The sequence below is a fragment of the Mastigoproctus giganteus genome, chromosome 11 (assembly GCF_048544385.1).
Source record: "Mastigoproctus giganteus isolate SK-2022 chromosome 11, ASM4854438v1, whole genome shotgun sequence".
Classification (NCBI taxonomy): Eukaryota; Metazoa; Arthropoda; class Arachnida; order Uropygi; family Thelyphonidae; genus Mastigoproctus; species Mastigoproctus giganteus.
In genome coordinates this window covers 36,138,870-36,427,227 of record NC_143585.1, presented here as the reverse complement: position 1 = coordinate 36,427,227, position 288,358 = coordinate 36,138,870, and the positions used below count along the sequence as shown (strand labels likewise).

General features: G+C 36.3%; 3 protein-coding genes across 4 annotated transcripts; 1 reads left to right on the top strand and 2 right to left on the bottom strand.

Moving 5' to 3' along the window:
* Window positions 1-13,981: 13,981 nt before the first annotated feature.
* LOC150077907 (uncharacterized) lies at window positions 13,982-39,526 on the bottom strand. The gene is made up of 5 exons (XM_090384403.1): window positions 39,279-39,526; window positions 31,321-31,467; window positions 24,660-24,887; window positions 19,189-19,410; window positions 13,982-14,550 (listed from the first exon to the last, which is right to left on the bottom strand). The coding sequence occupies exons 1-5, from the start codon at window positions 39,520-39,522 to the stop codon at window positions 13,982-13,984; spliced, it is 1,410 nt and encodes a 469-aa protein (XP_090240529.1). The 5' UTR covers window positions 39,523-39,526.
* A 16,789-nt stretch (window positions 39,527-56,315) lies between these two features.
* Cap-G (Chromosome associated protein G) lies at window positions 56,316-142,412 on the top strand. The gene is made up of 19 exons (XM_090384402.1): window positions 56,316-56,431; window positions 58,229-58,345; window positions 59,189-59,437; window positions 60,788-61,016; window positions 62,405-62,635; window positions 79,294-79,486; window positions 84,237-84,389; window positions 85,048-85,164; window positions 89,786-89,999; window positions 96,776-96,967; window positions 102,909-103,016; window positions 105,427-105,546; window positions 110,667-110,930; window positions 123,169-123,350; window positions 126,995-127,154; window positions 131,658-131,822; window positions 136,233-136,508; window positions 136,598-136,673; window positions 142,327-142,412. The coding sequence occupies exons 2-19, from the start codon at window positions 58,241-58,243 to the stop codon at window positions 142,410-142,412; spliced, it is 3,120 nt and encodes a 1,039-aa protein (XP_090240528.1). The 5' UTR covers window positions 56,316-56,431; window positions 58,229-58,240.
* An 11,722-nt stretch (window positions 142,413-154,134) lies between these two features.
* Window positions 154,135-285,420, bottom strand: LOC150077905 (fibroblast growth factor receptor-like 1). Of its 2 annotated transcripts, none has more exons than XM_090384784.1 (8): window positions 285,333-285,420; window positions 198,174-198,257; window positions 180,835-181,119; window positions 169,944-170,027; window positions 166,786-167,067; window positions 157,251-157,369; window positions 156,320-156,563; window positions 154,135-154,796 (listed from the first exon to the last, which is right to left on the bottom strand). In XM_090384784.1, the coding sequence occupies exons 2-8, from the start codon at window positions 198,244-198,246 to the stop codon at window positions 154,309-154,311; spliced, it is 1,575 nt and encodes a 524-aa protein (XP_090240910.1). In that variant the 5' UTR covers window positions 198,247-198,257; window positions 285,333-285,420; the 3' UTR covers window positions 154,135-154,308. The 2 variants fall into 2 exon arrangements, with proteins under 2 accessions (XP_090240910.1, XP_090240909.1); XM_090384783.1 differs by lacking the exon at window positions 285,333-285,420 and adding an exon at window positions 205,722-205,831.
* Between the last annotated feature and the right edge of the window lie 2,938 nt (window positions 285,421-288,358).

The window sequence follows — 288,358 nt, the reverse complement described above, 5'->3', positions numbered from 1 at the left end:
TCTGTAACCCTAAATGGCCTCCAGAAAGTAAATCGTCATGGCATGATTTTAAAATTTCCCCCTTCAGACCTTCTGGAACAACTAACTGTTCATTTGGGTCTTCTCGGGTGTTTCCAGAGCCAGATAGAGTATAGTGGTATAATAATCCATCATTACTCATATAAAAGGAATCTGGCACTCTTGTTGATGCCTGGGGTGTTCCTTCTAGCGCTTCAATTAATTTCCGCAAAATCGGATCTTCTCTCTGTAGAGTTTTGATCAAAGTTCTGGTTTGATTTTGAGGAAAAATCACTGATTCCTGATTTGCCTCTGTTGATAATGGAGCGACTACCTTCGTATTTCTTGGTTTCCTATTCTTTTTTTGTGTCTCATCTTCCTCTAAAACCGGTCTAGAAAGAAAGTCTGCATTAGAATGCACTTTACCAGGACGGTAGATAATTTGAAAATCGTATTCTTGCAACATCATACTCCATCTAGCGAAGCGGGGCGATGGATTCTTTAGATTAAGCAAAACGCTCAATGGTTGATGATCCGTTATTAAGGTAAAATGATTTGACACTAAATAAGGCCTGAATTGCATGACTGCAAAGATTATAGCCAAGGCTTCTTTCTCTGTAGTACTATAGTTCAACTCTGACTTTTTTAACAATCTGGACGCATAAGCTACTGGCTGTCTAGAATTCTCATCTATCTGTACTTCTAAGCATGCCGCGACACAATATGAAGACGCATCAGCAGATAGGACGAAAGGTCGGGAAAAGTCAGGATAGACCAGCAAAGGTGGTGTAGTCAAAACAGCCTTTAACTGATCGAAAGCCTGCTGCGTTGAGCTGTTCCAGACGAATGGTGTTCCTGAAGAGGACCGTGTTACTTGTGCTGATGTGCTGAAAAACAAACTGCCTCTACCATTTTCTGCAAACACATCCACGGTACAAGTGTCTTCCCTTCTACAGTAGTAATTTTCTTCTATTTCTTCTTCTCTATTTTCGTTCGTTCTACTGCTGTTTCACACTTCAGTCTACAGCAATCCTAGTTACCAATAAGTAGTCGTAAAACAGTTTTTCATCCCGAAATGACACATTCAATCCTGGTCGCGATTAGCGCCAGTGTAATTCTGGTCACGGCACCAGTGTAACGCCGCCTTTTCTCTCCGTTATAGCGCGGGCATGCTACTGTAACTTTCACCAATCTCCATACAACCTTCAAGCATGCTCAACACTAAAATGAACATCCAGAGAGTCGGGTTTTAATGTGCTCGTCTACCAGTTTGTATTAGGACATAAACCTCACGTGTTCTTCAATCTTATTCGTGGAATAAAATTGGCAACATCGGAGGGCGCTGTGTTCTCCACCCCGATTCTCTATTGACTTAATAGAGCCTCGAGAGTGGCCGCAAATAAAGGTTCTTTCTTAATTCGGATTCCGTGGTCCGTGTGTAACCAGAGAATGTCATGAGGCAAAGTTAGCAAACAAACATGGTTTATTAAACAGCAACATTACATAACAACATTACATATAACATACAATAAACATAATATAACCGTGTCTAGTATCCAGATAATTGTTAAGTTAGTTTAAGGGATATTTGGTTGGTACATTAAATCTGTGTATCTTCATGTAGTTAGGCAAACAACGATTCCTTTCCTTTAGATGATAACATAGATATTCTCCTATCTTAGTGTTAAATGAGTAGCAAAGGTAATTGCTGGGTAAATAATAGAACACAATATGGTATCATTGGATAATATTACTTTACTGTTACAATCACATCAAACACATCTTGAAGCTTACTTCAATGAGAAGAAAGGTGGGTATAATATGACATACTATCATATACAATTCTATTGATTAAAATGGGGTGAACTTACCGCAAAGTTCCGAGCCACGTCGGAGCGAGGACTTCACTACCTCTGGTATCATCTTTTCTCGCTTCTACTCGGGGTAATACCGCTCTCTGCCTCTTTTCTCCTTACTGCTCTCGAATCAACTCGACTGCGACCACTGGACCACGGAAACTGGACAACTTTCTGATCAACGAACTGGACCACTCCCTCGACGACGACTAGACCACTTCTCCTTTGTTCTCAATCTCTTATATAAGTTTGTCCCCTTTCTGCCTTTCCCTCTGAGATGCAGGTGTTCATCTGGACGGTCAGGCAAAAAGGGTTTTTGCTTGACACTTTTAGGACCTGACTCACCCAGGGACGATATTTATTAAGGGGCTTGCATATTCGTGCAGGGCTGCTTTGGAGAAGTTTATGTGACATTCACCTCTCCCCTTTTTAGTCTCCCCACTACCAAACATTCCGCTGATACATGATTCAGTCGGCCTCAGTAGTATGACTCTTACAGGGGCGACTTTTCTTACTTCAGAGTGTCATATCTCACATTCTCTCTTTTGAAAACATGCGTCAGCCCACTGCCTGGGGGAAGATGACCACTCTCCACTAGCTGGCGGCACATGACGGGGGCGATACTGTTTCACTCGCGCGGCGTCACCTGCGCACCACAGGGGGCAGCGACGCAGCCTTCTCCGTTGGGGAGGGAGGAAGCTTTTACTTCTACAGGCCGTGGCAGAGAATTAGCGTTATGAAGATTACTTATTAAGATAAGCCCAAGAGGTAAAATAAAGCTATTTTACAAAATTCTAGAATTGGCTCTCATTGCTTGCCCACATCAGTTGACCCATGCATGCACATGGCAATGCTTCGGAATTCTACCTGTGGAATGGTGGCTAAATCGTAAATAAACAATTTACTTAAAAACTATTTTCATCGATAATGAAAATACTTTAATGATAAACTCAGGTAAATGTTTAAACAGTCCTCTGATTATGGGGCAAAAAAAAAAAAAAAAGGAATGTTCTAAAAAAAAAACCAATTTTATTTTGGCACTAGCAGTTGAAATCACTAATTGCTGCTACTGATGCTAATAAATTTATGGTTCTACATTTGGGAAATAACTGTACTTTTGCATCTAAGAAAAGTGGGAGTTATACTTCTTTTATATATGTTAATGTTGAGAACACAATTCACATATCCTGTGCACATGTAAGATATTGTGCTCCTTGGGTCAAAAGACAGGTGCACATTTAGTAAGAATAGCACAAAGGGATGTCTATATGAGAAGATTACAAAGACATGAGTTAGAGTTTAGAAACTAGGCATCCAATGAGAAGGAAGAGGTCTGATTGAGGGGTATGAGACACAATGGAGAAGGAACAAAATTAACAACAGTGGAATTTTCACATTAAAGTGGGATGAAAAAAAAAAAAAAAAGGCAAATACATGAAGTTTGGTGAGATTTAAGAAGAAGCTGAACTGACTGGATACCTTCTGGAAACAGAGAGAACATAAGAATGGCTGTAGCTGTATGGACAAAAAATTGAATTCCTCGAAGCCTATGCAACATGGCCGTTGCCTCACTGAAAATACATTACTACACGTCCAACAACGGGCTTCTGATTGATCTTTTTCCATTTAAAAATTTACAAAATGGAGTGACCAACAAGATCTCATAACCTGAATCCCCTTGGGTATATACAGATGCTCTGGAGGTGAGAAATTTAGTTGCCAACCTCTCCATCATATAGCTTCAATACCACCAGGACTCTATAATACTCTTATCTTTCGGTCACCACATCGGTGGTCACATCTTTCGGTCACCACCTATTTGCCAATACTCTTTATTTTTTAAGGCATGCATGAGCTAATTTGAATATTTCAGAAATATGCATCCATTAGCTGGAAGTTAACACACAGTATTGTTGCATACAAAAAACACTTACTTCCATAGGGAAAGGGAAGATATTGTCAGACTAAATTTGACTTGCAAAAATCATTTTAAAAGCTACACTTCTTATTTATACTTTTTGGCTGGCAGTGTATAAGTTATTCAGAGAAAGGAAGGAAGGGGAGTAGGCCAAACATTTTGTATTTTAAACTTTCTAAATTCTATTGCTGGAATCTTTCAGTAGACATTTAAATAAATTTAAGGAGGAACTGGACATTTAGAGGGAATGGTTGTTTTTTTTTTTTTTGTTTTGGCTGATGCTGCATAAGCATCAGTTTTAATTAAAACTGCTTACTGGCAAGAATCAAACTGTGACTGTCTATACACACAGATCAAACAGAAATGAAACCCTTATAGATCTGTTGGAGAGATGAAGCTCTTTTGTGGGTTGCATATAGGGCAAGGAACCTTGAACTGTGGTTGGTTTCCAACAGACAACCTGAGGCTATGAAAGGCAGTCCAGCAAATCTTGCAACTTTGTGACAGCTGCAGAAACAGCAGCTAATAACAAACTATTACAGACAGGAACAATGTAGTTCCAACTGAGACAGGAATATGGAATGTCACTGGAAATGCAAAAAATGTGATATCATTCTTGTTGGTAGTAGTTTCTGCTGGAGCAAGTTGGTGAATGCCAAAGCCATTGCCATCTGTTTGTTCACATTGAAAACGCCCTTCAAATTACATACAGGAGAAATTGAGAAAGATAAATTTCATTAATAGCGTTCTATTAAAATTGATTTGATTTTATTCAATGCATGTTTTACTCCAATTATGTGTACTCTACTTGTGTACAAAGTAAACAGTCATTTCTTAACATCGGTATGTTCTAACCAGCATTCAATAAAGCATCCACAAATGCATCAATATGTCTAAAATTTTTCATATACTAAAAGGTAGAACATTACTCTTCATAAATAAATATTTGAACAGTAGTTGCTGCAAAAAAAAAAAAAAAAAAAAGAGCAAACTATTTACCATTCAAACTGTATACACTGCCCTACCATTAATATCCGGACACCTGCCTTTAGACAAAAAAAAAAAAAAACATTTTATTGCGTCATTTAATATTTTGTGCTGAAACCTTTTGCTTTTACGAGGGCCTTCAATCTTCGCGGCATACTCTCAACCGGCTTTTTATAAATGTCAGGTGATATGTTCCTCCACTAGGCTTTAAATGCAGCCAACAGTTCGGCCTTGTTCTTTGGGTGATCTCGACGTGCACATACGCGACAATCCAATACACCCCAAAGATGCTCGATAGGGTTCAGATCAGTTCTGGGCTGGTCAATCCAACTTTTCCACACCAATGTCCTCAAACCACTCTGTTACGATCCAGGCAGTATGGCATGGCAGGTTGTTTTGCTGATACAGGTATGAGCCTTCCCCGAAGTATTGCTATGTCGGAAGTGCATAATTGTCCAGACTGTCCCGGTATTGCATAACATTCATGGTTTTGTTGATAATGACTAATGGGCCCAAGCCAAACCATGAAAGGAGCCCCATACCATGACACTGCCTCCACCAAACTTCATTGTTGGGAATCCGGAAGGAACTGCTTCGCCACACCCAGAAACGGCCATCAGACTTTAAGACCGTTTTCCACTGCTCTACAGTCCAGGATTCGCACTCCTTATGCCATGTTAATCAGCATCTAGCATTTGTTGAGGTGATCAATTCTGTTGAAAGTGTCATCTTGCATACCCACTTTTACAATTCTGTTTGAGGCCTAGTGTGCATATTTATAGCAGGTTCTGTGACGTGTTGCATGCATAGGACCCGTTTCCCCATCCATGGTGGGGGTCCGTATATTAATGGTAGGGCAGTTTATATTCTAATTAGTATAATTTAGGTCCTAATATTATACTGATTAGTATATTAGGTCCTATACAAACAACATTCCAACACAGAAAATATGAATACATAGAAACTACTTAAAAATTAAATTTCTGGAAATCTTTAGTAAGCATAGAACTAATAATAACAGTGAGCAACACATAAAATATTACGAAAATAAAAATACCCAATCTTGACTAATTTCATGCTGCTGAACACAAAACTCACATTAAAATTTGTTGATTGGCTCTTGTTTTCGAATTAGAGTTGGGGTCTCATATTAAGAAGTTACTCTATCTTACCAACTACGGCTCTCGGCAAAATGCATGGCAACACCAGGTGGCTCACATCTGGTATGGGTTTGGCACACCCAGGGTTCTTAGCTGGATATCATCATTCTTCTCTTTCTTGGCGATTCCTTTCTACTTCTGATTCTCCTCTCTCTCTCTCTCTCTCTCTCAGGGTAACTTGGGGATTTTTTTTTTTTTTGGATGGTGCATCATAAGCCTTAGGCTTCCTTGCACCATATGGCTAAAAATAACACTGCAGTTTCAGTACCACTACTCTTATCACGTGATCACAACAGTGACGCCTCGCCATGCTGTTATGTTATTTGGTTTTTAGGAGCATTAGCAACTAAAGCCATATTGCTCCGAGGATATGCAGTGGTCATTCCCTGACCTTTCCACATCCTCCGTATTTAGTGGTCATGGGCTCGAACCCGTCTAATCAAGAAGCATGTGCTACGCATTGCCGCTCTACCCACCTGGCTACGGAGGCGCCGCCTCACTATGCATCACATAAGTTGTCACCTCAAATGAGTTCAACTATGTCACAGTAATCCCCAAATACGGCTGTATACTGGGCGATTTGTTCTCAGTTAACGGTTGTTCTCTGTGAGATTCTAACTTTTTGCACAGTATTTGTCATGTAAGATTAATATGCCCTGGAACTGTGTCAATAGTCCAGGTGATTTCTGTTACATATGTGAAGTCACAGCTTCAAGAAAGTTGTCCCTTAACTCTATAAAATGCCTGCTTTTCTTTTACTTTTGATGTAAAATAGGCAACCAGGAAAGAACTGGGCTCCACACATGCCGCAGAACCTGTTGATCAAAAGTCAACGATTGGGTGAATTGAAAGGAATGTTTTATGCCTTTCACAGTGCCCATGATATGGAGCCAGCAAATCATGTCACAGACTTACTTCTGTATGATGCCTTCCATTAGAAAAGGGATAACAATGAAAAAAATGTGGAATATATTTGCAATTCATATCATACCATGATCACCAAGTACTACCCATTCCTGAACCAAATAACTGTTTTCCTGTACACTCTGATGAAGACACTAGTGAACATTAGCAGAGGCACATGATACAAGAAAGTAAGATTATACAGCATCAACCAAAAAAAAAAAAAACCTTCCTATTTCACTGATCCATTCATTTGAAATGTTTGTCTAGTTCTGCCTTGAATTTATTTAAGCTATCAACTTCCACAATAGATGGAAGTTTGTTCCCTCAATCAACTACCCACTGGCTAAAGGCAAACTTCTGCACATCTATTCTACAACTCTTTCCTCAGTTTGAATCTATGTCCCCTCAGGTTTGTAATCTGAGCAAGAATCCCATCAGCACTGAGCCTGCTCAATCCACTCAAGGCATCATAAATCTCAACCAGATCACCTTGCAGGTGCCTAGTCTCCAGAAGCTGCAATTTGCAGAACTTAAGCCTTTCTCTTCACCAATCTTCTCATTCTAGCAACTCTACATCCTTTCTAAAATGCAGCTTCCAGACCCGTATGCAGTACTCAAGGTGTGGCTTGACCATTGCCTTATACAAGGGATAACACTTCCTCATCCCTGCTCACCCAATTCCTGTATATCAACAATACCCCCATGACCCACTCTGGCAGCCTGTCTGCACTGCTCAGAAAACTTCATATCTGGCTGCACAATTATCCCCCAGGTCTCTTTCATTCTCCACTAAACAGTGGAACACCACATAGTTGGTACATTTCTCTGGGGTTACTACTACCCATATGCAGCACTTTGCATTTGTCAATGTTAAACTTCAGTTGCCAATTCTCTGCTCATCTACCCAACTTTTCCAGGTTCTGTTGCAGCAGCATACGTCATTAGTTATTAACAACCCTGCCAACCTTTGTATCACCTGCAAACTTTGTCATTAAGCTTGATGTACCGTCATCAATATGATAAACATACAAAACAATAGGCCCAACACTGAACCCTGAGTGATACCACTAATAACATTTGTCCACAGAGCAGTACCCATTGATTACTACTGTCTTCTTCCACCCAACCATCCTTTTATCCATTGTAGCAACTTGCCGTTGTCATACTGCTCCAATTTGTACGGTAGTCGTCCATGTGCAACAGTAGCAAAAGCCTTTCCTGAAATCCAAGTATATAATATCAAAATTATTTTTTACATCTAGTTCCTTTGTGACCACATAATATCCAATCAAATTGGTCAGACAAGACCCTTGACAAACCCACGCTGTCTGAATTATTACTGCTGTCTTGTCTAGATCAGTGTTATTCAATGGGTGGGAGGGTACGCAGGAAAAATTGTTCAAACCTTGATCCTTGTGAACCACACAATATCACAGAAAGTGAGCTTAATGAGGGACCTCAAACATCAGTGATCTCAAACTACCTACCAAAGAATAAGGCAGAGCTTTTGGACCTCAAGGCTACAACAGCAGAATCTTCTAGAACATTCTGTGAAAGTGACACTTTATACTCTAAATAACAAATTCTATCAAACAGAAGGTGATCTCGCTGTAAGGATGTCAATGGTCTAATGGCAGTAATGAACACAAGGCACATTCACAAAGAATGGTGACTATAGATGCTGCTAAGGTTAGCCTTAATGCTGTGTTATTACACAATGGAAATGTTACCTTCAATACCTCTTCAAAGGTCAACAGTTACCAACAAAGAGGCAAGCACACAATTTTTTTTTTTTTTTTTGGTGATGCAGCAAAAGCCTGTGGCTTCCTTGCATCATATTGCTAATACTTATAAATCTTGTCTTTTCTTAATACTTATCTAAATCTTATGTGGTTCACTGAAAAGAAACATACGCAAACATCCTTAGTTGTACACATCAGAAGTATATTATGAGTGGCAGATGTGATTTAAATGCCATCACCATTTTATTAGGACTAAAAAAGGGTTACACTAAGTATTGTTGCTTTTTCTGAAAGTGGGACAGTCATGCCAAAAGGTATGCACTGTGAGAAGTGGAGTTAGCCCCGACGAAAATCATTAACACCTGAAGTGAAGAATGTAGCATTTGAACCCGTGGTAGATCCAAATAAAGTTTTGCTTCCACCACATCAAACTGGGGCTCATGAAAAATTTTATGGTTTTGGAAGTGAATGGTCCTGCATTCACATACTTGCAAGAGAAATTATCAAGACTTAGTACAGAGAAGATTAAGGCAGGTATTTTTATTGTCCACAAATAAGGCAACTTTTCAAAGACTAACAGTTCGAATGTACTTTTAGTGATAGCGAGAAATCAGCCTTTTGAAATGTTTTGACTGGTTTTCTGTTAAAGCCAGAAACTATAGGCAGCTTGTGGAAGATCTCATTGCTTCTTGCAAAAAACTGGGGTACAACATATCATTGAAGATACATTTCTTGCACTCACACCTGGGTTTCTTCCGCCCAAACTGATGCTGTCAGCAATGAAAAAATGGCAAGCGCTTTAAAAAGGAATGCTCCCAAAGCTGAATACAAACAAAAAGGTTCCACGTTTCATACAGGTATGTTCATAGCTACATCAATACTGCCATATAATAAAAAATACTTTGTGTAAATATAAAAAAACTTTTTTTTCAAAAACAAGAGCCAATCTGCCATTTTAAGCACTATTTCCATGTTTAAAACTCCAAAATCTATAAAGTAAGCTTACTTTCATGCCCATAACAAGGTATAATCCAAAATTTGTTTTTCAGAGTAATAGAAAAACAAGTTTCTATACCTGTTCCTACTATTGACACTTAATTCTCTGCCTTGAACATATCCAAAAATCACTTTCTGGCTGCAGGTTGTGCAATTTTTGTAGATTTTTCCACTTTACTTTTAACACCACCTCTGGGTATTACTGAATTTCCAGTGTCCACTTTGCAAAGAAAAAAAATCTCACAAACTAGGTCTGATAGTGGACTACACAAAACCAGGGATTTCAAGGTGGACTTTGTATAGTCCATCCTGAAAATGAACAATAGTAAAAGTACCAACACTTACAAACAGAAAAACTTTTGGTTCTTGTTATTTCAATTATTTTTTATCCTTTTCTACTGTAGATTAAAATTAGGAACTTCCTTCACTGCATTTAAGCTTTAATTACCTCCCACAACAGATTATGAAATCATTTACACATGCTGTTATACTTATGGAAGAGGTTTAGGTTTACAAACTGTAAACAAGGGCCAAAAACTTACTTTTATTCTTCTGTTTAATTTTATTTAAACAAATTTTTGTAAACAGAATTATAAAACCTTTCTTTAGTAAATTAGACAACTGTGCATCTAGAAAAGATAAAGCCATATATCACCTTCAAAAATTAATTGCTACATTAATTTTTAGAACTGAAAAATTCTTCCCTGGGATGCATTTCAATTTAAAACCATGTTTCACTGCATTATATTTTTCTGCTTTGGACTTTCTCAGTTTAGAATGACACTTATCCATAAGTTAAAATTACCAATATCATTTTTAATTAAGACAAACCTGTTCATTAAAATCAAGGTATTCCTATTACATCCGTTTCAAATCTTAGTGAATTCTCATCTGAAGACAGGTGGTTTCATTTAGCAACTACATGACAAAATGAATTAATAAATGTCACTGGCAGCAACAAAGCTTCCCTCCCAAAACAGCAATGTAGAAAGATAACAGTGAAGCATTTATCAAATTATTTCAACACACATTAAAATATAACAATTCCTTTACTTAATTTCAATTTATATTATGCAAGTACTGTATATGAGGGGAAAAAAAAAAAAAAAAAAAAAAAAAAAAAAAGTAAATGTTTTACTTCACTTAATGTAATAGTTCCTTTGGAATATATTTGCACATGAAGTCAAATTTTAACTGGAATTTCTCCCTTCCCAAGGCAGTATCCTGTTTTGAACTTTTGCTGTATACCAGTATAATTTTAGGGCATATTTTTATAACTGTAAAATGCACTCATACACTGGTAAACATGGTAGTTTATGAGTCTGACTATACATTAGAAACCAAAACTCACTTGGTATATAAAATTTACCTAGTATAACCCTTCATGATATTCAATACAGTACACAAAGCTATATTGTTTTATGGTGCAATTATATAATCTGGAAAAACACTTTTTTCTGCTTATGATTTTTGTCAGGCAGCATTTAATTGGAATAAATATCGCAATAATCATGACAAAAGAAACTTTTACTGTAAGTTGCTTGCCTTGATGGCACACCACTTAAACAAATCACATCTCCAAACAACCGGTCTGCCATTTATCTAAAATGACACTTTTAGAGCCCAATTCAGGACTTATTTTCCCCCATTAGATACAGCAGATAATTCCTCTAAGCTGTCTTGGATTCACTGTACAGCTACTATCCAATGAGGGATAGCAAGCCCCGAAACAGGTTGTCAAAGCACTCATCTTTTAAAGAAATGGCAGACTAGCATCATTTGACTGAAAGTACTGCAATACCTAGGCAACTTGTGGTATAGGAGTTTGCTCTATAGTGAGCATTTAGACCACTGCAGCTTAATCTGCTGGATATAAAAATACACAAGTGGACAAAATAGTACAGATGTTTTTCTGTATGTGTAATTTTGGTTTTACAAGATATTCAGTTTATGCCTTATATGAGGGTAATTTCAGAAAAAACGAATTCTACAGCAAAACATATATATAAATATATATAATATTCATTTATTTGAAATCAATCTGCTGATTGCCTGAAGTCTAATATTTACCATGTACAATGACAGTACAATGAGGAGCAACAAAACTAAATTGCACTACAAAGTTTAAACAGAAGCAATTATATACAGATATCAAATATTTCTTTTTATGCTAGTACAGTGAAACCTAGTAAACAACCACCTCTCGGGGACTAATATAAATATTAGTTTTAGAGAATGTTCTAAAAATTCTTTGATAACCCACAGCACAAAAGAAACATGACACTTATGAATAAAACAAAAAGCACACAAAAAAATTAAAACATACCAAAACCAAATGAAGATAAGTTTCAGCAGTTATCTAGATAACTAAAATAAATTTCAGAGCAAGTTGAGTGTTGCAACAGCAGACTGAATATTTCAAATTTTAGGCAAATGGCATTTTTAGAGATCTTTTGCTTAAAAAAAAAAAAAAAAAAAAAAAAACTCTAAAGATGGCTATGATTATGGGCAGAAATCTTTTAAGGTTCTAGTAATACATAAAGTACTCATTTAGTTTTAGACGATGGAAAATAAAGTAGTTTGTAATGAGTCTGACTATACATTAGAAACCAAAACTCGCTTGGGACAGTTTTAGATTTTAAGAATTTAATGAGGTACAGATTTGTCATTTGTTTTTTCAAGTAAAAACAGTACTTTGGAATACATTTCATAGTATTCATATATGCCATCATTAGCAAATCTTCTATACAGTGAAAGTAAATAAATAGGCATCAGCTTTCTCTATTGTGAAGGGATATAACCAGTTCTGTTAGCAAACACAGAAATATGTAAGCAAAATAACACAGTTAAAGTCCAATAACAAACTCAGCCCAAACATATCTAGAAATGGTAATATATAATTAAAAACCAATCTCCATTACCACAATAGTACTTCAAGTTCTGTTACCAGTGAGATCACACAAGGACTGTATGACAGGGAGAGATGTTACCATTATAAAGTGGCATTATTCATCATTCACTATCAAACAAATATGGAAAATGGTAAGCATGGTCCAATTTGGTCCCAATAGCACGGTGGATTGGTTTATTTAGAGTTACATTTAGAGGTTTACACTGACTAGCAAATATCAAAATTTCATTTTTTTTTTATATGTATATACAAATGATTTTCTCCTGAGTGCTTATAACAAAGATGAAAATTTAACAAACTAAGTTGATTTCTACAGCACATATCTTACCAGCATGTAAATATTAAAACTACAACAATTTACAGTTTAATTGAAGACCTACATTTGAAATTTTGGAAGTTACTGAATTTGAAAATATTAGTTGTACTGTCTAGTTATCATTCTACACATGGTATGCATACACAAATGGCATCACTAACAAACAGTGTTGAATCGGTATCTCTACAAATTGCCGCCTGGTGCAATTGGAAAAACTTAAGTCAATTTGCTATAGACCTCATTCCGAAACTGCACTGTCATATACGATTTAAAATTGAATAAAATTAGGATGGATAGGAAACTGTCCCTTCTGGTCTCGTACCTATATTCACAAATGACTTCAAAGTATACAGCGTATGATATAACACCCAACGTGCATCTCAATTAAATAAAACTATTATTAATGTGGCTTATGCAGACTACTCATATTTATAAAATGAAAAAAAAAAAAAAAAAAAAATGAAAAAAATATAACAAAATAGAAGTTAACTACTAGATAATATCAGGTACATAATATACAGTTATATACATGGTACAGGCAAATACTTGTCTTACTGTCCCCCCCCCCAATGAAATATACAGACTGGGCAAAAGCATCATCTTTTTACCTGTTGAAAAAAGCACTATGATACTATGACTAGGAACATGTTTACAACTTCATATTCAAATGAGTAACAATAAAAACAGATAGTCCTACCACAAGACAATAGATATTAATTGGGCTAGTTTAATCTATTTGGTCTCCTTGAATGCTTCACAAGTTATTGACAGTTGCAAAGCAAAAAATAGTTAAAAAACACTAAACATAAATGCATGATCTGTTCCACAGCAAAAAATATGGTGGAAGCAATAATACCTTTATATAAAATAATGATGCCAAACTTTGTTATAAACAAAACAGCTACATAATACTCTCAGAAACTGGTTCTGTTAAATAGTCCATAGAACATCTCAATCTTAACAGTTCTCATCACCAAAACAGTGTTAATACTAAAATCTCAACAACAGCAGTTACCATTACCCTGTTGAAACATCACGTCCAAAAGAGTAACATCATTCCAGGCACTAAGACATCAAAATCCATGCAATAATACTGTCCTTTATTCCAAGTTTTCAGCTACACAGTTCTTGGAAACTCTTCCCAAATAAAAGCACCAATCATACACAGAGGAAAAAAAGAATATTAATTTATTCATTCTTTATATTCCAAAAGCAGATAATGCTGTAAGGTAGTTGGTATTGGTAAGTCTTTGATATGTCGTAAACGCTGATAACCTAGGGCAGCACGGATGGCACACCTAGAATAGTGCTGTAATGTGCGAGGTGATGATGCTATGGTGTTATACCAGTGATACCTTTCCCATAAATGCGTACTGCTTTGATGTGGAGTGGAATGAAATAAAGGATGTGAATAAAATGGGGCAGGGGGTGCGTGTGGTCTCAACGTTACAGCCCATGGTGGTGGTGTGATACTAAATAAGTCCGAAGTATTTGGCGGTGTCTGAGACCATGGAAATGGATAAGGAGGAGGCGTTATATTCAGTGATGCTAAGCTGGGTAGGTGAAGCAAACTCTCAACCACCGCTTTCATAATCGTCCAATCTTTACTTCGACACTTAAATTCTGACTGGATAATGTTGTAGCCACGTTGATTAGTAATAGAGGTATCAGCACCATAAGCAATTAGAAAAGCTGCAAGTTCTGGCCTTTTATGCAAACGTCCTCCATCGCCAAAACACACATAATGGAGTGGTGTCAAACCTAAAAGAACAAAGAAATAAAAATGCACTTCATATTTTGCTCCGAATATGCAATTTCCAGTAATAATCATCACATACAGTTTAAATTATATTAAAAACAAATAATTTAATATCAAATTTCAGAAAATAAAAAAAAATAAGGAAACATGCTCTCATTTTTTAACTCTACAAAACTGATGCTCTGTCGAAACCAGTGGTCTCAACTTTTTTGATCATGCACCCTTAATTTACTTAAAAGGACTGGAACACACCCCAGAAAAAAAAAAAAAAAAAAATTGTTTCCATAGAAACAATATGGGATTGTCTGGACAGGAATGAAATAAGGAAGTCACAATATAGCTTTATTAAAGGGAGAGCATACCAAGACCAGTCCAAGTAGTTATTATAAAGTAGTCAGAAAAACTGGATGCAAAGAATAATTTTGACATCATTTACTTAAGACTTTGGCAGCAATACTCTATAAAGTTCCACACAAATGACTTTTGTATAAATCTAAGCAATGTAGCATTAGCAGCAAATTACTAATATGAATCCAGGAATGGTTAAGTGGTATAAGGTAGAATGTGATTACAAATGGCCATGCTCTCCATGTGATCAATATCACAGGCAAAGTCTCAAAAGGTTCAGTGCTGAATCCCATATGTTTGATATTATTAATAACACCTTCATATGGTTATTTCAAGTTTACTATCTGAGTTTTCTAATGATAAAGGTTGAAAAGCTAAGTAAACAATGGCAATTTGGGTATGTCACTTCACAAATACGTCACCCTGCATTTCGGTAGCACACCACTTCAATAGTAATACTCCCAGCAGATGAAAGACTTGGGAGTAATTATATAGTCTGATATGAAGTCCTCAGAACAAAGTTGTACTCCAGTTCTTTGCTGTAAACAGCAAAGAACTGGGGTAAGTTTTTGCAAATAACATGTCTCATTTAATCTTAACCATTGTTGATACCACTTGGCACAGGCTATGATGTTACTGCTGTTTAAAAGTTATGAGTACAAGTAATACAAAACATGGAAGAGCATAAACAAAACCTGTAATTCCTTTCTGTTTAACTTGTGGGTCGGTAACCAAAATTAGCTGCAATTTTGTTGTTGTACTCAAAAAAGGCAATAAACTTGATCAAATTCTGTCAAACTTATTTTCCATGGGAAAATGTAAGGTTTTTAAACCATTAAAATAAGTGCTTAAATTAAAATTAAGAAAAAACAATTGAAAGGCATGGACTTGTATAATGCAACATTTGTATGCAGGGTACCAACATTAGCTATATTTATTTTATACCCTACTGTTTAATTGTAATAAAGATTATTATAAACAGACAGAGATAAGAAGCAAGCAATACAAAGATACTTTATCAATTTTTTTTCTATATGAATTTTTAACCTTTGATTTAGATAAAACAAGAATCCAATATAACAAATACTTTCTAATTCTCTTGGCTCTGGTTATAGCAGACTTTCACCCATATATAATACAAACCAAAGGTCAAAATAACTGAAAGTCACAAAATACTATTTAAGTTACTTAGAGTGTTTACAAATTCATGTAACCTAAAACGAAAGCTAATTCCTCTTAATATTTAGAAATATTAAACAATTCATACAAATGACATTGGTGGAAAACTATAATACCATGTACAGAAAAGGAGTGTTGCCAGGTTACATGTACACAAATGCATCCACACTGGCTTGTTCACAACAAAACCATTGTGATATTTTGTTGTGAACTTGTGTTTTTAGTCTAATACTTCTGTGGAAAATGAACATCAAAGCCCATACTTGCTAACTTTTGATTTTCAAAAAGCTGGAGATTTAAGTATTTGCAGGCAGAAAAATTTCACTGACAAAAAAAAAAAAAAAAAAGTTGTATATTAAAATACAGCCATACTTCTTACCATTACAGTATGCTTTTAAACATTAGCTTAACCAACATTTTTCCCCTTTGTGGATTTCATTTGGGATTGTCTTTTTAAAGATCAACTGATTCAGACTGCTTCAAGAAAGATACTGTAATGTACTTTGCACCTCTTCGGAAATTGGGTCAGAGTTTTGTTAATAGCAATGGTACTGCTGTTCTGTCAAAAGAATTTCTAAAACTGCACCAGAAAGAAAAAAATCTGAATTCATGTGCCAACCCCCCCCCCCTTCACCTGGTTGGATATTCTGTGACATTCAGCATTGATACAAGGAATTTTTAATATGCTGAAAATGACTCAGGATAACTTGGTTATATTTCATGTGTTATTTTTTTATAAAATAAAAATTTCAATTTGGTTAAAAAAAAAATTTAAAAATTCTCCAAATAACATTATCGTATGATGAATTTATTCTCTAAATAAAATTCTATTTAAGTAAATATTTAACCTAACTCATCCAATAAGCCAGTTGAGAAACTTTCTACCTATGAATTCTGTTACTGACTCAACTGCCATAAGGAACCATGATTTCGTCACAGGAATTCAAAACAGAAATTCAACTGACTGCCAAATTAAGTCTGAAATTTAAATTTACTCAAAGTTATATGGCTTCTGCTATGAGTGTATTAAATATTGGAAGTTACCACTTTGTGGAATTGAAACAGCATACAAATCGCCTTAATAAACTTGCAGTAAAAATTTTTTTTTTGGTTTTTTACTGTATGTAAAATACAGCTTACATTATTACCATGTCAACTTATTTTGACATGTCATGGTGTATTGTCTCTGTACTAATCCCTCAGTAGTCTTTTGTAATTGATATGGAAGGTAGGCTTTAATAATTTAAAGATGGAGGGCACATTTTTGCTTTATTTCTGGACTACTGGCAACATGAGTTAGGAGTTAAACAATTAAATTTATTTTCTTTGAAAATAAAACTAACAGTATTCATTTTTTTAATATTTATTGCCATTCATTTTTTTAATATTTATTGCTTTCTAAATTGAGAGAGGGTATCATCCTTCAGGCATAAATTATTGCATTGAACTGGAAACCTGCAGGATAAAGTTAAAACTGAACAAATAAAAACTAATAAGTGTTTAAACCATGGTTATATTCTTCAACAAAATTTTTTTTAAAAAAATTAATTGTTTTAACATATTTTGGAAAAAAAAAAAAAAAAAACAAACAACTCTTATAGCACCAACTCTAGTGACAGTGAGAAGGGATAAAATTAGTCAAACAGACTGATTGCTGTAAATCCAGAGTTGGCAGCTATGAAAGTCAAAATTAAGAAAAATATGAATAATTCCTATATGTATTCAATATTAATTATTTAAAATCTTATAGTTATAATTTCTTGATTATATAATCTGATTGAAAGAATAAACTTTTACTTACTAATATTTGGGTAACAGAATTTTGAATAATCCTGTATAAACATAAGGAAGAAAACCAAAGTGGTTGCAGTGGACTTAAATACACAATGGAAAAGTTACTACAGAAGCTGCAGTGACCTTTATCTTTACTGTTCAACATGGACATAATCAGCATTACTTGACTTATGTAACTTTTAGTTTATACTAATATAAACTATCCTCCAACCTATACTGGGATACTAAATAAACTGCTTAGCCAAAAAAAAAAAAAAAAAAAAAAGGATTTTAATATCATCAAGTTGACCCTGATGGCATTTACTGATATTAATAACCCACCGTGGAAACTTTTTAACAAGGTATTTGGAGACTGGACTTTTCCCCCAATCCTCCTGTAAAGCCACAGCTAGTTCTCTGATTGAACAAGGCCCTCCAAATGTTGTTCCAAATATCTCAAACATGTTCAAATGGATTTGCATTTGAGGTCTGGATTAGAGATGGCAGGTTTGCCAAATTATTCTCTTGAAACTACTATTGTACTGCTGTGCTTGGTCACATGGAGCGTTACCATGCTGATACAAATATGACCCTACCATCAAAGAATCTCTACAATACAGGTAAGGCAGAATTGTTTAGAATGTCACAATTCAGCTAGATTCATGGTTTGTTTGATGACAATCAGTGGACCAAGCACAAAACAAGCCCATACTATTACACTGCCAAACTTCATTGTTGGGGATACAATCTCGTTGAAGCCATTCTTTGGGTATGTCAACCCACGTACATCCATCTGATGCCTGGACAGAGTAGAATGATTCACTTCTCCACATTATTTCAAGGACTTTCATATAATGTGTCCTTAAAATAATTATGCTAGAAGCACTCTCTCTGCACATGAAAAGGATGGCTTAAAAAAAAAAAAAAAAAAAAAAAACTCAGAAAATTATTAACAGAAAGGAGGTATGTAGCTATACTATAAGTACATGTTACTCTATTTTAAAGCACAACACTGAGGAAACTCATGATCAATTGCTTCAAAGTATGGGATCAATGCAAACTTGTAGCAATTTAGCTTATTCATTGCCACATACACAACCGAGACTACCCACATACAGTAATTTTCACTGACTCATTCATGCTCAAACACACACAGTTTTCCTATAAACTTTCAATGTTAGGGAGATTTTCTTATGAATTTGCTGAAAGCAATATATTTAAAAAAAAAAAAAAAAAACCAGAGGGGTTAATATGTTTAGTTATTTTATTAAAAAATAAATAAATAAAAAAAAAAAAAAAAAACACTAACATTAGTTAGACTAAAATATTAAAATTCTTACCTGATGCATCAGGCATATTCACATCAGTGTTATATCCTTTGACTACCAACAGAGATATGATCTCTTTTGAAACAGATTCAATTTCTGGATTAGGAAAAACAGCATAATGAAGAGGAGAATAACCTGAATAATTAGGATGATTCACATCAGAGCCATGGTTAAGAAGTTCAGCTACACATTCTACCATACCATGTTTAACAGCAAAATGTAGAGGTGTATCACCTGAAATAAAAATAATACATTCAGTCATCTTACATACGAAATATTCCAATTAAATTACAAAAAGGTGGATAAACTGCCAATCTCCTTTAGTTCATTTTGTACAAAAAGTAGCCAGTCTCCTTTAGTTCATTTATTTTTATATGAATGTACAGATAAGGACCATTATTTTTCACCACCTCTGATGAGTAATTAAATAGCAATTTTGTTTTTGACTTACCTTTAATAAGTACCCTTCAACACAAATTAAGAGTAATGATAGGGTCAACTAAACCAAGATTAATGAATAATAATATAAAAATAGGATCAAGAAGTTCCACAAATAAGTTTTTTAAAATAACTGAATTAAGAAAAAGAGATCAGGAAATCCACAAGCAAACCGATTTCTGTTAAGCGCCAACTGATCTGAATCATTAATCAGAATCACTAATTCGATTAATCACTTAAACCTGTGATGTTATTGTCTGTTCTGCCCACATATGCCGATCAGTATATGTCACTGCCACACATTACTCAATAATTGGCTCAATGTTATTTGCCATTATGAGATGCAATGTTAATGTTATGCAGCTGACCTGTGATGGTTCTGAGGACAAACCACATTTGGTTTACCTTCAGAGCCTTTGTTACTACAAATGACTGTTTGAACATTTCCACTCAGCTAGTTATATCAACTGCTGAATACTTCAAATGTTATCCAACAGCACAGCATATACAGTTAGTCCTCGTATAGCACGATATGTGTTCCTAGAAACCCTAGTGCAATGCAAAATCGTGCAATATAAACAGGCCCTATGGGAAAAATAGGGTTAGGTGCCGACCACCCAAGATTGAACACACACTTGTAACCAAAACATTACCAAACAAATTATCGTAACAAAATACTTACGTATTTTATTACAAGTATTACGTAATAAAATATTGCTAATGCTTTTGCTTCTATTGTAAGCAAACTTGTTTTTTTGTTTGATTTTCTATCCAAACAGATGACAGCTGTTCCATCTCTTCAACTCTTTGTGTCTTAATCTAATGGATTTTAATTACACTTTGAGTTGTTCCTGCTATGAAAGTTTTTATTTTCTCTGCAATCTTCGTAATTCTCGGCATTGCCTCATTTAGGCCTGTAGCACGTGCAATATCACATGGTCTTTCATTTTGCTCAGTGTTTCATAATTTCATATTTTTTTCTCTATCAACAGAGGCGGACTGGCCATAAGCCTTACCAGAGAAACAGCGGTGGGTCGGAGGCCAGTGTGATTTTGGTCATAAACGTTAGTATGAGGCCACTACAAATTTTCCCGGGTGAAAATTTTTGACCCACTTCGCCTCTGTTTATCAATATTGCTTTTCTTTTTCTCTCTGAATCCATAGTGTCTTCACCAGGATGCTTCCTTTTCACACCTTTTAAGTATTTTACTCATTTTTAGGGAATAAAGCACAATTACAAAATGAGGAGGCACGCTTGATACACATAAACAAAGCTGTGAGCATGTAGCAACTGAATAAACAACGCCGTAAAGGCAGAGACAACTCTAACACCTCACATTTTACTAAAGCACATTTTTTTTTTTTTTTTTTTTTTTTGGTAGTTGTTGGCGCATCAGCTTCTGTGGCCATAATGCACCTCCCAAGGTTTTTGCAGTACTTTGATCCAAGCCCGAGGCGGGATTCGAACCCGCGACCTTTGGGTTGCCAGGCAGGCACGTTACCCACCTGGCTAACCAGGTCGGCCTAAAGCACATTTCTGGGGGTTACTACCATAAAACAAAAACAATTTCCAGTTGCGTTCCTACTAGTGGAATCTGTTATAAACTGGTAGTAAACTTGATCTAATTGCATTTGCGAGAATACCGATAGCTGGAATTTTACATTATTATGGTGAAATGTGTTTCCCCTTCACTGATATAAAAAACAAATACATTTTCAGAATCTTCTCTTCATTCCTATCGTGTTGCTTTCAGTTGGGGTGATTCCGTGTTCGAGTGCCATTTCTTGTAATCACAAAAGTGAGTGCATAAGCAAATTCGGTTCGTGTTATATACGATATCATTCCCCTATTTATAAATTGTGTATGATCGAATTCGTGTAGTGTAAACACGTGCTATATGAGGACTGACTGTACTTAGCTTCTAACTCTACATTTGGCAACAATTTTTGTGGTATAAGAGTATCTTTCAAATTAGACATCATTATTTGATGTTTATTTTAAACACCAAGCTTTGTTCTTTTTGGGACATTATGTTGTAAATCTCCCCAGTGTACATAGGAATATGTACAGGAGTAAATTTTTAATAACTATTACGAGCTACAATGTTGCACACCTATGAATTTTATGCTGCAGATCTGTGAATGTGCAACTTACAGAAAAGAACCACATTTATATACTACTAGAAAAATTTTGTTCAGCGCAAGTTTTCAAATGGATGTATGAATACTTCTGTTCAGCAGCTGGTTGTACTAGCAACCATTTCTAAGAGCAAAAATGAAGTTTCGAAAATAAGTCATTACATTAAGACAGGTTAGAGAAATTTTCAAATTCTGAAAAGTGAGCAGTTTGTCATTGTTGACATTAAATGTTCATACTCATTGCAGAAATGTTCGCTAACTTGCAATCAATTGCTCCATTGTTTTGAAGAACATTTACACTGCCAACAAATGCTCACATTTTGTTTACCCCAGTTTGCATTTTCATTTTGTGTATCAGCCCACTGCTGACCAAGTGCCTAGAGAGAAATCTTGTTGATAGATGAATTCCTAGCATGCTGACTGAGCACATGGTAAGATGGTTGCCAATAGTTTCCACCACCTCATCCTCTACCAGAAAACAAATTTATTTTCTAACCTATGATATTTAGAATTTTTTTTATAGTAGGTGGCACACCAAATGCACAATGTTCATTTGGTGTGGGAAAAAAAAAAAATTTTTTTTTTTTAGAATGTTCTTTTTGAACAAAGTTCTATAAACTTTTTGTTGAAGAAATCAGTCTCAGAGACTGTAAAAATAATTACAAAATGAAAACATCTAGATGGATAATAGGATGGTTGCAGCGCAGGAGGCCACTTAAGGATTGGTAGTGGAGACATCGTTTCCAACTTTCTTAAACTATTAATATCACTGAAATGACAGCATGTAAAAATTTGCAGAAAATGTCAACTGGCAGAATGATTGATGACAAATCAAGCAGCACTCCTTCAGGATGACATGGATAGGTCAGAAAGTAGAAGCTATGTTTTACTGCTACAAATTGCAGAATCGCTTGGGGAATAACAATCCCAAAATTTATACACATGGTGAGTGAATTAAAAAGAATAGAGCAAGGAAGGAATTTTGGGGTTACGATACAGATAAGCATGAGGTTATCTGTACAGTATAGGCAGGCAGCAAAGAGGACCTGTAGTGTCCTATTGAGTTTGAGCATTTGCTTGTAGAGATAAGGTCATAACTCCACTATTAAAAAAAAAAAAAAAAAAATTCCCTACACAATTTTTTTTTTGGAACCTATAGGCCCCAAAGGTGGGCAACCCACTTGGTGAAATCTGCAAAAGGGTGTCATATGAGGGAAGACTTCGAATATATGGGCTATAGAGCTTGGCAACTAGAAACCTTGGGGGAGGGAACCCTGATTGAGGGCTATAAGGCTCAGAAAAGATACCAAATTAAATGAAGGTGAAATAATTTGCCTCTATGGGTGGCAACATCCCAGTAAATGAGGCTAACAGTTTAGACAAATTCAAAAGTCAGCTGGATAGGCATCTACGTGAGAAGGGGAAACTAGATAGTTTATTTTGTTATTTTGGCTGGTGCAGCAAAGCCTGTGGGTTTTTTTATGCCATACAGCAAATACTAATACAGTTAAAGTTTTATCACTCAGTAAGATATTGGAATGGTACAAGTGCTTCAAAAATGGATATGACATCACTGATATATGTCATATATGATATATGACATTCAAGGTCTTCCATAAATTATGGAAGACCTTGAACGTCAAGAAATGGGAAAACTTGCCTCCAGCATTAGAAGTATTATTCGAGCTGACTGTCAAATGTCTGCTGAAGAGTAGTCATTTGACTACAGAGCCCGACAAGTTAAAATATCATATGGTAGCTGCCAAATCATCATATCCATACGTTCAACATGAAGTGATCACGTAACTTCTTTGTACCAAAATCTTTAATGAAACAAGACTTGAAACTTTCTGAAGTTAAAATTTGTGATCATAATCCAAGATTTCTAAAAACAAAAGACAAAAGTGTTATCTTTAACAACTGAGCAAGACATCAGTCCTACAAATGGGAGAAAAAAAGAAAAAAAAAAAAGTTTTTTTGGTTTGGCAGGCTAAAGATAAAGTTGCGCTAAGAATTTTTTTTTTTTTTTTATGAACTATAAAAGCACACAAAAGCTTGCATCTTTCACATGCTTAATGATTCCTGAGCACAGTTTTATTAATAATGTGATCTCATCTTATAAATTCATAATGGATTTATAACACAAGATTACACATAAGAAACTGTATGGCCAGTACAGCCATTTTTCATGGTTGTGGACTCTTCTTTCTGATTGCATCTTGCACGTGCCTAATGATTCCTGAGCACAGTTTTATCATGGTTAACGTAAGAAAGATATCAGACAAATCTGGACAAGGGTTTTCCAATTTGTACATTAAGTAAGAAAGACCAGTCCAACTGCTGATTAGCAAATAAATCACATTTCAGTAGTTCTTTACATGAGTAGTAACAGACATTACTACAATACTTCTGCCACCTAACCAACTCCAAACAGTGCTAACAAAATACTTATAAATCTAAGTCTCTTTTACATTGGAAACAAAGTGCAAAACTGAAAATAATTTGCAAATCTAAAGGGGTGGGAGAAAATAAGATATTATATAGTTATTACAGAATTGTTAATAACTGCATTAAATTATCCAACAAACCTGCTGACAATGATCTCTTTTCTATCAATTATTTGGAAACACAAGTACAAAATGATTGGCAAGACTGGGGGGAGGAGTATAGGAATTAATTACTGGAGAAATTGAAAGTATGTCTCTCACTAATTGGAGTTGTAAAGGAACTGCTGAGAATCTGTAAAGAGGGGGAGTTACTGAATAAATTTTAGCTCATATTTCATTAGTCTGATTTTATAAAATAGTGGTAATTTATGTGCAAATGCATTTTATTCAGTTTTCTTCCTCTTTCCACTTACTGTTCGTTATTTAAAATTGCTGTTTGCAAAAGAAAAATGAATTTACCTGTTTCATGGCCAGGAAGGGATAGTATATCTCTGCCAATTGCATTGCGAAGATGTGCTAGAACACAATCATCGAATCCTGCTTGTGCAGCAATGAACAAGCTTGTTCTTCCTCTCTCATCTACTGCATTATAATCTGCTCCTGACTGAATTAATTCCTTGACACAACTCACATGATTATTTGCAGCTGCAAGATGAAGAGGCGTTGTGCCACCTGGATGAGGAAATGCTGAAAAACATTAATATACCGACATAAGTAACATTTGCAGAAATCTGCTTTAGCAACAGGTTTTTCTAATTACCAAAAATTAGAAAAAAAAAAAAAAAAGCCCACTAACAAAATGTTTACTACCATATAGTAGTTTCTAAGCTTAGTTTTCTTAATTTTTGATTATTATCAGTGTCAATGAATATAACATAATTATATACACAGCAAGATAGACTTTTTTTTTTATGAATTAATATCAATTTACACAATCCCATATTTGCTTATGGGTAAGGTAAAATTAGAGTGACCAGATGCTGATGGCCACAACTGGGGCAAAAATGAATTTAAAAGCCAAAAATCCAAGACAGCTTAAAAGTAAACAAGAGAAAAAAAAAAAAAAAAAAAGCAATAAAAAAAGTTCATGTTTATAGAAAAATTGTTCTAAAAATGAAAAAAATGTTTACAGAAGAGAAAGTAAAGAATGGTTTAAATTATCATTAAAATATTTATATTTGAAGAATAACTAAGCAGTATGGCAATAAAATGAAATCAGAAGTTAAAAGGCTTTAGTTAATATTTTACTGGACTTTCTCCTGCTTAATCATTTTTATTAGCATATAAAAATCTACATATATATATAAATAATAGCAAACAATATGATAAAACACTGTCAATAAATTGGATTTATTTTTTTTATTCTGAGAATTAAAAAAATTAGTATAACTATGCCTAAAAAAAAAACTGCATGGTTTAACTTAAACTAATTTATTAACTTGGAGTCTATTAGTCAAAGCTAATAAATAGCAAATTAGTTAGTGTATGCATTGTTACATTTCTCACACACTAGCAAACAGTAAAAAAAAAGAAGAAAAAAAAAAAGTTGTTTAAAACAGAATATTTTGTTTTAGTTCATCCTCATTCATTTCTCCAACAAAAGCATGGAAACAAACAAATTCAGTGTTCCAGCTACAATATATGGATACTCTGCGATATGTACGAAAACAAAACTAATGCAGGCTTGAAAGGGGGCTCAAGTTAGGCTTGAAATGTAATGCATTACAAGTGCATTTGATTTTTCTTAAATTTAATTTTTTCTTCTTTGTGTGAAAAGTAAATATTTAAAATTCAATTAATTACTAAGGTAGTATTAGCAGTGGCAAATGATGCAAGAAAGTAAGCTTATAAAGCATCAGCCAAAAAAAAAAAAAAACACCACACTTCACCTATCCATACCCTCCAAGAATTTTCCTAGTTCTTCCTTGAATTTATTTAAGCCACCCACTTCCACAACAGAAGTTTGTTCCAACAATCAACCACCAATTGGTTGAAAGCAAACTTCCACATATCTATCCTGCAATCATCCTCAACTTGAATTTATGCCCTCTCATGTGTGTAGTCTCAGCAAGAGAAGGAATGCCATCAACATTTAGCTTACTCAATCCATTCAAGGCCTAAACACCTCAATCAGATCACCTTGCAGCTGCTTGGTCTCCAGCTGCTGCAATTTGAAGAACTGAAGCCTTTCTTATAACTTTCTACAACACTTAATTATAGTTTACTACTATAGTAGTAAACTATAATTAAGTTTTACATTCCTCAAAGTTAACCGGTGTAAGTACCACCATAATATATATTACTCTTTGCCCATGTATTTAAGTCTTTTTCTTTATCTCTTCACAAGTAACACCACATACACGAGTCTTGCATAAGAGACTGTCTACAGTTAACAATACTGCATTAAAACTACATTTAGTCTAGGAATTTCTCTTTTACATACATATTGTATGGAAAAAAATAATTGCAGGATTTCTGTTTGTCCAACTTTAATGAAATATGGAATGGCTCAACAAATATTTTTAAATTCTCACGTGTAAAATTTCATGAAACTCCATCTGCTGGGAGTTGAGCCATTACATGCAGATGAACAGGTGCATTATGCATATATATATACTAATAAATCTTGTGAAGATTTTTGGAATTAATGTACCCAAAAAGTTGTAAAATGAAATAGAATTTAAATTAATATATTTAAATTGTTCAAGTATGGAGACCACACCTACAGAAAGATATCCAGCTTTTTGAAAGGGTCCAAAGACAAGTAACTCGCCTGGTGAGATCGGCAAAAGGGTGTCCATGAGGAAAGACTTCAAAACAAATAAATCGAATACGTGGGTTGCACTGCTTGGAAACTAGGAACCTTAGAGGAGACTTGATTGAGTTGTTTAAGGCTCTGAGAGAGGCATAAGTAAAAATGAATGAGGACAAAATTTTTTCGGTTATATATAATTCTAAAACTAGGGGCCATAAATTTAAGTTACAGGAGGAGATGTTTAGACTGGATTGCAGGAAGTTTTATTTTAGCCAGCAAGTTATAAATTAATGGAATAAGTTACCTACATGAAAAAGATCTGGGAGTAATTGTGCAGTCAGGTATGAAGTTTTCTGAACAATGCAGACAGGCTGCCAGAGCAGATCATGAAGTCTTGTTAATGATATACAGGAATTTTACTAGTAGGGAAAAGGTAATTATCCCTTTGTATAAGGCAATGGTCAGACCATGCCTTGAATACTGCATAGAGGTCTCGAGGCCTCATTTTAGGAAGAATCCAATCAGAATTCAGTGTTGAGCACGCTGAATTCTTCTGCTTGCTCAGATTATGAACCTGAGGGGGCATAAATTCAAATTGAGGAAAGACAGTTGTAGAATAGATGTTCGGAAATTTGCCTTTAGCCAGCAGGTGGTTAATTGCTGGAACAAACTTCCATCTGTTGTTGTAGAAGTTGATAGCTAATAAATTCAAGGAGGAACTGGACAAACTTTTAAAAAGGGAATGGATGTGTGAAATTGTTTTTTTTTTGGCTGGCGCTACATAAGCTCATACACTTGCTTTCTTGCATCACATGCCTCCATTACTACATGGGGAGGTAACTTATTCCAGTTACCAATGAGAGGAGGGAAACGCATAGGTTGTCTATTCCTTTTCGTTTATTATATTTAATTTTTTGGCTGATGTAACACAAGCCTTAGGCTTCCTTGTGCCAAGCGATTACTAATACATTTTTAAAACTAGAGGCAAAATGTTAAAAACTAAAAAAAAAAAGGGGGGGATTCAAAGAAAGCCCCTGAGGTCACAATTTTTTGTTTATCTGTTCATAGCCTAGTCATCCAATGAACAAAATCATGATCCATAATGCCAGATTTTGTTGTTATGAAAAAAAAAATTAGAATTTTGCATTTTCAGGCAAAATTGAAAAAAAAAAAAATTGCAAGACAAAGTCATCTAAAATTAAAAAAAATTTTAAAGTTCAAATTAAGAAATACGATTAAATATTGTCAACTTAACAACTGACAATATTGCTATGCTTCTCGGTGTCATTTCATCCCAAAATAGCTGGGATCTCTGCACCCAACACACCTCTGTACCATATTTAAGGTCAACCTCAATGCTGCTGCCAAAGTTACAGACTCAAACTGAGCAACTTATTCACACCTGCACCAGCCATTCAAATACTGGAATCAAGTGGAGTGCAGAAATTTGCAACCCAATCTGCATACAGATTGCCAAATCATAGGGCAAGTCCCTGCATTATTTAGTATCCAAATGGGGTGGGGGAGGTTCAGTTGTAGTGATGAAGCCTAAAGCTGTTACCCACCAAAATGAGTGCCCATGTTTCTCCAGTCCAATTGGGATCTGGTAAAAACTGTCACATAAAAACTAATAGTGACTGCAAGATTTGGTTTGCATTTATGATAGAAAATCTTGGCTATGATGTGACATGTAACTGGATACCTTCTGGTGTGCACTATTATTGCATGCTATAACTTATTTATTTTTTTAATTTTTAGAAAATTGTTAACCTATTTTATATTACATTTAACTTTCTATTGTTGCACTATTAATATACCTCACTGTTAATCTCTAATTGCATGCCTTGTAGGTGGTGATGGATATTTATTTCTCACTGTATCTGGTTGTGTGCAATAAAAGATTTATCTGTTGAGAACTAAGAAGCAGCAAGTTGACAAATTTCCAGTGTTTAATCATGTTTCTTAATTTGAACTTAAATTTAAAATGCAAAAATGTTTAGAGGAAAGTACTTTTTATTGTGTTCCTTAGCCTCTCACTATACTGCATTTACTGTCTCTGTATAAAATGCAGTACAGTGAGAGGATAAAGAGCACAATGCATTAATTACAATGTATGATGAAAATACACACACTGGGACCTTTCCCATATAGTAGGAATAATAAAAACAAATAAACACTCTATAAAATTCACAAGATCAGCGTTCATCTTTCTTGATTTGAATCTTAAAAAAAAAAAAAAAAAGTGCAATAAATACACAAGATACCAAAGGGCTGATTATGCACTATTCACCATTTATAGTAGTGTTATATTAAAGTATTTGTGAAGATTTTTGGATGTTTTTATTTTACTATACAGTTGTCCCCTCCAACAAAACATGACTCTTGGGAATACCAAATGGTTTCCCAAGGGCACAACAAACAGCATGCCTAATAGCAAGATTCCAAGACAAGCCATAGCTGAGAGACTTTAGTAGTAGCAATGGCAACAATTGACCAGAACAGATTAATGAATGACCAGGGCTCAGATGGACCTGAGAGTACCAGAATACTGCTTTGTCATACAGATTGATAGTCACATACATAATATATTAAAAATAAGATATTTTGCTAATAAGAATTCTAATATGTAAAACTTCATTTCAGTTTTGACCCCTGAAAATTATCATTCCATTAACCTAAACACTAACTATTATTCCATAAGTTCCAATCTGCTTCCAGAATGCAGAATGAATAAAATGCACTAAGAAACACTGCTTTCATCACCAATTCACCTACTGTTTCAGAAACAACAAAAATAGTTCATTAAATTTTTGGCTGTACTCATTACTGGGTATACAGAATAAGCGAGTCAATATCTGACTTAATATCTAGACCAATACACGCTATGAGCTTTTTCTTTCCCAATGATATCAATGACAATTCATAAGTTACTTGTCATTTCTCTATGACAAGTTGGCTATTGAATCTCTTGGACATTCAATGACCACTTACCACATGCTGAATGACTTATTTCAAAGTGACTTGTAACTTTTCTGTAATGACCCAATTGATTCAAGTCAGCTAAAAAGATAATTTTGCTGATCGTTAACACACTACAATACAACATATGATGGAATAAATAAAATTACAAAAATATGGAGAAGTGAAATACTTGGCAAACACCGGATGTCATATAGCAGTAGAAACTAAATATTGGCTAATGGGAACAAAATATTTCTTAAAAATAATCTAGATCTTGCAGCAAACAAGCAACTATGAATTTAGTTGAAGCAAAGTCAGTAACTGTAGTACACTTGATGTCAATTTTCATAGAAAGTGATAATTAAGAACTAAAAAAAAAAAAAAAAAAAAAAAAGGTATTATATCTTGCTCAGAGTTTATTATTTTAAAACAACAAGAGAACATTTGTTATTTGGGAAGGTAATGACTAAAGTAAGAATTTTCATCCCAAAATGAATGGCAGCTGACAACACCATCTGTACATTAAGCTAGTACAAATAGGCATAATGCCAAGTGTCCCTAAAATCAGTGCATACATATTTTAAGAATAATAAAAAAAGTAATAGATTACTCAAATCTTTTTTGTGGAATGCTTCCAGTCAATTTTCTCCAAATTGTAACGAATAAAATAAGATGGAAAAAACGAATTCCCTCACTCATAGAGATACAACCAGATTAGACACACAATGGAATCAAAAGCCAAGAGCTCCAACCAGACCCTGAAACAAACCACTGCAGTAAGAACAAGAGTGTGAGAAGACATTGTCAGAATAAATAATCAAAACTGCTTCCAATAATAAATTAAAATTACTATAAAATCCCGATTAAAAATCACGATTTAATTGTGATTTTAATTATCGGAAGCGGTTTTAATTATTTATTGTGACAAGGTCTTCTCACACTCTTGGTCTTGCTGCGGTGGTTTGATGTGTTTTGGGGTCGGGTTGGGGCTCTCGGCTTTTGATTCCGTTGCACGTCGAATTTGGCCAATAAGTGATGGAATTCAATTTTTTTTCATCTTATTTTATTCGTTACATTTGGAGAGAATTGACTGGAAGCATTCCACGAAAAAGATTGAGGTAATCTCTTATTTTTTTTAATATATTGAAAAATCGTGGAAGTTATTGAGCCTTGCAGCTCTGAAATTTTTACTAATATTTTAAGAATAGAGAGAGTCACTTAGTGAATGGATATATTTTGAATCCTTTCAATTTATACAATATAATTAAAATTCCAAACAATATATCATACCAAATTCAAAAATACTACTAAAAATGTCTTCAAATCCATGTTCATTAGCTACAATCTGGAGTACCCTCCATGTTGTGAAGCATCAATTTTTTATTTTTTGTCAAAACAATATACCTGTATAGCATCCTCGTTTAGAGTGCTTGGTAGGAACACAACATTCAGCTCCTGATTCTATTAATGCTTTAAGGCAACCATAATGACCTCTTTCAGCAGCCATGTGTACAGCTGTCACATCAAATCTGTCCCGAGCATTTAGATCAGCTGAAAGTAAAAATGTCTTGTTTTTAGTTTAGCTGTGTACTTGATAATTTACAAATTTATTTTTTTGCCACTTATACAATTTACCATTTCAACTATACCAATGGAATTGACAATATTGATAAATTTAATTACAAATCAAACAAAAAAATAAATAAATAAAAAAAATTACAATTTAAAAATTGTGAAACATTTCCAACTGGATATACTGTCATTACTTACCGAATAACGTAAAACTTAATTCTGAAGGAATCCAGTATATTACTGTAATCTTATGACTTACTGACACATTTAAAATATTTCCCCACATCTTAAAAATTGCTGTTAATTGCCACTTCTTATGCTGGTAATCAGCATGGTACAATGATTTTGTAAACTTTTAGGTGATATAAAAAAAATAATAAATAAATAAATTTTTAAATGGCAATTTAAAAATAGGTCAAATAGAACACAAGACGGGTTAAAAAAAACAAAAGTGAGTTCCAGCAAAAACAGGTTATTCCATTGTGTGATACAAACTAAATCAGATTCTCGGTAGTTACCAGAACCTTAAATTGTCTAAAACTGCTTAAAGACAACCTTAAAAATGGATCTATTGCCATAAAGAATATCTTCCTATGGAGTATTCTATACGGCTTGTATAAGTGCTAGATCACAACAGGGTTATGATCCAGTGAATAAAGAACCAGGAGAGGGCATGCTCCTGGAATCAGGCTGCACATCTCAGCTAATGCCAGCTCTCTTAGATATGCTTTTCTATACTGCAATTTTGTAAATTATTTAAAATAAATAAATCTTTACTACAAGTATGTAGTATATGGAATAAAAAAATGTTACAGATTTAACTACTGTAACATACCTAATGGTAATGCCAAATATTTAACAAATTATGAGAAAAGGATAATATTTACAATAAACCTACAACAATAATCAGTTGTAAAACAGTACCAGCTGAAAAGCACACGGCTACACCCAGATCAGGTTTCACTGGGAATTGGCAGAACTGTGATAGTGGTGGAAATACTGAATAATCACTGCTTAGGTGACAGCCATACTGCTTGTATCAGGACTTCAAAAATAGTGTTCACTGATGATTCATGTTCTACAGGCTGTCATCTGTAAGCTTCCAGTAATTTTCATCCAGATGATAAACATTGTGAAGCATTTCCACTGAAAAAGAACATGCCAGCATTCCTAAGCCTCCAAATGACATGTTATAAGATTGAGGCTGGCTTTTCATTGGAACAGTTGCCAGAAATTAGCAAAGATGTGTAGAAGCACTTATGATTCTGATTATAACATCGATTCAATTTATTTATTTATTTATTCAATATGCCCAAAGCTGACATTTCCTTTTTAGACAAGAAGCCCATGTACAAGGAACATGTTTTTTTTTTTTTAACTGTGGAAATAAACTGCATTTGTAAAGAATTTTTTCACTTCCAAAATCCTTCACGGAATACTTAGCAAAGTACTCAGCCACGATACTGTTGGTTTTTCATTCCTAATGAATTCTTATGTTTTCATTTCAAAAATTAAATGATTCCATTTTTAATATTACAATATATATTTTGTGGGAAATTTATTAGGAGCAACAACACAATGTCAAGAAGCATCTCCAGAAATGTTAGCAATTCATCTCAGCTTGACACTGTGTGAAATTAAAAAAAATAATAATAAACTACCTGTTTCATCAACACAGCTTATAAAAACTGAATGAACTCAGTAAATTTTCTTGTTCTATGCTAAAACTGACAAAACATTTGGATAGCTTCACAAGATAAAAGAAAAATAAACCCTTTCCCAACAAATGAGATATACTGAAAAAATATGCACTGGTGTGTATACTAAATGTCCATGTAAACCTGTAGAATGCTAACAGTATAATCAGGAAAAAAAAATTGTTTTGTATATAGTACTGCACTACATGCACCCAATTACAGTGCATGTGCAGGACAAGATGGGAAAAAACAAAAAACCATGATGCACTTCTAGAAAAGGTATAAAAACAAACAAAAAAAAAAAAAATTTAGCAAAAGTGCACATTTTGGTCATATAGAAAGGCAGGTTAAACTTGAATATGTTCTTGTTTATACTCCAGCATGACCACCAAGTCAGCAACATTTGCAATAAATCATGAATACAATCATTAATCACATTTAGTAGTCACAGGCTAAAACCACAGTCCACCCAAGGAGCATGTGCTACTGCACTCTTGCTCTTTGCCATGTCAGACCTGCACAATATCCCATTAGCCTCAATGCACAAAAAGTTTTTTTTTTTTTTTTTTTTTGGGCACATATTTGCAATCTTTTAAAATTTGGTTATCATATTTCTGGATTCATTAATTGTGAAAAGTTGGGGGTTTTTTTTATTTATTTTTTTAAGATATTTCTTGAGCAGAATGGTGCATAGGTAAACTGTTATTTGAAAAGAAAGCATTATATCAAGGGCACCATCCTGCACAAAAGAAACCTTTTCCTTCAATTTTAGAAAGGCAAAATCTTGTAATGCCGATAACCAGTAAACTGCAACCCCTTTATGGACAATAAAATTCACATGATTTAATTAGTCACTCACAGTACTTCACATTAATTTAAAATAATTTAATTCAAGCAGAATTGACAAAAAAGAAAGTGAGAAAAAGCTGTGCAAGGCCTAGTGCCATGTCAGAGCCTTACGAGTCTGCTTAAGGTTGATTTCCCCCTCCCCAAATCCACTTTAAAGATTAAATATCCATTAAAATGTAGTTAGTGTTTAAGCTTTAATTTTTTTTTTAGGTGCATTCTTATGTGCCCTTTAGTCAAATAGGCAACATCAAACAAAAGCTGTCTCTTCATTCATAAGTGTAACAAGTTACTTCAGTGCTATGTTACAAACAAGTAGCATATTTTCCCAAAGAAAAGGAGAATATTACTTATTTGTAATGATGTGTTATTCCCCACCCCAACCCAAATGACAGCTACACCTGCCCTTTCAATGATAGGAGGCCAAGCAACTGTCAGTAAAACACACTGTATGCCAGTTACAATTTAACACCACTTCAGTAACTCCTATTGAAGGTAGAGGCTCTTAACTTTTTAGTAAAGCAGTTGCTTCCTTTCAAATTTTTCCCCATTGCCTCACATCTCTTATTCTAGTTTCAAAGTTTGCAAAAAAAAAAAAAAAAAAAAAAAAAAAAAAAAATACATGGTCAGAAAATTCAATTTTTAGAGGCCTCACTTCCTAGTCTCTGCCTTCTCTGCCTTGGGAAAGGCAACCTCTTTACTAAGAACTTCTCTGGCTCAAGGAATGGGAGGGAACAATCATAGACATCTTGAATAATTAGATGCTGCTATATACTAAAATTTGCAAAGCTAGCATTATATAATGCTAGAGGACAATTAACGAAAAAAAGTAAATTTTTAAAGTACAGAATATGTTCTACTGATAAAATACAAAAATTATTACAAAGAATTTCATATATATAAAGTTAACATTTAAATTAATCTTTATTTGTCCTACAATACATGTAGTGTAACATCAATGACTTATTTTCAGAGCTTTTTCTAGTCTGAAATACTGAATAAATGTATTTATATGCTTATCAGAGAAAAAATAAATAAATAATAATAAATAAGATTTTTTTTTAAATTCATTATATTTATTTTCAGTTCAAAGAAGATATCTGACAAAACTCACTTTGAACTGAAAGAGGTACACGAACCAGTGATGTGTATGGATATTAAATCAATCTACCAAAGGGTGGGTATACTCAAATGCAATTTAAAACTTATGGGGGGTAATAAAAGTTGTACCCATATACAACTAAAGAACACCCTGAATTTTAAGCTTTCCCTTTTGTCAGCTCTTATAATATAATTTAAAGAAATACTTCTGTAATTTAAGTTTAGTTATGTAGCTTCCACAATTTATTAATGATGCCATATAAGAGGGTTGGTTTGAGCCATTCTAGCTTATGACTTTAAAAATTTGCCTAGAATTATTAAGTTGGCAAAAAAAAAAAAAAATTATATAAATTCACTATATTCAATAAGCATACAAAGACTTCAAAAACAATTTCACACAGAGTACTCAAAAAAAAAAAAGTTAACCAGCTATATGCAAGAGTGGGGATCCTTCACTTCCATTTAAGGCATTCTGGAAGGTTATTTGCTCTAACAGTAGCCTTAGAGCAATCTAGTCATTTTTCCCCTTTTTTTTGTCAGAGATTAGAAAACAGCTTTATAATAATAAGCCATTTGGAATTGTAACACATATTAGTGTCCAAAAGTTAAAGTTCTATTTTGAGATGACAAGAAAATATGTAAATGAGAGAATCCTTTTAAATCTTTTGTCAAAGACTTATGACAAGCTGAATTTGAAAATAAAGTAAACACCTCATTTAACAAACCTCAGTATAAAGACTTCAGAAACAACAGACAGCATCCACTGAACCAAGTTCTTCAACTGTGACCATAACTGTTTCAGTCTGATAGCCTTTATCATCAGTTAAATATTTTAACAATAAAGTAAATTTAACTCACAGCTAACAAGAAGCCTGGCCTTACTTTCATTTGTCGATACAGTATCAGAACAGAAACAACAAAATATTTTATGAAGCATTTTTGTTACCTTGTTACACTGAACTTGCTAAAATCCTGTACCTATTGTTTACAGTTCCTGCTTTATGGGAGAAAAAAAAAAAAAAAAAAAATTGTAAACAAGCTAAAATTCGGTTAACCTTTACAAGCTGGTACCCTTCTGGTTAATCGTTGCGAGTAGCAGTGATTGACATGCCTAGCCCACTGTGGTTAGTCTTAGTTAGGGTGTTTATCGCCCCCCTTGCCAATGTTTTAAAATCGGAAAAAAAAGTTTCCAATTTTAAAACAGCAGTTTGTTTGTTTCCATGCTTTTGATAACCACTATGACTAACCATAGCGGGCTATGCATACACAGTAACATCAAAAACTCAACTGGAAGGGTACCAGCTTGTAAAAGTTAACCTAAAATTCATATGAAAAAATGCCTCTTGTCAAGCAAAATTGGTACACAAATTGAGAAAGTTTGCTCTCATGAGTGTAGCATAATGTTTCTCCAATGCAAAGTACCATCTTCAAAAGGTCAGACAGCCTGTAGAGATATGTAATTATAAACTTCATTAGTTTATCTTCAGATTCTGAAATCTAGCATTATTGCCATCACCTGGACTCTAGGGAAGACAGCTAATCAAAGGCAGGATCAGTAAACCATCCAACTAAAGCCTGCACCCTTCTATCCTATATCCTCCACAAGATCCACATCAAAGGTGGCAGGATTTTTCTCACCATCACCTTCCATTAACCTGCTGAGCTTGTCTTCTGAAGTGTCATCTGAACCTCAGGAGAGGTTCTCAAGCTCTTCAGACTCTGAAGAAGCCTTGGTCAGCACTGCAACATGGAAAAAGTTTTAAGCTCCTCTACTCCATATCACTGGCATGTATAGTTAAGTACAGCATTACATTTTTTTTAATATTTAAATACAAAAATTTCAAAGTTCATAGATTTTTCAAAAATTTCTAATAACTTCAGCAACCATGTGCATTTCCTTTGAGTTTAATGAGCCATGGGCCTTAACCCCCACACAGTCCATTAAACTGAGGTTTCACTGTATATTAGTTTTCTTATATGCCTATCATAATCACAACTACCCAAAACTGAGGGATCAGTCCACATAATTTGGACAATTAACTGGGTGTACAATTATCTCTCAGAACAAAACAGTTCTCACAAGCTCTCATTCTATTTACAAGGCCTATGATAAGCTTAATGATGAAAAATTACACTCCTCTACACAAGCAGATTTCAATATATCACAGATTCTAGGAAAGTCAAGGTGGCTTAATTTGTCTCCCTAAAGAATCCCAGGCTTGCTCAATCACAAAACATCTAAAAAAAAAAAAAAAAAAAAAAGTCTGGCTGGCCACTGAATCTAACGAACATAATTTGGTGGAATTAAAATGAATTCAAGACTATGGCACACCCTTTTCAGGGGTGCCATAGGTTTATAAGGATAAGATCCATGATCTTATCCCTATAAACGGTCTATCAAAAGCCTCACGCAGGATAAGCAGTTCAGGTGACTCCCTCAATGACATGTAGATCTATGCAACCAATTATGAATTTTGAAACCACTAACAATAGCAGGCCCGTTCTCTGGTGCTAAAGGGATGATAGCAGATTAAAGCAGAATTTATGGATACTAATACAACCATATATGAAGCATTACAAATATATTGAGATTCTCAACATACTTGTAATGTTTCATATATTCATTTCTCAAAAAAAATAAATAAATAAATCTCCGATTTGGGATGAATGGTTGCATTATTTTCTGTCATCCACAGGCATATGACACTGGATTTTATTTGTCCCACTTTTTCTACTATCTATCAAATGGGCATGCCTACTAATTGCCAACTCACTATCACCTCTTGAAGGGTTTTGGACCCTTTTCTCATCTTGTTCTGTTTCAGCTAACTGTTACTGAGTGTCTGCTGTTTATACATCTTTTTATCTAGCTGTAATGATCTCTAACCATTATTTCCCCCTTGGGTGAGATACATCAATGTGTGTTGGAGATTAGCAATTTTTACTATGTAGCAACATAACCAATAAGATTTACATTCCAAAATTCCCTACTCCCATCATACCACTGATGTTCAAATATCTTTATATCACTAATAACTCCTGCCATATCAAGAATTGTAAAGATGGGTGCCATTAATTCTTCAATAAAAATTATTAGTATTGTATTGCACATTTTATCTGGTACTTTGTCCAGATTACTCACTTTTCTCACTGCAAAGAAGTTTTGAATCAAATGAAATTCTATGTTTAGTAATTTGTCAACAGTTATAAATAATTTTCGCTAATTGCCTCTAGTTAAATCTCTACCAGTGTTGCCTTCCTTGCTTTTTTTTTTTTTTTTTTAAATAGTCCCTGTCAATAAAGGATTTAACAAATTTTCAAATCCATTCAAGTACATAACTTTATATATATGACATATTAAGATAAATACTACCTTAACTGTTATAGAATTATGCAAACTCAATTACTATTTTCCTTCAGAGAAGTAATATCACATCAGTAGTATCAACCAGTCAGTTCGCATTTTAGTGGAACTGGTGTGAACTTACTGGTTGACACCCCACAATGCTATTCCTATTGTACTTATTGTTTTCAGAGAGATGGCAATAACTGAAACAAACCGGTTGTTAAAAAAAAAAACTGGAGTTATTTCCCTGAATAAGATTATTTTCAATATATTTGCATAAAGTAACTAGAAAACCAATATGCTTTGGCTTGTATTCATATCTGAAAACTTAACTAGGATGCTAAGAAATATTTCTTATTTCTGCTTTTCATTGCAAACAGGCAGCAAATCAGAATGATCTACCACATTATACATTCACAAAACTTAAACACAAAGTAAAATTTCTGATCAAAAGTTTTTATTTTTTGATTCTCAGAGCTAAATACACGTTATTCATTACACCATAATATTGTGATTCAACAACGAATACCCTAGACCAAATGAGAGCAAACTGGATTTACAAGTTTTCCAACTAATCTTTTCTGTTACTGAATTCTCATTCAACCCAGTACAACCGACAATCACGTTAAATCACATTTTATGAAGAAAATCAGGATAGCGTTCGTGTTTGTTTTGTTTTTTCTTTTTGCTTTATGTAGATGCTTTGGAAATATAGAAAAGTCACTTACCACTGTTGAATATATAAACATATAGTTAAATAAAAGCCAAATTGTGCACGTTACAATCACATTTAGGCTTACCTCCACGGTCTATCAAAAGCCTCACGCAGGATAGATGACCGTGACCCGCTGCAATCTGTAATGGAGTAACATAATTCTTTGACGCGTAAAACAAAGATTTGTTATATTCGTCAGCATTTACCGAAACTCCACCATCTAATAAACGTAATACTTCCTCACAATCACCAACTGCCGCTGCATCAACTAAACTTTTTCCTTTCTCAACGTCCTCAAAGTAACCACTACCTCTACATATGGTAGCCATGTTCTAATAAAGAGATACACTGATGTCACTACCCCAAGAATGCAAACTCCTGGCGATGACATATAGCACCAGAGATGGGGGGGGGGGGGGTTACATAATTTGCATAGGTTGCTATACGCTAAATTTTAAAAAAAAAATTTAAAAACTATCCTTTTGTTTAATTAAGCAACATATTTTTCTGATAAATTATTTATCCGTTTCAATTTATTCATATTTTCTCTTTTAATTAACTGTTATTATTAGAGTCCATCTTTCCAGATAAGTGGATTGTTACAGCATTGATATTCTTTCATTCCCCAAAGTTTAATTAAGGTATCCGCAGAAGTCTAGAAAGTTTGGTTGGTTTTAGGCGAGTCAGCAACTCAGACCATATTTAGAACTTAGACTTTATATTGCGTCGTATATTATGTCTGTAAATTGTGTTCTGTGGTCGATTTTCTTTTTGCTGTACGAACAACTCGAATTTCCGGGAGCATTATTAACTAAGTTGTGAAAAAGTCATTCGAATTTCTTTTCCATTCGGTGTGAGGAGGACAGCGATAGGCCAACTGTGCTACCCACGAAGGTTTCCAGACAAGTTTGCCCACTTCCTGCCTTTGAGGCTCCTAGCCATAATTAAAAAAAAAAAAAAAAAACACTTAAGATATATGAAAACAACAAAGGCCACAAAAAAAAAAAAAAGACATACAGTACTTTGAATGTATTTTTAAGTTAACAAATCTTTGTTGCCCTTTTTTCTGGGGAAAATGCACTAATTATCACAAAAAACAATGTTTCACCCAAATATAAGATTTATAGCTGAAAATTCCCAACTCTCGTCATACTACTAATATTCAAATATCTTTAAAATATGTTCACATCGCTGGTGATTCCTGCCATATCAAGAATTGTAAAGATGGGTGCCATTAATTTTTCAATCAAGATTAGTATTGTGTCTAGTACTTTGTCTGGAAATTTTTGTACTTGATCATGAGCACTCTTTACGGAGTCGAATCTTCCTGGTTGCTATGGATGTAAATAACTTTCCAATTATGAAATTTCGATAATCTGTGAATCTATAAAAAATAAACTATGTTTGTTAATTTATTAATTGATCAGGCGGTTGATTTTGGCTATTATTATTAAATAATGAGCGAAGGGGGTGTTTATAACTTACGTTTTATTTTTGTAACTTTCTAGTTCCAAAAATCATTTCCTATAATTGTTATAATACGTAATGTTTTAAAATTTAAATTACTCCACATTTATAAAGCTGGTATAATTATATAATTCTGCGTTTGCCTCGTCTATGAAAATCCGCAACAGAACACAACGTGCCTAACAAAGCACGATTTCACTGAGCAACTGAGTGCAATAGTCTATAACTTAACCATGCTACATCATCTCCAACAACGTACGCCTGGATTTCTATATGTGCATGGACATACTATTGAACGTAGGTCTCCACATTGAACTTTAGGCTACTATCCACAAGCCACACCAGCAACGCGAAACTACGAAATTACATTCTTAAGGACGCATGCTGGCATTGTACTTGTAGTTGTTGTTGTTGTTGTTGTTGAAGGTTTTGGCACAAGGGCTACAACTACCATATTATCCCGCATCTTGATTATATAAGTAATAAGATCAAAAAATTTACATCAGCAATTATTAGAATAATAAAAACTGATTGGGGACTTGAGTGAAGAGTTTTGAGTTTATATTATAAGGCGATATTTCTCCCAATCGTGTTATATGCAGTGTTTGTATGGTTTAAGTGTATAAATATTGTTAAGTTTAGACAAAAGTTATTATCCCTACAGAGGGTAATAACGTTGGCTTTTATAAGAGTATGCAAGACCGTTTCAACAAATGCTTTACAGGTAATTGGAGGGGTATTGCCTTTAGATTTATATGCTATTTATAGAGCGTTTTGTTATTTCATGATGCTAAAAAAGAAAAGGAAGAGATTAGAAGTAGATTATTAGAGATGTGGTAATATTGTTGGGAGCATAGTTTAGCGGGAGAAGTTACAGATTATTTATTCCCAGTGTGCGGTTTAATCACAATGTCAAAAGTAAGAAATGGTTTACCTTTGGGTAAACCATTTACCTTGAAATATAGAAATGGTTTACCTTTGGGTAAACCATTTCTATATTTGTATGGAAACATCATATTTAATTACAGGCATGGGTCTTTGAAACAAAAGTTGTGTAATTTTGGGTTAGAAACTCATCCTAATTGTACATGTACATTGCCAGAATCGTGGGAACATATTTTATTTGATTGCCCCATATATGAGGATTACAGGATGGAGTTAAATGCTTGTTGTGCCACACCTTGCCAGAGGACAAGAGCATGTATGTTTAGATAATAAGGAGGCGCCTCCGTAGCCAGGTGGGAAGGAGCAGCAGTACGTAGCACACGCTTCTTGATTAGACTCAGGGTTCGAGCCCGTGACCACCAAATACGAAGGATGCGGAAAGGTCAGGGAATAACCACCGCATATCCCTGGAACAATATGGCCTTAGTTGCTAATGCTCCAAATAACAAACAGATAATAAGGAAGTCTTTGCAGGCCTTACAAAATTTTGCAAGTTTAGTTTTTATGAAGAGGATAGCTCTCTTTTCAATTTATTACAGTTCATAATGATGTACATTTTCCCCCTCCCTGGCTTAATTTGGCCTTGTGGGGGGAAAGGATTTTTTTTATTTATTTATTTTTATTAGTTTTTTTTTTTTTTTTTTGGCTGGCAATCTAATGAGTTATAGAATACGGGATGCTGGCACCATAATTAGTATTGGCTGCCTGGTGTCAGATTTCCCTGTGCTTTAACATGATTGGAATGGAATGGCAGGGGTTTTTTTCCCCCTGGCTTACTTTGGCTACATGGGGAGGAAATTTAATTTATTTTTATTTTCTTTTGTTATTATTTATTTATTTAATTAATTTATTATTATTATTAATAATTTATTTTATTTTATTTTTTATTTTTTTGCTGGCACTCAGGTTTGGGCATCCTGAGTGCGGGATGCTGGCACCCACCTATATAGCACTATCTCAGGTGGGTGCGGGATTAGTGCCAATTTGCACAATAAGAGCAATAGCAGACCCAGGTTGGAAAACGTGCCTAGGACGCACGCCAGGAAGCAGCTGCCCAGGTGCTGCTGCTTCTGGAGGTGAGGTGGCTTGAATATATTATTCGGGCTTTTATGCAGAGTGCATGTTAGAAAATAGTACTAGGTGGATTTGGACGAGAGTCTTGGAGCTACCATAGGACAGAAACACAGATGACAGCTGCCCTATTATGCTTTTCATATTATTAATATAATAGCATCATGTACTTGTAGTGTTGAAGTAAATAATATTGGGTAACTAAAATGATTTAACAACTTTATTTGATTTTTAAAAAATTACTAGTGGTTATACAAATAACCTACAGTTACACAGAAACACAAACGGTATTTGAATCTATAGTACTCAAACTTGTGCATAGATTGAAGGCTGAGAACACAGAAGATACTTGTTTGCATTAGACTTGAATTTCTGGAGATTATAATTTTCGGGAAATACATCTGAAGGGGGAAGGTTATTGCAGAGAAAAGAAATTGAAGACATAAATGAGGAAGAGAAAAAGTTGGGAGCTAACTGCTTGCAGCACGTGTTCGGACTGGTTTTGAAGAGAGTGGGTAGAAATAGAGATGCAAATTCAGAAGAACATCTATAGAAAAGGCATGCAACAAAAACTGAATCTCTATGAGACAGTGGAAACTTTTAAAGGGATGTGTCATTAATAAATATAACTGCTATCCTTTGAATGAAATCAAGAAGCTTGAAAGAGATTTTGGGGAAACACCCAGTTGTCGGAATAATGTTCCATGATATGGCGGATTTGGGACTTGTACAGTCAGTGGCTATTTAGAAGGCAAAGTAACACTAAAAGCGAAACGTTTCTTTTATGCAGACGAAGTAATATTTATGTACTTGTTTCAAGAGATGCTATAAGTCAGGGTAGTCCCTAAAAGCGATACGTAATCTTCTCTAGAAATCTGAGTGTCATCGATAATGAGTATAGGAGCAATAAACCTTTTTGAGAGAAATACGGCAGCACATAGTTTTAGTCTAAAACTCTAAATCATTGCAGAATTACCTAGAAATCAACATTCGAGGGGAATATTCAAGACGTTGAGGCTGCTTGTAAAGTTGAAGGTACTTAAGAGTGGAAGGTGGCATAGTGTGTTATCATCAGAAAAGCTAAGAATAAGATTTCCAGTCAAAATTGGAGGTCATTAATATGCAACAGGAAAAGAGTGGTTGAAAGAACTGAAACTTGGGCAATACCAGGATTAGTAAAAAGTTAAAAAATAGAGCACTGTCTATCACTCTCAGTAAGCAGTCAGAAAGAAACCCCAATCATACTGGGAAAAAAAGTAAATAATCATTGATACTTCGTAAGTCTTTCGGACTTACAGCAGAAGAAGTGCAAAAAGATTTGACAACTGAGAACTCTAACATTGTGGAAGACTGAGCACATAAATTTCTCAAAACCCTGAGGTAACACGATATCCTGTATTTTGTTGAATGTATTTTCTGTGTTCATTGCCTTAGGGCCAGTTCTAAAGCTCAGGGAGTCTGAATGCAACAAATCATTTTCGGTAAAAGAACAGAAAGGAGGAATTTTCCTTTTCTGAATTGAGCAGAGTCATTTTTATTGGGAGGTATGAGGGGCCAACATCCATTCAGACCATTTTCAGTTCATGGCCTGGTGGTCTTCACCCCCCCCCCCCAAAGGACAAACCTTGCATTCCCTCGTGCTGTTCCTGCATGTACAGCCTCTACAATCAAAGTGGTGCAGTATGAATCATGTTTCATCAGATCAGCACTTTTTTCTCAGTTATTAACTGTTCATTCGATGTATCTCGCACTTGCAAATGGTAATAGATGCACCATAGCCACTGCAACTTATGTTCCATCAAATTCCGATTGCATGCACAAACACACAGACACACATATTCGAACGCATGTACGCACAACGCGTATCACATCGACGATGTGGAATTATGTGTAGAATGAAAACCCAAGAGAAACATACCAACTGTGTGGTACTATACTCAGGGAAGTGGAAAGTGAAAAAGACCTGGGGTAATTGTGCAGTCAAATATAAAGTTCGCGGAGCAGTGCAGACAGACTGCCAGGGTAGGTCATGGAGTCTTGTCAATTATATAAAGAAATTTTGCTAGCAGGGATAGGGAGATGATTATTCCATTATACAAGGCACTGGTCAGGCCACACCTAGAGTACTGTGTACAGGTCTGGAGGCCTCATTTTAGGATGGACGCAGAGTTGCCAGAACGAGTACAAAGAAGAGCAACAAGATTGGTGAGGAAAACAAAGGGGTGCTCTTACCAAGAAAGGCTTAAGTTCTGCAAATTGCAGCGCCTGGAGAGTAGACACCTGTGAGGTGATTTCATTGCGTGTATAAGGCTTTGAATGAGTTCAGCAAGCTGAATGTTGATGGGATTCTTCCTCTTGCTCAGATTAAGAACTTCCATCTCTTATTGTGGAAGTTGATAGCCTAAGCATATTTAAGACTGAGCTGGACAGGCATTTGGAACGAATGGAGAGATGAAATGGGAGGGTTTTTTTTTGGCTGATGCTGCATGAGCTTGCCTTCTTGCATCATATGCCTCTGCTAATGCTATGTGTTAGTATCGATCTAGATGTCTACTGCTATCTCTTAAACTGCAGAATGACTAGCTCTGATCTAATTATTGTAGTTTATGTGTTTTATTATTTTTCTATTCTCTAACTGATTAATTATTACTTGTTTTACCGGTAACTTAACTGAATGCAATCCTGTTTTGTACATATGATTTTAATGTTTGAATCTATATCAATGTTTATCTTCCTGTTGGATCTCTTATTGTTATTATGTTTATTGTTCTGATCTCAGATACACTGTTAATGGTTACCTGTTGTGTATCTTGTTATTAATAAAAATAAAAACATAAAAATAAAAAAAATCCGGTGGAGAGTCATGACAGTATCTTTCGCAAAAGAGCCCTAAATTTTCTAAAGTTTATTAGGAGATAAGTGTCTTTTAAGCTTTCGCTATTCTTTTCTAGAGATAAGTGTCTTCATTGTCATTGATCTATTGGCACACATACTAAATATAAATGTTCTACAGCCCTCCTGGGCAGCACAGTTGATTTAATCGCTATCCTCCCGACAACGGGTGGAAAAGACCTGAGTTCGAATACAGTCAATAACAAAAGGAATTTCTATCGGGCTCTTTCTCAACGTGGCTGAGTTAGTTAGACGAAGGTAAATGGTTTTTCCCTCCATGAAAAACCTGGATGTCTCGTCCAGAAAACAGCAAATCGACCACAGAACACATGCAACTGCGTACATATTATATAACGCGCAAAAAGTTGCTGATGCCAACAACAGTAAATGTTCACTCTTCTCTGATCATGCACTTTCCATTCATCCGTTATGTTTTAAAAAGAGATCGATCTCGTTGTTTTTTTAGGAAGTGAGGGTGAGCTTCACTTCCTAAAAAAACAGCCTTGCTCGTGACTCTCTCGAATGTACCTGATCATTAACATGAATGCTTTTGGGAGCAGTTAATTTTGTATCAGCGTACAAATTAGGCAAAACAAAAAACTGCATAGCCCATTGTTAACTATTGCTATTCATAACGGGCTGCCCAAAAGACAATTACATTGAGGTCAATAATCCCCCAGAGACTCACATCTGGTGAATATGGACAGGAACACCCAGGGTCCTGAGCTGGATATCATCATTCTTTTCTCTCTCTCTCTCTCTCTCTCTCTCTCTCTCTCTCTCTCTCTCTCTCTCTCTCTCTCTCTCTCTCAGGGTAACCAGAGAATTTTTTTTTTTTTTTTTTGGCTGGTGCAGCAAAAGCCTCAGGCTTCCTTCACTGTATGGTTAATAATATTAATAATAATAATAATAATTGCAACAAGTAACGACCATTACGATCATCGTGTCAACGACCCCTCCGGCCAGACGGTACAAGAAACGAAGTTAGAAAGATGGGCAAAGAAGACTTGCTGCAGTGAAGAGTCACTGTTGAAAAAAAAGCCGTGAAATAGGGTTGAATTTGAGTGTCTGCAATTCTGCCCAGACACGATAGGAGGGAGTATATGATGAGAGCCTTGTCGATCAATTCGGCCCTGGAAAGATTGTGCAAGGCTCAAGGGATAGAATTTTTTTCAGCCTGGTCTGTACTTGTTAACAGGAGAGACTGCTTCTACAGGGATGGGATACACTTAAATAGAAAGGGTGCAAGAATATTTGCTGATGCTATCGAGGCAGTGTTAGGTGGATCGAAAAACTGCTAGCTTGGGGGAGATACAAGGAAAAATAGATTAACAATAACCACAGGCAGAGATGAAAGTGATTCTTGCACTCCTTCTATTGGAATGAGCAGCAGCCTGGAAAACAAGATTCAGGGTATTTCAGAGACTGATGGTTGTCTTTACGGTAGAAGTAAACACATGGGTTGTGTCAGGGCAAAATTAGGAAGTACACGAACCTGAGACACGAGGTTAAGGAGACGTGGCATATGCAAGAAGTATCGACCATCCCGATCATCGTGTCAACTACCGGTATGGTAACCAAAGATTCTACATAGCAGCCTAGCAGCAATAGGTCTCCCAGAGACCACCTACAAGAAACTCCAGAAAGTCGCAATCCTGAACACCTGTAGGACAAAGAGAGAGATTTCCTCGACCAACAGTAATACCAGACATTACAACCATTCTCTCTACATGGTAGCAGTACCCATCATGGAGTGGAACCCCCAATCAAGAAGAAATATTCTAAGAGCAACAATAATAATAATAATAATTGCAACAAGTTACGACCATCCCGATCATCGTGTCCACGACCCTACATAACAGCCTAGCAGCAATAGGTCTCCGAGCGAACACCTACAAGGAACTCCAGAAAGTCGCAATCCTCAACACCTGTAGGATAGTCAGAGAGTTCATCGACAAACAGTAACACCAGACATAGCAACAACCACCCTGTGCACTTGGTAGCAATACCCGTCACGAGGTGGAACCTCCAATTAGGGAGAAATAATATAAGAGCAATAATGCGACTACTACTAATAATAATAATAATAATGATGTTGTTCGCTTGATGTACATGGATGACATCAAGATCTACGCGGAACCGAGAAGCACCTCCAGCAACTACTCCAGATCACCGAAGAATTCAGCAATGATATTAGGATGGAATTTGGTCTCGACGAATGCAAAACCCTGATTGCGCCAGGGAAAATTAGTCAACCGAAACTATCAGCTACAGAGTGGTAAAGGGATCGAAGCCATGGCAGAGGTAGAGGCTTAAATACTTGGGGAAGATGCAGGCTCAGCAGTTACAGCACAAGGAAATTAAGGCCTGCCTGATCGAAAAATACCATCAGAGACTCAGAAGCTTGCTGAAATAAAAGCTGAACAGAGAGAACACAGTTAAAGCCATGAACATCTATGCAGTCCCAGTGCTAACACACTCTTTCGGGGTCGTAGATAGCACTAACACCGAGCTGGAGGATATCATGAGAAAGACAAGGACAATAATGGCCAAGAGCCGCCAACACCACCTGAAATCTGCCGTGGAGAGACTGACAGTTGCCCGGAAAGAAGGAGGAAGGGGCCTGATAGACCTCATTGATCAACAGAAGACAGCGATAGCTAACCTGAAGGATTACTTCGAGAAACACACAGCAGCACTCAAACAGACCATATGGAAGATAGACAAGCGGTATACCCCACTCGGCTTAAGCGAGGAGTCCCCCCCCCCAAAACAGGAAGTACAAACAAAGTTAGAAATATGGGCAGAGAAGACACTCCAGGACAGACACTACAATGATCTCATCAAGATCACCTAGATAAAATTGCTTCCAATGCATGGCTCACGAGCAACACGCTCTTCCCCGAGACTGAAGGATTCATGAATCCTTCAGTCTCGGGGAAGACTGAAGGATTCATGAAGGATTCAATCCTTCAAGACCAGGTAATCAACACCAGGAACTATAGAAAATATAAATTCTAATCTCGACGATGTCCATTTCCACTTGCAGTCTGCCAAACCCCACGCACTTTTTCTGACAGAATCACTGTTATCGGTTGATTCAACTACTGCTCATCTCAGTTGCCCAAATTATTCGCTGTATGATTCCTTTCGCCTCAAACGTGGTACTTATGCATATGTCCGTTCTGATATTCCCTGTAAGAGTCTTGGTAATTTGGAATCTCCTCTTTTCGATATTCCCTTGCTTAAAATCTCCCTAATTCATTGTGTCTAATTCATCTGTTGTCTCTACCGTTCTCCCAACTCCACTAATCACTTACTGCTCTTTGACTCTTTGCAACTTGACTTTCTCCAGTCCAACTTTCCTAACAGAGAGGTAATTTTCCTTGGTGATTTTAATGTTCACAACTCCAGCTGGCGTCCTTTTTCTAGTCACACCGACCCAGCTCATTGACATGCTGCGACTTTTGCAATTACTAATGACCACACGTATTTCCTGAAAATTACAGTCTACAGAAGTTCAAATCCAATGTCAACAAATATCTCTTTTGTCTACTCAACCTCCAACCCAAGCATGGTACTAAGTACTATAGTTTCTAATACCTCCCGTGTTTGGGGTTTACATTGAAAAAAAAAAAAAAAACATCGCCAAGGAGCCTGGATTGTTTGATAACACATGTCGATGATACCACCTGGACTCAGAAGCGATCGAATACATCACCGCGGTATGCAAGGTGATCACCCTGTCTGAGTACACCTTTAGACACGACCAGGTTGGCAGGATAGTACATCAGAAGCTAGAAAAGAAATACCAGTTGATCGAAGAAAGTGTACAGTACTACAAGTACGAACCCCAGGCAGTACTAGAGACCCCAACCCACAAGCTGTACTTGGATCGCGTCTTAACAACGGATATTACAATCCCGCATAACAGATAGGATGAAACCACAACAAGAATGAGACCACAAGAGAATGGCTACGACAAGAGAAGGGCAACACCATCCAGCCCCACCAACTGGAAGTTCTTCCTTCGCAACTGCGCTAGTGACAACCCACGAAGGAAGAAGATGCCAACGCATGAAGTGGAGCATTGAAATGAATACATGCATCATGCGAGCATACTATGAAATAACCAGGCTAGAGACCAATATGATAATGTACAGGTCGCGACTACATACCCACTGGTTCAAACGATTCCCGGATATTCAGGTCACCGAACAGCGATAAGCAGACCAAAGAAGGGCCATCGACACGAAGAACGTAATAGCTCTTGCTATCTTGGAAAAAAATCAAGCAGTATGTGAGCAATCAACTACAAAGAACAAAGAAGATGATCAATATGGAACTAGAGGAACAGCATACGACGGAACCAGAGGAAGAAGAGCAAGAAGAAATACAACCCAGAGTAGCTCAAGTGGAAAGAGACAAAATCATGATATCCAGAATAGAAGACGAGTGGAAGAAGGCCCTGACAGAATTCGAAGGAATGGACCCCACAAGGACCTAAGTTGGGGCCAAATAAAATCCTATGGAGAGTAACAGACCACGTCAATCGGCAAATAATGTCACATTATCTTGACAACAACGGTGCAACGCTGGATGCTGTCCACACTGCCGTATCCTGTGCTGCCATAGCAGCCACGAGGATTAATGGAAAAGAAACAAGGGAGCAGCAGCAGGAGAACCGAAAACAGAAGGGACCGCCAGCTTGGGAAAGAAGACTTCAGCAGAAGATAGAAGAATTGAGTCAAGGTAGGTCAGTTTACCCAGTACCAACAGGGTAATAGAAGAAATAAATTGATTGGAAAGGTGAGGAGTATCCTCAAGAGAGACGGCGTGCACAGCAAATATGAGAACAGAAATCAGAGAATATGAGACTACTTGGACACACTGACGCAGAACCTCCTCGCACTCAGTAAGACACAACGCCGATAAAAAGAGAGCTCCCAGAGTAAAATAAACAACCGAATCTGAGACGAGGACCAAATGGCCGTCTACAGGAAACTAGGAGAAGATGAGAAAGCAGGAAACGGGCAACCCGAGAAGAAGACGATCGAAGAGTTCTGGGGAAATATCTGGAGCAGTGAAGTAAGACATAATCGCCGAGCACCCTGGATAGAAGCAGAAAGGAAGAAAACCAAGGACCTACAAGCGATGAGAGAATCGGAGATTCGAGAAGAAGAAGTAAAATAGTCGATCACAAAGACCCACATCTGGCGAACCCCAAGATTAATAACATCCACAACTACTGGTACAAGAAGCTCACCTGCACACACAGGCACCTAGCAGAGCAGTTCACTCGAATGATAAGGCACCCGGAGACAGTCCCGAAGTTTCTCACTCAACGAATCACATCATCATTAGCCATTATCAATCCATTACTGGATGAAGGCCTCTCCAACAACCTTCTGCGTTCCTCCTGTTTTGTGCAATGGCCATCCATACACTACCCACAAACTCATGAATTTCATCTGTCCATCTCCGTCGTTATCTTCCAAGTTTTCTTCTAGCTCATCTTGGGTACCATTCTGTTATTCTCTTAGTCCATATGTCATCTTGTCTTCGAGCTATGTGTCCTGCCGAAGACCATTTTAGTTCTTTAGTTTTGATAAGAATGCCCTTAACTTGAGTTTGCAGCCTAATCCATATGTTTCTCTTCTTATCTAACAGTCTGATTCCCAATATAATTCGTTTCATTGTTCGCTGTGTCGTTCTCAGCTTCTCTTCCATTCTTTTGGTAAGTGCCCAAGTTTCAATTCCATAAGTCATGGCGTGGAGTATACATTGGTTCATTATTTTACGTTTCAGACAAAATGGGACATTGCTCCTCAGTATGTGACTATATTTCCTGAATGCCATCCATCCAAATTTTATTCTTCTCTTGACGTCCTGCCATTTACTATTATTACAGCTGATGAGTTGTCCCAGATAAGTATATGAATCCAGCTTTTCAATTTCTATTCCTTCAATCATTATATCCGTTTTCTATGGCACACTTGTTCACCATTACTTTTGTTTTAGCCATATTCATCTTTAGTCCAAAATCCTTACTAACCTTGCATAATTGATTAAGGTTTTCCTCTAATTCTTTGGGATCGTGGCTTATGACCACAATGTCAACTGCAAATCGTAAATGGCTTAGGTACTCTCCATTCACATTGACTCCTTTCTGCGACCAGTTCTAATCTTCTGATAGCTTCCTCAAGGGCAGCAGTAAACAACTTCGGAGATATTGTGTCTCCTTGTCGAACTCCTTTCTCAATTTTAAATTTAATACTGTCTTTGTCTAGTATAATAAAGGAGGTAACATTATCATACATTTTCTTCAAAATCATAATATATGGGGAATCTATGCCTTGTTTTTCCAGTGCCCGAAACATTGTCTTATGCTGTATAGAGTCTAATACATTTTCATAATCCACAAATGCCAGGCATAATGGTGTTTTATATTCATTTGCTTTCTCGATTAGCTGTGATATTACGTGAAGGTGATCCATAGTTGAGAATCCTGTCCTTAAGCCAGCTTGCTCTTTCGGTTGATTCTCATCAAGTATTCTTTCTTATCTGTTAGTAATGACCCTTGTGAGAAACTTGTTAATGTGGGATAACAAGCTAATTGGTCAATAATTTCCAATTTGTGATTTATCTCTTTTCTTGTGCAGTAAAACTATGGTTGCATTATTCCACTCTTTAGGCATCACGCCTTTTTTAATGCATTTTGTGAAGATTCTTGCCAGTGTTTGTGCCACGTCTCTTCCTCCCCAATTTTAACAACTCTACAGTAACTTCAGCTTCCCCGGGGCTTTCTGATTCTTCATTTACTTCAATGCATGTTCTATCTCATCAGGAAGAATATCGGGTATGTCGTATGTGTTACTAATTTGCGATTCAAATTCCCCACTGCTGGCATCATTCCCTCGCTTCTTGTATAATTCTCTATAGTAGTCTTCTGCTATTTGAAGTATGCCTTCTTGCTATTTATAAGTACACCATCGCTTTCACATATCTTTAGCCTAAGGCGAAGATACAAGAAACCCGGCGAAATACAGGCCGATCACCTGCTTCCCAACGATGTACAGGATCCTGATCAGCTGCATAACCAAGAAGATATCAGACCACTTAGAGAGTCAGAATATTATGGCCGAACAGCAGAAAGGATGCAAACGGAATAGCAATGGATGCAAGGAGCAATTAACCATAGATTCCGCAGTTATGGAGCAAGCCTACAAGAAGCACCGCAACCTATAAACGGCCTTCATCAATTACCGCAAGGCCTTCGAGTCCGTACCTAATAGTTCGCTAAAAGAGACCCTGAAGATCTGCAAGGTCAATCCGATAGTGACAAACGTCCTAGGAGCAACAAGGGCAATGTGGAGTACCACCATTCAGGTCGAGAACATCACAACCAGACCAATCCCCCATCGAAAGAGGAATCTTTCAGGGAGATGCTCTGAGCCCACTGTGGTTCTGTCTAGTACTCAACCCGCTATGCACCTTGCGTAACGACAGCAAGTGTGGATATAACCTCAAAGAAGGAAGAAAGAACCTGTACACCCTCACCCAGGTGATATTCATAGATGACATCAAGCCCTACGCGGCAACCGAGAAGCAACTCCAGCAACTACTCCGGTTCACTGAAAAATTTGCAAGGACATCAGGTTGGAATTTGGTGTAGACAAATGCAAGACCCACGCACTGCACCAGAGAAAATTAGTCGGCCGAAACTACAAGCTGCTGACTGGTAAAGAGATCGAAGCTATTACAGAAGGAGGAATCTACAAATAACTAGGTATGATGCAGGCTTAGCAGTTAGAGCACCGAGAAATTAAGAAGTGCCTGACTGATAAATATCGTCAGAGACACAGAATCCTGCTGAAAGCAAAATTGAACGGAGGGAACACAGTTCAAGCCATAAACACCTATGCAGTCCCAGTGCTAACATACTCCTTCGGGGTCATAGATTGGACAAACACCGAGCTAGAGGTTATCGATGAAAAATACAAGGACAATGATGACCAAGAGACGCCAGCACCACCCGAAGTCAGCAGTGGAGACAGACTAACAATAGCTGGGTAAGAGGGAGGACGGGGCCTGATAGACCTTATTGAGCAACAGAAAACATCGATAGTTAAACTGAAGGATTACTTCGAGAACAACACACCATCACTCCACCAGGCCATAAGAAAAATAGATAAGTGGTGTACCCCATTCAACCTAAGCGAGAAGTCCCCTCCGGCCGACATCCAAGACCAGGTAATCAAGACCAGAAACTATAGAAAATACATCGTAAAGGAGCCCAGAATATATATCAAATGACAAATGTTGACGATGCCACCTGGCCTCAGAAACGATCCAACATCTCACCGCGGGGTGCAAGTTAATCCCCCAGACTGAATACACTCATAGACACGTCCAAGTATCCAGGATAATACATCAGAAGATAGCGAGGAAATACCAGTTGACCAAAGAAAGTGTGCACACTACAAATACGAACCCTAGGCAGTACTAGAGACCACAACCCATAAGCTATACCGGGATCGCGCCATAATAACGAATAAGACCATCCTGCTCAACACACCGGATATAACCCTTGTATACAAGATGAAAAAGGCTACCTATCTGATTGACATAGCGGTGCCCAACACTAACAATGACCAGAAAACCCATGAAGAAAAAAATTAGGAACTACAAAACCTGAGATATGAGGTCAAGGAGGTGTGGCATATGCAGGAAGTAACGACCACCCCAATCATCTCGTCAACCACCTGTATGGTGCTAAAGGCCCTATATAGCAATCTAGCAGCAATAGGCCTCCCAGAGAACACCGACAAGGAACTCCAGGAAGTCGTAATCCTGAACACCTGTAGTAATAGTAGTAGTAGCAGTAGTAGTGGTGGCATGTGATGCAAGAAAGCACGTGTATGAGCTTATGCAGCATCAGCTAAAAAAAAACACACCATTTCCTCCAAATGCCTGTCCAGTTCCTCCTTAAATTTATTTAACCTATCAACTTCCACAGCAACAGATGGAAGTTTGTTCCAGCAATTAACCACCCGCTGGCTAAAGGTAAATTTCCGCACATTTATTCTACATCTGTGTTTTCTTAATTGGGATTTATGCCCCATTAGGTTGGTAATCTGAACAAGTGGAAGTATCCCATCAGAATTCAGCGTGCTCAACCCATTCAAGGCCTTATTCACCTCAATCAGATCACCACGCAGGTGCCTAGTCTCCAGCCACTGCAATTTGTAGAACTTAAGCCTCTTGGTAAGAGGATCCCTTCATTCCCCTCACCAATCTTGTTGCCGTTCTCTGTACACGCTCAAGCAAATCGACATCCTTCCAAAAATGAGACCCCCAGACCTGTACGCAGTACTCAAGGCGTGGCCTGACCATTGCCTTATATAGAGGGACAATCACCTCCTTTTCCCTGCTAGCAAAATTCCTATATATATATTTTTGACAAAACCCCGTGATCTGCCCTGGCAGCCTGTCTGCATTGCTCGGAAAACTTCATATCTGACTGCACAATTACTCCCAGGTCTTTTTCATTTTCTACCACCTTAAGTTTAGTACCACACAGTTGGTATGTTTATCTGGGGTTACTTCTACCCATTTGCAGTATTTTGCATTTGCCAAGGTTAAACTTCAGTTGCCACTTAGCCCATCAGACCAAATTTTATAGATTCTGTTGCAGTAGCACACTGCCATTACTGTCATTAACAACCCTGCCAACCTTTGTATCATCTGCAAACTTCGACATTAAGCCTGATATACCTTCATCAATATTATTGATAAGTATATAAAACAACAGTGGACCCAACACCGAACCCTGTGGGACTCCACTAATAACATTAGTTCGACCCATTGATTACCAACCTCTGTCTTCTCCCACTCAACCATCCTTTTATCCAATGTAGCAACTTACCCTTAATACCATTCTGCTCCAATTTGTACAATAGTCTTCCATGCGCAACAGTGTCAAAAGTTTTCCTGAAATCCAAATATATGATATCAAAATTATTTTTTGCATCCAGTTCCTTTGTAACCCACATCATAATATCCTATCAAATTTGTCAGACATGACTTTCCCTTAACAAACCCATGCTGTGTCTGAATTATTGCTGCAGTCTTGTCTAGATGATCCTTCAATGCATCTTTAACCAGTGACTCCATTATTTTACCCGGAACAGAAATTAAACTAACTGGTGTGTAATTACTAGTGTCACCCTTCGATCCCCCTTTGTGAATTGCGGATACATTTGCACATCTCCAGTTCGTGGGGACCTCCCCTGAGTCCAAGGATGCTCTCATAATTATGGCTAAGGGTTTGCTTAGTTGCTTTGCCGCCTCCTTTAGTATAACTGGATAGATCCCATCCACCTCGGGTGCCTTTCTTATATTTAACTTTAACAATGACCAGAAAACCCATTAGGAAAAAATTAGGAACTACAAAAACCTGAGATATGAGGTCAAGGAGATGTGGCATATGCAAGAAATCTCTGACTGTAGGACAGAGATTTCTTGTAGAGATATTGTAACGCCAGACATTACAGCCACCCTGTGTACTTGGTAGCTGTACCCGTCACGGAGCGGATTCTCCCAATCAGGGAGAAATAATGATAATAATAAACCTTTTCATTTTCTGCGAACGTTTTATTAATACTGTGTTAAGAACTGCGTATTTTCTGAGTGGCGCTGCAGTAGCGTAGTGATTCTGTTTTCGCGGGATATTTTGGTTTGTTGAAAACAAGTGGTGTGCTTTTAAAAAAATGAAGATGTGATGTTAATTATGTTTTCCAATATTGCAATGTACAAGCCATAAAAACATCTTGTCATTTTTGTGCTGAATTTTAATTTCAAGTATGTGAAGTTTATATAAACGTAACAGATTTAAAGCAGTTTTCTAAAATACTATGTATATCCATGCAGACAGTGTTTATGATAGCGAATAATTCATCGTTTGGTCTTAATGTAAACAATATTGCATAAATATCCAATATTTGTTGCATAAATATAATTGGAGATTATTAGTTTAGAATTATCACTTAAGGAAAATGAATTTTTTATGCAAATTATTAACGTTTTAGCAAACTACGTTACGTAGGTGAAATGAAAAATTGTAATCCTTTACAAGATTTTCGAATGGCCCATGTGATCCTAAACCATAACAAACCAAACCCCACAATTGTCCCTTCCCCTTCCACTTGGTGGTCTACCTGACACTACGATAATTTCGTTACCGATGTTACATAAATGGCCTGTATCTAGCCTTTATTTATTTTCCCAGATTTTGCTGTGTGGAACAGTATAGGAAAACAAATAGTCTAGCATATTTCTTGGGGGTGGGGATAACGATATCGGAAATTATTCCATTTACAGATAGCCCAGAAACAGAAGATAATATTAGAATAATCCCAGGGGTTTGTCAAGCCCATACTCACATCTGGTGAGTATGGGCTTGACAAACCCAGGGTCCTGAGCTGGATATCATCATCATCATCATCATCCTCTTTCTTGGTGATTCCTACTACTTCTGACTTGCGGGCTCTCTCTCTCAGAGTAACTCCGGAAATTTTTTTGGCTGTTGCAGCATATGCTTCAGACTTCCTTGCATCATATGGATGATAATAATAATAATAATCTTGAGAATAATTATCTCAAATTCCCCCTCCCCAATAGATGCCAGAGGAATCCAGGAGGGAAGAACCCCCCCCCTCATAATTCAGTTTTGATTTTTTTACCGCAAGTTTAATGAGTTCTGCTTTTTGAAATTAGTGACCAAGAATTAATAATTTTTAATGTATAATTACAATTTTACCAAACAGGGAAAACATGAATTTTTTTTTTATTTCAAAAATATTTTAAAGAGTTAAAATAGGACTTTGACAAAATTCCTATTTTGTCATAGGATTCATACAAAATTAAAATTTTTTTTGTCATCAAAATACTGATAAAATATTTCTGAAAATCCAAAAAAAAACCCCACTAAAATCACTGAAAATCGTTTATGTTAGTTACATATCAACTCAGGTGTTTAATTTATTATAGCATGCTTTATGCTTCCCTTATGTATTGAATGAATGATACATTTTATTTTGCACTTATGCTGGGAGTTGTACATTTTTAACATTTCAGATGGTTGTAGGATTTTTATATGTAGTTAAATTCAAATAGTAAAAAAAAATTGTATTAGTTCAGCCCAGCCATTGACAATGTGATAAGGTTTTAATTTGATAGTGATAAGATTATAATTTGAATATCATTATAACACACTTCTGCTATAAGGAATGGAAAATGTCAAAAATTTCATATCAAATGTTATCCTGAATGCAAGAAATAAAAATTAAAGTTAGAAGTCTGTCATAATGAGAGCTGAGAAAATCAGTTCTTATCAGCGGTGGAATGACCACCGCTTATTCCTGGAACAATATGGCCTTAGTTGCTAATGCTCCTAAAAACCAAATAACAACAACAACAACAATGTATAACAATATTGTTTGTGAATTTTTTTAATTTTTTTTTTTTTTTTCATTTCATTTGTATGTAATCATTCAGTTTTTTGAAAATTCTTTTCAGTGCTAGTATCCTTATTATGATTCATTGTTTCTCTTTTACTGATTAATAACCTCACAAAAGATGGCATTTCATCTCTTTTAGATCCTCACAAAAATGACGAAGAAAGGTTTATCTATGAAGGAAATATTTACAAAGTGCCAATTCAACTTACATGGCCATCCAAAGCTTCTGAAGTCCTTAACAGAGCTCTATAATTCGGTAAGATGCAAAGAATTTTATAAAAAAAATGTTTTAATTCTGCAGCAAAATACAAAAAAGAAAAATAATAAATTTGTTTCTAATCATGATTTAATCATAGTTGTAGTCTTGATTTATTTATTGCTTAAATATATTATTAATAATAGGGCTTGTTTAGGTCAAACAGATGTAGTGCTGGTAAAAACAAAGTTAAAATACCTACAAGAACCCAGAAGCAATCTGTAAGTTATTAAACCTAATTCCATTTGAATTCATGCCTGTTTTCCTTAAGTTATAATCCAACAGCAGAAAACTTTTCTGCAGGCAGCAGAGCAAGACACATCCAAAAGGAAGTTAGTGTAGCTATACTAGATTTAAAAAAAAAAAAAAAAAAAAAAATGAAGAAAAAAAGAAAATAGAAATCTGTAGTAACTTTCAGCTGAGTGGGTAGGATGGTTGATATGTACAAAAGGGATGAAAATTATATGGGGTGTCTAATGGATTCCATGAAATCAACTCAGATTGCATAAATGTAGAACCTAGTTGGCTGGTTTACTTGAAGCATTACCTTGTGGTACTTGGTGGAATAAAGAACTGAGCCACAGACTTCAACGATTCAGGTGTCACCATTCTTAAATTTTAACTGACCAGAAGGAAAGTATCCATTCATGTGAATTTATCATTCTTCAGATAGACGACTTTTTTTATAGAATGGCTATTATTATTTCAGAATTTATTTCTTATATATCAGATGTTGTATTTAATAAATAATTATTTACTTTTTTTATTATTATTAATTTTATTAAATTATTTTTTTGAATAAAAAATTCATATATTTTCTATCATGCATTTTATTTGTTATAGATCCCACTAGAAGAGTTTTATGATGAATTCATTCATTTCTTGCGATATTCTCTTGTTGTGAGAGAACGTCACCCTGCCGTTGAAAGAACGCTAGAATTTGTTGCAAAGTTTGCAGTTTCTTCCTTGCCTGAGAAAGAGGAGAAAGAGAATGGCAACATGGAAGAAACTGAATTGGGTAAAGATGATGATTTAACAGAGGAAGATGAACTGAATCCTTTGCTCTTGAAGCTGTTCCAGTTTTTGTTAAAAGTAAGTTCTGATTACTATTTATTCTGATTTTTGCTTACCTTAAGAAAAAGAACAAAAAATTAATTTCTCATAATTCATAGCATATGGAAATGAAAATAGTAAATACAATATAATCATTTAAAGCAGGGGTGTCAAACTGGGGGCCACCTGCAACCCTCAAGCATTTGTTGTGCAGACCTCCCAAGTGTTGTCAACTTTTACAGCACATTTTACTGCATATAAGTAACCCAAATGGTAAATGGTGACACTTAAAGGAGATACACTAATATAAAATTTAAACAAAATTCATATTAGGCAAGCCTTCATAAAAATCGATGGTTATAAGATCACGTATTTTTGTGAAAGGAGAAAAGATTTAATAAATTTTGCTGAATAATGCTACTGATATGTTGTTTGCACACTAGTGCAGCCCGCAAACCACCCTTGAACTGTTTGTATGGCCCTCTAGCTTCTCAAGAACCGTGTGTATCACCCTCTATGATGTTTAACTTGTATGGATGAAAAAAAAATATATATATTATTTTTAATCACACTTGGAACTTGTTGCTCATTTATGTGTATTGTGCATTTTTCTGTAGAAGTGAGTTCACAGGCTGATTTGTCCTTTGTAGGTGGATAAAACGTGGAATAACTCATGAAGGAAATCTACTCCCTCCACCTGAGATCAGCTGACTACAGCCTCGATTGAAGAGGACTTTAGAAATTCCTCCAGTTGTCAACAGGCATCAAACCCAGTTGTCTCCAAACAAATGACAAGTGGTGATGTGCCATACCAACTGACTGCCACAGAAAACTGCCCTCTTGAGGAAAAACAACTGTCATTCTAGGCTGTCATAATTTTTGGCTGGCTTCAAATTTGCCTTATTGACACCTATCCTATCTCCCATCATTGTTACCATAACCATGAAACTACTATTCCTTATACATTTAAGGCTCTTTCCACCTCTGCTTATATCTGTTTTGCTATCATCCTACTATAATCCACCATTTTGAATGTTCCATGTGTCGTGTCAGATTGGAAATTAGTTGTGTGGTTTTATTATTATATTCCACCCTATATGCATGTTCTGGAGCTTGAGATTTTATTTTGACATCATATTCGGATTATCATGTCAAATTTCATGTAAACCTTTACACTGAGTTGGCTTTGCATTAGATACTAGATACCAATCTGTTAAATTTTAAAGAATACCACCAAAATGGCAGAAGCCATAATCTCTGATCAAATAATGCCAATAATCTAATAAAGTTCAATCATATAATCCTCTAATTAATCTAATAACGCTTGATTATAAATTATTTAATCTGATGAAGTCGCCTATATATTAATTAAAATTTTTTCTCCCAAAGCACTACAATGCTCATGATCCAGCAGTTCGATTCAGAGTGTGCTTCATGATAAGTAGCCTCTTGAATCACTTGAGCAATGATGTTGCAATAAATGATGACTTATACCAACAGATTTTCAAGAAAATGATAGAAAGGTTAAGAGATAAAATGCCTTATGTACGTGCACAAGCTGTGATTGCATTAGCCCGTCTTCAAGATCCAAATGATATTAACTGCCCAGTTATCGAAGGTTAGTGAAGTGTTACATACCAATTAGTATTACTAATCTATTGCTGTAATAAATATATTAAATAATTGAATTATAAAATCCAGTTTGATAGAAATTTTATAATTCAATTTAAAATTGAATTATAAAATCCAGTTTGATATCAATGATAATTTCCTAAATTATTAGGAAATTATCATTGAGTTATATATGATTATTGAATATAAGAAATTTCACATGATTTTTTTTCTTATGTCTCATATCCCAAAATATTGTCTTTTTGAATTATAGAGGGTTTTGACTGATTGCCCCCGATAGAATCACCCAGTGATTCTATTCCATTTATGGCTCTGTACAAATATTATGCATTATGAATCAAACTGTTCCATTTAAAATTTATGATTTATCTAAATGAAGTACACCTACTGTGCCTCTTGCATCTCCACATCTCACTGTGGACATCCTCCAAAGCAACAAGTAAGCTGCTTGCCACAGATGATAATTCGGTGGAGTGTATCCACAATTTTCATTAATCAATGGAATAAAAGCCCCAAAATATAGCTGACTAGTTCTGCTAATTTGCAGAAATTTTAAAATTTATTTTTACTTATACTCTTGTACAATCATATAGGGCACCTCCGTAAGGAAGGAGCAGCAGTGCATAGCACACACTTCTTGATTAGACCGGGGTTCAAGCCCGTCACCACCAAATACGGAGGATGCGGAAAGATCAGGAAATGACCACCGCATATTCCCGGAGCAATATGGCCTTAGTTGCTAATGCTCCTAAAAACCAAATAACAACAACAACAATCATATAGCCAAAGATTTTGAACAGCTATGTAACATTTGTCCAGTAACATTTTTGTTTGTTTCTTCATGAAGCCACCCTTATAAATTTCAATGATTATGTGGAACTGGAAATAAAACTTCAGTGTGTCTTATCACAAACTTTAATAGATATATTTCTTATTACAAAGTGGTACTTGAATTACATCCATTTCTCAATTTATGCAATGGATGCAATCCTAAAAAAAAAACATGATATAAATTAGTAGATAATTTCTAAAATGGAAAAAGGTGGAGACAGATGTACACAGTTGAACTCTCAAATGACAGATAGTTATAACATGTCCACACGCTATGGTTGTGGAAATGTCTATAACTATCTACCATAACTATTTTTTTTAAAATTCAAACAATGATAGATCTGTAACCATTCAGAATTAGACACATTTATCATGACTCCTTTTTCCTATTTTGTACCTTAGAATACATCCCAGAACTTTTTCACACACTTTTGAAACATCCCATATATAAATTTTTTTTGTACGTGTATCAAAGTTCTACATATTTGATGTAAATATATCTGTTATTAAAATATTATTACTGTTTTTGTTTAATTTATTTAGCTTTTCTTTTCCACTTGAGTCACGATCCCCATCCAGATGTCCGTAAAGCCATTCTGACTTCAATTGGGGCCTCTGCTAAAACATTAGGACCAGTAATTGACCGCACTCGTGATATCAAAGATGTAATACGACGTGCGGCTTATTTATACTTAGCTGATAAGGTTCATGTTAAATCTTTGTCTATTTCACAGAGAGTGAAACTACTACAACAGGGACTTAAAGACCGATCTGGTAACGTATTTTAGTTTTTTATGTGCTTTTCTTCTAAAGACATTTCATATAATAAAAGATCTTTATAAATTATTAATAAAATTTTTCAGCTGTTCTTTTCGTATTAAAAACTAACATTCTTGTTTTTTTACAGAAATTTTAAGTAAGAAAAAAAATTTTAAAATTTCTTTTCTCATTTCATGTTGTTTTTAAAAACAAGCTAAGGTTTCTGTGAAGATACAGGGGAAAAAAAGTTCATTTAATACTGTCGAAGGCCACAGGAACTGATTTTAGTATAAGGATATATACAATATATGGGGAGTTTCATAGTATCAGAAGTTTATGGAAGAGCTGCAACACACAAAAACCAAATATTTGCAACACAGGGCTGACTTTCCTGGTTCCCTGAGTGTTGGAAAGCTGTGTTATGGAGTGATGAATCACAGTACAGTTTTCTGATCTCACAGCTTTTTTGGTCGGGTGGATCTGTAGAACATTATTTACCAGAGTGTGTCATCCCAACTATGAGTTTGGCAGAAGTGATTTCAATGTCTGAGGACAGTTTCCCCCCATTGTGGACAGTTTCCCCTCTTTGTGCACTGTGGCAGAAATATGGATAGGACCCTTTTCTGTTTCAGCATGACAGTGCACCATGTCATACTGTACAGCCGGTAGTGGCTTTGTTTGAAGATGTGGGACACTTTTGGAATGAACTGGAATGTGAGATTTGGCCTGAATCATTTATCAAAAATTGATTTAATGTCTACCATAGGACAATTCATTATTGAATATATTATTAAAAGGGTCTTTGAAGCATGCAGTGTACGTTTAGCAGTATACATATATTATTATTATTATTAGCCATATTATTATAATTTTTTATTATTATTGTTGCTCTTATATTATTTCTCCCTGATTGGGGGATTCCACTCCGTGATGGGTACTGCTACCAAGTACACAGGGTGGTTGTAATGTCGGTGTTACTGTGGGTCAAGGAAATCTCTGACCATCCTTACAGGTGTTCAGGATTGCAACTTTCTGGAGTTCCTTGTAGGTATTCTCTGGGAGACCTCTTGCTGCTAGGCTGCTATGTAGAATCTTTGGTACCATACCAGTGGTTGACACAATGATCGGGATGGTTGATACTTCTTACCTATGCCATGTCTCCTTGACCTCGTGTCTCAGGTTCGTGTACTTCTTAATTTTTTCCTCATGGGTTTTCTGGACATTGCTAGTGTTGGCCACCGCTATTTCAATCAGGTAGGTAGTCTTTTCCATCTTGTCCACAAGGGTTATGTCCGGTCTGTTGTGCAGGATGGTCTTATCTGTTATTATGGTGTGGTCCCAGAACAGTTTGTGGGTTCGGGTCTCTAGTACTGCCTGGGATTTGCATTTGTAGCTTCTGATGTATTATCCTGGCTACCTGGTCGTGTCTATGAGTGTACTCGGTCTGGGTGATCACCTTACACCCCGCGGTGATGTGTTGGATCATTTCTGACGCCAGGTGGCATCGTCGACATGTGTCATCTGACATTCCGGGCTTCTTTGTGATGTATTTTCTATTGTTTCTGGTGTTGATTACCTGGTCTTGGATGGCCAGCGTGAATCCTTCAGTCTCGGGGAAGAGCGTCCCACTTGTGAGCCATGCATTGGAAGCAGTGTTATCGATGTGATCTTGGTGGAAGTCATTGTAGTGTCTGCCATGGAGTGTCTTCTTTGCCCATCTTTTTAACTTCGTTTCTTGTGCCGTCTGGGCAGGAGGGGGGTTCCTCCTTAGGTTGAGTGGGGTATACCACTTGTCTATCTTCCTTATGGCCTGGTGGAGTGGTGGCGTGTTGTTCTCAAAGTAATCCTTCAGGTTAACTATCGCTGTTTTCTGTTGCTCCATCAAGTCTATCAAGCCCCTTCCTCCCTCTTTCCGAGCTATTGTTAGTCTCTCCGCTGCTGACTTCAGGTGGTGTTGGCAGCTCTTGGTCATCATTGTCCTTGTCTTTCGCATGATATCTTTTAGCTCAGTGTTAGTCCAATCTATGACCCCAAAGGAGTATGTTAGTACTGGAGCTGCATAGGTGTTTATGGCTTTAGCATTAGCATTAGTAGAGGCATATGATGCAAGAAAGCAAGCTTATTCAGCATCAGCCAAAAAAAAAAAAAAAAAAAAAAAACCACTCCCATTTCACCCCTCCGTTCGCTCAAAATACCTGTCCAGTTGAGCCTTAAATTTGTTTAGGCTATCAACTTCAACAACAAGTGATGGAAGTCGGTTCCACCAACCAACCACCCGCTGGCCAAAGGCAAATTTCCGCACATCTATCCGACATCCGTCCTTCCTCAATTTGAATTTATGCCTTCTGAGCTGATTATTCTGAGCAAGATGAAGAATCCCATTGGCATTGAGCATGCTCAAACCATTCAAAGCCTTATACACCTCTATTAGATCACCTCGCCGGTGCCTAGTCTCCAGACTCTGTAATTTGCAAAACTTAAGCCATTCTTCGTAAGAGCAACCCTTTGTTCCATTCACTAATCTTGTTGCCCTTCTCTGTACCTGTTCCAGCAGCTCTACATCCTTCTTGAAATGAGGCCTCCAGACCTGTATACAGTACTCAAGATGTGGCCGCCTAACCATTGCCTTATACAAGGGAATAATCACCTCCTTATCCCTGCTAGAAAAATTCCTGTATATCATTGACAAGATACCATGAGCTACTCTTGCAGCTCGTCTGCACTGCTCAGAGAACTTCATATCTGCCTGCACAATTATCCCCAGGTCCTTTTCATTCTCCACCACTGTCAGTGTATTACCGCAGAGTTGATACGTTGCTCTGGGGTTACTGTTTCCCATATGTAGTACTTTACATTTGTCAATGTTAAACTTCATTTGCCACCTCTCAGCCCATCTGTTCAACCTTTCCAGATCCTGTTGCAGCAGCATAGCGTCAGTGGTGTCCTTAACAACCCTGCCAACCTTTGTATCATCTGCAAACTTGGACATTAAACTTGATATCCCATCATCAATATCATTCATAAACACCGAAAACAACAACGGACCCAACACTGAACCCTGAGGAACTCCACTAATAACATTAGTACACGTTGAGCAGTGTCCATTGATTACCACTCTCTGTCTTCTGCCACTCAACCATCCCCTTATCCATAGCAGCAATTTGCCTCCAGTGCCACACTGCTCCAATTTGTGCAGCAGTCTTCCATGTGCAACAGTATCAAAAGCCTTTCTAAGATCCAAATATATAATATCAAAGTTATTCCCTGCATCCAGTTCTTTTGTGACTACTTCATAGTATCCAATCAAATTGGTCAGGCAAGACCTGCCCTTAACAAAACCATGCTGCGTCTGAGCTATAACTGAATTCTTGTCTAGATGATCCTGCAGTGCTTCTTTAACCAGTGCCTCCATTAATTTACCTGGAACAGAAGTTAAACTAACAGGTCTATAATTACTTGTGTCAGCCTTTGATCCTCCTTTGTGAATTGGGGTTACATTTGCACATCTCCAGTCTATGGGTACCTCCCCTGAGTCCAAAGAAGCTCTCATAATTATGGCTAGGGGTTTGCTTACTTCCTTTGCTGCCTCCTTTAATATAACTGGATAGATCCCATCCACCCCAGGTGCCTTTTTTATGTTTATCTTCAACAATCTCTCCTCCACTTTCCTCTCAGTTATTACAAAATCATCCAGCTCACTGCCAATGTTTACTTTACCTACATCATTCTCCTTCCTGAATAACTCCTCATGCGTGAATGTAGATGCAAAATACTCGTTTAGTTTGTTAGCCACCTGAGCAGGATCCTCAACTGTTGAACCATCAATATCCAGTGGACCAATCTGATTCATCCCTTTCCTTCTTGAGTTTAAATAGGTAAAGAACTCTTTTCTGTTTTTCTTTGCATCCTTTGCCAAGGATTTTTCGTAGTCTGCCTTTGCCTGCCTAATCTCCTTTGTGACTTGGTTACAGACCAACTTATATCTATCATAGGCTTCCATGTCACCCATTAATTTGTATGTATCCCATGCATTTTTCTTCTCTGCCACATGTCTCATTAGTTCATCTGACAACCATTTAGGCCTAAACCTTGAACAGTATTTCTTAGTTGGTATGTAAAGCCTGGTAGCCTCCAAGATTAATTCCTTGAATGCTTCCCATTTTGAGTTTGCTGTTGGTAACATCATCAGTTGGTCCCACTGTATAGAATTTAAATACTGTCTCAGACCATCATAGTCGCCTTTAACTGTGTTCCCTCCATTCAATTTTGCCTTCAGCAGGCTTCTGAGTCTCTGATGATATTTTTCGGTCAGACACTTCTTGATTTCCTTGTACTCCAACTGCTGACCCTGCATCATCCCTAGGTATTTGTAGGTCTCTCCTTCTGTCATAGCTTCGATCTCTTTACCACAGCAGCTGGTAGTTTTGGCCAATCTAATTAATTTTCCCTGGTGCAGTGTGTGAGTCTTGCATTTTTCTAGACCATATTCCATCCTGATGTCCTTGCTTAATTCTTCGGTGATCCAGAGTATTTGCTGGAGTTGCTTCTTGGTTGTCGCGTAGAGCTTGATGTCATCCATGTACATCAGGTAGGTGAGGGTGTACAGGTACTTTCTTCCTTCTTTGAGGTTATATCCATACTTGCTGCCATTAAGCATGGTGGATAATGGGTTGAGTGCTAGACAGAACCACAGTGGGCTCAGAGCATCTCCCTGAAAGATTCCTCTTCTAATGGAAATTGGCCTGGTTGTGATATTCTCGACCTTAATGGTGGTTCTCCGTTTTGCCATTGTTGCTCCTAGGAAGTTTATTATTATTATTGTATTGTATTGTATTGTATTAGCCATATTATTATTATTAGCTATATGATGCAAGGAAGCTTGAGGCTTATGCTGCACCAGCAAAAAAAAAAAAAAATTTCTGAGTTACCCTGAGAGAGAGAGAGAGAGAGAGAGTCCAAAATAGAAGAGAATAGCCAAAAAAAGAAAAGAATGATGATATCCAGCTCAGGACCCTGGGTGTGCGAAGCCCATACTCACCAGATGTGACCCCCTGGGGCCAAATATATTCTTGCCTTTACATTCCAGCCTTAAGAACTAAATGATATCTTTAAGAAATAAAATATCTTGACTTTGGAAAAAAAGTACTCATGAGGGGAATTCCTCACTTTTCACTCATTTATACAGGTATGGAAAGGATTCAAATTCTGTCAGATACTGTGAAAATTAAAACCTCTTCAATTCTAGCTGTAGTTAGCTAATCTCAGGCAGAGGAATTGGATTTCCCCTGTAACTTATTCCAGGTGTTTTCAGCCTACACAACATGCAAATTAAGCTATGAACTCCCACTGATGTAGAGATAATACATAATAAGAACAAGATGAACTAGCACACCAATATATGACCAAAGTAGTCACTTCACCAAAAATGCTTCCAAAACATCCAACCAGCCTGTGGAGATAAAAATTGTACTTAAAAATTTAATTTTTAGCGAATAAGTTATACTATTTATTTAGTATTAGCAAATAAGTTATACTATTTATTTAGTATTAGTATTTATTATGTATGTGTTAAAGATGGTGTTTTTCAACATTGCACAGAATAAATATAGGAAGCCATGTTCTGGTTACAGATAAATCATGTTTTAAAAGAAATGGAATTCTCAACTCTCAAAACGCCCATACTTCAGCCACATGTGATTGTCATACTCATTTTCAGTACACCCTTTTCCTTTAATGTTTGGTATGATGTTTTTGGGATCAATCTTGTTAGTCCTTATTTTATTTATTTATTTTTAAAAAATTTTATTTGTTTTTTTATTTTTTTATTTATTTATTATTTTTTAAATTTTTTATTTGTTTTTTATTTTTTTATTTATTTATTATTTTTTAAATGTTTTATTTATTTATTATTTTTTATTTTTTATTTGTTTTTATTTATTTGTTTATTTGTTTTTATTTATTTTATTTTATTTATTTATTATTATTTTTTTTTTTTTTTTGCCAGCAGGGTATGGCATACTTACATTTTCTGTATAACAGTTTTTGGGAAATACTGGAAGACACCCCTTTAAAATAAGCAGAGGATATGGTTAATGCACTACAGTGCACCAGCCTTCTTTTCCTATGATATTTCTGAATTTTAAATATGGGGTACAATAACTGGTAGATTGGTCAGATTACTGATCACCATGATCACCCAACCTCAAACCATTAGATTATTTGGTGTGGGGTCGTGTGAAATCCATGGTTTATTCTATGTGTATTACTATGCAAGACAAACCGGGAAATCAAATTTTGGATGCGGATGAAACTATTAAGAATAGTCCTGAAACAGTAAGATGTGCCAGGGAATTGCAGTTTTGTCTAGCTGAACTGCACTGAACAAAATGGTCACTTTGACAGCTGCTTTAGATATTTTCCTTGTAGAGGTTTATTTTAGTTTCATTTTATGTTTTGTAATTTACAGTCAATGTTTAATATCTCAAAAATAGACTTGAGGCATGGCATATTTACTGGAATTTTTTCTTATTTTTAACTGTTGAATATGTTCCCATACTTGTTTCTTGCAGTTTTGTAACACTATATACGTGCTCTTGGTGTTACTATGATTTCTTTATTCTATCTCTGGATTGCCTAGAATATAATCAGACATTTCCACTGGCTAAATTTGTTGCCAGCACCTTTTTGCACTGATTGTTGAAGACTGCCATTTACTTTAATTACTAAATACAGTGCAATAACCCCAGGGGCTCACATCTGGTGAGTATGGGTTTGGCACACCCAGGGTCCTGAGCTTGATATCATCATTCTTCTCTTTCTTGGTGATTCCCTTATACAGTCAGTCCTCGTATAGCACAATACTTGTGTTCCTAGAAACCCTCGTGCAATATAAACAACAGGCCCTATGGGAAAAATAGGGTTAGGTGCCGACCACCCAAGATTGAACACACATTTGTAACCAAAACACTACCAAACACAATAAATAATCATAATAAAATACGTAAGTATTTTATTATGGCTATTACGTAATAAAATATTGCTAATGCTTTTGCTTCTATCGTAAGCAAACTTGTTTTTTGTTTGATTTTCTATCCAAACAGTTGACAGCTGTGCATCTCTTCCAATTCTTTGTGTTTAATCTAATGGATTTTAATTACACTTTGAGTTATTCTTTGTAATTCTTGGCGTTGCCTCATTTAGGTCTGTAGCACGTGCAATATCACACGTTCTTTCATTTCGCTCAAAGCGTTTCACATTTTTTCTCTATCGACAGTGGCGGACTGGCCATAAGCCTTACCAGGGAAACCCCGGTGGGCCAGAGGCCGGTGTGATTTTGGCCATAAACCATAGTATGAGGCCACTAAATTTTCCTGGGTAACAATTTTTGATCCAGTCCGCCTCTGTTTATCGATATTGCTTTTTTTTTTTTTTTTTTCCCCTCTCTGAATCTGCAGTGTCTTCACCAGGACGCTTCCTTTTCGCACCTTTTAAGTATTTTACTCATTTTTAGGGAATAAAGCACAATTACAAAATGAGGAGGCACGCTTGATACACATAAACAAAGCTGCGCGCGTGTAGCAACTGAATAAACAACACCGTAAAGGCAGAGATACACTATTAGCACCTCACATTTTACTTAAGCACATTTCTAGGGGTTGCTACCATAAAACAATAAAAACAATTTCCAGTTGCGTTTCTGCTAGTGGAATCTGTTATAAACTGGTAGTAAACTCGATCTAATTGCATTTACGATTATACCGATAGCTGGAATTGTGTTGGTTTTTAAGTTATTATGGTGAAATGTGTTTCCCCTTCACTGATATAAAACACATAAATACATTTTCAGAATCTTCTCTTCATTCCTATCGTGTTGCGTTCAGTTGGGGTGATTCCACATTCGACTGCCATTTCTTGTAAACACAAAGGCAAATCGTGCATAAGCGAATTCGGTTCGTGTTATATAAGATATCGTTCCCCTATTTATAAATCGTGTATGATCGAATTCGTGTAATGTAAACACGTGTTATACGAGGACTGACTGTACTTCTGACTCTCTCAGGGTAACTCGGGAATTTTTTTTTTTTTTTTTTTGGCTGGTGCAGCATAAGCCTCAGGCTTCCTTGCACCATATAGCTAATAATAATAATAACCCGGGTGTCAGGCGACAAACTTTAATACTTGCGTTATAAGTGAAGTGCGTTACAGCTAAAACAACGTTACCATTCTTTTCCCAATTTTTTTAACATAAATACACTTTACTTAGTAAATAAATACTTTATTTACTAATGTTTATTAGTATACAGACTAAAAAACATTAGCTATTAAAGGTTGTATCATTTTGTTTACATTCTACTAATACACAATGCTGTTATGAACGTATATTTTATGCATCTATTCTGAAATAGTCATATAAGCGAAGTGCGTTACAGCTAAAACGTTACCATTCTTTTCCCAATTTTTTTAACATAAATACACTTTACTTAGTAAATAAATACTTTATTTACTAATGTTTATTAATATACAGACTAAAAAACATTAGCTATTAAAGGTTGATATCATTTTGTTTACATTCTATTAATACACAATGCTGTTATGAACGTATATTTTATGCATCTATTCTGAAATAGTCATATAAGTGAAGTGCGTTACAGCTAAAACAACGTTACCATTCTTTTCCCAATTTTTTTAACATAAATACACTTTACTTAGTAAATAAATACTTTATTTACTAATGTTTATTAGTATACAGACTAAAAAACATTAGCTATTAAAGGTTGTATCATTTTGTTTACATTCTACTAATACACAATGCTGTTATGAATGTATATTTTATGCATCTATTCTGAAATAGTCATGTAATTTAGTTTGCCAGAACTGATGACTGCCTTTTTTCAGTACATAATTCTTAATAGTGATTGAATGCAATAAATAAACACGTTCATTATCACTTTGTCATTCTAACCACACCATCACCTCATTAATATTTTCAAGCACTATGTCAATTTCTGGTGCTTTTTCCTTACACGTCATCCACATTATGTTCTGAGTCACGGGTCTCATGTTTGTCAATTATCTTCCTGCTGTTCACAGAGGCTATGATTTCTTCCTCACTCAGGTAATGCACAACTGGAGTTTCTGTATCCACCTCAATCCAAGCAGCCAGATTATTTGCGCCGATACTGCCCTCACGTATATTACAAGCAGCCTTTTCTTCTTGTTCTGAAAATGCTGCTAATTCAAGGTTTTTAGTAGTGATCTCATCTTTTCCAATACAATTTTTACAACAGTTTTCAATTGCTGTTAAGCTTACTCTCTTCCACACTAATCCAATATTGTATGTAATGTCTTTCAGTGTTAATGTTTTCATAAATTCTAGAACTTGAATTTCTGGGCTCAGAACACCAGCAAGTAACTCACAATGATAGTAGGCTTTGAAGGCTCGATTAATGCCCTTATCCATGGGCTAAATTAGTGCAGTAGTTTCTTTGGCAGCTGTGATCTTGCAGAAAAACGCAACTGTGATCTTGCCATTTTTTGGTTTTACAACATCAGCCAAAGGATGACCTGGGTCAGAACTTTTTCTTCAAGTTTTTTGGAAAGCAGATGGCATCTCATCAATGGTACAAACTCACTTTCAAACCATGAAGCAAAACCATTTCACTCGTCATCCAATCATTGGAGCTATTTTTATAAATCATAGGTAGATTTCATGTTGACATGCTTAAAATACTGTGGATTTCAACTTTTGCCTATGTGCTTTGGCTTTATCTTGTGATTTCCAGTCTTCTTTGCACATAGTAATTCACTCTTTGTTAGTTTCATGCCTGCTTTGTTGAGTGCCTTTTTAATATACAGTGACTTGTCAGGGAGAAGTTTATAGTACAGTGCTGTTTCATTATAGTTGTACAACTATTCATCTGTGAATTAATCATCTTGAATCACATTATGCAGAAGTTCAGAAAATGCTTACAAGACTGGACTGGGATATTCCATGATGAGCCTTTCATCTCTAAAGCCACGCTTCAAAAACTTTAAATGTGTCATCTCCATAAAGTAGCTTATGAAATTTAAATGCTTGTGCTTTCAAAATTACCCAATTTATCAGTACTCCTTCACTATGCTTCTGTTGATGCCACTTGTATAAGGATTAGCCCACAACACTGTTTTTACAGTCTACTTTTCTTTCTCTGGAGTCCTACTTCATCTTCTATGGAGTCTACAAACCAATGCAATTTTTCTTCCTCTTTCATCAAACGACAAATTGTTCCTTCTGTAATTCCACACCCACAAAACATACTGCATTTTGTTTCACCACTCTTTGACTCTTTCGATAATCTTGAACTTTTCTTCAACTGTATAATTTTTTCTTTTGGTGGCCATTTAGTTCTGATTTACTAATTTTGCCATGTATTTATTTCTGTTGCACTAGAATTTACCATGTTTTGAGAAAACTAAATCAAAACCAAACACCAAACTGTCAGCCTATTATAGTGCTGAAGTGAAGTTACATGATTTCTCCATAAATCACTTCTAATTTCATGTATATTTTTGTCTATTTTACCCTCAACAGATTTTACTAACCTAAGCATATCTTCTAGTTGAAGAAAGGATGTCATGTGCTGTTGTTTACAAAAATTTGCTTTGTAACTACGGGGAGTTCTCACTTTACGAGTTTTTTCCCTCAAGTACCAAGTATCAACAAAACCGAAAATATGAACATTAATTGCAAAAAATGAATGTTAAATATTCATAAATACCGCATTCCAAACCACGCGTGTAGCTATGCAATACAGTGTACCCCGCTTTACGATATTAATCAGTTCCAGAGACACCATCGTATTGTTAAAATATCGTAATGTGAACCCAATAACACATTGTTTTTTGGTAATTTGTTTCAAGATCTCAGAAGTTGAAATTTTCGATCTATAATTAAGCTATTTATCTCAAAAATTTCATTTTTAAGGTCATGCTCGTGACCTTAAGACCATATAAAAGGTCGTAAGCATGGTTTGTAAATTGTATCAGTTACCAATTCAATCATTAAAATTAGCATTAGTAGAGGCATTTGATGCAAGAAAGCAAGCTTATGCAGCATCAGCCAAAAAAAAAAAAAAAAAAGAAAAGAAAGAAAAAATAACCACTTCCACTTCACCCCTCTGTTCGTTCGAAATACCTGTCCAGCTGAACCTTAAACTTATTTAGGCTATCAACTTCCACGACAAGGGATGGAAGTCTGTTCCACCAACCAACCAGCAGGTGGCTGGCTAAAGGCAAATTTCCGCACGTCTATCCTACATCTGTCTTTCCTCAATTTGAATTTATGCCCTCTCAGGTGATTATTCTGAGCAAGAGGAAGAATCCCATCAGCATTGAGCATGCTCAAACCATTCAAGGCTTTATACACCTCCATCAGATCACCACGCTGGTGCCTAGTCTCCAGACACTGTAATTTGCAAAACTTAAGCCTTTCTTCGTAAGAGCACCCCTTTGTTCCATTCACTAATCTTGTTGCCCTTCTCTGTACTCATTCCAGCAGCTCTACATCCTTGTTGAAATGGGGCCTCCAGGCCTGTATACAGTACTCTAGGTGTGGCCTGACCATTGCCTTATACAAGGGAATAATCACCTCCATATCCCTGCTAGAAAAATTCCTATATATCATTGACAATACACCATGAGCTACTCTTGCAGCCCATCTGCACTGCTCAGAGAACTTCATATCTGCCTGCACAACCACCCCCAGGTCCCTTTCATTCTCTACCACTGTCAGTGTAGTACCACAGAGTTGATACGTTGCTCTGGGGTTGCTGTTTCCCATATGTAGTACTTTACATTTGTCAATGTTAAACTTCATTTGCCACCTCTCAGCCCATCTGCTCAACCTTTCCAGATCCTGTTGCAGCAGCATTGTGTCATTAGTGTCCTTGACAACCCTGCCAACCTTCGTATCGTCTGCAAACTTGGACATTAAGCTTGATATACCATCATCAATGTCATTTATAAATACAGAAAACAATAATGGTCCCAATACTGAACCCTGAGGGACTCCACTAATAACATTAGTCCACGATGAGCAGTGTCCATTGATTACCACTCTCTGTCTTCTCCCCCTCAACCACCCCTTTATCCATAGCAGCAATTTGCCTCCAATCACACACTGCTCCAATTTGCGCAGCAGTCTTCCATGTGCAACAGTATCAAAAGCCTTTCTAAGATCAAAGTATGTAATATCAAAGTTATTCCCTGTATCCAGTTCTTTTGTGGCCGCATCACAGTATCCAATCAAATTGGTCAGGCAAGACTTACCCTTAACAAAACCATGCTGTGTCTGAGCTATAACTGAAGTCTTCTCTAGATGACTCTGCAGTGCTTCTTTTACCAGTGCCTCCATTACGTTTCCGGGAACAGAAGTTAAACTCACGGGTCTATAATTACTTGTGTCAGCCTTTGATCCTCCTTTGTGAATTGGGGTCACATTTGCACATCCATGTCCATGGATGTGCAAATTTGCATGTCCATGGGTACCTCCCCTGAGTCCAAGGAAGCTCTCATAATTATGGCTAAGGGTTTGCTTACTTCCTTTGCTGCCTCTTTTAGTATAACTGGATAGATCCCATCCACCCCCCAGGTGCCTTTCTTGTGTTTATCTTCAACAATTTCTCCTCCACTTTACTCTCAGTTATTACAAGATTTCTCCAGCTTACTGCCAGAGTTTAATACACCTCTGGCATTCCCCTCGCTGAATAACTCCTCATGTGTGAATGAAATGCACTACACTTTCAACGTTATCACATGTTTTGTGATAAGAATCAATTTTAAACGCCTTTGTGATATTTTTCTAAAGCACATTTCTGGAGGTCACGACCATAAAACAATAAATTTGAGATGTCAGGTTGCTCTTGACATCTCAAAGGCTTTTGATCGTGTTTGGCATAAAGGTCTTCTAAACAAGCTTCCATCTTATGGTTTGCCAACTGTTTTTACTAATTGGTTATCCAGTTTTCTCTCTGATCGCTCACTGAGGGTGATGGTAGATGGCTCTCTGTCTTCTAACTTCTCCACTAATGCCGGTGTCCCCCAAGGTTCAGTTCTTTCCCCCACTCTATTCCTTTTGTATATCAATGACCTTCTTCCATTGACTGGAAATCCTATCCATAGTTTTGCCAATGATAGCACATTGCATTCAACTTTCCATTTGGAGAAACCTTGTCCTGCTCAATCAGCTTCAACTTCTCGAAAAACTGCTACCAATTCCTTAAATGCCGATCTTCAGGTAATTCTCTAGTGGGGAAAAGACAACTTAGTTAATTTCAACTCTTCTAAAACTCAGTCTTGTCTTATATCTTGCAAAAAGGATTCTTCTGCTCCTATGCTTATCTTTAGTGACACTCCGATTTCTAGGCAAAATGATATATCTCTTTTGGGGATTACCCTGACTTCTTGGGGATTACCCCAAGGTAATCCTTGGGGATTACCTTGGCACAAGCACATTACATATATTGCTTCCTCTGCATCTAAAAAACTTGGTTTTCTCTTTCGCTCTCGGCGTTACTTTTCTTCCAAACAGCTGCTCACTGTGTATAAATCGCAAATCCGCCCTGCTATGGAATATTGTTCCCACATCTGGGGTGGTGCCCCCAAAACCTCTCTCAGGCTTCTTGATTCCATTCAGAAGAAGGCAGTTAGGTTAATTAATGATTCATCTCTAACAAAGTCTCTCCACCCGCTTTCTCATAGATGTACTGTTTCTGCTGCATGCCTCTTTTACAGATACTTCCATGGGCACTGTTCTTCCGAACTGGCTTCTATAATTCCCGCTCTCTCTTTCAAAATAGTCCAAACCCGTGCCGCCACCAGCCAACATCCATTTACTGTCCAACTTCAAACCCACAGAACCAACTTTTCATCTTCCTCATTTATTCATTCAGCTGCCGTTTTCTGGAACAACCTTCCTTCATACGTATTTCCTGAAAATTACAATCTACACAAGTTCAAGTCCAATGTCAACAAATATCTTCTTTCGTCTTCTCAACCTCCAACCTAAGCATGGTTTTTTTTTTTTTTTTTTTTTGGTAGTTGTTGGCGCATAGGCTTCTGTGGCCATAATGCACCTCCCAAGGTTTTTTTGCAGTACATTGATCCAAGCCCGAGGCGGGAATCGAACCCGCAACCTTTGGGTTGCCAGGCAGGCACTTTACCCACCCGGCTAGCCCGGTCGGCCCTAAGCATGGTACTAAGTACTATAGGTTCTAATACCTCTCGTGTTTGTGGTTCACATAAAAAAAAAAAAAAAAAAAAAAACAATTTTCACTTTCCAGTTTATTGGGCTTTTCTGTTACTGCAAGCAATTATAAACGGGTAGTAAACCCGATCTTCTTGCATTTGCAAAAATGCCGATAGCTGGAATTGAGTGGCTTTTTATGTTATTATGGTAAAATGTGTTTCCCTTTACTGAAATCTTCAATCATATAAAAAACATAAATTTTCAGAATCTTCTCTTCATTCCTGTTTTTTTTTTTAAGCTTCATAAACTTGTTATTACTCCATGCGAATCGTGTTAGTTGCAATTTGTGTGCGCCATTAAAAAATTCCTATGCATGCAATCATGAAATTTATAATTAAAAGAGAAGATTATCTCTTACAAACAAACGCATCTTGAAATATTTCTGAAGAAGACAACTCCTTGTGCAACAAACCAACGAGTGCTGAGCCAATAATGAGTGATCGAGTGTGCATTTAGTCGATGATGACGAAGAATAAACATTCTTTAACATTTGTAAGTCGTAAATAATTTTTCTATTATTATAATTTGCTTGATTTTGCAGGCTACGTTTTTATTTCTTTCAATAAATCAATCATTGTTTAAACATTAGCTAACTAATTTGATTATTGAGAACGTAACCCCTATTTTTAACCTTATGTCTATGGGAAATAAATTCCTGCTTTATGAGCACACACTAGGGACGAATTAACTCGTAAAGTCGAGAACTACCTATAATATAAAAAATGCACTTTACGAACTTCCCTCCAGAGGTAGCTGTTTATAATTAGCATTCCACTGATATATTCTTTCATTGCATCTCTAGCTGAGGGGAGAAACTGGGTATCTACAGTAATTAGTTTTGATGTATCCTGTTGGTCACAAAATTTACTCAACTTATTAAAGTATTCAGCAACTGAATACTTTAATATATCAAAGCAATTATACAGCAAATTTTTAACTAATTTCCCCTCCTGGAAATACAGTAGTAGGATATACAACAGATCAAGTATGTACAGTTTCCACTATGAAATTTACTGTGTTTTTTCATAATTCGGTTTTTTTTTTTTTTTTGGTGACATTATCATGAGGAGGCCATTAATTCAATGTTGCCCCGTACTCAAGTTTGAAATTGTAGTCACAGTGGTAATAAAATCTGTTAATTATTGAAAAATTGATCCCGAGGTAATTCTCCAGTGGGGCAAAGACAACTTAGTTGATTTCAATCCTTCTAAAACTCAGTTGTGTCTTATATCTCGCAAAAAGGATTCTTCTGCTCCTATGCTTATCATTGGTGACACTACGATTTCTAAGCAAGATGATATATCTCTTTTGGGGATTACCTTGACTTCTAATCTCTCTCTCTTGGAACAAGCACATTACAAATATTGCTTCCTCTGCATCTAAAAAACTTGGTTTTCTCTTTCGCTCTCAGCATTCCAAACAGCTGTTCACTCTGTACAAATTGCAAATCCGCCCTACCATGGAATATTGTTCCCACATCTGGGGCGGTGCCCCCAAAACCTCTCGGCACTTCTGTAGCCAGGTGGGCAGGAGCAGCAGTGCGTAGCACATACTTCTTGATTAGATCGGGGTTCAAGCCCCTTGACCACCAAATACGGAGGATGCGGAAAGGTCAGAGAATGACCACCGCATATCCCCAGAGCAATATGGCCTTAGTTGCTAATGCTCCTAAAAACCAAATAACAACAACAACAACAACAACAAAACCTCTCTCAGGCTTCTAGATTCCATTCATAAGAGAGCAGTTAGGGTAATTAATGACTCCTCTCTAACAGTCTCTCCACTCACTGTTCTCATAGATGTACTATTTCTGCTCCATGCCTTTTCTACAGATACTTCCATGGGCACTGTTCTTCTGAATTGACTTCTATAATTCTCGCTCTCTCTTTCAAAATAGTCTGAACACGTACCGCCAACATCCATTTACCGTCCAACTTCAAACTCACAGGACCAACTTTTCATCTTTCTCGTTTATTCATTCAACTGCTGTTTTCTGGAACAGCAGTTGAATGAATACGTATATACGAATAGTTGAATGAATACGTATTTCCTGAAAATTACAGTCTACAGAAGTTCAAGTCTAATGTTAACAAATATCTTCTTTCATCTTCTCAACCTTCAACCCAAGCATGGTATTAAGTACTATAGATTCTATTACCTCTCGTGTTTGGAGTTTTCATTAAAAAAAAAAAAAAGTATTCCAACATGCTCACTAAAAAAATCAAAGATTACTATGTTCTCTAAAAGATTTACTTAAGTGGGGTGGTTTAAAAGCATTTCTTTATTCCAGTTTCATAAAAAATATTAAGCAGGTTTCTTCTTAAGATGTTTAGCCAGACCTTTCATAAGTAATTTGAATATTCTTTATTTTACCTTTATGCAATTCCAGATATAGTTCGCAAAGCTGTAGAGCAGAAATTGGCTGTTACATGGTTGAAGTTATATGATGATAACATCCTAGATTTCCTGCGATGTTTAGATATTCAGGACTCTGCAGACACTGCACAACTTGCCCTCACTACTTTATTCAAGCCATATTCTCCTAAAGAATTAGTAAAAAAGTTTGAATTACTGGATAAGGAGTAAGTTTGTCTCTTTTGCACAGTTGCATTGATGTTAAGTGATATATTTTTTTCTGAACAATATGAGATACCAGACCATAAGATGCATCCACAATTTAGAAGGCAAATTTTGGGAAAAAAATTTTTTACTGCACATATTTGAAACACAGACTCACAAGTGCTTACTAAACAAAATGTCAGTGTAGACTGAAGCTTTAATTGTCGTAGATTTCCATAAATTTGTCATTACTGTCACACTCATCATTAATAATGTTATAACTTACTTTTCAATGCACATATCATCTATAGTGCCATCAAGGGCATTGCTGATTCAGCCCAGATCACATGTAATGTGATCTGGGCTGTTTAGACACTAAGAGCTACTGTTTCCAGAAAGCCACTTGGCCATTTTGACCATACTTTTTCTAGCCCCTGACTAGAAATAAAACTATCACCACATGCTCATAACCTTTGGAGAATTTTAGGAAGCATTTTCCAAGGCGGGGGAGAAAGGTGTCTCTATTGGTCTAGGAAATGTGTTATTCTGTGATTTTCACAATTACATTGCCTGTTGCATGTGAAAGTTTTTCTTTATCATTTCATTTATGAAGGAATATTAATATTTCACATTAATTATAATTAATTTGTGAGGAAATATTCATAATGTTAGCATGCTAATAGTTTACCTTTAAATCTTGGCAAATGGGTTAAAAGTACTAAAATGCTAATCAATTATGAATGCTAAAATACTAATTATGTGATCTCTAATAGGGATATAACATTCCCCTCCTTTTATAGATATATTTATTATGAAACAACAGGGATTACCTTTATTTTAGATATAGGAAGCTTCTTTTCCAACCAACTCTCCTGGTCCAACATGCTAATAATTCTTTGGGAAGGTGATATCAATTTTACAAAACATGTGGGACATCTTCCCCACTGTCAGAACAGTAGCGTTCAGACCCCTCGGTCTCAACCCTGAGCGCTAAAGACTTCTATCTTCAAACACCATACCTCTGGCAGCAAGGAAACCATTACATGGATTGACATAAAATTAAATTTTGAAGATCTAAACTGCTTAATAAATATGGCTTAATAAATTTTCTTCGGTCCGGTAGCTTGACATTAGAGTTAAATTTAGGGGTCTAAAAAGTTTAATGGATATGGGGGGGGGGGATTATTCTTTACATTCCTTAAGTCGGACTAGAACTTTCCGGGGCGTCGTGTTCACAGGAATAGAGCAACCCCCCCCTGTTGTTTCATAATATAATAGAATATAGGAATTATTGAGCACTTAACAGCTCTCTATTATCAAAGATATATTTATTTATTCAAAAAGGAAAGAACATTAAGGGAAGAACAAAAGAGGCCTGACCACTAGACTAATTTAGTCTAGTGGTCAGGAGCGAGAGTGCAGTAGCACGCACTCTTTGAGTAGGCCGGGGTTCAAGCTCATGACTGCTAAATACGATTAACATTTGTAGTGACGATTTATTGTAAACTCCACTGACCTGGTGGTCGTGCCGGAGTATAATCAAGAAATTTTTTGAAGAGGGACAAAGTTGAAACTGTTCACTGAAAAATGTCGCTCCTTCGGTTAACTGAATTTCATATAGTTAAATGATGTGAGGCACTGACATAAGTAGCAGTCAAGGTAAATGCCACTAACTGTTTCAGCAGTGAGTCTGCCACGGTGAATCTTCAATAATGATGGGCTCATTTACAAAGAAGTATTTCATATACATATGGAATTTTGAAATTTTGTAAAAATTAAAACTTTGTACATAAATGTTTCAAAAAATATTAATTGGTTCTTATTTTGATTTTGTTGCCCAACACAAGAGTAAAATTACTGTCAGCAATAAAAACAGAATTTAAAAAATAATAAAATAAATTATTCTTAAAAAATTTGTAAATAAAACCAATTGTTATGTTTTTTTGATGCAATAATATGTTTATCTATTACTTGTGATTTTATCAAATTCCAGAGCTGAATTACACAAAAAATGAATTTTTGGCTTTTATTATTCCAAACCAGACAGCTGTGTCCAATTTGAACTTATTAGGATCCCAAATATTCTCCTACAATTTTCATATCTAAAAGCTATTTTCATGCTGCAGTGTATTACAAATGGTGTCTATAATTAGTTAAAAACACAGATAAGGGATAGGTATGTTCGTATCAGACATCACCTGGGATTTCTTCCATCTCTGCCCAGATAAGGGATAGCAGCACAAACTCTTAACAGTTGCAAGACAATTTGTGCAACACAATATGACCTTAGTAGTCCTCGTGCCATTAAACAGCATATCAACCAACAGTTTGTGTCTTAACTGACACATTGTGGGAAGTGATCTTCAAAACATGGATCTACTTACGTACACCGGAAAAGGTTAAGCATTATATCATCTACAGTTTTTGAATTGTCTTGCTGCCTTGAACATACTGAATAAATACCACCAGCTCTTCCTGTCTTATTCATATTTGAGCATGATGATTTCTCTTTTCATTAATTACTAAATTGTTACTTCCTAATTGCTGTTATCCAAACCAGCTATATTGACAAGTGAAAAAAGCATGCTCGTCTATGATTATTGGGGCAGAAAATTTATTTAGCTCATCAACTATCTGTTTACAGTTGTTAGTGAGGTTACCATTTATTGCGTATTGGTCCAGTATGGTTCAGGCCCTTCCTTCTAGTGTTGCTATTCTGTGGCCTTGTAAAAGTCATTTCATAGACATTTTTATTCTTGTCACATGTGATCTCCTACTAATTTATAATCATCACATTCAGCTTTCTTTTCATTTGTCATTTTTTTTAATCCATTTTACTCTAGGCCTTGAATAGTAAGTCTTTAAAGATGTAAAAATATGAATAATTTCTAGAATTACTAATTTTGAAACTGTTTCCATATGTTTTCTAACTGAAATTTTGCCATGAAATAATTATTTGTGGGGGAAGGGAAGAAAGTTCTTTCTTTTGAATGTAGTTTCAATTTGAAGATATCAAATTCAGGGAATTATTTAAGAAATATAGGTAACCCTCATATAACACAGTTATTAGGTTCCTATAAAATGTCGTGTTGTGCGAAACCGGTTATACAGGACTAAGAAAAAGTACAAAAAAGAAATATAGGTAAAAAAGGGGGGGGGGGTTACTTTCCAAAAGCTAACAGAAATAAACTATTTCATTAACAAAATGTTAACAAAAATACACCAGAAATTCTAGATTTCGTATATCTTCTGCTCTCTTTAAAAAATCAGTAATCTGGGTTTGTTTGCTTTCGCTTGATAAATCTTTGTGAATTTCATCATATGGAACTAAGCATTTTTGAAGCTCCCTTTTGAACTTTGGGCTCCTTTCAATCAAGAATCTGCATTCAAAAAATAAGATTCTAATTGCTCAGCTAACTTTATGCCTTCCGCTATGCTTTTTAGTGTAAATGGAAGTTTAGAATTTTCATCTGGCTATCATCATCTGAAATGATTTGGTTTTACCTCCGATGCCATTTGCACCAAATCTGCTTTGCCTGCCTCTTTATCTACCAGTAATTCTTGAAAGCTTTCAGTATTCATATCTTTTTTTATTTTTTTAGGAGCATTGGCGACTAGGCCACATTACTCTTGTATAATATCTATAAATTGTGCATCCTGAAGTCAATTTTCTGTTTTGCTGGACGAAAAACCTGAGTTTCTGGGAGAAAAAACCTTGCCACGTGAAAAAAACCCATAAAACTTCCTCCCTTCATCAACGGAATTCAAACCCAGGTCTTTTCCAGCCGGTGTGGGGAGGAGGGCAATTCTATCAACTGTGCTACTCACAAGGGCTTCAGTAGTCATATCAACAAAACCTTCCCCTCCTACCAATGTAGCAAGTTCTACTATTGCACCGATTCCCTTTTCTGCTGGTTTGACCATATTTCCTGAATGAACTGACTGTGGCCATACATTTTTCCACACACATTTAACATTAATGGTCTTACTTCTTTGAGTGATAAAGCTATGATTCTGATACAGTCCACAATTGAGAAGTGTTTACATGCCTCCATTACTTCAATAGATTCGGAATCAGTTTTTTTGCAAAATTCATTGTAATGATTTTCTGATGTAATGAGTTTTAAAGGTAGATATAATGCCTTTATCTAACAGCTGAATGAAAGAAGTTGTATTAACCCAGTACAACTGTGGTGGTAGGAACATAACTTCAACATTTGGATGACTTAAATCTTTTGGATGGCCTGGTGCGCTATCCAGTAGTAATAAAACTTTGAAATCTAGATTTTTCCACAAGTTCAATAGCACAGAACGTAACACAGGAATTTCCCAACAAAATAAAATAAAGAGATTTCTCAATTTTTTTTTTTTTTTTTTTTTTTTTTTGACTAGCGAGTCAATAGCGGGGATCCAAAAAGAGTGGAAATGTTGAAAAATTACATCCAACATAATAGCAGGATTTTCCCCACACAAAAGCTCAAACATACCCTGATATGCGAAGGTTATCAAAATTCTCTAACCGTGTTGTGCGAGGATTGTGGCAATTTATTGTGTTAGAACAAACTGTGTTGTAGAAGTACCGTGTTATACGAGGGTTGCCTGTACATGTATCATTATGTCAGTTTTAATAGATCTGAATTTTAAAAGTTAAGTGGCAGAGTTAGTATTTGATGATTGTTAAATAAATATTTAGCAGACTGCATATGCAGATTTACATATTTATTATTATATCATTTGATTTTTTTTTTTTTTTTATGATTTTTATGTTTGTAGACTGTTAATACCCATTGACAAATTAACTTGTGAGGGTGCCTTTTACTGGCGATGTCTTTGTGAATACATTAAATCTCAAGGTGGACCAGTTGCTGAAGATTGTTTTGACTATATTTTACCTGCCTTGACACCGTTCTGTGAGTATACTAAAACGTAAGTATCCAAAAGTGAGTTTTTATTTTTACCAAGGCATCAAATTTTCATTGTCATTCAGTGATATGACAATGAAAGAATCCCCACCTGAATTCTATTTAGGTTATTTTTCCAGAAGATATGTACTGTATTTGCCCAAATATAAGTTGCACTCCCAAAATTCCATGGGCTTGAATATTTTTACATAAAATAATTTTTACATAAAATAAGTTATTTTTGGTTTTTTCAGGAGCATTAGCAACTAAGGCCATATTGCTCCGGGGATATGCGGTGGTCATTTCCTGACCTTTCCACATCCTCCGTATTTGGTGGTCATGGGCTTGAACCCCAGTCTAATCAAGAAGCATGTGCTATGCACTGCTGCTCCTCCCCATCTGGCTACAGAGGTGCCAATACAATGTAGAATACTTAAAAAAATAAATTAGCTTGGAGGCAAGGAACTACAAATGCCACTTTCTCATGACTATTAGCTCTGGGAACACTAAAGTGTAAATCTAACATGACACAGCATTAGAATTCAACATTTAAAATTCTATTCACAATAATCAGAACAAATAGTGAAGTGCATAGTGAGCAATAGGCAGTTACTTGAGAAGTTGATAACTAATGTCAACAGTTTATTTTTATATCACCTTCTAAATCTTAATTATTTTTCTAGATATATGTTGCAAGTTTTTGATGAATATGACCTGGAAAAGAAGTTGGAGCATACTTTCGTAAGTCAGCAGTTACTTATGCTAACTGAACAGTTTGACCTGGCTGATCAAGCAGGAAGGTATAGTAAATTGTTTATGCATATTTTAATATTTGCCATATAGATTTTTTTGTTAAAGCTTTAAACTTCCAATTAAACATTCTGAAATAATGGGGCTCATTACATGATATATGTGGATTCTTTTTGTAACTCAAAAGAAAATTGACATTTTTGTTTCAGATGTTGAAAAACAATTTAAATTTTTAAAATGCTTTAGCTTATTAAAGTATGTTAGAATGTGGCACTTTCCCCATGGTAGGCAGGTTGATATTGTATACCTTTTATTTTTTTTTGGGATAAAAGACAAGAAATAGTTGAAAATGGTGCACTTTATAATTTTATTCTTTATTTTTGACACTATATTAGATAATAAGAACATATAATATCTTGGGTCAGCTGCGGTCCTGTGCTAAGCATGCATGGCCCATTGTGAACTGTGGTGCTGAAAACCTGGCAACCCTTAATAATTAATTCAGCATGTTTGCAGTCACAATGAATGTGTAAACCCTTCTGGCCTCAGCCATATCGGGATAAACACAAATTTGTTATTTATTTTAACAGAAATATTATTATCCAAAAAAAAATGATTTCCCGTAACAAATGTTATATTTTTAATTAGAAGTTTTCTTCCACACACTGTTTTTGACACCAAGTTACTAATTGAGGCTATCTGTTCTCTCATGAATGACCCAAAAGATTGATGTTATTTGATTAAGGATGATATTAGTGACTTGTAAATACACATAATCATTTCTAAAGAAATTACCATTTATTTACAACAGAAAAATAGTGCAGTGCTTCATTATTTCCATAAACTACAGGCAACCCCCGTATAACACGGTACTTCTACAACATGGTTTTGCTCTAACACAATTGATAAATTGCGGCAATCCTCACACAACAAGGTTTCGCTCTAACACAGTTTGAGAATTGCTAGAAATCTCGCATAGCACAGTATTTTTGAGCTTTTGTGCTGGGAAAACCCTGCTATTATGTTAGATGTAATTTTCAGCGTTTCCATTCCTTTTTGTGAATCCCCGCTGTTGACTTGCTAGTTGTTATCGCCTTCGTGATATTTTTCTAAAGCACATTTTTGGAGGTCACTACCATAAAACAATAAAAACAATTTGCACTTTCCAGTTTATTGGACTTTTCTGTTAGTGCAATCAGTTATAAACGGGTAGTAAACTCTTATCTTCTTGCATTTGCTATAGTACCGATAGATGGAATTCTGTGGACTTTCACATTATTATGGTGAAATGTGTTTCCCCCTTCTATAAAATATTCAAGCATAAAAAATATAAATAAATGCTCAGAAACTCATTACTCTGTATCTCGTGTTTGTTGAAACTTGTGCGTGCTGGGTTCTTTGTTATTAATTGCTTATCATTTTTATTGTTTTAAATTTATCAAAAAAATAAAAATAAGTCAGTGAACAGAAATATTGATTAGTATGTACATATTACAGTACGTATTAATTAAGCTATGTATGTAAGCATAAATTTATTTTTATTTTGCTAACTGGAAAATATTCTTCCGATTTTCACATATTATTTAAAGTGAGGGTCCACTGTATTTTGTTGGGAGATCCCAGGGTTAGGCCGACCGGGCTAGCCGAGTGGGTAAAGTACCTGCCCGGCAACCCAAAGGTCGCGGGTTCGATTCCCGCCTTGGGCTTGGATCAAAGTACTACAAAAACCTTGGGAGGTGCAATATGGCCACAGACACCGATGCGCCAACAACTAACAAATCAAAAAAAAAAAAAAAAAAACCCAGGGTTAGGTTCTGTGCTATTGAACTTGTGCTTGTTTGAGACCACAAAAAATTGTTACTTTGAAGAGTGCAGCTTGTGACTTTTAAAGAGAGCAGAAGGTACACGAAATCTAGATGCTACAAAAGAGATTGTGCTTAGAAGTGATGAGGAAGAAATTAAATGAACGTACATTATCTCACATATAAGTATCACAGTTTGTAAGGTAAGATGTTTGTTCAGTTATTACTATTTAAGTTACTACTATTATAAAAATTATTAAAGTTAAAATATTAAGTTATTACTACTATAAAAATTAAGTTTACGATAATTATTTAAAAAATGGCATATTTTTGTTAGCTTTTGGAACATAACCCCCCCCCCCCTTTTGTACTGGTTCTTAGTCCCGTATAACATGGTTTCGCATTACACGAGATTTTGTAGTAACCAAACTACCATGTGTTATACAAGGGTTACCTGTATTTCAATACCTGCACTGAAATAGTATTCTGCTTCTCTATTAAATGATGATGTTACCAAGAGATTATCAGATTTTAAGGAGATAAAGAGAGTATTATTATACATGTGGGAACTAACAATATTAAATGAACACAACCTGACGATTTGTTGGATAATTATATTAATTATAGAACCATGCTGAAAAAATGCCACAAGTTAGGTCAGAGTGTGTATGTGTCTGCAGTTCTGCCCAGACATGATAGGAGGGATTAACCAAGGCTTTAGGGAAGAAATTTTTATCAGTGTGGCCCTCACTTATAAATAGAAGGAATCTATTTTGTAGAGATGATATTCATTTGAACAAAGGTGGTGCAAGGATTTTTGCCACTATCGTCGAGAATACCTTAAGGTTTCAGAGAAACAAGTTTTTCTTAGTAAGAGTTGCCCTTTTGTGCTCCTTGTCCATGCTGGCAAAATTCCTGTATATCATTGACAGAACCCCATGAACTTACCTAGCAGCCTGTCTGTATTATGATTGAGATATACAGGCAGTTCTCGCGTTATTAGTTTTTTTTTCCCAAGTATCAACAAAATTGAAAATATGAACATTAATTGCAAAAAAATGAATGTTAAAAATTCATAAATACCGCATTTCAAACCACGCGCATAACTAAACAATACCGTGTATCCCGCTTTACGATATTAATCCATTCCAGAGACACCGTATCATGAAAATATCGTAATGTGAGCCCAGTAACACATTGCTTTTTTTTTTTTTTTTTTTTTGGTAATTCGTTCCACGACCTCGGAAGTTGAAATTTTCGCTATATAACTCTCTAAAAGGTCGTTTTTATAGCGTAAATTGTATTAGTTACCAATTCAAATCATTAAAATGCACTGCACTTTCATTGTTATCATATATGTTCTGTTATAAGAACCAATTTTGAACAGCTTTGTGATATTTTTCTAAAGCACATTTCTGGAGGTTACAACCATAAAACAGTAAAAACAATTTGAACTTTCCGGTTTATTGGGCTCAATTATAAACAGGTAGTAAACGTGATCTTATTGCATTTGCGATAATCCTGATAACTGGAATTGTATGGGTTTTTACATTATTATGGTGAAATGTTTCCCCTTTACTGAAATCTTCAATTGTATAAAAAACACACAAATTTTCAGAATCTTCTCTTCATTCCCTTTTTTTTTTTTTTTTTTTTTTTATAAGCTTCGTAAACTGGTTACTCCGTGCGAATCGTGTTAGTTGCAATTTGTGCGTGCCACTAAAACATGCTTATGCATGCTATTGAAATTTATAAAGAAAAGAGATTATCTTTGAAACAAACGCCTCTTGAAGCATTTTTTTGTGCAACAAACCAATGAGTGCCAAGCCAATAATGAATGATCAACGAGTGTGCATTTAGTTGATGATGACGATGATGAAGAATAAATATTCTTTAACATTTACAAGTCATAAATAATTTCTTTATTATAATTTGCTTGATTTTACAGGCTACATTTTAATTTCTTTGGATAAATCAATCATTTGTTTAAGCATAAACTAATCAGCTAACTAATTTCATTGTTGAGAACATAATCCCTATTTTTAACATTATGTCTATGGGAAATAAATTCCCGCTTTACGAGCACGCAGTAGGAACGAATTAACTCGTAAAGTCGGGAACTACCTGTATTTAAAAAGTAGAAGGAAACTATTTTGTAGAGATGATATTCATTTGAACAAAAGTGGTGCAAGGATTTTTGCCATTATCATCGAGGATACCTTAAGGTTTCAGAGAAACTGAAGTCTTTTTTGGTAAGAGTAGCCCTTTTGTGCTCCTTGTCCATGCTGGAAAAATTCCTGTATATCATTGACAGAGCTCCACAAGCTTGCCTAGCAGCCTGTCTGTATTATCATTGAGATATATTTAAAAACCACATGTTACCCACTGAGGTAACATGCATATAGAGTAAATTTCATGCCCTCACCTTTATGTGAAAACTGTAACAAATTTTTCAGAAACAACTTGTGTGAGGCTGTAAGTATTTATAGAACTGTGGGAGAGGAAATGTAAGCAACCTTGAATTATAAACAAAATTAAAAACTTTGTAGCATTGTTGGAACTAGTCAGGTCACTGTTTGAGAAAAATAATTGCGAAAACAGTGGTGAGGAATCTGACATGTTCTCATGTACAGTTACTGTAAAAAACCATAAAAAATCACTTTGTTAATCATCAATAGTTAGCACAGGATTAGACTGTTTATTATTTAAACCTTTCTCTACTGAAACCTTTCTTTCTGTCTTATTATTTAAACTTTTCAAACAAATAATTGCATAATAATAATATTAAGTGCAACCTAAGTTTATTGCTTTTTTTATTTTTATTTTAGTATGATTTATTTATTATTATTATTTTTTTCTTTACTCACAGAAATAGTCTGGATCGTCTTGTTCAAGAAATGCTACTCTCCCCCAAAGTGGATTCTTCTCTTGTAAAGTATTTGATTGCCTGCTATGGAAAGTTGCATGAAAATACAGAAATTCGACTTCATAATCTTGCAGAAATAATATCTGATATTAAGGATCCTATTACAGTGGTTGAAAGTAAAATCTCTCCAGAAGAAAAACGTAAAATTGAATTAAAGGTTGTTTTCTTTTTCACATTGCACTTTTTAAGAAGTCCTCTAAGAAAAATAAAAAAAAGATATACATATAAAAAGCAGAATTAACACTAATATCCAAATAATAATTTCCAAATGATTTCGATAAATTCAGGCCAGGACAGATTAATGCCATCAGAAATGATTAAACATTACATAAGCCTGCGAATATATGAGATAATTTTTATTTCAGACTATTAATCATAAGAAAAAGGTGTAACCATAACCTACAAAGGGCCCCAACCGTCCCAATATATAGCCAAGTCAAGCTAATTCCAATATTAACAAAATAAACGATCAATATTACCATAATGTCGTTACTGAATAAGGCATACATCGAAAGGCATAATGGGGCTAGCGCCTCTCAATATATGCTATCAATAACAACATGAGCTATCTGTTTCTGCAAGTTACATGCCAGCTTTACCAAATTCATATATACTAAATATAGTATACATAATAGCTTTAAGATTAAATTTAATTTTAAATTTAAATAGCTACAAGAGCTAATAAATCCAAATTAACTATGAAATACGTAATAAAATTAAAACAGCAGACTGGTAAAATGTAACTGTTAGCCACCCTACAGGTAGCCAAACTCTTAAACATTAATGAAATATTTATGCAAGTATTTCTGTTTCTGTAGCAAAATGGACAGGAGGAAAGAATAGCGAGGGCATAAGCCCAAAAATTAGGCGAAAGGAAAAGACAACAAGTAAAGCAATAGTATCTCGATCTCCCTTGAATTATTCTAATAGATTTTGAGGCATAAGATACAAGAGTTAGATAGCATAAAGATAAAAGCAGAGGTAAAGACAGCAAACTACTTCAGAAAATTACCGGGAGTGTAAAAATCCGTCCCTTAGCAGGGTTTCTGGTAATTCGTTGTGTAAAGAAACTTGTACTAATCCAGTTAAGAATTGAAGACTCTAATACAGAATTAAGGTTAAAGTTAAATGCCATAATAATAGAAAAGCAAGTCAAACTTACAGAACAAAGCAATATTTACATTTACTGATACAACAGAGCAGAGCAAACAAAATGTGGATAGACCCAAGCTTTTGTGTGAAATGAAAGAAAGTTCAAAGCTCCCTGTACTGTGATATGCAATTACGGAAAAAGGTATCCACCAATAGAAAGCATTGTGGACATAAGCAACCTCGGGGGGAGGGGGGGGAATTTATTCCTTCCCATAGAGCAACTATGGGATTTAGGCACTTCTCATACAGCTGTTGATACAGCTCTCTTACACTCTAAAAAAGTTGTGCCCATAGTTGCTCTATGGGAAAGAATAAATTTTTTTTTTTTAAGAGGTTGCTTATATCCACAATGCTTTCTATTGGTGGATACGTTTTTCCATAATTGCATATCACAGTAGCGGGAGCTTTGAACTTTCTTTCATTTCGCGCAGAAGCTTGGGTCTATCCACATTTTGTTTGCTCTGCTCCGTTGTATCGGTAAATATTACTTTGTTCAGATATATTGGTTAATTTTGCTTTGTTCTGTAAGTTTGGATTGCTTTTCTATTATTATGGCATTTAACTTCAACCTTAATTCTGAATTAGAGTCTTTAATTCTTAATTGGATTAGTACAAGTTTCTTTACACAACGAATTACCAGAAACCCTGCTAAGGGACGGGGATTTACACCCCCGGTAATTTTCTGAAGTAGTTTGCTGTCTTTACCTCTGCTTTTATCTTTATGCTATCTAACTCTTGTATCTTATGCCTCAAAATCTATTAGAGTAATTCGAGGAAGATTGAAGCACTACTGCTTTACTTGTTGCCTATTCCTTTCGCCTAATTTTTGGGCTTATGCCCTCACTATTCTTTCCTCCTGCATTTTGCTATGGAAACAGAAATACTTGCGTAAATATTTCATTAATGTTTAAGAGTTTGGCTCTCTGTAGGGCGGCTAGCAGTTACATTTTGCAAGTCTGCTGTTCTAATTTTATTATATATTTCATAGTTAATTTGGATTTATTAGCTCGTGTAGCTATTATGTATACTATATTTAGTATCTATATAATATCGGTGTAAATACACCATAGTTAACCCATATATTTGAGCTACGATTGTAGCGTAGAAGGCATCGTTTTAATTGTATCTCATAATGTGGTTGCCTTCACAACAAGATAGCTACTATTGAATTACTTCAAATAAATAACGCTTCTCTAGTAGAGAAGACTCCTGTTATTTATTTTCAGCGTACCACCACCCAGACGATCATTTCGAAGCTTTTTGGCTTCGTCATCAATGGGCGGGTAGGTAATACAATATGCCATCTCAGTTGCGAAGTTATATCCACATTATGAGAGATGCCAGAAGGGTGTGGTGGTAATGTATTTGGAAAATTAAATGCACTAGGCATAATCCTTATGGGTTTTGCCTCGCAACTTCGCAACTGAGATGGATATTGTATTACCTACCCGACCACTGATGACGAAGCCAAAAAGCTTCAAAACGATTGTCTGGGTGGTGGTACGCTGAAAATAAATAACAGTAGTCTTCTCTACTAGAGAAGCGTTATTTATTTGAAGTAATTCAATAGTAGCTATCTTGTTGTGAAGGCAACCACATTATGAGATACAATTAAAACGATGCCTTCTATGCTACAATCGTAGCTCAAATATATGGGTTAACTATGGTGTATTTACACCGATATTATATAGTTAATTATCAAAACCCATAAGGATTATGCCTAGTGCATTTAATTTTCCAAATACCTTACCACCACACCCTTCTGGCATCTCTCATAATGTGGATATAACTTCGCAACTGAGATGGCATATTGTATTACCTACCCGCCCACTGATGACAAACCCAAAAAGCTTCGAAACGATCATCTGGGTGGTGGTATGCTGAAAATAAATAACAGTAGTCTTCTCTACTAGAGAAGCGTTATTTATTTGAAGTAATTCAATAGTAGCTATCTTGTTGTGAAGGCAACCACATTATGAGATACAATTAAAACGATGCCTTCTACGCTACAATCGTAGCTCAAATATATGGGTTAACTATGGTGTATTTACACCGATATTATATAGTTAATTATCAAAACCCATAAGGATTATGCCTAGTGCATTTAATTTTCCAAAAACTATATTTAGTATATATGAATTTGGTAAGGCTGGCATGTAACTTGCAGAAACAGATAGCTCATGTTGTTATTGATGGTATATATTGAGAGGCGCTAGCCCCATGATGATGTGCCTTTCGAGGTATGCCTTATATATTGATTGTTTATTTTGTTAATATTGGAATTAGCTTGACTTAGCTATATATCGGGACGGTTGGGGCCCTTTGTAGGTTATGGTTACACCTTTTTCTTATGATTTATAATTTGAAATAAAAATTATCTCATATAAAAAAAGATAAATATGCACGCACGCACGCACGCACGCACACACACACACACACACACACACACACACACACAATCTGTACTACAGTTATATGTACATCATAACATATGAAGAGTACTATTGTGTTACATAAGCTTATACAAAAAAGTATGAGGCTGTAAAGTATAATTTATTAAATTGATTAGATTAAGTTAATATGGTTGGGAGGAAGAATAGGCCACAGTAAAAAACCTGTCTCGGTATAAAGAACCTTAGGTTAAAAATAGCTTAATAAAGTTGCAAAATTTAATTGTGAATTGGGAGAAAGTATGGATTGTGCATAGTGATGGTATATCGCTTAGAAAAGAAAGGCATTAAAGTAACTTCAATAGAAATAGGAACATAAATCAATGAGGCGAGAAAAAAAGTACCATAAAGTCCACAAAATATATATCCAGTCTTCAGTAAGGGGATCAACCTAAAAAATTTATTTTGAAAGACCACAGCCCTCAGTTTCTGTAATATCTTGTATAAAAAGAGCCAATAATGACTATGTATGGATACTAAATTTAGGTAGGAAAGCATGTAGTTATAAATTATTTATTGAAAAAAAGAAAATTTAACATGTAACTTTTAGACAAAGGTAATGTTGACCTGGCCAAGATTACAAATTTAATTATGGGGAAATATATATTTAAAAAGAGAATGATATAATTATATATAAAAAAGTAAACTAATGCATTACAAAGCAAAACCTGAGCATGATCTAGAGCAGTGGTTTTCAACTGGTTTGCCACAATAACATTCCAGGGATGCCACGTAATTTGTGTCTAAACCTATTTTTTTTTATTATTATTATTTAAGTATTTATTTCATTATAAAAAGGTACATCCTTATAATTATATTATTATAATAACTATCATATAACATTTTATTTTAAATATTATATATATAAAATGAGTAGTATGGTAGTTAATCATTAATGCGCTGACTTTAATGTACTGAATTTATGGACTGGTGCTATTGCAGTGGCAGTAGATGCACTACATCCATAATGCATTGTATATTGTATTAATATATTGTGAGGAAGGTTATAGTAGGATAATCATATTATCCTAATATAACCTTCCTAGATGTAGCTATGGAAAACGCATAGTATATATACAAAAGGAAAATACACGACTTATCATTGTGTATCCCCAATTGAGGTGACTTCGTCTGGGATCAACCACCCAAATTGAAAGTAAAACAGCATTAAGAGGTTCTCTGTTTCTGCGATGATCAATATGCACTATGTCGAAATCAATTTTGAGGTAGAATAACCAATACTGCTGACGAAACATGGTATTGTACTGATCAACCATCCACCCTACTCTCCACTCTAGCACCAGCAGGCTTCTTCCTCTTTCCCATGGGAAAACTGCTTTCAAAAGAATGAGATTTCGGGATGAAGACCAGAAAATCCACCTTCCAGAGAAGAGTTTCAGAATTGGATGATGCATCTAGTGAACAGGACAATTAAGGTTACTCCTCAGAAGCCTGTTCAAGTAAAGAACCATATTTCCCTAAATCAGCAGGAATTGGATGACTTAGTGAGGAATTTGAATCTAATCAAATCTATTGAGTGCTCCTGAAATCTTGTTTAAAACAGTGGAATCTAGTGAATCCCAGCTACAAGATTTTCACTTAGAGAAAAAGACATAACTTATGCCCATTTTTACAGTGTTGTAGAAGCCCTGTGTTAGTTTGATTTGATTGGTCATTATGTAGAAATTCGTATTGTCACAAACCAGAGTGGTGCCTTTTCATAGACAGTTTAAAAACTGAAACTTTTACTTAAACAAGTAAAAGTTTCAAAGCTGTATTGCTTCACAATGGCAATATACACCCATTATCCCTGTTGTGCACTCTGTTCATATTAAAGAAGACTTGGAAATGTGAAGCATGTGTTAAAGAAGATTGAGCATGACCAGTATAAATAGGATGTCTGTAGGGATTTCAAGATTCTGGGTTTGCAAGGTGGTTTCACTAAGTCCCCTTGCTTTCACTGCCTCTGGGGTAGAGGGGTAGTATCTCGTAGTACCTGATGTTGTGAAAATGTGACAGTGTAAACCAGGCTTTAACATGTTTGCTGCCATATGTATTTGAAAGAGCCTGTTTAGTTTGCTGCAGTTTTCTGAAATGTTGTTATTTCTCTCAGTGCTACAAGAAAAGAGAATGATCTGCCAGAATTGAGTTGCATCAAGCTGGGACTGATCAATCAATTTGTTAAAGCATTGGATCCTCAAGGTGACAAGCATATACAATCTGTTTCCAAAATTGTCTGATGTGAAAAGGGAAAGGGGCATATTTATTAGTCCACGAGTTAAGCAGATGTTGGCTTCACAAGAACTGGAAGACAAAATGACTGATGCTGAGCAGAATGCCTGGTAATCTTGGTAATATTAAGAGGATAATTACAAACTAGTTTGAAGTTGATTGAAAATTATGAAAAAATTTCATCCAGAATGCCAATCAAGCTCCATTACTTGCACTCTCACCTGCATTTTTTCAGACCAAATCTGGGTGATGTAAGTGAAGAGCATGGAAAAAAAATTCCACCAGAACATACATTCAGTGGAAAGGAGGCACCAAGGAAGGTTGTTGTTGTTATTTGGTTTTTAGGAGCATTAGCAACTAAGGCCATATTGCTCCGGGAATATGCGATGGTCATTCCCTGACCTTTCCGCATCCTCCGTATTTGGTGGTGACTGGCTCAAACCCCGGTCTAATCAAGAAGCGTGTGCTACGCCCAAGGAAGGTGGAATGAAGCTATGATGGACAACTATGACACGATGTAATGTAATGAATTTCTCCACATTCCTCTGTGGGATACCTCAATAGACTTCTGGAAATAGTTGTTGGGTACCAGTTTGAGAAGACCATAGAGCCACATGATATACACTATTAGTATCTTTTTAGGTTCTAAAATCTTTGTTATATGAGCAGATATTTGATTATATAACAAAGCTGGGGTTTTTTTTTTTTCCCCCAGAAATAAATCAGAGAATTAATATCTGAATATACTTTTCTGCTTTGGAATTTTGTTTAATTTTGGTGCAAGATGGACAACTCATGGATTTGCTTCACAATGGAAGGCTTTTAATGCTATTTTGCCAAATCTGGTTTCCATTTTTTAAGCAGTGATGCATTAACAGTACATTAACAATACTTATATGAAAGTTGTATGCATTCTATAGCTTGATGCTTATCAGTTCAATTTGTACAGAATATGAGCTGTCTTGTCCAATGCACATTTTTCAAGCAAAGAATAATAATGACAAATATACAAATTGTATCTTTTAGATCCTATTGACTTGATTATTAGAATCTCATTTGTGAAGTTATTTTATGTGTTTATGATTATTCCTTACTCTAGCTGGCCAAAGTACGAGTTGAATTAAACATACTCCGAGATGAATTGCAGAGTTGTGTAGAAAATCAAGACTTTTCACGTGCACAAGAAATAAAGAATAAATTGAAGTCACTGGAGATTTCTAAAGAAGAATATGAGAGCTCATTGTTACCATCTTCTTCTCCTCCTTCTTCTCAAGAAGGATGCACTGAAAAGGTTAGAAAAGTGATCATTTAATTTATTTATTATGATTTTGTTGGAATATTACGTACAGTCAGTCCTCGTATAACACAGGTTTACACTACGCGAATTCAATCATACATGGTTTATAAATAGGGAATGGTGTCGTATATAACACAAACCGAATTCGCTTATGCACGATTTGCCTTTGTGTTTACAAGAAATGGCAGTCGAATGCAGAATCACCCCAACTGAATACAACACAATGGGAATGAAGAGATTCTGAAAACTTATTTATGTTTTTTATATGATTGATTTCAGTGAAGCCATTTTGCCATATAACGTAAAAAACACAGAATTCCAGCTATCAGCATTATCGAAAATGCAATTAGGTCAAGTTTGATACCTGTTTATAATAGATTCTACTAGCAAGTATGCAACTAGAAATTGTTTTTATTGTTTTATGGTTGTAGTAAAAAAGGCCTACGTGCTCTGGATTCATTACGAAAATTTTTTTATTTTGTTTCTCAGAGCAAACTAAACTAGAATTACAATTAATAAGCTTTCGGCTGGGAGGCAGCCTTCTTCAGATTGAATACATGAATGGCAGTTGGAATAGAGATGTGCACTGCCAGGATGGTGCATGAGGCGCGTGGTTAATTGTTTGTTGATGTTTGTGGCTGTGACATATGGTGGTGATGTGGCCAGCGTTTGTCTATGGATAGAATTACTGCCTCTGTGATGGGGTTAACTTGGCAACCACTGTTCCTGTTCAAAGAGGCATCCGAGCATTTTATATTTAACGATTCCAACCAGGTGCGCTTTAGGTAATGGTGGGACCTGTCCACAACCACGACATCGCGGTGTGGGTCGATGTCATGGCGGGTTGTCCAGACATGCTCGGCGATAGCTGAGTGTTCTACATCTGCCAAACGGATCGCCATTTTATGTTCTGAGAGACGTTTCTCGAGTCGACGTCCAGTCTCTCCAAAGTAGCAGCTGGTGCAGTCACGGCAAGAGATGCGATAGACCAAACCGCTCTGTAGAAGAGTGGGAACGGGTGTTTTTACGTTGGAGATAAGAGAATGCAGTTTCTTGCCTGGGAGTTGGATGCATTTTATCCCATATGATTTTAGGATTCTACCGATCTGTTGTGACAAGTTGGGGTAGTATGGGATAAATGCCCTCGTGGATGACTCGTCACTGTTGGCCGTCACGTTGTCGCGTGCCTGTAGATCACACCTGTCAAGCACGCGACAACGTGATGACCAACAGCAATGCCAACAGTGACGAGTCATCCACGAGGGAATTTATCCCATACTACCCCAACCAGCCGACCGGGCTAGCCGAGTGGGTAAAGTACCTGCCCGGCAACCCAAAGGTCGCGGGTTCGATTCCCGCCTCGGGCTTGGATCAAAGTACTGCAAAAACCTTGGGAGGTGCAATATGGCCACAGAAGCCGATGCGCCAACAACTACCAAATCAAAAAAAAAAAAAAAAAACTACCCCAACCTGTCACAACAGATCGGTAGAATCCTAAAATCATATGGGATAAAATGCATCCAACTCCCAGGCAAGAAACTGCGTTCTCTTATCTCCAACGTAAAAACACCCATCCCCACTCTTCTACAGAGCGGTTTGGTCTATCGCATCTCTTGCCGTGACTGCACCAGCTGCTACTTTGGAGAGACTGGACGTCGACTCGAGAAACGTCTCTCAGAACATAGAAGGGCGATCCGTTTGGCAGATGTAGAACACTCAGCTATCGCCGAGCATGTCTGGACAACCCGCCACAACATCGACCCACACCGCGATGTCGTGGTTGTGGACAGGTCCCACCATTACCTAAAGCGCACCTGGTTGGAATCGTTAAATATAAAATGCTCGGATGCCTCTTTGAACAGGAACAGTGGTTGCCAAGTTAACCCCATCACAGAGGCAGTAATTCTATCCATAGACAAACGCTGGCCACATCACCACCATATGTCACAGCCACAAACATCAACAAACAATTAACCACGCGCCTCACGCACCATCCTGGCAGTGCACATCTCTATTCCAACTGCCATTCATGTATTCAATCTGAAGAAGGCTGCCTCCCAGCCGAAAGCTTATTAATTGTAATTCTAGTTTAGTTTGTTTTATGGTTGTGACCTCCAGAAATGTGCTTTAGTAAAATGTGAGATGATAATAGTGTGTTTCTGCCTTTACTGTGTTGTTTATTCAGTTGCTACACGTGCCAGCTTTGTTTATGTGTATCAAGCATGCCTCCTCATTTTTGTCCTTTTTATACTGTAATTGTGCTTTATTCCCTAAAAATGAATACTTGAATAAAGTGTGAAAAGGAAGCATCCTGGTGAAAATACTACAGATCCAAAGAGGGAAAAAAAAAAAGAAGCAATATCGATAGACAGAGCTGGACTGGGTCAAAAATTCTTACCGGGGAAAACTTGTAACGGCCTTATACTAGTGTTTATGGCTATATTGTTTATAGCCATAATCAGCCATAATCACACTGGCCTCCTCCTGGCGCCTCCGTAGCCAGGTGGGAAGGAGCAGCAGTGCATGGCACATGCTTCTTGATTAGACCAGGGTTCGAGCCCGTCACCACCAAATATGGAGGATGCGGAAAGGTCAGGGAATGACCACCGCATTTTCCCGGAGCAATATGGCCTTAGTTGCTAATGCTCCTAAAAAAAAAATCAAAACCACACTGGCCTCCAGCCCACTGGGGTAAGGAAAAATACGAAATTGTGAAACGCTTTGAACGAAAGGAAAGAACATGTGATATTACATGCTACAGGCCTAAATCAGGCAAGGCTGAGAACAATTAGAAAGAATGCAGAGAAAATAAAAGCAGTTGGAAGAGATGGAACATCTGTTCATCTGTTTGGATAGAAGATGAAACAAAGAACAAGTTTGCTTACGATAGAAGCAAAAGCATTAGCAATATTTTATTACGTAATAATCGTAATAAAATACTTACATATTTTATTATGATTATTTATTGTGTCTGGTAATGTTTTCGTTACAAATGTGTGTTCAATCTTAATCCTATTTTTCCCATAAGGCCTGTTATTTATATTTCACGATTTTGCATTCCACGAAGGTTTATAGGAACACAACTATCATGTTATATGAGAACTGGCTGTATTTTATTTTTAAACTGATAAAGATGCCATATTTCAAGCTGTTTGTGAAAAATTACTATTACTGTCATATTTCTCATTTGTTAATTGTTGTATGTTATTTGGTGTTTAGGAGCATTAGCAAATAAGGCCATATTGCTCCGGGATATGCGGTGGTCATTCCCTGACCTTTCCGCATCCTCCGTATTTGGTGGTGACGGGATCAAACTCCGGTCTAATCAAGAAGCGTGTGCTACACACTGCTCCTTCCCACCTGGCTACGGAGGCACCATTCAGCTCAGTGAATTCCAAATCATAAAACATTTGCTGATGTGGAGAGAAGACTTAGTGAAACAGGTATGCTGAAACCATTACAGGTGAACAGTGGTAAAGGGAGATTTCAATGAACTGCAAATGGAAGAGCAAATACTTCATGCTATTAAGTGTCTCCTACCACCAGAAAGGTTTCATCTGTGAGCCTGTGGAGGACATTACATGAACAGAATGTGTATCAGTTTCGTGTTACACCTGTACAAGGATTGTTGTCACAAGATATGTAAAATACACAAACGTTCATGAATAGCTCATTTTGCAATGTACACATGATCCTCAATTTCTCAACCCTGTTACAGATGAATCAGGTTTTACAAGAAATGGAATTCTCAACTCTCAAAACACTCGTATCTGGGCTGAAAACCACCACGTATGGTTGTTAGTACTCATTACCAACATACCTTTTCCTTTAATGTTTCATGTGGACAATCTTATTGGACCTTATTATTTACATTTTCAAGGAGTCCACGTCATGTGGTTTGTCCCAGCAATTGAAGCTGAGTTAGATTCACTGCTTAATCCTACATGTTTTATGGAACAGTATGTGGGAGCTATTGGAAAACATGCTCCCTTGAAAATGAGCAGAGGATGTGGTTTAGACACAACAGTGCACCAGCTCAGTTTTTGCTTGATGTTTCTGACTTTGTTAAATGTAGAGTACAATAACCATTGTACAGTCAGTCGGAACAGCCGACCGGGCTAGCCGAGTGGGTAAAGTACCTGCCCGGCAACCCCAAGGTCGCGGGTTCGATTCCCGCCTCGGGCTTGGATCAAAGTACTGCAAAAACCTTGGGAGGTGCAATATGGCCACAGAAGCCGATGCGCCAACAACTACCAAATCAAAAAAAAAAAAAAATCAGTCGGAACAGTCCTGTACAGTGACCACCAAGATCACCTGACCTTGTACCCTTAGATTACTTTGTGTGGAATTACATGAAATCCCTGTTTTATTTTGCATACATTACATGCAAGATAACTGAGAAATCACATTTATGAAGCTGCTGAAACTATTAAAAATAGTACAGAAACAATAAGACATGCTGTTTTTTTGTTTCTTTTATGGTTAATGTTTAATATATTGGAAATAAATGCTTGAGATGTATATTTGTAGGAACTTTTTTTTTATTTTTAGCTGTAGAATATGTTCTTTCATTTGTTCTGTGCAGTTTTAAACACCCTGTATATCTCTTAACTATTTCTATGGGCTGAAGAAGCAAATTTTAAATTGAATTGTTATATAAACAGGCTTGACTGCATGTAATAGATTGCTGATAATTCCCATCTCTTAGTATGTGACTTAATGTGGTATTGTCAACAGTTTAAAGATAACATTGTCTAAATCTTATAAGTACCATTGTTTTAACAACTGCCAAGGAACTATATGCCAATAAAGACTTACTGCTAACAATGTGATGCCCTTCCACATTACCCACATCAAAATAGTAAAGATTCTCCTTTGGTTATGTTATCATGTAATACTGGCTGATCAATTCTTTGAATTTGAAATTTTATATTTACAATTAGAATTTTATTACTGACATATTCTGGGAAGAAGATAAAATGAAAAACATTTGTATATGGCCACATTATAGACATCTTGTAAGTTGTATTTTTCTACAACATTCAAAAAAATAGCTACTAGTAATTTTAATTTTTTTACGAATTTTTTTATGATTTTTTTTTAAAATTCTGATCTGATTTTCAAAACAATTTTACTGTAATATTGGGCAACCAAGTCAAAAACAAATTATATTTAATAACATTTGTGTACAAAGTTTTCATTTTTATGAATTTTCAAAATTTAATGAAGAAACTCACTCCGTAGAGCCTATTGGCAGTGGAAATTTTACTGCCCAGGGTTCAGACATATTCAGGAAACTTACTCTGTAAAATATTAAATTAAAAATTTAAAAATATACATACAGTAAACTGCCGTTATAGTGCTTCCAAAGGTCCAGCCTGAAAGAGCACTATAACAGGAATCCCCACTTCACAGGGTTGATAATGGGACCAGAAAAAGGACTAACGCCATGATATTGCTATACGCAGGAATGTTATTATAGGAGTTTACTGTCTATAATTATTAATTTTTATCAAAACATTTATAGTCAAAACAGTAAATGTTACTTAAATTTTAATTAAGTTCTACAGTATTACATGAAATTTATTAGATTATTTCCCAATAAATTTGGGAAATAATCTAATAATGGCCATTATACCTCAGTCAACATTTATTTATATTTATTTTAACTGAAATTTATTTATTAAAATAAATTTCTGTTAAAATAAATTATTACTACTATATAATAAATATAAATTTATTTATATTTATTATATATTAGTAATAATTTAGATAATACTATCTGAACTATTACTAATATAATATAATTTTATATGGAATTATACAGGTTGAATTGAAGTAACAGAATCTTATGATTTCTTCTCCATGAAACTTTTTTGAATTATGTTATATACTGTCTTGCACAAATTTGAACATAATTCTTGCTTTATTCTAGAATAGTCCTCTGACAATTTTAAAGTGTGTTACTATAATCCATGAGATGTTGCAGCAGTTCACACCCAAAGGACTAAGTCCTACTATCCAGTCTTTAATAGAAACTCTTGTAAGTATAATCATCATTTCATTATAATTATTTCAGTTAGTGTTTAAAAGAGGTTAACTTTTTTTGCTTTCCTTTATGTTATTAGATTATGCAGTAAATACATCCAGTGCAGTAATTGAAACAGAAAAAAAATTGTTTTCAAGAAAATAAAAAGTTAATAAAATCTTATAAATATGTTTATAAGATCTTAAGATTGACTTTGTAAATTGAATTTTCTTCCATAAATGGATTGATTTCTGAATAATTTACATGCAAAAAGAATTTATATCTAAAATATTGAATGTACATTTAATATTTTAGATATAAATGGGAATGAGATACATTCAATATAAATTTATATTTAATGCACCTTGCTCTCAGTTACACAATTAATGGAACAATGGTGTTTTTCTGTAATTATTTTTCATGTGGAATAAATTCTGCTTAATCTATCTAGTATATGTACTCCAAAAATTGTGCATTGCTGAATTCTCTTTATCGTCGTCCAAAACTGTTGTACCCATTTGGGTGTGCACACTACTGTAGTAGTACAAATCAGTCTTTCTGGACTATCACCTTTTCATTCACTATTTTATTCCATGCTAGCCTATTTCCTATCAGATCTTTAGCCCTAGTTGTAATTCTTGGTTGACCAATAGTCCACTTTCTTGTTGAGATGCCTCTGAGTGTTATATACTTTTCACTTTTACTTCAAATATATATTTAGCTAATTTCCCTTCTCTCATTTTTCTACTTGCCCATAACACTTTAAGTTTGCTTTACTTACCATTGGTTTCCCCAAGAACTTTCCTTATTTCCTCATTCATAATATTTTCTTTCCATTACTTCCATATGTGAGTTCTATTTATTTTTCTTAAGACTCTGAAGATACTTATTTTTAATTTTTATAATAGGCTTAACTGTCTTATAAACAGTTGCTTTTGTCTAATTCCCCTTTTGCTCCAAATTTGAATTTGCTTAGTTGGCAACCTACACTTCCTGCTTTACTTATTCTGTTATTTATTTTCATGTCTTGATTAAAGACTGTTCTTAGATACACAAAATTACTAACTTGTTCTAATTATTGGTAGTCTTTCCATTCTAAATTATATGTCACTTCCAACTTGCATAGCTTTTGTTTTTATGGAACTAATTTTCATGCCAAATTCTCAACAACCGTTATCTAATTTATTTGGATTCTTGAAGATCTTACAAGTTACTATTTAACAATGTAGTGGCATCTACACACAATAATTATCCAACTTTTACATCTCCCACACTAAACTTTGTCAGTGACATACATTCTTTTTATTAAATGATCCATAAAGATTATAAAAAAGGAGTGTTGATAAGATGCAGCTATGTCTCACTCCAAGTTTAAGCTTAAATCACTCTTCGATGCCTCCTTCAATCCTTACTACAGATTTTCCATCTTATACAAACTCTTTATTCTCCTTGGAAAATTATCCTTGATTACCCTTGCCATACTTTTCTAAAATTTCTAGGCACTTCATTGTATGCTTTTTCAAGAACAACAAATCCTAAATGCAGGTTCTTATTGCATTTCCTTGACTTTTCTGTAATTTTTCTTAATTCTCTTTATAAATCATTAAAATCCTTTTCTGCATACATTGCTCTAACAGACCACATCTAAGACTAATCGCTTTCTTATTAGTAAGAGGCTAATACTGAAATGAAATGATACTGATAGTCATTATGCATTAGAATGTCCCAAAATGGACATTTACATGCTAACTTGAAAAGGAAAGATTGAGTTTGGTCAAGTACAAACAACAAGACACTTAAAATAAATAAATCTATATATTCGATAATATTAAAGAGATATATTTCACATTGGGAGATAGTGTATCTTCCACTTAAGTTAGTAGTGTCACTTATGAATAGTAGTTACAAAGGCTTATGATATCAATTCAGTGTTGAAATTTTATAGATCATAAAAATGCAAATTTAAAAAAAAATTAATATTAGAATACACACATCCAAGAGATTTCAACATCTACTAATACACATTTAGAGTAGTTAATCTCAAATCTAGACGAGGTGATTTCGTCCTGCCGTATAAGATAAATTTGGCTAAGCAGTAGCTCTCTCCCTTCAGCTGTTCTTTAGTGTTTCCAGCTAGACATATGATTAAAAAACCAGAGTAGGTTTCAGCCATTGTGCTAACTAGTTCTGTAACTGCACACAGTAGAGTGCATTTAATGGTATTGTATAATAGTCTCATTCCTATGACATGATTCTTTTAATTATTATTCATGCTTTTAAAATTTCTCTTTCCACATACATTTTTGTAGAATATTTATAAAGCTTCAAGGAGTCAAAAAAAAGTATTTTCAGAAAGAAAAATATACACTCCGAATTAGCTTTGTTTAATATTACTTATATTCTGTTTATCTTTCTCTTCTTTTAGTTACTACCAGGTATCCAGAATGAAGATCCTGCTGTAAGAAATGAGGCAATCCGAGCTCTTGGTATATGTTGTTTATTGAGCAGTGATCTGGCTTCTCAATATCTGTTCCTATACCTGCAGGTATTACTCTATTTTTTATTTTTTTTTTTTAAGTATTTTTATAATTTTCTGATATATTTTCTAGTAATGAATGATGACACAATCAAAATTACATTTCTATAAAACTTATTTAATAAAATTTACTTGAAATAAGAACAATGCATGTTTATTCATAGCAAATTATATTAATAAGAAGGAAAGACACTATTATACCACAATTGTTAAGTAATTTTGTTGAAATAGTTGCAAGAAACTATACAACTACCATGATAAAAGTACTTAACCTAAAGGTGATGTTTTGTAACTCAACTGAATAATGCCATCACGCCTGGAAAGCTAAAAGATTTTTTATGCCTGTTGCATCCTTTTAAAAAGCTTTCCAGGCCTGATGACATTACTCAGTTGAGTCTTAAAATATTGCTTTAAGTTGTGATGGTTGTGTAGCTTTCTTGTAACCATTTCAGTAAATTAATTTATTTAACAATTGCATATGGTATAATAGTGTCTTTCCTTCTTATTAATATTGTTTCCTAATTAAAGCAAGCATTAACAGTATATCATCATAACACAAATAATTTAACACATTTGCTGCTGCAACGAATAACTGTTCAAAATGCACCCAAGCAGTGTGCCATAAGGCATACGAGCAGTCATTCTTAAGCAGTCAACCAATGAATGCTGTAAATATAAAGGCATTTGAAATTAACAATTACTCAGTATTGGTACATGGTTGAACATTTTGCAGTAATGCTTGGCATTTTTTTATAGACTTGCCAAATGGTTTTATTTGTTTTTTGCTTGTGTTGATGTCAGTTTATGTAAGCGTTTTGCTTTTAGTAATAAATTCTTTCCAAACTTTTATTTTCAACCATTTAATTTTTATGTACAAATGGTCAGAATGCTGGGTATGTTAGAATGTTGATATTTTCAAGATTCCGAAAATTACGGCACATTGAACAAGTTCTCTTACATTTAAGTGGCAGCGAGTGTGTTAACTGTTTGACTTTTCATAACCAGAAACATGCCAACATCTTCAGACACATTTATCTCTGAAGATGTTATTTAAAGTTCTTTACTTTAAATGATATCTTTATCATTATAATAGCATCTTTATTGTAATTACTTTATAGTAATATTTTTTGTTTTCCAAAAAAAATTATTTTCAGTATCATTAAAATAAAATGACATTACAGTGTAAATCATACATTAGCTTAATGAGAAGTACAAAATTCTCAAATTATGATAATATTATTTAGTTTAGTGATAAATTCTGCAAGTTCCTCATGGATATAATTTACTGTGGAAAACACTGTACCATGATTATAATCAGTGCCCTCTATTTCTGATTATGGAAGTCCTAAAGTGTTATAAGGCATTGTTACTCTGGATGTCCTTTTAAATTTGGTGGCATATTAGAAACCCCTATCACTACTGCAAGCAAAAATACTTGTGGACAAATCTGAGAGAAAGTTGATCATTGGAAATGCAGTTTGAAATGTTTAAAGACCACTTAAACAATAAGCAACCCAAAATTAAATTTTAAGTTAAAGTGAAGAGCCAAATGATTTCTTACAATACAGTAGGATTGCCAAGGGACATAAGTTTTACTACTTTCTGTTTTTGAACATTAGAGTGATCCCCATAATTAAAAATCAAATGCAGTAAAGCATACAAATTTTATTTGTACTGCATTGAGATATCCCCCTGAAAATCTACAGTTTTGCTCTGCTTGTGTGGAGCAAACACCCTAGTTCTAGGAATTAAAGGAACACAAAATTATCATTTCATTTACGTGGTCTTGCAATGATGAAGCAGCAATGACAGCAAGTAAGTACATATTTTCTAAAGTTCCTAAATTTAATTCGAATCTAATCTTAATGAGAATTATTTAGATTTCTGAAACTTAATGTAATGAATGTTTGAGAGCTTTTCTTTTGAGTGGGTCTCCATTTAAATATATTTTTTAAATAAAATTTCTGTCTCAAATAAACCGTACAATAGGCTGCTGAATTTCATTTTGAATTTGTTAGCAGCTGTTCATTCTAAATATTTATTGAACATATAATCTCAGTGTTTTTATATGCACATTTTGAATTTTTATGAAATTGTTATTTTTCAGTGCAGAAAGTCTCCTTTATGACCTTTCTGCCTCATGTTAATAATTTGTTTTTCATAGCCTGAGCTTGTAAAAATCTCCATTTCATCTGCATTTTACACTTGGCCTCATCACTGTCCTGAATCATACATGATATCAATTTTTTATCTGAATAGCTCTGCTCTTTCAACATCAGCACTTAGCAGTTCCCCACAAATTTTCATTGCCAAGGTTGCTTCATATGGATATCACAACAACCAACTGCTATTTAATATAAAATTAGGAATTTTTAAATGTTCTGCAAGTCTCTCCACACCAGACTATATTTCAATGCCACAAACATGAACATCTTTTGAACACAGTTGTACACACTTAGATAATGTTTCCTTTTCATTTAACTTTTATTAAAGGTAATATTCATAGTTAAAATACTTTGTAAACAGCTTCTTCCAGATTTTCATCTCTAAGCAGCTTAAGGTTTTTCAAGACAACAGTTCTCTAAATTTTAGAGGCATTCACATCAAACTTGCGAAAATATTGCTTTGCTTTATTTAAGGGCAGCCACTGTTACTTTATTTTGTGTGTTGAACTCCTCCATGATCTAGTGGTCAATTTATTTTCATTCCACTGACTCATCTGAAATCAAATGCCAACATTGTATGAGTCAAAATTATGCAATATTTGTATTGGTGAAGGTTTACTATACTGTAGAAGTTTTGGTTTAAAGCTTAACAAAATTTGTACCCCAGTCTGAAATTCGACTAGAACTCAGATTGTTTTCATAATGTAACATTTTGAAATATTTCCTTTTTTGCATATATGATGAAAACTGTGCAGTTGACTACCTGCCAAAATCAGTCATATGACCAGTAAAATGGTACTGGCAATATCTCCAATGCTGAAATAGTTCTGATTTTTAACCTGAAAAATAACATGGCACCTATAAAATAAGAATGAGAATGTGCAATTTAGATACAGTACACAACAAATTATGACCTGGGTTCCCTTTGCTCACCTTTTCCCTAATCCAAAACATATTGATACACATTGCCTTGTGGTTGCATTGGAGCCAACGAGTGCAGTAAAGTCATGAATGTTGGCAAAAGTGCTTACTTACTCCTAGACAAACTTGATCTGCATAAACTTGATCTGCTTATGTCCCAAAATTTTAAGGTTGTATACACACAAATAATCTTTATTTCTAGCTTTATTATTAAATTAATGGTACCAATTTGATGATTCAGCTGAATTGTTGTGTGTGATGATCCAGCTGAATATTGGCTTGTCAGTAAAGACTTGCTTAATTTTACTTATAGGTTGAAACTTTCAGTATGAAATTAGCACAGTGGCTAGGAGTGATATTCTTTCTATGTAGTTAGAGGTTAGGCTCAATTAACATCAGGATAGGAAAAACTTTTAGAGGATTATATTGCACTCGGTTTATCTTGGGTGAGGATTGCATGGTTTTCCTCATGGAAATTTGTGTTTTCCATCCTGAAAAACAATTAAATTAACCATAATATTCATGTGATTACAGGCACATTAAACTGACATTTTTTTCGACTTGACACCACATTGTTTATTATAACTGATCCAACCGAATATGAATTTTGTTGTTTGTCGAGTTTCATTTGGAAAATATTATAATAGAAAAGATAAGATAAAACTTTTTATAATAATAATTATAGTTGTGGGAAAGAATAAATTTAGTGTATTAACATTAGGTGGCAAATGCTGCAAGAAAGCAAGCTTATACAACATCAGCCATAAAAAAAAAAAAAAAAAAAACACCTCCAGTTTCACCTATTCATTCCCTCCAATAGTTTGTCTAGTTCTTTCTTGAATTTATTTATGCTATCAACTTCCACAACAACAGATAGAAGTTTGTTCCAGCAATCAACCACCCACTGGATAAAGGCAAACTTCTACACATCTATTCTGCAACCGTCCTTCCTCAATTTGAATTTGTGCTCCCTCATGTGTGGTCTGAACAAGAGGAAGAATTCCATCAACATCGAGCTTGCTCAATCCATTCAAAGTTTTAAACACCTCAATCAGATCACCTTGCAGGTGCCTAGTCTCCAAATGCTGCAATTTGCAGAACTGAAATCTTCGTTGGTAAGAGCACCCCTTTGTTCCCCTCACCAATCTCATTCTGTTACATTAGGCAAATAAGAAAATATTTAAATATTAAACTCTAATATACATTAATACTCATATACTCAGTTAAAGGCATTATGTGGACTCATTTAACAAAATTAAGTAATTAAATAGACACTTCATGTATTAGTTAAATAAAATAATTAATGAAATTTTAAATAGAAGGAACCACAGTTCATCTCAGAAATTTCACTGCATGCTAATTCATTTTGTGAATTGAATTTACTAGATGAAGGAGAACACTTGTAGCTCCTGTTTAGCATTTCAATAAATTAGATGACCTAATAGGTGGGAGGGAAACATTTATTTATTTACTTATTTAATTTTATTATAATATAATTTTATATCCACGCAAAAAAGGATTACTTAGCTTCCATAGAAATTCAAACTTCTTCATATTCAAGGAAATTAGTTTACAATCAAATTGTGTTGTTAGCTGAACAATATGTTTCAAGGTTAATTTTTTTAACGACACTAACTGGAGGGTAGACAGCTAGCTAATGATGATCTCTTGAACAGTTAGGCCTGACGTAGCCGAGTGGTCAAGAGCGCAAGTGCAGTAGCACATGCTCTTTGAGTGGACCGGGGTTCAACCCTGTGACTACTAAATATGATTTACATTTGTATTGATTGAGTTATTGTAAACTCCACTGACCTGGTGGTCGTGCTGGAGTATAAATCTTATCAGTATCAGTTATCTTATCTTAAACAGTCACTAATATATGTTTGTTATATCAGTAACATGCCACCCATAAAGTTGGTAGCATTGGCAATTTGGTTATGTAAACAATCAAATCAAATTTATTATTGTTTATCTTTATTGATTTGTTGCTATTACACTTGCATATTTATACAAAATTCTTAATATATAAATATTTTGTTTTAGGTTGCTCAGGTTGATCAAGAAACTATCAGAGTTACAGCTCTCAAAGCTATTTTTGACATACTTTTGTTATTTGGATTAGAAATGTTTCAAACAAATAAGGAAGACTTGCAGAAGACTTCAGATCTTATGGAACTAATACCAGAAACACCATCAAACGATAGTGATAGTGATAGTGACAGTGAGGAAGAAGAAGAAGGAATTCCTGAATCTCAAGACAGTAGCCAGGCATTAATATACATTCTTGCAACTCAGCTAGACAGTGAGGTAAAAGTTAATGATTTCTTCAGAGTGTCTTGCATATTAATATAAAATTATTGAATGTATAGTAATAATTTGCCATTTGACACCCAGTTGGAAAGGTCTGGGTTCAACTCTCATCAGCAATCATTGGAATTTTGTAAATGCTTTTTTTTTTTTTTTTTTTTTGTGTGTGTGTGTGTGTGTACAGAACTTTCTCCATGAGCTATTCCGAGGTGGTTTTTGGTGTTCACTGGCCTGAATATATGCTTGTACAGAAGGAATATATCAACTTATATCACAGCATGTTGTGTTGCTCTGTTTGGTTGTGCAATAAATAAATAATAGATAATAATGATGTTTATGGCTGTTGAGTTATTTTCTTCTTATCAATGGTTTTGGAAATAGCTATCCTACTTATGCCAAGTAATTACTTCGCATAATGTTTTCATTATTTTTTCTCTTGATGTATGCTTATATAAAATCAAATCTGTTATGTCAAAATGTCAAGAGAAAAAGAATAACAGTATTACTTATTGGTTTAATTATTAACGTTCACTTTATATATACAGTGTATGCTACTGATTGTAATCACAGATTTTATCATTCATGTCATGTTATTACTTTTGTGTGAAGTCCCGAACTAATACATAGAAAAACATATGTTTATTGTAATCAATTTTTTTTTTTGGTTTTTGTTATTGCAATTTAAGCATGTGCAGTGGAAGTGATTATATAACATCCCAATTTGTCTGGATTCCAACATGGTATTGCTTGTTTAGTTATTGCTGTTGCTTTGTACAATTTTTATGATTATCAGCTTGATTATTTCTTGAAAGAAAGTATTGTATCTGTACTCTGTCAGTGTGACTGTTTTACAGTAGAGCAGCGTTTACCAAACTGGGTTTTGCGGACCCCTGGGGGTCCGTAGACCAGTTTCAGGGGGGTCTGCGAAATGGTGGTCGACCATATATATATATTGGAGGCTTGAAGTGGTGGAACCCATGTTTAGTCTCCAGAGCTAAGTTCCAGTCAACCCTTCCCATCTCTTCCATCATGCAGTATGATTAATGACTTTTAAGGTTATGATGAACATTGTGGCAAGATCCAATCTTCCTTACATTTTGAGGGTACAGCTCTAAAACAGTGTTCACAGGGCGGCCGCTAGTTAGTACACTGGACCAAACCTATTGGTAACTTTCTAGGAGGCTTCCGGATCAGCTAGTGTATATCTTGCTACCTCTACTCTGCCAGATAGTGACTGGAGGGAGTCCGAGTAGTGTGTATGCGGGGGTGGGGCATTGTCGAGGCCACGTTATGTCAAGGATCTGAGTATATTCTTACCATGTGTACACCATATCCAAACATTTCATTACTTCATACAGCATGTTCCACCCACTTTTTCTTACTATTGAATACACCATGAATTGTCAAACTGATAGAATATGCTTATCTGCGAAAAGATCTAAACCTCCCAAACACTTCTTAATTCATTTCACAAATATACGTGGTCTCAATTCTGATCTCAACAATGTCCATTTCCACTTGCAGTCTGCCAAACCCCATGTACTTTTTCTGACAGAATCTCAGTTATCGGTTGATTCGATTCAACTGCTCATCTCAGTTGCCCAAATTTTTCGCTGTATGATTCCTTTCGCCTCAAAGGTGGCACTTGTGCATATGTCTGTTCCAATATTCCCTGTCAGAGACTTGGTAATTTGGAATCTCTTCTTTTCAATCTTTTCTGGCTTAAAATCTCTCTACCTCATTGTGTCAAATTCATCTATTGTCTCTACTGTTCTCCCAACTCCACTAATCACTGGGAGCTCTTTGACTTCCTCTCTTTGCAATTTGTCTTTCTCCAGTCCAACTTTCCTAACAGTGAGGTAATTTTCCTTGGTGATTTTAATGTTCACAGCTCCAGCTGGCTTCTGTTTTCTAGTCACACCAACCCAGCTGGTCAAGATGCTGAGACTTTTGCAATTACTAATGACCTTGCACAGATTGTTCATTTACCGACAAGAATACCAGACAGTCCTAACCATACAGCCAACACACTTGATCTTTTTCTCACAAACAACCCTTCTAAGTACACAGTCAAAGTGAGAGGTCCTTTAGGCACCTAAAGGACCTCTCACTGGATGATTGTCTTGAGATCACAACTTGGTGATTGTCTCTTCTCCTATGGAGCCTTTATCTCATGGTTATTCCCAACCTCATATTGTTTGGCATTACAAGAATGCAAAATGGGATGACCTGCGAGATTTCTATTCTTCTTTTCCTTGGTCGGATTACTGTTTCAAACCCTCTGATGTCAGCGTTTGCTCAGATCATGTCAGTGAAATTAATCTTGCAAGAATGGAATCCTTTATCCGACACTCCACTTTAAAATCTCGTCCTTTATCTAAACCTTGGTTTTCCAATAAATGTGCTAAGGCTGTTCAAGAGAAGAATGTTTCATTTTCTGCCTACACCAAAACTCACAACAATTGTAAAGCAGTTATTAATCAGTCCAAACTAAAGTTTGAACAGGCTAAGAGTAGAAAACTCACTTCTTGCCCTAATGGTAGTCGAGCATTCTGGTCTCCTGCCAAAGCTATTGGCTGCAACCTTTGCCCATCTCTGCTCCCACCTCTGTCCAAACCAGATGGTTCTGTTGTCACTTCAGCCAAGGATAAAGCTGACCTGCTAGCATCCCATTTTTCTTCCAACTCATCTATTAATGAACTTGGTAAAACACCTCCCACCATTCTCAACACACTCCATTCAATGCCTCCTGTGGTCTTCCGTCAAAAGGATGGCAGAAGGATTTTGACGAATCTTGATGCTAAGGAAGCTCCAGGTCCTGATGGTATTTCTACACTTGTTCTCAAAACCTGTGCTCCTGAACTTACTCCTGTTCTTTGCCGCGTTTTTTCACTTTATTATTCCAAAGGTGTTTTTCTTCTGCTTGCAAATTTGCTCATATCCAGCAAGTTCCTTAAAAGGGTGAAAAATCCCTCCCATCCAATTATCATCCCATTGCAATTATTTCTACTCTTTCTAAAGTAATGAGAAATCAATTAACTGCCAACTCTTAAACTACCTAGAAACCTTCCGTCTGACCAACGATCAGTATGGATTTCGTCAGTATCGATCCACTGGTGATATTCTGGCTTATGTTACCCATTTATGGACATATTCAATGGAAAAGTCTGGTGAAACACAAGCAGTTGTTCTTGACATCTCAAAGGCTTTCGATCGTGTTTGGCATAAAAGTCTTCTAAACAAGCTTCCATCTTATGGTTTGCCAACTGTTTTTTGTAATTGATTATCCAGTTTTCTCTCTGATCCTCACTGAGGGTGATGGTAGATGGCTCTCTGTCTTCTAACTTCTCCACTAATGCCGGTGTTCCCCAAGGTTCAGTTCTTTCCCCCACTCTCTTTTCCTCTTGTATATTAATGACTTTCTTCCATTGACTGGAAATCCTATCCATAGTTTTCCGATGAAAGCACATTGCATTCCACTTTCCATTTTGAGAAACCTTGCCCTGCTCGATCAGTGTCAACTTCTCGAATATCTGCTACCAATTCCTTAAATGCCGATCTCCGGGTAATTCTCTAGTGGGGCAGCAAAGGCAACTTAGTTGATTTCAATCCTTCTAAAACTCAGTCTTGTCTTATATCTCGCAAAAAGGATTCTTCTGCTCCTATGCTTATCTTTGGTGACACTCCGATTTCTAGGCAAAATGATATATCTCTTTTAGGGATTACCCTGACTTCTAATCTCTCTTGACACAAGCGCATTACAAATATGGCTTCCTATGCATCTAAAAAACTTAGTTTTCTCTTTCGCTCATGGCATTACTTTTCTTCCACTCTGTTCACTCTGTACAAATCACAAATCTGCCCTACCATGGAATACTGTTCCCACATCTGGGGTGGTGCCCCCAAAACCTCTCTTAGGCTTCTTGATTCTATTCAGAAGAGGGCTGTTAGGTTAATTAATGATTCATCTCTAACAGAGTCTCTCCACTCGCTGTCTCATAGATATACTGTTTTTTCTGCATGCCTCTTCTACAGATATATTCATGGGCACTGTTCCTCTGAATTGGCTTCTATAATTCCTGCTCTCTCTTTCAAAACAGTCCGAACACATGCCACCACCAGCCAACATCCATTTACTGTCCAACTTCAAACTCACAGAACCAACTTTGAATCTTCCTCGTTTATTCATTCAACTGCCATTTTCTAGAACAACCTTCCTTCATACGTATTTCCTGAAAATTACAGTCTACAGTAGTTCAAGTCCAATGTCAACAAATATCTTCTTTCGTCTTCTCAACCTCCAACCCAAGCACGGTACTAAGTACTATAGGTTCTAATACCTCTCGTGTTTGGGGTTTACATAAATAAATAAGTTGTAATAATATTAATTTAATTAAGTATGTATAAATGGATGTGAAAGTTACACAAGGTGGCAGTAACTATAAGGGTTAGGAAAGTAGAAAAAGAAGAGTAGTAGATTAGTGAAAGGTAAAAGAATGTTAATATCCTAGAGGTTATGATAAATTAAGTAAATTATGGGCTGAATTGCTGAGCCAGTATTAAGTGGGGAAACTGTAAAGTAAAATTAGTACAACAAAATAATAATAAAATGCAAATAAAATGAAAATGGTATAGCTGTCATCAGATATGGGGGGAACATGTTTAGTAAATGATCTAATATAGGTAATGCAAAAAATGCTTGATCTGATGTCAGTTGAAATAAATATTGATACATGATCAGGTATTTCATCAGGGGACTACACCTGAAAAAGTATCAGGAACTGTGTTTCTATACTTGTCCATAGTAGTAGAAGAAAAGTGAATGGCCAAAAAGGAATGAAAAGAAATTAGCATTTTCTAATACATTATGGACAAGATAGTCCCAACACAGCGTAATTTATTTAGGTAAAAATAAGTATCAAGTTGGGATAAAAATGTTTAATATAAATATGTGGAATTTAGTGTAGGATTTAATTTTGTAAAGATAAGAAATCAATGTATTTTACAAAATAGATTTGGAACGAGCAAATGGTATAAGGGTGAGGTATTAAATTGAGGGTGGGGAAGGGAAAAAGGATTATTTAAATAAATAAAGACAAAAGATAGCAATAGAAGTAGGATAGTAGGAGTGTTCATTTCACCCCCATATTACACTAATAGTTTAACAAATGGGAAGAACTTTAGAATTAAACAGCAGAAAGATAAAAAGTATAGAAAAAGTTATTGAATAACACTAAGCTTGCTGGGGTTATGAGGCCCAACCTTGTAGTAAGGGCTCTGGCATTTGTAAGCATTAGTATAAAAGGGAGCTAATACCAAATACTTGTATTGAAATGAAAAATGAGTGTCAAGACATGCCGAGAAACAAATCTAAAACGAAACTGAAAGTATGTTTGTTATTTGGTTTTTAGGAGCATTAGCAACTAAGGCCATATTGCTCCAGGGATATGCGGTGGTCATTCCCTGACCTTTCCGCATCCTCTGTACAGTCAGTCCTCGTATAACACATGTTTACACTACACAGATTCGATCATACATGATTTATAAATAGGGGAACGATATCTTATATAACACGAACCGAATTCGCTTATGCACGATTCGCCTTAGCGTTTACAAGAAATGGCAGTCGAACGCAGAATCACCCCAATCGAACGCAACACGATAGGAATGAAGAGAAGATTCTGAAAATGTATTTATGTTTTTTATATCAGTGAAGGGGAAACACATTTCACCATAATAACATAAAAACCAACACAATTCCAGCTATCAGTATAATCGCAAATGCAATTAGATCGAGTTTACTACCAGTTTATAACAGATTCCACTAGCAGAAACGCAACTGGAAATTGTTTTTATTGTTTTATGGTAGTAACTCCCAGAAATGTGCTTTAGTAAAATGTGAGGTGTTAATAGCGTATCTTTACGGTGTTGTTTATACAGTTGCTACACGTGCACAGCTTTGTTTGTGTATCAAGCGTGCCTCATTTTGTAATTGTGCTTTATTCCCTAAAAATGAGTAAAATACTTAAAAGATGTGAAAAGGAAGCGTCCTGGTGAAGACACTGCAGATTCAGAGAGAAAAAGAAAAGCAATATCGATAAACAGAGACGGACTAGGTCAAAAATTCTTACCCAGGAAAATTTATAGTGGCCTCATACTATGGTTTATGGTCAAAATCACACCGGCCTCCGGCCTACCGGGGTTTCCCCGGTAAGGCTTATGGCCAGTCCGCCTCTGTTGATAGGAAAAAAAATATGAAATTGTGAAACGCTTTGAGCGAAATGAAAGACTACTTGATATTGCACGTGCTACAGACCTAAATGAGGCAACGCCAAGAATTAGAAAGAATGCAGAGAAAATAAAAAACTTTCATAGCAGGAACAACTCAAAGTGTAATTAAAATCCATTAGATTAAGACACAAAGATTTGGAAGAGATGGAACGGCTGTCATCTGTTTGGATAGAAAATCAAACAAAAAACAAGTTTGCTTACGATAGAAGCAAAAGCATTAGCAATATTTTATTATGCTTATTTATTGTGTTTGGTAATGTTTTGGTTACAAATGTGTGTTCAATCTTGGGTGGCCGGCACCTAACCCTATTTTTCCCATAGGGCCTGTTGTTTATATTGCACGAGGGTTTCTAGGAACACAATTATCATGCTATACGAGGACTGACTGTATTTGGTGGTCACGGGCTCGAACCCCGGTCTAATCAGGAAGCGTGTGCTACGCACTGCTGCCCCTGCCCACCTGACTATGGAGGCGCCCTGAAAGTATGATAAGACAGTGGAAGTATATGATACCTGGAGTATTTTAAGAAATGCGCAGATAAAATAAGCTGGTGGGAAAAATAAAGACAGGGAGTTGAAATGCACAAATTCAGTAGAGTAGATGAATGCAAGCAGGCTTAAACCAAATGAGCAATATATCTCTATGAGAAAGCAATTTATAGCAGCAAAGCGGACTTAATAGTAAGCTGTGAAGAAATTCAAAATAGTGGGAAAATAGAGACCTCTATAGTTGTATTTAGAATACAAGTGCATGGAGATAATTTATAATTAGTGTTGAAAAAGAAAAAGAAACGCAGTTGGAATAGATTGGTTTATAGTGATACAGTCATATAAAATTAAACATTACCATTAATAAAGAATTATAACGGTGGCAAAAAACATATACACGTAGGCCGAATGATGGGGCCACGTTATAATAAGATTATGTATCAGGGTACGGTAAATAAGAATTATCAAATATTTTGAGAAATAAATAGATTAATAAATATAGTCGATCCAAGGAAATGGTTAAAATCCAACGAAATAAGTAACATGATCACTTGAAATCCAAGGAGGTGATACTATTCAACAAATGACTGCAAACAAGTGGGTAATTAGGCTATTGGCTTGGATTTCGCTAACTTCTTCCAAGCCAAGGATGTTTTAACATAAAATAAAACATCTTTCGTGCATGCAAGGTACATATGCGGTTGTTGTTTTATTGTTTTTCTAATGCAGTTTTACAAAATTCAAACAAATGGTGTTTGAATTTTGTAAATTGGTTCACTAAATCTCAATATTTAGTAGGTGCCCCAAGGGTGTTTCACATCAAAAATGACATTCAGAAACTGCTAATGGAAGGAAAAATAGAAGGCAAAAGGGGCAGAGGATAACCCAGATAATCGTGGATAGGGAACATAGAGGATTGGAGTAGCCTCAAATACAAAGAACTTGCAAGAGTGGTTGAGCAGAGGGAAGTGTGGGGATCCTTGGCAGTCAACCTCCTGGAAGGAGATAGCATATGATGGATGGATGGGAAATCTCAATGAAAATCTAAAAAAATTGTAACAGCCTGTGTTTCAGTTTTTACTTTCTTTATTTGGTAAAGTAAACTTCCATAAACCTAGACTTATAAATTGAAATAAGAACCAGGTTTTCACCTAACTGTATCATATTGAAGAATAGTGATCTTTTCTTTATCAAGCACATATGACTCTGTTGCCCTTGCACTGTTAAGCCCAAAAAATCAATAAACAACTCTCCTTTATCCACATTTGTCTATCAGACTTCTAAAAAGGCCTTTTGAAATATCATTTTAGAATAAAATGTAGAATACCTATAAGTTGCATTATAAAACAAGCACATCCAAGATTTATTTGCAAGATCAGTTAATACAGATATAAACAATATTTGGTTTACAGCATCTTCTACCGCCTTATGACACCTAAAAATAATTTCTAGAAATTAGCATTAGCAGAGGCATATGATGCAAGAAAGCAAGCTTATGCAGCATCAACCAAAAAAAAAAACCACTCCCATTTCACCCCTCCATTCGTCCCGAATGCCTGTCCAGCTCAGCCTTAAATTTATTTAAGCTATCAACTTCCACGAAGTCTGTTCAACCAATCAACTACCCACTGGCTAAAGGCAAATTTCCGCACATCTATTCTACAACTGTCTTTCCTCAATTTGAAACTGTGCCACCTCAGGTTCTTAATCTGAGCAAGAGGAAGAATCCCATCAGCATTCAGCTTGCTCAACCCATTCAAGGCCTTATACATCTCAATATGATCACCTTGCAGATGCCTACTCCAGGTGCTGTAATTTGCAGAACTTAAGCCTTTCTTGGTAAGCGAACCCCTTTGTTCCCCTCACCAATCTTGTTGCCGTTCTATGTACTCGTTCTAGCAACTCTACATCCTTCCTAAAATGAGGCCTCCAGACCTGTACACAATACTCTAGGTGTGGCCTGACCAGTGCCTTGTATAATGGAATAATGACCTCCCTGTCCCTGCTAGCAAAATTCCTATATATAATTGACAAGACTCCATGGCCCACCTTGGCAGCCTGTCTGCGCTGCTCAGCGAACTTCATATTTGACTGCACAATTACCTCCCGGTATTTTTCACTTTCCACTTCCCTGAGGGTAGTACCACACAGTTGGTACGTTTCTCTTCGGTTATTGCTACCCTTATGCAGTACTTTGAATTTGTCAAGGTTAAACTTTAGTTGCCACTTCTCACCCATTTGCCCAAATTTATCTAGATCCATTTGGATTAGCATACTGTCTTTACTGTCGTTAACAACCCTGCCAACCTTTGTATCATCTGCAAACTTGGACATTAAACCTGATATACCTTCATGAATATCATTGATAAATATACAAAACAACAATGGGTCCAACACCGAATCCTGGAGCGCCTCCGTAGCCAGGTGGGAAGGAGCAGCAGTGCGTAGCACACGATTCTTGATTAGACCGGGGTTCGAGCCCGTCACCACCAAATACGAAGGATGAGGAAAGGTCACGAAATGACCACCGCATATCCCGGAGCAATATGGCCTTAGTTGCTAATGCTCCTAAAAATCAAATAACAAATAACCGAATCCTGGGAAACTCCACTTATAACATTTGTCCACGAAGAGCAGTGTCCATTGATTACCACTCTGTCGTCTCCCACTCAACCATCCCTTTATCCATTGTAACAACTTACCCTTAATGCCATACCTCTCGAATTTGTACCACAGTCTTCCATGTGCAACAGTATCAAAAGCTTTCCTGAAATTCGAGTATGTGATATAAAAATTATTTTAGGCATTCAGTTCCTTTGTGACCACATCATAGTATCTAATCAAATTGGTCAGACAAGACCTCCCTTTAACAAACCAATGCTGTGTCTTAACTATTACTGCAGTCTTGTCTAGATGATCCTGCAATGCTTCTTTAACCAGTGATTCCATTATTTTCCTCGGAACACGTTAAACTAATGGGTCTATAGTTACTTGTGTCACCTTTTGAACCCCCTTTGTGAATTGGTGATACATTTGCACACCTCCAGCCCATGGGGACCTCCCCTGAGTCCAAGGAAACTCTCATAATTATGGCTAGGGGTTTTCTTACTTCCTTTGCTGCCTCCTTTAATATAACTGGATAGATCCCGTCCACTCCAGGTGCCTTTTTTATGTTTAACTTCAACAATTTCTCCTCCACTTTGCTCTCGGCTATTACAAAATCACTTAGCTCCCTGTTAAGAGTTTGATAAACTTCTGGCACTCCCCTCATTGAATAACTCCTTGTGTGAATGTAGATGCAAAATACTCAGTTCATCAGCTACCTGAGCATGATCATGAATAGTCAACCCATCTATGTTAAGTGGTCCAATCTGATTCATTCCTTTCCTTCTAGAGTTTACATAAGTAAAGAACTCTTTGCTGTTTTTCTTTGCATCCTTTTCCAAAGATTTCTCATAATCTGTTAATCTGCTTCACCTGCCTAACTTGATTACAGACTAGTTTATATCTGCCATAGGCTTCTGTGTCACCTGATACTTTATATGCATTCCATACATTTTTTTTCTCTGCCACGAGCCTCATTAGTTCATCTGACATCCATTTAGGCCTAAACTTTGAACAGTATTTCTTAGTTGGAATGAAATTATTGAAGGCCTAGTAGCCTTCAAAATTAAGTCCCTGAAGGCTTCCCATTTAGAATTCAATGTTAGTAACATTATCAGTTGATCCCACTATAAATATTAAGTGCAACACTAAATAGTGGTCCTCCAAAACTGATTAAAATAAATTGTCATTACAACATTTCCTGCTAAACCAAAAAGTCATTTAGTAGGTAGAAGGTATATGCTGTTTTCATATGTTCTGTTGTTGTTGTTGTTGTTGTTATTTGATTTTTAGGAGCATTAGCAACTAAGGCCATTTTACTCCGGGGATATGCGGTGGTCATTCCCTAACCTTTCCGCATCCTCCATATTTGGTGGTTACGGGCTCAAACCCCGAGTCTAATCAAGAAGTGTGTGCTGCTCCTGCCCATCTGGCTACGGAGGCGCCCATATGTTCTGTGTTTGCTTAAATAATTTATGGATTTCCCTTCAGTAGTCCCTTTTTAAACAGGTTCAGAATGGTCATGAAAGGATAAATAGAATGGAAGGAAATTAAGCTATGAAATATGACTGAAGCTTGAAGAAAACTGCAGTCTGGTTGTATTTAAACTTATCTTGAACTGGCAGAGCAGCACATGATGCATAAAGAAATATAGTGAAGATTGCAGAAAAAAGGCATGACTTGGATAATGTTGGGGAGGCTGATGGTGATTATACTCAAATCGCATTAGTGAATTTTTTGACTATTAAAGAATTAACTCCTTGAACTTGAAAACCAAAGAATGCAAGACAAGACAAAGGTAACACTGTAGTTCCAAAAATTAATAATAACCAAGTACATGTCAAAAACTGCAATGGCTATATTGTTGAGAAAGATTCACAAAGAGTTAACAAGGAAATAAAAAAGCAAATAAGTGATACCAGTTATTCTATAAAGAAAAGAACAGTATGTAGATGTTAATAGATGCATATCTTAAATGATCCCAACCATTGTCTACAACAGAAGAGATTTCAACAACAAAAAAATTCTTTTTGCTTTGAACCTACATTTTTTTTCTTTCTTCCAAGGTTATAAGCTTAATGAAAATAGTTCCACATTAAATAAACCAACAATCCACAAAGTTTCAATCTTCTCTTATTATTACTCTGTTATATAGCTAGCAGTTGTTATCACATCATATATGTAAAATAGGCAATTTGACTTCTTTCCATATACTGTATTACTCTCCAAAAACTGTTATATCTAAAATTTATTTATTATTATTCTTTTTTTTCAAGCAACTCATCTGTCATTATAACATAGGAGTATATGGCAAATCGGCATTAACTTAGGACATTTCAATTAACTCATCTTCAAGGAACGTAACTGTCTCTAAGGGAGACAGTTACGTGAGAAGAGAAGAGAACCAGATTAGTCAAGAGCACAAAGGGATACTCTTGGCACAAATGACAGTAAAAACTTGATGATGGTATTCTAACACTTTTGCACACAAGGAGACATAAACTCAAATTGAGAAAGGATGGCTGCAGAATAGAAGTGTGAAAATTTGCTTTCAGCCAGAGTGTAGTTGATTGTTGGAACAAACTACTATCTGGTATTGTGTATGTGAGTAGTATGAATAAATTTAAGGAAGAATTAAACATATTATTATATAGGATGGACAGATGAGATGGATAGTGGTTTTTTTTTGTTTTTTTTTTAACTAAAACTTTCATAAATGAAACTTGCATCATATTTATCAAGCAGTTCTATCTCTAAATCATTTATTTGAACTCTCTTATACCTATGGCGTATTAATTACTTTTTAAAAAAGTATTTATGATGAACTCAACTGATTTTCCTTTCCTGAAATTAGCTTCAAGAGGTACGGACAGTAACTGCAGAAGGGATTGGCAAGTTATTATTTACCAAAAGAGTATACTCACCACAATTGCTATCTCGCTTAGTATTAATGTGGTATAATCCAACCACAGAAAATGATATCTATCTACGCCACTTTCTTGGTGTTTTTATGCCAACTTTTGCTTGTACTGCAAGGTAAGGAGCTTGTTATACTTTTTTTTTTTAATATACTTCATGTATATTGTGTAGAAAATAAGTTGAATATCTATGAAAGATGTTTTAAGTTGCGGCAAGGGTAAATGTTATGATTCTTAGCCATGGTGGTTCACCAATCAAAGATACAGAGAAATTAAATTGGTCAACTAAAAACTTTAATAAAAATCTTAAAGAATTAAAAAGATAAACTGACACATTGTATTTTGGATGAAAAGATCTGAAGAAGGGAAAAAAACCATTAAACTTAAAAGATGCTAAAAATAAATAAATAAATTCCTTTGTGATTTATTGAGTATAAATTCCCATTTATACTCAATAAATCATCTACCACTTTTGGGAGCTTTAATTGGTACCTTCATGATACATACCAATAGTAAACCTTTTTATAATAATATTACAATGGAATACTGCATGTAGTGATACCTCTAGTCTTGCTAGCACAAGGAATAATATGCTAAAGTACTGTATTTCCCCATCTATAAGGCGCACCTTAATTTTGGGGCCCGAAAATTGAAAAAAAATGTATTACATTAAGTTATTGAACTCAAGTTTTATTCATCATAAAATTCATACAACTCATTACTGTCAAAACTCCTATCCATTAGCTTGTCCTCATCTGTCTGATGACGAATCACTGTCTTCATATATTGCCTCGTCCTCAGTTCCATCTATGGCATTTGAAATGCCACACTTCTTAAATGACTTGACAACGATCTCAATCTTGATATTATCCCAGGATCTTTTCACCCAGGTACACACTTCTCCTATAGCTGGTTTCTTCACTCTTCCTGCTGGAGGCGCCTCCGTAGCCAGGTGGGAAGGAGCAGCAGTGCGTAGCACACGCTTCTTGATTAGACCGGGGTTTGAGCCCGTCACCACCAAATACAGAGGATGCGGGAAGGTCATGGAATGACCACCGCATAACCCGGAGCAATATGGCCTTAGTTGCTAATGCTCCTAAAAACCAAATAATAATAATAATAATCTTCCTGCTGGTGTCAAATTGTCCCCAGAAGACTTCATCCATTGGTTCCATTCGTCTCTCATGGCAGCTTTGAAGGGTTTGTTAATGCTGACATCAAGTGGTTGGAGCTGAGATGTCAAGCCTCCGGGTATGACGGCAAGTTTTGTTTTTTGCTCTGCAGCAATCTTCTTTGTATTTTTTGTTATGTGCGCCCTGAACTGATCAAGCACCAATAGGCCAGGTTTGCATAAGAGCCCACCTGGTCTCCTGCTCCAGACTTTCTCAAACCAGATCTTCATCCCATCCTGATCCATCCAACCGTTGTCATGAACGTGGACAATCACTCCTCGAGGAATGTCTTCTTTTGGCATTGTTTTGCGTTTGAAAATCAGCATAGGAGTGTTAGAGCCCATCACCACCAAATACGGAGGATGCGGAAAGGTCAGGGAATGACCACCGCATATCCCGGAGCAATATGGCCTTAGTTGCTAATGCTCCTAAAAACCAAATAACAAACAAACAAACATCAGCATAGGAGGCAGCTTGGTTCCGTCAGCACAACAAGCTAGAACAACTGTATAATGGCTCTTTTCATGTCCACTTGTCTTCACAGTTACAATTTTCACCCCCTTCTTATCAACAGTTCTGTTACTTGGGACATCAAATCGAAGGGGGATTTTGTCCATATTTGCAATCTGTCCCAACTCAAACTGATGTGTCTTCCGACATTGAATTACAAAATGAATGAAATTCAAGGACCTTCTGCTCATAGCTTTCAGGCATCATTTGGGCAAGTCTGGTGCGTGTACGCATGCTTAGTCCATTCCGTTTCATGAACCTGAAGCACCAATTGTGTCCTCCTTTGAAATCAGTAACTTCTTTTTCATCAGCAATTCTTCTTGCCTCATGCTGAACCATCTTTGTGGACACAGGAATTCCAATTGCCCTTTGCTCTTCAATCCATATCTTTAATTCCCTCTCTAAATCAGGCCATTTTGCTGACTTGCCTCTAATGGCCTTCTTCTGCCGTGGCGTTTTCAGTAGAGTTTCTTCTTCCTGTAGCCAGTCTCGGATTGTTTTCTCAGTTGGAGGAGGACCAAACTTACGTTCAGCAGCACGATTTCCATTCACTTTTGCAAACTGGATCACTTTTAACTTGAATTCGGCACTGTACGAAAATCTTTTCTGAGCCATTTCTGGGCAGAACGTGGCAAAACATAACCTAATATACCGGTAACAAGTGCAAAACAATGAGCACAAAGACAACAAGCACCAAAAAGTGGGAAATGCAAGTAAAAAAAATCTACAACCACTGTATAAGACTCACCCAGTTTTTAGACCCCAAATTTTTCGAAAAAAGGTGTGTCTTATACATGGGGAAATACGGTAACTTAAAAATCATGCCTACAGGAGTTTTAATATCATTAATCCTATTAATGATATTAAAACAGGGATACAGTTATCTTTTTCCCTGTTTATGTCATTGAATACCCCATATTAAATATGTGGGTACTGTGTAGGTGTACTCTTCTTTCTGTAGTGCAACTTGTGAAATACATCCAGTTATTTTAACTTTCATGGAAGAATAAACATTTTATTAGGGTTAAATTACAGGCATCTAGTTTGTTAACCTTATAAAAGTTCTGAACACCTTTGTACACTGGCTTTGTATATTTTATGTTAATCATTAAAGTGCAATAATCCACCTTATTTAATCTTTCTACCGAAACCACAATCATCTTAAATTAAAATATAAACATGCCACTCCTGCATTTAGATTTTATTAATTGTTACAATTTATTGCCAGTGGAGATCCCATATAAAAAACCATTCATACCTGTTGTTTAACCAATCATATGTCTTTATTGAAGAACAGAGACTGATTGTTGGAATAGACTTCCACCTGGTGTTTTGAAAGTGGATAGTTTGTATACATTTAAAGAAAGATTATACACTGTATAAGCTTATGTCATTTATCTACTACTAATACTAAAGTGCACGCACACATGCAAAACTATGCAAATGACAGTAATCTATGCGTTCACAGGTAGCATAGTTGATAGAATTGCCATCCTCCCCACACCAGATGGAAAGACCTGAGTTAAGATCCCATCAATGACATCAGGAGCTGTTATGGGCTTTTTTCACATGTCTGAGTTAGTCTCAAGCAAGGGTAGCATAGTTTTTTCTCTTGGAAACTTGAGGTGGTTTTTTTTTTTTTTTTTTTTTTTTTTCCTATCCCCAGCAAATAAGCAAATCGACCACAGAATACACAAAATTTACCGACATAATATATATGGTGCAATGCGACCTAAATCACTGGTGCACCTAAAACCCCACAACAAACAAATAGTAGTCAGCTCCACTATCGCTGCAAGAGCTTACCACAACAAATTAACAATACTAGATAAGTGTATACGTATAACAACAGCATCATTTGTAGCAAATCATCATTGCTAGAAGAATCTGTTCTTTATTCATGCATAAGTTCAAAATATGTTCTTATTAAATGATTACTTTGAACAAAACATCTCTCTCTCTCTCTCTCTCTCTCTCTCTTTATTTATTTATCTGAACTTTAAATAAATGCAATTATGTTATTTTAAGGAAAAAAACAAATTTGCCTTACAAATAATTATTTGTAATTCAATTTTTATAGAGGCCAAGAATGTTTGGAGGAAGCATTTTTGCCAACTCTGCGTACCCTATTCAATGCTCCTTCTTCAAGTCCTTTAGCCGAAGTAGATTCTCAAAATGTTGCTCGTTTTATGGTTCACCTGACTGGACCTAATCTTACATCAAATGAAACTGTAATTGAGGTGAGGCTTTATCAAAACATGCACATTAAAACTGAATAAATTGTACACATTATTTAAAATTTTCATCTCTAATAGAGTTTTTTTTTTTTTTTTTTTTTGTTACTAAGTCATTATTGAACATTGATAATTTGGTGATGCTTTTATGAATTGCCTTCCCCCCCCCTCCATGTTACACCATGTTGAATTTATTTTGTATTTTGTGCAATGCAATGTATGTTGAATTTATTTTGTATTTTGTTGAATTTAGAGTGATTAATTGTCCAAGTTTATGAGTTGAGTTAAAAAGTTTCCAAACATTTAAAAATCCTTTGTATGCTTTTCCTGCACAAGTACATACACACACCTGTGGTGCTGTGCAAGAATCCTCAGACATGAAGTCTTTGTCATCCTTGAGTGAATTCCCATTCAGCGGTAGCAGGGCAGTTAAGGTTGAGGTCTACATTTCATTAGATTGAATGCATTCCTTTGCTGCACAAACAATTGTTGAATTTTGAGCAGCAAGCAAACTTGAAATTTTCTGTGTGGCTAGGAAAGTTTCAGAAAAGCATGGAACTTGTTGAAACAAGTTTATGGTGATCAATCCATCCCAGTGAGGACCCAAATGTTCCCAGTTGTTAAAATGCTTTGTGCTACATTTATGACAAGCAATTGAAATATCAATCCTCACTTTAAAGTCTCCTTCGTATCCATGTTTTATGCAGACTAACTAATTAAAGGGCAAGTTAATATTATTTTTCAAAAGTACCAAATCATGGTACTTTTGATACACATGTTTACAGTGATGTGCTTGGTCACCTATAAGATTGTTATTGTTGTTATTTTGGTTTTTAGGAGCATTAGCAACTAAGGCCATATTGCTCTGGAGATAGGTGGTGGTCATTCCCTGACCTTTCCGCATCCTCTGTGATTGGTGGTCACGGGCTCGAACCCCAGTCTAATCAAGAAGTGTGTGTGCTACGCACTGCTGCTCCTGCCCACCTGGCTATGGAGGTGCCACCCTAACTGCAAGATACCTGAAAACAGGAAACCACACTGTATCATAACAGTACTCCAGTTCATTTGTCATTTCTTTATCAATGATGAGTGGAATGTAAGAAGGAAAGAAAACTGCTTTGTACCCCCCCTTCCAATATCATTTGGCTATACTGCTATTTTCTGGTGTTTATATATTGATTAGAAACCTGAGGGTTTCTCCTCCCTTCCTTCTTATAAACTTGTTGCTCATGCCATTCAATCCTTTATCTTATCAGTTGACTGTTATTCTTTCCAAGCATATCTGACAACCCCCTTGAAACCTGACCTGGTATTCTATTCAGGTGAAAATACCTGCATTTATATTTTTTATTTCATAAATCATATTAGGTCATTATAGAGATTATATTAATTATACTCTATAAATGTTCAGACTTTATACTCTATAAATGTTTTCCTTTAAAAGAATATATGATGTTATTTTTTTTCTTTTCCTTTTTTTTTTTTTTTTTTTTTTTTTCCTCTTATAACTCACAAAATGATGACAAAAATAATGTAAATAAAAATTTTAACTGTAGCTTTAAATTTATTTTAACTTACATTCTATTACATTTGTTGTTCAAGATACTTCTCAATAAGCAATATTAATAGTAAAAATGTATTGGAAAATTAGGGTCATTCACTAACATAACACAGTTTTTAATCCCCCCCCACCTGTAATGTATCTAACCTTTTATCTGATCCCCCTCCGCAAACTGAAAATTAAACAAATTATTGTCAATTCATTAAAGACGCTGAATGCAACAAGAATTATCTTTATTTTAGATATCAATTTTACAAAACATGTGGGACATCTTCCCCACCGTCAGAGGGTGGCGCCTCCGTAGCCAGGTGGGAAGGAGCAGCAGTGCGTAGCACACGCTTTTTGATTAGACCGGGGTTCGAGCCCGTCACCACCAAATACGGAGTATGCGGAAAGGTCAAGGAATGACCACCGCATATCCCGGAGCAATATGGCTTTAGTTGCTAATGCTCCTAAAAACCAAATAACAACACCCACCGTCAGAACTGTAGTGTTCAGACCCCTTGGTCTCAAACATTGAGCACTCAAGACTTCTGTCTTCAAACACCATACCTCTGGCAGCAAGGAAACCATTACGTGGATTGACATAAAATTCAATTTTGAAGGTCTAAACTGCTTAATAAATATGGACCGATTATTTTCTTCGGTCCTTTCGGTTGACATTAGAGTTAAATTTAGGAGTCTAAAAAGTTTAACGGATATGGAGGGATTATTCTCTACATTCCTTGTAGAGGATAATGTAGAGAATAATCCCCCCATATCCATTAAACTTTTTAGACCACTAAATTTAACTCTAATGTCAAGCTACAGGACCGAAGAAAATAATCAGTCCATATTTATTAAGCGGTTTAGACCTTCAAAATTGAATTTTATGTCAATCCACGTAATGGTTTCCTTGCTGCCAGAGGTGGTGTTTGAAGACATAAGTCTTGAGTGCTCAATGTTGAGACCGAGGGGTCTGAACACTACAGTTTTGACAGTGGGGAAGATGTCCCACCTGTTTTGTAAAATTGATATCGCCTTCCCAAAGAATTATTAGTGCGTTGGACTAGGAGAGTTGGTTGGAAAAGAAGCTTCCTATATCTAAAATAAAGGTAATGTTATTTCATGATATAATAGAATAGGGGAATTATCGAGCACTTAATAGCTCTCTATTATCAAATCTACAATTTAATGTAAAATCACACTGAAAATTGCCATGCCTAAACCAATTGTGAAGTTCAGTAAGCACTTTATCAAACTAATTCAGAGATAAAGAGTAGCCTTGCTCCTTACTGATAATTTTAACATATTTTTTAATATATTTTTAACACTATTTATTTTGAGATTAAATATATTAGTACATTTTTTTTAGTCAGTCATTGTCCTTTTTTTTTTTAATTTTTTGATACCTCTTCATGCCAGTCATATTGTGGCCAATTCTTTGTTTTAATCAATGCTATAATTTTTCATTGTAATTTTTTAGCTGTAATTAAGTCTACTTACTGGACACTGCAGCTTAATGTAAGAGTGTATTGAACAAATAAGTATGCAGCCATCGTCAATGCACGGAGGATAGAGGCTTTCTCAACAAGTCATGTTGAGAGAATGGACTATAATCTGCCACACTGGTCCAGTGCTGGTTGGCAGATTGATCGTATTTAGCAGTCTGCTCAAAGAGCATGTGCTATTGCACACTGCAACTGACCACTCGGTTACATGACCCTTAACAGTGAACAAATAATAAACATTAATTTGAGAAAAATAATGCTACACTGCATTATTTTTCTGTTGTGACTGTCTAGGATCACCTTTAACCCTCCTATGATAGCTTAAGCTTTGGCTCTATAGACATGATTATGTTTATCCATGAGTTAACCTAAATAACTGCAGCCATTATCAACCCACTGCAGGATGGAAACCTCAACAATTCATGTTGAGGGAAATGGACCATAATCTGCCACACTGGTCCAGTGTAGGTTGGCAGATTGGTCGTATTTAGCAGTCAGAGACTTGGACCCCGGTCTACTCAAAGATCGTGTGCTATTCCGCTCCTTCTCCTGACTACTCTGCTACAGAGGCCTCTAAAGGAGATAACCTAAAGTAACTAATCAAATAATATCACCCAGTAGGTGAATTCATTAGTCATTAAAAACTCAAAGGTACTGTTGTGACCAATTTTGGACCCTGTTTGGGTGACTCATCAGACAACATGTGGCCTCAGTTAGCTACTTTATATCAAGTGGTGAATAAATTTATTGAATCTAAATGCACAACCAAGTGGTGTCTGGAAGAAAACTTCCAATTAAAACGTAACTTTCATTATTTATATAATAAAGCTCCTATTAGTAGTTAAATTATGTAACTTTTAATAGAGGTTATGTCTTCAATTGGAGTTTTTATTTCCAAACGCTGCTTTAGCTGCTTGTTTATATTCAGTATTCACTGCTCACCTCAGTCATGAATTGAGGGTACGTATTATCTGATGAGTGACCCAAATAGGCTGCAGCCAGTCACAACAGGGCCTACAAGTTTTTAATAAATAATAGTTTCACTTATTGGTTGATGTCATTTGGTTAAAAATGACATTATTTACTTTACTAATTTCCCCGGGTAGTTATGACAGAAAAATCTAGTACAGTGTAGTTTTATTCTCTCAAACTATTTTCTTACCTGCATTTAAATAGTATCCTGCTTATTTTCTAAAAGACAGTAAATGTTTTACTGTTGGAAAATAACATAAGGGAAGAATATTTAACTATTCAGTTATAACTGTTGAATGGAATTACCCACTGTGTTATGTTAGTAGACTAGTCAGCATTTAATAGTTATATATACTATATATATTTAGTTTTGAATTTTAAATTACTCTTGTACTTGTATAGGTGTTTCAGTTTTTTGTTGTTTTTTCCTTTTTGTCATATTTGTAAAAATGCCAGTTTCGAATTTTTTTCTCCCCTCTCCCATAGGAAAGTACTGTTCATGACCGTTTAGCACTTCAGATATGCAATGAAATCCTTAAAAATCCTCATTCTTTTAATGTAAGAACTCTTGCAAAAGCTCTTGATCAATTGGAAATAACATCACATTCTTCTCTTAAAGATCTTGCAATTTTGATTCGGCGAATTAAAAAGGTAAGAAGTACAATGATGTTGTTTTATTTCTTTCGTATACTTTTTTCTGATAAAAGCATAATTGAAGTTGATTATTGTAGATTACAGTAGAAAATGCTGACTTTTATAATGTATACTAGATATTACTTTTATTATGACATGCATATTATGTGCTACTTTTCTACAGAATTAATATACAGGGTGTTTCAGTTAAACGTTTCAGAACTTCTAAGAGGGGTAGGGTACATCCTGACAACTCGAAATCATATAGCAATGTGGGGTCGGAAATGCTTTCCTGAAGCGGTGTTGTACACAGAAGCACCATAAAGAAAAGAGACCGTAAGTGAGAAATCGTTTTAATAATACATGAAAAGAAGCAAAAGGTACATGGATTAAAGTAAGTGTTCGAAGTTTCTTCCACAGGCTACAATGCACGCCTCACATCTCCGACGCATGGACATCCGAACATTCTGGAATACTCCAGGCGAATTTCGAATTTCTTCGGCAGCTACTGCGATTCTTGCAACCAGCTCCTCAGCATTGTCAACAGGGGTGTCATAAACTAGCGATTTCATATGACCCCAGAAATAAAAATCAAGACATGATAGGTCGGGTGACCGAGCAGGCCAACGCACGGGACCACCATGTCCGATCCACTGTTGACCAAATGTGACATCCAGGTAGTTACGAACATCTCCGCTATAATGGGCAGGGGCTCCATCGTGTTGGAACCACATTGTCTGTTGCGTCGATGCAGAAATCTGTTCATCTCTCAAAAGTTGTGGCAATACTTGCTGCAGAAAGATCAAGTAGATAGGTCCGGTTAGACGACATGGTAACAGGTAAGGTCCGATGAGGTGATCTCCCATAATACCGGCCCATTCATTGACCGAAAATCGAATCTGTGCTGCACGACGACTTCTGTGTACAATACCGCTTCAGGAAAGCATTTCCGACCCCACATTGCTATATGATTTCGAGTTGTCAGGATGTACCCTACCCCTCTTAGAAGTTCTGAAACGTTTAACTGAAACACCCTGTATAGAAAATTAAAATCTTATTATCTGGGTATTACTGACATCTTAAAAAAAACATGTAATGCATTTTCATTACGAAATCCCAAATATGTTCCTGTGCAGTCACTAAATAGATGAATATATATATATATATATATGTATGTATAACAGAAAGACTTTTAAAGAAAACTGCAAATTCCAAGATAAAATTACATTCAAAAGGAGGCACAATGAAAAAGTTGCAAAAAAAGAAAGTACCTGGACAATATAAAAAAATTGAAAACTTTACTTTTAAAAAATACTTTACATTTTTTGCTACAAGTAGTGCATATTCTGAAATTGCAAATTAATCTGAACCCTTTTCATTTTTTTTAATTTATCCTCTGTACACTAAATGATGTTTAACCAATCAATCAATCTTAAATTTTATTGCTTGGTTCTATTTAAAGATTTCTTGGTTAAAATTCTTTAGAGTGTCATTAATCCTGGCATTGTACAAACCAGTTTACATCACAAAATATAAGAGCAATAAAGCTCGATCTTTCCTACATAAATAATATTGTTAAATATAAGAGAACATCTCACCTTTTTGTAGGAAAATTCTTCAATGCCCACATCCAGTTGATCCGGTTAATACATTATATAAAAGGCCCAAGTTAAAAACGCAATATAAACCATTTGAAATATTGTTAATTTAACCCGATTTTCTAAAAACTAATCTTGTATTCAGTTCCTATTATCCACTCTCTGCCAAGAAGGAAGAGCAAAAAAAGTTTATTTGTTTATGAATTCATTATATTTTTCTGGCATCAACAATGTGAGCCAGTTCTGTATACCAAGTAGAAATCCAACTAAATTTGCAGAAGATATTTGCTTACACTGTAGAAGCAGAGAAACTTGAATATTTTGAACCATATAAAATTTTGAAAATTACTCCTCAGTTACATTTAAGTAATAGATTTAATTGCATTGTATAACAATTATGCTTCTATTACACAGTAAACCCCAGTAATTTTTTTTTCGAGAAAAATTTATTGTAGTCAGTAAATTTTTGAGAAAACCTGCTCCATTTCAATCTGTTGCTTTAAAAATTTTTTTCATTAAACAAGTTTAATATGCAGTGGTGGTAATAAAACTTTATCGGAAGAAAATGGTTTATTTGCAACATTTTTCTTTCCTGGAATCAGTTCTTTTGTTTGAGACCATTGTTTTTTAAAATAATGGTTTTTCATATCTCTACTGTCCCCATTCACAAATAAGGTGACAATATTTGGTATAGCAAAGTTGTAGGCCTAGTAAAAGAGCAATCACTTTAAGATCACCACATATATGTCAAGTAAACTGCACATACTTGATGCTCGTCAAGAGAAGTTTCATGTTATAGGTTTCTTTCGTTTGTGCAGCATATGCTATGGGTACTGATGGTAATGTATTTATGATATGGAGCTTGCTTCTGAGGAATCAGTGAATAACTGCCATTCAACTGGATTGTGCGGTGTCCTGGAACATCCATTAGAGTTACACCACTGCAGTAAACCAAATTACCTTCTTGAGAAAATAAATGTATAACTGTTTGCTGATATTTACAAAAATAGCATAATATGACATCCTCTTGCAAGATATTCTGCCTTTCAGCCTAGATGCCAAAATTTCAGCTTGATTTTTAGTTAAGTGCAGATGAAAAACACAATTGTTTTGTTCCTCTTGAGATAAAAGTGTGGTTTCCAAGGATGAACATGTCACTTCATGTGTGGGTTACTAAGTTGCTGATCTCCACAGTCATTCCGAGTCTTGCCATCAAACTCAGTCATCTGGTTCATTGTCTCCATCCAAATTGTGTAAAACAGGTCTTATAGCTGTTTTACACAATTAATAGGAGTGATAAACGCCCCAAACATGTGGGATTTCTGTCAGTGGCACAATCCTCTGCCATCCTTGAGTTCAGACCCCACACTAATCCTCAGATACAACTGGTTGAAACTGTGTAGTCAGTTCCTACCTGCCCAGGCACTGCTCCGTCTTGGAGTCAACCTACAGAAAATGGCTACCGACTACAAATACCGTCACATTCTCCTTGAGTGGATTGCATCTGTTGAACTGGGATAAATCCCTTCAAACTGGGTTACAACGTTCAGTTCCTCTTTATATTTTCCTATTATTATAATTTCATTTTTACATGTTTAATTTTGTGTAACTTAATTTCCCATGTAACTGTAATTTTTTACCAATTTAATCACATATATAATGTAAAACTCCTGGCCATGTCGCTGTTATACATGTAGTGTACGTGGCAGCAATAAATAAGTTTATTTATTAAATGTTTTAATATTAATTTGTTCTTATTGTCAACTCAATTGCTGAACATTAATTGCTGAACCTTAATATCAAAAGTCAAAATCAATTTTTTTAATTATAAAATAATGAGGAAAAAACTAATCGCTGTATATCTATTTATCATAGCTTGATCTTGATTCAGTTTTGCACCTAAATCAGACAACTGAGGCTATTGGTTGTGATCTCCTGATTTTCCAAGCTAGTTCTATGCTGCCATCTATTAAAACTGTCTGTAATTATTAGTTTTAAATGCAGAAAAGAGATGACAGCAACAGTAGAAGATTTAAAGACAGTTGTTACATTAACAGACATATTATTTGAAATGTCGTTGAAATTACCTTTAAACATGTACATATGTACATCTACATATGCGCCTCCATAACCATGGGGCGCCTCCGTAGCCAGGTGGGAAGGAGCAGCAGTGCGTAGCACATGCTTCTTGATTAGACCGGGGTTCGAGCCCGTCACCACCAAATACGGAGTATGCGGAAAGGTCAAGGAATGACCACCGCATATCCCGGAGCAATATGGCCTTAGTTGCTAATGCTCCTAAAAAACCAAATAACGAACGAACCATAACCATGTGGGAAGGAGCAGCAGTGCATAGCACACGCTTCTTGATTAGACCGGGGTTCGAGCCCGTCACTACCAAATACGGAAGATGCGGAAAGGTCAGGGAATGACCACCACATATCCCAGAGCAATATGGCCTTAGTTGCTAATGCTCCTAAAAACCAAACAACAAACAAACATCTACATATGTACTGCTGAAAGAGTCAAAGGGTGAAAATTTTACTGTCTTAAAAACACAGTTACACAATGCTTATTGATATCAATCAGCTGATTGTTTTGGATGAGATATAATACATCTATTAATGCAACAACTTATTTGCATTCAGATTTTTATCGAGTTAGAAATAAATGTTGAATGCTTGATTGGGATATTTTATATCCCCTAATAGATGCTTAATTTTTTAATTGAAGATTAAGAATTTCTTATTGTGTGTATATATATTTTATCCAAATACTAGTTAGATAATCACTTTTCTTTTGAAATTTCTTTTTCTGCCCTTCTGTTTAGAGAGTGAAAGATAAATATTCTACAAAAATATTTGAAAAATTTCAAGATAAAGTCCATCAACTTATACCTAATATATCTCAATTATCCATGGAAAATACAATGCAAATAACATCCAGCGGAAATAACGTATCACAGATTACTAGTATTGAAGTGGAACCTCCATCGGAAGAAATGGGTGACAGCTGCAAAAATAGTAATTCTGAAAATGCCGATGTTGACACTTTATCTCAAGTTAGTGCAGATACTGCAATATCTGATGAAGGAAACCTTACTGAGGTAAATTCTTTTGAACATTATCACTTGATTCTCAACATTTTAAATTATATTAAGTGCTTAATAATAATATAATTTTTTTATGTTTTCAGACAAGTGAAGATTTATTTTTGGAGCCATTAGCTACACCTTTAACTCGTTCAAAAGGCAGGTTTTTTGCACCTCAAGGTAAGGATCATGTTTTAGTAATAAAATAATTTTAGAGTTTTAAAAAAAAGTGAAAATGTAACACCTAAAAAACTGAAATTTGCAAAAAGAAATGCTAAGACAATTACTGTATTTGCCAGATCATAAGTGCCTTTTTTCTTCCTGGAAAACATTAGCTAAAATTCCTCTGCATCTTATGGTCAGAACAAGAGCATGCTTTTTTTTTTTTTTAGATTAGACTGCATACTGAAGAGTTATCCAACCTTGTAACACACATTATGCACAGCTCTTTTGTAGTGAATGAGAAAAAAAAAAATACCGATGAGAAAAAAAAATTACGCATAAACAATCAAAAATGGGTATGCAATTTAAATTTGCTTTTGTTTATCAAAAATTATAACCCAGATTGTAATGTGATGGAACCCATTATTTACCACTATTTTACCACTTTTTAGCTTAATTTAACAAACAAAGGATTAATGAGTTCCTCATGATGTCCATTCTGTAAAGAGAAACATTTATTTGTTAAGTTATATTAAATTAGAATTAATATAATTATTAAATTAAAAAAGGGCAACGAGATTGGTGAATGGAGCAGAAGGTTGCTGTTAGCAAGAAAGACAAGTCGTGCAAATTGCAGCATCTGGAGACTAGGCACCTGCGAGGTGATCTGATTGAGATGTATAAAGCCTTGAATGGTTGAGCGGGCTCAATGCTGATGGGATTCTTCCTCTTGCTCAGATTACTCACCTGAAGGAGCATGAATTCAAATTGAGGAAAGATAATTGTAGAATAGATGTGTGAAAATTTGCCTTTAGCCAGCAGGTGGTTGATATACTTCCACCTGTCGTAGTGGAGGTCGACAAGTTAAATAAGTTCAAGGCAGAACTAGACAAGCATTTGGAGTGAATGAATAGGTGAAATGGAAGGGGTGTTTTTTTGTCTGATGCTATATAAGCTTGCTTTCTTGCATCATATGCCTCTACGAATGCTAATACTAAATTTATTTTATAAACATAAAATTGTTTAAATTTTTTTATTATAAGCTCTTTGTGCATATATTAATTCTTTTACTTAGAAAAAAACATTTGGTGGCATGGTCACTAGTGGGACATACTGATTCTGATAGCTTATGGATATGCCACTATAGTAGGAAAAGGCTGGCAATCACTGTTATTGCCTAGCATATCGAAGTGAGGGCATGTGTCTCACTACAGCTCGTCCTTTATTAACACTTAAAAAAAATTAAACCTACTTTCTTCTAGAAACCTTTTTCTGAAAGGATTACAGGGAATTACCATGTAGCTTTGCCTTATATTCAATACATAAGATACACTGCCACCTTCCCCCACTTCTTCCTGCAGGGATCTACTTATGTAACAATAAGTAATGCAATCAGTCTGAATTCTGATATTAGCAACCAGGACCTTATTTGCAACTTTCAAGAATCAATAATCCCTTCTTGGGATTATTGATTAATGAGTATAAACCAATGAGTCATCAGTAGAGATAGAGAGAAAAATACATCTCATTAGTACCTCGTGTGTTATGCAGTACAATAGTTTTAATTTATGATGAATTTGTGGCCCTGATGAAATGGATATGAGACAGACAAGATTTATGTACACTGTTGGCTTAAAATTGAAGGTGTTAAATTATGCCAAAGAAATGGAAACAGGGCAGCTGAAAGATATTTTGGTCCTCTCCCAACCAAGAAAATGAGAACTTTACTTGTGAATTTGTATTTCAGATATATGCAATAAAATATTTTTTCTAAACTTCTCCTGACATCTGGATGCATCTTATTGTCTGGCAAATATGGTACGTAAAATCCTGTGTGTTGTGATTGGGCACTGTCACGCCACTTCACAAAATGAAATATTATATAAAAGAGGTTATCCAAGCAGCATATATAATGTTCTTGTTTATACTCCAGCATGACCACCAGGTCAGTGGAGTTTACAGTAAATCAATCAGTACAAATGTTAATGGCACCTCCATAGCCAGGTGGGCAGGAGCAGCAGTGCGTAGCACACGCTTCTTGATTAGACCAGGGTTCGAGCCCATGAGCCACCAAATATGGAGGATGTGGAAAGGTCAGGGAATGACCACCGCACATCCCTGGAACAATATGGCCTTAGTTGCTAATGCTCCTAAAAATCAAATAACAACAACAAATGTTAATCATATTTAGCAGTCACAGGCTTGAACCTCAGTCCATTCAAAGAGTATGTGCTATTGCACTCGCACTCCTGACCACTTGGGTACATCAGGCTTGAATATATCAAAATATTTTACCCTTTTCATGCAGATTAAAAAATCACAAATACATCTTAGGGTAGGGGACCACAAACCTTTTCCATCACAGGAGTGTACATAAAATTTTTAAATAAACTTAAGAACTAAATTAGGCAAGTAATTAATGAAATTTTAGGCATTGGTTTTATCCACAAAATTTGTGAAGGTTGGAATACAGTTTTGAACAATTAATCTAACTCAGTTATCTACATTTTGATCTGATAGAGGTGGTTGTTTTTGTTTTTGTTTTTTTTCTTTTTCTCTATGTACCGTGATCAACCAAAATATGCTTTTAATTCCAGTCGATCCCAAATGGTTTGCTAGTTCCTGTTTTAAGGTAAGGTTGTTGAAAGAGATGTGGCGTTTAACACCAAAACCTGTTGTAATGACAAAATGGATTTATTCCTTTCACACATAATTGTTTTATAATTTTCAGAAAATGTTTATTATTGTAATTTTCTCACGTTTCTGCAAGAGAATAATAATGTAGGGTTGTTATTATGATGATGTAGAAGGTGAACTGTAGTTTATGAGAGTTTGTTTCCTTCCAGGAATTGTTAATGAATCCACTTCCATAATGTAAATTAATGTAAACAACAAAAATTACAGGATCTCTCAAGTTACAAGTAATTCATTTCTGTAAATTGTAACAGTATCTCAGAAATAATTTCCCCATAGTAAATAATGTTATGAGACTGGATTATATTTTGTGTCAGTCTCTCTAACTTATGGATGCTTCTCTTCGTGGACTAATGTTTTAAGTGTAGTTGGGCCCACTGTTGTTTTGTATATTTATCAATGATAATGATGAAGGTATATCAGGATTAGTGATGAAGTTTGCAGATGATACAAAGGTTGGCAGGGTTGTTAATGACAGTAATGGCAGTGTGCTACTGCAACAGGATCTAGAAAAGTTGGGAAGATGGGCTGAGACGTGGCAACTGAAGTTTAACATTGACAAATGCAAAATACTGCATATGGGTAGAAGTAACCCCAGAGAAACATGCCAACTGTGTGGTACTACACTTAAGGTGGTAGAAAATGAAAAAGACCTGGGAGTAATTGTGCAGTCAGATATGAAGTTTTCTGAGTAATGCAGACAGGCTGCAAGAGCAGGTCATAGGGTTTTGTCAATGATCAATGATATACAGGAATTTTTCTATCAGGGAAAAGGAGGTGATTATCCCTTTGTATAAGTCAATGGTCAGGCCACGCCTTGAATACTGTGTACAGGTCTGGAGGCCTCATTTTAGGAAGGATGTAGATTTGCTTGAGCATGTACAGAGAAGGGCAACAAGATTAATGAGGGATCCTCTTACCAAGAGAGGCTTAAGTTCTGCAAATTGCAGCAGATGGAGACTAGGCACCTGTGAGGTGATCTGATTGAGGTGTATAAGGCCTTGAATGGGTTGAGCACGCTGAATTCTGATGGGATTCTTCCATTTGCTGAGATTACAAACATAAGGGGGGCATAAATTCAAATTGAGGAAATTTGAATTTATGCCCCCTTATTTAAATTTGAATTTACAACTCAGTTTGAATTTATGGCCCCCATAAATTCAAATTGAGTTGTAGAATAGATGTGCGGAAATTTGCCTTTAGCCAGCAGGTGGTTAATTGCTGGAACAAACTTCCATCCGTCATTGTGGAAATTGATAACTTAAATAAATTCAAGGAACTGGACAGACTTTTGGAGGGAATGATTGTGTGAATATATTTTTTTTTTTTCTCGCTGATGCTACATAAGCTCATACACTTGCTTTCTTGCATCACATGCCTCTATTACTATTTCACAGGTATATTTCATATTTATGAAGATTTTAGAGGAGTTTTAATTAGAATTAAAATATGATTATAATGAAGTAATCCCTTGCCAACTGTAGGGGATATGCTCCTGAAAAGCACCACAGTTGATAAAGATGATGGTCCTGTAGTAGAAAATAAGGATTTAGGGAAAAACCGCACATACATACAAAAAAAAATGTTGACTGCCTCAGGGCCTAACTTGAGGATATGTGGGCCCTAAGAAAAATTATTTTTGGGGCCTCTGTAAAATATTTATTATGAAATGACATTTAGTGTTTTTGAATTAACAATAATAATGATAAATGGATAGGTCTTGGTGATGTTTTGTGAAGTCATGGAACATTCAAAGGCAAATAAATATATGGGGTCATGTGTGATTGTGATGTATAATTTTGGGGTTGTGGGTAGAAAAAATTTGGGACCCCCTAGGCTAAAGTCCGATAATGGCACTGGTGTATACAAGCATTCACACAAAAGGACTCACCCATGGCTAAGGCAAAATTGTGCAGAATGAATACAAAGCAAACTCTGAAAGCTTCCTGAATAAGGCATTTTGTGTAGCTGTAATCGCTCAGAAAGAGCAGTTGGCATCTTCTTATCCATAATTTTAAAGTTCTCACAGCCGCAGAGGGCACTGTAATAGAATTTTGTGTTTTGTGAATTGTAAAAAAAAATTTTATTTTATATTTCAAAGGGGCCGGCCACACCTTCATTTTATACAGTGAAACCTGGGATTCTTTCAAGTTGATGAAAACAAGTCCAAGATATGTTTGTGAAAAGCATAAATGTTATTATAAACATGAACGGAGAGATGGCAACAAATCCATGTGCAGAACTATATAATACTGGCAAGTGTGTCATTGAGAAGGTAGATTGCAGTGGTCCGCAAAGTAAGCTGTAACCTTCGATTGTACCACAAGATAGGAAAAGCTCCACTGAGTGCAGTAGTGATCACTATTTAGATACGCATTGAATATAGCATTTTTAGCATTTTTAACGATATAGTCAATTCATACCTAAGGAGTGTTCTTCCAAGTGTGACTTGAGTGACAAGTTTTGGAACCACTGGGGATAGAGTATAAACAAATTCTGCCTTCTGCACTACCCATTAGACATGCCCCACGATATATGGGGGCTGAAGTAATAATTATTTGTAATCTTTTGTTTAAGCAGATTTGACTGAATCACCATGTATGTTTAAAAAAAAAAAATGCAGATTGTGTTTCTGTAAACCTGTGGTTGGGAAGGAATTCCTGTATGCAAAATATTTTTTACCTTATGTAAGCTCCCATTACATCAATTTTTATTTATATATTCATATCTTGCTATGTAATAAACTAAAATACTATTATCAGCATGAACCTAACTTGCAATTCTGTGTAGATAACAATTAAAAGTTTATGTAAAAGATAAAAAGAAAATCATTTCTTCCCCTCGCCAGTTTATCCTCATTAATTCTCTCTCTGCAGAAGCTGTATGATGAATCATTCTCCTATTACTTGCTTTTCTCCACCTATTTATTTTCAGTATTATCTGCTGAATTTAAAAATGTTTTTTTTTTATTTTGCAGTCCCCTTATCATGTCCTGTCAGGAGATATACCAAGACAACACCTCCAAAGAAAATGTATGGTTTACAACGGAGAAGTTTGAAATAAGAGTTCTGTCAATTTATATAATTGTAATTGATTATGTTGTAATATATTTTCACCGTTTTTCTTTTTTATTATTATTAATTCATTAATTTAGTTGGTAATGTGAATGTTACTGGCTGAATGTTAATGTGAATGTCACCAGTGATAAAATTTTGTGAAGCAGGTCCTTTGTAAGAAATTTTTATGGTTCATTTGGATCCACTGCTCTTTAATAAAGCCAGATCCTTTTCATTGTTATGAACTAGATTCTCTTTATACCATTTTTAAAATTTTATGAAATAAAGAAAATTTTTGGGGATATAGATTATTAAATCTATATCACAGACATGTAAAGCCTGTTTACCATTAACCTAGAACAATCTCTCTATATATATACAGCAGGCCCCCGTTATAACGCGGTTCGCTTTAAGCTAATTCGCTATAACGCTGTTCTTATATTATAACCCGTATCTGACTATAACGCTCTTTTACAGATTGCATTTTTGGCATATTTAACGAAATCGTTTCATTTGATGGAGTCGATAACTTGAAAATGAATAGCAAAACAATATTAAAACGTTTCCCACGCTCGGTGAAATTTTCTCGCATGCTAATTTAATGCAGTACGGTGACTTGTTACGTAGTTCCAAGATCGACATTTTAAAAAATTATCAAGTATATTACTTGTAATATTTGTGTTATATGCATTTATCCAAAGACTAATCATAACTCAGTACAGTATTAGACAGCGTGCGTAACGGACAGTTTACTCGAACATTGTATCATAATTAATGCAACCAACGCAGTTACATTTTCGAAGAGTTAATAATGGCCGATAAGAATGAAAAGGCAACAATGTTTGGACGCAGTACAAGGACTATAAATGTAAGAAAAAGACTGAATTTGAAAATTAAATTAGACGTTTTGAAGCGAATCGATTCTGGTCAACGACAAGCGGATGTGTGCCATAATTTAGGACTTGCAAGTTTAACTGTAATAACAATTATAAAAAAATAAAGAATTAATTTTAGCAGCAGGAAAGATAGCTGTTCCACTGCAAGCAACTAGGGCTAGTCCGACTATTAGGATTAAAACGGAAAGAACTAATTTTATTGAAGATAATATCCAATGCAGAATTCAGTTAAGTTAAATATTATAAAACAGAGAGAGAGATTAGCCAATATGATGATCTGAAGAAAACTCACCTAAAAAAAAAAAAAGTGGAACCATTTAAAACTGGTAAGGGCTGGTTGAATAGATTTAAAATCTAGGGAGAAGCCGCAAGTGCAGATCAAGGAACGGAAACTTTCAAAAAAGAACTTGTTAAAATTATTGAAGAGAGGTATTATGTGTTATACTTCTCAACAAGTTTATAACATAGATGAAGCAGGACTTTTGTGGAAATGAATGCCTAAAAGAAGTTTCATATTGAAAGAAGAAAAAAAAAACATGCCAGGTTTCAAAGCGGCAAAGGATTGGGTGACTTTATTGTTGGGTGGTAACGCTGCAGGGGATTTAAAATTAATACCCCTTTTAGTTTATTTAGTAGAAAATGCCAACCCAAAATCGACACATTTTTCATGATTAAATTCATCAATTAAATTAAAATCAATTTAGATCAATTAAATTCATGATTTTAATTGGAATTTTAAGTTTAATTTTGTTATGTAAGTAGTTACCACATAATTATATATGTATGTAATGCAGAATATTTTATATGTACAAATATTTGAATATTAAATATTTTGACCGACATCTGTGCATCTTTTCACTACCGTTTATTATTGATTAGGAAATATCCTATGGCACCGACCACAACCTACAAATACATATGTTACCTTATGGGAATGGGGCGCTCGCTTAGCGCGGATTCACTTAGCGCTCTGTTTTTCCGGAACGAATTATCAGCGTTAAGCGGGGGTCACCTGTATATATGTATTTTATTATAGCTTTAGTAAAATAGGTACATGCTATTTAATCGTATATTATGTTAGTTATGTTGGTAGAGGCTGAAAATATAAAACCGAATCTATATAAATATACGAACATATGTAATTTAACATGTTGACCAAAATATACCTGTAGATCAAATCACCCAAGTAATTATAATAGCCAATACCGGCCTCCATGACCAAACCTTGGCCAGTATTGGCTATTATAGTTACTTGGGTGATTTGATCTACAGGTATATTTTGGTCAGCATGTTAAATTACATATGTTCGTATATTTATATAGATTCTGTTTTATATTTTCGGCCTCTACCAACATAACTAACATAATATACGATTAAATAGCATGTACCTATTTTACTAAAGCTATAATAAAATATATTACGACGGATGTAATGTACAATCTAATATAGATGGCATTAATCTGATCTGGATTATATTGTATTATATTATATTACTTTATATAAAATATTTATAAATTGTTCCTATTATTGATATATATATATATATACACTGATGAGCCAAAGCAGCTCATACTTGGCAAGGCATGGACACTACAATATTTCTAAACGTGTCTCATGGTATCTGGTACCAACGTGTAACCAGCAGATCCTTCAACTCCTGTAAGGTCCATAGTTGAGATGCTGCAGATCGGAGTTGCTGTTCCAACACAAACTACAGATGCTCGATGTCTGGGGAATTTGGAGGCCAGAGCAATACCTGGAAGTCTTCCTCATGTTTCGCGAACCAGTGTCGAACAATCTGGGCAGTGTTGCATGGTGCATTATCCTGCTGAAAGACGGCACTGCCAGTGGGGGGGGGAAAGACCATTGCCATGAAAGGGTGTACCTGGTCAGCAATGATGTTTAGGTGGGTGGTAGATGCAGAATGACTGGACCCAGGGCATCCGAGCAGAACATCGTCCAAAGCATGACACCGCCGCCACTGGATTGTTTTTGTCCCACTGTGCATCTGGGCGCTGTCACCAGGTAAATGACGTACACATACCCAGTCGTCCACATAGTGCAACAGGAAATGTGATTCATTGGACTAGACAACCTTCCAATCACTCAAGGTCCAGTTTCGATGCTCACATGTCCATTGTAGGCACTGTTGCTGGTGAACCATGGTTAACATGGGCACTCGGAGTGGCCTGCAGCTGCACAGCCCCATTTTCAGTAGGGTTCAATGTACTTGTGTTGTGACACATTACTCCCATCACCAGCATTCCAATTACCGGTGAGTTGCACTACAGTCACCCTTCTGTTGCCGTGTACCATCCAGGAGAGCCTTCAAGCATTGATGAGCCGTGGTCGTCCAACACCTCGCCAGCGGTTCATGGGTTATCCTTCCTCAGACCACTTTCGGTAAGTGCTGACCATGAGCACCCCACTAGCTATGCCATTTCAGATATGCTCTGACCCAGTCATCTGGCCATTGTAATTTGGCCTTTGTCAAACTTGCTTAAGTCCACAGCCTTTCCCATCTGAAGAACAAGAGTAACACTGATTAACGGAACTCAGTATCAGGTGTTTTTTATACCGTGTCCCAACACGCGCACGCTGTAGTTCACCTGCAGTTGCTTCGATTTGCATAGTAATATAGAAGCAATATGGTAAAAAAGTGCAAAACAAAGAGTGAAGAAACAAATAACAACAGAAGTAGAAAAGAAAGAGTGAAAGGAATAAGTATCTAAAAAAATTTTGAAAATATAAATATATGGCAAATATAGTCAGTTATAAGCCAATAAATAATAAATTTAGACCAATGCCATCTGACCATGCCAAGACCAAAAAAAATGTGAAATGTCACAAATATGATACAATAAACCAACCACAAAAGAAAGACAGATATAGGACAAACAAAGCAAGGAACAAATAATAGCCAACCATTGTATCTACACCTGTCAGAGGGCCCTGGACACAACATCCGTGAATATTACGGCATTTCGAACATAATACAAATTACTGCAACAGACAACAAAAGACACTCAAATTCCAGCCCACCAAAGCAATATCACATCACAAAAACTTAAGCACTCACTGCTGACAAAACCAGACTGCCACCAAAGAGAGAAATAAAGTAGATAGACAACAAAAAATGAAAATAACTGAATATAGAGGGCAGCACAAAGCAACTAGTGCTCACTACAGCCATGAAAAATAAATGGAAAAACTGAAAAACTTATGAAGAGTAAAAATAAAAAAACGAATAGACTGCAAATGTAAGTGGCTGCATGGGCAATATCCAACAACATGTCAACGTCACATAATATACAGTATGATAGGTAATATTGAATATTATGCGTATGCAGCCATCTCTTTATTTTTACTTCTCTTGATAATAGTTTTAGTTTATAAATGTATATACAGGCAATTCTGGATTTACAAACTAGTTCTGTTCCAAGACGTTTGTTATGTGTATCTTGCATTCCTGAGCATTTATGATACATATTGTATACGTTAGCAGCCATTTTAAAGCATTAAAACCATGTACTAAACATCGAATGGTCTATACAATACATTTTATTATAATGTATGTATATATGTACTGTACATATATACGTATTCAACTTTTACTCGTCAGTATAGTTCAACATCCTACATGGCGTGGCATGTAAACCAAAGAACAGTTCAGTATAATTATCATATAATTTTTTGATAATTACTGTAATAAGTACATTTTTAAAAGCTTGTGTTACAATTATGTTCACTGTATGTGTGGCATTTCATTTTATAAAGAACTCTAATTCATTCATATATATATATATTTTTTTTGTTGTTGGCGCATCAGCTTCTATGGCCATATTGCACCTCCCAAAGTTTTTTTTGCATTTTACTGTGATCCAAGCCGAGGTGGGAATTGAACCCGCGACCTTTGGGTTGCCAGGCAGGCACTTTACCTACCTGGCTAGCCCGGTAGGCACACAATTTATATAAAAGCGATGAGTTCATGAAACAGGTAGATAGCTATTGGCGACTTTAAGAAATTTTGAATGAATTGTGATGTTCGTTATAACAAATGTTTGTAAACCGAGAGTTGCCTGTATAAAATCTTATGTTATCAAACAAAATTTGTTCCTGCGGGCAAAGGTTAATGTTTGTTAATCTCCATTATTATTTAAAGGACCAAGTAATTCTTGCTATAGTGAAGGTTTGTTTCATATAATGAAATATTGGCATTATTTTGATCATCATGGAATTATACATCAGAGTATAGAGTATACCAAATAATTTACATGATGTATGTGCAATAAATGTGAACTTAATTTTGAAATAATAGATCTGATATTCTCCTGGTTTTTTTTTTGTGTCCCCCCCCCCCAATATATGCATTAGCCTTCTTTTCCTACTCACTGTCACTAAAATTACAAATAAAAATATTCGGCAGTTTTATTCATAGTGGTTTCAAGGAATTGAGGGATTTTATCTCAGAGCTGTAAAATCCTTTGTATATGCAATCCACTTCTTTGAAGCAGATGACCAATAAAGTACTATATAGTATATTTTCTGTGGTGCGAAACAGTGTTATACGGGACTAAGAAAAAGTACAAAAGGGGGGGGGAGTTATGTTTACAAAAGCTAACAAAAATGCACTATTTTGTTCTGCTGTCATTAAAGAGTCAGTAATCTGGATTTGTTTGCTTTTGCTTGATAAATCTTCGTCATATGGAACAGCATTTTTGAAGCTCCCTTTTGAACTTTGGGCTCCTTTCATTCAAGAATCTGCATTCAAAAAATAAAATTCTAATTGCGCGGCTAACTTTATGCCTTCCCCTATGCTTTTTAGTGTCAAATTTGGAAGTTTAGAATTTTCATCTGTGATATCATCATCTGAATTGATTTCATTTTACCTCCAATGCCATTTATACCAAATCCGCTACGCCAGCTTCTTTTTCTACCAGTAATTCTTGAACGTCTTCAGTAATTCATATTTTTTTAAATTTTGGAGCATCGGCAGCTAAGACCACGGTCTATAAATTATGCATCCTTAGGTCAATTTTGTTTTGCTGGAGAAAAACTTGAATTTCTGGGAGAAAAAACCATGCTGCCAGAGCCCAACTAACTGCGCCACGAAAAAGACCAATAAAAATTCCTCCCTTCATTGATGGGATTCGAACTCAGGTCTTTTCCAGCCAGTGTGGGGAGGAGGGCGACACTGTCAACTGTGCTACTCACGATGGCTTCAGTAGTCATATCATCAAAACCTTCCCCTCCTACTGACATAGCAAATTCTACTATCACACCGATTCCATTTTCTGCCCATTCGATCATATTTCCTGAATGAACTGACTGGCCATGCATTTTTCCACACGCATTTAACATTGACAGTTTTACTTCTTTCATTGATAAAGCTATGATTCTGATACAGTCCACAATTGAGAAATGTTTCCATGCCTCCATTACTTCAATAGATTCGGAATCAATTTTTTCCAAAATCCATTGTAATGATTTTCTGATAGAATGAGTTTTAAAGGTGGATATAACGCCTTACGGCGGAATGAAAGAAGTTGTATTAACCCAGTATAACTGTGGTGGTAGGAACATAACTTCAACGTTTGGATGACTTAAATCTTTTGGATGTCCTGGAGTGCTATCCAATAGTAATGAAACTTTGAAAGCTAGATTTTTTCCACAAGTTCAATAGCACAGAACGTAACATGGGAATTTTCCAACAAAACAAAATACAGGGATTTCTCAATAATTTATCTTTTTACTAGCGAGTCAACAGCGGGGATAAAAAAAAAAAAAAAAAAAAAAAAAAGAGTGGAAAATGTTGAACATCCAATATAATAGGGTTTTCCCTACACAAAAATACCGTGTTATGCGAGGTTTACCGAAATTCTCTATATAAGTACCATGTTGTGCAAGGACTGCTGCAATTTACAATCGTGTTATACAGGGGTTGCCTGCTTGTTTGCAACATGTGGGCCTGCCTGCCTCTCCATAATTATAATTATTTTTCAGTTATTACACCTTCCAGTGATTCACACAGTCAAATTAGCATTAAGACAGTGCATCTTAAAGCACTTTACACTATTTTGAGAATCTGTTTATTCTTAACAGTCTTGTTTGTACATTTTGCACATTTTTCTTCTCTGCTTATTCCTCAACTGTTAATTAGAACTATACTTTCTTAATCCACGAGTGGAAGCACCAATTTTTTTTTTTTTTTTTTTTTTCAATGGGCACACTTGAAAAAAATAATAATAAAAATTTGCAAAATTGGCAAGGAATAACTCATAATTATTCATTTTTTAATCTTCGATGTCCTTGATCACAGTTACTTGTTGCTATGTGAAGAAGAAGAATGTGCTGCTATGCACATCATCACTCATTATGCCCTCATGGGTAGCACAGTTGATGTCCTCCCACCATGGAAAAGACCTGAGTTCAAGTCAATCTCAGGCAAGGGTAGCATAGTTTTTCTCCTGGAAACTCGGCTTTTTCGTCCAGCAAACAGAAAATCCACCTCAGAACATGACTAAATGATTGGAGTGTCTTCTAGAAAATGAAAAGATGAAAAGTTATGCTTTAGGGCTTTAGAAGTTGTGCATTAATTAAGAAAGTGTTGATATAGATCATTAGTCAAACCAGGACATCACTTTTGTTATTTTCACACTCTCCATTGTATGCTTTACACCAGTGCACCCATTCATGAGTTAATTTAGAAGCCTAAACATTGTGTCTTCACCTTAAAATTAATCGCATTATACATAGCTAATATTAGAATATACTGACTGCTGTTATATTGCTGTTACAGCTTCACAAGAACACGCTATGATTTCTTCTGTATATTTTACTTACTTTTTACTTAATCAGCTATATTATATAACAACTCTGCATTAAAACCTACACTGCACGGTAAAAAATCATCCTTTACAGTTTGGTCTTTCTTTATTAGCCGTGTTGAATCCTGGTGATAGGATTCAACATGTTCTATTGTATGGGAAGTTAATTTAAACCATTGTAATACTTTGTACACAATAAAATTTATATGATAACAATTTATTAATTCACGTGTTCCCGGATTAGGCTCTTGGTTGCCATATGACTATTCTTTGTCTGGACTTTATATCTATAGTAGGTTTGTTTTTTGTTTTGGTGCGGGGGGGGGTAATTCATTCAGGAATATGTAAATCTGGTTCCCATCTATCTGAATTCTTTTTTTCAGTGCAACAGGCCTTGAAACCCAACTGATGTGTCTGCACACTGTTGATTCAATTCCTTGTGAGATGGCAGTTAGTTATCACTGTGCATTGTATAAATATTACATAATTAGTAATTGTGAAAGTTTCAGATAGGTGGCCCAGGGAAACTCAAAATGATTTTATTCTGCAATTCCGTGAAACTATTTACAGTAAACTCCTGTTATAGTGAAGCGACTAGCCCAAAATAACTTAAACAGGGATTCCCTTTTTGGAGGCTATTTTACATTTATTTATTTGGGTTTTTTTTTCTTCTTTTTGCAGTGTTTTTCCAAGATATGCATACTGAACAGTACACAAACTTTTTAATAAATTTGATAACCAACATAATGACAATTAACTTAAATAGGTTTATTTTTAACAGAACTCTGCTGAAAAATTGATCTCTTCCATAATGCTGCTAACATATGGCATGGAAACAATCTAGTATCCTTTGAGTAAAGGGTCATTTTAGTTCAAAAGATCTGTACCCCTCACATTTCTTGTGGGGGGGGGGGTTTCTAAAGGATAAAATATATCACAGTAAGTCACAATTCAGTATGAAATCTTAGCACTCGACACTGGATGAAGATATATCATCCTGTAACTTCATTTGTTGCATATTCGTTTAGCATATGCTTACTTTACTGCATAGCAAATAAAAACTATATAAGTTGCATGTAAAATATTTTTGGGGGGAAAATATGTGTTCAATTTTGAAATAACCAGGGCTGCAATACAAGTAATGTTTATTTTTACTTATGGCAGAACCACCACCAATGTACATACCAGTACAGAAAATATTAAGTATTTATTGTTCAAACATCACTCATAAGACTGTAAATTGTGAATGTATTTCATAAAAATGACTTCACATCACAAATAGAAAAGTACAAAAGCTGATTGTCGTATTAAAACTACTACTGTATAAAGTTTTTTGTTCAGTTATTTTGAATATTAAAACATTTTAATAAAATAGTTAATATTCACATAATATATTTATACTTATAGTCACATTCACAATTGGCACTACTTATAAAATTACAATATCTACAAGATTTTTTACTTCGGAATCTTACAGATCCTTCAGTGATGAACATCTGTTAGTTGCATTCTTTTACTTACAAATTTTCTTGCATTTTCCTTTAGGAACAGGTATTTTCACATTTCTGATCAGCATATAAAGTTTGATAGATTGTTTCTTGGAAGGAAAATTTTTTTTATCATAAACAAAATTACTAATTCAGCATTACAGGTAATCCACAGTTAATACTATTGAACTGAAGATTACACAGCTTAATATCTTTTGTTATGTAACCTTCAGTTACATAGTATTAACTGAACATACTATTAAATCTTAAAATCGTAATATCCTGTATAAGGAAAGAAGACTTTTTTTCAAATTTTACTGTTAAGGAAGTAATTTAAAAATACTGAATGTGAAAAAAAAATTAACATTAATGACTGTTTAGTTTTAAAAAGAAAAATTATGTTACATCAGACTCACACATTACATTTCAACCCAGCAGCAGATGTATATAGATCTAGCAGATTCTCCATTGGCATAAAGACATCTTGCACTTAAAATGGATTAGCTGATTACACTCAGACTTCCAGTATCTTCCAAGTGCAAACTTAAAATTGCTCAGTAGTGAAAAAGTTCATGTGTAAATGAAGACCATTCAGCAGCAAGTGACAAAAGTACTTTTTATGTCCCTTAAATACTCCTCAGACCCACTTACATAAAACTTTTCAAAAAAATATATTTCCTCTTTCCTTTTCTGCAATCTCTTTAGGCTTAAAGAGTTATACAAACAAAATTACTAATATAGATTGTATTTTAATTTTTTTAATGTGACTTTCTTTAACATTCCCTGCTTTGTTATGCAAATATGCGGAGAAGTGGGCTTTTCATCTACTTAGAGCAGTGGTTTTCAACCTTTTTTTAATAACAGCACCCCTAAGTCATTTATTTTATTTTACAGCACCCCCTACTTAATTTTCTGCCTGTTAGATCCAATTCTCTCTCTGTATATATATAATATTAAAAAATATATATATTATATATGATAGTTATTACAATAATATAATTATAAAATTACATTTCATAATACAAATTATATATATACAGTATATAATAATTTTATTCTTTATATAGAGATACTAAGTAAACATCAATTATAGATCACAAAATTAAAAATTTTGTGGTGATCCTTTTTATAATGAAACAAACATATAAATTTAAAAAAAATAATCAGTTTAAGTAACTTAAATCCAAATTACGTGGCACCCCTGGAATGTTGTTGTTGCAGCACCCCGGTTGAAAACCACTGACTTAGAGGGTAAACCACCCTACTTTTAGAACTTTTTATTCCAATTTGGCATAAGAAAAACTGGATATTTTTGTCAAGCAACCTTTGCTTAGGTCTTATTAATTCAGTCATAGTGAGAAGAAAGCCCAAAAATATCTCTGCTCTCTCCAATCCAGTGTGACTCAATTCCACAGTTTTTGATCCTGGGGAAAAAAGGCTGCCAGAAAAGCCAGCAGCTAAAGTGTTAAACAAAATCACTACTGCATCTTTCAATCATTTATAATTTGTGGGGGTGGGAGTGAGCAATAAGCTTGCAAAGCTGAGGTTTCATGAACACTCCATTCAATCACAGGTTAAGAATTTTAATGCTGCTATATAGATACAATATATTCTTATGATATTTATAATAGTTTTGATGAGAAAAACAGTAGATCCTCACTTTAATGGACTTTGAAAATAACACAGTATCCACTTTCAGCGGATACCTGTGTTATACTTTCTTATGGATCCCCCAGTAACATAACTGCCTTGGTCTGGTGATATTTGTCACAGATCAGTTAAAATATTTTCACAATAAAGCAGAATGATGGAGAGCCAGAATCTTCCTTACCGTCGCATTCCACTAGCCTGCCAAGCATATCAGATATGACATTTAAACAACCTCTGGCAAGAGTATTTGTAGACTCTTCAAACTCTGAATAAGCTTTAATCAGAGCTTCCACTGCCAGAGAAATCTCAGTTTTACAGACAATTGGATTTAATACATTCACTGCTGGCTAACTCATGCAAGAAAGTTTTTAATCCACCTGGATGAAAAACCACCTGATTTTAAGAACCATTTTCTTTTGATTTGCCAGAAAAATAACTGGATATTTTTGTCAAGTGACTTTCACCAGCAGCTAATTGATATTGTGAGAAGAAAGCACAAAAATGTCACTTCCCTTCTCAAACCAGATTGACTCAATTATCCTATGATTTTTAATTTGGTTCATTAAAGTCATAAGTCAAGCTAACAGTGAATATGTTAACTGTCAGGCCATATAATCTGTTAAAGTGAGGTATATAATCTGCATGAAATGCTGACACTACATTACAAAATAGAACACACCTACTGTTGGTTAAAGATGCAGTACAAAAATCCAGTGTATACAGCAACAGATTGTTATACAGAATATAGGCTGGAAAACAATACAAATTACAGATATTCAAATCTATTTCTGTGTTGGTTTCTTACTTTTAAACCAAACAGTCTCTTGGCACTTTACAGATTAGTAAATCGTTTTCATCAAAAAAAGGGAGATTGTTCATGACTAGATAAAAATTTCAAATTTATACCAGAACAACTTTTGAGGGATGTTTTTGCATCCCTTCATTAGCTGTTTTGCTTTTTTATATATAATTCACCAAAATAAACTTTGGCACAGCTTTCAAAAGTATACATCCTTCTGAATCCATTGAGAAAAGATATTTTGTCAGACATTGTCCACTGGAAACTCTCTTCCATAATATAGTTGCCTGTGTGGGGAATACACTCGTGACACTACAACACCACCTTTCAAAACAGCCTGGGACCTGAGTGATGAATATGAAGATTCAGGCTGAAAATAAAAAGATGGCACATAGTCTGATGGGAATAAGGATCGCTCCGTGTCCATAGTGACAGTACTTGACCCACTTGGCCAAGTGCTATCAGATTTTGTACCATCACTGTTAACCCACTGGATGTTCATATTAGGTGATCCAGCTGTTTGAGAAGACTGGGGTTCTGCATTAAATACAACTGCCTCATTTGATGATCTGCTAGGTATTGAAGAGGATGGTTTACGCTTGTGACAAAAGATACCCATTGCTACTATAACACCTATTACTAGTCCCAGTGTTATCGGAATTGCTATGAGAAGAGTTCCAGAACGAGTAGCGTGAGAATCACCTGTATAACCATTAGGGAAATTGGACGGTCCTAGAAGAATAAACCAAAAAATCAATATTTGGAATAGATACATATTTAATTTAAAAATACGCAATTTATGCTTTTATAGAAAATGAATTAACAACTACCACTGTCGCTGATTTTACAGAAAATACCCTTATCTGCACAAATAATTTGATCTGTTACATCAATTCCTTGGCATAACTTTTTCTTGGATTTATGTTGCTCCATATTTCATAGAGGTCTCTAAGTTAAGTTCAGTTGGTTTGACTGGATTACTCATTGAGTAATTTAGTCAGGCTAAATATCAAAATTAAATACAGAGATATCAAGGTCACTCCTGTGGGTTGTGACCAATCCAGAACATACCCAGAAAATTTATTTTATATAAGGTGATCCAAAATTCACACAATCTAATTGTGAATGTTAATTTATCATTGGCAACTTAATGTAATTTGATTCTGGCCAAAGTAGTGGCATTGCTGGTAATCCCCAGTTCTCTGAGAGATGTTTTTATGTTAAACCATCACTCACTCATCATTAGGTTCATCCACCCCTCCCCCACACAATGAGTGCAACATATTTTTCCAGTTATTTCCAAAAATTTGTGGCCACTATGATCCTCAAATTTTTACCTTTCGAGGCTACTTAAAAGTAATGGTATACACTAACATCCCTCACACAAAAGAAAAGTCAACAATGAATTAAGAATTTCAAAAATAACTGTTTTAACGCTATCATAATGCATCCTTGTATTTGGGAAGGAGGTGCCCACTTTCTAAACATTTTTTAAACCTCTGTTACAATAATTTTTTTTTTTTTATAAGATTGAAATAAACTTTATTACAGCCTCTATTATAATTGTTTATAATAATAAATGAAGTAAAACTGAAAATATACTGTGAGCTGTGTGAATTTTGAATTGCCCTCTATTACCAACTCAATATCTGTAAAAGCAATGGATCATTATCATACAAACAGGTCCATCAATTTCAGGTAGGTCCCATACCTGTTACTGCCTTCAGATATTCTAAAATATCAGTTATCCAGTCTTTCTTTCTTCAAAATAAACACAATGTGCATAAACCTTGCCTTGTGCCATGATCATTCACTGTTTCAGATCATTCTTCACACATCAGGAAATTAAAAGTAGCAGAGTCACAACAGCCCAGCTATATAACCAACAGCCAAGGCCAGGAAATCTTTAATTATATTGTAATTAATATCCACTGAAGAAGAAGACCAAACAGAGAAGTAAATGTGTGTGTTTTTATATATAAAACTGTTTATAACAGTTTTATATATATATTACAAAGAAGTGCATCTTATTCTTAATTATAAATGCCTTTCAACTAACATACTGAAACGGCACTACTTATGAAATGTACGATTTATTTTTTTTCTTTTAAATCAGATATGATTTCAGTATCGAGAAGTTATGCAACTAAAATTAATTTTTTAATTCCTAGACTTCAGCACCTAAACATTAATCTTTATTCTAGAAATAGTTAGCAATGAATGAATTTTAAAAAATTAAAAATAAATAAACATACTTGGCAAAACAGTGAGGTATGCACTTCTAAAACTATAGCCCATGGTATTTGCTCCTAAGCAAATATACTTCCCAGAGTCATTTTCGGCAGCTTCAGAAATAAAGAGCTTATTTAGAAAAGATCCATCTGGTCTTTCCATTACTTCGGAAGATTTCAGTACCCTGAATGATTCTCCTTGAACTACAATTACATCATGTCTTTCTGATTTGGTATCAAATTCAGATGCTTCCAGCCTCTTTAACCACTATATAAAAAAAAAAAATAAGTAGATAAAGATTTTATAAAAACCTTAACATAAAATTAGTTAAATATTTGGAAGTTAGGTCTAAAGGAAATAAAGCAATACAGGGGCATCCAACTTTTTTGGCCAGAGGACAAAAGAAAATATTCTGAACATTGCAGGCTGCATGGGTTGTTACAAAAAGCAGACTGCAAGCCATAAGACCAGTTCCAATACAAAAATTCACCAATTATTAAATAATAATAACATTCCTATTATATGGTTATAATAATATTGCTAAATAATGAGAAGATACACAGAACATGAGAAAACATGGAAAAATCAAATATTAAAGACGGATATTTTCAAAAGTCAAAGGCAATATGAAACTATTTTGTAACCTGTTAGTGAAGTCGGGAGATGCATAACATTCAAAGGCTGCCTACATGGCCATAGGCCACACATTGTGAAGGAGTGGGCTGCGTGTGGCCTGCAAGTTGGACACCCCTGAAGTAATGGTTCAGTGAACTTGGAATGTACAATATACTCATTACAGAAAAATTGCCTGTTAAACTATGAGTAGCTGATGGCTACCAAGAAACTTCCAAGTCTTGGTGCTGATTTAGAAACGCTGTACTTATTTATAAAAGAAATTCTTCCTACTTACAAAAAAAGGGGGAAAAAATTTAATAAGAGAATAATTTAACAAACCTGGATATGTGGTGGTATCTCACTACGGACTCTGCACTGAAAAATTGCCATTCCACCATATTCCACAGTTGTATTTAATGGATGAGTTCCAGTTAGCTCTGGTTTGTTGCGAATGCGATCTGAGAAATTAAAAACACAAGATTATTAATGTTCCTTATGTGGATTTATAGTTATAAAACACTACTTATACCTGATAGAAAGTGTCATAAAAACATGCTACATTAAAAACAGACAAGTTTTTAATGTAGTTTTAGAGTTGCCACATTTTAAAATCCAAAAAAAAGAAAGACACCAACTTTTTTGGTGTCTTTCTTTTTTTGAAAATAAAAATTTAAAATTTTGTAAATATATAATATTTTAAAAGGACTATGTTATGCAAACTTCAAAAAATTCTTTGATTCAGTCTGTTTTTCAGTTAAAGTTAAATTTGTTTTGATAGTCACCTTTTCCTTTATTTAATGCTTCAATATCACACCTATACAATAAACAGTATACATAACATTGACCTTCACTACTCTTTTTTACATAAGAATATTCTTTCTCCCCATGGTTCTGAATACAATACTGATTTTTAAAATGTTTCAGCATTTTTAAAATGGGCACATATATAATAAATAATAAAACTCTTCAAGTGTAACTGTTGTTATTGTAGTAGGGTTCTAGGAGCATTAGCAACTAAGGCCATATTGCTCCATGTATATTGTCTGTAAATTGCATGTGTTCTGTGGTTTATTTTCGGTTTGCTGGACAAAAAACCCTAGTTTCTGGGGGGGAAAACCATGCTACCCTTGCCTGAGACTGACTAACTCAGCCTTGCAAGGTCAGCATAATATGAACCTGTGATTGTCTAAAATCAGAAATGAAAGTAATCTACTAGCAACATTCCATTAGCATCCCAATAAACTAATGTCATCACTTTGCCAGCAGAAGAACTCAACTTGGCTTTCTTTAGAGATGGAGAAGAACTGTGTTTCCACTCTTTGGACTGCTCCTTTGTCTCTGGCTGAACATGATGGACCCACATCTCATGTCTCATCAGTGGTCACAAACCTTGCAAAAAAATTTTGCTGGAAAACAATGCAAATGTTCCCTTTAATTGGCAACTCATGTGTGTGTGTTTGATCTGCTGTCAACGACTTTGGGATCCATCGTGCTGACATAATAACAGAAGTTCATAGCAAGAACTTCTGTTATTATGTAGTACACATGTTCAGATTAGATAGCCAAGACACTGGCAATGTACTGAACTGTCACTCATCACCAGATCATGCCCACTTGCAAAACTTCTGGAGTGATGTGGGTTGCAGGTCTTCCACAATGTGAGTCATCTTCCAGGTTCTCCCTCCATTGGCTTATATTTGCTGCACACTTCTCGACCATGGAATAGGAAGGGGCTTCCTCCCCCAATGTTGTAACCATATACTCATGAATTACTTTTGGCATTGGCCTCTTCCCCCCCCCCAAATATTGGATGACTGCACAGTGACTGATTTTGTCCACCTTTATTAACTTCAGGACCTGTAATTAAAAAACAGTGTTACTGAACCTGCACAAAACTTTGCAGGTTACTATTTGAAGTGTTATTCATTAAGTATATACATTTTAACATTGTACCATTACCCTTTCATACTCAGGCCACAAACTTTTCAAACACCCCTCATACTCCAAAAGAAATTGTGTGAGGATGAACTTGAGAATAAACACACTCAAAGTAGAATTTGATAAAATGCCATTTGCTTCAATTTGCTCATTTTATATTAGCTTTTATATAAACTGACATCCTAAGGAAAGCATCTGTTCAGAATGCCAGATATGTGTTAGCCCTATGTAGTTCTAAATGACTATTTCAGTATTCTGAAGCTTAAAAGTTAGGAGAGCAGTATAAAATGAACATTAAAAAATTCACTCTAATTGTTGAAATCTGTTAGGTTTTGGGATAATTAATCATATAATGATGACAACACAATTTAGTAAGGAGCCTGCAGAGATAATACATAAATATAAAATTTAACCCTCCTATTGACCTGAATGATTTTATATAAATGGAATTTATTCTTAAACAACTTGAAAAAGAGAAGAAAAGGTTTTCATAAATGCACTGGATGTATTTTTGAAACTGTTTATTTGTATCCCTAAATGGTTTGTTCTTTTATTTTATTTATTTACTTTATTTATTTATATTATTTTATTTTATTATTTTATTTTTTTGCTTCAGTTCTTTCTTTGTTTTTAGGTGAATGTTTTCAGAATATTTTGTGATTTGACTCCATGTTTGATAGCTATACACAAGTACAGCAGACTCTCGATTTACCAGAATCAGATTAACCAAGAAGTGGATTAACTGGGACACTTCAAAATTCCAAATTAAAAAAAAAAAAAAAAAAAAAAAGAATTCATAAAATTCAAGTAATAAATAGAATCGATATAAACAGATGTTTTGCAAGTTGTAAATAAGCGACAAGAAGTGGCATTATAAGGTGTCATTAGGAGATTAGTGTGCCTATTATCTTGCAACCCCTGCTGTCTTCACCCCCCCCAAAAATGTCTAGTTTGTTTTAGTGCATCACATCGATCGTTGTGTTTCCATCACACTACAAAAGGACAAATTTTGTTTCGTTATGCATGTCAGAATTTTTTTTTATAGTAACTTTTTTTTTTTTTTTGTTTAAAAATTGCGAAAATGATGCCTGAGGCTTATGCTGTACCAGGCAAGAGAGAGAAGTAAAAGAGAATTGCCAAGAAAGGGAAGAATGATGATATCCAGCTTAGGACCCTGGGTGAGCCAAGCCCATACTCACCAGATGTGAGCCCCCTGGGGAGTTATAATGAATTGCACTAACAGAAAAGCCGAATAACTCAGAAAGTGCAAATTGTTTTTATTGTTTTATGGCAGTGACCTCCAGAAATGTGCTTTAGTAAAATGTGATAACAGTGAGTTTTCGCCTTAACCCTGTGAAGTTCACATCTGGTGAGTATGGTCTTGGCACACCAAGGGTCCTGAGCTAGATATCATCAGTCTTCTTTTCTAGGTAATTCCCTTCTACTTCTCTCTCTCTCTCTCTCTCTCTCTCTCTCTCTCTCTCTCTCTCTCAGGGTAGCTTGGGAATTTTTTTTTTTTTTTGCTGGTGCAGCATAAGCCTCAGGCTTCCTTGCACCATGTAGCTAATAATAATAATAATGTTCTTTTCAGAAAATTTCGTTTTGACCATTATCATGGTGCTGACTAAGAGAATAAGTGACAGTGGTACTAGTAAGTCTATCAAGAAAAGGAAAGCAATCGATTTGGATTAGAAAATTAAAATAATAAGGATGTATGAAAATGGCCAAACATTAACAAGTATCGCGCGGAATTCCTTTTAACACGTATTGCACGGAATTTGTCAGTGGCAACGGTGAACACAACAAAGGACAGAATACGAGAAGCTGTTGTTGTTGTTATTTGGTTTTTAGGAGCATTAGCAACTAAGGCCATATTGCTCCGGGATATGCGGTGGTCATTCCCTGAATGACCTTTCCGCATCCTCCGTATTTGGTGGTGACGGGCTCGAACCCCGGTCTAATCAAGAAGCGTGTGCTACGCACTGCTGCTCCTTCCCACCTGGCTACGGAGGCGCCTATACGAGAAGCAGTTGGCACCAATGAAAGTCAACTATAATAATAACCAAGGCTACGAAATACATACCAGTTTTTACAGTACTGTACAATAACATGCGTTTTTTTCTTCCTTTTATGTTTTCTTTTCTTATATGCCACACCAGCTACTTCACCGCTGTCCCCAGATAAAGTTTTTAATTGAACTTATTAAAAATACACAACTATTGTTCTTCATTCTTCTGAGGATATTATGTGGTTTTTGTAATTTTGGCATATCAGGGATACAGCAGCAATATTTTATTAGTCATTCCTGAGTTACGCAAATCTCGACTTACATAAGAAGTCCTGGAACATATCTCTTACATATGTCGGGGACTTACTGTATTTTTGGATTAACCAGGAAATCGATTATCTGGGAATATTTTTTTCCCATCTATCCAGGAAAATCAAGAGTCTACTGTATTTGTATTTAATTTACTTTAATTTTGAAAGAGAGCTAAAAGAAGAAAGAAGAAAAGCAATAAAAGTCTGAAAATGGAATGTTTTGTTTGTTATTTGGTTTTTAGGAGCATTAGCAACTAAGGCCATATTGCTCCGGGATATGCGGTGGTCATTCCCTGACCTTTCCGCATCCTCCATATTTGGTGGTGACGGGCTCGAACCCTACTGCTCCTTCCCACCTGGCTAGGAAGATGCCTTTGAAAACTGAATGCTTTGTGTTTGCCGTACAAGTCACATACAGAATTTGTTTTTAGTATATTCTGAAAACGTGAATGTGGTTCAGATATACATTTTTACCTTTCTATGCTGGCTGGATTAGTGGAGTCCCCAGGGTTCAGTGCTGGTTCCACTGTTGTTTTTTATATTTATTAATAACACTGATGAAGGTAAATCAGGCTTAATGTCTAAGCAATGACAGTAAGCTACTGCAACAAGAACTAGAAAAATTAGGCCAATGGGCTGAGAAATGGCAGTTGAAGTTTAACATTGACAAATACAAGGTACTGCATATGGGTAGCAGTAATCCCAGATTAATGTACCAACTGTGTGTTACCATCTATTTACTGTACTTGTACTTGTCTGCTGTACTTGTGTATAGCTATCAATATGGCCTTAGAAAGTGGAAGTAATTAAGTAAACTATTTTCCACTACACTCAGGGTAGTGGAAAATGAAAGATCTGGGGATAATTCTGTAGTCATATATGAAGTTCTCTGAGCAATGCAAACTGGCTGCCAGGACAGCTCATTGGATTTTGCCAATGATATACAGAAACTTTGTTAGCAGGTATGAGGAGGTGATTATCCCATTGTGTAAGGCAATGGTTAGGCCACATCTTCAGCCTAACTGCATACAGGTCTGGAGGCCTTATTTTAGGAAGGATGTAGATCTGCTGGAATGGATGCAGAGAGGAGCAATGAGATTGGTGAAGATTTGTTTGTTTGTTATTTAGTTTTTAGTAGCATTAGCAACTAAGGCCATATTGCTCCAGGGATATGCGGTGGTCATTCCCTGACCTTTCCACATCCTCCATATTTGGTGGGCACAGGGCTCAAACCCCTGTCTAATCAAGAAGCGTGTGCTACGCACTGGGCGCCTCCGTAGCCAGGTGGGCAGGAGCAGCAGTGCGTAGCACATGCTTCTTGAGCCCGTGCCCACCAAATACGGAGGATGTGGAAAGGTCAGGGAATGACCACCGCATATCCCCGGAGCAATATGGCCTTAGTTGCTAATGCTCCTAAAAACCAAATAACAAACAAACAAACAAACAGCTACGCACTGCTACTCCTGCCCACCTGGCTACAGAGGCACCTCAATTCTGCAATCTGGAGGCTAGGAACCTGCACAGTAATCTGATTAAGGTGTTTAAGGCTTTGAATGGATTGGGCAAGCTCAATGCTGATGGCACTCTTCCTCTGGTTCAAATTACACACATGAGGAGACATAAATTCTAATTGATGGAGAATGGCTAAAGGATAAATGTGAAAAGGTTTCCTTTAACCAGTGGGTGGTTAACTGTTGGAACAAATTTACATCTGTTGCTGTATAAGCAGTTTGAATAATTTCATGGAAGAACTAGAGAAATTATTAGAGGGGATGGATTGATGAGTGGGGCGGGTTTTTTTTGTTTAGTTTTTTTTTTTTTCTTTATAAGCTTACCTTCTTGTATCATTTATGACTACTAATACTAAACAACTGTTTTTGCTACATCCTTGAGTTATTTGATTATTAGCTGAAATTAAATGTCTTGGCCTCTCAAGACACATAATGTCTGTTAAAAATCAAATAACTATCACTAGGTGTGAGAAGTAATTTCTGCTAATAATGGATGAGCTTCAGCCACATGGTAGGCAATCCCACTGATTGGTCAGCTCTAGAAACAGCAAACTATACGAGGAAAAAAAAAAACTTTCCATTGTTTGAATGAATACAATAAGATTCTTCAAGAGCTATTATTTAAATACTTTTTGGGGATGTTCTTTCATGGATTGGTTCTGGTTTTCTCCTCATAAACATAAAACCAGCAACTGTAATCATGCAATATTTTAAAAAAACTCTCCTAATCTAGGATTGATGAGGGCATTTACACAGCTGACCTGCAGTTAGAATCAAGATGAGTAGTCCATTTATAAAATACAATAGTTACTATTTGCAGACCTTGGGAATCAACTACTGGGAAGGGAAAAAAAGTTTTTATACACAGTGTGCCAAAGAAAAAAAGGAACCGAAGCTACAACATACTTAAACATCATTTGATTTAGCAGCACATCAGTCACTTTTGCATTCACCATTTTTCCCCAACTTCCGTACATAATAACGTTCATGTGCCACACTGAGAACAACTCCACAAGAAAACATGTTAACCACTGTTCATAGCCTTCATTTACAGTTTTATGTTTACAACCAAAAAGTCCCAAAATTCAGGCACCTAAGAAGGTTACATCTTGACAGGGATTCAAATAGAATACTCAATCCAGTTCAAAACAAGCGTTTAGGTTTCATCATCAAGCCTGTATGATCCATAGCTCCATAGTAAAAAAATTATTGTCAAACTATTTGAAATCCAAATCCAACCTCACTAAAGGATCAGACTATCAAATCTTTGCATTCACACATGGCATGAATATTAGCCAATGAATCAAAACAAACTAATGAATATTTTCATTGTAGTAAACTGTTGATATCAACATGCCTTTTCAGAAAATATTAGCTAAATAATGCCATTACTGGATGCACCTCACTACTGGACAGTTTACTATCTATACTCAGGGGTGATTAAAACATTTCGATTGGTAAGAAAAGTACCATTATCTTTAATTAACTGAAACACTACAATAAGAAATCTACAGTTTGGAAAATCAACATTGCACTCATGAGATAACTGCAACCTATTTAGTACATTTTTAAATGTATATGTTTACCCCAATTTGCCAGCATTTTGATCAAATGGATCCTGTTTTTCACACATCCTCCCCCCCCCCTTCCTTTGTTAATAGCAGTTATGAGGCAGACTCTTTGTCATATTTCACTGTAACACCTCAATATTCAGTTGACACAACAAACGTAGTGTCAACTGAATAAACAAGGGGAAAAAATCACTGTTTTTGTATACCCTATACATAAGAGAACTGCCTCAGTGTAAATAGTTCAAATACAGTGCAACCTGCTTATTGTAATCATGGATAATGTTATTAATCAGAGGCATACCAGTATATAGAAAAAACACTGATTACTGTAATCAGTGCTTCAGTTTATATTATCAATATATATATTTTTTTTGCCTTATTACAGTTACTTGTTACTTAATTACTTCCACTGCACATGCGTAAACACGCATGTGCAGTGGAAGTAATTAAGTAACATCCCAATCTGTTCTTGAACTTCAACACATTTCATATCTTACTGCTGTTGCTTTGTACAGTTCATATGGTTGTCTGTGTTGTTACTCCATGAAGGAAAGTACAGGCACTCCCCAACTTACGTAATACTCGACTTATGGAAATTCGACTTTACATAAGTGTTTTTTTCCGGTGCAAACTTAAAAAAATCGTGGAAACGTATTTTGCATCCCATAGGAATAAATGGAGGTACTGTGATAATATCATAACGTGAACCTAACAACACACTTTTTTTTTTTTTTTGGTAATTCGTTCCAAGACTTTGGAATTTAAAATATTTACTATATAACTAAGCTATTTATCTCTCTAAAAGGTCATTTTTATAATGGAAATTGCACTACACTTTCATCGTTATCATATGTTCCATTATAAGAATCAATTTTGAATGCCTTTGTGATATTTTGCTAAAACACATTTCTGGAGGTCACTACCATAAAACAAAAACAATTTGCACTTTTCAGTTTATTGGGTTTTTCTGTTAGTGCAATCTATTATAAACTGGTAGTAAACTCGATCTTATTGCATTGGAAATAATACCGATAACTGGAATTCTGTGGGTTTTTGTTATAGTATTATGGTGAAATGTGTTCCCCTTCACTGAAATCTTCAATCATACAAAAAACATAAATAAATTTTCAGAATCTTCTCTTCATTCCTATTTACTTATTACAATGGTGAAGGGAAAGTGACCAACAGAAAGTGCAAGTGGTGGCAGTGCTAGGAAACAAAACAAAACTGATTTAGAAATGAAGATGATTAAGAAGTTTGTCATCTATGTCTCATTGCTTCAACAGTGAATACTATTTTAAAGGACAGTGCATGTGTAAAAGAACATGTTAAAGGATCAATGCATTTAAGATCAACAGTGTTCAGATGCTATATTGAAGATAGAAAAGCTATTAATAATATGGATGGAAAAGCAAGAAGTATTTATGAAGACATTAAGGATAAGTACAGAAAACCCCAAGCCAAGTTTGTGGTAAGCAATGGGTGGTTTAATAGGTTCAAGCATCTCGCTGGTTTCCAAAACATTAAAGTATGTGATGAAGTTGCCAATGTCAATTCTACAGCTACAGAGAAATTTTGTGGTGTTGGAAAAAACCCCTTCTAAATCTCCTCAACTTCCACAGCAGTGTACTTATCAGCTGGAGAGTTAATTCTGGCAACAATGCTCGAAAGGTAAAACTTGCTGACGTTATGCCTGTCTCCTCTCTCTTTTTGTAATTTTATAATTTTGAAATTTTTGTAATTTTGTACACTTTTGTCATTTTTCCTGTGCTTGAGATAAAAAATTTGAATAAATAATTTTATTTACATGTTCATCGAACATTTCTTTTTTGCTTCAATCAAATTCAGCGCGCATAGTTGCAAGTGCTGCATAAACATTTAGGAAAATTCCGACTTGCACAGATTTCCGCGGAACGCAACCTTTACGTAAGTCAGGGAGTGGCTGTACTGTGTCTGCTCCTAACAATCTGACTATTTACAGTACAGCATTAACCCTTTTATAATTATGGATTTTAATATTTTCTTTATTTTATTTTAATGGTTTGTACAGGTTTCATTTTTATTGATGACTTTCTCAAAGAGATAGTGGACAGTCAAGTATTTTATATTTCTTGATTTTATTGTTTTCTTTCAGTTCACTTCCACCTTTTTATGTATACATTTCTGCTCTGCATCGATAAATAACACTAAAGAGCTGCATTCTTATTTCTTCAGTTATTGTTATCACTTTAGCTGAGTCCCAAAGTAATCACAGTAAGCTGTGTCCACTATAACTAGTTCACTAGTTGCAGTGCACTGCTACAGTAATATTCCTATTGTAATATTTTTAGAAAAGCCTTATTTCCACATCAATGTGTTTTGTGAGTGTGGTGCATGTGCAGGATATAGAAATAATAAAATGCATCTGTGTTCAACTTCAACGATATGCATGCATACTAAAAGCTAATTTGATAAAATGCATCCTAAATATTCTAGAAATATTTTATCATTTTGTGTCCAGCTATTCTTTAAACCCTATATGTTTATTAAACTTACCAACAACTTCGAGAGAAAATGAGTCATTTACAGTTCCCAACATGTTATGAATAACACAAGTGTAATTCCCACTGTCTGAAACCTGAAGATTACGAATATGCAGTGACCATCGTCCTTTCTTAACACGTTGAAAATGCTCTTCTAATAGCTGGTTATTCTTCAGCCATATAACCTGAGGTGGAGGATCTCCTGTGGCAACACATTTAAACTTGACAGCACTTCCCACAGGTCTCTGGACCATACTACGCTCATATTTTGATGTGTGAGGTAATCTTGGTTTTTCTAGTTATGGGGAAAAAATTCCATAAAACAAAATCCTAAAATATCCATCTTTGACAATAAATATCAACTTATTATCTAATTGAAATATAAATCTGCACTGCTTAAAGTTTAATATCCTGTGACAACTAAAATCCTGTCAAAAAATCAACAGTTGTACAAGACATAAGAATGTCTTGTATATCAAATGGTAGGGCGTGATACTATAAAATAAGTTGTTTTACCATTAAATAACAACATAAGTGCTAAAAGCAGAGGAAAAGAAAAATGTGAACAGGAAGTACAACGACGAATATTTGAAGATGGAATTTTATTGGACTGTCAAACTGCTCGCCTGTAGTCCTCTACACATTGTCTGTTATGAAACTGTCAAATGATGCCATGAGGCCTTGAAAGTTTTCACAAAATTTTCAAGCAAAGCACACTGCATTTTTTGGAAAACAAAGTTTTTCCAGAACAAGAGAAAATAATACTTTCCACCCAGAAATCAGTGACTTTTATTGTTAGGGCAGAGAAACACCAAAACTAAAGAGGCATCATTCAGAGTTGCACTCCTCATAGAGTAAAGTCACACTACTGCCAAGCAGCTGATAAAGCCAGCCACAACATTAATGACAAATAGTGATTTATTTGGCAAACATTAATGAAAGAAGGTAGAATAAGCTATTGACAAAATTTCTTTGTCAAATGACATTGATCCTGTGCAATGTTACATAGAATAAATGGCATACAATGTGGAGGAGCAATTACCGTTGTGTGTGTGTGTGTGTGTGTGTGTGTGTGTGTGTGTGTGTGTGTGTGTGTGTGTGTGTGTGTGTGTGTGTGTGTGTGTGTGTGTGTGTAAGTGGCAAACATTTTGCTTTACAGTGGGACAAAACTACTGATGTGCAAAATACAATCACCTCTCGGCATGTGTGCAGTGCATATCTGACCGAGCTACCAAACACCATCACTCCTGAAAACCTACAATTGAAATTTTGGATTTTAAAATTTAGCAGAAATAAATGGTAAGAAAGGTGACCAACTGGAGGAGGAATAACACCTACAGCTCAAGATATCCATCATTAATCGGTCCACTGTTGTTTTGTATATTTATCAATGATATTGATGAAGGTATATCAGGCTTAGTGTCGAAGTTTGCAGATGATACAAAGGTTGGCAGGGTTGTTAATGACAGTAATAGCAGTGTGCTACTGCAACAGGATCTGGATAATTTGAGCAGATGGGCTAAGAAGTGGCAACTGAAGTTTAACCTTGACAAATGCAAAGTACTGCATATGGGTAGAAGTAACCCCAGAGAAACGTACCAACTGTGTGGTACTACACTTAAGGTGGTAGAAAATGAAAAAGACCTGGGAGTAATTGTGCAGGCAGATATGAAGTTTTCTGAGCAATGCAGACAGGCTGCCAGGGCAGGTCATGGGGTTTTGTCAATGATATATAGGAATTTTGCTAGCAGGGAAAAGGAGGTGATTATCCCTCTGTATAAGGCAATGGTCAGGCCACGCCTTGAGTACTGCATACAGGTCTGGAGGCCTCATTTTAGGAAGAATGTAGATTTACTTGAGTGTGTACAGAGAAGGGCAACAAGATTGGTGAGGGGAATGAAGGGATCCTCTTATCAAGAGAGGCTTAAGTTCTGCAAATTGCAGTGGCTGGAGACTAGGCACCTGCGCGGTGATCTGACTGAGGTGTTAAGGCCTTGAATGGGTTCAGCACGCTGAATTCTGATGGGATCCTTCCACTTGTTCAGATTACGAACCTAAGGGGGCATAAATTCAAATTAAGAAAAGACAGATGTAGATTAGATGTGCGGAAATTTGCCTTTAGCCAGTGGGTGGTTAATTGCTGGAACAAACTTCCATCTGTCGTTGTGGAAGTTGATAGGGTGAATAAATTTAAGGAGGAACTGAACAGGCATTTGGAGGGAATGGTGTGATTTTTTTTTTTTTTTTTTTTTTTTTGGCTGATGCTGCATAAGCTCATACATTTGCTTTCTTGCATCACATGCCACTACTACTACTATATAGATAGCCTTGTGCAAAGTCCCACTTACTAATATGAAACAATTATTCTTATCAGATGAACATTACTAATTATATTATATATGGATAAATAAGTATTATATGATATGTAATAAATAAAACTGAATACGATAATAGCCATTTTAATATGGATATTATCATGTTACAAACTTAGATCTCTTATATTATATATTAACCGGATCAATTTGATGTGCGCGTTGAGTGAAGATATTTCCTACAAAAAGGTATGATAAGTTATCTTATATTTAAACAATATTATTTAAAGTAGGAAGAATTAGGCTTTATAGCTCTTATATTTTGAAAGTATATATATATATATAAATTTTGTGTTTTTGGCAACATTTATGGGTAACTCTTCTTTCCTTTTGAAAATTATCTAGGGTGGGTTTTGTTTTAATTATCCAAGAAAATATATTTTTCTGGATAATCGGGAGCCTACTGCAGTAACTTGTACAAGAAAGAGTACATCGAATTACAGTGTATAATTTATCAGTTTCTAAAAAGATCAATTTTTAGCTTTTGACTTTTGATGGCAAAAGATAACCTACCACTGCATAAAGCAAAAATATTTATATGCACATTTTATGAATTCACTCCATGCCAAATTCATAAATATTTAATTATTTTTTATTGTTTTGGTCTATCTTCCAAAAATGAAATGCGTACTTATGAGATCACTATTTTTCTCTCTTCCTATAACTTGTGTTCACATTCTGATAAAAACCAAATTTACGGTACATTCTTCACAGCAAACTGCAAAGAATGTAATGCATCAATAAGAGCAAAATATGAGAAAACAAATCTTGATATAAATACAAATTCTTAATTACATACCACCAACCGAACCTCTTCCAGCAGTACCAGTTGAAGATGAGTCATCATTATCAGTTGTCATCCATGTTTCATAATCTTGCTCACCTAAACCAAAACTTTATGATCAAAAATGTTTGGCATGCAATATCAGATATCATTCAGAATTATTTAGATATACACCAAAGAAATCTATTAGAGAAATTATAGTTCTTTTGTTTTCTAGTATTTTGATTTAAAATCTCAATACTGATCAATAAAAGATATCAATAGATAAGTAGAAAAATTTATTTTAATAACCCTCGAAATATCCTGTTAAAAAGAACATTTTTTTACCAAGGTTATATAACATGACCATGTTATATCCCTTGACCTACAGCACTGGTCACATAATGAATGTTAATGCCAGCATTAATTTTTAATTAATAAATTGACAGTTTTCAATTTTAATTTTATTTTTTTAATACATGTATAAAAAAATAAAATATCTGCTTTACAAACTCTTCACAGAATCTGTGGTGAATTATTGAACCAAAATATGCAAATTTTTCCTTTCCAACAGTTAGCAGGAATTCATTGAAATTTCTTGAATCCTTGTAAGCAAAATTTAACAGTAACTTTAACACATCAACATTCTGTGAATATTAAAAAGTTAATATTAATTGAGTCCTATATACAGTACTTCTATAAATATTGTTAAAAGGGTTTTATAAAAATCACCATAAAAAAATTTAGCACTGTCATTAAAAACAGACACCCCAAGCCTTCACATAAAAATCTACCAGGCCACTCATCTATCACAGTGCATACAACAACCACTGAAATACTTGTAACTGCTCTGACTAGTGACTGCTTTTGAACACAGGGTTCTTAAAAACTTATTTGCACTAGGTTCACAATGTATTGTGGAAGGGCAAGGCAAACACAACCATAAAAACAAGTAAAACTGAATATTTTTTAAAACACAGTGAAGCATCCACTAATTAATAGAAATTGAACTGAAGAAAAATTATAAACATTTGTGCAGGCAATCTCTGATTTATGTCATTTCAATATAATTTCATTTTTATAACTTTAGAATTATAAATTTAAAAACTCTTGCTTCTCTCCCTTCACCAAAAAATATTGTAAGGAACAAATTTCAACAACAGGACCTTGCTTGTTTAGGAACAGTGCCTGACCATCAGGATCCAAGACCTAAATGATAACATACAAATCATGTTCAAGCCAAGAGTGTAACTTGTTTGTTGCAACCTATGGATAAAGAGATTACAGCAACATTCAAAGCCTATTACCACTGGTGGACCTTGCAACAACTGATCATTAAAACAGATGGCAATGACCAGCCATCATTTTAGAAGTTCTACAGAAAATAATACTAATGAGACCATAGGCAACACTGAAGCATAATGAAGGGAATCGCTTAGGCAATAGTGTGCAGTGAAATACGCTCAATGATCATTGAATTGTGACCACCCTATCGGTAATGGCAGGGCCAGCCTTAGGCCGATTGGGCCAAATGGGCCCAACTGGGCCCCACGCTTGGCAGAAAAATTAAAATTAAACGAAAAAAGGAAAAAAAGAATAGATGAAAAAAAAAAAGAGAAATAAAAAGAAAAAAGAGAAGGAAAGGGTTTTTTTTTTTTAAGTTAAAGGGCTCCTGTGAAACCCAAAACAATGATTTTTTTTACATGTTTAGAAAATATGACTAGCATTTTATTAATGAGTACAAAGGACAGACAAAATAATGTTCTCATTATTATTATTATTATTATTTATTTATTTATTTTTATTTTTTTTAAATTCATAATATGTGAACAACAAAGTCTGCATAATTTATAAAGGTGTAAATTACTGTATAAAGGTTGTAATTATTTCAAGGCCAGTTTTTACACATCCCTTGAAATATCAAAAGTAATTAATTTTCACACATGTTGTTATTTGGTTTTTAGGAGCATTAGCAACCAAGGCCATATTGCTCCAGGGATATGTGGTGGTCACAGGCTCGAACCCCGGTCTAATCAAGAAGCATGTGCTACGCACTGCTGCTCCTGCCCGCCTGGCTACTGAGACACCTTTTCACACATGTATACCCCACTTTAGGTATGGGCCAAACATAAGATGGGGTATACATGTATGAAAATTAATTACTTTCGTCTGGCTCCTGCTGTAGGGCCGAGCAACCCCTCTCGCCCTGCCGAATGCAGTATGCATCACTATAAAGTTGTATTATAATGTTGGTGTGTTTTTATTTGAATAATTGTGCTCCATATTGCGTAAGTAAGTAAAATTTATATTATTCTTCATTTTATTTATTGAGTTGGAGCTGGAATGTGACACAAACCCAGTGGCATAACTATAACTATGCCAATGCAGCTGCATTGGAACCGAGCTTGAAAGGGGCCCCGTGAAATTTGGAACACAGATTCATTTCTCAAGACAATTCACGATTTTCATTCATAAACGAGCAAGTATTTTAAATTAAATGTAACACATTCTTATCGACCCAGCGACTGGCCACCACCTGAGTACTGTTTAGACTGATTCCAAGCTTATAGAAATATTAGTAAATAAAAGATAGTCTTGAAATATTCAGCAACAGCAGTGTCAAATATTAAATATACATCACAGTCTGATTTTATTTTAGTGTTGGTGAATTTATGTATTTTGTGTGTGCATACTCTGTTGTCAGAGGAGAATATGTTTTATTTTACAATACACAACTTTGTTGCATAAGAGTCTGGCTATGAACAGTGTTATCATTTTTAACGCCTATTGCGCTAGATTTGGCTTTCTTTTTTCTTATTTTTTATCTGAAACGAAAAACTGCAAGGACTAGGAATGAGTTATTACTTAAAATTAAACTATGCTAACAAGAGACACATTTCAATTGCGGTTGATTTGATCCTTGCATATGGAGTCCTGACCAGTGTATTGGGAGGGACCCTTCCCGTAATTAGCGTTTATCCCATGGTGTTCAGAGAGGGAATAAGTAATTAACCCTTGGGGCTCACATCTGGTGAGTATGGGCTTGGCACACCCAGGGTCCTGAGCTGGATATCATCATTCTTCTCTTTCTTGATGATTCCTTTTTACTCTCTCTCTCTCTCACGGTAACTCAGGGAATTTTTTTTTGCTGGTTCAGCATAAGCTTCAGGCTTCCTTGAACCATATGGCTAATAATAATAATAATAATAATAATTACCAGGCAGAGTAAAGCATCTACTTCGGTCACTACAAAGCGTTAAGTTTCGTTAAGTTTATGGTTTTGAGGTCCATTTGCCATTTTCACAAAAACATACTACTCTTGTCTATTTCTCTGTTTCTATATAGCCAACAAGACCCGGACTTTGTTACTGGCCATGAATAATACATTTTCTAATGGTTTGATGTGTAATGTATCTGTTCTGTCTTCGTTTGTAGTGGAAAAATTTGTTCCAAAGTTAATTGAAGGAGTAACTTGAGAAAAGAGCAGTGGTGGCGTGCGACTCTGATGTTTGGGGGTGCTGCATCTTAAAGTTACATTAAATTACCTTGGTTATAAGACATGTAGACATGCACAGCAATAATAATAATAATAAGCAAGTTAAAAATACTACAAAACATTAACTAGACATTTACCATTAATAGACTTGAACTTTTATTTAAAAACAAAATCCATTCTTCGGTTTTTATTTCTTGAAAATAGATTAATAACTGTTTCATTCAAGTTTGGTGCACTGTTGACCAAGCTTTTCTCTATTGAAAGCACTGCTTGAGCATTTAGCCTTTCCTGATTCATAGTGCTCCTTAAAGATGTTTTTATTCTTTTTAATGTCGAATGGCAGCATTTGGGTTCTAAAGAATTTCTGAGGCTCATTGGAATGGTCAAAAGAACTTTTATGAGTTTTGTAAGTTCACCAAGAACTTCAGCTAGATTATTTTCTGAGAAAAATTTCAGCAAGTCAGTTAATTACAATAATTGTGTAGATCATGTCTGCTATAGAAAAGTTGTAATTCCATAAGAAGTTTTTCTCTTTCAATCATGGGATATGCCTCAGTAGTCTCCCGTACCCCTTCCATTGTCATTTTCGTACAAAAAATAACAAAGTTCTCCTTGTTAAACAATTTAGCAGCAGTTGATTGATTTGTAAAAGAATATCTTTCATGTCAACACTTATTTAGTCGCATACTTCCTTCGCTTCAATCATGAGTGTTTTTGAAGGATTTTCACAGTACATTGAATTCCTGATTTTTAGAATGGTGTTCTTAAAGTTTCCTATATATTCATGTATTTTAACTGCCTCAATTTCTCGAGATTGCATTTGATTATAAATAGCTTCCACACGAGGCATTATCTGATGGAAAATTTCTACCCAGAACTGGAATTTTTCATTACTCAAGATATGCAAAATTCCAGTTGCTTCTGAAATTGTCATATCTGTGTTTGCTGTCACTTGCAGTTCCTCCATGCACTTTACTTTTTTAAGGATTCAAAATTTCCATAAATGCTGTTCACGGTTCGTATATTGAAGTTCCATCTTGTAGGGAAAGGTCAGGCAACACAGCTGTCCATATGCTTTCTGAGAACAGAGAGAGATGCTGTGATCTCGAGAAAAATGTTGGTATCGACGTGAGGTTCGAAAAGAATATTCTTGAATCTCTGGTACTACCTGCTGCATTTCTCATAATCAGATTCAGTTGGTGTGCATAGCAGTGAATAAAATGTGCATTTTTGTACACTTCTTTTATTTTAGTCTGAACTCTCCCTTTCTTGCCTTTCATCACACTTGCGCCATAAAATGTCTGAACAACCAGCTTTTGAGTATTTCCTTCGAGGATTATGTTTAACTGATCTAGAATGCACTTTGATATTCCATCTGCCGTTTGGTTTTCCAGAGCAAAAAGACCCCCAAAAATGCTCAAAAATGTCTCCATTCAGTTCATATCTCAGAACAATTACAATTTGTATATGTTGTGAAACATCTGTTGTGTCATCAGCCATGACAGCTACGAATGAAGCTTCTTTAATTTCTCTTTTTATTTCATCCCAGCATATTTTCGGCAAACAGTCAAGAATATCATTCTGAATAGTTTTTGAAATGCCTTTAAATGTTGCATTATTTTCTAACCCCAGGGGTGTACATCTGGTGAATATGGGCTTGGCACACCCAGGTTCCTGAGCTGGATATCATCATTCTCCTCTTCCTTGGTGATTCCTGTCTCTCTCTCTCTCTCTCAGGGTAACTTGGAAATTTTTTCTGATGCAGCATAAACCTCAGGCTTCCTTGCGCTATGCTAGGAATAACTTGGGACTTTATTAGGTACACCTACCTAGTAGCGTGTTAAGCCTCCTTTAGCCTTCAAAATAGCCTGAATTCATCTGAATTGAACAAGATTCCAAAAACGTTGTGCAGGAATGGAGTACCATGCAGACATGAGTGTGTCACACAGTTCCTTCAGATTCGACAGAGGTGTAGGCCTGCAGCAAACAGCCTTTTCCAGATAATCTCAAAGATGTTCAATAGGATTGAGATTAAGGGACTGAGCTGGCCACTGCAGCAAAGAAAAGTCATTGTCATGTTTCTGGAACCATTCCATAGTGATTTTGGCTTTGTGCACCGGCAAATTATCCTGCTGGAAGTAACCATCTGACTGAAGATAAACTGTCAACATGAACGGATGCACTTGGTCAGAACGATGTTTAGGTACGATGTGGCATTCAGATGTGAACCTATGGGTATCAATGGACCCACGTGTGCCAAGAAAACATTCCCCACACCATAACACTGCCCCCACCACCTTGCACAGTAGTTGTCAGAAATGACAGGCCCATGGATTCATATTGTTTTTGCCAAATTCTGAGCCTTCCATCAAAATGATGCACCAGGAACTTCAACTCATCAGACCAAGCAACTGTTTTCCAATCCTCGATAGTCCAGTGCTGGTGTTGCTGTGCCCACAGGAGGCATGCCTCTTGTTCTTCGTTGATAACAAAGGTACACGATGTGGCCGTCGGCTGTTGTAGCCCATTCGTGACTAGTGGTCTGTTGCGATATTTTGTTTTGCACACCAAGGCTGTATTCTGACAGGTTGTATTCTGATGTGATGTGCGACATTGTGGCCCGTCTGTTTGCTTGCACAATTCTAGCCATCCTCCTCTGACCTCTCTCATCAACAAGCGATTTTCTTCCACAGGAGTGCCATTGAGAGGATGTTTTCTGTTCGTTGCACCATTCTCGATACATCCTTGAAACTGTGGTGCGTGAAAAGTTCAAGAGAACTGCCATTTCAGAGATGCTTTGTCCAACACATCTTGCACCTACTACCATGCCACATTTGAAGTCTGTTAGATCCCTCCTTTTCTCCATTCTTGCTATGGTTTGTATGCTTAACTGATACTAGAAAGGTTGTTCTGCTGCATTTATATCCACAATTGTGGTAATGTGACTTGCAACGTTGTGGGACAAACCATTTGTGTGCACAGCAGAGGTGTATCTAATAAAGTGGCAGCACAGTGTATATGGCTAATAATAATAATAATAAATGGTTCTTTAAATTGGAATCTAACATACATGCGAAATTTATTAATCCTCTAAATACTCCTGGATTTTTAGAATCGTCTTTTTCGTCATGTCCACATAAAGGAATTTCAAACTATCCACAAAATTTAATGCAGTCTATTATTTTAGATAATACCTCACGATTCTTGGTAACTTTTCTGTTATGTTTGCAGATCGAAAGTCCGTAGGCCTCACTAAGCTGTTCTTTAATATTTATGCTTCCTAAAAGAGATAGTGAAATCACATTATCAATATGTTTCTTCGAACTCTCATGTTTTAGAGTTTTTTTTTTCTTTCATTCTGTTTATGTTTGTAAAGCCACTTTTTATCCACGTTAACTCACCTCTGAACAGTAAACAGGGAAAACAAAACAACGCATTTTTAACTTCACAACCACAAATCCAACTTTTCCTTTGGTACCATTCAGTTTTAAAACTGCAAATATATTTCTTATTATTACTTATTCCCCGCTGAGAAATTTGAATCTTTGGTGTGGGGCAGCCTTTTTTAATCACATTTTTTTCTTGGAGAGATAATTGTGAAAAACTAAGTTGCTGAATTTTATTCAGTCACGCGATTTACTTCATGGGGAAGCATGGAGTCCATGATTGAATAAAATTTCACAAAATCATGTGTGAAATAATGTTTTACTTACACATTACTTACACAATATTAATTATTGTAGAAATAATGTTTTACTTACACATCACCCCATAATATAACTTCAACTTACCAAGTTCAAGCTCAATTCGCAATTAAGCTGTAATCACATAATTACACTGTTGAATGTTGAGTATTGACACTTAATGGGAATTTGGGAAAAAAACAAAAAGATATTGACATTGTGGCTACACACCCATCATGGTCAACGATGAAATCTGCACTGCAAGCTTTACAGTGACTTTGATTCATTTCACCCATAAAAATGTATATTGGCAATATGCTGGTTGCCAATGGCAACCAACTACCAGATATTCACTGGAATGCAAAATGTGTCACTGCCTTGCGCACAATGAGACCTACGGTTAATTAAACTTCAAAGTTGGAAATGATTTCATGTTATTATTCGTTTATTATTGAAATGATTACTGGAAATAGAGGATGCACATATTATATGCGGGTTCTGTTAATAAAAATATTCATTGCATTGCATTGTTCTTCACAAAATTTCATATAACTCCATTCACTGTATATCTAGATTTAATAGCTGGGGATGCTGCAGTGCCTATGGAAGAGCTGCCCCTGGAAAAGAGAGTGGGAAATGAAACAAAACAATTCAACCAATCACAGAGATTTTCATTTGTTTTATTGGTAGAAAACGTTCTGCAGCTCTTCTCAAACCACGTACCATTCTGTGATTCTACATTTTCAAGTGCAGTGATTCTACATTTTTAAGTTTCTCAGAACATGAAAAAGATCTACTCATTACCATTTTTTTCCCACTTCTGATAGAAAGGCTGAAGATGTTAAGTAAATTTATTATTCCAGTTTTCAAATTGTTTCCAGTTTTCGTTCACAAATTGTGGATTCATAATTTGTGAATGAGGGCCATTCACAAATTATGAATGATTCATGACATTGTCCAATTTTGATACTAATATATGTTACTCATTGCTGTAGATTTATTTATTTAAATATTTTACTATTCTTTGCATTCTGTTGCAATTTGACAGAGCGATTTGTAATTTTATTCCTCTGGTATCAGTAATTTTATTTTTTTTTTTTACTGAAAACTTGAAGGATCATTTACAGATCAGAGAAAGATATAATATGAATTTCAAAAAGCTATTTTTCTTGTCCACACTTTTTTTTTTTTTCATGCTTAGTGAACAATGAATGTGCACCTCTGAATTGTATTGATTTGCTTTGTGCACAATGCAATGCCAACTTTGTAGTGATTCTGCAATAAGTGATTTTATTATTAAATGTAAGTGAATTTATTATTCCAGTTTTCATAAGTTTACATTATGTACATTATGGACAGGCTGCACCAGCCAAAAAAAATTCCCGAGTTACCCTGAGAGAGAGAGAGGGAGGGAGAGAGAGAGAGAGAGAGAGAGAGAGAGAGAGAGAGAGAGAGAGAGAGAGAGAGAATCAGACGTAGAAAGAAATCACCAAGAAAAAGAAGAATGATGATATCCAGCTCACCAGATGTGAGCTACTGATGCTAATATGTTACTCATTGCTGTAGATTTATTTTATTTATTTTTTTTATCTATTATTTGTCGGCGTGGTAGCACAGTGGTATCGCTACCATCCTTTCCGCACACTGGGTGGAAAAGGCCCCAGTTCGAATCCTGCTGATGGCACAAGGAACTTTAATGGGCTTTTTATACTCCGTGGCTGAGTTAGTTGGTCTTAGGCATAGATAGCAAAGTAAACTGGGGTTTTATTCATCCAGCAAACAGACAAATCGACTAGAGAACACACGCAATTTACAGATAAAATAAATATATGGGTAGATGTAAACATTTAGAGAGGACCCTAATATCATTTTTTTTTTACAATTCTTTGCATTTTGTTACAATTTGACAAAACGATCTGTAATTTTATTACTCTGATATCAGCATTTCTTTTATTGAAAATTTGTTTACAGATCAGAGAAAGATTATAATATGAAAAATTATAATATGAATTAGCCCCAATCACTCAAAAATCTTCAACTTCCTTTCTCTGAAACTTTTGTGATCAATGGCTCAGAGATGCTAAATATAAGAACTGACTCTGCAAATTGGATGGTGATTACTTAAAATGTTTTTTGTAAATATTGTACATGCACACTGACAACCAAATTAAGTGATATTGAAATGCATCGTATTTACAAATTAATCACAAGAAAGATGAAGCGCCCTTTAGTTTTCAGCATCTGAGAGTATTGCCATTCAAGAAAATTGCGATACAGAAGACAAAGGCAGAAAGCAGCATAACATTTTTCATAGCTGTGCATTGGGTAATTGATCATAGTTGATCACAGCTGTGCACTGTGCATTGGGTAGTTGATCATTTGAGTGACATTTGTGAATTTCGTTTTTCAGACAGTAGGGTAAGTAAGGATTTCAAACTGCGAAGAACAAAATGTACTTCAATAATATCCAATGCTATAGCACCACATTTCGTGGATAATTTAAAACCTGATTTAGAAAATAGAAATTTCAGTTTAATTATCGATGAAAGTACATAATGACATTAGTGTTATAAAAATGTTGGGAATTGTAATACGGTACTATTCGAATTTCAAGATTCGAATTTCAAGAATCGATTTGTGGTAACTTTTCCTGACATAATTTAACTCAATGAATGCATTGCAAATATATGAATATTTGAAATCATCGCTAAGAAATAATGGATTAAAGTTGCACCGACTTATTGCACTTGTACTGACAATGCATTTGTAATGGTTTAAATTAAATGATGTATAAGAAATTAAAGGCTGAGATTCGCTGTCTGCTTCTTATCAAGTGTGTAAAGCATTCACTGCAACTAGCAGTGTCGATGAGTGTCTAACACGAACCAGATTTTCTTATTGTTCTCACACCCACCTGTTAAACAGGATAAATATAAGAAGCTTTATAGTTTAATGAATGATGGAGTTCCACATCTGATCGCTGATAAAGTACAAAGTGCAATTATTTTATAAATTTCAATATTCTACAACAAGTGTGTTGAAACAAAACATGCAAGAATTTTTTCTAATCGTCTGTTGCCTTCTAATTTCTTTTTAGAATGTAAACAAAGAATAAAAGCACACAAAGCAGCCATGCTAAAAGGAAGAGAAAAATTCTAGAAAAATTCTTTTTCTAGTGCAATAAAATCCGCCGAGTATTTTGTTGTTATTCTTGATTGTACACCCAATATTCACATAATTGCAAGAAAATATCATATTGGAGATCCCTAGCTGCCTACTTGAATGTCCATATGATACGATACATAGCAAGATATATCTGTCACCTCACAGAGCTCAAACAAATAAATGGCATATGCTACAAAAGGAGGGCCTCGAGGCCTGTTGAACCATAAAGGCTGAGACAGCTATTGTCTCACAGCAGTTAACATGTTAAAATAAGACATTTCTATTGTTAATTAGTAACTAATTTCTTATAACTGTTACAATAAGAGTTGGATATAGTTAACAGTGATATCGTGAGAGTACTCAATCTAAAAAGAAAACAAAACAAATGAACAAAAAATTTTTCCAATAGCAACAGCCACATCCATCTTATCTTATTTGCGTCACTCCTCTATAGCAGTACTGTGTATTTAAAAGGCATGCAAATCTCAAAAAATTAGATGGCACATTTTGCACTAAGCAGTTTAACAGCAATACCATATACACACAATACAATTCCTATACAAACAATATATGACTCACATACCCAAAACAAGCAGTGTGACATTAACTTCAATACTTCCAAATCCATTAACAGCTCGACACATATATACTCCAGTGTCATCAGCTACCACTTCCTTGATTCTGAGTGCACCACTGTTCAATGTCCGAAACCGTTCCCCGCCAAAAGTTAATAATGGTTCTTTGTCTTTATGCCATTCAAAAAACAGAGTATCAGGATCTGCTTGAACTGGACAAGGAAGGGTCACTGTTGTTCCTGTCTGTGCTATTTGCTGAATATTCTCAGATGATGGCAACAGCTGAGGTGGACCTATGAAAAAAGATCTTTCTTTAAACACATTTTCACTCTAACAGGTACTCATATTATATATCAATACTTTTATATTATTTATATAAAATCCACATTAAGTCCAAATTAAATTAAATTTTCAAAATTCTTTTTAAAAGATAGTTTCAACAGTATCCTAAACCAGATTCATCATAAATGAATCTGATTTAAGATACTGTTGAATAAATGAATCTGGTTTAGGATCATAAATTATGCTCTGGCTTACAGTTTTATTGCTACAAAGTTATGAATATTGCAGAAAGTTCTGGGCCATCTCTATGAAGCACATTATAAATGTGCATCGTGTAACAGGCATTTCAGTATTTGTACAAAATTAATCTTAAAAACCATAAGTAAAAAATCAGACTCAGCTCAGAAGCAAACAGAAAAAAAGCACTGGACCATCTACATGAAGAAGAATATTAATATATATACTACAATTTTTAACAGAATTGGACAGGCATACAACTCTGGAATTAAAAGCAAATCACCATGGTCAGATTAACCCAGAGGATTATAAGCGGTGGCGTGGCCAGGATTTTTTGTCAGGAGGTACATTCACAAAAATAGGTGCCAATTGCCTAATGCTAAAAAGTGCCACAATACCAGATTTCGGCATCAGGGAGTACAATGTACCTGCTGACCCTATCCTAGCTTCACCACTGATAATAAGGATAATCCAGAGGATAATAATTTGTTCAAGTTAATCATTTTCCAAAGACTCACTACTCTTTGAAATGATGTTGCAATTAGGGCCAGATTTAGACATGATGTGGTACTAAGTCAAAACATGTGAAGAACACCAGATTGAATAGTAAGGCCTCCAAGCTATTACTTATTGAAGTTGTGCTGAAATCTGGCCCTGTTGCCAATCAAAAACTTGTGTACAGCCAATCGCAGAGTCCCCATATGCTATTGTAAGATCAAATATTTCACTTGTGGTTTTTCCAATTTTAAAGATAAATTTAACACATACACAGATTACTTGAATGTTTGGCAAATTCTGATTGATGTGAAAACAAGTCTTCATTATCAGCTGACAATAGCAGATTGATAAGCAAGTGAACAGCTTAACGTGGAGGTAAGGATGAGACATGTCTAAACACATTATGCTTTTCCAATCACGGTGTGCCCTGTTTTCTCAACCTTGAGCAACAAGCATAATCTATATACTTTTTGAACAGACCTTTTATATAAGAACTTCATAATCGTAATCAATCCCTGATAACCATTACCATCATTTAAACAGTTATCCTAACAATGGATTGTGTGAATATCCCCAAAAAAAGCAATCACAACCAAGTAATTACAGCCAGACAATTGTGACATTAAATCTTCAGGCAGTGATTTTCAACAGCTGCTCAAATGAGTATGGACTGTGTAACCAACATGCAGGTAACAAGCCTCAAAGGTGGCAAAATTTACTTTTTCAATAATATACTTTCTGCAATAAAAAGGTGTTTTTTTTTTTTATTTACATACAGGCATGTAAATTTAAAAATAAAAGAATTATGATGAATGACTGCAATGAACTGATAACACTAAAGGGAGAAAGGTCTGGACTGTACAGTTCAACTGCCCAAACTTTTTGTCCTATCATTTTAACTGTTGCTGAATATGTATGGTTGTATGTATTACAGTATTGTCAGAACATCCTCTATAGGTTCAGAGTGGGCCACAAGTACAAGTTTCTGTGTAGTATAGTATGTCTGTTCATTTTTGCACATGGGCCCACTGGATCCTAGCTCTGCAACTAACCTGGAAGAGTTTTAGAATTAGTAATACAAAGGGGAGAAATGTCTGTACTGGTTGCAAAAGGTTGGCCAGGGAAAGGCTGCATAGATTTTTCCCTGGGACTAACTTGGCCACTATATGAAAATAAACTCGTACACAGATAGCTTTGCATCAAGAACACTCCCAATCATGACTTTGTGTGTGAATCTGCCATTACCACAGCTGCTGCCACATAACACATTGTGGCACCTCCGTAGCCAGGTGGGCAGGAGCAGTAGTGCATAGCACACGCTTCTTGATTAGACTGGGGTTCAAGCCCGTGATCACCAAATACGGAGGATGCGGAAAGGACCACCGCATATCCCCGGAGCAATATGGCCTTAGTTGCTAATGCTCCTAAAAACTAAATAACAAACAATAACACATTGTCTATATATAAGAGCAGAGCCAGAGCACAGGGATAGAGACATGATCAGAATTCCAATGGGGGATGGTTGCTGAAGGCAGATTAGTGAGGACTAGTATTTCATAAACAGTTGTGAATAGGAATTGAACCGATGTATTTACCACAAGGTGTGCAAAAGCAGCATTTACAATTGTGCTAGTCATGAGAACTAGTGCGAAACAATAACAAATTGCACTGCTTGTTTAATTTTCAGAGGACACCCAAATGTCTAACCACATGTTGTAATTGCTGTTTACATCTTTACAAACACTGTTAGTATCAATGTTCAATTTTTAGATAACCACAAACAAACATATCTTCAAAATAGTATGCAGCAGCAGAACAACCATTGGTAAGTCCATCAAGATTTCAAAATTGTCAAAAGCACTATTGGAGAATGAATTGGATCATATGTGGGCATTTTACAGAGCTCTATGTAAAAATCATTTAATGCAATTCAAACCATAAATACTATGGTTGTTCAATTAAAGCTCATTTAAGGTATTTTTTTTTAAAAAAATTTTTGAATTTTTTTTTTTAAATCACCTTTAGCATCTAGAGACATGCATCTCATTGCTTCAGTAATTTATCTATTCCTACTTCAAAAAAAAAAAAAAAAAAAGTTTGGCCGTTGTCAGAATCAGTTATTTTCAGTGCTCTTTTGACTTGCCTTTGCAGTTACACTGTGGTTACGATCACCGTACTTTCAACACTACGTACGTGGAAAATGTCTCTGTTCGATTCCCGTTGCGAGGTGAGAAAGTTTTATCAGTTTTTTTTCCTGAGGTGTTTAAGTCCGACGTAGCCGAATAATCAAGCCCAAAAATGCAACAGAACACGCGTTTGCGTGGACCGTGATTCAAGCTTGCATGACTGCTAAATACGGTTAATTAACTATTGTATTCATTAGCAATTAAAACAATCGGTAACAAATGTATTCATTGGCGACATTTGCGGACCGTCTCCCCCACCTCCATGCTCTAAAATTCATACCATATCTGACGTCAGACCAGTTGCTAATCTATCTTGGACATACTACCTATTTGCAATACCATACAGAAATTTTTCCATTCTTTTGATAACTGTCACATACTGAATGTGTTTCATTGAATAACCCTCGTACAGTCAGTCGTTCTTAGTTAATTAACTGAAAAAGAGATAATGTAAAAATTCAGAGCTTAAACAAGAGAAAAATTATATGTGAAAATTACAAATAAATATGCAATAAATAGTCGATACAAAAAAGCGTCAACTCTCTGCTCCCGCAAACATTCATTTTAAAAGAAAATCGAAATTTTGGATAACGCCCTCATAATCAGAAATAAAAATCGAACATCCCAGTAAAGAATGTTATTACAGCACAACTATAGTAGGTCACATGTATTCCGTAAAACTATGGAAATCTTATAGAATCCCCTTCCCCTCATATCCTTGTCTAGCTCCTTTGGAGTTCTGGCCACGTCGGTTAGTTCCAAGAGCCCATAGTTAATTTAATACCAGCGCAATTTTTGGGAAGTTACACTCTCCCAGTTGAGACTGCGATTTTATTCTGTGAAATTATTTGCATTATTTACACGACTCACTGAATTTCTATTGAGATTTGTTGCGATTCTAGTCGAGCTTCAAACAAGAGTGAGAGTAAAGCCTTAGGCAAGGTTTTATCGTGTTCCGCAGATTTGAGAAGCTTTCTAGATTTTCAGAATATAATTAAATGTAAAGCTGCTTTACACCTTCAACATCCGTAGATCACATCTCGTTTCCTGGACCTTTTCTTTAGCCAGCGGGCATAAACACATTCCTCTAACTGTCCCAGCAGGTTTCCTCTAGTAACAGTATTGCATTCCACAGCAAGCTGACTCAACTATCAGCATGCCAAAGTGCACTGTGGGAAATTATCTGCGCACTAAAGACGATCAACACCGTAAAATCTACGGACAATCCTATTTGCGCTTGACATTAGGGGAAGCGGTCTAATAGAGTTCTCGACAGTGACTCACTACTCTTCAAGATCAGAGAGAGAGGCTGACTTGTTTCTCGGTCCAACCGTAACCCGCCCTGGCGAGAACAACCTCCGCATCTCACATCAGCATTAGCTGTCATATGGATGCCCTAAAATCTCGTTGTCCGCAATTGACATCTTGTTAACGAACTCTCTGGGGTAAATTAGAGAAGAATGTCTCATCAACTAGCAATTTGCCATTCTGGTCGAGCGCTGGAATGCAGGCGGACTTGTAAATTCAAGAGTCCAGGGACTACTTCCAAATCAATAAAGATCGCATCTATTTCGTCTGCCAACAGACTTTTATTTGTGGATATTGGGCAACGTCAGGTCTATGCTAGTAAAAAGCAAAAATGCTATTTGAACTGTTATACGTTAACAAAAGAATTTTAAATCATTATTAAAAAAAAAAGTCGATTATTAATCGATTCTTTAACCGAGCTCAACAGCTTACTTCAATATTCATTTCCTTGATCAAAGATATTTTATTTTCTTTTATCCTTCAATACAGAAATGAAATTTTTAACGTTCGAAAAAGTGCGTCTTACACAAGTAAATCGGCAGCAAAAAAAAATCTTTATACAAAACTGTCGTGATAAATAATGAAAAAAATAACTCCTAAAATAATTGCATGAATGAATACGAAACTTCAACAGGTATTTATAACTTTCTTTCCCCAAAGAATATATTTTTTGTATTTACAAGAATGCAATGGACAATAAGGCATATACAGCAGATTCACAATTGTCTAGGTAGTTGAGAAATAAATTTGCCCGAATAATTGAAACCCTGGATATCCGCAAAATTAAGAAAAAACTCATAAAACGTATGCAGTACAGAATATATAAATTCAATCATATGCATTCTGTATTATTATTATTATTTATAATAATATACTACGGCGTGAAAAGATGTGACATAAACATTTGATAGGTATACATTATTTTTTATTTTTTTAAAAAACAATGAAGTTCGCTTTTTTCCTTGGTTTTTCTTTTTTGCGAATGGTACTCTGTAAATTTAGAAACATCATCTTATTATACTTACCAAAATATAATTATACAGAAATATAAAATATTCAATGCTTTTCTGCTTAAAAGATTTTTGTTTTATTATTTGTTTATTTTTTTTTTCCAAAGAGAGCCCCCGATCATTTTTTTTCGAGAAAGAGAACTACTCTCTCTCTCTCTCTCTCTCTCTTATCAATTTTGCGAGGGTCCCTCGAGGATTCCTAAAAGAGACTTTACTGACTGTTACCAATAACTCTCTTTAAGTACCAATATCGTAACAGACGACTTGTGATAAATAACATTCACTAGCCACCACCTGAGCCCTGTTAAGTTTTTCTTGGAACGCTTTGTTTAGCTCCTCTCATCATTGGCAGGATCCAAATTCGAACCTTTCTGAACAAGTAACAAATACAAGTACAATTAACCACAAAGTTCGATGAATCCCATTCTTTTCTATTTGGCCTAACCAAATCAACTACTGTAATATTAACAAAATAAATTTTGCAATCCCCCATAAAAATATTTGGGCCTGTGACTAGAAAAATGTGTTTATACTCCGGCATGACCACTAGGTGGTCAGAGGAGTGTACAATAAATCATCAGTATAATCTTTAATTGTATTTAGCAATCACGCAAGCTTGAACCAGGGTCCACACAAACAGCGTTGCTACAGCACTCTCGCTCCTGACCACTGTCTGCGTTTGCCTTTTTTTAGAATAATTTCATTCCGACTGGCTTTATTTGATGCCTCATCAAGACGAGGGCAAGGATAAGCTATCCACAAGGAGCTTACGATCACTTCTGAAGCCTAGGTAAAAAAAAAAAGTTAAAAGAATCTGTAACATTCAAATTCCAAGTCATTATCGCACATCATACCGCGAAAGGTAGATTCAAATCATCACTTTGCTACCATATTGCTTCAGAGTTGGAACAGCGTAATTCTTTTCAAAGCATTCTCCGGATTACCATCACACACATAATAAAGCCTCCGTAGCCGAGTGGTTAGGAACGGGGTGCAGTAACACACACATGTTTGAGTAGACCGTGGTTGAAGCCCCTGATTGCTAAATAGGTCGATTTGCCAACCCGCACTGGACCAGTGTGGCAGATTATTGCCCATTTCCCTCAACATGAATAGTTGAGGAGACTTCCATCCTGCAGTGGATTAATAATGGCTGCAGATTTATTTATTTTTTTATTTAAGTTCTATCGGGCGAAAGGACATATGCACCCAGAGCACAAATTCTTGATGTTGGCTTCTACAGGTTTGTAAGGGATAAAGTCTAAAAAAGCGACAGGATAATAGCCTACAACTAGATAGCTTTAAGGAACCATGAAACTTGCCCTTACCCCTGTAAATTAATCCTTAATTTCTTCATTATATAAATATGCGTTATACTGATCAATACAATACGAATAACCAAAGCGGCGAAAGCATGCGAAATGATGTTGCATTTGGTCTTATATGTAAATATTTTAGATGTAAATAATAAATTTTATAGCGCTGCCCATACAGACAATGGTCTACGGCATTCCAGAAGAACATAGCTCAAAGGATTTCGCTGCAGCTTTGAAACATTGCGAAATAATAAAAAAAAAAATGTTCTGCCTACCTACTACCAAAAAAAGCATGGGAAAACAATAAATCGCACCGAAAACGGAGTCTTCAACAACCAAGATCAGAAGAGGGCGTCGGCAACCACTGACAGGGTGGGATAACCTTCCAGGAGAGGTCAAAACGATTTATGCATAATACCTGTAAAACGTTACAATGCACTTGAAAAAAATCTTAGGTAGGTCATAAGTAATCCCCTGGGGTCTTGCTCTACAGATCTTTAGTATACATGCAGAGTTCAATGCCTTTGCATCTATCTGTTTACAAAAGACATCAAGGCTATTGAATACATTTAGTGCCAGAAAAGTTTTGAGGCCTCTCTTTTAGCAGAAACTAACGCTGCCTTTCAAAGAAGTTTAATAAATAGCTTATGAACAGATTAGTTGCGCCTCTTGAAAGCTAGAAAATATATAATACAACGGCGTTTAATGAGAATCATTCTGCAACCAGTATTCGACCTTCAACAGCTTTAGACAAGTGAAGCCACTACCTTGACAACACTAATGAAACGTGTAGCACCCAAGGTGTCCTTGAACTCTTGGTATTCACAGGCCAGTAGCGAAAATCTTTCCAGGCTAATTAACACCTAGAGGACAGATAATTAACGTTCTTCCGATGGTCCTACTCAATGCAATTCAAATAGATTTTTCTCCTTTCAGCATCATAAATACTATAGTCAGAATGACACTTAGGAATTAGTTTGGGTGGCGAAAATCTTAATTTTTTTTTCTGTAGTTTAATATTTCAAAAGCATATACTACATTCAATTAAAGTGCTTCATTTGCTACGCATCCCAAAAGATGCACAAAAATCAAAATGCTCAGTTCAAATACAAAGCACATCGTAATGTCAAGTGAGGCGCTCAACTAAGTTTCCTTAGGCCTTTCGGCAAACTTTAAGAAAACGAGCTATTGCTGGACGAGATGTCTCAAGAACAGTCATCCATCTTCGGACCAAGAAGGTAAACCCAGCCACACCTACCCACCCACCCACCCACCATGCATTCATTACGGGATTTCTCTTATCTCCCGGAATCTCTTTGGAAAAGTTCTCTAAAGGGAAGGCAAAAGCCAGGAGACAGTGGCGACGCCAAAATATGTCACACATTTAGGAGGAATAGAGGAGGAAAAGGACAGATGACTAATGGTATGATCAAAAATATGAACCAAAGTGTCGCAAAGTAACAAAAATAAATAAATAAATAAATCAGCTACGCTGTTAATGAAGAGCAAAGTATATAATTAGCATTCACAAAAAGGAAAAGTCGCTTGCTATAACCTAACCCTGCCGCCTTTTAAGTTACCGGATCCTGATGAATTTCATTCGCTAATTTTAAATTAATGTGATTTTATTTTATCTCAATTATGTGAATGGCCTGATACAGCCGAAAAAAGGAAGCAATAATTACCATCATATTAAACAACAAGTTACGAAATGTACGCATTCGTTAAATTTCAGGTGCATTCAATTTTTTTGTTAAATTAATTGAATTTTCATTCACTGACTGTTATAAGTTAATTACTAATTATATTTATATAAAAGTAATTCTTTTCGCTTCACTATTCATATCTCAAAATAATACATTCACAGAACATTTTGTGACTTACCCCTGGATTTCAATAAAATTGAAATACAACACGTATTTCAAGATGCTTGATTAGTACAAGAAACTAATATTATAACTGATTATTATTAATTTAGTAAACTGATAATAAAAAACGAGCTCTTAATTATTTTTTTTTCCTGCCCATGGTTGGAATCCGGATATAGGACCGTGTCATGCCTTTCGATATTTTTAATATTATTAAATTTGCCGACCCTGAGATCTGGGATCTTAATGCAGTCTCATCTGGGCACCCATATGATCAAAATTTTAAAAAAATAAAAATAAAATAAATTGCAAGTGGTAACTATTGTAACTGGTACGCAAATAAAAAATAATATATGTATTTGACAAAATAAATTAATAAATAAACTGTATTTGCTTTATAATAATACCCAAGTTAAAAAAGGTTGGGTGTCACTGATTAGACATGCCAAAAATAATATGGATTAAGAATTTTAATATGGGTAGAATTCATTGCACAAAAATTTGGAACTATAGGTCTAACTGATACGGGAAAAAAAGACGGGGAAGATTTACTATTATACAGGAAGGATTAACTTTCGGTAAAATAATTTTATGTTTATAAAATAAATTTAATATAGATTAACGAATAAATGTTTGCCATTACAGAATCATTGTCGTGAGAAGCTGACTAGCGTCCTTACTCATCTGCGCTAAATTAATGCACTCTAAAAGGGTAAATAAGGTTTCCATCACGCTGAAATCAGGGTAATAATTTCAAGCAATAAAAGTGGAATTTAAATTGCATGTCAATGCTTTTCAAACTTTTTCGAAGCCGACACACTATGCGCATGCCAAAAATAATTCGACATCCCACCTATTTTATTTCTTAATTATAAGTTGACGGTATATTCAACGGTACATAACTTCCTTTGTTTCGTGCCAAAAAAAAAAAAATGTAAACAAGAGTAAGAGAGAGATGTACTGCTAAGTTTAACTAAGGCTATCAATTATTCACTTTCAAAGAGAGAGAAGTGTCCAGAGTTCACCGACCAGCAAGCATGAAGCATACGAAAAAATGTAATACATTTGTATGCATTAATTAATAATTATAATTTAATGTGGTTGGGAAAGGACATAGTAAAACCGATTTTGTTAATAATTTCATGTAGTATAATAGTGACATTTATTATTATTATATACAATATAAAATTTATCAAATTACATTTTAATCAATCAATTATATCAATAGATAGTGGAAGATAATCAGAGGAAATGCTGGTATGATGCAAAATTTGGATACACCTTTTTGGGACATGAGGCGACACCCACTCTGGTAAGCTCTGCTGTATGTGCTTATCTTCATTTCTATTTTTCAAACGGCTGTTTAATATTTAAGTTATATTTTTCACATCGGGAGGCGTAACACAAGTGGCATTCGTGCGCGGATTGGCCATCCTGGTCTAGTATATCATTTCTTGACCTGGGTACGCGAACCCCTGGGGATTCCCAAATGTGCTGCAAATTCCTAAAGAAATTTCACAGAAAGTAAATTTCATAGTGCGCGAAATCATCTTAATGAAAACTTCAACTTAAAACGCGAAGCACCTGTCATTCGGTTTATGTATGACTAACACGCCACCTATAGAGTTGCCGGAACGTTGCCAACTGCCTGCATTGAGTTTATCTAGTTGGCAGATACATACCAAATGAACTGAAGGTAAGACTACATGAAATGGTGAAGGTAGCTAATTTCATTAGAATTCGGCCACTTTTAGTTTACAGACATTTTTAAATCTTTGTGAAGAAATGGTCAGTGCCGGATTAAGGGACGAGCTAGCAGGGCCCTTGTCCGGGTGCCATTCTTTAAGGGGCGCCAAATCATGAAAAAAAAAAAAAAAAAAAAATATATATATATATATATATATATATATATATATATATATATATACAGTATATATATATATATATCCTTAGTAAAGGGGATCCGAAAAATCTTTTTGTCCGGGACGCGGAAATACCTTGGTCCGGGCCTGGAAATGGATAGGATATGGGAAGCAGAGAAATCATCTTAATGAAAAACTTCATGCAACTTAAAACGTGAAGCACCTGTCATCCATTTTATGTACGACTAACACGCCATCTATGGAGTTCACAGAACATTGCCAACTGCATAAATTGAGTTTACCTAGTTGGCAGACACATGCCAAATGAAATTGAAATGGTGAAGGTGATAATTTCATTAGTTAAAGTTCGGCCACTCCGCTCACAGACATTTTTAAATCTTTGTAAAGAAATAGGTAGCGAATAAAAGTAGCTCGTGCATCCTGAAGTAGGCTGGTTATCTCTCACTTGTTCCGGCCGTGAGAAGACATACGAATATTTTTCACGAATATCTCAAAATAAAATAATTAAAGCCTTTTTTTCCTGTACGTCAACGAATTTGTTTTAATTCAAAGTTTAAATTTAAACAACTGCTTGGGAATTAGGCATGTTTTTCGACTAAAATATATTTAGCTACGCAAGTATTCGAATACATGTGACGCCACATGTATTCGTTTGCCACTGTTTACTGTTTAAACTGGTCTCGTTTATTGACAACAGCGTAGCCAAACGAAGAAGGATCTTTAGCTACTACCTGTTTTGTATCGGGTGTCAAGGAGTTAAAAAACACACAGCACCAAAAGATGTCATTGCGTTGGCAATGACAGAAAGTGCAAAGGGGTTAATCTTAGCAATGACACTTAATGGATTGTTCGTAATCGCACTTTATTCGACCCCATCATACTCTACCATATACGCTAAACGCACCATTAATGAAAACAAGTATATTTCTCAGTTCTTCATCAAACTAAACCCCAAACACCGGTTGTCAAGGAAGCACAGTACCTTCACCTTGAAGGGTCAGATACCTGTTGCTTTACGTTCCCTCCCCTGTGAAGCAAACGCCAAGGGACCGGGCCAACCTGCCATTTTTCACGCCAGTGGCGCCACACTTCAATTACTACATTAACTTTTTCCTTCGGGCTACGAGGTAAAAACCTGTGCTCAGTCAGTTTCGTCCCTACACAGTTCTCTACTCAACAGGGAACTATGGCCTATTGCTTTATCTAACACTAAGCGAAGGACACTAACCAACAACCAGCATAAAACTATAAACAATGACTGTCATCTGCGTACTGATAGGTATGGAACCTTGTTTGCAAAACACGAACATGGTTCGATTTTTTTTATTTTCTTTTTGCCTTATTATTATTTTTTTTTTTTAAGGAGACCGAGACAGAGAGATATAAATTTTTTCCCTCATATTCTGACATGATGGATACCGGGAATCGCTACATCTGAATTAAAACAGGTTCCAAAGGATGTAACTGTCAATATAAACCATTTTCTATGGACCATACTTCAACGTCATTACGAAACTTTAAAACTGAAACTACGAAAATGCACGCAAGTTCTGCCATCTAACGGGATTGAAATGAACTAGTGAAGAATGGTTTCGTAGGAATCATCAACGTGAATACAGTACTTGTGGCTGGTTATTTTGTATTATATTTTATTTTTTACAAAAATTAAATATGCAACAGCTGTACATTTTAAGAGTATACAAGCAAGAGAAGGCGTGAATTAGAAAAAATAAGCGAATGTTACGGAATAAGGTTAATTTAATAACACTCATAAAGTTAAAACTTTAAGAGCTTAAGCCTCGGGCTGAGAGAGAGAATTACACAACGTACAAGTTAGTGCAAACGCATCATATTAGTACGCAGCAAACTAATTTCACTTTATACACCATCAGGCATCTCTCATATTGTGCAGTTATACTCACAACTGTTTTGTCATCAGGGTACCTATCCGCCCACCCACCGAAGAAGGGCCAAATAGTCCCCAAATGGTGCCGTTTGGGTGGTGTTATCCGCTGAGAATAAGTAGCGTTTGGTGAAGCGTTACTTATTCGAAGTAATGCAATATCGTGACAACTCGTTGTCACAATATGAGATTTAACTAAAACGATGCCGTTTTTGCTAATTCAGAGTTTGCTGCGTACTAATATGATGCGTTTACACTAACTAATACGAAGATAATTAATTTTACTCTTGAAATCTCCCCTTTCCTTTGAGCTAAACCATAAAGAGACAAATTCGTCCATTTATGGTTAAATAAACTGTATTAACTTAGCAAAGATTTAATTAAATATTATACGAAAACGTCTTCATAAATATTTTACATGAAAACGTATTTCAAAGTTACCATTAAGTATTTAACTATTCGTTTCATTATTTTAAAACATTCAATAATAGCCGAAGATTTTCATCTGAATGTGGCAATTCAACAAATATACAGCAATGTTTCTAAGTCCACGATTTTGCAATTACAGCTTTCTCTTGACATGTGGTAGTGATGCGGTCAGTGTTCCGAGAGGGTTCTTTGGTGTTTAAGCACCTCGGTGAAGCGGTACCAGCAGAAAGGTGGTAGCTAATCCATCGTTGCAGGGTGGTGATTCAGAGAATAAACAGAGGGCACCCGTGATAGACAATGGACATCCTGTTTGCTCGATCCTAATAGACCGGCCATCTCAGAAAATGAAATACCGACATCCGTAGGGGAAACGTTATTACAGCGGTAAGCAATATACTTGAACGCAAGAAACGTTTTGGGTGTCCCCACAATTGAACTCCACAATAAGATCAGTAACCAGAGGGGTCAACTGTCCCAAAATAGACTGGTGGGACTTTCCTTTAAGGGAAAAAAAATTTCTAAAAGTATTTCACAAATCATTTTCCTTATTTTTCGGAGGGCCTAAGTTTTACCTCAACCCCTCATTAAGGCAGCGTTTCTCAACCTGTGGATCGCGACCCACCGGTAGGCCACAGAAAAATGATTAGGTCGCGAAATTTTTGATTAAACACAAGGTTCGCATTAAAATTAAAATAATTATATATAATAATAGATAAGCACGTTTTTGTAAATTATATTTATAATATGAATATGGAAAATTGAGTGATTAAATAAATTATGTGTATTAATGGATAAGCATTTAATGTTTTCGTTAATTTCAGTAGGATCTCGGTTATCCGAAATAAAATGGTGATGTCACTCCTACTAAATATTATAAAGGAAGCAAAGAAGAGTAAATTTCATCCATGAATGTCGTTTCTTGTGTAGTCCCAACCACAACGATATGATTCGTGAAAGAGTGCTATAAAATAAAGGCTGCAACTTTTCCATTACGTAAATTACTGCAAATTAAAAAAGAAAAATGTAATAGTCAATATGCATGAGTATAGGAATATGATCTAAAGAATACGCAGTATTTATGTTTAAGCGCCTCGAAATGTGCTTTTATCATTAAATTAATATTTAATTAAACAGTTTTATCATTAAATATTAATCCGAATTAGGCAGAAATTGAAAATAAAGTGGCGAGGTGTTTATGGTCCTTTGGAATCGCTACTAGATGCACCGAATTGCAACAAGAATTGAATGCAAACCTTTTTTGAAGAAGAAGAAGAACATAATTTTTACTCCTCTCCGGATTCCGAAAATGCTAAATGCGCTGTGGAATATAATATTGTACATGATTCTTGAGTATACATATACAGTATTTTTCTGTACAGATTAAGATATCTTTACTTTAAACACTGCCATTTATCTCCTAATATACAAAGCGAAGACAGCTGGCTATTTCTTCTTTAAGACTAGAAGGGGCTAAGCCGCCTCTCTTGCCTAACGCGCATGCTCAATGACTCCTATTACTCTTACCTCAATTACTACTATTATCCCAGTGACTTCTATACTTCCAGTTCATTGGGGATGGTGGCCAAAAATAAGGATCATAACATCGTTCCTGATTTTGTTAGGGGTAGGACACTTCACCAATGCTCGGCAATCGCTAAAGTAGGACGGGGCATTCTTATATTTCATAACGTGCGTCAACATGCCGTGACTAAGTGATATTACATTTGGTAAGCCTAAATAGCACGTTAAGGTCAGCTTAATGTGTCCAATATGTAGCAGCTAATTGACGATGGCAATAAATCATTTAAGCAAGTAAAATTTTATCTAAACACTGTTATGATTACAGGGTTGGATACTGAATTTTGGATAATTATATGCAATTTACCAAGCTCGTGTTTTCATCGGCTAAAATGAATTCTTCAATCTTCTGCACATGCGCTAAGCTAATACATATCATCTAGCCATTCCCTTAATCTTTCGACCATCCGCCAGCTTGTCCTTTCACCACACCTCTCTGTCGATAGACGTGTAAAAACTTCCTTATGTGTTAAAGACAAGCAAATTTGTGCGCCTCCAAAGATATCCCCCCGAAAAGCCCCGAGGTATACGCGAATAAAATAGGCGAGAAACTAAAAGGCTTTCTTGTGAAAAGCGGGCGGTCCGGGAATCAACGGCATTCATCTCATGAACTCCTCCTTTACCCCCCATCTCGGAGAAGGGAAAAGGGGGACAACTTTTAAAGAATAGCTCGCGAACGACTCGCACCTCCGGAATATTCCGTGAAATATTTCCGAGCTTTGAAAGGCTCCTACTTGGAGTGTGTGCTTATAGTTGCAATGGCCGAACAAAAGAGTTTGATCTTTAATTTCCAGCCAAACAAGCCACACGATTCCGACAGAAAAATCCTTGAATTATTCGATTACAATACACGCTTCCTTTTTAGAAGCAGTCATGCGGCACCAAACCGACACTACAGACGCTAGCAATTGATTGAGTGCCGTTGTCAAGATGGCCATTTGTTCCTTTCAACTATCGGGGCCCAAATCAGAAGAGGATCTACTTATGATCCAATCACACTTTGAAGGCGACGAAGTAAACAACCAAACGACATCCGCACAGATTTTAAAATCTGCACCAACGCGTCCAATAAGTAAGCAACGAATATTTTTTCCTCATCGTTCCTTGTCTGACAGGTTCGCACATACACATTACCAGTGCGTGTCTAGTTCTGAAAAGTGACATCTCACATTCATCACGGAGGTTATGATAGGTCTTGGTAAAATAAATGATGTCCACACACGAAGGCATAAGGTGTCACCTTTTTGTTTTATTTTAACATTATTTTTTATTCCCGACTTGGAAATTCTCAACTTTCTTCTGAGCTTGCTCCCATTCTTGTCTGTAAAAAACACTTTACTCTTCTTTGCAACGTGAGCCGTGAAACATTTTCACAATAATAAATGGAATGCCTAGTAATCGAGTGATTCGAATAATTAGTAGTTACTAAATATTAATCATTCTATTATATCATTCGAACGATAAAATCATATGATTTGTCATAATCGAATAAATCATTTGTATCGAAGATTTGAATAATCGAAATAATCGAATGATTAGTAATTACTAACTGATAATCATTCTATCATTCCAGTGATATAATCGACTAAAATAATCCAATGATATAATCGAATTAAACAATCAAATAATATAATTCGAATATGTCATTCTAATGATGTCATAATCGAATGAATTATTTGAATCATATAAGTATAATCGAATGATTTGTCGTAAGCGAATGAATTATTCGAATCACAAGTATAATCGAAATAATCGAATGAATCTTTCGAATCATATCAGTATAATAAAAATAATCGTTTGAATTTCCATAATAGAATGAATCATTCGAATCATATCAGTATAATCAAAATAATCGAATAAATTTACATAATGAATGAATCATTCGACTCATATCAGTATAATCAAAATAATCGAATAAATTTACATAATGGAATGAATCATTCGAATCATATCAGTATAATCGAATGAATTTCCATGATCGAATCATTAATCATTAATCATGAATCATTAATCGAATGAACCTTTCGAATCATATTAGTATAATAAAAATAATCGAATGAATTTCCAAAATCGAATGAATCATTTGAATCCTATCAGCATAATCGAAATAATCTAATGAATCATTTGAATGATATGAGTATAATGGAATAATTTGCTATAATCGAAAATAATCGATTATGTCCATCACTAAGCAAGCAATGTTTTATGTTATTATTATAAGAAATAAACGTTGGTGCAACTTCTTTTTTGGTTTAGTTTTATCAATCATATAGTCTCATTCAAAATTTATGCAGTTTTCTAAGTCGCGTGGCGCTTCTTTTTTTTTTTTTTTTTATTTGTTTTAGAAAAATCATTTCTGTTGTTTGTTCGAAGCTTTTGCTATTAATTTATCACGGGAAATGTTTTATTTCTGCGCACACCTATTAGAGCTTCATTTGCGTCATTCATTGCTGCAGGTCAAGTGTAAAACACAGCCCACAGGAAGCGATCTTTAGTTCCGCTATGACAGTTTACAAATTGATAATTTAAAAAATGAGTTCAACAAATTCGTCTGCAAAATTCCAGGCACGTACAATCTATTTCAGAGATCACAACAGAAGACTTTCTAAGTTTGTATTGGAGTCAATTCGTGGTAGTAATTTATATTCGTCATGCGGTTTGTTACACGTCTTCGGGCATTCATTTTTCCATCAGGATTACTCAAGTTGGCACGTGCAGCACGATCGACAATTATAGTGACGTCATTAGCTGTAAAAGCAATCGTACTGTTAGGAGTTTTTACCACTATAACTTAATTTAGAGAGTAAACAGAAAAGCCGTTTTTTATTAAACTTAAAAACTTCACTTACTAATGCCACTTGTGGAACACACAGTTAACAGCGCCACCAACTTGAAAAGCGGGTTTGTCCTTCCTTGAAACATATCCACGTCACCTGAAGAAAAAAAAAAAAAAATCAAAACTTATCAAACAACTGATTTCTTTATTATTATTTTTAATAATGTATATCGCAGTTAATTTGCAGAAGTATACAGTAACGGTAAGTATGGCGCATGCGCAATGTCCTCCACGTGAGAGAAAATAAATGATACAGAATGCGATTTAAAAAGTTAAAAACCGACTAAATTGGAAAAATTTAGGAATTTAGCATGTATGTCCACATTAATGTGGATTTATTGCTGAAAAGTTTTGATAGACGTTAAGGTATCCTGAATTCACAATACATATAAGATGCCTTTCCTTGGTGTTTTGTTTCTCGGCTATTATTTTTTCTCACCTATATAGTTGCCATTTTTTGGTTTTTCTGGTGTTTATTTGTAAGATATAATGGACAGGTGTAGGCCATAATCTAGCGTGATGACATATTCAGGCTAGACGTCGAATTACTTGAAATATCGGTAACAAACATTATTTAGGTCAAGTATAAATTCAGTGACCAACCCACTTTATTTGACACTTATATTTAGCTTAATAAATGTATAGAATTTCAGCTTTGTATAACTGTTAAGAGTTTTTCAAATAAGTAATTATATACACAGTAGTTACAAATTAGCAACCGGTTTGTTTCATTATCCACATTATGAACTCGATAGCATAAAGCTAAAACTATTCTTTCAGAAAACTAGCCATGTGGCGTTTGTCAATGATATACACAAATTTTTCCAGCAAGGATAAGGAGGTGATTATCCCAGTGGGCAATGGTTAGGCCACATCTTGAGTATTGCATACAGGTCCGAAGCCCTCATTTTAGGAAGGATGTGGATCTGTTGGGATGGATGCAGAGAAAAGCAACGAGATTGATGAGGGGGGGAAAAAGGGTGCTCTTAATAGGAAAGGCTTCAGTTCTGCAAACTGCTGCGTTTGGAGACTTTAAGTACTTATTATTATTATTATTATTATTATTATTATTATTATTATTATTATTATTATTAATAGCCACAGGGTGCAAGGAAGCCTGAGGCTTATGCTGCACCAGGAAAAAAAAAAGTTCCCGAGTTACCCTGAGAGAGAGAGAGAGAGAGAGAGTCACCAGTAGAAGGAAATCAACAAGAAAGAGAAGAATGATGATATCCAGCTCAGGACCCTGGGTGTGCCAAGCCCATACTCACCAGATGTGAGTCCCCGGGGTTAATTTTGGGAAGTAATCTGATTGAAGTGTTTAAGGCTTCGATGGATCGAGTTGTTTGATTTATTAGTGCATCGGTAGCTAAGACCATAATGCACCTATTACAGTCTTAGACGGACCACGTTGAATGGATTGAGTAAGCTCAATTATGAAGGTTATCAGCTCAATGCTGATAACCTTCTTCTTGCGCAGACTACTCGCATGATGGGGCATAAATTTATATTGAGGAAGGATTGTTGCAGAACAGATTTACGGAAATTTGCTTCTAGCCAACGGACAGTAGGTTGTTGGGAAAAACTTCCATCTGGTGTTGTGGAAGTGGACAGTTTGAATAATTTTTAAATAAATTTTTTGAGAGGATAGTCATGATGTGGGAATTGCTTTTAATTAATTTATTTTTGGATGATGTTGTATAAGCTTTCTTCCTTGCATCAATATGAAAAAAAAAAGAACAAAACAGAAATTGGTGTTTGGAAATTAATAATGGAGCATAATGTATAATGTAAGAGAGAGAGAGAAAAGACTACACCTGCAGTCTTTTCTCTCTCTCTTAATTCCGGCCAGCATGTTTCTCTTCTGTCCATGTACCTAACTGACCACCTTTGGAGAAATATTCAAAAAATGCTTGATCAAATTTGACCATTCCATTACCAAAAAATAAAAAAAACTATGAATTAATATTTATCTTCTTTTATTTTTAATCCGACAAAAGTGTGAATTCAATCATTTTTCTTTCATTAATGCCTGACAAGCAACAGGGTGTGAAGGATCGGAATTATAATGGTGTGAATAAGTTTATGCAACTTATGCCCCTACAGACCTTCTAATTCCACTAACGACGGCCAGCAGAGTGACAGATGATTCCGTTCGCAGTGGGGAAGACATCTTTTTCTCACTCCACCCTCGCCTCCAAGAGCGGGAAACCTGGGATGATGGCCTTTACAACCTAATATATGCACAACCACCCATAGGGTACCAGTTAAAGTTATCTCATTCCTCTTCAAACCGTCTGCCCTGACATGTATTTTTTAACAATGTCTGCATGCACTGGGAGTTATTGCCAGAAAATAGTTTAGGAAATCAGCTTCATTTGTTACATTCGAGGTCATCACGATAGACCCAAGTTTATTGACTCCCACCCTTGGCGTAATGACTGCCGTCTACTTTTACAAAATCAATCTGTTCTGCTAGTAACCACGAAATTCCTCGCTCATCTCTCAATCGTTCGAGGGCGCTCAGCCTTTGAATAGCGGGAAATTGCGCGAAAACAGAAGGATGATGGCAGCCACGTGGTGGGGGAACGTCTGGCAAAATGGTCATGATGTCGTTGTGAAACCGAACACTTTTACCCTCCTGTACAAATCACCCTAAGAGTGTTGACGACAGCTTGTAATGCGTCTAGTGACATGACGTTGAACATTGAGGCCATAGCTTGTGCAGAAGTGAATTTCCCAAACCATGACTTACTCTAAGTAGGGAGGAGAAGTAAAGAAAAAAAAAAAAAAAAACAGATAGAACATGAGATACAAAACGTGATGTATACACTGTGTTGCTCTCCAGTCCTAATTTATACCAACAAGCGAAGACAGATACACTAACCTCACAAAAACGACACCAATTTAAGTGAAGAAGTCGTAATAATAATAATATTAAAAAATCATAACGCAAAACAAATCAGATGGAAGGGCTTTAGATAAACTTAGTTACATTACGCTTTTATCTCAAAAACAAATGGTTCTAAAATGTTGCCCTGATTTTTAATGGCTTCCTTGGTGCTGACTTTCAGTGGCTAGAACCAATACAAATTACCTTTATCGGCCAACTAATTTAACTTAACTTTGTCAACTTGAATTAGCTGGATGATAAAGGTAATTAAGTATAGTTAAAAGTTGCTCTGAGTAAAGAAAAAATAACTTATTTCACGAAAAGTAACCAAGTTATTTTCAAGGGACAAAAGCCTCAAGAAACAAAACATAATTGTACATTGTACATAATTTATTTTAAAGAGGATGGCACTCACTGTAAATAAATAGCAATAGTTTCGTGAAAAAATTCTTTGTATGTGGACACTGATTATTCATTTTTAGGAAGAAATATATATATATATAAATAAGAATATTCGATAGAAAAAAAGAAGTTCAGGTTTACAAATGCATTTTGTTTCGACAGTGGAAAACGTGTAACTGTTTTTCTGAACATGAGTGTATTTAAAAGTCTAAAAAGCAACCGAATGAGAACAATTCTTGTCCACGATTCTGAATGCTTTATTGTCAGCTAAATTCACACTAGACTAAAATTCCTCCTTGTTCCCCCATTAAGTTTCACCCAAACAGAATTCTGAACAGTAAATAATTTTTACATTTCATAAATAAATTACAATATGATAACAGAAATTGTGAACATGACTTAGATAATTGAGCAGTTCGGATTCGCCCCTCCAAATATGGCGAAGTAGGTGGTACAGCACTTCAAAAACATTTAAGTAATTGTTCTTAAAAGAGAATAGAAACACTTCACTTTTGGGTTTTGCCACCTGATATCTTATTAGCCATGTTATATGTCCACCTGCTATAAAGCAGGTGGGCAGATACGTAGGGATGAAGAACAACGCTGGCCAGTGGAGAAATGGAAATATTTTGTCTGGAGAAATGGAAATATTCCTGCTGTTCACGTGGATGGGAGAATCAGATTATAGTGAAAACATCACGAGCCCGTGGACTCATCCTGCGAGGTGTTAATTATCCAGAATGACGGTGGGGGCTGCGGTTTAATGGCGTGAAGGGGGAATATTTGGCAGTGCACACTAGGCCCCTTAATTAGCAATATATGGATGCCACAAGTTATCTGGAAATTGTTTCCGACCAAGCACATCCTTTCATGGCCAGAACTGCACAGAACTAATTCCATGAACACAAGAGTGAATTCTGTCTACTGCGATGGCCTCCCCAGTTACCAGATCTGTTCAATTCGGCACCTGTGGGATGACATGGAACAAGCTCTTCCGAGTGGAGATCCGCAACCATCAAATTTGCAACATCTGTGGGAAATAACTGAATCAACATGGACCAGCATCCTGTAGCAAGTTCTTGACACTGAGTCCATGAAAAGACGAATCCAGGTTGTTCTGCGGGGAAGATATACTCGTTATTAGGGAGATGTACCTAATAAAGTGGACGCTCAGTGTATACAGCAGAGCGGCCAAGTGACTGGATGAATCTACCTACCAATTTCTTTTATTGGTTTGGGTAATAGATTCTCGTGGTATTTTTATATTTACGGTGTCCTCTATTTTTTAAAGTTGTATCTGAAATTTAGTCATATTTTTAAATTTAATTAGCGTATCAACCAAGTTGCGATGGCAGGCCGCCTATTAATCAAGGGTCATACGTTGCTGACCATTTATCTATGCAAACTACCCCGGCCAATCAAATTAACAGATTCCAATCAAGCATGGTCAACACACCTGGTCCTTTGTAATGTTTCCTCCCATCAATTTAAAACATGAATTTTTTCATTATCAAGATGAGAGAACATTAATTTGGTAAGTCAGTGTATACACTTATATGGTATACTGACACGGTTTAAGCTGAATAATTCATCTATGATAAGGCTAAATTTAGAAAATACATAAAGTTATAATACAGTGCAACTACCTTCGATAATCTGATTTGGATTTCCTTATTAAAAAGGGGGGACCTTTGATATTGCCTCTTCAGATGAGTTACGCTCCTGGCTTACGCTGCGCCTAGAATTTTCTGATCCCGGATAACTAATGCTCATCTTTTTCTTCTTTAATAATACTCCTGGCTACCAAGCTGCCAAAAATGAACAGAATTTTGTCTTGCACTAGGTACGAATGTTCACTTCAAACAGATAAACACGTACATAAAAAATTCGTTAAAATATCTAAAATTATTTCTAAAATAATCAATTCTATTATTCCGAAAGTGCTGTTTAGGTGATGATTACGCCAAAGTAAGAGCAATAAACACCCACCTTATAATGAGCACGTGTTTTGGCGGTCTTGTAACGGCAAACTGCTATTAACCTGACATGTATAACGTTGACCGTGACCTAGTAGAGAGGTAGGAGGAAGCTACAGAAGATTGACCGATGGCATCCCGCAGGGGGGAATTTTATGTTGTATCACACAAGGCGATGGCATCAGAAATAATAGCCTGACAAATGAGGTCACTAAAATAGTCAACTCCTTCGGTAACTACATTAAAATGGCACAAAACTCACACCTGGCATAAAAAAAAAGTTTTTTTATTCATTTCTTTGATTCCACCCCCCCCCCCAAGAAGGCGTTGCACGAAAAGAGGCCTACTTCGCCTGATTAATTACATATGTGACTAATTACTGGAACCTAAATTGAAAATTATTTCCATCAACTCCAAAACGTATGCTGGCGTGCACAGAAATATACAGACGGATAGCTGAGCACGAAACTGGAAGGGGACACACTCGTGGGTAGCACAGTTGATAGGATGCTGCCCTCCCTACACGGGGTGGAAAAGACTCGAATTCGAGTCCCGTTGAACTCGAGTCTTTTTCACCCTTTTTCACAACGTGGCTGAGTTAGTCGGTCTCAGGAGAAGGCAGCGTGGGTTTTTTCCTCCAGGAAACTCATGTTTTTCATCTAGTAAACAACAACAACAAAACTGGGTGGGGGTAAAATAGAATACAACTTTGTTCAAGGTGTTTGTATTTTAACTCCTAAAGAATTACAAAAAACAAAAAAAAACTGGAAATCTAAAAATACGCACATACGTGCGTATTTTTACGCACGTATGTGCGTATTTTAAATAATGCACATACCTCCGAAAGAATTTAATGTGTGCCAGATGAGATGACCATAAAGTAGGTCCACCTCTTCAAATCTATTTCCATTTCAGGGTAGACGGATCTGGAGAGGTGCAGAAAGATGTGGATGAAAATCTTCACCCAAGACCTAATGGAATGGATGATTAGATCTCAATGTGAGGCACTCTCTTGTTGGAAAATAATCCTGGTCTAATTCTTTTGGTTATGGAATTGCAAATATGTCAAGATAAATGGCACTAATGGTCAGTTTCTAATAGCTTGTTCTCTGTTGTGGTACACTACGTTAGGGTGAAAATGGCTTTCCAAAACTTGCTACATGCTGCAGAATCAGTAAAAGAGATCGAGGAAAGGAAATCGGAGGTTCCTCTCAGAAAAAGGAAAAAATAAATAAACAAAATAAAAAATAAAAATAATTAGGTAACGGCGTATGCCAACGAATAATAAAAAGTCATCCACATCCCCCTTAAATAGAGTAAGGTAATTAATAGCGTAAATCAATCAGCAATTATACAGAATAATAAGTGAGGCCATCAGATTGGTTTGTAATCCATACCGATAAATAATAATAATAATAATAATAATAATAATAAATCAAAATTAACACTGGCATATGAACACCAACTTGGGACCTGGTGTTGGGACCTTGTAGTGTTTCTTCACTGGCGCATACCAAAGTCTTGTCTCTTTTACTTTTGAGCCCCCAGGAGCTCAGGGTACACAGGATGACACCCCACTTAAAATGAAATAGAGAAAAATGAAACTGCGACCACTACTTTTGATCAGAATAATCATGTCAATTAGAAGTGAAGCTAGGACACATGACCTTGAATCGTCAACAAAACTATAAAAACACAGACTTAAATTAAATAAAAATTTTCAAATATTTTTTCTCCGTGAACAAAAGCATCTTTATTGCAGTTTTAAGAAGTTTTGGATAACCCGAGGGATCACATTTAAACAGCAAACGACGTTGTCCATTTAAATGCTTTTATCGTCCATCGTTCTTGGTTCAAATAAAATTTTCTCTACATATTTGCAACAAGAAATTAGTACATTCCTCTACAAAAAGCTATTTTCCATTAAGCGTTTCAGGTATCTCGAAAAGGAACATCTAGGATACAAAAACCGACCAACCCTTACCGAACTTTTGAAAGTTTTTCCATCAGAAACAAACTAGCCAAAGTCTATAGTTACTTCTACCTAACATTGAATAACCAGCCATCAATCCACAGTTACTTTATAACAATAAACATGCAACCCAATCCAAACAGAATCTCAAATATTATCTAATGATTAAGCCTAAAATAAATTGTTCTACGCCCCCAGAATCAAAGAAATCGAATACAATTTCAGAATATTCCAGCATTGGCCAATCAAATTCAATAACGTCAACATACAAGCACAGTTTGGAGATATTTGACCGTGGCGAAGAAAAAAGTTCCTTACCTCTCGCCAGTCGTCCTCACCACGGCGAGAACTCACATTGCTTCCGTCCGAGCGTCGCTACCAGCTTTTCCTCAGCGAACACCCGCACGAGGACATCCCCAGCGAAACCTAGCAACTCGCGTTTCTTTGCGTTCTCTCGCGGCCTCCTGCTGTTTGTTAATGTACGTGGGCCGAGTCGTGCCACGAACAGTTACAGGTTGGGGGTCACGTGACGAACAGGATTGGAGAGACGGCAGGTTAGAGCGGAAGAAGAAGAAGACGACGCAGTCACACGGAGTGGCGGGGGACGGTTTGAAACTGTGCGTTCCAATGTCCGGTTTATTACCACGCAAGCCATGCTTCCAAAATTAACTGCCGCTCACCTTCGCTATAAAGAACCACCCTGGGCTAGGCGTAACAGTTCCTATAAAATACTATCGCTGCCACTTGTGCGTTGTTTCTTTCTTAAATTATTTCTTTTATAAGAAATGAGCTATTGAAAGCTTCATGATGGCTGCTGATTAACAAGGGATTAAATTTCGAGATTTTTGCAATACAATACGATTTTTGCTTGGTTGACCCTTACAATTTCGTCGCTGTTTAGAATCCCCACCCCCCCAACGTCTTAAGTGACGAAAGGCATAACAAAACAGCTGGACGAAACGTTGTAAACAGATGGATGAAAGTAATGAAAATGGAGAACGGATGTCTGCCAAGTATGAATACGGATATAGTTCCAAGATAGTTTGCCAAAACTCTAATTTCTTTATCTACTGATAGAACTACTGTACATTTAATTGAAAGGAAACCTTAAGCTAATCTCCTGTGGGTTTTCTATAAGAAAATATCTCTTCCTCTATGAAAAAGAGGAAATAGATAATAACCGCATGAAAGAATGCAAGGTTGTTTGTTGGTTCGTTTGTTATTTGGTTTTTAGGAGCATTAGCAACTAAGGCCATATTGCTCCGGGATATGCGGTGGCCATTCCCAGACCTTTCTGCATCCTCCGTATTTGGTGGTCACGGGCTCGAACCCCGGTCTAATCAAGAAGCGTGTGCTACGCACTGCCGCTCCTGCCCACCTGGCTATGGAGGCGCCAGAATGCAAGCATTAGTTACGTTGGAAAGAAATAGCATCTGCATGGGCAAGGTGCATAACTATAATCCTAGGATAACTACCGATTCTAATATGGTTTACTCTGTCAATCAAATCATTCTGCTTGAATAGCGTAGGCTGCAACAGCCAAAAGAAAAAACAAAGAGAACTTCAATAACTTTGCTTCTCTGTAGTTTCTCTGTTAATACGTTTCCTCTGGTCTTACTTCGGAATTTACAACCTGCTAGAACAGCACAGGCTCTGTCAGCCTTAAAAAAATAATAATAAATAATAAATAAATAAATAAAATAAAATGAAAAATAGCAGCCTGATAACTTTATTGTTATTTTTTTTCCCTTGTGTCAATCAATAAATTTCTTGCAACTTCCCAACCCTAATTTTCTTGGGTTTCTTCTGGCTTCGCAGTCCTCAACCAGTCCATGTTTATAAAACAGCGTATAGCTCTAACAAGCTTCACAGTGATAATCTTCATTTCTGTTCTTTTTACTTCTAGCTTCCCAACCAATTCATGCTCCTGGAAGAGCATGAATTGGTTGAACAATATGAACAATGGACGGTGTCATGCTGAAAGAGGCACGTACTCACTTTCCAACCTGCCTCCGAGAAGGATCGGCCTGAATCCTTTGATACAAAATAAATGGATAAAAAATATATATCATTTTCTTTTTTCGAAATTTCTTCATTCCTCCTTTCTAAGTCGCTCTTAATTTCTCTTGTTTCCTAAAACTTTTACTTCATTGATTTTGTTATTTTTTGATCTCTGTGTTTTGCCGAATTGTCGTAACCACCAACTGTCTTTCACCAAATTGTCACATAGAATGATATGTCATTCACCAAATTGTCTCGTACACCGAACTGTTGTACAACGAATTGACACGGATACCCCTATTATAGAGGGTTTTATACATTTTATACTATGTTATATGGTTCGAGTGCCGGGCATTAAAAAATAGACAAAAACTAAGGACGCATGTGTCAGAAATGCGAATGTTGAGATGGATGAGCATCTCTAGAGTCACCAGAAGCGATAAAGTGAGAAATGAATATGTTAGAAGAAGCTCAGGGATTGCACCAATTGCAATAAAAAATAAATAAATAAAAATAGTGGAGACTAAGATGGTTCGGACATACCAGTAAACAGGATCCTAGATTTGTGGGTGGAGGGTAAACGAGGACGTGGACGACCTAGGAGGATATAGATAGAGGTCATGGAAAGAAATATAGAGGAGTGCGGAATTAGAGGGATATCATTCAAGGTAGGAAGGAACGGTATAGATCTCAATAAGCTGACCCCAGATAGATGGAATTAAGCTACGGAAGAAGTTTTGAATACTTCATTTTAGCATGGATGCAGATCTGTTGGAAAGGATACAGAGATGCACAACAAGATAAGTGGAGGAACATTAATTATGGACACAAAGAGATTTACCAAAGGAAAAAGAGGTTTACGAAAATTCCCATTACGAAAAGTGTTCTTAAGGACTGGATTCCGTTAGGACTTGTTGAGGTTCCGTGGGATTTTTAATGAGAGAGAGATGACTTTACGATCTTTGTTATGTGTTTTTTAATGTAAGCGGCCAAAAAAACATAGAATGAAGTATGTGGTGAGGAGTTTTAAAATTCATTAAAAATAATGCGATTTAAGAAATATCCAAGATGCAGAACCATTTCTTACAGCAACGAGTTTCAAAATATGTTCCGCGAGACCAGGAAGTTATGGAAAGGGATCCTAGACGTTTTGAAAATGTTCCGTTAATATTTTATGATTTTTTTTTTATTTGTAGGCATATATTACAGTTTTTAATTTGTTTTCAATAATAACTGTTCAAAGGTGTTTTTAAAAGGTTCCGCGGAAGATTCAGATTTGCAAATGCGTTCCGCGGTCAGAAAAAGATTGAAAAACCCTGCTTCAAGGTACAATACTTGAAGACCTAGCATTCGCGTGGCAACTAGATTGAGATATTTAAGGCTTTAAAAGGGTTACATAAACTGAACGCTGAGGACATCTTTACTTTCCTCGGATAGAATACATGGGGATATAAGTTGATACTTAGAAAAGTTAACTGCAGAATAAAGTTTTATTTGTGTGAATTTTTCAAATATGCGAAAATCCTTCCAGCGTTGAACAAGAGTATGCATTTTCACTCTGTAAAGCCCCTCTCCTTTACTAGTTAACCCCCCCTCGTGGGTAGCACAGTTGGTAGAATCGCCGTCCTTCCCACACCTGGTGGAAAAGACCTGATTTCGAGTCCCGTCGATGACTAGAGGAATTTTTATGGGCCTTTTTCACAACATTGCTGAGTTAGTCGGTGTCAGGCGAGGGTGGCATGGTTTTGACTTCCGGAAATTAGGGTTTTTCGTCCAGCACACCTTAGTCGCTGATGCTCCTAAAACTCTACAACGACACCTAGTTCTTCAGATATCATGATCTTTGTAACGATGTTCCCATAGTCCTTCCTTCAAAGGATCAAAACGATGATAGTTTTACGTCCTAATTATAGGGAATAAACAAACAGCACTGTGCCAGATTTTCGCCATAATAATAATATTAATAAATAAAATAAAAAAGTACACGGTCCAATTGCCAGCTCTGGAGCTAGTACTACCACATAACAGTTGCAATGTAGTTCTCTGGCCGCCTTGGGAGCATAAAAAGAAACTTTTAAATACAGACATTTGTTAATTAAAATAATTTTAAAATAAAAAACCTCACTTATTTTATTTATTTATTTTTTATCGTAACAGTTTTGTGATGATAATAATAACCTGCCACGTCTTTCCTCTTCGAAAGACGAAACAGCTTCGAAATCATGTCAAATTTATTTATTCACCCTATTTTGACATACAATACAGGACATTACACCCTTATTACATTGTATGCTAATTACAGAGGGTTAAAAAAATGAAAGACTAAGCCCTTTAGCACTATCACTATTGAAAAGAAGTTTGTCAATGAACTGATGATTGATGTGAATTTTAAAGAAAAAGCAAATGATGTGAAAAATCCCAGATTCGATCTACAAAAATATCTAGTTGAAACCTATGGATTGGCCACTAGCAAAAAAAAAAAGAAGGGGTAAAAGTTCAGCAACTGTAAGCTACGAAGACTAAAATAGAATGGATTCATTTTTATAATAATCAATAAAATTCGACTACCTGCATCTAATGTGGTTCAGGTCATAACAACTTCGTATTTTAAATGTGCTACCAGATATTTTGATTGAGGTCGAGGCGCCTGAAGAGACGATGTCAGAAAATCTTTATTAATGCAATTTATATGATAAACAGTCCCTCGTATCCCAGTCAGACAGCCACTTAAGACGTCATTATGTACGTAATAAATATAATCCAAAAGTTATGAAGTGGATCAAGTCGCATTACGCACGTGCAAATAATCATCAAACTGGTTTATTAGATTTCGTAAACGTGGCGCAAATTATTGGGTTTTTAAAGACAAGTTTAGAATACAGACGTTTAAAATAAAATCGATTCTTTATTGCTGTTTTAGGCAACTCTGATTTTATTTAAAACTTCCTAAATACGCTACTAGAAGTCCAAGTTCAACACCCCCTTCGGTACTCAAAAACATTTTTTACTGCGCAATCGCAGTTCTTCAATTTGTGTACATATCTAACAAGAAGGTCAACTATAAAATAAAGTTGTTAACACTGAAGGAACGTTCATTCACACAAGAAAGGCTGACGGGCCATATTTCGTCAGTTGTTAAGCTGACCACTTAGACACATCAGACTAAATAGATAAATTTGGCAACATCACTTACTTGAGGTCACAGACGTGAAGAGGATGTGTTTACAGACGTTTTTACAGCACTCAGGTGAACATTTTCCTGTCAGTCAAGTTAAGGCAAAAGTGTGACGCCCACTAAAAGTATTTTGTGTCTGCACAATGGCAATGCATCGCAAGACGTAGACAGCCGCTAAGCCAAATGAGCGACTGACAGGCAAAGCGCTAACCTGTTACGGTTCTATGTAGGAGTGGTGGAGAGTTGGTCCTTTCATTATCACTGCAGCCGTCCCCCCGGCAATCCCATGCCAAGGTTGGATGAAGTTACAAATCCTTCCAGAAAATTACAGCCAACGTCTGTACTGCCTATTATTATTATCATCACAATGCAGAAATATTTGATATCCCCCACATTTTTGTTATCTCGCATCGAATGCAGATATCGCAAATCTACATCTATTTTATTTTGTTACTTCGTTTTCAGATTTATCTCTGATAATTAGATGACCAAACGACAGTGATTGATAAGACGCAGATACAGATCAAGAATTTTGCAGTACAAACGACTACAGAGTGGCCAAAAGACAGGAAGCACGCGGCAGCAATTAATTGCTTCCACTGGTCAGCTCGGGTTGCAGGCGTTGAATTCAGAAGATATTCTCTGGATCTAATATTGATTCATACTAACTTTCTAATATCTGTGGAAATATTATAAGCAGTTATCTTGTGGAATTATTACAAGTAGTATCAACCTAAGGTATACCGCATATGCTAAGTATCAGTACATATTGTATTTAAAAAACAGTTAATATATTTGCATATATAGTTTAATAATTTTTGTGGTGCGTGACCTATATGTATACAAAAAATTGTAAATACAAAAAAATTCCCAAAATCTACAGTACTTAGTACCGTGCATGGGTTGAAGGTTGAAGATAAAAGAAGATACTTTTTGACATTAGACTTTAATATCTGTAGTTTTGGGAAATTTTTTGTATTTAAAATTTTTTTGTATACATCTGTATTTTTGGGAAATACGTATGAAGGGAGGTTCCAGAAAACGGTTGAAGGAAAAACAAAGCTGAAGGAATAAATGAGGAAGAAGAAAAATTTGAAGCTGGACAGTAAAAGGTTGCTGGCTGGTTGCGGCAACGTGTTCAGACTGGTTCGGAAGAGAGAGCGGGAATTATAGAAACCTATTCATAAGAATGATGCCAATAGAAGTATCCATGGCATGCAGCAGAAACAACACCTATAAGACAGAGAGTGGAGAGACTTCGTTAGAAATGGATCGTTAATTAACCTAATTTCCCTCCTTTGAATGGAGTCTAGAAGCTTCAGAGAGGCTTTGGGGGCACCGCCCCAGATTGCGAACACTATTCCATGAATAGGCGAATTTTCGATTTGTACAGAGTGAGCAGCTGTTTGGAAGAAATGTAACACCAAGAGTGAAAGAGAAAACCTAGTTTTTTGGATGCAGAGGAAGCAATATCTGTGATGTACTCATGCCGAGAGAGAGAGAGAGAGAGAGAGAGAGAGAGAGAGAGAGATTAAAAGTCAGGGTAATCCCTAATAGAGATATGTGATCTTGTCTAGAAATCTGAGTGTCGTCGAAGATAAGCATAGCAACAGATGAATCCTTTTTTGTGAGATATAAGACAGGACTGAGTTTTAAAAGGTTGAAATCAACAAAGTTATCTTTGGCCCCACTGGAGATCAGCATTTCAGAAATTGGTAGTGGATACTGGAAAAGTTGAAGCTGTTTGTGCAAGGCAAGGTTTCTCAAACTGGAAGGTGAAATACGATATGCTATCATCAGCAAAACTATGGATAGGGTTTCCCGGCAATGGAAGAAGGTCACTTATATACAAGAAGAAAACAGTGAGAGAAGGAGCTGAACCTTCGGGAACACCAGCATTAGTGGAGAAGTTAGAAGAGAGAAAGCCGTCTACCATCACCTGCATGAGCGGTCAGAAAAAAAACTAGATGTGGGACAATATGAAATGTTATTCCCACATCCAGTATATTCCATTATTCCACATCCCAATTACAAAAAACCATAAGATGGTAGCTTATTTAGAAGACCTTTAGGCCAAACACGATCAAAACCCTTTGAAATGTCAAGAGCAACTTCTTGAATTTGACCAAACTTTTCCAATATTGATATAAATACTGATACCATTTAAGTTAATTGAACTAGAAAGAAATATGCACATTTTTGTGAGCGTATATGACGAATGACAAGCTCTCAAAGCTAATCGACTCCTTCAAATATTGCAAACTTTATATTCAAAAGAGACCTATATTCCAATTACAGAAACAATATCATTGAATTCTAAAATTAAATATATATATCGAATAAACATAAACTAAATTTAAAATACATGTATTTATTAATTCGTATTTATTCATTTTCATGTTTCGAGTCAACCCCGGGGGCTCACATCTAGTGAGTATGGGCTTCGCACACCCAGGGTCCTGAGCTGGATATCATCATTCTTCTTCTTTTCTTGGTGATTCCCTTCTACTTCTCGCTCTCTCTCTCTCTCTCTCTCTCAGGGTAACTCGGGAACTTTTTTTTTCCTGGTGCAGCATAAACCTCAGGCTTCCTTGCACCATATGGCTATTAATAATAATAATAATTATTAATATATAATTTTTCCCCTGTATTTCCCCAATAACTCCTAAATACCCTTCGACTTCTGAATTAGAGTTTTAAATGTATTGAATTACAGTACTACTCTGACCTCAAAAAGGCAAAAAGAACTACCTTCAGCTACACTTTACTGTTTATCAGTAAGTGATCGTAATAACAAGAAACATTAGCGGAACTAAAAAACGCATTTTCTGTCACAGGTGCATCTGACATTACGTTCCCACCGCACGCGGTTGCTTAGTAACGAGATACGTTTTCTTTCGTGATCGGGATGAGATAAGCAGAATTCAGAGGAAAATCACATCTGATGCGGGGCAAGTTTCCAAAGGAAGTCAGAGCAAACGCTTAGATACACACGAACATTTGCTATATATATTTGCTCCATGTGGTCCATAAGTAAAGAAAGTATTTTGAATAACTGCGTGATGTAAATATTTATAAGTTATTTAAAAAATAATTTATAATTTTTTTTTTCAGATGAATGAAACAAAGGAGAAATACTTTGAGCTTTACAATGGAAATTGTAAAGGGCATGCAAAATATGATTTTCTGCAGAATGCACGCCGGTTCAAGAAGCTTTTGGAATATAAATCACTCATGATAAAGACCATAAACGAAATTGGGTATTTAGCAGATATCTCTGAGATATCATTACTTTTGAAATATAATTTTTAAACTTATTAACTTTTGGTTGGTTTTGTTTATTGGGCTAAAAGTTAATCAAGTACATCATTACTGTTCTTGCAATATAGTATATTTTGATTTTGATGCACTTTTCCAGACAAGTCAGTATTTTTATTAATTTTATTACACCATTCAACTGTTCAACGTGTAGTGTACGATAAACTACGCTACAAGAATTCACCTTCTGTTCAAATTTACCAATTGCTTTTACTGTTTTTAGGATAATGCATTGTTAAAATGGAAAAAGAAAAAACACAGAACTTGCGTCAATCACCCAGACAACTTCTATATCTGCAATAAGGCCTCTAAGGTTGGGATTATTCATACCACAAATTTAAACAGATACGCCAACCGTTTAAAACTGATTTAATAGTAAAATAAAATAAATAAAATGATACAAAAGACTGTAAAATAATATTTAAAAAAATTTGATTATTTACAAAAAACTAGTTTACAACAAAAATAAAATAAGTAAATAAGTTAAAATGCATTAAAATATAAATTTAAAAGCGATAAAAACATTATCGCTTTTAAATTCATTATTGCTGAGGAAGGAGGCAGACACCTCCGAAAGCTTCAATAGTGTTTTTATCGCTTTTAAATTTATATTTTAATGCATTTTAACTTATTTACTTATTTTATTTTTGTTGTAAACTAGTTTTTTTATAAATAATCAAATTTTTGTAAATATTATTTTACAGTCTTTTGTATCATTTTGTTTATTTTATTTTACTGTTAAATCAGTTTTAAACGGTTGGCGTATCTGTTTAAATTTGTGGCAGACAACTTCTGCTATGTTTGTGGACACTTAACTCCAAAAACTCAGAGGAAGAAAATATTCAATGTCACAAAAGTTGCATATTCATTGTACTTCGGCTGCAAGATCGGTGGCCAAGAAAAAAATTGGGCTCCACATATCTGTTGTATTATTTGCACAACGAATTTAAGGCTGTGATTATATGGGAAGCTGAGAACATTACCTTTTGCCGTCCCTATGGTCTGGAGCGAGCCCATGAATCATTTCGACGACTGCTATTTCTGCGTGACAAAAATTAAAGGTATTTCCAAAAAGAGCAAGCACTGGATCAAATATCCAAATATCCCATCAGCAATTAGGCCAGTGCCGTACGGTAAAGAACTACCATTACCTGTGCCACCGAAATCTTGGGGCATTGGAAGTAGTGATGAAGGTACAGAAGAAATCGTTTTACCAGATGTCGCGGAACCATGTACTTCACATGATTTGGACTACCAGCCAGAAAAAGAAGGTCCCACACTACATTGAACAAGAAGAATTAAGAGACTTGATCAGAGACGTGGGCTTACCCAAAGAGAAGGCTGAATTACTCGGATCCAGACTACAACAGTGGAACTTACTCGCCAAAGGTAGAAACATTACAATATACCGTAAGCGAAATGAAGAGTTTTCAAGATATTTTGCAATGGAAAACAACATGTGTGTCTGCAAAGATGTCGTTGGTCTTATGCATGAACTGAACATTGATCACAATACCTCTGAATGGCGTTTGTTCATTAATGCGTCAAAGCTAAGTTTGAAAGCAGTATTGCTTCATAACGGAAATACTTTACCATCAATTCCTCTTGTTCATGCTGTTGGCCTGAAAGAAATTTACAATAGTATGTCCCAGATTCTTGCTGCTATACGTTACAATGACTATTTTTGGAATACTTGTGGTGATCTCAAAGTGATTGGACTGCTTGTTGGGTTGCAAGGTGGGTTCACTGAATACTGTTGTTTCCTGTGTTTGTGGGATAGCGGTGCCAAACACGATATCGAACAACACTGGTGCAAGAGAGATGAATATATTCCCGGCAAAAGCAATGTAAAGTATGTTCCATTGGTTGATCCACAAAAGGTTTTCCTTCTCCCTTTACACATGGACTGATTAAGAATTTCACTAAGGCATTGGATAAAGAAAGCAGAGGGTTCGCATATTTACTGAAAATGTTTCCAAATTTATCTCATGCAAAGCTGAAGGAAGGAAGGAATTTTCATAGGTCCTCAAATAAGAAAGCTCCTAAAAGATGAAGAATTTCAAAGAAACCTGAATGATGCTGAACTGGCTGCATAAAAATCTTTCAAGGCTGTGGTACACGGATTCCTCGGAAAAAGAAAAGAAGAGGACTATGAGCAACTGGTGACAAACTTGCTGAAATGTTACAAGAACATGGGGTGCCTAATGCTATTGAAAATGCATTTCCTTCATTCCCATCTGCATTTCTTTCCTGAAAACTTAGCAGATGTCAGTGATGAACAAGGAGAGCTCTTCCACCAGGACCTACCTGCAATAGAAAAACGATACCAAGGTCGCTGGGACTCTACCATGATGGGAGATTACTGTTGGCTCCTTAAACGGGAAAGCAATCTGGAGTATAAAAGGAAATCATTGAATGGGAAACATGTCTAAGTAACATATACTGTGTGCAACAATTACAACCATGTATGTTCATATTGTATAAAAACAAGGAATTTAAAAAATGCTTATATCTTTTGATATAGACGTGACAGAAGTAAAAGATTTATATTTTCATAATCAGGACATTAATTTTGTTCAGAACAACCAACTTTCGTTCCAGAGGTATGACGAAAAAAAAAAAAAACTGTCGGGTAGTTCTCTAATTAATTAGTATGAATACAAATTTACTGTGGTACACCGGCATTTTGGATATGATACAAACTTAATACGATACACTGTACGCATTATTTTATGTGTATCAATAAAAACAAACACAGCATTTGGGAATTCAAAAATATATTTGAAAAGATTTCTTTGAGCATATTTAAATAGTTCATGAAACGTAATTTTTAAAAAATGCAGTGCCCATTCTATTTACCTTCATTGTTATTGAATGAATTTGTCGAAGAGTAAACAGAACCTATCTGAAATCAGCGGCAGTAAATAAACTGAGAATTAAAAAAAATGGAAGCAAAGAGAAGTACATATTGTAGTCACAAATTATATGAACAAAAAAAAAGTAATGGTTATAATTTTGTTCAGGATTAACCTTGATCAGAAATGACTCATGGCGCAGCAGTCGAACAGGTGAAGTATATAAAATCCTAACCAGTAATTCTGAAGGGTTAGTTTCGCATCCTCCATCACCAGATATTCGATGAGTGTTTACGAGAAAGAAAAAGAGTCTTTGCGGCTTTTGTTTCAGTTTTTAAGATCAGTGTACACACCTGTTCTTTACGAATAAGCGGATGTCAGCAGATGTGTGCTGCCTCAGTCAAACATAATGAATTATATATTTTTCCAAAACGCGGGGAAAAAAGTGAATGATTCCAGCTTTTCGATTTTTACCCAACATTCACAAGGGAGGATATTTCGTATTCCACTCTCAAAAAACTCGATGGCTCATCAAGGGGGGGGATATGTTGTTTACCCCCAAAACTTACTAAGACTTACTAAGAACATATAGTGGAAATTAATTTCATGTACGAAATATATTTCATCGTGCTTGATCGATTGGTAAGTGCGGGTTAGTGTACCAATAACGAAATCTATTTGCTAAGGAAGTTTTCTTAGCAAATAGAAATTGTAGGACTATTACATATTGTCCAAATTACTGGGCAATATGTAATAGTCCTACAATTTAATTTCAAATACACTTTACCTAAAATTCCAGAAAACTTAATAATCTAACCTTATTAATAATAATATTTTAATATTATAATAATATTAATCTTATTAATAATAAGAAGAAAAATTAATACTTGCATATAAAAAATAGTACTATAATGTGATATTTAGACACACTTCAAAACACATATCCAAATTTGAAAATATAAATACAAATAAATAGGAATAAACATTCTGGACTGTATTTAACTTGAAATAATGTCTAATATCTACACGGCTTTTTGAAAAAGACTGAATTTCTCTGTCACGTTCAGAAAAAAAGAATGTGATATTTTAAAACTTTGCGATACCACGATCGCTCCCTCTCTCCCTGTGCCCCACTTAGGTTATAGTTTTCCCTTAATTTTAAGAATTAAATTTTAATTTATATATCATATAAAACAATGACAGAACCCCACAACTTTATAAAATAAAACCACTGAACTGGAAAACAACAACAACAAAAAACATTTAATTAGAAAAAAGGCCTTGAGCATCGGGCTGCATATAGCAATATACTTTCTAGTAACGACCGACAAACTGGTTTAAGTTAAACTTTATTAAAATAAATAAAGAGATATAAATATAAAATACTAAAACCGATATAAAATAAAAACGTTAATAGCGATAAAATACAAAAAAGCATAAAATAAAATACAAAAAGTAAAAAATAATAAAATGTGTCCCTTCATCAGCACTCGGTGAATGTTGTACCAAGTATATATATATATATATATATACATTGGATAAAATAAAGGAAGCATACTGGGCATGATCATGAATCACAACTTCGATCGATGCCGGTAACGAAGTATTAAGCATGCGTAAGGAACGCCAGCGCACATCGCACTGCAATATGGCAGACTCCATAATGGGGTGCATGTGCACTCCCCTATTACGATTCATAGTACTGTTACAGCTGACTATGTTCAGTGCTTCAAGCCATGAGCGCTGGCGATACTCATGTGAATAGTCGACGGTTTCAATGTCGCGCCAGCGCTCATGCCTTGTATTTATCGCTATTTACGCTTTTATTTTTATATCTGTTTTAGTATAATATATATATCTTTATTTATTTTAATAAAGTTTAACTTAAACCAGTTTGTTGGTCATTACTAGAAAGCATATAATGAAAAAACATTTAAAACCTGAACCAAATTTTAAAAAAAAAATTGTAATCACAGTCTGAGAATCTTTGTGGTAAGACAGATGTCAGAAAATTGCCCAGTTATTCTATCTTTCTTTCCTAGATAAACATAGGCGCGCAGGTTTATATATACATATACCAGAGGCCAATTCCTTTCATATTATTCTGGAGGAAAACAAGGTGTTTCCCCAAAAACAAATACTGCCTTTTTATAAAATTTGTACACTCTCGTGATTTTTTTTACTTAAAATGTTTTTTTTTAAACTGAAAGCAATGGTTTTTTTTAAACTGAAATAAACTAAATGTTTATTTATATGTATTATTTTTCACAAGTACCGGCTGGATTCGATATCAAATCAGCAATAAATAACAAAAATTGTGATGATGATTCTCTGAAGATCTCTGTAAACAAGAACTCAGATATCACATATTGTAAGCACATAAATAAAAATAATTGCTCTCTTTGGAGTTTAATATTGCCGTTTATTCTTATTCCGCTCCATGGACGGTACAGTTTTTCAGATAAGCCACGTAAATTCGAACTAACAAACAGAACAAATCCTTTCCCCTCCCCTATCCTTTGACTCCCCTTTCCATAGTAATAAAAAAAAATTAAAAACGATGGCGCTGGTTGCATTTAAAGATATGAAACTGCAAATGTTATTCATCAGTTTATAACGGAAAATCTCAGTTTATACAGTATAAGATAAATCCATACAATTTATGTATATTTATTATAATTAAAAGGGAAAGTATCCTTATTTACACAGCCCTCGCTCGAACTTTTGCGAGGCCAAATTAAATACATAAATAACTATTGTTTTATATTTCAGCGAATGTACTTAAAAATCATTATAGACAGTTTCCCTAGACTCTGACAGTCGGTGGGGGGAACAAAAATTTCCGCTTGGAAACAAAACCAAGGGAGAAATTGGAGAATTGGAATCAGGATTCGAATCTGAGTTCAAATCCTCATTGGAGTCGTGGATTTAAGAGATGTTCCCGTAATATTTTTTTTATAACAAAAAAAAAAAAGAAGTCACCCTTAAGTGAGGTGTTCCTGTTATGTTTCTGCTAAAAAAGAACTCCTCAAACTTTATTTGAATTTTCTTCTTTACCAAGTTTACTTTTTTTTACGACTTCCATTTATAACAGAAAATAAAGCCTTGGATTTTTTCTGGAACGTAATCAGTGATATTTCAACCACCCAACCTTCTGTTTATATTATGAAGCTAGAGTCTGCCCAACAAATTTCGTTCTATTGAAAAAATTTCTAAAAATTATTTCAATATATGAAACATTAAAAATTGAATCGTTTGCATACACATCTGGAAATTTCGGCACTTTAAAAAACAAATGAAAAGCATAACCAGATACATATCAAAGCACAAAACTGGCAGTTACTCCCTTCTGGGTGGGCGGAAAACGTAATATAACCGGTTATTTGCTTACTAGGTTGGCCTCAAGATCATAAGATAGAAAACATACATATATAGAAAGAAGATAAGACAACAATTTGTGTTCATAGTAGTAAAGTACATGTTAATATACGACCTCGAGGAGGCATAACAATATTAATTACAAATTGCAAAATAAGAACTCAAGGATAGCAACGTTCGCTAAGGTATAATTATTGTACGTAAGTCATCATGAGATCGATGTTAATTTAACATTGTCATTATGAATCCATTTATGTTTTTTCCTTCGTTTGTTTCTCCCCCCCCCCTCTCTCTCTCTCTCTTTTTTCCCTTTCGTCGTGTAAGTCAAAGCAGCAATTATAGGACGAAGGGCATGATTGTGGGAGCTCGTGCATCGGGTGCTTCCGTATCGGAAACAGAATGTCTTGTCGGCTGCTCATGGCCCACTGTAATTAAGGTACAGTACTAAGAATGGTGTCGAACAGGTCAAATCATCTCGTTGCACGGGCTGGGCAGGTCACTGTGCGACAGTTGACATCGCAATACAATATAGGGAATGCAAGAACAATATCCCAAATGAAGATGCGCCGCCCAGTCAGACGTTTGGGATTTCACAGCAGACAACCCAAGAGATGCCCTCTCCTCGTCTCTGATCATCGTCGACGGCGAATACTGTGGTGTCAACATCACGCTGGTTGGACACTGGAGGACTCAAAACGAATGTGCTGGTCGGATGAGTCCAAATACCTGGTGCATCACACCGAAGGACGCCTTCGTGTGTGGCACAAGCAACACGAGTCCATGAACCCATCGTGGGCACTATCCAGGCAAATGGCGGAGGTTGCTTAATATGGGGCATGTTTAACTGGCAAGAACTAGAACCCCTAGTGCGTATGGACCAACGTTTCACTGATGAGCACCGTGTCATCGGGCCCGCACTATACACGAGTATAGCGCACTATACACAGTGAATATATCGCCCATCTTGATTGGCTTCCAAATTCTCCTGACCTCAATCCAATTGAACACCTGTGTGATGTTTTAGAACGGGAAGATGCGTATGGACACGCAACTGTCATCTATTCCGACGCTGTGGAGAGTCTTGAGGGCAGCACGGCTGCAGATCCCTATGGACATCCTCAGACATCTAGTGAAGTCAATGCCTAGGCGAATAGCGACTGTTATCGGCGCGAATGGTGGCCCAACACGGTATTAGGTAGGTGGTCATAATTGAGTGATCACTAAGTGTGTGTGTGTGTGTGTGTGTGTGTGTGCTTTTGAGGAAGTTACTTTAGCATGAAATATTTTTACAGAAAGATTCTTCGAAGAAGTCAGAAAGATTTTAACTAGAAAACATTTTTTTTCTCTTTAAATTCTTGAAAAGAATTAAGGATTTTAAATCAAAATGCAAATTCTCTGTGAAATTGAGTTTCCAATAGCTGGTTGCAAGTTATTGTTTTTAATATTTGGATGAACTGATACTAGGAGCATTCAAGTTATTAGCATTAGCATTAGTAGAGGCATATGATGCAAGAAAGCAATCTTATTCAGCATCAGCCAAAAAAAAAACACCACTACTCCCATTTCACCCCTCCGTTCGTTCGAAATACCTGTCCAGCTGAGCCTTAAATCTGTTTAGGCTATCAACTTCAACAACAAGTGATGGAAGTCTGTTCCACAAACCAACTGCCCGCTGGCTAAAGGCAAATTTCCGCACATCTATCCGACATCCGTCCTTCCTCAATTTGAATTTATGCCCTCTCAGGCGATTATTCTGAGCAAGAGGAACAATCTCCTTGCTATAAGGTCTCTTAATTTATTCAACAAAAATGATACATGACAAAGATACAAAATTTACGTGATTTTTACACATTGTTCCCAAGAAATTAATCTTGGTTCCCCCCACGCAATAAATGCTGTAGAGAAGATCCTCTTTAGAAGAATGTTTAGCCTACTAAACCAGGCGGAAAAGACCTGTCTGAATCAGTCAATGATGCTAGGAAATTTATGTGTATTTTTCACAAAATGACTGAGTTAGTCGGTCAATCTCAGGCTAGGGTAGCATGGTTTTTCTCCGGAAACTCGGGTTTTTTGTCCAGCAAACAGAAAATCGACCACACAAGAGGATAAAATAGTAAATTTCGTAATCATCTGCCACGAAAAACATACTTCTTGGCCAATCTGGAAGATATAGTGAACTTTGTTAAATTTTTCTAAACTTTGTATCACGAAGTGAGACGACCTATTTGTTTATAGACAGAAACTTGGAAAACTTGGAATTATATGAAAAATTAAGCACTGGTTCCAATTACTGTGTATGAACACAACGTAAAGAAAAGCTTCCATTTTCTTTTGTTTCCAGTCTTCCCCAAGATAAACAAAACTGAATTGCGAGGCACAGAGTACAATGGAGTAATTTAGCAATGTGTATAACTATAAGTAACCAAAGCCGGAAATAAATCATTATTTCATGAATGCTTTAAGCAAGGCGGAATCTGTTAGTAATATTAGCTGATGCATTATTCGTTTGCAATAAGACTCCAACGAGTTGACCTGTAGTAAGGCAAACAAATGCAAAAGGAGTATTTAGGCGAAAGGCATTTTACGTGGTATATATCAATATATATATATATATTCCACGTAACATGATAGTGTTTATGGAATCAGTTACGTAACAAGTTCCACAAACCTGTTACGTAAAAACCATTCAGCCTACTACAGTTGCTTCCCCAGTCATCAGATTTCAATCCAATTTAAACACCAGTTTGTTGAGGTGGAACCAGCTCTTCTGAATAGAGATCCGCAACCACCAAATTTTCAAAATTTTCGCAGATTGCACAGTAGTTATAATTACCGTCCTCCCACATCATGTGGAAAACGAATGGGTTCGAATCCTGTCAGTGACACAAAAAACTTTTATGTGCCTTTTTTTATGGCGCTGTTTTATGGATGCAAATCTTCAGGTTTTGAATCACTTTTTTCTTTTGTTCGATGAGGTCTGTCAAGCCCCTTCCTTCCACTTTCCGGGCTATGGTCAGTCTCAAGCCAGCTTTGGATGGTGTTCGCGACTCTTCGTCATCATTGTCCCAGTCCTTCTCATTATCTCCCCCAGCTCGGTGTTAGTCCACTCTATGATCCAGAAGGAGTACGTTAGTACTGGTACTGAGTAGGTGTTTATGGCTTTGACTGCGTTCCCTTTGTTTATATTTGCTTTTAGCAGGCCTCCGAGTCTCTGATGGTATTTCTCGACCAGGCGGGTTTTGATCTCTTTGTGTTCTAGATATTCAACCTGCACGCAGGTAATTGTAGGTTTCTCCCTCTATCATGGCTTCGATACGTTTACGGTCTTCTAGTAGTTTCGTCCGACTGGTTTTCTCTGATGCAATCCGTGGGCCTTGCATTTATCTAGTCCGAGTTCCATCCTCATGTCAGTGCTGAACTTTTCAGTATCCTGGAGCAGATTTTGGGCTGTTGGTTGAGCGCTAGACAGAACCACAGTAAGCTCTGGGCATCTCCCTAGAAGATTCCTCTCCTGATGGGATCGGTTTGGTCGTGATGTTCCCGAACTTGATGGTGGTCCTCCATTTCGCCATAGTTGCTTCTAGGAAGTTTGTCACTGTCAGTTTTACTTTGTAGATATTTAGCGTTTCTGTCAGCCAGCTAAATCGTCTATATCCCCTCTACTATTAATTTATTATTATTATTATATTATTTCTCCTGATGGGGGGATCCATTCCGTGACAGGTACTGATACCAAGTGAGTGCAGGGTAGTTGTTATGTCCAGTGTTACTGTTTGTCGAAGAACTCTCTGACTATCCTACAGATTTTCAGGATTGCGACTTTCTGAAGTTCCTTGTATGTGTTCTCTGGGAGACCTATTGCTGCTAGGCTCTTATGTAGGGTCTTTGGCAGCATACCAGTGGTTGACACGATGATCGGGATAGTCATTATTCGTTGCATATGCCACATCTCTTTGATCTCCTGTTTTAGGTCTATGTACTTCCTGATCTTTTCCACATGGGTTTTCTGGAGATTGCCAGTGTTCAGCACCGCTATGTTAATCAGACACAGTGGCGTATCCAGGTATCATTGTAAGAGGGGGCATGGTGACCATGATTTGAGTTTGTTTTTTTTAGAACGCCTTCTGCGTTCTTTTTTATCAGATGGGTAGCCTTTTTCGTCTTGTTGACAAGGGTTATGTCCGTTGACAAGGGTTATGTGCGGGAATGTCTTGTCCATTATTATGGTGTGGTCCCAATACAGATTGTGGGTTGGGGTCTCTAGTATTGCCTGGAGTTCGTAATTGTAATACGGTACTTTCTTTGATTAACTGGTATTTCCTCGCTAGCTGCTGATATATTATCCCGGCTACATGGTCTTGTCTACGAATTAACTGCGTCTGGGTGATCGCCCCACCCTGCATCCTGAGGTGATGTGTTGGATCGTTTCTGAGGCCGTGGCATCGGCAACAAGTATCATCTGTCACTACGGGCTCCTTGACGATGTATTTTCTTTATTTTCTATAATTCTTACTGTTGATTACTTGGTCTTGGATGGTTAAACATGAATCCTTCAGTCTCGAGGAAGGGCGTCCCGCTCGTGAGTCATGCATTGGATGCCATTTTATCTATGTGGTCTTAATGGAGGGCATTATAGTGTCTGCCATGGAGTGTCTTCTTTGCCCATCTTTCTAGCTCCATTGTTCCGTCTGGGCGAAAGGAGTCTCCTGGCTTAGGTCGAGTGGGGATGCTGATCTTCCTTATGTCCTGGTAAAGTGCTGCTGATCTTCTGGAAGTAATCCATCAAGTTCGCCATCGCTTTCTTCCGTTGCTTGATGAGGTCTATCAGTCCCATTCCTCCTTTCCGAGCTTTTATCAGTTTCTCCACGGCTGACTTCTGAGTCTCTGATGGTATTTTGCGGTCAGGCAGGACTTGATCTCTTTGTGCTCTTAACTGCTGAACCTGCATAATCCTCTGCTTATCTGCTTGCATCCCTTCTGCTGTTCAGCCATGATGTTCTGGCTCTCCAAGTGGTCTGATATCTTCTGGATTATGCAGTTAGTGGATTTCGTACATCGTTGGAAGACAGGTGATTAGCCAGTATTTTGCCAGTTTTAACGTTAAAAACGTTTTTACTGGCGTTATTCCAAAAATTTTGTAACGAAAAACCGTCGTTCGAAAAGCGTTACGAAAATTTATTCCAGTTTAATTTATCTTGTATTGGACCAAATTTAATGAAATGTTGCACGGAGCTTCATCTTAGCTCTATACTAGAAGAAAAACTTTCAACCCTCTGAAAATTGCAGTAGTTTTCTGATTTGAATTCTTCTCGCAGCCTGCTGTCACCGTTTGGGTAAAAAGTAAACTGCAGCCATTATCGACCCACTGCAGGATGGAAGCCTCCTCAACAATTCATGCTGAGGGAAATGGACCATAATCTGCCACGCTGGTCTAGTGCGGGTTGGCAGATCGACCGTATTTAGCAGTCAGGGGCTTGAACCCCGGTCTACTCAAAGAGCGTGTGCTCATGCACTCTTTCTATTGACCACTCGGCTACGGGGGCCGCTCGTTTGGGAAACCATGGAAACGGCCCTTGCTTGACGCAGCTGTTCCATCACGAAAGGGGATGGAAGGGGGGGATGGTAGGAACGTGCCATTAAAAGAAAGGGTGATTGGATATGGGGAGAGAATACTGTCGTCTGGTAGTGTATCACTCTAAAATAGCTCATCTCGAAAAATATTAAATTACGTCATATTTCCTTTGTGACGTCACGATTTAAAACTCTAGTTGATCTCACATGAAAGAAACTTTCTCGATTTGTCCTTTTTTCGCCACTCAACCGCGCTTTCGTTTTTTTCTTTACAATTAAACTCTGAAGCTGGAAAACAGTTCTGCATATTATGAAAACATTCTTCAACTTGGACTTCCGATAAATACTACACGTAATGGAACAACTATAGATGGTGTATTTAGTCGTGAACTTCTCTTCAATGTGAAAATTATATATCCCACTTTAGTCATCACAGACCAATACTTTCAGTAACTAATATGTAATTATTATTAGGATAAAAACATTGGTATATTATTATCCATGAATTTTATTATCTGAAAATTAAAACGTTTTTAACGCCTTCCGATGACTCTTAAATGTTAAATATGCTAGCGGCAGGCCACATTATGTACCCGGTACAGATTTTTTTTTTTTTTTTCTTGTATTCCTTAGCCTTCGAGTGAGTGATTCCGTGAGTAAGAAATTCTGGGACTATCTCTGGGTGACTTATCATCCAGGTGAACTGATCTAGCTAGGTGCTTGTGTTCTGGTACCAGTAGTTGTGGATGTTATCTCTTCCTGGAGTTCGCCAATTGTGGGACTTCCTGATCGACTGTTGTACTTCTTCCTCCCAAATCTCCCATTCGGTCATCTCCTGTAAGTCCCTAATTTTCTTCCGTTATAGTTCTATCCGGGGGGGACTCACTGCTTCGAACTCCTCGGTCGTCTTCTGCTTGGGCGTTCCGTTGCCGTCTTTCCCGTTGCTCCTGTTGAAGGCTCTTTGGTTATCATCGAAGATTTGGTTAATTTCCTTTGCTGAGTGCAAGGAAGTTCTGCTTTAGTGTGTCTAAGTATTCTCATATTCTATGGTTTTTTGCCTCGTGTTTGCCGTGGACATTATCTCTCTTGAGAATGCTCCACTTTTCCAATCAACTTCTTACTCCTCTTACCCCGTTGATGCTGGGTCAATTGGCCTATCTTGACTCTTAATTCTTCTATCTTCTGCTGAAGTCTTATTTCCCAAGCGGTTGGTTCCTTGTTTTTTCTTTTCTTCTGGTCTCTCGTTTCTCTTCCGTTGATTCTAGTGGCAGTTATGGCAACACAGTAATCGGCTGTGTGGTTGGCCTCCAGCATTGCACCGTTGTTGTCGAGGTAATGTGGTACTATATGCCGATTGAAGTGGTAAGTGACTTGCCACAGAATTCTGTTCGGTCTCTGCAGCGGTATGGCTTTAGTCTTTGTGAGTTTCATTCCCTCAAATTCTGTTAGGGCCTCTTTCTACTTGTCTTCTATTCTGGATATCATGACCTCACCTGTTTCAACTTCAGCTACTCTGGGTTGTATTTCTCCTTTGCTCTTCCTGGTCTGGTTCCATATTCTTTGTACTTAGTCGCTCACATCATGCTTGATTCTTTCCAAGATTGCAGGAGCTATAAGGTCTTCGTGACGATGGTCCTTCTCCGGTCTTCAATTCGTTGTTCGGTGACTTGAATATCCAGGAATCGTTCCAATCACTTGGTATGTAGCCTCGTCCTGTACATTATCGTTTTCTTTCTTCCTCGGTGGTCACTAGCACAGTTGTGCAGGAAGCACTTACAGTTAGTTGGGCTGGAGGGTCTTACCCTTCCCTTGTGGTAGCCATACGGGGGACAGCGCCACTTGCTCCACTGTCTTCCTCGGGACACTATTTCCGACTTTTCGAACTGACTCTCTCTGCCTCAGATCTGAACACGACTGACTTTATCCTACACCACACTTGATGCAGTATGTTCATCATCATCCATCTATGGAGATTGACCTGCTTAGCTTCAGCTTTCATCCAGTGGTGGTGGTGTTAGTCCTTCGGAGTGACACCAGATGGCGTTACTATCTGCCTGAGCCGTCACTTCGACCTTGGGCAGGTAATCCCGCTGAAGCGACTTTCGCGATTTTTTTACATTATTACAATTCATTACTATTATTATTATGCCAGTCTTCCAGGGTGATGAACACGTGTTCGTCCCGCCAAGGCAAGACTCAAACCCGGGTCCATCAGGCTAGTAGTCCAGTGTCGTAACCACTAGGCCATCGCGCCCCCTGCACAGTTGGTAAAACTGAGTAGATCCGAACAAACAACTTTACCATTTCAAATCCATTACAAACACTAGGACAAATCACCATTTCACATCCACTAAAAACACTAAAACAAATCACCATTTCAAATCCGTTACACACACACTAGGACAATATTATCAATCACATGATAAAAGTTTATAACCTGAATTTACAATAAAACCTTATACTGTGATATAAGGTATTATTTTACTGTGATATTTTATGGATCAAGCATTCTAAACTATTTAATTCATTCTTGGAATATGGGAGGAATAGACTAACTTATTTTTAGACTTACAGGCTGGTTGGTTTTCAGTTATATCCTCAAGAATTTTTCGCCGTGAGTGAATTAATGAATTTATCTGGAATTAATTCAAGAGCGTTGAAATACTGTAAGATATCCCCTGGAAACACGTTCTGTATACATGTTTGTAAGTTTTATCCTCATGGGAAGGTGCTATTTTGTTTGTTTGTTCTATCTGTCTGGTTTTTGTGGCCGTGACGATGGCGTCAACAGAGGGGAATCTATTCCGTCAGTCAAAAGTTTTGCAAAGGTGGGGAAAACGAGCCTCCAGGACATCATGTTCGTGTATACCTGCAATACGGACCAGGAAATACTGGATCCATGGCTTGGAATTTGTTTTAGAAGGGTATGGATGATAGGTCCAGATCTTCAAGGTGTACAATAGTGCTAGAGTAACGCACCTCTCTATATATTGGTTTATCAGCGTCAATTTGTAGCAAACATAACTTTACGCTTATTAAGCCAATGGTGGTCCAGAATACAGCATGTTTTCTCTTTTGGTTTGTAAAAAATGTTACAGGGAGGTAAGGTCATTACCTGTAAGACCTAGTTACGAGTGGGACGAGACTCTTATATTTCATGTCCCATTCACGAAATCTCGGATATCATTCCTCGTTCTTCTTTTGTTGCAGATATCTGAACGGACTTGTTGTTGTTGTTGTTGTGCGTTATTGGCCCATTAGTAACTATAGCATAATACGCCGGGATTTGGTGTGATTCAGCTGCAGGCTTATCATCTTTAAGTAGTTTGATTTGTGTGGTCAATTGCTCATGGCTGTAAACTGAGTCCTTTAAGTCATAAAAAAGTCACCAGAGTATGAGCTGAAATAATTAAGGTATATTGCTATAAGCGATTCCAATATCGCGACGAAAAGGGCTGAATGATATTTTGAATTAAACTAATTAAATATGCTTTGTGCATGTCATCATATTCCAGCTCATTTAAAATACTGTACAAATATTACCTGCACGATGTTCTTTGTGTGTGTGTGTGTGTGTGTGTGTGTGTATGTGTAAAATGGAACTAATGTTTACGTGAACCTAATTCTAGCATCAAAGAAACTAGTCTTCTTTTTAAATATGGCATCTACGCAGTATCGCATGTGAGGGCCGAAATTCTGATGGAAATAAAATCCACCCAGCATCCCTGACGACTTCGTTGTTGAATAATTACAAGGCAACCAAAATAAAGTCAAAAATTGATTACTTCTGCTGACCTTAAGCGCGTGACCACGTTCTTGCACGCTTAATACGAGGGAGGAGATCAAATTTAGTAGCGTGGACTGTTAAACTCGACAGCGGGACGTGCATATAATACATGGTCCTTTTTCTCCCTCTTCCTTCCCCTCTTCCCCAAGAGGCTAGTGAAAACTGTGTAAAGGAGCAATTTCAGTGAGAGAAGACACCGTGGAGGGTAATGGGGGTTAGGGGAAGGAAATGACGGGTAGCGGGGATTGGTTAGTTGAGGGAAAGAAAGCCACAGAAAATGAGGGAAATGTCCCTTTCAGTAGTGTTGCTCGGAGAGGGAGTACGACCGTGCTGTTGACATAGAGAGGTTGGTCCTTCCTAGTGTTGTTTGTTAGTGTTGGCTCCCCTTGCAGATTAACACAAGACAACGGGATGTATCTGTCAGGGGGCCACCAGATGCTCGTGACATCCTGTACACGTTTGGGAGTTCGGACGGGGAAAGACACAAGAAGCGCGCAAAATAGAGATAGAACTTGGGATTGTGTGGCGAGGGAGTGGGTGGAGGTGTAACCCTCAGATGTTTCCTTTTGTAGTCAATCTTTTGCGAAGAAAAGCAACACTCCCACTACCACCTACTTTGTTAGTCGCTACAAATCTTCATTGTTCTGTAATACTTTGCCCATTAGGTACTTCGCCCATAAAATTACTGGGCTTCTTCATTTAGAATATGCCAAGAATTAGGCTTATTATCATCACACATACTATAGTAATTAAAATAAACGTACGCCTACGTGAATAATGGATTATTACTGATACCGTTGAGACAGGCCTTTCGTGTGGTGTTTTTAATTTTAAAAATGTCTTAGCGCATACATTTATTCATTTATTAATTATTTATCAATACATTATAGATACACGATAAATACTGCGCGCTTATTATTATTTAACAGCGCCACTGCTAAAAATGAACATATGATTTAATTTGTATATGATGATTTCAATGTTTATTGGCGTCGTTAAATATGGCGTCGTCAATAAGTAAAAAAACTCCATTATTATTTCTCTGTAGTCGCAATAAACAGCTTAATTTTATAATATTTTTCTTTTATAACTACATAATTGTATAGCTTTGGTTTTTATTCAAAGACAAAGCAATTTTTTATCTACTCATCGTATTTTATTCACTCTTCTGCAGAGATGTTCCATAATTAATATGTACAACAGTTTTTAACATTGTATCGGATGTTTATGACAACCATGTGGGTGGTCAGGCAGGGCAGTTTGAAGACAAATGAATGGATTTCAGGTGAAAGGCCAGGATGTGTAACAGATGTTTCGTCTTTATTCGCGCTTTTCGTTGCGATGCCTGCAGATGGATGGAACCTGCAGCACATGTGTGGCATAAGTCATGTAAACCAATATCTATGAGACTAAGGCAAATAAAGTAATTATACAATGATGAAGTTATTAGATTTTTCTTACACAGAATATAAAGAATCTCACTATTTTTGACGTCATTTGTTTACAGTAGCAGATGGCGAAAACTAAACGGTATTGAATATTTCATAAAGATTTAAACAAATGAGAGAAAGGCTTCTTGTCGTCTTAACTTTATTGAAGCACTTACGTATTCTTCTCAATTTTGTCAGAATGGACTTCACGGTATACTTTCATTTGTCGTTAAAAGTGAGAATTACTTATCTTCACAGAAAGAAATCGAAGAGTGACAAATTTGCGGTGAATCTCCTCACCACAGCTTTCCCTGGTGTTGTTATTTAACCATCCTCCGACCTTACTGTCTTGCTGAAACCAAAAAGGTTGTCTATGCAAATCGATTCGCGAATACGAGTCAATAATTAATAGACCCATCACAAATGTTTGTCTCCAAATGTCTACACGAATCAACCCTCCTGAGTAGCCCAGGAGGAAATGCCTGAATTCGAATCCTGTCAATGACGCGCGAAACTTTCACAGGAATTTTTTTTCACATCTTTTTTTGCATCGTAGCCGAAAATAGCAAGATTTTTCTTCTCACGGAAACTCGACATCTTTCGTTCAGTAAACACGCAATTTACATATATAATATACTATAGTGTCTGATTACTTACTTAGATATCCCATTCCCCCTTCTAACACTACTATATAGGTTGGTGTGAGACTGAATCTACCACTCAACAAAGATTTTCATCACTTGTTTCATAACTGACCTTGTTTATTCAAATGGAAACACGTCTCATCACTGAAGCAGATGCCTGACAGAATTATTTGGATTTCGTAACTGAATTGGCGATCCATTCACAAAATTCAAACTCTTCTGTCATTGTCTCACCCAAACTACAAAGGAGTTATGCAGGAGTTACTTACGACTCTGTACACAGACCCATAACTTCTGTCTTTTGAGCGACTTTCTAAATAGATCAATGCCAGCAACTCGTACAATTAGTTAAAATAGCTGATGCACTGCGTATCCTGTGAATGTTCGAGGAGCTCTAGAAGTCTATGACATCCTCCCCCATTATCATTAAAACATATGAAATCCTCACCGGACTTGGCTTTGGCTTTTAGGGATAGAATGTTTGCTATTCGTCAAGAGCCTTCTGCTAACTTATACATTTCATAATAGAGTAGATTTTCTCGTCCTGGTCACGAATTTCGGGGAAATAGAAAATTCAATTTCAAAGCAAACGAACAAACCACCACAAAGTATGGTACACGACTACCACAGACGTTTGTTTTCAATCCAAATACACAGCTGTGGATACATGACACTAGCACATGGCATTCCGACTCAGTCATGAAATGAAAGATGTTTTCAAAGTTATATAACATGCCGAACACCAACTATTCTCGTTTATACCAACGGAGTCATTCTGGTTTCCATCTAACAAACAGCATGTCGACAACAACTCATAAATTTAACGCAAAGCAGTCACTCCAGTTCCTATATAAGTGCATCAGTATACAATGTAGACTCAGACTTCGTAGGATGTAGATGAATTATTACACAGTATTATGTAACTTCTAAGAGTAGCATTGGGACATGTTACTGGCGCACTGTATGGAATATTATTTAGTACTTAGGTGTAACACGTGCTTATTTCTTGAAGGTATCTTTGTAAGCTCGTCTTTAACATCACCACACAGGTGATCTATAGTTGATAAAAACATGTCAGAACTTTTTTTACCTTTTTTTTTTTTTTTCCTCCTCTATTTTCCTACTTGAGAATCCGAACAAGTACAAGAGCTGGGCGTTTATAGAGTGCACATGAACTATGAGAGTAGGACTTCGGGTATGGGGTAGTTCCTTTATGTACATAACGCCAGTGCCCTGTCAATAATGTGCTCACCAGGGTTCTCTTTACACGGCTCTCCTTCTCTGATATTATGCGCGATTCTATCATAATGTGTTTACATAACGGAGCGATAAAGATCGCATTCTATTATTCTGCCCTCCCGTTTTCAGTTTCTTTTTGTAGTACATGACAATAAGAAATGGATGGTGAAGTTTAGCCAACTTTAAAGATTGTGCGATTTGTGTCCGTGTGGACGTTTCTTTTCGAACAGTTTTGTGAGAATATGGATCATAATAACATCTCCATGTTATGTATCAGTATCTAAAAGATATCGAATCGGATTATGAATTTATTAAGAGTAACAATTTGTTAATAACATATCCGTATAATGTATATTATACACTACGTTACCAAAAACATTGGCACACTAAACAAAAAGAAAACTTCCTTCCTCACATAGGTTGGTAACCATCCAGTTGACCTATGAATTTCTTCAAATTGTCAGCAAATTGACAACAGTCCAAACTCCTTCCCTGTAATTTGGATTCATGGTCCCTAGTTCTAGAATTCTTTATCACACTGAAAATTGCGCCCTCATTCATTTTAATAATCCCTCTAGACTAGAGCTTTATAAACCTCGATCAGGTCCCCTCTATGGTGCCTTTTGACAATCTCACCATGCGAGCTACCAGTCTTTCGACCCTTACAAGAAGCTCAATGTCTTTTTTTAAATGTTTCCATACAGTATTCCAAGTGCGGTCTTACAATTGATTTATACATCGACAGGACACCACTGGCTTTAAGTATAAATGGGCCTATTGTACTGGGATCCATGGTACAATGAAATAAGATAAGTGTAAATCCAGTAAATATCTTTAATTATGAATACAACAGAGCTTCAACAGAGTTTGAACTTAACGGATACAGTTATGCGTGCAGTGAGGCGTGTGAAGGCACGTTATTCAGTCATTAAACTGGCATTCATTGTTGCTGCAGGGACATATGCAGTTCTCCTCCAGCGCTTGTCGAGGTATAAAACGGTTGTCTCCAAGATGGGGTGCAGTCTCATGCCCTTGCAGCGGTTCATGGCTCTCGAATTGCTCAATATATTGAGTGACTCCAACCATAGGCGGTGGCGGAAGTGCCTGGAGTGGTCTATTATTTCGTAGTCTCGTTTGGGATTGAGGTCATGGTGGGTAGCCCAGAAGTGCTGTGCGATTACAGACTGGTCGGTCTCAGAGAATGATAGAGTAAACATTGAGGATTCATATTAAGTAAGATACAACTGATACAAACTGATGTTAATAATTTGTAAATTGAGGGAGAGATAGTGTATTGTACTAGTATGGTTCATATATATATGGAAATTGATATGCATATATGTAGTTTGTTTTTTTATGTAAATGTTGAATATAATGTTCATTAAAGGTTTGTAAATTTTTTAACACCCGCTTTACACACCCTAGAATCTAGAATTTTCTGTGAATTGCAGTTAGATTTGCGTTTTGTGGGGTGGGCTTGTTACTTCAGTAGGGTGGAAGTCAAAACAAAACAAAACTCAACAAAAAAAAAAGAAGACAAATAATAATAATACTTTCTCTCCACCCTCCACAACATCAATTATGGACAACGCCGTTATCGCGGATAACGCTGCTCTTTTTGCCAGGAAAAACTGTCGATTACCACAACACGATAAAGCAGGTCCGGACCATCACCATCTATTATAACCATGGCTCACAGTAAGATGATGTAGTCCTTTTCAAAACGTTTCCTGTAAATGGCACCCAAGTCCTACCATCTGAAGAAGAAAATACACTGTCACACTAAGATTCGTCCCTCGAAAGATCCTTTCCCACTCTTTTAGAAGCTAGTTTCTCCAAGCATGATGCCATCTTACCATCAATGTGCATAATTGTTGTGATGAAAAGTTGGTAAGCGGTAGCTAGTCCAAAGAACTCCTATGGATGCAACTGTCTGCATCCAGTATGCGCACTAACAATTGCTGCTCTGCATTTCCAGACCTCTTTGGTGATTTTTTTTAAAAACTGGTGGCGTGGCTTCCCCCCCCCCTCCCAGAAAACGCGGCTGTTCAAAGATCTGTTGTCAAAATAGTCTCCTTGATAGATGTTTAATTTTGACATAATCAGCTTGATTTTACTTGTGTAGGTGAGTCTTCGGAACGTTGAGAAGTTTCGAAGTCCATCTTATGCCAGACCTTACCTCATGGCATCATACCTAAAAAAAATACTTGCCAGATACCATCGAAGTTGCATGTGATCCCAGACTGTTCCAAGTTCAAACTGATTGAACTTGACAGGAATACCTCGTTAGTGCATGGTGTTCCGTTTTTTTTTTTTTTTTTTTGTTTTTTATGCAGAGCCAAAGAGTTGTAAATATATAGAGTCAACATGACGTCACTATCAGCCAGAACTGAAATACAACTAGTTGTGCAACCAGTTTTACGAAGTATTTGAAGATTTTTGAATTGAAATTATCCTTTAAGGTCAGCAAGATTTCATTAAAAAAGGAAATTAATGATTAAAATATGATCCCAGAATGTTTCACACGACAAGCGAGAGAGCTGTTCGCTAAGCAGTCAAACATACGAACAAAGAGCTCCTAAGATCATTTCGAATAATTTTAAACTGTGTATTACATGCATTACGTAAACACTATGTGTTGCAACAAGCATTGATCTGGTGATAGCGATTCTGGCTATCAAAAAGTGTAGACAAAGGAGACCTACACTTTTTGATAAAGAGAATGTAAATAGGATAGAACTTAATGTGTGGTAGCGATTCAGAGGTCAACGTTGTATAAACATCACCACATATTCGCTTTGTTTCTGTGGATATCACATTAGCTGTGACGAACTGATTGTCTCTTCACGATATATATAAAATCCGTGGTGAATTGGCAACCACTATGACAGACACGGGGGTCATTCTCTTATTAGGAGAGGATCGACTGGGTCACCTTCAACGCCCTAATCTCTGTAACAGCACCTAGCGTCATTGGCATCGTGAAAGATGTTCTGACGCTGCAGGTGCGTGACACGAGGAAATAACCGAAAGAGGGGGGAGAACGATAGAGAACCAAGAGGAAAGGAAGACAAAAAGGTAAAAAAAAAAAAAAACTCAAAAAACTTGAGATTTGTTGATTAACAGCGGTAATAAAGTTGCCCTTCAATTTCAACCGTCCCATTTCCTACGCTAAAACGGATTTCAGAGACATGAAACTCATAAAATTGTACATCTCAACCATCTAATTCACAGATATGTAATTCGCATCCACAACCACGCATAACCCAGACTGTGTCATACTGTAAATAGGTGAAAACAACTTCACTTAACTTCAACCGGCCATCAATATAACCAATCCCAAATAGAGTATCTTGAAGGATGGTTGAACTATAAACTCTACATACGGAATTTACAAATAAGTATGGAATTTACATACTTGTTTGTAAATTCCAGTTCCTTTAAAAAGAAAGTTTTCTTGGCTACTTCTAACCTTGGTTATTGATGCAGAAGATAATATCTCAAAAATATCTCAAAATTACAACCCTGGGTGTATAGAATTATTTGTTTTACAATTGCTGTGTCTAAGGCTCGAAGTTGAAATCGTGTGTAGGATCTGCTGCTGTCTTTCCAGACACCACTATATCTGAGCAGATTCTTGCCAAGGATTGGCAGGACTTTCGACAAAAGTCACAGTATGGTGAATCCGTAATACGAACGCTGAACTATGGACAACATTTATCCATTTGTAGTATAACAGAAAGAAAATGAATAAATGTTCGAAAATTGTTTTCGTGAGTGAAAACATAAACAGTATATTTGTTATCTTATAACGCTTTGTTCGCTCGCATGATCGTAAGTCTGTTCATAACTCTGAGAATGACTTGGTAAAAGAGAGTAATAACTGGCGAATCCACTATATTTCTTGTAATAACTGGCGAATCCACTATATTTCTTGTAATAACTGGCGAATCCACTATATTACTTGCGAACCGATAGGTTCGCACGTAATAACTCGAATACCAGTAAAGAGAAAATCGACCACAGAACATAGCAATTCACAGAAATATACAAGGAGTAATAAGGCCTTAGTTGTTGATGCTCCTAAAAACTCTATTACAACAACCTTACAGTTCTTTGATATGGACCCCACGCGTGAACCCGAGCACGTCAATGCGGTAATGCCACACTTTCTCCAGCGTACTGTTGTCGATCCGAGCAATAGCTGCAGTGATAAGTACTCGCAACTCTTGCAAAGTAAGAGGTAAGGGGGCACAAACAGCAAATCTTGTGTCAGCTGCGGCAGAAACCACTCGATCGGCATGTCAAGGTAGGGCCCGTAAATCTTTTTCACGTACATTGCACAGAAAAGTTTACCTTTGGACTGTCCCGTTCACGTTCCAGTTTCATGAGCTGGATATCATCATTCTTCTCTTTCTTGGTGATTCCCTTCTCGCTCTCTCTCTCTCTCTCTCTCTCTCTCTCTCTCTCTCTCTCTCTCTCTCTCTCTCGCTCTCAGGGTAACTCGGGAATTTGTTTTGCCTGGTACAGCAAACGCCTCAGGCTTCCTTGCACCATATGGCTGGTAATGATCATAATAATGTGGTTCTCACTCCCCGAGATACGAATATTGTGTCGATTCACTTTACCACTCAGATGGAACGTGGATTCATCGGTAAACACTATCCTGTCAGTGAAATTTTCAAGAGTATCACACAGTTCTTGGATGTTACAACAAAATTCGTACCTATAAATTTTTCCGTGTAGTTTCAGAGCTTGTAAAAAATGAATTTTGAGGAACGCATGGAGAGTTGCCTTCTGAGAATAGGCCAAACACTTTCTGTAGAATCCCAAGTTGCCTATTGTCCTTGTTAGTCGATTTGCGGGGACTCGTGAGCAGTGGCGGCTCGTGACTCTGATGTATGGGGATGCTGCTTCTTAAAAGTTATATTAAATTGCCTTGGTTATAAGACATTATTATTATTATTATTAGCCATATGGTGCAAGGAAGCCTGAGGCTTATGCTGCATCAGCCAAAAAAAATTCCCGAGTTACCCTGAGAGAGAGAAGTAGAAAGGAATCATGAAGAAAGAGAAGAATGATATCCAGCTCAGGACGCTGGGTTTGCCAAAGCCCATACTCACAGATGTGAGTCTACATGTAGACATAGATAATAATAATAATAATAATAATAATAATAATAATAATAAAAGCAAGTTAAAAATACTACAAAACATTAACTGGACACACCATTACAGTGTTGGATAATCTCGAAATTTTATTTAAAAATAAAATCTATTCTTCGGTTTTTACTTGTTGAAAATAGATTAATAACTTTTTCATTCAAGTTTGGTGCATGTTAAAATCGGCACTGCTGGCTCTGCAGTTCCTTTGACTCGTTTTATCACTTCTAACAAATGCGTATTGGCAACCTGCCAACTAAGCATTGCCTCAACCACCAGAGCCAAAATGTGGGACTGCGTAGCGCACAGTTCCACCAACGGTTAAACTTCAACGCTGAAAACGATTTTTTTGTTTCATGATAACAGAGAACACAAATCGATTTCTCCACAGGTGATGCCATTTTGGATGCTCTCCGTTTTCACTGGGATGCCGTCAGCCTGGGATGACTGGTGCCATTTTTCAACAGGGCAAGGCCCGAACACATACCGCAGTGGTTTCCTCTCAGTGTCTTCGTGGTGTGGATGTACTGGCTTGGACAGCCAGGTCCTCGGACTTCTCCCTCATCGAACACGTGGGGGAGAAGTTCGCCATATGGGCCATGATTGGACGCCATCTACAGAGCAACCCACAGCCAGCGCAGACCAGAGATATTTTGCAAAACCAAGCGCAAGAGGTTTGGTGGATATTATCGCAGGAGGCCATTTGACACCTGTACGACTCAATGACGAGACGCTTAGTCCAACGTATCCGCAACCGTGGTGGATTTACATCATATTGATTTACCCACTGTTAGCATAATTTTGTGCCATTCAATGTATTCACACATACATTAACGTCTGAAACTTTTGTCGTGTATTCTTTAGCTCCTTAGCTATCATTACTCTTAAGTACTCTCTTTATTCCTGTTCTTTCAGAGTGCTATAATTTCAATATCACAGAACGTAATATCGGTACTGCGCAAATAGCCTTCATGGGTAGCACAGTTGGAATAATCACCGTCCTCCCCACACCGGGTGGTAAAGATCCGAGTTCGAATCTTGTCAATGACGCGAGGAATTTTCATGGGCCTTTTTCACAACGTGGCTGAGTTAGTTGGTCTCAGGCGAGTATAGGATGGTTCTAACTCCCGGAAACTCGAGTTTTACGTCCATCAACCAGCAAATCGACCACAGGAACACACAATTTACAGATATATTATATAGGTCGCAATATGGCCTAAATTGCTGATGCGCCTGAAACCCTACAACAACAACAACAACTGTATAAAGAGCGTTGGAATCTGGATATTTCGCACAACTTTTTTAGTTGTATTTTTTATAATCGATTAATTTGCATATAAATCAATTATCAATCATTTGACTACGCTCATCACTGGTTTTATCAGTTTTATTTTAGAATTCCCTTAAATGTTTATTCAATACTAATTGTGCTAAGGATCACAATTAGTATTGTAAAAATGATGCAAGAAAGCAATCTTATACAGTATACTTCTAATAATTTGCCCACTGCTCCTTTAAATTTATTCGAGCAGCTTACCACCACAACGCTAGGTGGAAGTTTACTGTACATGCTACGGTAACGGATGTGCACTAAATAAAACAAAGTTACGCGTTTCTAATTCATCTACATCGTTATAATTTGCACTTTAATACAAAATGACAGATCATTAAAATATAAAAAAAGTTCCACAACAAATTGGGTATCGTAATATGTGCATGTTACAATTACTTAATAAAAAAATAATGCTGGGAAAAAAAAGGAGGTAAACACGTTGATGGAGGTAACGCATTATGTCACGTACTAAGAATAAAACACCAGGACGCAGTTTATTTGCGACCAGTTTGTCCAGTACACGTGGTTCAAGTGGTTAGTTGACCCTCACTAGAAGGTTAGATTATAGAACATACCTCGAGGTCATAAGGAAGTGCCGCAGGCCTATTAAAACGACCTCAGAAGGTCGGTCGACGACCTTAACAAAGCGAGAGAGAGAGAGAGAGAGTTAATAAAAAAACAAAACACTTTACACTTAAGTTTATGATGTCAAGGTAGCGACAGAAATTCCATTAAAAAAAAAAAAACAAACACACAATGAAGGGAGAGAGAGATAGAGAGAAGAATCATGTTGAGGAGTGGTAACCTTACAGTATAATGCATTAATCGTACTGGCGATGCAGTAATGAGTTCTCGGACATCCGGGTTTTCTTGAAAGGATAGAATATGAACTGTAGAAGACTTTTGGGTTCCTTCTTTCCCCCCTAACTTTACATTCCATAGATGCTCGTGAGTCGGGAGTCGAAGTCGTTAGTTGTAATAGAGTGAACGAACTGCCCGTGCGTAGTTTACATTTTGGAAGGGGGATATTTTGGGGGTGGAAGTGACAGAGTCTGCAGCCATTCGTACTTCAGCATCGCGACTAACAAGCACCCGTGGGACTGCACCCAGTTAATTCAAAGACACTTTCCGGGACACCTTAACAGCTGCGGCCAGAAGAATTATGCAAGTGGCATCCCTCTGCTGCCAAAATTTAGACACGCATGTTCCAACTAGTATAGGCATGGTCCCAAATGACTTCGAAGGGGAAAGGAGCGGTAAATGGAGTCCAGCCATAATAGACAATGACATGGTGATGGCACTTGGAGCCATGACAGCAAAACGTGATGAAATGCAAAGAATAATTTTCTTGTGTCATTTTTCCAATGTACGTTTTTGACGTTCTCATTGAAACTTTTAACAAATATCTAACAAAATATTGCATACATCTTATATTTTTAAATATAAGATGTATGCTGACATAAGATTAAATATAAGATGCATAAAATTATCTTTAAATGGAACAGTACCGTTAATTACTATTCGTTATAGTACTATTAGCTGGTTTTTGACATTTGTGAACTTTAATACTGCACCTATTACCTTCGTTCGAACTAATATTTTTCATCCCGTTATTATCAGATTAACAAGTTGGTTCTCATGAAAAAGATTGTTCGAAGCAGATTAAGGATTAGTTCCCCCCCCCCCCCAATAGTTAATCACAAAACGCGTCATTTGCGCTTTTTCATTAACTTACGAGCTTAACCCTTCTGGCTTTGGCTACTGCAGTTTATCAACAGAATTATATGTAACTTGGAGAGAAAAACCCCAATAAAACGAACTCCCCACTTTTGACACCCCCTTTAAACAGTACAGTTCGTAATATGACTACTACGAGTTAACATAACCAAAAATAGATAAAAAGAGCTTGATATTTCATAAATTGCTGGTTAAAATGATTAGAACAACAGTTCCTAATGGCTGCTAACAGTCACCTGTGCCAGAAGCAACACCACCAGAACGAGACTGATGTAATGCCAGTCTCTATAGCTTAAAAAAGAAAAAATTGAAGACAACAAAACAAGTACAGAAACAAGTGCCACCCACCCAATATTAGTCCGAATTACTGAGTAATGTAATTAACTTTTCATGCAAAACAAAGATTATATGCTAAAGTGGATGGTATTTCTCTATCATTAAAGTGCACTAATACTTATTATCATTGTAAATAACGGTGAGTCAACGTTCACAAGAAACTAGTAAATTCTGTCGGCAATAAAGACCATTTTTCATTTTAAAAAATCTATTAGTACACACTAATATAATTATTTGTTCAATAAAAATTTATTTGTGACGTATCTTTCCTTTAATTTTTAAATCAGCCTTCATATACTCGTAAAATGTTTAAAAATAATAATTACTTTCAAATTCAAATTCCATTATAATTGTATTTTTCACGCGATTTTTTCACAAAAGAAAACACACGTACAAAGTAATGCGCACGCGCAGCCATCTAGTAGTAGAAAATTGTTAGCGTGGGAGAAAGATATTTGCTATCACTGTTTTGAAAAAAATAAATTGGCACTTTATCCAAAAACTACTCTTTCCAATTTATTGCATAATTTTCGAATCGTTCAGATCTGTCACAAATTCAGGTGTCTGAGAAATTCTGATAATTTATTGTTTTTTTTACGCTTTTCTCGCTAAGCCCATTTTATCCGGGGTATCAATTTTCACCAACAGCTAATATGATTAATATTCAGTATATACACTGCACGAGTAAAAGATAAACCCCTTTAATCTTAAAAACTTGTCCTTACTTCCTGGTCGACAGAGGCGGAGAAATGCGAATCAAAACAAAAAGATGAGTAGAATATAATGAGATTTCTTTCCAAGATCGCTTCTTAGATAAAAAAAAACAGGTCTCAGATTTATGCATTCGCTATTTCATCAGTACGCATAAATCTTTAACCCAAGTGTATTATCACCCGGGATGGTTGGGTAACAATCCATGGCGTCCATTTGTCTAAAATAGGTAGCAACTCTACCACAAAGGCTGCTCAGTGTTTCCTCCTAATGATGCCATTATCAAATCACCAAATTATAAAAGTTTGCCTATAGCGGGCGTAACATAATATCATGCCTTCGGTGCTGTCAGAGATCGTGACTTACATATCTACATTAGGCCCTAAGCTGTTTCTCTGTTCAGATTTTAAAGATATATATATATATATATTAAAAAAGAATAAAATATAATGACTGCATAAGCTACGTTGAATGTTCTTTTTTTGTTGCTCAAGGCTATTATTGTCCTGCAACTGATGTCTTTCTCGATTTGTCATCTTGTAGCTTGTTTTTATTTACTTTTATTGGTTCAGATATCCTTATTCTAACTGATAAATATAACTTAAGAGTTACTGTTATCGCCAATGCTATAATTATTACTGACTTGCATTCATGGCAATGATGAAAGAAGTCAAGCATTACAATTGCTATTATAATTCAGCCGTTTTTTTGTAATGTTAATCGATTTACAAATAAAAAAAATATCCCTAATGATTATTAGAAATGACACAGTAGGTTATCTATTTTGCTCGATATAGTAAAAAAAAAACGAAATTACTTTGACCTCGATTTTAAGCAAGAATTCGGTATTAAATTCTTAATTATCTTACCTTCGTTAGGGTCAGTCACTTCCAAACGAAAAGGATTTACTCAGATAACACAAACTACCTTCTTCCTTGTCAGACGAAAAATTTTTAACTACGAGAAAGCTTTCAGACGCGATAACAGAGCCCCCACAGTATTTTATACATTTACTTTACTTTAAATTTTAATTAAAAACTATCAAATTAATATTAATATTAATGAATTAGTAAATTAATAAAGTAAATATTAACATCGACATTCTGAATTTTACGTCCTCGACAATTATAATCCTTTAAAAATATAAATGTAAATATTATTCACTTATTATCGGAATTAAAAGATATACGTATAATTAATTATAATTTAGTCCTTCAATTATTATTCCCTTTTTACCGATATTAACGGTGGAAATCATATTTAATTTATGTAATGTTGTCGAATTTTATGAAATAATTTTTGATATCAAAAGGATTAGCTGGTTACATACACTACATACAAAATTTATTCATCAACTCACAGATTTGATGAATACATTCAATTCCATTTTAAGTAGATATCCTTCTTCTATTTAGATAATACTTTCCAGTCTTCATTCTGTAAATGAATTATTAAAATCTTTACACTTAAAATGTAATTAAAATAATAATGTTGGTCATCTGGGCCTGACTTGTATTTAGACTAGCATCTAAGGGTATGCGTAGAGGTACCAGATCTGTGGGACAGAGAAAAGAGTAGATCAAGAACGATTGTTAAAGTTTTTTTTTAATGTAGCGGAAGTGTTACACCAATCATTTATTAAAATAAATCAAGGTACTCTGTGCTGGGAACCAGGAAAATATTTGAGCAAACAGGAATATTGGAAACAATAACGGATTTAGAGAGGAGAGGCACAGGGAGAGGAGGCGAATGTTTTACTGCAATAATTTATTTATAAAAGTAGATGTGGGATATAAACAGCCCCATATCATAATTAGCTTTATTATTCCCCTCAAAAAAAAAGCGCCACAAAAATCCACCACGACTTTAATTTAATTTAAAGATGGAAAAGAGCACGATACCTGGCACTGATCAAAAAAGAAGTGTAGAATACAAAAGTAGAAACCATGATAAATAGTACACGTACTCTTTAAAGAGTACATCTAATACCCTAGTTATGTATTAAACATAACTCTCAGCTATGGTCACCACAAGTAAATCCAGTAACATAAAAAAAAAAATGAAAAATAATTTTTTAATGAAACGCAGGTATGATTAATTTAAAAGTGTACGAATCTGACAAAATACAAATTACATAAACATATCCTTTGTATGTAATCAAAGCAATTCATATCTCTGGAAAATCTTAGGTTTAAAGTCAATTTTAACAATGATAGGTGTTGCCAAAATGTAGATAATTTATCCATACATATATAAAACTAAAGATTAAACACGTTTGTGGATAATTGGTTAAGTTCCTGAAAAACCAAAAGAGTGGAGGGTAATCAGGTGGTCTTAACTTCATTTACAGAGAACAGCGAGAGCGAAGGTAAGAAAACTAGTCGATCTTTTGGCCCCTAACACGCGTATTTGCCATTCTCACCTGGCAAAACTAAAGAGAAAACGGCGATTATATAATTTGTCATCCGTTGTGACGGATCTCCGGAATGGTTTATTAGCTCGAGCAGGAAGTTGCTGGTGGTCGCAAAGAAAGAAAAAGGAACAATTTTGCGCACGCGTGCTGTGTGTGTGTGTGTGTGTGTGTGTGTGTGTGTGTGTGTGTGTGTGTGTGTGTGTGTGTGTGTGTGCACACAATGATGAGAGATGTGATGGATGTTACTATAGAGACAATTCGTTCGTCTCCTGTAGGGCATAGGTTGCTATACAGCACATGGGGTGGGCGGAGGTTGAGTCACTCTTAGCTTCAAGGTAAGAAGCAGTTTTCAAGATGAGAAGAGACACCTGGACTGCCACAGACTCCAGAGAATTTATCCCAGCGGCATCTCTCGCAGGCGGAGGTGAGGGGAAGGAAAAAGGAAGGAGATACATTAAACAAATTCTCAGGACGAGGTAGTGTCCATGCGGGATCTCGAAGTATTCATCAATAAGCTGGCTTTTTTTCTATCAGCCACTAAATAAACAGTGTCACAGAGATAGCATCGCGATGATGTAATGCGTTTACTACAGATAATCCCCAAGGAACAGGGAAACCTTTGCTGTTTAGACTGAAGAATGCTTCAGTCTGATGTAGAGATTATGTAACGCTTGGAGGATTTTTTTTTTTCCTCCAGAGGCACGGAAGTGATGATGGAAAGAAGATAAAACGTGTAAAATAAAAATTGTAATCATAGTGGTCGACGTCATCCGCATTCAAAATTTAGGGGGGGGGACGGCCTTTAATCACCACAAATAAGCAGCCTATTATTACACTTTTTCTATTATATATACATACTAAATTATTATGAAAATGAACTTTCAATTGGAGATTTTATTTCTTTTATATTTAAGGCAGATAATGGCCTCTGGCTTCTCACCATCATAAATTAAATAACAAACCAAGAGTCAATATATACACTACACTAAATCCATAAACCATTTTTGAAGTGGAGAAAGGCCCTGGGAAAAATTCAATTCAAATCGTATTCTGGGAAAAATTCAATTTAAAATTTTTCTTATTTGTTTTTGCATTTAAAGTTTTATAATTATACAAAAGTATAGCAACCGAGGGTGCCTATACACATTTGTACATTATAATTTAGAGAGCAAACATAGAAATCGTACATAAATTATGCATATATAAACATTAGTTTCTATAAAATAATACAACAAATAACATCTAATGTGAGCAAATAAAGCATATACAAATATATACAGTGACACAAGCAAACGGTAAAGACATATAAACACATACGCATCCTAATATATGCATATACAGCTAATATATATATATACATACAAACAAATAATAATTTAAAACGAATTAATTCTTCAGCAAAGTAGAGTTGATGGGAGATTCCATCCTGAAGGAGATAATCAGGAAACTTCTAGAATTGTATGTGGTGGTACATGTCCTATATCTTCTCAGATCTGTATGCTTTCTCATCACAGATGAGAAAGCATTTCTCATCAATCTTCAGGGTGTTGTACGTTTGGAGGATATTAGATGGAAAACACCTTCTAAGCATAGTTAAGTTCTGTAATAAGCTTGTTAGGGGAATCCATGCACTATTGCAAAGGACGAGGGAAAGCCTAGGGCCTACAACAAGATTATGGGCATTTGGAGCGATCGGTGAGGAGTTGACAGAGATTACGCAGATTTCCTGTAATGAGCAACTGATTCCAATAAGTGCAACCAAGGTTAGCATACATGATTGATCTCGAGATGGTGAAAGGGTGGCCATTAACACGGTTCAACCACCTTAAAATCCAGTACTCGATACCCATGAATTTTTTGATTTTAGTGAGGGAAGCAGAGGACCAGATCGTTGAGGCATACATGGGAATCGGTACAAGGCATGTTTGTATGTAGTGAGTGACAAGTTTTTGGTTGTTTACTCCAGTAAGTTCCTGTCTTATCGCCCACATTGCTGACAGAGTTTTTGCTTTAGTGTTGGCGAAGTGCTGTTGGAAGGTCAAGCCTTCATCCCAGGTGAGCCCTAGATCAGTGTGATGAGAGACCTTTTGGACCATAATACCATTGATGTAGATGTCTATGTTCATCTTCTTCTTCTTCAGGTTGGTGAAAGGTTGGATTTATGGATAGGCCAATATTCTCAAGATAATGGTCAAGTTCTTCTATTAGAGCAGTGGCATGGGCGTTGATTGCGTCAGATTTGTCATCGTGTTTTGACGAGATGAAGAATTTTATATCATCTGCGTAAGAACTACAGTCAGGATGCGTAGAGAGGAAGGGATCCAAAGCGGCAGCAAAAAATAGTGCAGAAAGGACGCTACCTTGGGGGATTCCTCTGTAGACGACGTGGTTCGATTGGAAGGTTCTATGTTTTACTCTCAAATGCCTTTGTTTAAGAATGGAAACGATTACTTTTAATAGGCCTCCCTGTATTCTGAAATGCCTTTCAAGTATTGTCATCAAGGAATTGATTGCGACATTATCGAAAGCAGCTTTAATGTCTAAAAATACTACATCACTCTGTTCTTTGGCGTTCAGAGTCGTTTGGATCCGAAATAGCGTATCCATTAGATTCGTCACAGTTGATCTCTTTGGAATCACAGTGTGTAAATATGGTGGTCTTTTATGAAAAAAATTGCATAACAAGAATTGGCAGCAGAGTCTTCTCGAACAATTTTAATAAATTACAGCTTATAGAGATGGGACGAAAATCCTTCTTGTCTTTCGGATGTTTGACTTTAGGCACGGGTTTTACAATATAATGTTTCCATATTTCAGGGATAATTCCAGTGTGTAGGGTTTCTCTAAATATGTGCAGTAAGACCTCAATGATGAATGGACTGCTTACTTTCATGATGAAGAGGGGGAACATATCGGGGCCAGAAGTGGATTTATTTGGGAGACTATTTAATGCCGCCTGAATTACATTTTCTTTGGTTATGGTGATTTCTGTTAGTACAGGTCTGATATCAAGATTGGATCCGGATGGAGTCATGTTATTCATGTAATTTACCAGCCAACTGGTATTGTCTGGTGCGAGAGAGTTATACTTTAAATTAGGATCTGGAGGGATTCCGAAGGTACTGTTCGCCCATTCCCTAAATAAGGTTTCGTCCATGGTGAAGTTGGTATTCTTGTTGTTATTGATTCTTTTAGACTGTTTAAGCTTTTTAGAAATTATAAAGTTGTACTCTTGGCATTTGTGCTTTAAGAAACAGGCTCGTTCTTTTTTGTAAGCGATATAGTCTTCAGGGGTTCTGGTTTTCTGCCATTTTCTGTAAGTCTTTTGTTTTCTTATAAACACTACCTTCATATTGTTGTTAAACCACCAGTTAAACCGATGTGAGATCCGAATCTCCTTAGACGCACCAACACAAGCTATTTGAAATAATTCTTCAGCCAGGATGGAAGCGGCTTCCGGCCCTGACTTTTCTAACAGACAGTTCCATTTATACGTAGTGAGGCGATGGAGGATTATTTCTTGCTTAATGAACTTGTTTGAAAAGACTCTTCTCGTATGCAGCGGGCCACATCCTTCAACCGAGGTATCAGAGAGGTCGGAGTGGGCATAAAATTCACAATCTAATGGTTGATGATCTGATTTGAAGAAGAAGGTTGGTTTGATAAGTTCGGCATGAGGTATGTTGTGAAAAATGATATCGAGCTGCTGATTTCCCCGAGTTGGGGAAGTTTGAAGAGGATGAAGATCGAGCATACGTAACATGTTTTCCAGAGAAGACCGAGTCGTTGAGTACCTTGGCAGGGGCATGTTGAAGTCCCCTACGAGAACAGTAGGAACGTTGGGTTGAAGATTGGTAGTAATCTAGGCCGCTAGTTCCCCAACCTCTAGGGTGTGTTCTGGAGGGAGATAGACAAGTATTCAAGTATTTGTGTTTGTTAGGCGGGATCCAGGGTTTCCCCTATACACCGCAGTGTACTCTAAAAGCATATCGCTGAGCCGGCAGAAAAAAAAAAAAAAAAAAAAAAAAAAACTTTTCAAGGAAAGAACAACTAATAAAATGTTTGAACCCGTTACTGTGTGTAAGTGTGTGTTCTGTTGTATGTTGTGTGCCGGCTCCTGGCATTTCGCAGTCTGGGGGCAGAAGCAATTTCCTTCTACCCCCAGACTCCCGTCCCTAGCCACGTGGAGGCAGCCAGGAACAACTATACTTCATACTGATGCAAAACATCAAGAATAAATGGGAAGGACTTAGTAGGAAAATAGTTAGAAGAAAGAAACGGAAGAAATAGGTTAGAAAAGGAAACAGAAGAGGAAAAAAGAATTTCCTCAACACTAGTGGCAAATAATTAAAAACATTTCAACAAATATTGCTTTAAAACTCTTACTATTACAAAATATTATTTATATTTTGTTATATAAAATCTTCCAATTGAAAGCAAAAATAAGTAAGTATATTCAACTACAGTTAAGTTAAATTTGATTCAATAACACCAATTAACTTATTACAACAAAATTCAGCAACTATTGGAACAACACTTAAGTAAATAATTACATTTACCATTTAACTTAATGAATCAACCACCAGCCCGAATGGGGCTGAAATTTACAAAATCTCAATTTCTGAGAAGAGATATACATATATACAAAACTAGAAAACAAACACAGAACAGACTCAAAAACCCAAAAACAAAACCAGGTAATAACTGTAAGTTACAATATAATACAAAAGTTCTAGAAGAGTTAAAACTTTGTTACATATTTACATTTAACTACGAGCTAAGACATCTCATTTACAACAGAAGTACAAGAAGAAAGACTCCACCCTAACCAGGGCAAAACAAAAACTGTGCATTATTATACCTAAAACACAAGAGTTAGATTCCTAATGGTGTCGATGTTATCTAAGAACTATCTGACATTAAGATTTTCCGACGTTTGAAAACCTTATCCGCAAAAGTTGAAAAAGCCCCAAACAATTCCAAAGAGGAAACCAAAAGAGGAAACTCAGAAACATCAAACACGTTTGTTATTAATTGAAAAGGAAGCCGTAAATCAACATATAAAGGACAGTCTAATATTATGTGTGGAACTGTTTCCAATTCACCACACAAACAGTTTGGAGAGTTAGCAAGACCGAAATGAAAAAGCTTAAAATTAATGCTACCGTGCCCAGAAAGAAGAAAGGTGAGATATAGACCTGGCGTAAACCAGGGAAAGTTATCCCTAGTAAAAATTTCTACTGTAGGTTTAAAACTATAAGTTACTCTTCCTTTTGTATTAAGATTCCAATCCTGTTGCCAGGAATCTTTAAAGAGTGCTGTCAACCTTTTACATTCCTCCTTATAGGTAAGATCCAAATTGTTAGAATACTGGTTCAATTGGACAAGAATACCTCGACTTTTATGGAACATAAGAAAATTTTGAATAACCTCATATTGAATTGGTAATTTCCCAGTTAAAACTAACAGGGCTGGGGTAGAAATGGTTCTGCAAGCACGTGATGTTGCTAAAAGGAAAAAACGTTGCGCTTGTATAAGATACTTTGCAACCATAGTTGTAGTACATTTACGGCCCCAAGCACCAGCAGCATAGACAATAATCGGGATAAAGATGCATCTGTAATATGTTCGAAGCACACTGGATTTTAAACCAGAAGTACATCTTGCTATATGAAGTATTTTGCCAGTGAGGATTTTAATTTTCTTTAGCAAGTATTTCGCATGCTGGACGAAATTTAGCTTATTATCCAGCATGACTCCTAAATATTTGAAAGAAGTTACAAGGCCAATAGAATTATCATTAAGTTTTACGGTTGGTGGTCTGTTAACAGCTAGCCGCCCCTTCAACAGCATCTGCTTTGTCTTTGAGACTGAGACCTCGAGCTTATGCAGTTGGCACCAGCAGTCAAGATCAAGGAGTGCCTCATTGGCACGTTCCTCCAATTCCAACCTGGAATTACCAAGGATGAGAACGACCAAATCATCGGCGTAAGCAACTTTATGTGTATATGGTAGATTTTGAGTGAGCCACCCATCCAGAACAACGGACCAACAAATTGGTCCCAGAACAGAGCCCTGGGGGCAGCCACGAGTAACCTGTCTCTTTACAACTTCAAAGCCAGAGGAGACAACAATGTTACGGTTTGAGAAATAACTTGATATTAACCTGTATAAAGGAATGGAAACCTCGGCCTCCCGAAACCTCGCGAGGACACTTTGCCACCATAAGGTGTCAAAGGCCCCCTTGAAGTCTACAAAGAGACCAAGGACATATTTGCTATTAGAGGCAGCTGTCAAATCAAGGGTGGCATTAATGGCATCCACCGTTGAGTACCCTTTCCGAAAGCCAAATTGATTACGTGCCGAAAGAGAATGATTGTTATAATAAATCTGAAAACGAAGTGAGATTAATTTTTCTAGTACTTTGCTTAAAGCAGGAAGTAAAGCAATAGGCCTATATGAAGTAACCATATTTGCCGGTTTGTCTTGATGTTTTAATAATATTTTCAAATTTGCTACCTTCCAAGAATCAGGAAAACAACCACCAGCCAAACAAGAATTCAATAAGTCACTAATGCAAGTCGGGCAAAGCTTCCAGATTCGCTTCAGTATGGACACCTCCATCAAGTCCAGACCGGGACATTTGCCCGAATTAAGTGAACTGATGGAGTTGTCGATTTCAAAAATGGAAAAAGGTTCCTCAACACTTGAAGCAGAGTAACAAAGATGATTCAATCTTAAGGAAGTCTGCAAAGGACTCTCAGGAACGGTGATATCATCCTTTATTATTTCTTGTAAAATGAGAGTGATGGATTCCTTCCAAGAAAGAGTTTCCGTGAGATCTGGTTTTAGGATTGAAGAATGGATCAGACCAGGGTGAATCTTCTCAGTAACCAGTTTGAACACAAAACCCCAAGGGTCAGAATTTAAGTTTTTTGAAATTAGATCATCCCAAGCTTTTCTCTTACATTTATATATAGTATTGAAATAAGTTCTCCTTGATGTTTTATACTGTTCGTAAAAAGTCTGTATTTCCGCCTGGGGTCTGTGTGAACGCTTAGCCCTTTGAAATTTTCGCCTTGCAGAGCTAAAAGCTTTTCTCAGGTTCGAGAGCTCAGACGTCCACCAAGGGACGGAAGAAGGGGAACGAGAACATTTCTGCAATGTAGAGTCACAAACAAAAGAGAATAACTTCATAAATTCTTCAAGATGGGAATTAGTGTCCAGAGAATTCAGAAAAGCAATACAGGTAGGAGTAAAAGTATCCAAAAATTTTGCATCAAAAAGTGACCAATCTATATTAACTGTTCTATATCTGGGAAAATCAGCTGTGTGTCTGGAAGGGCCCAAGGAAACGTTAAATTTAATGTGGAATACAATGGCATTATGGTCACTACCGGACCACGTGGGCTGAACCGACCAAGAATGAATGTTACTGCCAAAGGCTCTGTTGGTAAGAGTTACATCAACACTGGACTGTCCGGAAGCAGAAACAAAAGTTGGAGGTGAATACGGAATGTTCCAAACCGTTAAACCTTTAGAAAAAATTAACTCCTCAAACAACTCACCCTTAAGATTTGGAGGAAAAGAAGACCAGAGCGACGAAGAAGAATTAGAATCTGTCATAATTAGTAGTTTTTCACCAGCTAAATGCGATAATACGTGGTCCAGATAGATTAAAAAAGGCTCAATTGGCTGTACACCTTGTGAACAACGCATGTACAATGATATAGCATAAAACTTTTCAAACGGACCCTCTATGCAGGCGCAGGCAGCAAAATTAGAACACAAGGTATTAATTTTAGTAACAACCAATGAGGGGTCAGCCACCACCAGGGCTGCCCAAACCATAGCCCTGGCATTCCCCCCAGTACCAATATGCTGTATATAAGAAGAGACTATTCGAAACGAAAAAGGAAAGCCTTTAACCAAACCCTTTACTGAATATAATTCTTGTAAACCCATAAACGAAATCTTTTTATCAATTGCAATTTTTGCTAAGTCATTAGTAACCGAAGCTGACCTCTGACAATTGAGTTGTATAACTTTTAGCGAAGGACTAAAAGAAGAATGGAGGATTCTATTGAAAATTAGTTTTTGAGCGAATCAGCTCCTGTGCTCGAATAAATTCCGGGCAGCTAAGGTCCCTATAAGAGTGTTTACTATCCTTTCTCCTCACCTTACAGTTAACGCAGCAAGGGGGGGAGTCTTTCTTAGTACAATTGTCAAATTGGTGACCTTGATCACCGCAGTGACCACATACATTAGCAGTTTGTTGACAAGTTTTTGCGGAATGACCATATCCTAAACAACGAAAACAGCGCGAAACAATGGTAAAGTCCTTTACACTGTGGGCTGTCCAGCCCAAGAAAACTCTACAATCCGAACTCAATAAGCAGTGTCTCATTTTCGGGGAAACCTCGAAAACTAAATGACAAGTATTTTTATTTTTCGAGCCAAACCTGAATCTTACTTTAGTATTTGTTTCAAAATCCTTTTTATCAATTTTATTACAGAGATTTTTCTCAAACAAGTCATCCAAAAAGTCCTCATCTGAGGAATCCCCAGGGATGTCAAAAACTACCAAGGTTGGGTTTAACTTCTTAGGATGTTCTATGTGAAGATCGCAGTCCGCAAATTTACCACAATTCTCCAAAGTACGGAGATCATTCTCAGTAGCAGTCTCTATTACTATCCCTTTCTCCCTTAGCTTTCGCACTGATTTAATCTTAACCTTCTTTAACTCTTGCTTAAAATCCGAAGAAAGGAGTTGTTTTACATCTTCGCTTGACGTTACCGTACTGTTTACGCCAGCTTTGACGAAGAGAACGTGTTTCGATTGAGCACCCGAAGGTGGAGGGGCTAGAGCTGGACCAGTTTGAGGTCTTAAATTAGTAGTAGTTACTGTAGCAAACGTGGATGCTGTCGAGGGGTCTGAGGAAACAGACAAGGGTTTGGAGATTTCATCCAATTGCTGCGTCAGCGTATCCAATTTTATTTGGATATCCTTCAATTGGTTATCTTTAGCCAGCAAGCTGGCAGAAACATCCTCAAATTTAGTCAAGAAGTCTTCCACAGTTGCAAGTTTTGTACGAAGTTCTGTGATTTGGAAATCCTTTGATGTTAATAGTTCCTTCAAATAAATATTATCTGTAGCTGCAACCTGCAAAGAAGCAATCTCCTCCTTAAGCTTTGAAGTCGTCTCAACGTCTTTGGCAGCGAAGTCGTTGAAAAATTTCTTCTGTTCCTCCAAAGCAAAGGCCAACTTCTGAATTATCTCCTCCACACCATTCCAAAGTTGCCAAGATGATGTAATAAACTTAGATGGAATGCCCTTATACGAATGTGAAACTTCAGAAAACTGATTCTTATAAAAGTTAAAGGCTGAAATCAATTCAGAAGGATTACTAATGTCCACAATCAAGTTCTTGAGACTCTTAGACTGAGACTCATTCAAAGCCAGAGGGCCTTCAACTTTGGAAGGAGTACTGGTAAGAATCGAACCAATGGGTCCAAACTTCTGTGTAAGAGAACTGTCCAACACTGAAATGTTCAATAGTTGGGGACACTTACCTGTATTATCATCACGAGAAGTACTTGAGCTGGTGGAGCTATCCATTTGGAATGTAATTGTACCTAAAGTTTGATAATGAATAGTTCTGTTTCTACTCACCAGGGGCGTTCAAAAAATTCACAAAAATAAGTATTTTTAATCTGAATTACCACACCAAAAATGAGCAGGATCCGCCCAATAGGTATCGAGAAAAGGGCGATTTAAGTTTAAAAAATAACAGCCCAAACCAGCCCAAAAATAATATTGAAGGCAGGTTTGAGCAAACAAGACAATTATGCTTATATCTGAGTCCCTAATAAGCCAAAACCCCCAAAACTTTATGGAGGGGGTCTATAGGGCATGAGAAGAAAGTATACTAAAGGGCAAAATATTAGGAGCACCCAAACAAAAGTTACAAAATTTAAAAGACATAGTGATAAAAATGGCAATTCAAGTATACACAATATTTTCAAGGTAACTATTGGTTACCAAAACAAATATATTATAGTCAATGGTAATGTTTATATAACAGTGCAGCCAATAATCTGCACCAAAGATAGTATAACAAGCTAAAATGGTATTACCAACAGTCTGTAATAACTCAATATACAAAAACGCTATAGGTTATAGCTACACCACAAAATGGCGACTCCCATATGGAGGCAGCCATGCAAACACAAAATGGTGACTTAACAAAAGTCCGCCAAAACTCAATGACCTTTAAGCCTATTGGTCAAAGAGAATGGGGAAGACAGTATGGCTGCCAGTATTATTCCAATTTATTTGGTAGGCAAGAGCTGAAAAAATATAAATCATGGTAATGGCTGGCTATTTGCACAAAACAAATTAATCTTCAGTACCCCAGTGCAACAATCAGCCACCCTAGAGTTCCAGAATGGTGTCAAGACCTTTAACAACCCCAAGCTTGAGGGTCAAAGGCCAAAGCAGAAAAAATTTCTGTAAGTGAAGGGAAACAACAACGTTAAGTGTCAGCCATTGTTCAATGTTATCAATAGCGATAATTTCAATAAAAAATGCAAACTAAGGATGAGGAGCAGAGCGCTATCCCTTCACTCACAGAGCCAAGAAAGTTATGAGTACACTCACCATAATTTCTTTGTTATGGGGACATACTTTTACAAAGGTGGGGTGGCCTAGAAAACACTGAAAAAGATAAATCCTGGGAGACTAAGAAAAACACGTCTGAGCGTATATAGAGACCTCAATTGAGGGAGATAGACAGTGCAAACCTGTATTCTAATTTCATCGAGGTCAAGGATTACAGAGATGGCTTCAAAGTTTTCGGAACTACTTGAGTTGGTCTCCGCCACCGCGGCGAATGGCCCGTCCATTAGCTTGAGCAACATAGTTCAAAGGGAGGCAAAGAGTGTCAATACATCTATTGTGGTTCAGCCAGGTCTCCATTAAACAAATAATATCGTACTCTGCAGTAAGGAGAATAGACTGAAGTGTATGGAGTTTGCAACGTATGCCTCTTATGTTATGATAGTTACAGATGCGGGTGTGGATGGGACACTCTGTAATTGCTATACCTGATTATTATTATTATGTTCCCTCTGGAGCGCGCTAGCTTTCCTGTCTTCAAAAGGTTTGATTCGTGTATTTTGTGGCCATAGGTCCAAGCTTATTAGCGGTTGGCAGGGGTCGGCTGGCTTTGAGACAACGAAAGAGGCATAAGATGAGTGCCGCGTACGTAGTTGTCTAACATCTACTTTGATGGAGTATTCCTTCCAATACATTTCTGTGATTGCCTGAGTAGTGGTTTTTGGATTTAATCTTGGCACAAAGATTTGGTCCCGAGTCAGTACAGCCGTTATATTGTAGTTATATGCCGGGCAAGTCTTTTTCAATGATTGGGTTTCGGATGATGTCTTACGATACCCTTTTCGTTGACGTTTGTTATAGATTGAGGGAAATACGACACAGCGCTGGGATTAAGAGGTTGATTCTCTTCATGGGTGCTATTTTGATTGTCTCTACCCTTGAGTCGGACGCCAGTTGGGCTGATAGCGGTAACGTCGGCATAAGACCGCCAAAACGATTGTTTTGTTGTGGCGGGTCTAGGCAGCAGCCGACAACCTCATTGACTGTATCCACTGAATTAGTACCAGCAAGTGTTACACCCCTTATCTTCTGAGTATCCTTTTTCAGTGTATGCGCTGTTGTCTTTTTTACTGTATGAATTTCAGATGAGGGGGTTTTTATGCGTTGCGATGCAGCTCTGAGAGGAAACGGTTGTACTGTTATACGGATGCTTATCGATTTTTTCCTGTTGGAAGGTGACAAAACATTCTTCAGCTTGCGGTATGTGTCCACTTGTTGCTGAGATCATCACTGGGAACTGTTTGCTACACGTGTATACTGGGTACTCTCTCTGGCTCTAGTGTGACACTGCTATCAGTGACCCGTTGTCGGGTTTCTGTTGAGTTTCAGGGTGTTTATTTTGTGGTTCTTGAATGAGAGCTTCATCTGACGCCTTACAGGAAGCTATTTGTTTCATATTTTCTTTACACTGATCGCAAATAAATAGCCGTCTTTTAGATTTGGGCAAATTAGTAAGGTTTATCTGGGTACAAGAATTACATATCAACCCTAGGCATTTAATGCATTTAATAATCGTTTCTTCATTATCGCCACAAATTTTACATTTTAATAGACCCGGAATGATTTCTTGTTGATCCATAATGTGGACTTAGTATGCAATTCTGTATAGTTCTGAAATTTCTCTGCTACCTTTAGTGCACTTTTAAACTTTCTAGTACTTTCAGTGATTAAGAGATTATTGTGCCACCTGTGTGGTGGCACATTGTTGACCATTATAGCTTGTGGCATTGTCTTAAGATTATTTGGAGCGCTCGTCTTACTTCTTAGTTGACTACCTACGTAGGCAGGATTTACACGTGTTGAATCCCAAGTGGTTTATCCCGACAGCGATATATCCTGAAAGTTCTTGTTGTTGGTAATTAATGTGCCCAGCTCAGAGAACTCCCTATTTTCATCTTAAAATACAAATAATATATTACCTGTGTAAATCCAATATTTGAGTGATGTTCAGCTCACAATGATGAATCCAATCCAACCATACTAAATTAAACTTTACAGAAAAATTAGTAGAAATACCTGAAAACGAAGAGAACTAAAATCAGACGGGCTGGCGCAAGCGCACTACCTTCTTCGGGGGCAATGGAATAACAGTTTTTGTCCAAGCCCGTACTTGTTAGAATGAAAAGGGATTACCAAATCGTACTGCTGTTATCATTTCTTTTACTAGTTTTATATTAAGCCTGCATTATATACACAATATTTTCTTCAATATTTAGGGTTATAGTGACTATAATTCCATTTTCCACTAAAAGTAAAGATCCAATTTCTGAGCACCTGCTTTATTTTTATCCATCCATAGAACGTTTTCTTTTGCATGAATGGGGAAAGAAAGGTTATATTGCATTATCGTAAACAGGACAGTTTTTAATTTTTTCTTATTTGTTACTCTTAAACTAGAAATTACAAAGTGTAAGAATTAGCATTAGCATTAGTAGTGGCATATGATGCAAGAAAGCAAGCTTATGCAGCATCAGCCAAAAAAAAAAAAAAACTTTCCATTTCACTCATCCATTCGTTCCAAATGTTTATCTAGTTCTGCCTTGAATTTATTTAAGCTATCAACTACAACAACGACAGATGGAAGTTTGTTCCAGCAATCAACTACCTGCCGGCTACAGGCAAATTTCCGCACATCTATTCGACAACTGTCTTGTCTTTTCTCAATTTCAGTTTATGACCCCTCAGGTTTGTAATCTGAGCAAGAGGAAGAATGCCATCAGCATTGAGCCTGCTCAATCCATTCAAGGTTTTATACACCTCAATCAGATCGCCTCGTAGGTGCCTAGTCTCCAGACGCTGCAATTTGCAGAACTTAAATCTTTCTTCATAAGAGCACCCCTTTGTTCCAATCACCAGTCTTGTTGCCCTTCTCTGTACTCGTTCTAGCATCTCTACATCCTTCCTAAAACGAGGCTTCCAAACCTGTATGCAGTACTCAAGGTGTTGCCTGGCCATTCCCTTATATAAGGGGATAATCACCTCCTTATCCCTGCTCGCAAAATTCCTGTATATCATTGACAAGACTCCATGGCCTACTCTGGCAGCCTGCTGCACTGCTCAGAAAACTTCATATCAGACTGCACAATTACCCCCCCCCCTTCCCCCGTCTCTTTCATTCTCCACTACCCTGAGCGTAACACTACCCAGTTGGTACATTTCTCTGGGGTTACTGCTACCCATACGCAGTACTTTGCATTTGTCAAGGTTAAACTTCAGTTGCCACTTCTCAGCCCATCTGCCCAACGTTTCAGATCTTTTTGCAGTAGCATACTGTCATTACTGTTATTAACTTGTATCATCTACAAACTTTGACACAAAGGTTGGCAGGGTTGTTGTTATTATAATTAAAGACTATTCAAAACTAAGCAGTCTTCATTCTGAACCCGCCTCTGGTTAAAATCCTTATATCAAATAAAATTATCGGCTAACACCACGTTTCCATTAAATGAGTTATCTTTGTTGCTTTAGCACAAATATTCACTGGTGTGTAATACAATGGCACGTTATTAACTCTGATCGGGACCACAGTAATTGCCTAGAGGCTGTAAAGATATGCTTCGGAGGTCATCATTTGGCAATTTTCTCCCGAACACCATTTTGTACGATATTTGTATAGGGCGTGCAAATTTATAAACCCTCCCATGACTCCGGTGCGAGGCTCGTGTCTGGGCCCATCTTCTCAATGACGAAAGGAAACAATCAGTTTATCTTTCTTACCATAGTCGGAGACTCGCATATTTCTAATTTACTGAGGTTTAGTTTTGTTTGTTACCAACCTTATAAGTTGCACGAAAAAAATCAATTCAAGTAATATTTAAACCAAAACACATTGTAACTGAGTTAGAAAGAAATGTTTTTTTCTTTCTTTTTTTTTTTTTTTCTGATAATTGAAGTTTTTCGATCCTTCAGTAGTAAAACTGACCATAGTTTACAAAACAAACAATTTACAGAAATAATTACCTCACAAAATGCTAAACAACCGAACACAATCTAAAACTCTCATATCACTCATTGGATGAAAATGTCTTGTCTCTCTAGGCTTTCGCAGGACTGATAAATACATCTTGCTCCCCATGCTTAGCTCACATTCATTGCGTAATCAGTACAACTGTGCATGACAGAAGTGAGTTCACAACTGGCATCACGTAGATAACTTGGATTGCCGTGTCAGCCTCCTTTCGCTCGCGATAGGACAGACCCAGTGAATTTTTTGAGCCAAATCGTTGAGGAAACATGGATTTCTCTATTCTAACCCAGAGACAAAAACACAGTTAAAGCGGTGGAAGAATGTTTATTTGGAAACAAGGGCAAGGTTTTTTAAATTCATTCTCAAATAGTAATAATGTAACGATACGTCAATTTTTTTCTGTACTAACATCGACCGGCGAAACACTTTTCCAATGGACCTTGCAGTTATTATTATTAATGAGACTAGATTCAACAGCATCATTGAATACTGTGTTTAGTGAATACTGCATAGTGTGTTTACAAATTTTGATCAAAACTTTCAGAAAAATTATGGTCCTCGTAGGTAGCACAGTTGATATAATCATCCTCCTAACCAACTCCAGGTGGAAAAGAACTGAGTTCGAATCCCACCTGGGGATTCGAACTCAGTTCGAATTCAATGATGCGAGGAATTCAATTTCAGGCGAGGGTAGCAAGGTTTTTTATCCCCGAAACTCTGGAGAAACAGGCAAACAGACAAATTGACCAGAAAACACAATTTACACAGCTAATATATAAGACGCCATATGGTCTAGAACCCTACAACGTAATTAGGAAATATTTAGAAAGAAAAATTTTTTACAACAACAAATCAGGAAAGGTGAGACCATCACGAACTTTTTAATTAAACCCTATATATAGTTTGGTCCATTGGTCTTCCTTGGTTGTCTTAATGACTAAAGTTCTCCAAATAAGACTTGAAATAAAATATCTACAGATGCAGGTTTCCATAACAATAGTATTTTAAGATGATGTGTTTCCCACTGACCAACGAGAATGGGACAGAATTCAAAGTATAAAATCCTAATCTGATATTATGGATATAAGATTTGGTATTTGCCTTTTCTTTTTATGAAATAAAAATAGACCAAAATGTTTCCAAAGTGCATCATTCCCTTTTCTGCACAAAACAACTGGAAAATTTATATCAAAGAAGTTTCAGTTTACACCTCAAAACGTAATACACAGTTTTGTTCATTTTCTTTTTTGTTTTTCTAATTTCTTTTTTTTTTTCCTTCTACTTTAACCTTCCTCTTTTGATGTGATTTTTCTTAAATGCACGAACAGTCTTTGAGCTCTGTGTCTGTTGTGGTTTCTTGCAGGTGGGAAGAAAAGGCAGGTGGGTGTGTATTAATTGCACGGACCTTGTCTCTTCTGCGTATTTTTCGGTTTCGAGGGTTAAAAGTACCACGCCCTTTGTTCCTCCTCCTCCTTCGTCATTATTCCACAAGATCATTTGTCTTTCCCGGTTCGGCGCCAGACGACATCCCCTACAGCACGTGACACATTTTTGGAGTTTCACGTTCACAAGCCTTTTAGAAGCGGGAAGTGGTGAAGATAGGTTTGAAAATACCTGGAAAGAGTTTAAAACAGTTTGACACTAGTTTTAATGCGATCACTACATCTTAAAAAATGCTTGCATAAATAAATAAAATTTGTATTTATACTCCAGAACGATTGGAGGAGTTTATGAGATACAGTACAAGAAAATGCTGTATTCTATGATGGAGTTGAATTTTTCGAATGATAGTTTAGTATACCTCGTGATTGGGCAGTTTTGGAGAAACACATTTCAATCAGGGATGTCTTCTGGTGTTCGTGGGCCCTAAGCATTCTTAATCCTTACTATTTATGTCAAATATATCAAAATGCTCTTGAGATAAACTAATTTTTTGTTTTTCATGAAATTCGATCGAAGTGTTTCTAAATTTGGTCGAAGTGTTTTCATAAATTTTCACTAACTTACTTGCAATACAAACTTTGATGATGATTTTGCTAACAGAAAAAAATATGAAAAAAGAATTTCTCATAAAAATCTGTGTTTAAAAATTAGTGTTGAGGTTTATTGTAGAATTAAAATTATTGAATTTTGTCTTTATTTTTTTGATTTTTCTCATTAAAAAAAAAAAAAAGAAACCCTAATTGGACCAAGAGAAATCTGGAAATTTTTCCTCATTTATTCCTTCACCTTCCGTTTTTAGAACAACCTCCCTTCACGTGTATTTCCTGAAAATTACAATCTACAGAAATTCAAGTCAAATGTCAGCAAGTATCTTCTTTCACCTTCAACTCACGCACTGTACTACACTGAGTGGACAGAAATTATGGGATACCTACCTTGTAATGGGTAGGTATCCCGTAATTCTGCCAGGATAAGGGCAGTCACACGGCGAGGCATTGAGTCCACAAGTTCACGAAAGCGTTCCACAGGTATTTTCATCCATGTTTGCTGCACAGCTGTCAATAATTCCGTCACATTCCTGGGCGAAGGATCCAAGACTCGAAGAGACTTTTCCACAGTATCCCAAAGTTGCTCCGCAGGATTCATGTCCAGGGAACGGGGAGGCCATTCCATGGTGGTAAAATCTGAGGAATGCACTTCGAACTATGTTCTAGTCCCGACGGCTCTGTGGGGAAGTGCATTGTCCTGCTGGAAGAATCCATTGCCCTGTGGGTGCACGATGACCATGAAAGGATTCAGATGGTCGGCAAGGATGGACAGATAACCTGGACCGTTCAGAGATGAGTCTAGACGTACCAGAAGTCCCAACGTGTGCCAGTTGAACACGCCCCAGACCATTACAGACCGTCCACCTGCCTGAATATTTCCGTGTTGACATGAATGGTGCATAGCTTCGTGCAGTTTCCGCCAGATACGCACCCTCCAGTCCGCTCGAAATAACTGGAAACGGGACTTGTCGGACCAGGAGACTTGTCTCCAATCATCCAAGGTCCAGTGCCGATGTTCTTTCGCCCAGTTGAGGGGTAGAGTCCTGTGTCGTGGTGTTAGCAATGGGACTCTGGTAAGTCGGCAGTTCACATAGTGTATTGCGGCCAATGATCGCATGATGGTCTTTGTGGAGAAGTTTCTGGCACCTCCCTCGTTGAAGTCAGCGGTGATTTGTGCCACATCACACTCCGGTTGGCTGAAACTGCGAGACAGTCGTCGACGACCACGTTCATCCACCTTTCTCCACCCACAGCGCTGTCCACGACGAGATGTTATTCCGGAAATGGCGTATTCCCGATACACTTTTGATACTGTCGAACGGGGATAGTGCAATTTCTGTACCACTTCCGCGATATGAGTGACCCATGCGTCGAGCACCCACTATTATCATCCCTCTTTCAAAGTCGGTTAACTCGAGACGTTTATCCATACTGACATCGCATTACCGTCTACGTGAATGCGGTGTATCTATATAATAAAATAAATTTTCTGTTTATACTCCGGGACGACCAAACGGTCAGGGGAGTTCACAAGATAGACAGAATACAAGAAACAGCACTGTATTTAGCAGTCACGGGCTTGAACCCCGGTCAATCAAGGCACGTATACTTATGCACCAGCGACTGGCCACTCGGCTACGCCGGCCGTCATATATCTGCCAAGCGGTGGGTTCGTTCACTAGTGAGAGGGGTGACAGCATCGCGCTGCCCAGGAACCAGGTATCCCATGAATTCTGTCCTGCTCTTTTAAAATGATTTGTCGAACCTTCCTAAATTTCATTAAAATCGTACCAATAAAAATCCGGAAATTATTATTTCTTCTTTTTTCATGTCTATCACATAGGCTACCCATATACCGCATATTGTAGCTGAAATACCAAAAGGAATTATATTTGTTGCAGCGCACTGATTGGAAGAATGAATGGATAATATGCCGGATTCAGAAAAACGAAATGCACTCGGTTCGTGTATAAAAGTCATTGTATTTTTGCTCTTTTTTAGGGTTCGTGATCTAACGAAGGACCCTTATAATGTCACTCGATTGTCTGTCTGTCGCAGCATTGTATCTCTGGAACCACTCAACCTATTGACTTGAAATTTTGCATGGGTTTGTACATCAAATGGGCCAACATAATGCCATATTGATCGCTGTTGACAAAAATATTTCTGAGAAATGGGGGTAAATGTGGGGGGGACAAAATGTTGTCGACAACCTATAGCTTATTATATACCATTGGAAAGAGCTCAACGAGTAAGTTTAAAATATAATTTTAAAATATTTTTAAAATTAAAAATGGCGGTGCCAGACTGGAAAATGTGAGTAATTTTCGTGTCCTCCCCGTCTATTTCCGTCGCTAATGGAGCTAAAAATTTAAAAATCACATTAGCGTTCAAACCTACCCCTAATAAAGTTCAAAGTACCCCACACTCAAAAATTTAATTAACACAATTTTTAATTACCTCGGCTAACCCTGTTTCTTCTCCCCCCCCTCTTTTTTATGGGTCCTTGCCACTGAAATCTCAGGAAATTAGGTGGCAGGACCTGTCAGAGTAAATAACTATAATACTGGTGTACCTGGTCTGCCTCCACGGAGCAGAGTGTGGACAAAGTGGGGTCCCATTAAGGGCCCAACGGCTAAATGACCAGAGGAACAACGGTACATGACACTACACTTACAAAATCCATACACTTTTAAACCTCTGGCATTGACAGTGTTCTGTTTCACACCCACAATGTATAGCACGCGAAGATGGGGGAAACACCTGGTACCGTTTGACACTAAACACACTCTACACTATGCGTTATTCGCTGTTTATCAAGGGAAAACTATTCCGATTGAAATCTATCATTTACTTTTTGTATTAAAATTAAGAAACCAATTTTTTATTGCGCATCGATATACCATTTGTATTAAGTAACTCTCCTTTTGGCGACAAAAAGGTTGCTAAATAGTTAGTTAATAATTCTATAAAGTTCATTTATAAATTTTGCTAAGAGAAGTATTTTTTAACAATTTTCAAAGCTGGAGTTGTCCCGGCAAGGGGGTACTCAGGGAGGCGCCTGCGCGGAGTCTTGCACGGCCCTCACCTGCTAGTCGCTTCTCCCCCAAGACTTTAATTGCTTCTCCAGGAAGAAGTCGGAGTCGCTTCTCCCACCCTTGCCATTCACAACAATTGTAGAGACTCAAAGAGACAACGTTTTCGTTGGTTCCTCAATTTTAGGCCAAGCCGGGGTATTAGAAACTTTTTTCAGTTACCATAAAGCTCTCTATTTGAGATACTACACTAACGACCATTCGTGACTACGGACCCTTCATCCTGAGTGCCCGGCACTCAGTAGTTGACCGATTTATTTGTTATAAATCATGAATTATTACTATTTGCTAACTCATCTGAAATGTAACGTACTGCGTACATTAACTTCTTTACAATGACACTAAGCGGAGCGGAACTAGAATTCAGGAGCCGTCCCCTAAGTAAAATACAACACACGTAATAAAAATAAAGATTACTTACTGATTGTAGTCAGTTTATTATTATTATCTTTTTTTTTCTCTTTATGGTTTTTTCCTACCTCACGACGGGTACTGGTACCAGATGTGTGGGGTGGTTTTTATGTCTGGTTACTATTATTTGGCGAGGAACTCTGTCACTCTCCTACAGGTGTTCAGGATCGCGGCTTTCTGGAATCCATGTCAGTGTTTTCTCCGAGGCCTATTGTTGCTAGGTTCTTAAGAAGGCCTCTGACACCAGACAAGTGGTTGCACGGTGATTGGGATGGTCATTACTTATTCCATATGCCACATTTCTTTGATATCCTGTCTTAGGTCTGTGTACTTTCTGATCTTTTCCTCGTAGGTTTTCTGGAGGTTGGGCACCGCTATGTCAATCAGGTAGGTAGCCATTTCCTTCTTTTTGATGAAGGTTATGTCTCGTCGTCGTGCGGGACCATCTTGTCCGTTATTACTTCCTGTGGTTCGTAGATGTAATACAAACACTATTATATTTAGGCCACCCGAATAATTAAATTCATCTGCCGTGCTGTGTGTCTTATGTCTGTTAATTGCGTCTGTTCTATGGTCGATTTGTCTGTTTTGCTGGACGAAATACCCCAGTTTCTGGGGGGGGGGGTGGACCTTGCTATCTACGCCTGAGACCGATTAACTCAGCTACGGATGTAGATGTAATACAGTACTTTCTTTGATCAACTGATATTTTTATGCTAGCTTCTGATTGTATTATCCTGGCGACCTGCAACCTGATTGTGGCTATGAGTGTACTTCGCCTAACCTTGAATCCCACGATGATGTGTTGCATTGTTACTGGGGCCAGGTGGCATCATTGACATGTCATCTGTTTCTCCGGGGTCCATAGCGATGTATTTCCTGTAGTTCCTGGTGTTGATTACCTGGTCTTAGATGGTCAGCATGAATCTTTCGGCCTTGGGGAAGAGTCTCCTTCTCGTGAGCCCATGCATTCTAAGCTATTTTATTTATGTAGTCTTAATGGAAGTCATTGTAGTGTCTGCCGTGAAGTACCCTGAGATTGAGTGGTGTGTGCCGTTTGTCTATCTTCGTTATGGATTGGTAGATTTGAGCAGTGTTTTCTTGTAAGTAATCCCTCACGTCCTTAGTTGCCTTCTTCTCTTGTTCAGAGAAGTCTGTCAAACTCCTCCCTCCTTCTTTCTATGGTCAGAGTCTCAATGGCCGACTTCGGGTGGTGTTGGCAGTTCTTGGTCATCATTATCCTGGTTGATCTCATAATCTACTCCAGCTCAGTGTTGGTCCAAACTATGATCCCGAAAGGGAATCTTAGTATTGGAACTATGTAGATGATTATGGCTCTGACCATGTTCAGTGCCATAAACATTCAACTCTAATTTCAGCAGGCTTCTCAGTCTCTGATAGTATTTCTCAGTGAGGCAAGCCTTGATCTCTTGTGTTCTAGTTGTTGAGCCTACGTTAACATCGGATATTAGTAAGTCCCTCCCTCTTTAATGGCTTCCATCTCTTCTCCGGGTTTTGAATTACTCATTATTATATGGGACGCGAAAATTGTTCTATTTTTGTATCAGTAATTTTTGGTGCCCGTGGCGAAAAAGGTTCCCTATCACTGGATTAAACAATCAAAATAATATAAATCAAGTTAATGTACGTAATGCGTGACATTTCAGGCGCTTTAGATCATTTATTTCTTAAATTAATTAATTTAAGAAATAAAAATTATTTTCTGTGATTAATAAAATTAAAATGTAAATACTTGTTACCAATTATTTACTAATTTATTAACTAATAATATATAAAAGTAATTGTTTTCATTTCAATGCGACAAACAAAATATCCAGTGCTTCAACTTCAATATACTGTAAAGGGATATCCTATGTGATATATAGGGAAAAAATACACAATAATTGCCGCATTCTATTGGTCTGATTTAATGAAATTTACGATGTCTCCTCAAATATTTCCAAAAGAGCCAAATATAAAATTTCATGAAAATCTATTCACTGGGAGTAGAGTTATTAAACGCGGAAGACGGACGGACGGACATGGTGAAGACAATAAGCGCTTTACTCATATACGCTAACGCGCCTAAAAATTATATACTGTATATACCTTTGCAGATGTCTGGTTTACTATTAGCAATAAATTTTTAAAACATGTTCGAAATAATGAATTCTAAATTAAATAAATAAATAAAATATTCACTCATAAAAGGAAAGTGAGAATATGCTGTATGTTGTTATCGATCTGGGTGTGTTTATTTAAACAAAGGTATATTCGAATTAATTAAATAGAAATGAGGGACTCAAGAAAATTCTCCTGCTGGTAAATTCGCTTATTTCACACCATCTGAAGGAGCAGGAAACTAGACGCTATTGCGATTGAAGCCAACGTTGCGTGGCTTATTATCTAAACAGAGGAGTGTGCGAGCGGGTGGTAGTGACTTTAATGAACACCAAACAGGAGTCTTAAAGACAGCCGGATGGAACAAATGGGAGCACCAACTGTGCCTTTGTTACCCCTTATTTCATTGGGCCAAGACCAGAACATGAAGCTACTCATTTCTTCTCTGTTCGTTTCACACGGCTCTGAAGACCTTATTATCTTCAAAACAAGATGTCCTACGGAATAAACGAGACAATGCACGCGCCATACATTTGTTCTTAGCGTGAGAGTCTGTTAATAGCAGATAGATATAAAAGAGTTACGAGATAACTCCTCTCTGTCTTTTTCTCTCAACACAGTTTGAGTGAAATAAAACATGATTTTTTCTGTTTAACATTAGTGGCCAACAACAAACTTTGTTTCTATAACATTCTATAAACATGAGAATAAATGAGGGGGTGAATTCAAATTAATATGAAGCTACTCATGTGGCGTCCAGGTTTGTATAGCCTACAGTGATCGTCTGTTTCGCCCACCCCCTAACTTCAGCGTTCGTTCTTTGAGAAAAACCATGCAATTCTTTCACACTGAAACTGACTAACTCAGCCATAATGTGAGAAGAAAAACACAATTCCCATTTTGTAGCTTCTTAGCCACTGAGCTAGCCGCAATGGTTCTACAGGCTGTGAAAACTTTTCTGTTTGTAATAATTAATCAGCACGAACAAGATTCTCATTTAACTACAGTATATTGCAATAATAAGGATTATTGTTGTCTTTCTCAATAAGATACGTTTTGACAATTAAGTTCCAGAACTGGGTCCATTAACACATATCAAAGCGCGTAGGACTACGATGCAACGCGCCGTGGGAGCTGACCTATGCCCTACAAGGGCCAATGACGTGAAGAATTTTTATCAGCTTTTTTAATAATGTGACTGAGTTAGTCGATCTCAAGCGGGGTCGCAAGGTTCTCCCTGTGGGAAACTCAGATTTTTCGCCCAGCAGTAACAAACCAACTGAAGAACAAACGCAATTACAGACATAGTCTACTGATGCCTCAAAGTCTCAGTTGCTTTAGCGCTTAAGGCACACCTAATGCCAAATTACCCTCTACAAGGACATTTACGTGTAGTAAGTCGTTCGCAAGCAGTTGTGTTAGAACTGTTGTGTTGTTCAAGTCGTTGTCATTGTGTTAAGTGATGGAATAAAAGCAAACATTAAATTTTGTTTCAAGATGGGAGAAAAGTTAGACTGAAAGGTAGGAATTGATAAATCAACTACTTTTTTGCGTGTTTTTCATTGGTTTGGAAGAATTTTTCCTCGAGAATCTGAAAGATATCCAACAACATCTAATAAGTTCTTCTAACCCCATAAACGATCAAAAAATTCGCACACTGATTGCATCTGACTGTCGATCGAATGACTCTTCAAATGATGGGCCAAATTCACATTAACAGAGAAGCAGACCCGAAGCATGCGAACAGCTGATAATGATCTTCCTTGCTGTATTCAATCGAAACAGGTAGCGACTCTTGATGCATGGAACACCATCCACAAAGAAACAAAACATTGAATGACGATCAACGTGCTCTCCGAGACACAAAGATCTTTCAAAAGTCGAAATCACAGTGATTTCGATTACTTTCTTCGATAGAAGGGGGAATTATTCGCAAGGAATTTTTTCCACATATAAGACAGTGATAAGGACTACTATGCGCAAGTTGTAGATCGTCTGGTTAAAACAGTCCACCAAGTAGTAGTCCATCGAGCTCCCATTTTCTCAGTTTGAGGAAAAGGTTCTGTTGCAATTGTAAGAATCCTGAGCTGATTATCAAGGAGTTTTTGATAAATCGTGTGATTGTGGAGCTAATCACCACCCCCTTTCCCCCTTATTCACTTGATTTATCTTCCCCGGACTCCTTGTATTCCAAAATCAAATCCACGCTGAAAGGAAAACGATTTGAAGGTGCAAAGAACATTAAACGAAATGTGACAAAGATAACGTCAGTGGTCAATCCAAATGCTTTAAAATATGTTTCAAAAGCTCACGAACGAACTTACATTTCCTTTTTTTTTTTTTTTTTTTTTAATCAATTCAGTTGTGAAACTTAACTGTCAAACACTGTAATTTATTTACTATTCATAAACAATACTTGATAAGCTGGTAGTCCAAGAATTGCTAAAGAATGTGAAAACTGAAAGGAAAGTTAAAGATCTGCAGACAACGAAATTCAGTTGACTCGTAAGTTACAACAAAACTAGATTTTCCAGTAACTTACACCCTCTCCCCTTTTTCACAACTGCGCATGAACATGACACGCATGAAATCCTAAGAACCCAAGAAGGTGCGACCCGAATAGAGTAGGTGGCGGTAGTAAGTCACGGACAGCAGCGAGACACTCAGTCATGGAGTGAAAAATGTGTTTACTACCTTCCACTGGCAGTGTGGCTTGTCAATGGCAAGTTTTATTTATGTGTGTCAACAGGGGGACCCCGTGAAGCCTGTTACTGGAATGTGTGAAGCGATCGTACATCAAGCACATGGCAGCCTGCGCTGGTGGCATGGGGATAATTTTTTATCTTCTTTTCTTGATCATGAACGCTGAGTTCCTACTTTGTACTCTGACAGCTTCGCCATCTGGTGGGTCAAGAGGTTCCTGAGGGATTCACTGTCGCCTACAGTTTTAATCCAACAGGAAGAGCTGACTGTTATCTCCAGAACGTATTAAGACATCATTGTGAAATCACGCAATGCTTGTATAAGTCATAAAATACTTCAAGAGAGTTTAAATTAATGAGTCAGCTTAAAAAGTAAGAAAACGTTAAAGAAGTTATAAAATACAAGTTGATCACGATATAAGTTGAATTAAAGTTCAAATACATACACTGGCCAAAAAAATACGAACCATTATATTAAGATAGTCACAGACAGAAGAAATGCAAAGAAAACTGTTATGCGGAATGGGGACGTGTTGCCTCGTCGAATATAAAGACTGCACAGGCTATTCGACTGCAGTAATCTGAAGCCAGGAGGAACGCGCGTGATCCATCGGACTTTGAAAAAGGTCTTATTGTGGGTGCACGTTTAGCAGGAGCAGCCACGATTCAAGAAACGAAAGGCATAACTGGTTTCTCAAAAGCATCATCTCAAAGATTTATAATGACTGGGAAGCAAGCGATTCTTCCACATCTCAAAGGCGTAAATGTAGCAGAAAAAATAATACTTCAAGAGCAAAGCCGTCGTACTGTAAGGAGGACTGTAAGGAAAAATAGGACATCCAGAGTACAGCAAAATACATCCGAATTCAACCAAGCTCAGAACTGCCCATTTCAATCGTACCATGTGCAGGGAGTAGAATAAATTGGGCATTGACAGTTGCTTGCCTATTTGGAAGTCACTTGTTTCAAAGAAAAACAGAAAAATCCGCTTGCAGTGGTGCCGAGAACGTCGTGATTGGACAAAAGAACAACGGAAAAAAGTCGTGGTCAGAAGAACCACGATACACTTTATTTTGCACTGATGGTAGGCAGAGAGAGTAGCGGGAACCTCACGAAGCAATGAACCCTGTTTTGTTAAGACAACCCGAGCATCTGGAGGTGGTATCATGGTATGGGGAATATTTTGTTGGCACGGACTGGGTCCGTTGATACCAATGAAAGGTCGAATGTCATCCAGGGAGTTCCCGAAGTTTGTATCAGAACTACTACACCCATGCAATGTTACACTTTTATCTCAAAAGTAATGGCCACTTTATAGAAGACAATGCAACAGCGCATCGTGCCAGAATCGCGGAAGAATGGTTCGGAGAATATGAAACGGATTTCCACCATCTTCTCTGGCCCACACCTGATCATTTGAGCTCAATACTGCTGAGAATGTGTGGGATAGGCTGGAAAAGGCTATTCGGCAGCGAAGTCCTCTTCAACTTTGTCGCAGCTATGCAATGTTCTGTTGGAAGAATGGTTACAATAAGAGCAAAACTCACTAAAACACCTTATAGAATCCATGATGTGTTGTACACAGCATTACTGTTATTCGAAACAAAAGCGACCCAATTCGATACTGAATAAAGGTTTGTAATTTTTTGGCCAGTGTGCGTTTAATTATGGAAATATCAATTGCAAAACAATATTATTCGTTGTAATATTTGCTATAAAAGCAACTGGATGCTTGCTTCATACAGTAGTGCGCAACTTAGTAGTTGAGGGAGAAAGTTCAGTTTCAGTTTATATAGGTAGCGCTAACTTTTTGTAAGATTGTGCAAAGGTTAGCAGGGCAACCATTTCAAATAACATTGCTTATTTTGTTATTTTTCAAAAAAATAAAGATGTACATAGATCTTAGAATCAGATGTTTCGTGGTAAGATTCTTTTCCACTTATTCAATGATTGCTGTATTTGATATACATCTCCTACCAAGTACGGTTCTTGGGGTGGGAAAGAGATGAGCTAGTGTATATTTCTGAACTCATACCAGTGTGGTATTACTGCAAGAAGCCTCCCCACTAGCAAAACTTGCGAAGATTTGCACAATTTATGAATTTTGATTGCAATTTTATAAAGTGTGGTGTATTCTAAGTACCACCATATATATATAATAGTGGTATATATATATAATACATAGGTATAAACTTGAAAGTTAAAAACCTTTTGGCCGCACGCAAATATTTGTTTATAGATCCCAGAAATTCTTATTTGTCTGTCCTGTACCGACGTTATCAAAAAAAGGATCTTTAAGGGTTATTAGTGTCGAGGCTTGCTGTAGAATCGAGACACCCCCACCTTCAACATTTGCATTCTCTAACTATCTGTAGGTGGAGTTTATTGTTCTTTATAAAGAACTTAGCTCGATTCGTGCAGAGGGAGTCTCCCAAAGTCCAGAAGGGAGAGGAGAGATGTGGTTCCTTTTGAGAAAAAAAACAAACAAAACAAAACTGGGCTCTGGTGGTTGGTAAGGTAGTATATGTAACAAGTTAATATAACAAAAATATACAGATACCAGACTACAAAAAGTCTATGATACAAAATAAAGGTAAAAATAATCAATAAAAATAAAATAAGTTCAATGAACAAAATAAAAACAAAAAAGTTGAAATGCACATAAAATAAAAACATAAAACTTAAAAAAATATTCGAATACAGGACACTGTAAAATCTGGTAATAATTTAAAATCAAGAATTCTTTTAAAACCTGGCACATTTTACAATAAATAAATAAACAAACATTTCACTCCGGAATTATTAAAAGCAATTCGGTTCTGGTACTTGTGATCGCATTTGTTTTTTTAAGAATCCATGAGGAAAAGGATGACGTTTCTTTCTTCTAGTGCTATCGCTTATTCAGGAAACTTCATAGCTTACCATGAGCTGATCTTACAAATGTGTTTGGTCATACAGAGCTTGCGTGAGTCGGTGCAGCTGACAGTGAATAAAGAAAAAAAAAAAAAAAAAAATGGCCAGTGCAGCTAGAAAAATTAATGCTTCATTAAATCTATGGTTAATCTCTCCCTTAAACAACAATTTACTGACAGGTACAATCAAAACTGTCACAGCCATATTAAACATTTTTCAAGCAGATAAACATACATAGCATTCATTGATTATAAGAAAGCCTTTGACTGTGTGAAAAGAAATACATTTTTAGAAATACTAGTAGACGATGAATTCAATAGTAGTTGAATTGGAAACGAAATATCAAACTGGAAACCAATAAATCCTGGCATCTGACAAGCTAACTCTCTATCTCCATTACTTTTCAACATATACATCAGTGCCACTATTAGACACTGGAGACTAACAATCCACGGAATTATTACATTATAAAATGGTAATCACCTTGACACTTTGTTATATGCTGAGGACCAAGTGCTCCTGGCCAAAGGCGAGTTATAATACTCAATACACCATCTAAATCTTACCGCAAAATAATTTAACGTGGAAATATCAACTGCAAAAACAAAAATCATGGATTTTCATGGAAAGGAACCCGTCCGAAGCAAAATTTGTATTGGTAACACAATTCTCTAACAAGTAAATTGCTTTAAATATCTTGGCTACAGCCTGACTTATGAAAAATAAAACGATATTAGTAACAAATTCAACGCTATAACAGAGCACTTAGAATTATAAATCAAGTTTAATTCCCTTACATTAATTAGACAATTTAGATCGTTCCGGCCATAAAAAAAGCAAAAGAGAACGAGAGAGAGAGTCCCTCCCACTTTTCGTCCAATTTCCCTAAAACTTGCAATTGCCCAACGTAACCATTTCGTAGAATCAAAATGTCCAACAGTGTTGCCATGTTGTTGGATTAAATGTACCTGCTCGTTGATTCTCAGGCCACTCGCTACTTTAGAATCTGTAATTCAAGTTAGCATTCATCTATCAGAAGATGAAGCCGTTTCCATAGCGACCAGAAAAGACACGCAATTTATTAGCTTTGGTGAGGAGAGGGGAAAACTGTCATTTTGCAACTACTGTACTTCCCTCTCTCTTTCTCTTAGGGACTGGCACGCTACAAGAGTAATTGATTGTGATTTCCATACAGACTCGTGGTGATCGGTTGACCTGTAATACCGTCGCCATGGCAACTTACGGTCATTCTCTCTCTCTCTCTCTCTCTCTCTCTCTCTCTCTAAAACTAGAAGGAAATTGAAAGAATTATACAAACATAAGGCCTCTACTTGACCGTTGATAGACAAATAAAATTTTCAAAGACTACACGTCAAAATCTTCGATGTTTTAATTTTTCCAAATATTGTAAATTTTAACTTACATGAGCCACTCTTCGGAAGTTCTGAATACTCTGTCATCAATGAGGACTCCCTCATCCACCCATCTTGGAAACATTCTAACCACAGCATTTGCAACACTAACGTGCTTTCACATTTAACACACACAAATCGTGTAACTTTCTACAAGAAAAGCAAATTAGGTGGAGGTCACAGGTCAGGATTTTTGGGAACTGAGCGCCCTGGACAGCGATGTGACTGGAATCATCATCCTCCCTTTAGAAATGCGTGGTTTCTTGGTGTTAATGTGAGTCGGGGCCCTTAGAAAAGTTTTCAAAAAATAAAAAGCCCATAGTTCATAATATTGATAAAATAAAGGTAGTACGTTACAACGTCTTAGCATATGAAAATGTGAATTGCATTTGCCCTATGCCAGCTTGTTTTTTTTTTTTTTTTTTTCCCCACACTGTGGTCGATTTAGTTTAGTTAGTCTAGGTAGAAAACTGTATAATTTTTCTTCTCGAAACTCTGACTTTTCATCCCACAAAATCAAGAAACCATATAATACACGCAATATCAATCATGCCTATTGGTAAATCAGTCCCCCGGGAAATTCAGGCTTTTCGTCCAACAAAACAGGCAAATCGAGCAGAGAATACGCGCAATTCACGAACATAATACAGTTGGGTAACTGAATAAATATTCGGGTGACCCTAGTGTGACATTTACTTTTTCATTTAAGTACAACGAAAATTATTTTAAATAAGAAAATGGAATAAAAATTCAAATGCATTAATGTTCTATTTTTTGTTTCATTTTTTAAAACTTTATTTGTGAACCACTGGCATCTTGAAGTAATGAGATAAAAGATTCATTTTCTGCTTTTTTATAGCTTTTTAACCGTTTTATTTTAATTTTTAAAATTTTTAATTTTTAATTTTTTGCTTGTTTGTTTTCAGTACTTTTCTTTTTTCTGTTTTAATTTTTGTACTTTATTTTATTTTATTTTTTTACTTTTTTTATTGTTAACTTTATTCTCCTTTTTAACCTTTTGCCTTTTTTTTTATTTTATTATTTTTCTCTCTTATTGGTTTATTTTTAGGCGCGTTCGCATATATACGAGGTGTGGCAATCAAGTTCTCGGACTGGAGCAATAAAAAGAACACAAAGTGAAGAAGCTCAAAAACGGTTTTATTTTCACCACCTGATTGAATATTCTTAATACTCTTAATATTCTTAATTCTGAAATAGTCAGCGAAGGCGTACAAAGAGGTGATGTTCAGTTCGGGTTACGTTTTTCTTTATATCCTAAACATTCGAAATCTCTTTCCTTTGAGGATAGTTTTCACCCTGGGAAAGAGGAAGAAGTCCGTTGGTGCTAGATCAGAAGAGTACGGTGGATGAATGATCTGTACAATGTCATGTGTCTTCAGAAATGTCTTTACAATAAATGCTGAATGGGCGAGAGCATTGCCGCGCAACAAGAGCCAGTTCCTTTTCTCTCAAAATTGTGGCCTCACCCGGAAAATGCACTTCAATAGTCTTTGAAGCACCTGTACGTAAAACACAGCATCAACTCTGTCCCCTTCAGATACAAGTTCCTTGTGAGTTCCTTGTTTGTCGAAAAACATGATCAGCGTCGTCTTGATCCTAAACTTCTGTAAACGAAATTTGTTGGGCTTGGTGACAATCTTGAAGTCCACTGCATGCTCTAAAGCTTCATCTCTGGGTCGTACTGAAACACCCAACACTCATCTCAAGCGACAGTCTTGACAAGTCTGGATGAAGTCTTCGCATGATGACACTCTTCGTTGCTTCTGCTCATCGGTGAAGCTGTGCTCCACAAATGTTTCAGACCTTCCTTTCCCTAACTCTTTATGCAGATTTGATGAATCTCCTTATTCATATCTAACTCATCAGCCATCATTACGAGGATCAAATGACGACCTCTTGTCACACAGTTTTCCGAACTTTTGCCATTCTTTCCTCATTTCGAGAGTCGACGGACGCCCACTTCTTGGGTCATTGCGAAAATCCTCACCTCTGTCTTTGGACCCTTTATACCATTCAAACACGTTGGTATGAATTAATTATTCATCACCATAAACACTTTTTAACGTTTCATAAGTTTCTGGTGCAGATTTTCCCAGTTTAAATTTGATATTCGTTCGTTGCAAAATCGCGACACGGAACGCTAACACTACTAACGAAATTGGTTGTTACTTGCAACCTGGCAGCCTACTAACATCATCCATTGGAAGAAGTTTGAACTAAAACAGACCACTTCGGTTTATTTTCACACTCAAATACAGCAGCAGCACCAGTCCGGGAACTTTATTGCTACATCTCTTAAATGCTAAGCGCCTATTGTCTTCACCATGTCCATCCATCCGTCCATCCGTCCGCATGTGACAGCGGAACTCCCAATAGACGGATTTTAGTGAAATTTTGTATATGGGCTTGTTAAAAATATTTGTCAATCCAGCCCAAATTTCATTAAATTCGAAGAAAGAAATTAGGCAATTGTTATTTCTCTTTTCCATACAAATTGCATAGAAAAGTAACAAACTGTATAGTTAAGTTTAGAAAATGTAAATCTATACAATTTTATTAAGTGTTCTATAAAGTTATAATCTTCAGTTATTAATTGATAAGAAGATAACTACTTGTATACTTCTATCACTTTTCATTTCTAAAAATGAAAGAAAAAAAAAACTTTTAATTAAAAAATCGATCGCGCTGAAATGTAACGCAGTGCGTACATTAGCTAACTTGTTTATTGTTTTCCATTGCTGATATTTGAAAATATATCCATTAAAGACAGCTTGGTTTTCGAAAACCATCTAAAACTTTTCCACGTTGCAAATTGTTGGTCCATCCAGTCTTCCCATCGTAACACGGTGAGGTTTCCACATTTAGTCTTTTTAGCCACAAACAAGAGACGGCTTAGGGTCGTGCGTGTGCCATAAACGTATTTCCACAGCCCTTTCACCCTTCTGTTGAATGAAATCTGATCGCAGCAATTCAAACATAAATTGGACTGTTTTACTTTCCCACGAAGGTGAAACCGAAGCGATTGTTGAAAGAGTTTCGCTAGCCCAGATGAGGTGGGGAGAAAGAGATTAAAGGGATGGGTGTACAGCAATAGCTAATGAATGCGACTACCTCCCGAACTTCATTTCGTCTGGGTCAGTAAACAACGTCACTACAAAAAGAAGCGATAACTGGGGTGACACACGCCAATGGGAATATTGCTGACTGAATAAAGATCCCATTAAAAGCGCATAAACAAAAGAGTCTTCCCTTATTTGACATTTTAGGATGCTTTTTATTCCTTTTTTGCCATATACTTTGGGAGTTATTAAGCCGTAGAAATTAAGTTTAAAGCTTAAAGGAATACAGAAACAAAATATTTGAAGGGAGTTGCATCATAAATAAGTTCTATTTTTGTAATTTTAATTATTGAAATTGATTTGGACTATTATTTGAAATTGACTTTTTGAGCACTACTTTACACCATATTTGGTTTCTTTAATGATAAGTTATACTGTACTTTGTTTTGCATTAATGTACGAGCCCTGAGTACGAAGGGATTATTTATTTAGTAGTAGTAATAGTGACAAATAATGCAAGAAAGCATCCATACCCCTCCAAGAATTTCTCCAGGTCTTCCTTGAATTTATTCAAACCACCCACTTCCACAATAACAGATGGAAGTCTGTTCCGACAATTAACCACCAGCTGGCTGAAGGCAAACTCCAGCACATCTATCCTGCAACCATCCTTCCTCAACTTAAATTCATGCCCCCTCATATGTGTAGTCTTAGCAAGAAAAAGAATGCCATTCATATTCAGCTTACTCAATCCATTTAAGCACTTAAACGCCTTACTCAGATCATCCCTTAGATGCCTAGTCTCTAGACGCTGCAATTTGCAGAACTGGAGCCTTTCTAGCTAAGAGCACCCTTTTGTTCCCTTTGCCAATCTGGTTGCCCTTCTTTGAACATGTTCGAGAAGATCTACATCCTTCCTGAAGTGAGGCCTTCACGCCTGTATATAATACTCAAAATGTGCCTAACCATGGTTTTGTACAAAGGGATAATCACCTCCTTATCCCCATCTAGCAAAGTTTCTGTATATCACTGATAAAACCTATAGTTGCCTTGGCAGCACGTCTGCACTGTTCACAGAATTACACATCTGATTGCACAATTACCCCTAGGTCTTTTTCATTTTCCACTATCCTGAGTGTAGTGCCACCAGTTGATAAGTCACTCTGAGATTACTGCTACCCATATGTAGTACTTTGCATTTGTCAGTTAAACTTCAACTGCCATTTCTCAGCCCATCGACCCAATTTTCATAGATCTTGTTGTAGTAGCTCACCCTGATTACTGTCGTTAACCACCCTAACCACCTTTGTATCATCTGCAAACTTTGACATTAAGCCTGAAATACCTTCATCAATATCATTAATAAATATTGAAAATTATGGGCCCAGCACTGAACCCTGGGGGACTCCAGTGATAGCATTAGTTCACGAAGAGCAGAGCCTACTGATAACCACTCTGTCTTCTTCCACTTAACCATCCCATTATCCATAGCAGTAACTTGCCCTTAATGCCACATTGCTCCAGTTTATGCAGCAGTTATGTGCAACAGTATCAAAAGCCTTCTTGAAATCTAAGTATATGATATCAAAATTAATTTCTGCATCCAGTTCCTTGGTCACAGCATCATAGTAACCTATCAGATTGATTAATCCAGATCGCCCCCTTAACAAATCCATGCTGTGACTGCGGTATAATTGCATTCCTGTCCAGATGGTCCTACATTACTTCTTTAACTAGTGACTCCATTATTTTCTCTTGAACAAGTTTTAAGCTAACAGTCTGTAATTACTCATGTCATCATTTATTTGATCCCCCTCTATAAATCTGGGATACATTCGCACATCTCCAGTTCACAGGGACCTCTATTTGTGGAGGGAAGTCACATGTTACTTTTCAACACATAGTCTCCTTTGGAGTCAATAAAATTTCGGCACCGACACTGCAATGCCTTGATCCAGCTGCAAAGAAAATTTACCTTTGGGCCTTCAGGAATGCATCCAATGCAACAATGACATTACTATTTGTGGGAAAATGGATGCCAGGGCATTTTTTCAAATTATGAATAAGTCCAATGGTGTTACACCTGGTGCATATGGGGGGAATGATCCAAGATTTCAAGGCAGCGCTCATATAGTGCAGCCATAGCAATGACATCAGATCGTGAGCAGGGACGTTCTTCGGATAGAACAAGGCTCCTTTGCTGTGTTTTCCTTAGCGTTTGTCAAGAAAACGCCTCACAAAGTCTGTGTAATATGTCCTTGTGAATATCTGGTCTTTCTGAAGGTAATCTAGCAACACTCCACAGCTTTCCAAAAAAACCAATGTCATTGCCTTGCCAGCAGAAGGAATCGAGTTGGCTTTTTTTAGAACGGGCGAAGAGTTTTCACTGTTTGGACTGCTTCTTTGTCTATGGCTCAGGTGGCAGCAGTAGTTTGGTATGGGGGTTGTTTTCCTGGGATCTCTTGGAACCCTCATAACCCGAGACCGTGTTCTGAGTGCTAAAAACTACCTGTCCATCGTGGCTGATCAGGTACACCCCTTCATGGCGACTGTCTTCTCAGATGGCACAGGTGTCTTCCAGCATGATAAAGTGCGCCCTTCCACGTAGCCAGTATTGTTCGAGAGTGGTCAGTCGAACACAAAAATGACTTCCAGATGCTGCATTGGCCACCACATTAGCCAGATATAAATCTATAGAACATCTATGGGACTATGTGGATTCAAAAATTCAGCGTTTCGATCCTCCACCACGGACTGTCGCAGATCTACGGAACGCAATCTGGCGACATGGTACAACGAACCTCCTGCGACATTCAGAAGCCTTATAGAGTCTATGTGTCGCGGTGTAGAGACGGTAGTGACCTAGCCACTAATACGTAGGTGGTCATAATGTTTTGACCGGACAGTGAATATTTAAGGACATCGAATGAAAAATAAGAAACTTGTGGACATATAACAGATTGACTACGTGTATCTGCTACGCTTGTTTGCTTATAGCACTCTATTTTCTCAGTTTTTTTTCTATTTAAACGTATACAAGCTGTTATTGAAGAAGCAAGGGCTTCCACCACGAAATATGCTGCTCAAAAAAAGATACTAACGAGTTGCAAAAAGAAGCGACAGCACTTGGCAGGTCTAATGGACACATTGTTAAAGAATAGGCCTGTCGTAGCCGAGTGGTCAGAAGCGAGAATGGAGCAGCACACCAATGAAGTTATTGGTTTTATTTAGAGAGACGCGGTACGCGGTATCACAAAATTTGATAACACCTGCTTTAAGCTACGAAGATTTTCTGGATGGCCAAAACATGATATTTACTATGACTTCACCTTTATTTATTTTTATTATTTTTTGTCTACAGTTTGATTTTTTTTTTTTTTTTTTGCGTATGTTCTTAGAGATATTTTCATTTATTTTCAGGTGCCATCAAATGCAATTCTGGACAGTCTATTGCAAAGAACGAGAATGACTCCTCAATGGACTGAAGCTGGATTCTCAGTCAATTGGCTACCCTTAAAGTTGCACGACTTTATCAGGTTTCATAAACTTAAGCGAAAGAGCAAAAGTAAAAGGGGTGACCAAGAATTCAAATGTTGTTGAGAGGTAGAGAGATTCAAATGTTTAGTCTGAAGTTCTGGGAGAGGATCTCAGTGCCAGCAGATTTCATAAAATAGAAAATGTTCCGTGCAGTTCATTTGATTCACCTGCTAACACGCAAATATAATTTTGTAAGAGTGGAATTTTGTGCAGATTTAGTTGCTGGTGCAGCGGAAGAGCACGTGAAATAATTAAGGTAATTCACCACTTTCCCAAATGCCCTATATAGAGCTTCAGAGCTCTGCTAGCACTTATATTGTCCAAAATTAACGATTAAGAGATCATCAGAGAAGAGGAATTTGCTCAAATGCGAATCCAGCAATCAAATTGATGTTGATATAAAAGAATTAAGCAAAAGAGATTATTTTTTAAATTATTGATTGTACTTTTCTGTCACTGAAAAACAACATCAATTACACAAGATGCATGCCACTTGTAGCACGTGCAATTCTTGTCAGTGGTACACCTTTCGATTTGAAAGAAATTATGTAATTATACAAGATGAAGACAAACACAGCTTACATTACACTGTTATCGTTAGAAATTACAACCCTAGTTTTATCACCTGTGACGTCATTTTAGTGTAGATAGATAGGGGGCGCTCCTCACGGCATCGCTTTTGTAAGGACGGCCATTGTTCGTTAACCAATATTACATGTACCGGGGGGGGGGGTTATAAAATAAGTTTCCCTATTCAGGAGACCCTAGTGTCAAAACGGTTACAGTTAGAGCTGTGAAATTATGTCATTTAGGGTATGAGAAAGCGATTTGTAGAAGAAAAAATTTTAGTTAAAATTTCCACCACCAGGGAGAAAACGGCGCTGCACATATGTAAAAGTTGTCATTTACTTCAAGACGCACTGCTTACGCAAATGACATGCTGTTAGATAAAAGCAGAAAGGCCAACGCCACCGTCAATAACCATTATGGATCTTACAAAAAAGGAACGTGCTCTTTTAGTAAAACTGTTCTACCAGAATAATAGTAACGCTAATGCAGCACTACGTGAATATTGCAAACTTAAAAGGTTTGCGTAAAGGACCTTTGACGTCAGTGGAGCTTCGAAAAATAATAAAGAAATTTGAAGCGCCCGACCAGGGAGTTAGGTGTAATTCCAGGCAAGGGACTGGATGACCACGTATCGGAACGGAGTAGTGGCGGTTGCAATGATCAGAATGCGAAACACTACCAGTCAGCCTGACAGATGTATGTCAAGTGACTTGAACCTTCCTTCGTCTACTGTACGTAAAGTGCTTCGAATAATTTTACACTGGTTCCCATACAAGTTCACGTAGTGCAAGAACTAAAGTTTTGTGATCAGCAACCAACAACGAATAGACGATTTCTCTACGATTTCTGGCTTGTATGGAACTTGACAATACATGGGCTCGGATGACCTTGTGGTCTGATGAGGGATATTTCACTCTTCATGGGGCTGTAAATGCACAAAACTGCCGAATATTCTAGTCCATCTACTGTGCATGGAAGACCACTACAAAGTCCATACGTTACAGTATGGTGTGGATTCACAGCAGAGTTTATAATCGGACCATTTTTCTTTGAAGAGTCTACACCTCATGGCCTCCGTAAGGGATACGGTAACTAATGAGCGGTACTGCGCTCTTCTAAGAGATCACATTATTCCCGCTCTGCAAGAAAGACAATGCTTGGAAACCATAGGGTTCATGCAAGATGGTGACCCTCCCCACGTTGGTGGACAAGTGAAGGAACTACTCCGTTCAACGTTCGGAAATGATCGCATCATTTGTAGAGACTTTCCGCAGTTCTGGCCAGCCCTCAATCCTACCAGATCTCAATCCCTGTGATTTCTGGCTATGGGGATACCTGAAAGACAGAGTTTACCGTGGCGGTATGCAGATGCTTGTCAATTTTAAAGAAAGCATTAAACAGCATGTAGCCAACATCCCCAATGAGATGGTACGCGAAACTGTGTCGCATGCAGTCCTCTGTTTTCAGACTCAAGTGAAGGAAAGTACATAGAACAATACCTGTAGATGTCTAAGTTCTGATATTACAATCCAATCCTAAGTTAAGTATTCTAACTCATGTTTACAGTGCCAATTTATCCCCTGGTGGCGGATATTTGATTCCCCCTCCCTACAAATCGCTTCCCCATGCCCTAAATGGCATACACACCGATTTTCACAGCCCTATTTCTAACCGTTTTGACACTACCGTCTCCTGAATAGGGAAACTTATTTTATAACCACCCGGTATATTGTAAAAGTAAAATTGCTTTCTTTTTTTTTTTTAGTTCAAGCACTTAGAATACCTTTAAGTATTAGAAAAATATTAGGCTGGCTGTTCCCTTTAAGAGCCTAACCTTATTTTTTTGTTTACAGAAAAGTGATGACCGAAAGTATATGAATTTTTTTTTTGATTTTCGATTTGTCTTGGAAGGCTGGGTGGCGGTACTGGCTGCTGTCTATGCTGAAAGCAGTTACGTGCTCCTGAAATTTATCTAGAAAATGTGGTATTAAGATTTATTTGATTTTCTTGGTGATCATCTTGTTAACGAAGTTATATTGTAGTATGATTGAGTGTTTTTTCACGATATCAGGTAATATTTAACTACTTATACTGCAATTTGCAGAAACTACTACTATACTACTTTAAGTAATATTTAACTACTTAGCAACTAAACAAACCCTTAGCCATAATTATGAGAGCATCCTTGGACTCAGGGGAGGTTCCTACGGACTGGAGATGTGCAAATGTATCCCCATTTCACAAAGGGGGATCGAAGGGTGACACGAGTAATTACAGACCAGTTAGTTTAACTTCTGTTCCGGGTAAAATAATGGAGTCGCTGGTTAAAGATGCATTGCAGGATCATCTAGACAAGACTGCAGCAATAATTCAGACACAGCATGGGTTTGTTAAGGGAAAGTTGATTGGTTATTATGATGTGGTTACAAAGGAACTGGATGCAAAAAATAATTTTGATATCATATATTTGGATTTCAGGAAAGCTTTTGACACTGTTGCGCATGAAAGACTATTGTACAAATTGGAGCAGAATGGTAATGGTATTAAGGGTAAGTTGCTACAATGGATAAAAGGATGGTTAAGTGGGAGAAGACAGAGGGTAGTAATCAATGGGTGCTGCTTTTCGTGGATAATCACCTCCTTTTCGAGAGAAAAGGAGGTGATTATTCCTCTGTATAAGGCAATGGTCAGGCCACGCCTGGAGGCCTCATTTTAGGAAGGATGTAGATTTGCTTGAGCGTGTACAGAGAAGGGCAACAAGATTGGTGAGGGGAATGAAGGGATCCTCTTACCAAGAGAGGCTTAAGTTCTGCAAATTGCAGTGGCTGGAGACTAGGCACCTGCGCGGTGATCTGATTGAGGTGTATAAGGCCTTGAATGGGTTGAGCATGCTGAATTCTGATGGGATCCTTCCACTTGTTCAGATTACGAATCTAAGGGGGCATAAATTCAAATTAAGAAAAGACAGATGTAGAATAGATGTGAGGAAATTTGCCTTAAGCCAGCGGGTGGTTAATTGCTGGAACAAGCTTCCATCTGTCGTTGTGGAGGTTGATAGGTTGAATAAATTTAAGGAGGAACTGGACAGGCATTTGGAGGGAATGGTGTGATTTTTTTTTTGGCTGATGCTGCATAAGCTCATACACTTGTTTTCTTGCATCACATGCCACTACTACAACTACTTAAAGACATTAGGTTATTTTTGACAGTTGGAACGTTCTTCGTTCTAACCGTCAGTTGATTTTACCTATGCTACAGCATAGCGTAAATACTTAAATTTTTTAACTGGTTATAATTTAAAATCCTGATGTTTAGAGACTGGAAGACGTTAATTAATGAGAACAGTCTTACTGTTCTGTGTGCCAAGGTTTAAATCTAAGGAAATAATGTAAACTGTAAAGGAGGATTCAATAAGCTTTAGGTAGTACGCTGTACTACCGTTTACTTTGCTCAAAGTTTAGATTTGCGGATTCTCACCAAAGGATAATGGCTAAGGGTTAAGAAGGCGCAAAGGACAAAGGTAAGATTCGAGAAAGACATTTCTAATTATGCTTTTCGTCTTCCACTCATGCAATGAGTGGAAGACAAAGAAAGTCGATTCTCCGAGAACGAGACGGCAGAAACGTTTGCCCATGCTGAGGTAAAAATTTTTCCACGCTAACGTTGTGATGCTTTCAATAATCACTGTTCCGACTTTAATGTTACAAAGACAGATCAAATTAAATATGCATAAAATATGCAGCGTTGTTAGTAAAAAAAAAAAAAAAAAAAAAAATACTCCTATTATATGCACTAATGATTAAACGGCTACAATTTGTATCTGCTTATGCACAAATGCATATAACCCGATGTCAAGTAAAACTATAATACTCTATTTTCAAAAAGTGCATTTAAATTTCTCTCAAAGTTAATACACTTTAAATAAATTTAATACACAATAACCGCTTTAATTTTTCCAAATACCAGATCAGCCAATGCATGAATGCTAGCGGCACTGCTGAGAGTCACCCTTCGATAAAAAGCAGAATATAATATATCCTACTTTTTATTGAAGGTATGGATCTATATTATAGCATCCACACTGTGGTACTGTATATCTAAAAACCTGAAACTATTGCTTCCATTATTTTCTTAGTTACTTTACTTGTCGTTAGATGGCGTCACTGAACAGGCATGCTTAAAAATTGTGCGCCAATAAGGAAGCAGTTCCAAATTTTTATATCTTAAACCCTTAAAATATTTCAATAATTTCATCTCTCCCTTTCCGGATCAATTACAAATAAACAGATCTGAGATAAAATTCAGCTAATGAATATACATTGTTTTTTTTTTTAAATGAATATATACTGTAAAGAGTTATACCTCTGGTTTCTAGTTGTCGAATATTTGTGTAGTAATTGTTTAAAAACACTTTCAAAAACAACTGGCCTCTCTATTCTACGTACTGTATTTAAATTTTCGTGTGGTTAATGATTAAAAGAAAGACTGATAAGTTAAAATTAAAAATGCTACCTCCTGAAATGCATTTCATTGAGTGCGTCAAAACTTGCCAACTGACAACAAAACATAAAATTGAATACGGTGACTCGAATAAACATAATGGCAAGAGAAGAATTAAATCTTATCGTAAACTTACTGTCAGTGCCATGTTATACAATGCGCACTTGGAAGATAAGTGTTCTAAATATTAGGAGAAATCTCGACGAACAGAAAGCTCGATTCTGATTGGCTAGTAGAGAACTTAACTTTCTCAGAGACATCTGACACCAGAAAAATCTATCGGTGATCTAGAATTTAAAATTCACGCATTTTCCAATTTATATTTCATTATAGCGAATGCTTTCATGGTGCGAAGTTCATAATCGTTATTTAATTTAATTAGGATTTCGGCATTATCTAATTGTGGTTTATGATCATGATCACGTGCGATGTTGTAAGTTCTCTAATTCCGTTTCCGGTATATATATGCTGTATGGAATAAAATTGGTGAAATGAATGGAATAAAATGATAAAAAACATTAAATAAAATGGATTAAATAAATAAAACAACAGAATGCATATAAATTTTGTACACATATGATTTTTAATTCCGCATCCGTGCAGCTAAAAATATTCCTGAACTTTGATAAGCCTTTAATCAAAATTTAGGCCTATTAAGATTTTTTTTTTTTTACATAGCGAAATAAGAAACTTAAAACGTAAAAATATATAAATATGTTATAACGAAAGTATATATTTGACTAAATACAGCCAGCTAAATGATAACTGTATATTTATAATACACATAGAAATTTAGCTAAACCGAATATTAATTACCTGGAAACACGACATTGAAGTACTCCTACGGTATTCTCTTTCAGAATTAAAAATTACTACTACTTAAAATATTCCTTATTAAAATGACTTCGTAATAGTGTATTTATTAATAAAAAATTTGTAAGAAAGGTGATAAACAAATTTACTTATTGACAAAATAATTTCAATCAAAATAAAACTACAGTTCTAAAGTGAACTTATCTTCTGCTACTTGCTTTGCTCACATTTTAGCCTTCTGCGTTCAAAAATAATTACAAGTGGCATACGAATGTGAATTTAAAAAAAAATAATAAAATAAAATAACAATAAATGCATTTATTGGGTGAAAGAAAATGGTGATTAAAATATATATAAAGAAAAAAGATAAATAACGCATAATCAATTTTTAATGTCACATTTTTTATACTGGTTCTAAATTTTGGTTATTATTTGTTTTGCACCAAAGTAACTAACGCTGTGAGGCGTAACTGTATTGTAACTATAACTTTATTTTGATAAAAAGGCACACATAAAAAAAACGTATAATTTGAATATTATAATTAGAAGCTTAACTACACTCACGAATCCTCCATCACAGTGCAGTACTATAGTAGTTTCATCGCTTGTTTGGAGAATTACGAGTTCAAATTCCGTTGGAGATTGGGTGAATTCTTAAAGGCCCTTGAACCAAGGTTGTAACTATATGAAATCTCAGGCGGAGGGAGTAAGTTTCCGCAGTGAGTTACTCTGGGGTTTATAGTCTGCACAATATGCAAATCACCTAGGGTACACATACTTTCAGCAAATTATGAAAACTTATTCAGTTTTAATAAAACTGAATAAGTTTCATTAAAAAAACATCATCCGTTGTTCAATTGCTCTGCTTGTATGCCAATGTGTAATGCACTTGGTTGTGACAGGCTGTCACCCTCATGGATAGCACAGTTGGTATAATACTGTCTTCCCCACAAACCAGGTGGAAAAGAACTGAATTTGAATTCGGTCAATGATGCGAGGAATTTTTATTGACCTTTTTCAAAACACGAAAAAGATGCATAAAAATGAGTCAGTTGCCCTGAGTTAGTTAGTTTCAGACGAGGATAGTATGGTTTTCCACCAGAAAACTCGGATTTTTCGTCCAGCAAACAGCAAATCGACCACCTGCTTTTTGCTGACAGACATTGTATGCCTATTAGCAAAAAGCAAAATGGTACGATTACAAAAAAAATCAAATTATTTATTAGGGTCACCCGTAATTGATTACATCTACCCATGAGTCTTGTGTCTGTAAATTGCGTGTGTTCTCTGGTCGATTTGCCTGTTTTGCTGGAAGAAAAATCCGAGTTTCTGGAGAAAAAACCTTGCTATCTACGTCTGAGACCGACTAACTCAGCCAAGGAGTGAAAAAAGCCCATTAAAGTTCCTCGCGTCATCGACGGAAATCGAACCCGGGCATTTCACACCCGGTGTGGGGAGGATGGTGATGATACCACTTTGCTACCCACACAGAATACGGTATGATTACAGCGAGTCCAGAAACACTAACACTGGACAATAGAAGATTAGAAAAATGCTGTCTGATCTGAAATCCCGGTACCTATTGTTTTTTGCTGATAGGATAAGAATATAGTAAAAAAAGCCTGAATGCATAGACCATCCTACCAGGTATCAGCGATGCAGGCTATGGCAGTGTTTTCGTGTTGCACATTAGATGGTACCCTTGTTACCAATGGAGTAACATTTGCATGCCTCAAGTTCCAAACAGATATATCCCTTCATGATTGCAATATATTCATCTGCAAATAGGTTTTCCCAACAGGATAATGTTCCATGTCTCTGGGGTAGAGATCCGAGACTGTCCAATTTGCAACTGTGGGAGTCACGCTTTTGATACTCGCTGAATCCATGCTACAAATCCAGGCTGTTCTGAGAGGGCACCTACTTGCTATTGGATGGGAGGATCTAATAAAATGGTCACTCAGCGTACATGCAACTATCAGCATGTGATGTGTGCAGAGGCACAATCAGTAGTCTGTAGTTTTGTTGTTGTCTGTAAGAAACAAATTTACCTACTCCTCTTCCAAAACAGTAAC

What these genes read in the sequence shown, in the direction of transcription:
- Cap-G (XM_090384402.1), top strand. Translation starts at nt 58,241, where the DNA reads ATGACGAAGAAAGGTTTATCTATGAAGGAAATATTTACAAAGTGCCAA. An exon ending in TAACTGCCCAGTTATCGAAG is followed by an intron (nt 61,017 to 62,404) that starts GTTAGTGAAGTG and finishes TAATTTATTTAG; the next exon opens with CTTTTCTTTTCCACTTGAGT. An exon ending in CAACTCAGCTAGACAGTGAG is followed by an intron (nt 110,931 to 123,168) that starts GTAAAAGTTAAT and finishes TCCTGAAATTAG; the next exon opens with CTTCAAGAGGTACGGACAGT.
- LOC150077905 (XM_090384784.1), bottom strand. Translation starts at nt 198,246, where the DNA reads ATGTTTCAAGGAAGGACAAACCCGCTTTTCAAGTTGGTGGCGCTGTTA. An exon ending in ATTTTCTCTCGAAGTTGTTG is followed by an intron (nt 157,370 to 166,785) that starts GTAAGTTTAATA and finishes TTAATTTCTCAG; the next exon opens with ATCGCATTCGCAACAAACCA. An exon ending in ATACCTCACTGTTTTGCCAA is followed by an intron (nt 154,797 to 156,319) that starts GTATGTTTATTT and finishes TTATTCTTCTAG; the next exon opens with GACCGTCCAATTTCCCTAAT.
- LOC150077907 (XM_090384403.1), bottom strand. Translation starts at nt 39,522, where the DNA reads ATGGCTACCATATGTAGAGGTAGTGGTTACTTTGAGGACGTTGAGAAA. An exon ending in GCTTTTGATAGACCGTGGAG is followed by an intron (nt 31,468 to 39,278) that starts GTAAGCCTAAAT and finishes TTTTACTTTCAG; the next exon opens with CTGATCTAAATGCTCGGGAC. An exon ending in TAAACGAGGATGCTATACAG is followed by an intron (nt 24,888 to 31,320) that starts GTATATTGTTTT and finishes AATGTTTTTCAG; the next exon opens with CATTTCCTCATCCAGGTGGC.